Consider the following 226,597-nt stretch of genomic DNA (forward strand, 5'->3'; position numbering starts at 1 on the left):
TTTGTACATGCCCCAACTATGCCCATTCTTGGCCCAGGACACCTTGTTCATGATGAGTCACATACCTTAGATATTTTCTATTTGGATTATTATTAATGTGCTTTATATAGAGCATCCGTTGGGACTAGTTGATCTCAGATTCCTTTCAAATGTTGTTAGTAGGCAACTTTTTTCTCTGAATTCATTTTGATGGATAAATTTTAGTTGTGATTTTCTTGTACACACAAAGTACAAATTCAGATTTATTTAATAACAATGTTCTTTTCTTAAGAGAACTTTTATATTATTCCCTATTGTTTGCAGGGACAAGAAGAGTTTACTAGAAATGTGAATTACCATTTACAGTTAGCTTCCCTGTTTCCATTCTGTTATGTTGCAAGAATGATTTCAGTGAAATTTCTATGAAATGATTCAACGTCCAGAGGTGGGCCATCTGGAACACTTAATATGTTTGATATTATAATCCTCAGCATCTAGATATTAAACATGCTGACTGTCCTTATAAGAATTGTAAACCCAAACCAATATGAATTGCCTAACCCTCCTATACATTAATAGTTAATTTATACTCCATCTGTATGATTGATTATGGACATCCACCTTGGGAATGTATGTATTCTATGTATTATGGTTGCAGAGACATGGGTGATCAGTATATGGCAGAGGGTTTTATGTGGTTTATTTCATTCCTTTGACTGTAATTTTGCAGCCGAGATCTGATAGTCATATATTAGCAGCCTCCTCATTGTTTTCAGACCTCATTAAAATAATTAATCTAATTTTGGGACTTTTTTGTGTTTTTTCCCTATTCTTCACATTTTGTGATATTTCCCTGATGAAGAGTTCTGGAGAACAAAAAACTTTTGACATGGGCTATTACCGTATTATAGTACTTGTAGACTGCTTTTGTTATCAAGGGATCTGTCAGTAATGCATAGAACTTTTAATAAAACAATATAAAATACAACTGTAAACAACAAACAATAAACACAATTTAAAGTGCAACGTTTAACAATATGATAATTATAACCATATAATTTTGTCATTGTGTTACTTAGTAAAAGTAGAACCAAATATGTCCTTCAAAAAATGGCAAAAATATCCATATTGTACAAGACTTGGCTTCTCAATTAGTTAAAAGACAATTCTAATCTTTCTACAAGATATAGATTACAAATCCTCACCAGGATGTATTTCAGCCTTGATCAAACAAGCCAACTTCATATTCCTTCCTTTTATTTTGAGCAACCTTATCTTACGTCCCATCAAATAATATTATAAAACTTGATTACATTTTTTTTTTGAGCCTTCTTCTAAAATTCTTCAAAACTTTAACATGCTTCTTTTGTAAATCCAATATCGGAAAATTACTCTTAGTTTGTTATTGCTATATCACTTTGAATTAAGACATCAGCCAGTTTCTTGTGTATGTCCAGTTTAACATCTTTTTTCATGTCATCTTCATAGCCTGTTGTTTTTAATTCCACTTTCTAACCACTCTCAGTCTTGTCAGGTAAAATATATTTCTCTTCCATAACATCTTCTAAGCATTGTCTCTAGAGACAGAACACTTTTAAAATTAACTTATTAAGATTCCTAATAACTGAAAGGCAGTTAATAACTAATTTCCAAAAGTGATTAGAAAGAGAAATATGCAAACCCATTGTCCTTTTAAAGATGCTGACTATGGTTTGAGAGCTATTCTCTCATCTCCCAGAGCTTTAGTCTATTGCCTGTGGTTTCCGTGAAAGAAATAACTGTCTGAAGCAGTTGGTGGACAATCTTAAATCCTTTCTTTATACAGGCAGGAATTATTAAAGAGGAATTATTAAAGCTATTCAACAGTTCTTCATTTGTCATGGAACTGCCTTCAGTCTACCATTTATTCCCTGGAAGTCTGAAAATATTAATTAAGATACATAATTAAGAATTAAAAGGAAGATTCATAGATGCTAGGTATTAACTGAATATCTTAGATTAAATGTAGGTGATTCTATGTGTGCATGTTTATCTTTATATCTATGTATTTTTAGGCACTTCCTAGTACATTTTAAATGTGCTTGGCATCAATCCAGCATGGTTGCACTAATGTATAAATAAAGGACTAAATCCCCAGGAGTTTTGATACAGCTAATCCTAAATATCAGTTATAAAATCAATGTTCCTGAAATCATTATTTGCAAGAAGATACTTTTTCAACCTGGAAGCCACAAAAGCTATTACAAAAAATAAAGAAATGCACCCTATAAATAAAGACACAAAGATTAGCAGCATACAGTGGCGTTTACAACATTCTTGAGAGAGGAAAGGGAGAAACCTCCCACTTTTCTTTAGGCAACCCAAGTTTTTCTTAATGGATATGGGAGAGATTTTCTAGTGTAAGCTGACTGAGCTATTAAATCCTTAAGAAGGCTTGCTTAGTACCACTGTTATTTTTCAATGCCCAGTCAAAAATGTCTTCTCTTCCAGATAGCTTTAGGAGAAGAACAATGTAAGTGTATTGTGGCAAAAAGGGGGACTCCTTTTATCATTAAGAAATATTATTAAAAGGTATAAGCTTTTATGCTAGAGCACTCCTTTTGATTATACTGGGTTAATAATTTTGAAACGGGGATTCATTTCTGCTATTGATTGTTATATCTCTTGATTACTAGCTACTGAAGTCAAGGTGCTCTTGTATTCTTCAAATTGCAGAAAGGGAAAGTATTTTCCTTCTTTTGTCCTTGATCAGACAACCCTGAGAGATGGGAGGAAAAAAGTCAGTACTGTAACAGCAAATAAGGGACTTCTGCATCCACCTTGGATTGCTGTCATCACTGAATAGGGTAGAAGCAACAGTAGAGAGGGAGATCTCTTATACCCGTGATGGCAAACCTATGGCACATGTGGCAGAGGTGACATGCAGAGCACTCTCTGTGGGCATGCGTGTCATCGCCAGCTGACCTTTGTGTGTGCTGGAGCACTGGAGTATGGCCTAAAAATGGCCCCAAAATCAGCCAAAAATGGCCAAAAAAACCAGGCTGTTTTCCAGGCCGTTTTTCGAGCCATTTTCCAGGTTGTTTTCCAGGTCATTTTTGGCCCTGAAAATGGTCTGGAAAACAGCCTAAAATGGCCCCCAAAACGGCCCCCAAAACAGCCAAAAATTGCCCGAAAACAGGCCATTTTGGACTGTTATTTGGGCCAAAAACAGTCCAAAAATGGCTTGCAAATGTCTCAAAAAAACACCCCAAAAACAGGCAGGTGTGCAATGGCCAGCTGGTCTTTGGGTTTCCAGCATTCTGGCGCCTCCACAGGCACATGCATATATGCGCGTTCCAGTTTGGGGACTTGGTGCTGAAAAGTTTCACCATCACTGCTATCAACCATAGTTTACAAGCAACAGTGAACCTATCAATAATATTTATCCAATACAGCATTACTTAATAAATCACTATTTAGTGATTCTTGGTTTTTCTGAAGTACAGTTGTCAATAGCAGTTAGATTTATATACCGCTTCATAGGGCTTTCAGTCTTCTCTAGGCGGTTTTACAGAGTCAGCATATCGCCCCCACAATCTGGGTCCTCATTTTACCCACCTTGGAAGGTTGGAAGGCTGAGTCAACCCTGAGCCAGTGAGATTTGAACCGCTGAACTGCAGATAGCAGTCAGCTGAAGTAGTCTGAAGTACTGCACTCTAACCACTGCGCCACTTCGGCCCTATGTCAGGTAATGACATATTGTAAGTTAAGTAAGGAATCAGTGGTGGGTTTCTGCCGGTTTGCACCGGCTCAGGAGAACCATTTGGTGAAATTTACTGATCTGGTGAGAGGAGGTTCAACCGGTGGACCTGGAAGTAACTTCCAGAACATCTGCCCTGGCCCTGTTGCTCGCTCTCACCCCTGCCCGTCCAGAAGCCGCTCCATTGCTCACTTCCCCTGCCCATCTGCACTATCCTAGCCACACCCACTTCTCACTGATTAGCTGGCTGACCAATCGCCCTGCCCGCCTCTAAGAACCCTATCTAAACCCACTTACCTTTTTTCCTGCTTGGCTCTCTATTGCTGCCTGCCAACTCCGAGGAGATAAGTAAGCTGCAACTAAGCGCGGGGCAGTGGCAGCAGGCCATCTGGAGCAGCCTTCTGCAGCCCTGCAGTATAAGTGAATCCGGTGACCTTTTGCGGCCTTGCAAAGATCCTGGGCTCACTTATAGCGCAGGGCCGCAGAGCCACCAGAAAGTACGGGCGCGGGGATGGAGGCGGGAGCTTACGCAGTGTGGCCAGCATCTTTGACAAGTTCGGGAACCTTGCAAGGCCTTTGCAAGGTCCCCGGACTTGCCTAAGATGACTGGCCACCAGAAAGCACAAGCACAAGGGTGGGGACAGCGGCAGAAGCTTATGTGGAGTGGCCAGTCTCCTAGGACCTCCTAGGCACTGGCCGCACCGCGCAAATTACCGTCCGTCTCCCCATGCTCAGAAAAGCAACTCTGGGAAGATGCTTTGGTGGCGGCAGGTGTCCTAAAACCTGCCTGCTAGCAAAGGACTTACCCGGGCTTCCTTTTCTGAGTGTGGGGGAAATGGACGGTAGTTTGTAATTAAGTTGTAATGAAGGGTCCTGTGTGCTTCTGAGCTTGGTGCAGACGTTTCATTACCAAACTAGGTAACATCATCAGTGCTAGAAGGGAGTGGGGTTGGGGGGGGGAAGAGGAGAAAGATAGGACAAAAAGGAGAAAGAGAAGGAGAAAGTGGAGATGGAGGATAGTGGGATCCTTGCTGCTTTCTGAGCTTGGTGGTTTTCTAACAGACATTTCATTACCAAACATAACATCATCAGTGCTAGAACGGAATGGGGTTGTGGGGAAAGGAGGAGGAGGAGAAGTAGAAGGACAAAAAGGAAAAAGATAAGGAGGGAGAGGATTGTGGGCTCCTTTGGTGTTCTCTGAACTTGGCGGTTTTCTTGCAGACATTTCATGACCCAGCTAGGTATCTCACACCAATGACAATAAAACATCTGCAAGCAAACCATCGAGACCACAGGGCATTTATTTCTTCATTTATTAAATTTATATGCCTCCTGCCTTGTGGTAATCACGTCCTCATCAGGACCTTCCACAAGGACCGGCCTCAGAATTACATCTCCACAATCTCAAATTTTATTTATTGTGTATAGAATATTTTTAAAGGTTTTATTTTAATTTATTGTGTGTAGAATATATTTTTTAAAATTATTTTTAGGGAATTTTTATTTATTTATTGTTTATAGAATGTTTATTACAAGAAATGTTATTCCTTTTTGCAAATGTTTTATTTGTGATGCAATATGTTGCTTTTAAGTGTACAGGTTGGTGCATGGTTTATGTGTCTCAAGGTGGCTGCTTTTCTATGGGCAGGTCAGATTGGTGCAAGGCAGCTTTGCCAGATTTTGTGTGTTTCTGTGTGATACCTAGTTGTTTAGGTAATTGTGAGGTGGTTGCTGGTTCTGTGAGCTTCCTGGCACTGTCCTTTATAATTTCCCACAATGCCTTGATGGTTTTTATTCCAGTGGCTTTGTCTTTCCTGTTCTTAGGGTTAGGGGAAAAAACTGGTTTCATTTGCAGTCTTTTGGTGGGGGAATTGTTATTTTTTGGTGTTTTCCTGGCACTGTCATAGTTTGTGTGTGTGGGGTGTATAATGTCCCACAGTTATCTACACATTAATAATATTTCCTTATACATTTTAGTGGCCTTTCCTTACATAATTGGTGTTTTCTTTCATACTTTTAGATTTCTAATTGCTGTTTCTGTTAGTTAGCAATTGATAAAAAAAATCCCACATGAAAAAGTATTCGAAGCCTTCTTGATTTTAATTGTCAATTTATTCATTCCTGCACATTCTAATATTTATTCATTTTCATATCTTTGTTTTTTCCACTGTTGTGCAAACACAATTCCAGCAGCTATTAACATGTGTAAAATTAAATATGTATTGTATTCCCTTTGAAATATAAGTAGTAAGTAATAAGCTACTTATCTTTGTAAGTAGCTATTTTATTGTTTAGTGTACTTATTTTAATCTTATTTAAGTAGTAAGTGTACAAAATAATAAATTTCCTTTTTTTATATCTTCTTTTTGTACAGGGCGGGGCATAACCTTTTCCTAGGGGGTCACAGCAACACTTGTAATAACAACACAAATAATTCATACACCATTCGAAAGCCCATCAAAAACTGAGTTTATTGACACGATTTAATAGTCAGTATGACCACCATTAGCCCTTCGAACAGCATTCAAACGAGGTGGATAAGAACACAACAAATCTTCAAACAGTTCCGTTCGATTTTCCAGATTTTTCAACACAGTTTCCAAATTCATTCTCAAAGTTTCAACCGAATATCGATTTTGACCTTGCTCCTGAATCATCAGAGCTTCCACTTCATCCTTAATTATGGCCCCAATGTTCTCTGCCGGATTGAGATCTGGCGAATTTCCCGGCCAGACGTCATTGCCCCAAAATTCGACATTGTTTTCCTTTAACAATTGCTGAGTCGCATTTGCACGCATGCAAGGAGCTTTGTCATGAAGAAAGACAGCCTCACCAACCACCAAGACATTGTCTGGATCACTGAGAAATGGAATGACATTCTCCAATAAAATTTTCTCACGGAAATAACTGCCATCCCAGGATTCCCCTTTATCCTTCAAAACCCAATGCAGTTTTTTGGCTGTGAAAATGACGAAAATCCTGATGCAAGTCGGATTGCGAACGATTTGTCGATATCGTTCATGTTTGGCGATGTCGTCGACGTCTTTAGCCCAAATTCGATCGTTCTGGAAATTCGGTTTTCAAATGGCATAAACGAAGAATTTGTCAGATGGCGCCAAATGAAGAAAATCTTCCTCGGTCCATTCAGACAACCAATCGCACAACCAAAGCCAATCTTGAACGTGTGTTTGAGTTTTCAATGGTTTGCAAATGACGTGGAATGGCTTCAAACCTTCTCGTTCTCGATATCGGCCGATTGTCCTTTGATCAACTCGTTTTCCACGAATTTGAAGGATTTCTTGGGCCACTTTTCGGTTTCCTTTTCATTGTTTGCGACTGCCAGTTGCAATGATGGCTTTGCTTTCTTGGGACATTTGCAGAGGACGCCCTTCTCCAAATTTTGTGAAACATTCTTGGGCTGTTTTGTTCCAATTATCAGTAACCCAATCCGGATGACGTTTCAATTTGTTTGCAATCCATTTTCGATTGATAAACGTCGCTCCAGCATCGCGAGCCTCTCGAAAGGCAATGCATTTTATTCTGTCAATGATCCTTTGTTCTTCCGAATCGAATTTTCCAGCCATTCTTAAAGCAAATTTAACATTTAATAGCTCATTCAATTCAGTTTTTTATGGGCTTTAAAATGAGGTGTCGCGGAAGTTGTAAACTGCTGTCGATCTTGCTGTGACCCCCTAGGAAAAGGTTATGCCCCGCCCTGTAGATCAACCATTGGGGCAAAGAATTCAGTGACATCGTCTTGGCCACTCCCATCCGGTCACATGACTGCCAAGCCACTCCCACCCGGTCACATGGCCCACAAGCCACTCCCACCTGGTTAGATTGGCTGACAAGCCACTCCCACAAAGCAGGCCACACCCACAGATAGGTTCCAAAAAAGTTTGAAACCCACCACTGTAAGGTATGTACATCCAATTTGTTGCATAAAGAAGCAGAAACTTTCCTTGCATATTAAATTGTATAATGGCTTATATATAATTTTCCAAAGAAATACAATGTTAGACTTTTGCACAAAAAAACTACAAATAAAAATGTCGCTTCTCAATTTTGTGATACATAAGACTGACAGATTTTATTATCATGTATGATGTACATGGTACATCTATTTATGTACTTTTTTTGTAAGCTGTCTTGAATGGTCTTTCTAGGTATGAAACATCTAGTAAGAAAATAAATAGACAATAGATTGCTATGAAACATTGAATGCAAACATTTCTGGACTTGTAGTGACATGTTTGAATGAGCCTGCTTTGAGCACCCTTCCTTTATGGTTGAATAGGCTTTAGCTATTCAGTTATTCAATTATGTACTACATCAAGACAAAAGAATATGAAATAATTTATTGTGAAGAATATGTGGAAAAATGAGAGGCATACGTTAAATCTAGTGCAATCTCACAAGGGTCTTAAATTCCTGAGACTTGCAGGGTCCCAGGAATTTAATGAAAACATTTGCAGTCTGCCATGTAGCAGCATCACAGATTAAATAAAATACATAAATTGAAACATAAGTTTCAAGTGATGGCTACTTGTTCAGGTTCCCTGATTAGTCAAGCAATTTTCAAACATTCTTTGTATATGGAATTATATTCCTAGATCTTTTCTAGGGCAGAGAAGTCATCTAAAGTATGATACATACCATCATATTTCAAAAGGCACCTCTCATCTTAAACCAGAAATTTGCAGAAGCTAGTAAGACAGTTACTATAATAGGATTATAGTTAGAATCTATCGTGCTATGCAGTGGTGGGTTGCAGGTGGTACACCCCGGTATGGGCATACTGGTGCCTGTCAGAGCACTGGATACCGTTCCGGTACAGTGCTCCGGAGGGCCCACCCACCTGCCCATCGTCCTTACCTGTCTTTAAACTCTTCGGCGCTTACAGCACCTGTGCGATGTTCCGCCAAGCAGCTGGAACGTCACGAAGGCTTGCAGAAGCATCGCCTTTGCGGTTGCGCGTGTGAACACATGCGCTAAGCGCATTCATGTGGAGGATTCCGGGCCCGGTTGCAAGCGTACCGGTTGCAACAGGATCCAGAACCCACCACTGGTGCTATGACTTGGACTTCTGGCATCTTTTAGTAGTGACAATAAGATTTTCCAATAGAATCAGTTGTAGAAAATAAGAGGGAAATAACCAGTGTGGCATTTTTTGTGTGTGTAAAAGAATATGTGACATTGAGTCTGTTACTTTGCAGAGATTCTCAGCTATGTTTTTGTCGAAAGGCATCTTTTTCCTTAGGTTTTATTATATCTCCACCCATTGGCACTATTGTTTTTAATTTAATTTGGCTTCAGTTGATGGATTAAGGATAGAATGTAAAGTAGGTCCCTCTGGGCTGAAGTTTGCTTAGCCCAGATTTAATCTACTGCCTCTTGCCAGAGTTGTTTTAAAATTCTGTCTTGAAAGCAATGGAGCTGTTGCATCAAGGAAGTCACATGCTTCCAATAATCATCTGTAGTCAATGATCTGGTTGTAGCAGTTTAAAAGCATAAATTGTAAAAGCATAAATTATAAAGCTTATGTCACTTTCCCCAGATTCATCAGATTCAGGCTTGCATGTAGACTGCAGATCTAACTAATCTCAATTAATGTAACCTGATCAACACAGATTTAATCTTATTCCTTCATGTGCCTTTAACTGTTTGGAAGCACCACTTATCTGGACAAAACTTTCATTTGTTTGTCTTCATCAAGTGTAACTTCACACACAATGAGCAAAATATGAATACATTATCTACATTTACACAGGAATGCATTTTAGGTTTCCACTTAATACCAGGAGGACATATCTTTACAGTGTTCCTCCAATAGGTAAATGTGTAAAAGAACTTCCACATATTTCACACAAAAATGTATGCTCCTGACATAAATTAAATGGAAAAGGTACTAATTATCTTATTGTGTTTCCTTTGGGATTAACAGCAAAAGCCTTTCTTGTATATTTTGCTTGAGAGCTGAACTTTATTTTCCTGTTGTAAAGTATTTCAGAATTGTTACCAATATTTATGAAGCTCAAACAGATTATCATTAAGACTTAAACAAATAAATATGTGAAACAAAGGTTTAATAACACAGGAAATAAATTCTCAAGAGACCTCTCAAAAATATGATATGAAATGAACACAATACTTTCAGTTATTTCTCTAGATAAAATATCCAAGACTATGTTTATTGGCTTTTTAAAATGGTCACGGAAGCCTCCAGAGGGTGAAAAATGGGTGAAAATGAAGGCTGAAATCAGTTGGCCAGTACACACATGCGCGCTGGAGCTGACAGGGCAACGCCTCACATGCCCTCAGAAATGGCTCCGAGTGCCATAGGTTCACCATCACGGGTTTATAGCACTTATATACCACTTCATAGTGCTTATAGAACTCTCTAAGCAGTTTACAGAATCGATATATTGCCCCCAACAATGTGGATCTTCATTTTTACCAACCTTGGAAGGATGGAAGGCTAAGTCAACCTTGAACCAGTCAAGATCAAACTCTTGGCAGTGAGTCAGCTTGCAATACTGCATTTTAATCACTGCGCCACCACGGCTCCGTCTTATAACAATGATTGAGTTTGCATACTATATCTGGGATGCAGAAATCTGGATGAAGAAGCCGAGGTGGCGCAGTGGTTAGAGTGCAGTACTGCAGGCCACTTCAGCTGACTGCTATCTGCAGTTCGGCGGTTCAAATCTCACCGGCTCAAGGTTGACTCAGCCTTCCATCCTTCCGAGGTGGGTGAAATGAGGACCCAGACTGTGGAGGCAATATGCTGACTCTGTAAACCGCTTAGAGAGGGCTGAAAGCCCTATGAAGCGGTATATAAGTCTAACTGCTATTGCTATTGCTATGATACTAAAGGAAGCAGGTAGGTTTGTTGCTCTTTATTGCCATATAATGAATGTCTGGGTTTTTGCAAGCCGAATGTAGCACAAGCCGAAATTAGCACATCATGCTAAACCAACAGTGAATAAACTCTATTTTGATTTAGTACAATGTGTGAATCTATCTAAATGTCAGGCAAACTCACCAACTGCAAAATGCACATATAATTAGAAGCAAAATTTGGTTAGTCAGTATGAATTACAGAACGGAATCATTGAAATATACTAGAAATTTTATCAGAAAAGTTATCAGAAATGTGGACTTCAGGTATGCATTTTTACACCTGAGATGCATGATGCTAATTACGTCATGTACGTATGTTGCTACATATCGTTCTCTCACCTAATCCTCAAATAATAATTCTTTTTTCTTCCAGGCAACCAGGTCTAATTCTCAGAAATTGCCTGGACAAGGCCCTGCAGTTCTCTTGACAAAGTTTTTCAGAAGTTGTTTGCCATCCTAGGGCTGAAAAATTGACTATCACAAGTTTCCCCACCTGGCTTTCTGCTTAAAAGTGAATGTAAAACTCAGTAACCTGGTTTCTAGTCTGATATCTTAACCGCTGCACCAAATTGGTTCTCAAATAATGTTAATATAATATGTATATAAATATAGATACTGTAATACCAATAGTATACATATTGTGCAGATCAAAGTACCTGACAAAATGTCATAGAGAAAGAAATCAATGACTTTTCTTTATTGTGTAAAAGGGCAAGACAGAGTAATAGTTTTAATTACAGAAAGATAAGGGCTTTTTAAAATATTCAAATAGAATTTAACAACAGTACTTTAAAAGTGGGACTAATCATCTAAAGAAATAATGTGTCTCATTCCATTCATATGTTTTAGCAGAGAACAAGTATCCATCTGTCATGGATATTTTGCTATGGCTTCCTATACAGATCAGACCATTTCACCGAATTGCCTAAATGACCATTTTCAATCTCTATATCTAAAAAACCTACAAGAGGATTTTCATGAGAGAAACAACAGATAAACAAAAGGTTTATTTATAACATTAAGAAAAATAAGAAACATTGCCCTCTGCAGTCCAAATAAATTATTTACTTTCCATATGTATAAACACACACACACACACACACACACACACACAAACGTGTGTGTGTGTGTGAGAGAGAGAGAGAGAGAGAGAGAGAAAACTTGCAACTAAAAAATAACACCATCCTAGGTTCAAGATCTTGGACCTTGGTTTTGAACAGGTAGCAAGAGAAGGGAGAGATTGCTCTTTTCCAGTAATTCTTCAGTCCCATAGATCAGCTGATAGTTGATACACTGAAAGCCTGCTTTAAAAGAATCAGACCCCCTTGCCGCTAAAAGCAGACTGCATTGGAATATTACATCCAAGAATTAGGGAAGAGACGCTGGATCGCCATCAGTTGCATGTGGTCAACAGGAGTTTGACATATCTTACCTTAATTCAATACCAATATCATTGAGGAGGTGTAAATTTTTCATTTAGAAAACTTGAGACAGAAGAAAAAACTGCATTTTCATTAATCAGAATAAAACCTTGGCAGAAATCTATTGATAAGATATAGGCAATGGCATAAAGGCTTCTGCGGTTAATACAGTATATTTGTTCCACAGGTAATAGAATGGAGGACTGACATATTTCTGAATTTTTCTGTTGTACATTCTCATTGTAATCCTAGGTCTTATACGTTATATCTAGAAATATGTCTGACTGAAGGCAATTTTTTATTTTTGAAAATGTTTGATTTTTATTTTGAAAAGTTTTTCCCCTTGGGGAGATTGCTTTGATATTAACTTGTAAATACTAATATGCAACTAACTATTATATCAATGAATAATTTTCATTATCTCCCTTTTTACAAAAACATATCTTGGGTGTGCTCACTGCATTTTGTAGAGTGGCTTTCCTACTGAGATTAAAGGATGATAATGGTTCTGTGAGACTTAGTTTGGTATAGTGGTTAAGGCATCACACTAGAAACTGGGAGACTGTGTGAGTTCTAGTCCTGCCTTAGACACAAAATCAGATGATCTTAGGCTACTCATTTTCTCTAAGTCCTATGAAAGAGGCAATGCAAACCACTTTTGAAAAAAAACTTGATTGAATGCCTGCAAGCTGTAGGAATCTGAATAGGAAAAAACAGGCTGAAGTTAAACCCAAGTAAGACAAGGTGCTACTTGTACATTGGGGCTCTCTGTCAGTACCAATGTGATCCTTGGATGGACATTATTCAATAAAAAGCAGGTTTTTAAATGGGGGGGGGTGTTCCTTCTGAACTCATAACTCCAACAGCATTTGGAAGGCATGCTATAGAAAGTTCTATAGCAGTGGTGGCTAACCTTTTTCTCCTTGGGTGCTGAAAGTTCATGTGCACACGCAACAGCACGTGTGCACCTGCCCACATCCATAAGGCAATGTGCCCCACCCCCCTGAGCATGCGCACATGACCCACCCACCCGTGCATCCATGCAACCCTCCCACACTTCTCCCACACATGCCCCATTTTGGGACTAGCAGGCCTCCCTGATGCCTCCTGGGACCAAAAATGGGCCGCAAGGGGGGGAGCGCCACACTCCCATATACCTCATTTTGGGTCTAGCAGGCCTCCTTAAACCCTCCTGAAACAAAAAATGGGGTGCAGGCAGGTGCTGCACCCCCACTCCCTGCGAGCATGACCCCCTGCCCCTGCGCACACAATCCCCCATCCCCTGCGCATGAATCTTCCATATGCGTGACAGAGACTTGAAAATCAGCTGGCTGATGGGAGGCACACAAGAATGCACAGTGGTGCTGAGCTGGGCTCATGTGCCCGCAGAGAGCGCAAATTTAGTTGTATGCCAATTGTGAATTTCCCTGGAGTAAAAGGACCTGATAACAGCAAAGTACTTCACATAACGCCGCCTCTATAGACTACTCATAAACTACAACTGTCCCAGAAGACCTTTCCACTATGCACACTTGAATTCTATTATTCATTTATTTTAATATCTGGTCCACAATGCAGCATTCATTTATTGATTGGCACAGATCAATAAGAGCATGCAATATCCATTTTCTGGAACAGAACTGGCACTGACTTCCTGTGCTGCTGCTTTAGACTGGCACTTTAACTATTACTCCATAATGGCTCTTTTAGCATATTTTAGCTTAAATTTATCTTATGACTTGGCACCAAAACATTTCTAAGACTATTTCTCTAGTTTCAATTTGTAAATCATATCCTAGTGGCCTCCCATTTCTGCAGTGAGGTGGCTGGAGCGATACAGTATTAATTTTCTATTACAGCCTCTCTGCACTGGAATAGCCTCTCCCTAGAAATTTGATCAGCTTCCAAGATGCTTTCTGAAAACTATTAAACATTATTGTAGCCAATATTTTGGGGTATGTAGTCATGCAAAATATTTTACTATTTGTATGTTAAGTGCTGCTTGTCTTCGTTTTAACTTATGATTTATTGTTACTCTATTGATAACACCGTGAACGTATTTATTGTATTGTTTGTCAATGTTGTGAATCGCTGAAGACTCTTCAATCGCAGCAGGTATGAATCGAATAAATTACATCCTTGGTATTTTACACTGGTAAAATACACCAACCAAAACAAGTACTAAAAACAAGTTCCATAATTCTTCCCATTTGGACAGTTGGGAATAATCGCCCGTGAATGGGGAGGATGGGAAGAGCCCGTCTAGCTTCTGGGGTTGAAGTCGTCATTTCTTTCTCCGACATTTTCCACAACTGGGAGGGTCACCTGCCATAAAAGGTAATTCTCGTGTTTAACACCAAAGTATTCCTAAAGGGCTTCACACGGAGTTATTTCTAACCCTAATATAAACGGTAAATGAATGGTAGAGGGAAAATTTTCGTTTTAAAAGGACTCCTCGCACAAAACAGATTCCCAAGACGAGCAGAGGCCCCCACCCAAAGGAAGGGAGGCGGCGGAGCCGTAGAGAAAGGAAGAAGAAGCAAGGCACTGGACGCTCGAGCGCGAGGGCGGGGCTTGGGAAACTTCGTCATTTCCTCTGCGGAGAAGGCTAGCGAAGAGACGGTTTGGCGTTAGAAACCACGGTTGGCGTCCAGCGCTCCTAAACGGGAGAATGAGCGACAGCGGGGAGCAGAACTACGGCGAGCGGGTAATATACAGTGCTTGCGAGCGCGGTTTAAGCAGCCTGTTAAATTAAAAAGAAAACGCATTTCGGCTTTTTTTTCCTTTTAAAGAAAAAGCGTCTTGACTTCCCTTTTCTCTGGGAGTGACGTGGAGCTAGAGGGAAAGACCTTGAAATGGGAGATAAACGGCTGTTCCTCCGGCCTAGCGTCCTCCCCCGTCTTAGCCTGAATCTTCTCGATTTGGCGCGAGAAAATGGCCCATCGTTTCCTGTAGAGAGGGTGCGCTGTGACGTGGAGCTCTATGGTGAGCCCCTCTCCCGACGCCATCTTGGGCAGTTGACCCGCAGGAACGCGCCGCCGCGGGGACAAAATGGCCGCGGAAGATTGGCAACCTTTCCTCGCTGGAATGCTATAGAGCGGATTTCTTTGCAAATGCCAATCGCCATCCGCGGTGTTTGCATCCAGATGTTTCTGATAGTTAAATATTTCATTATTTCCGCTTTACTGAATGGTGTTTCAGCTTCGCTCCAAATTTTAGCTCTTGCAAAGATGCATCCTGAATTCTTGTATAACTTGACTTGTTAACGGAAAAGCATTATCATCAAAGCCTAGCATAGCTGTATCGCAGCATACAAAGCGTTTCCTTAAAAAATACATTGAAAAATAATGTTCAGTATGGGTTCTTTGAATGTAAACTGAACATATCCTATTAGTGTTTGTGGAATAGAAAGGCAGAATAAGTGAGACTTCACCGAAGTAATAGATAATTTAAAAAGCTGAAATTTTTATTTCAAACTACACTGACTTCTCAAACAGCATAATGTTGGATTATCTGCTAATATAGCTGACTCTGAAACAAAGCAGAAAAAAATAAGGTTGTGCACAAATGCTGCACATCAACTGCGATACAGTATTTAATGTGTTAGGCTGCTGCTTTGCAGGGCTTCATTCAACATTACAGCAGGAGGAGGAGGCCACAGTCATTTTGCAACTTTTATAATTGAAAGTTGCATAGCAAAAATGTAGATTTTGTGCAAAAGATGAAGATGAAATCTGGAATTAAGGAAAATACTAAATCAGCTAAGCTTTTGAGGTGCATGTTTAGGAATTCTCTAATCCAGCCTTGGCATATATTAATATTTTAATCAAATTGGATTGCTGATTCAGAAAGAGAAATTGAGTAAGAAAATTGTTCCTTTCACCTTTTCTTTTCAGTTTTCTGCACCAACTAAGCTCAAGGGGGGGGGTGTAAAAATCATGTTTATATAGCCACCATAATTAACTTTTAAAGCATACTTTATGACTTTGTAGTTGTGAATCCTAAATATTACTGTTGCATTCAATAGTATCAATTTAGCACATATTATGATAAATGCATAGCTATAAATGAGTACCTAATAGGTACTTTTAATGTGTAAAATTGGCTACAGTAAATTTTCCTAATAGGCATGGTTTTCTTTTAGCACTACAGTTTTAAATTTGCTTTGATGTCACCTCTGTAGACCAAGCTATAGAGTAAAAAAAAATGCTGTTTTTTAAAAAAAAAATTCATTTCCTGGGAAGTTAACATGTTGAAAGTAGACAAAGGCATCCTCAAACCAAATTTGAGTTAAGTGGACATATCTATATAGCTTTCTCAGCGATAGTGCAAAAATCTTTCCATCGTTTTGTCCTTGAGATTTTCCCCCCAGCATCACACTAGTACTGCTTATTGGTCTTCCAATTAGGCCTAACTAATCATCTAAGCCCATATATATTGTACAATAGAATGAGCTCGGTGATGTTACATTAATTAGTAGTGTGTATGGAAATACTCCATCACCCAGTTCGTGATTGTCCCAAAGGTGATTTTTAAAAGGCAAATGAATTATCTTGGTTTTTTTCCCCTTGAAAACGTTTCACTTCTCATTCAGAAATGAAGAAGTTTCTTGGATGAGAAGTGAAACATTTTAAAGAAACCAAGAAAGTCCAGTTGCCTTTTGGAAAGCACCTTTGGGATGATTAATTAGTAATTTGCAGTGAAATAAAGAGAAATTGCTGTCCTTAAGAGAGATATATTCAATTCTTCATTAAGTTAATTTCTAAGATTTGCAAGTAATTGAATTTTGGCTCACAGGTTATGTCTTTTTTTAGGCTGAATGGTTTAAATATATTTTATACTATCAGAGTAGCCTCCACAGATAATTCTGCACTAAATTCTGTGGAATTTTTTTAACTTGGTTGCATAGTTGTGTGAGGACTACCTTTTGAAAAAAATGTTTCTAATTGTTCAAATTTGCTTCACAGAAAAATCTGACTTAAAAAAAACCCATTCTATGTAGCTGGAAAAGATGACTGCATTTTCTTTGCCAATATATTCAAAATGGGTCTATCAATATTGTTGAGAGCAAGGGCATGGTAAACACTTACGTAAATGGAAGCAAGACAAAGAATGCATAGTGGGAGGGTTTTACCTCCTGAAGAAAATTGCTAAACATGCTGCTAGCTGTGAATGCAATTACTGCAAGATAGAGATTAGTATGGCCACAGCCTTAGATAAATGCTGGAGGAAAGAGTAATGTGGAAGTGAAGGCATAGAAAATGGATAGATGGGAATAAAATTTTGAAGGTGTTAACTCTCTGGTAGTTAAACTGAAAGGGATGTGCCAGATCTGTGAAGACAAGGATGAGGGGTTCACATGTTCTTTTTTTGAAATCAATTTAAAAGTTTGTAAACTCGGCACTGAAAATTTAATACAAGAAAACTTTTCCTCAAAATATTTTTGAATGTTTAGTTTAACACTCACTGAGACTGCGGACTAAAAGAAATGTTGAAGTGCTTATAATCTCTGAATTTCAAAACAAAGTCATACAGGCTACTCTGTTCAGGCGTTCTCCTAATGTAGGAAGCAATCACACTATAGTACATTATGAAATTTCTGGTCTCTTCCCAGATTTAATAAAGTAAGGAAAGTGCAAATTGTACTGTAATAGAAGTCAACATTTTTAGTTGTGGCTCCCACAATTTTAATTCTGAATAAACATGTCTCTTAAAAACTGTAGAAATGTGTCCTGCATTGTCCATAAATCAAAATTTGGACTTATATTTGCTGAAACTCCTTACTATTAAAAATTCATCTTGTTTTTAAGATTTTTTTTCTTGATGACATTGTTTTTACACTTGATTCTTGCTTGTTGTTGGGATTAACTTTTAAAGATTAGGTTGATTGATTGAAAAATGAAGGCATCTTGTGGACCATTCTATTCCCTAAATAGTTAAAAAGGGGAAGATGGAACATTTTGAGATTACTTTCAGGCAAAGAAAAAAAAGGAGGAAATGATGTACTCTGCAGCAATGTTTATACCATGGATTATTGGACTTCTTACTGTAGCCAACTCAGGGTATTTTTCCTTAAAAAAATGAGCACCAGTTGTGCTTAGGCTACTCTGCATGTGGATTTCCATAAAAGAGCTGGATGAATAAATGGCATATTTTTGAAAATAAATTATACAGAGTTTTATCTTTCATATTTTACTCAATGATATTGGTCTGACTTGGGAATCACTTTGGTGGAAGAAAATGAATCTACATGAAACATGAAAACCATTAAGATTCTAGAGGAACACGCTTTACTGGTTTCTAGAAAGCTTTTGCTGCCAAAACCAAAGAGGGAATGCGTTTTAAAAGCAGATTATTTTTATGTGGAATGCAATTGTTGGCTCCCATGTAGCATAAACAGGTAATCTTTTTGATCAGTGAACATTTTCAGACTTTCAAAAGCACATCATGAATGCTGTTGCAAAACTGCTATGTAAATCTTGCTTTTCCACAAAATATCTGCAATGTCATGTCTGGGAACAAGGGGCCAAAATAATAAAAGATACCTAAAAAGTGACTGGGGGGTCTTCACAAGAAACCTTGCTTTTAAAAATGCTACTTTGTCCTTAAAGCTGTTTTTATGTTATGCTTTTGAAGCATACTTTGGAATCTTAAACAAAAATGTTGGTTGATTTTCTAAGTTTTTAAAAGTGAAAGGTTCTGCTCGCAGTCATCCATATAACAGTGCTAGAAGACAAGCTTTCCACTTTTAAAAACTTGGAAAATCAACCAGCATTTTTTTTAAGATTCCAAATTATGCTTTAAAAACATAACATAGAAACAGCTTTTAAGGACAAAGTAGCATTTTTAAAAGCAAGGTATCCTGTTTACTTGATTTGTATATAATACCATTCTTCCATCCATATAGAAAATGCATGTAAACGTGACATTTTATTTGTACTTATGTAAGCACCCTGCTGCCCTGCAGATATTTTGTCTACAATTCTCATGATGTCCCAACATCAATCACCAAAGTTGGATGTTGTGGAAATTGTAGTTCAGAATATTTGGAAGGAATTGGGTTGTTTCCATGTATTGAACTATATTTCATGTGCTGAAACCTTATTTTTTTTAATACAATTACAACTTATTTTTATTGCTTTATTAAATGTTTACATCTTTAGAAATGGTATAAAATCAATCTACATAATAAAAAGTGAACAAAATGAAAGTAAAGCAGTTAATTACAATAACCTCAAACTGCAGTAGAATTCATGGCATTCCATCTTATTTGGGCAACATTTTACTAAAGTGCTTCCAGAATAACCAAACCTTAACAAACTTCTGGAAAATTGTGAGGGGGCCACCTTCATATCTAGTAATTGTTCTGTTCTAATAGAGGGAGCACTCAAAAGTGCTGATTTCTGTGCCACTTCCTACTGGATATCATGGTGTATGTAAACATTCAGCAGGTGTTTTCTGCTTGTATAGATGGGGTGAGAATAGACTATCTTGAAAATATCTAGGCCATAAGACTTAGGGCTTCATAGGAGATAAATAGCACATTAACTAACTTAATTGCCAATGCAAATCCCCTAATATTGAGGTAAAGCCACAGTAAAGTGTCTGAGCCATTGCCTCATAGGCAGTTGCATTCTGCATCATCTGAGGTTTCTTAGTAGTCTTCCAGAGCAACCCCATATATAACAAATAGTAATCCAGTCAATGAGTATCAATACACACAGTCCTCAATTTACAGCCGTTCATTTAGTGATCCTTCAAAGTTATAATGGCATTTGACCGTTTTTCACATTTATGACTGTTGCAGCATTCCCATGGTCTTGTGATGAAAATTCAGATGTTTGACAACTGGCTCAGATATATGGCAATTTCTGGGTCATGTGGTCACCTTTTGCGATCTTCTGACAAGTAAAGCCAATGGGGAAGCCTGATTCACTTAACAACTACATTACTAACTTAACTGTGGTGATTCACTTAACAACTGTAGCAAGAAAAGTTGTAAAATGGAGCAAAACTCACATAACAAATGTCTCGCTTAGCAACAGAAATTTTGGATTCAACTGTGGATGTAAGTCAAAGACTACCTGTACCACACAAATGTTTCTATTCAGGGCCTTCTGTTTGAGAATTGGTCACAACTGAGTGCACTACACAGAGCTGAAAATGGCCTGTTTGTCTACAGGATACAAATCATTCTGTCTTTTGTTGAAACTGACACCAGTTTAGTGTTTATATTACATTTCCCATGATATATTTGATAGATAATCTTCAGTGTCAATCTGAACCTAGTATCTAATTCATTTTCCCTAAAACATGCTTAATTATAACACTTTGAACTTTATAGAGGCCTGCAGCTAAATACAGGTAGTGCTCCAGTTATGACCGTAATGGAGCCTGCTCATTACAGTTGTACGTTTGGGACAAACATTAAATGAACTGCATCAAGTAACAACCAGCCATCCCAATGCAATCATTAAATGAACATGTGGATTGTTAAATGGAGCATGGGATGCCTCGGGGATAAAGTTAATCCTGGGAGGCTTAGTCCAGGCACAGACCCACCTGCCTCAGTCCTCAAGGCCTGGCCCCTGAGATAATCTTTGCTTTGCTTCCCATCCCTTGGGTACCACGTGCAGGATCCTCCCTGCTGGTCGTTCACCTTTTAACATAGACCTCCTCCTGGAAGCTCTGTTGCATTGGGAATGAGAACAAGCTGCCGCCTCTTGTCCCTAGACGGTATGGCTGTAGCCTGTAAGCAAAAGCCACTTTCAGAGTAGTCATGAATTGTGGGCTCTTCAAAATGGTGCTTGCTTCTAGAAGGGGAGGAAAAGGAGCTTGTTCTTCCCTGATGCCTCCTGCTGGCTCCCACACATGCATGCTTCATAGTTGACTGTCTTGCCAGTGAGAAACTGGAAGGAAAATGCTGGGCTTGCCTTTTTTTCTTGGTTCTGCCACTGCATTTCCTCCTACTGAGATGCTCTTGCTTTTCTGAAGCAAAACAAAGAACCGTTTCCCACTCTTTCATAGCTTTCTAGCCTGATCAGTTGCCTGTTAAGAGACAGCAAACCCAGCCCTCATGGCTTTTGCTAGACTCCGGGAAGGGATTCTAGCATGTGGAAAATGGCAGTTGCTTCCAGGAGGTATGGGCAACAGGCCCATGGGCTGCAGGGTTACATCAGGGCAGGATAGGGGGAAAGGGGTGCTTCAATGTCTTTATGGGGAGGTCATAAGGGTGAATGACTGAAGGGTCGCTGCATCGTCATAACTTTGAAAGGTTCATGTGTAGTTTGGTGGCATCTGTCATAACTTTGAACGGTCCTTAAGTGACCTTGCATCTCAAGGAGTACCTGTATAAACTATGTCCATGATTTCAGTTCGTGCAGCTTATATGACACTAGTAAAAAACATTACATACTCCATATTTGGAGAGACGTTCAGGCTACTAGTTGCTGGGATGTAATTGTGTGAAAAGTAAGTAGCATACTCTGTCTAAATAAACACTGGTTCATTCATTCTCTAACATGTATATTCACCAGATTTTCCATTTTAATTCCATGGAAATAAACTATTTTGCTCAGTAACTTTCCAGTTTAGTTGCGCTATTTTTGTGTGCCATTCCCATAACTACATTCTTAATCTGTCATGACTGCTGGATATAATAGACATTATATAGGACTATTTGCAGTCATTTGTTATTTTGATAAAATTCCAAAATTATGAAAAAATATGGCCCTATTATAAAAATGAAAATGTAACTTGCTGAAGTTGTAAATGTATTGTGCTAGAAAATCTTGCATCGTTTTTGGAAAATATATTAAATATCAAAAATGATTTAAACTATATATTGTACATTTTTAAAAGATAAACCCTTTGATATTTATAGGTCATTTCCAGAATTATTTTTTAAATGAAAAACTTACACAAATATTGTAAATAAGTAAATCCTGTTTTTAACAAAATATTCGCTCCCTCTTTAATGTGAATACTTTTGCCAGGTCACATTTTTCAAATAAGCATTATGTATCAAAAATTTGTGAGTTGGGAATTTTTTCTGTTTTTGTGGGGGGTGGGGTGTTGAGGAAAGAGATGTACCAAGAAATTCAGGTGAGACACTGTATCTATGAACTTGCCTTTAGCAGTAACAAGGTATAGTTTTAGCCATTATCAGTGATGAGTGATAAAACTGAAATGTTGCATGAGAGCGCACATAATGTCCTTATTTAATTCTCCTAAGGCTTCCTGTGATGTTACATTTGTATTTTGTATATGGTACAGTAACAGTTGTATTACAGTATTTTTGTATTGTCCGTGCAAATATTGTAGGAACTAGATGTTATTTGTAAAAAGGAGAATTAAAATGAAGTAGTTTTAAAATAATTGATATTAATTATTTAACATAAAAGCTACCAAATTTTAAAATATGAACTTACAAGCTTGGAAAATACATTGCTTAAAACAAATGTATTTTCAGTTGTCATGACTAATTAAAATTTTAGCATAAAATTATTATTGTGACATATCAGAAGTCTGGCAGCACTTTTCTGACTTAAGAAATTTTATAAAAAGGCTTTTATAAGCTTTTACGCGCCTCAGTCCACTTCATTAGCTGCATTTCACAAAAGCTCACACAAGCATATGCTTTGCAATGATTTTCTTTTAGTCAAAAAGGTGCTGCCAGGGGCTTCCTGTTTTTTTTGTTTTTTGTTTTTTTTAAGACCACTCTTACATATGATAGAATTCTCCATAATTGCTGAAGAAATTAAAGCATATGCTATTGAGAAATAAGGTTCTTCAGTTTATCCATATATTCTGTCTCTATTAAAAATAGCTCAGTTGAGTGGAATTATGTAAATCATGATTTTGAAAAACATTACTAATTTCTAAATGTTAAATATGAAAAAATCATCAATATGCTAAATCCTCAACTATTTGGACATCTAAAGTAGGCCTAATAAGGAAATTTATAGCTGGTCAATCTTTTTCAATTGAATTGAAATTTTTCTAAAATTTAAAAAAAATACAGTCATAAACCTGGCATCACAGAACAAAACTGCATACTAATTAAAAGCCGTGCAAACACAAAGCATTTTTTCTAGTTTCAGTTTTGACACTAGATATCTATCCTGGAGTTTTAAATATTCTTCATCCTGTTCTTTTTTTATTAAGGTTAATGTTGAAGAAGGAAAATGCGGAAGTCGCCATTTGACAAGTTTTATAAATGAGAATTATTTGAAGCTCAGGAATAAGTGAAGCTGAAATTTGAAAAAAAAGAAAGTGAATGCATGCTAATTATCAGACCAGAAGTCCCACTTATAGAATATTGAGCAATTTGTGTGAAGTGGGGAAGATGAAAGAAGTCAGAATTTGAAACGGAAGAATGAAGAAAAGAAATAAAAATGAAGTTAAGATAAGAAGTAATCTGGAATCTGAAAGCACTACGCTAAGTAATTACTAGTCTGTTTATGTGTCCCTGTATATTTTGATAAACATGCATGCATGCATTATTTGTTTAATAGACGAAAAACACAGGGTTTTTTTTTTTTTAAAGAAGTGCTTAACAGGCAAAAAAAAAAAAATCCTAAATCTAGGCAGTTCTAGTGGCAACTGCCCGGACACATAATGGAGACAAAGAACTTTATTTTTCACCAGAACTTCTTTAGACTAAAATACTAAAGACACTGAACTTAAACTAAATATGCATTTTCTATACACAGGAGTCCCGTTCTGCTTCCAGAAGTGGAAGTGCTCATGGTTCTGGCAAGTCTCCAAGGCATTCCCCTGCTAGATCTAGATCCAAGGAGGGTTCAAGGCGATCTAGGTCAAAATCGAGATCGAGATCTGAATCTCGGTAAGCTTATGTGATGCATATTTTTGTTAAATTTATCTCAAATAAATTTAGCTATCTAAATACAAGTAAATACTCTTGCACTGATCTTAGTGACTGTATTCATGTAGTTTTCTTGGCAGTGTTAACATGAGTGATTTGCAATTATTTCCTTATGAGATTTATGTTTGCAAGCTTTCTTCTTAATTCTAGTGATCTTGGAATTTAGTTCTAAAATTTTCAGATGGTCCTCCGGTCATTAATGCCCAATTGTCATTTATATCTTGTTTAATTACTATAGATGTTCCTAGTAAATTTAATTGCTGAATTGTACATAAGCATAATATGGCTTATCTTAATTGAAGCAATGGGTGACTAAAGTCTTGCTAGGCAAATAAATAATATAGCTGGATCCTAATATAACTGGACCCTAGAGTTCATTACAGGTAGTTCTCAAATTACGGCCATTCATTCAGCAACCATTTGAAGCTACGAAGATACTGAATGAAAGAACTTACAACTGGTCCTTGAAGTTCCGATTGTTGCCATGTCCCTATGGTCACATGAACAAAATTCAGGTATTGGTAACCAGCTCGTACTTACTGGTTACAGCAATCCGTGGTCATCTGATCACCATTTCTGACCTTCCCTGCTGGCTTCCCACAAGCAAAGTCTGGGGAATCTAGCAAGGAAGATCACATTGCTCAGGTAAGTCTCCCTCCTGCCCCCTGCACACAACTTCCTTGTACTTGTGTGCATGACACAACCCTGGTCCCAGCCTTTCTGGCACCAGGAACCAATTTTGGAAGAGTTGTCTTCCACAGACCGGGGGTGGGGGTGGGGGTCATGTACAACCTTGATCCCGTGCATGCACAGATGAAACTTTCCTTCCTTGCCCACCGCTTGCACCCAAGAGTTGGGGACGCCTGCCCTCAGATCCACACAGCTTACTAAACATGAAAGAATCATCAATAAACTTAACTATTAGGAGTGAAAAACCTCCAAGACCTCTCCATCCCAGTGGCACCCTGTGCGCCTTGCCTTACTTCCTCCATTTTCAGCTTAGCGACTTGCACATCTTGAGTTACAACAATCTTGATTACTTTGCTAAGTAGTGCAGTCATCACATAACTGCATTACTTAATGATGGCAGTCCTGCTTTAATTGCAATCAACCTGAGGATTAGCTGTACACAAAGGTTAAAGTTTAATATTCTAGGACCTCTAGATTTAAATATGTCTGGTAATATGTAAAAAACATAACAGTATATGTGTACATGTATTTATATATGTACATATATGAACGTTCCACCATCAGAGAAGTGGATTCCAGAATTGTCTATGAAGTTAACATACCAACAGTAGAACAGGGAGAGGAGAGGAGTAAAAAAATCTGTCTTCATATATTTTTGCTTTGAAATTCCCAATGCCTCTTGGATTCACTTACACCAGAAACATATTGTAATTCAAATACATTTCTGATATACCCTTTTCCTATTAAGCTCTTCAGGAAAGTGCCTGCTCCAGGTTTCCTTCCCATAAAAAGTATAATTGAAGGCAACATAGGACCTTTGTTGCAGTATTGAACCTAGATCAATCAACTGTCCCACATTGCAGCGGAACAAAACTTTTAAGCAATTTGAGTGTTCTGCTGTAACTAACTTTGAGTTAGAAACTCAAACATTAGATTTTTATTGTGAACGTGGAGCATTTGCATTGTTGATTTTGTAGTTGAAATGTTTTGTGCATTGGTTCATTTCTTCTGTATTAACCTTGAGGTACGACGTAAAATCTGTTTTAGATTAGCCAATGTGACATGAAATGCTTTTATTGTCACTATTAGCCTTTTGCTCCCATCCTTTTTTGGAAGCACCTCCCATAGGCCACAGGATTATGTAACTAGAAATGTTGTGAACTCAATTTATTGGCCTTTTAATTCCAAAAAATATTCTTCCTGAGTCAGTTGAAAATGTTGGTTCTACCAATTCCAGAAATGCTTACAGTCTCCATTCTTTGATAGGAGCATTGCATCCATATATAGATGTTGTACATTTTAGTTCTAATATAGTAGCAATTTTATAGGTCCATTATTGAGATGTGTGTTTATTGTTCACTATGACATTTTTAATTTGCATGCTTTATAGATCCAGATCAAGGAGAAGTTCTCGCAGACATTATACAAGATCACGTTCACGTTCTCGATCCCACAGACGATCAAGAAGCAGATCTTATAGCCGCGACTATCGTCGCCGACATAGTCACAGCCATTCTCCCATGTCTACTCGTCGGCGTCATGTTGGCAACAGAGTAAGGCTGGGATGGCAGCAGTTGACCAGAGATAATTCAGCTGTGTGTGTCTTTGGAGGTTCTAAAGTTTTCAAATTACCCAGAAATCTTGTAAAGTTATAATTGTATTGTAAATAATGCTAATATTGTTAAAGTTGTATTGATTATAAATGTATTTAGTAAATTTTATTTAAAATAGATATTGTATACTAATGATTTTTATTATGTCTTAATTTACATCTTTGAGTTTGCTTTAAAGTTTGCTAAGACATTTTTAACTTAATGAGTCATGTCATGATTTTTTTCATATAGATTATGTATATAGTTTACTATATTTTAAGATGGAAAGCAGCTGTTGATAGTTCTACATTGTAGTGATTTTAATTATTCACTGCAGAAAAAAACATAAATTCACTAATATCAAATTTCCTGTTCTAACGAAAATGTCTTGTATAAACAAAAGAATTTCAGTAGAAGTATAGTAAAAAAAAAAAAAACCATTGCACAAAATCCTCTAATTCAGAGATTCTTAAGTCTTTGGGCAATGGACCCCTTTGAGAACATGTTGTAACTTATAGAGCCCTTTTAAGAAAACTTATTTAAAAGGATAAAATAAGATATATGGCTATAGATTGTATTATAGGGAAAAACATTTATACAGATAGTCCTCATTTAGCAATCACAATTGGGATGGTCATTAAGCAAACAGTTCTAAGACTGTGCTTAACGTTCTTCAGCTTTCATTTGCCTTACAAGTTGTCCTAGATTCATGATCATTCAATTATCAATTATTCAAAGCTATGTTGAGGTTGAAAAAAAGTACTTGCTGACCAGTCCTTGCACTTACTGCTCTTGCAGAATCTCCACATTCCTGATCACAATTTAGACGCTTGGCACCTGACATGTATTTATGACAGTTGCAGCCTCCTGGCATCAAGTGATCAGCATTTAAGTACCTTTCCAAGGAGCTTCCAACAAGCAAAGTCTGTGGGAGAAGCATGCATTGTTTAATGACCATAGTGATTTATGTAACAATGGTGATGAAAAATTTGTATAATCAGGCACAACTCACTTAATGACATAACACTTAGCAATAAATTTCCCATGCTAATTGGAATAAGTCAAACCTACCTGTACACATCTGCAACAGTCATAAATGTAAGTATTGGTTGTACTTTTTTGTCAACGGCGTGCCTACAAAGATTGCTAAACAAGGACTACCTGTACTCAAATATAGTTAATCAAAATTTTTAAAAAAATATATGTAATATATGTGTGTCTTAATTCATTAAATCAGTAAGAAAATACGGTTCAATTCAGCTAGAGGTTATTGAAAATAAAATTGTATTTTTTCCATCCATGGACCCTCTAAAATCTAATCACAAGTGTCCTTGGACCTTTAGTTAAAAATCCCTTCTCTGATCTAAAGAGACATGTAGTATTGTTTCAGTCAATGCAAAGCTGTTTCTGTATTATGTATCCGAAAGTGTCCCTGTTGATTAACAAACACTTATCTAAATCCCTACTGGGTGAAGAGATCTCATGTATGAGCAAATGTATTATGAAAAAAAGGAAGCTTCTCATGTCCAAACAAAAAGAAACATGCTGTAGTAATACAAAAGTGAATCATGTTAAGCATGAGAGATCACAGCTCCCAATAATTATCAGTATTTCTTAGTGTATTCTAAACTTAGTTTTTATGTTAATGAGTACAACAGAACATTCTAGTGATTTGGAGAGTATTCTGCTCTCTGCTTGCTTTTTTTGCTCTAGGATTGGCAGTTTATTATTTAATATCAAATAGATATTTTTAAATTGTATCGGAAAGTACTTTTTTTCTTTTATAGAACACTCACTTCTTATGAGAATTTCTTTTTTTTTTTTTTTTTTTTTTTATGCAGGCAAATCCAGACCCAAATTGTTGTCTTGGAGTATTTGGATTAAGCCTATATACAACAGAAAGAGATCTGAGAGAAGTATTTTCCAAATACGGTCCAATTGCTGATGTTTCTATTGTATATGACCAACAGTCTCGACGTTCTAGAGGATTTGCTTTCGTTTATTTTGAAAGTGTTGATGATGCTAAGGAGGTAAGGAATTGTCTTTATATTGAATTATATTAATGTTTGCAAAATCATGCTAATTAAAATTGAATAAACATTTTCCCAGAAGAAAAGGAATATATTTCCTGAACATAGGATCATGTTAATAGCTACGTATACTTTCTGTTTCTCCCTCATTTTACCTTCATCAGTTGTAAAGTATATTAGGGTTTAAGACAGTGCAGTTGTCCACTGAATTTTATGACTGAAGTAATTTCAATGCAAATTTGGTATTTAAATTGGTATATCATATTAAGAATATAGTTTTCTTTATTATGACATTCTGGATTTCTGTAAAGAGCTACCTAATTCTCTATTCTCTCTGAAATAAGTTAATTTGAGAGATAATTGGTCAGGTAGTCCCAATAATTTAATAGTAATTGTTAGGTAAGCTGTCCGATGGGAGAGCGAGTTCATTCAGAGAAGTGTTGTGAGAGTTGTGTTGGAGAACACACAAACCAGCATACAGAGACATTGCAGTTTAAATAGGCTTTTACTTTTGTGGAAATAGAGGTATCGGAGTCCATCAAATAGTCCAAGTCATACACAGATAAGACAGTCAGTCATCAATGTCTTTCAGTTAATGGATAATCCAAATAACATAGTCCATAATCATACAGACAGTCCGGTATTCAAAATTTGCTAGCAGTTGCAAAACTTACAATAGACAATAGCTCACGGCACTTTCTAACGGCCAGCTTCCAAAAACACTCAGATCAGATCAGCCCAGCATCTAACAGTGCGAACAGTCATTTTGGCTCCCTCTTATGGCCGATTGAGGAAAACAGCAACTAATCACATGTTACAGTATGATTTAAAGAAACAGGTATAGCATTGTTACATGATGTATATATTGCCAACCCAACTGTTAGATTATATTCCTAACAGTAATTGTAGGGATTTGAACCCTATTTGATTATGTCCTGTTTTGTTCTGTTGTGACACAAATAATTTTGTATATTACAAAATGTTTCATTCTTACATCCAGCATAATCTTAGCCTTCTTTCATGATAGAAAAATTGCAAATTTTATGAAAATAAGACCCAGGCTACGATGAATAAATTCACAAGAAATTGTATAAGTTATGACACCTCCCTCCCCCCCCCCAAAGCAGATAGTATGGGTGGTTTTGCAACATTGTTAAAGCTACCCTGATAGGTTTTCCACTCCAGCTATTAATTTTATATCTAGTTGTGATTAAGTTAAATTTATTCTGCAATATATTTTACATCCTCATTTAGGCAAAAGAAAGAGCCAATGGAATGGAGCTTGATGGGAGAAGAATCAGAGTTGATTTCTCAATAACAAAAAGGCCCCACACACCTACTCCTGGAATTTATATGGGGAGACCTACTTAGTAAGTTTGTGTCTCTTAATTCATTGGGTCAAGGTTTCCAACAAGTAATTCCATATTTAATGTTATATATGGGTAGTTTTGAATATAGAGAACAGCATTCTGTACCAAATAATAACATTCAAATTTAGTATACAAGCTACAATTATGAAATCAGTTAAACCTTTTAAAATATGATTAAGCATAAGTTATTTTGCATTTTTGCAGAATTGTTTTAGAAAGTATTATGAGTCCTTGTGCTCTCTGAGCTATGTTGTTTATTTTCAAATGTTTCATAGCCAACTAGGTAACATCTTCACTGCTAGACAGGAGTGCGGCATTTGGACCACTTTTACATACAATAGCTTTCCCTGTTGGTGAGGGTATTATTTTCTCCTTGGTATTTCCTCGATTAGGCTATTGGTTGCTGCTTGATTGTTTGGTGCTAATCCCCGATTTATCTGCATGTTGATTGCTGACAAGGAGATATTCTGAGCTTTTTGTTTACTTTTTAGCTTTTTATTGACTTTTGAATACTATGTCTATTTATCTCCTTGTGTTATTGATGCCTCATTTTTCTGAGTGTCAAGCTTCCTCCTTTTACCGAGCACCGTGCTACTGAACCTATGGCATACGTGCCATAGGCGGTACACAGAGTCATATTTGCCGGCATGGCAGCCCTCTGCTCCAGCGCACATGTATGTCCCGCCCAGCTGATTTTCAGCCTTTCATGGTTTGTGTTTGTGTTCATGGATGTGCTCTGCTTGTCTATATAATGGCTGTTGCAGTCTTTACACTGTATTATAGATGACCCCAGGGTTTTTTTCTCTTTGGGCTAGTGGTTCTTTTAGTTTAATCAAGATGTTTTGGAAGCTTTCATTGGTTTATGTCTTACTGCGATTCTCTGTGGTTGTAATAGTCTTGATTGTTTTTGAGATGTTTTTGATGAATGGTAGTGTTGTCTTTTTGTATCTTGTATTGGTTGTATTGTAATGGGTTGAATAGTTAAGCACTCTGATAAATTTGCTTGGTTATCAATTTGTTGGAAACTGTTCTGTGTTGCTGCAGTGCATTTGTGCTTGTCTGAATAATGTTCTTAGATAGCGTCTCTTGAGGGAGGTTGGGTTGTTAATTATTTAGTGGAGCACTTGTTAGTTTGAGTGGTTTTTCAATAGACTTATATTTTTAATTTGCTGCCATTTCCACTGCTAATGACCAGTATGTTATTGTTTTCTTCCTCTCATGAATGTTACTCCTTTGAAGATGTTGATTGTTTCAAGTTTCCTCTATTTTTCATAAAGACAAATGTATCATGTATGGTTGTGTGTGGATGGGTGTGGATGGGTGTGCTGTAGCTTCTAGACACTGGATTACAGTCTCTGAGAATGGTGATCCCATGGGCATTGGTTTTCCATAAGTAGGAAATAATTATCATGAGTATTCAAAATATGAAGGTGATTATGTGTGCATACTGCAGATATAGACATGAACCTCTGTATTCTTTTCAGATAGAAATATTTTACATTTGAATCTCTTTACACCATGTTATGTGTTGTAGTGATACTAAGGCCTTACTTACAGGATGATGCTCCAAACATAACTGCCTCTGACAAGACTTTCAGCTTTAACAATATCACAAGACAGGCAGGCAGGAAAGAATTATTAAATTATTTAAAAAACCATGATATTATATTGCAAAACAGCTCTCATTCTCTTTTGCTATCCTAATTTCATAGTCTCTGTGAAAGGGGAGTCAAGTGGCCTAGCAGTTGAGATGCTGGGCATGGCCACCAGAAGGTTGATAGTGTGAGACCCAAAGTACCATGCAAACGCAAGTAGATAAATACAGTAGGTGCCAGTTTTGTGGAAAGGTAACAGAGTTCTGTGCAACATGGCATATAGTTATGCTGGCCACATGACCACAGAAGCCTCTACAGACAACACTGGCTTTCTGGGCTAGGAAACTGAGCTGAGCTCCATCTCCTACAGTCAGATATGACTGGACAGCGGAATCCTTTACTTTTTTAATTAAAAAAAAATATAGTCTCTACAACATGTCAAGCTGTAATATGTTCCTACAACTGACAAGCAGAATGCTGTTGTATGTTCTACTTATACCTGATTATCAATCATACAACTAACAAACCATAAACTGTTCTACCAAGATTAGTTTAGCAAATCAGAAATGAAAAATATATTTGTTTGTACAGTGTGATAAACAAGCTGGGGATGGATTTATCCATGGCAGATTAGGCAACATGCAGCAGCAGGCCAGTCAATCATAAGGCTTGACAGAGAACTGTATTTGAAGAGAAAATTATTAGACCATGCCTCAAATGAATGCATATTTTTCAGGAATACACACTAGTAATCATATTAGCACAGCCAAAGATACACTTCTAATACTTTCTTCAAGGCATGCCTATTATATGTTCCAAACTACATTGTGTTCTTTAAACCTGGATCAGCGCACAGCCCTAGATTTTTATTGAGTTATATCACAGCTTTCTGTGTTTTACAAATGTGAATGTGAGACCCACAGAACATTCTGTTTTGGCTGCAGTAACAGTCTTTGACTAACTACTATAATGAAGCCTCCCCATCATGATCATAAGTTGTGACTATTGTAAAATGGGACAGACATATGACCATCCTGATTTTACAATCTTTTTTGCACCATTGTAAAGTGACCGGCATAGTCATTAAGCAAGCCAATAGTTCACTATGGGCTCAGGTTTGCCAAAAACTGGAAGTATATGCCAGTTTTTTGGCAAAACTGTTGTAAAACAAGTGACATGACTGCAGGACCCTGCAAATGGACATCAAACTACTGACCGGCAGGACTTTGAATCTGGGTTGTAAGTAACCCCAAGGTATGTCCATTGTAACTTAGAAAAGTTGCTAAGCAACCATCTTAAGCCAAGGGCTACATGTATTTTATCTTTCCCAGCTGATATTCATTGACATGCATATTTTTAAAACTTAAGGTTGACGGTAGAGTTCTATGATTTTGCATATCAGTCTGCAAATCCAGTATTGAGTAGGGAGAATCAAGTCAGCTTGTTTCTTAAGCCACATTAATAGCATAGTACATATAGTAGATGTTTCATTATGTATTTAGCGCCTTGTGAACCCACAAAAAGCTTTAAAATCATTCTTATCTGGAGATACAACAATGACCTAGGGTTGAAAAGAAAGTTAACACATAAGATGTGACTGCAATTAATATAACTGCCTTCATAGTGCAAAACTTAATATAACTGTTAAACATATTTTTCTGATATTATAGAAGTATTTTATATGTCTTGATATTACATTTTTAACATATACTATATTATCTGAGCACTTTTTGATAGAAAAATGCTTTTTACTTTCCTCTATTATACATATATATAAGCCTTTTGTCTTTCTAATACTATATTATATATACTTCCCATTTAGTGGTAGTTCCCGACGGAGAGACTATTATGACAGAGGTTATGACAGAGGCTATGATGACCGTGACTATTATAGTAGATCATACAGGTGAGTCTGCCTGCCTGTTTATCTCAGTCCCTCCCTCCCCCCCCCCGCCCACCTCTATTGCCTCTGTCACCCTCTCCATCCCTTTTTTCTTAACAGTACTGATGTCTTCCCAAATCTATTTAATTAGTTGTTTGATAAGATTGCATATTCTTCAGAACTGCAATTTATTTATATGGCTGCCCAACTTATGAAACACAATTCAGAGTTACTCACAATAACAATAAAAAACAAAAGAACAATACAAGAAAAACCCTCTTCCAACACAACCATTTCCAGGCTTCAAATTCACACTATCCCAGCACATGGGAGAAGGGCCTTCTAGAGGGTGGGGGCCTGCCAGACTTTGGGGGAAGAATGTTGTAGAATGTAGAAAAGGCACAATTCCTAAGTACCAGTAAATGGCAATATTTAAGAGTAGGAACCTAAAGCTTGCTCGCTCTAATCAGGCTGACTCCACGAATGTAGGACTTTAAAGGTAGTAGCTATCGTCTTGAATTACACCTGAAAAAAACCCTGGGAATTTTGTGCACCCTGCACAGTGGCAGTCTATAATGGCAAACCTAGGAACATACAGTGCAGTATATGCCACCTCACTCTGGACCAATTGTAACTTTTGGGTTGCTTTCAAGGTCAATGAGTCAATAGTCCAACTGGGAAGTGACAAAGGCATGAGTGATTATAAGCAAGACCTAGTCCAGGAATGGATATGATTGGTATCCCAAGTGAATCTGTGCAAAAAGCCTCTTAACCATGGCTACAACCTGCTTTGTAGGTAGAAGCAGTAAATCCACAGGGATACCAAATTGCCAACTCTGTTCAGAAGTGTGCTACCCTATCAAGAGTCACAGATAACCCAGCAGCAGACCAGAGGGGGGCCAAGTATCTAAAGCCACTCCCAAGTTGATAGGATTGAATCAGAACTGTTTCCTCCCCATTCAGGTCTTCACAACTTTTAGACACTGGTCACACCACCTCAATCGGCTAACCAGAGCTGGAGATGTATAATCCCATGTTGTTGAATGACCCCACCCAGCAATTCCATGTAAATGTTAAAGAACAGTGGGAGACCAAGCCTTAAGGCACCCCATGCTTCAGGGGTTTAGGGTTAGGTTTCCCCCACTCAACACTTGACTGGAAACTAGACACAGAGGAAGGAGAACAACCACTACAGTATCTCCCAATCCCAAGATACTGTTGTCATGCTAAGAAATCTAGGTGGTTGCATAGCTGAATACAGATCATCTGCAAGTGTGACTAATACCATCTCTCAAGTGTGCCCTAGGCTGATTGAGACTAAAAAGAATTTTGATAAACCTTCATTCACAGCTCTTTGCAGCTGAATTCTAAAGAAGGGAAATTCTATTTTGGATCTTGTTTTGGGTAAGAGTGATTTCCAATTACACAAAATGTAGAAGTGCTTAAAACTGCTTATGTATCATTTGCACTGATACCTCACCAACAGTTGTTTGAATATAAAAGTATTGCTTATATTCTATCGTGTGAGGTGTGTGTATACCAAATTATTGATTATATTCATACAGATAGAATAAAGTCATCTTAAAACAGTAGTTATTGCCAAGGAAATACACATTTTTTCTATATGCTTTTATCATTTTTAATATTGTAAGCTTTCTAGTGGCTTGTATTTGAGATGGGCAGCCCTATAAATCTAAACAGAATTGATTTTCTGTTTGCAAGGGTTTTGATAAAAGCCAGCTCATGGATACTGTGCCTGAATTTTTCAGCTATATATTAATAAATATTCAAAAATAAGTTATGTCTAAATATTAGCAAATAATAGAATGTCCCAACATAATATTTTAAGAAAATGATTTAATATTTGGGGTTCTTTAGTTTAGAAAAAAAGCAATGGAGTGGATGTAGGTAGTTTTTGCCTTACAACCATAATTGGGATTAGAACCTTTGTAGCTAACTGAACCAGTCATTAGGGGGATTGGCCATTAAGTGCCATTTAGCAATGGGAGTTCTATTAATCCCAGTTGTGGTTGTTAGGGGAACTCACACCTCTCCTGTCCTTCTACAAGAGACCAGCAACTCCCTTGTCAGCAGTGAGAGGAAGGAGATGGCGAAGGTCAGCTGGGAAAAATAAATGTAGGTGGAGTGAAGTGCAGAGTGACCAAAGGGGCAGAGATTGGGGTTGGGGTGGGGGGGCTGACAGGCAGGGAGTGTTGAAGTGCATATTGCAGTCATAAATGTAGGCAAGCATCCAAATTTTCATCACACAGCCTCTGGATGAACAGTTAAGAAGGATTACCAGTAAAATAGGCTTGGTGTAGAAAAATTAAATAGTTTTTCTCCCCTTAAAATAATTAAGGCCAGGATTTTTAAAAGGAGACTTGACAGATTCATGAAAGATCAGGTTATGAGTTGTTTGTGATACTGTTGTTTACTGCCTCCTGAGTCATAGGTAATATGCCTTAAATATAGGTAATCTTTGATTTAGGACTACAATTGAGCCCAAAATTTATGTTGCTTAGCGAGACATTTGTTAAATGAGATTTGCCCTATTTTACAACCTTCCTTGCCACATTTGTTAGCTTCCCCTTGACTTTTCTTGTCAAAAGGTGATCACATGATCTCTGGATATGGCAAGTGTCATAAATATGAACCAGTTATCAAGCCTTTGAATTTTGATCACAAGGCCATGGGGATGCTGCAATAGTTGTAAGTGTGAAAAATGCTCATAAGTCACTATTTTCAGTGCCGTTGTTACTTGAACAGTCACTAAATGAACTGTTGTAAGATGAGGGCTACCTGTATTGCTTGCTGGAGTTAATAATTGATGTTATTGCTGTCCAGTTCAGGCATAATAATGTTTCCTAATATATTCACTTGGACACCAAATATTGGGTCAAATAAATTTACAGTCTGATTCAGCAGGATTTTTCTGTTATTCTTATAAAGTATTCCAAGCTCTAAATACCCCATTCAAATTAAAGCAATTGTCCTAATTTAAGAAAGGACCTTTTTGAAGGATGAAAATTTCTGGGATAGTTGGAACAGCATTGGAACATTTTATTAAAAATAGAATATCTATGTTGAGCTTGAAACAAAGGATTTAGGATTCATCACACTTTCTGTTCAGAGTATTTTGTTGCATCAGTGGCTGTTGCTATTATGCAGTTCATTTTATATTTTCCAATTCCAGGACTTTTTTCCCCTACATTATTCATTTATATCAGTTATTTGTATTTTGTGACTTTAACAAAACTTTTAAAAAATATTCTTATCCTTTCACAGAGGAGGTGGAGGTGGAGGAGGATGGCGGGGTGCCCAAGATAGGGATCAGATGTACAGGTATGTTGAAGGATTTTGATGTTTTTTAAAATATGCAAGCGATTGTGAAATGGGAAACTTTTGGGCAGTGGTAAAAAATCTATATGGAGGGGTATCCTTAAAGCCATGACTGTTTTATTCACCAGTACTGTTTTACCCAGAATATTTTCAAATAAATATTTTGATCTAGCTATATTAAGAAATGGACACAGATCATTGTTACATCTTATACTACCAGATTGAAGTAGTCATTTTAGTTAAAACACTTATGTGGTTCAAAATATTATTTTGCCACATTTAAAATTAAAATGCATTATATTGAGCAATCTTATCATTTCCAATTTCTAGTTGTAATTCATGTATATGCTACTCAACGTTAATTCAAATGCAGTAGCAATAACATTACTGTTTGGGCTAAAAACTAGCTTTAAAGTTAACTTATAACTTTCTTCCTCGCTTATCTGATTTGATGTCTACTATACAATATTACTAAGCAGATTGTAAAAATAGCAGCATTTAATAATAACTAGACAACCAGTGCCCCTTTGGGTCATTTTTCCAGAAGATATTTTCTTACCTAAACAGAAAAAGAATGACCAAGGATGGACAAAAAAGCAGTGGGAGCAGGAGCGACTTCCAACTTCCTGCCAGCTTTCCTATTAAGTTTCTTTGTGGAAATCTGGCAGGGAGCATTGGAAATCCATTCTTCTTCCTTAGGAGGAGGTAAGTGGCTGAGAAAATGGAAATCACACCACTAGAGCAGCCAGTAGCACTGGAGCAGCTACAACTTTTCCAAATTTCATTACTTCGGTCTCACACTTTGGATGCATTCTGTAGGTTACACCATTTGAGGTACCTGGGTTCAAAAATCGTTGCCCTATGATGTACCATTTCCCCCAGTTAAAGATCACAATGAGAGTTTTAGTAGTAAATAGATACATGAACTAGTAGATTTGAAACATCCATGATGATCCAGTGTTCTTGTGTACTGTCCTTGATATACGTAACTATAAAGGTTATTTGTAGCAGTGCAAGTTTGTGGGTATATCCATAGGCACGTCATCACTGTCACATTTTTTTGTGCAGGAGAAGATCACCATCTCCATATTATAGCCGAGGGGGTTATAGATCCCGTTCCCGGTCTCGATCCTACTCACCTCGTAAGTAACAAGTTGAGTTGAATATAATTTTGTCATTACAAGCCAGTAGAGTTAATGCGGGCCATAGCAGTATATAAATATAAACCTATAGTAAACTCCTTGAACTGAGAGCTGTGCAAAGCATTTGAAAGCTATGCTTTACAAAGAATAGTAATACAAGCAAAGAGCTAAAGCTCTGGTCTCAAAGAGACCAGCTACATCCCTCAGAAGCATATTCATACCAAAACAGATCATAGGCATGTGGGGACAGAATTTAGAGTTGCCTGCTTTAATCTTTTGATGAGTAGTGTTGCCGTAACAAGTTTGGAAAGCATTTCTAGAATACTGAGTCACAAAACTCATGTATCTCTGCTGATTTCATTATCTCCATTATCTTCAGTTATTAAAAACAATGTTTATCAGAACTTTGAATTAATTCAGTTGTATCCAAATGAAATCAAGCAGTAGTTTTATTAGTTGGAGGCCGTTTTTTTGCACAAGAAATCCTCAGAACGTAATTGGGGAAAAACTTAACATTTGCCCTTAATTGGACAGTGAGTTAATCTAATATTTTTAGAAAGTGTAATTGATTTCTGTTCCTGTTATTTAAAAAAATATATCAGTTGTGTTTTCTGTTTTTTTAAAAAAACAGATACATTACTGCTAAGTTTTTGTCTGTTTTCAAACAACCTCCTGCTCTCAGTTGTCTTCACCTTGACACAGAAATGTTCTTTTGGAAAGAAAATATTTTAACTATTAAATTAATCAGTGTATCTTTTACTATGAACCCCATTGTTATATATGTATGTGTACATGTACTAATTCTTGTTCCTCAAGGGTTCCTAGGTGGCATAGTGAAAGTTTTAGACTTATATTCTTGATTCAAATGATACCTCAATAAACAGAATATGTTGTTGGAATAACACCAACAAAGTCTTGTTTTCTTGGTTAAATTTAGATTCATATTAAAATTAATCATTTAAAAGTAATATTTTAAAGAGACCCTTTGGATCCAAATAGAAATTTATACTGTTACTGAATTGGATTAAGTTAAATGCATAAACCCATTTTGCTTTTGAATATGCAGGCATGATTCAAAGTCCGCTTTTCTTGCAATGTATCACACAAATATTCTCTAGATTACCAAAATATTTACAGAATAGTAGGAAATGCCACAGCAGTTTATTGATCCTCTCCTCTTTATTAGCATTCACATTTTGCAAACAGGAGAGGAAATCTGAATCTATGCATAAGGGGAAAATGCCTTCAGCACTTTTCCAATATTCTGTATTATTTCTCCAAATAGTATACTTTATAAACTAACAATGTCTTTTGACAGAATTACCAAGATGCAAAATTCTAACTGGCTTCTTTCTGCATTGCAGGTCGCTATTGAAGTGAAAAAAACGAAGACTTTTTAGCTGCAAACACTGCAGTGTGATTGCATACTTGTTATTTTTGTTCAGTTGAATGGTGCCTAGTGAATTAGGTGACTTTTACACCTTTTATGGAGAATATTTTGGTGAAGTTTTAAGGTGTTGTACCATTCTGCATATTTGTGTAGTTGGTGCTTTGTTCAGAATTGTGTTTTTGAGAAGAGTATGTCTTTCGCATGTGTTTAGTCTGAACTTTGCAGAAGGATTTCTGTTATCTAAATTCTTCGATTTTTTTCAGTTTTTAGGGTATTTTGAAGATCAAAACCTGTGTAAGATGCGTTGAACTGGTGGCATAATAAACATTTTTTACTTACTTTGAAGTTTGTATCTCTTCTTTAGTCAAAGTGTAATCAAGAGAGGGAAAGGTGATATATAAATTTGGATTGGTAACTAATTTTATGGCAAGAATCTGCGAATGTAGGTGAAAAGACTGGAAAATTGGTATGTGTTTTTGCAGGTTTATGGAACAGACTGCAAAGATAAACCTAAGATCTTAAAAATTGATGGCCAATAGTAATCCAGGAGCATATATCAAAACAATATATTTGATACTGGAAAGAAGCATGCCAAACATTTATATTTATATAGAAGGGAATATATGCAGCTCAGTGTTGAACTAGCTCAAGGAAGAACTACTGTATTTTTCAGAGTATAAGACACACCTTTTCCCTCAAAAAAGAGGGTGGAAATCTGCGTGCATGTTATACACTGAAAACAGCATTTTTGGCCTCCTGAAATCCTGCCCCGCGCAACTTGTTTTTTGCAAAAATGGATGCACCATGCCCAACAAAAAACGTTTTCACAAAAAAACCGGGGCATGCAGAGAGTTTGAGAGGCCTGCAGAGTGCTCCTGGGGGCCGGGGAGGGCAAAAATTATTTTTTATTCACCTCTTCAAAATCTTGGTGCATCTTATAGTCTGAAAAATACGGTATACCAAAAACTCCACAATTCAACCCAGAGCTTTATTTATTCAGGAGACCTGTCAGAATTGGAAGAATTCCAAATTGCTATTAAGAGGATCACATCACACCGTTCCAAACTGTCCTATCCAAAAAACTATCTTTTGGAAAGCAAAGCTATAATGTTTTTTTCCTTTTGAAATTCCAGCGCTGCTGGAGTGCCACCAGAGGGCAGTCACCACCATTTCAAAGCTAATATTTATAACTTGCACTTGTGCTTCAGGTGCTGTTCTCTGCCATTAATCCTGCCCCTAAAATGGCAACAGTGAGAACACTGAGAACACTATGTGCTCTGCTGGCTGGGGGATTCTGGGAGTTGAAGTCCACAGGACTTAAAAGTTGCCAAGGTTGAGAAACACTGGTCTAGAGGGAGGGGCCAGAAGGTTCTGTTCAGACCAGAAATTAAATTTTCCAAACCAACTTTAATTCCAAATTCCCGAGCACTAAATCTCATACCTCTGAATTATTTTTCTTCATCTTCCAATTCAAGGAAACTAAATTTATGACACAGCGATTTAGTGAGGAGAGGATGATCTCACTATATCCCAACCCGAGTACTTAGTACTCTCGGGTATCATTTTACATCTGCCCTCATCCTTTATCAAGCAAAACCAAATATCAAGCATCTTTTAGGCATAGTTACTACTTTTTCCTTAATAAATTTTTTTCATGGGTTTATTCCCGTTTCTGTAATTTCCAGAAATAGTCAAGGATATAAATCGATACATTTGGGGTGTATCACACCTTTTGTCAAATTGCTACCGTACAGCCTGCGAACAGCTTCTATAAATTTGACAGAAACATCTTTTAAGTACCAGGTGACCATGTACAAAGAAAATTTCTCAGGTGACTGTTAGAATCAGTATTTCAAATTCAGAAGTGTCATTTTCAACCAACTTCAAGTTGCAAGCTCAGTCTGACTTGTCAGTAACTCTGAGCTGAATCCAGGGCTATGAGGTTTTGATATAGCAACCAAAAACTTGCCCAGGCTATTGGAGTCACTTTTCAGTAAGGAGTATGCATGGATACCAAGGTCAGTCCAAAGAAAGTCATCACATTGCAATTCAGCATTTAAATGTCCAGGTAAAAGTGGCGGGCATTTCTTATGTCAGCTTCCAAATCATATTTCATATTTTTGAATTTTAACAAGGACCAAATTTCATCCACGTAATAAGGCTTCTCTGCTCTTGCTTCCAAAAGTATGTGTCAGTATGCCAACTTCCTCCTTGGCCTTTCTCAACACAGGTTCATCTATTTAAAACTACTGAGAGTGATTAGCTATAAAATTTACAACATGGGAAGTGCATTATGAGTTGGCACCTTGTCTTCTCAAGAAGCCAAAGTTAATGGACATGAGGGCAGTTTTTTAGTTTCTAGTCATGACAGCCAGAGTTTATTAAAACGTAAGAGCACTATAAGATAGAATAAAGAGAAACAGACTCCACGGGAAGATGTATTGAGGTAGGATATAGTAATAGAATCTTGCAGTGTGTCTGAATTTTTCCCTCCCTTGTTCCCTCCTAGTCCAGAGAATCAAGGAGGAACCAATCAGTGTAATTTTTCCATTTCCATGGGCTTAGCACATTTCTCAGTACCTGTTGTCCTAATAATTTCTGGATGCCTTCTCCAACGTCATTTCCTAAGGCTCCCTACATAATGATAACTGACTTCCCAGAGTGGGAGTACATATTCATTCATCTCAAGCAGAAACAAACTTGGCGAAGGCATGAATATTGTCATACAAAGCAAAGTCTTAGCTCATCCTTCTCTTAGCTCATCCTTCACACACTTCGACTCTGCCCTCTCCTATTTTTATAGGTGAGGACACAGGAGACTAGCAAACATTTGCTTTGATTCCTGAGCAGCGTGCATTAATCTAGATCAGAGGTCTTCAAACTTGCCCACTTTAAGACTTGTGGACTTCAATCCCCAATTCTCCAGCCAGCATAGCTGGCTGGAGAATTCTTGGGGTTGAAGTCCACAAGTCTTAAAATGACCAAGTTTGGGGACCCCTGATCTAGATCAGTGCAGGCTGGGGAATTTTGGAAATTGAAATCTAAACATCTTAAACTTGCCTAAGTTGAGAAACACTGATCTACTAGAGATAAGCAAAAAGGCACTCAGGTTGCCAGGCTTCCCAGCTTAGACTTGGCAGAAGCTACCAAGATACTTGACATGGCACAGCTAGAGAAAAATCTTTATTGCATAGCAGTTACATTAAAGCACTTGCTTGCCCTCTGTCAACACAAGAGTGCAATTTTTCTTTATACCTCTGCAGTTTAAATCTGGTACTTCTTTTTGTCTCTTTTCCTTTCCCATCGCTTAACAAACACTTGTTCTGTATTTCTCAGCTTGGTGCCAAGTGCCAGTTGTTTTAACTGGCATTCCTTCTCTGGGAAACTCTAAATCTTACTGTAATTCCATAAAGAGGAAAGTATGACACTGAGAGCAAAAGCATGCCAAATAAGAAGGGAGGTGAGAGATCTTGGGCTTCTGCTCTCTTCTGGTTACTTCCTCACCAAGATGAACCCATATTGGTCTGCTGTTGGTCTGCAAGTTTTGCTATTAAACACCAGATTGGTAGATAAGAAGATCTTTCTAAGATTTGATTGTGCACGAGAGGACTGCTCTACCATGTTTCACAAACATCTGAATTGGATAACTAGGAGAATGCTCAGTATAGCACCAAAAAAGAGCAAGTGGTCAAGGCAAGGGAATTTTTGGAACATATAGATCTCTTTCTCTTTCCAGGCTTATTGTCCCCTCAAGGATGAATCTAAAATATTGATATATAGTTTTGGTTATTCAGAAGAAAATGTGGATTCTTCTGGTATACCATCCAGTCAGCTACTCAACAGGTTCCCTATCTGAGTTGATGGAGATGGTCTCAGATGGAGGTGGTCCAGAACTCCTAGAGGATGAAGTCTAGATAATTTTAACTTCCATGCTAGGACTGCATTGATTGGGGCTGCCCAGGAATTGATAGCTGCCATGCCAACCACAGATTTCTGTCAACTTGTTTCTGGCCCAGCACATATGGCAGATCACACTCCGAATTTGATTTGATTTTCTATTGGGTAGAAGGATAGTGGTCCCAAAGCGTCAGATTTTATATCTATTCCTGTCATTGTTGAATCAATTTCTACTGAGATTTAGATTGGTAGCAACTATTTCTTTCCACAGAGGCGCAGAACCTATTAGAATAATTGCCCATGAAAGGTGATGAATTGGCAATTGATTCCAACAAGTTCTTCAGTGTTTTCTGGTTAGTAAGCTTTGTATTTCTGTCAAAGATTTGACTACTCTGAATTCAACATATATGCATCTTTTCATATATTGCAGATCTTATTCAGGCCCAATGTAGGTTAAAATTCATATAGAATTTGACGATGACGGAGGCAAAAAAAAAGTGTTTCTTTTCCATTATTGCATCCTCTCGGTTTCACCAGGTAGACCTTTAGGGATCTGTTCAGTTAGAAATCATATACTGTAGATCCTTTGGTTGTTCACTTTAACAACTTGACTAGAAATCTTAAAAGCAATCAAATTCATAATGACTTAGATCCTAAAATTTCAGCAAAGGAATCTATAAAAATGTAGTCAAATTTGTCAGGTCAAATTTCTTTGCATGTTTCATTGTTAAAGCACCGTTTTCGTGTGGGGAAAAAAAAACCTGTGCTTCGAGCACCAATACAAGTTTAACTGGTGCCAGTCCTATCCAAATATGATGCCGGAATGTGAGGTGACATTGGTGGTGGGGAAAAACCGAGATGCTGCTGTACAACAACATCAAGTCTTATGAGTATGGAGCTAGTCTGCTCCCTGTTGGGCACTCTGGATAGTGCAACCATTGATAGCCAAACAACCACTTTGTATTAACACTGTAGTCTCCTGGCTAAACAAATGTTGAATAAATAAGTATCAGTATATATGCTTCTCTAGCATTGTAATTTTTTCACTTTCCAGAATTGTGATTCTATTGTGAAAACCCTTTGCTTGGATATTATCACATTATTAATGTGAATTTATTTACTGTATTTATAATGCATTATATGTCTGAGATTGTTAGGTGCTTTATTCAATTTCAACAGATAGGAATCAAATACCATTTAAAAGGTACAAAAGAAAAAACTATTGAAAGGGAAAATTTTAAGTACTGTTTAAAAAGTGGGTTGTTTAAGCTATAAAACTGCCCCAATCACCTGTGTTTTGTGTAATAAAACTACTCTAATTATTACTCTCTAATGCCCTTGGGTCCTGTTTCCATTAAAAAATTAGGATCTTATCATCTCTCACTAAGAACATTGTGCCCGCTTTGCTATTTCTTTGTTGTTGTTAGTTGCGAAATCGTGTCCGACCCATCACAACCCCAAGGACAACACTGTCCATGGGACTTTCATAGCAGAGATACTGGAGTGAGTTGCCATTTCCTTCTCCAGTGGATCACATTTTCTCAGAGCCCTCTGTTATGACTAGTCTGTCTTGGGTGGCCCTGTACAGCACAGCTCATAGCTTCATTAAGCTACGCAAGCCCCTTCACCACAACAAGGCAGTAATCCATGAAAGATTGCTATTTCTACTTTCATTCATATTGCAGGACCTCGAGCAGAATCTCAAGTAGAAATTGGAGAAAACAAAAACTGGAAGGGATCTTGTGGGAAATGATAGATTAATGAGCACTTCAATGTATCTTGTTATAGTACTGTGTACTACCTCAGACAGAAAAACATTCACTGACATATAATTAAATTAGACAATTATATTTAGTCAGACACCACATTTTATGCTATTTTATCATCACTTTACATTATCTGATGCGTGAGTCCAAGCAATAAGACATGTATTAATAGCTCCTTTGTGATCTACATCAAAGCACACAATTTAATACTTCTAATCAGTAAATAGTTTCGCTGTACCATTACTGAATGGGATGCAATATGCAGTTATGCTTTTAAATAGTATTATAGTCTGTATTTGTAGATTCAATTGTTTTCTGTGAGCTGATTGAAACTAGGAATGTAGTTTTTCTCTTGATGACAATTAAATATAATTTCTCAAAATCTATTCATTAAATCCATTTGCTGAAGGCAAAAATAGGAAAAACTCAAAAAAGTCCACTACCACTAATAGTGCATGTAGGACAGGTGGAAACCGAATCTAATAGGATAGAGATGCAGCATTTGGAAAGGCATTCTTGAATGCTGAACGGCTGCTATTAGATTGTTTTCCATAGCTTGGCATTCAGGTTTTTTAGACAAACTGTTACTAACAATGGAATTTTCTCAGGCTAATACAGATGCTAATACAGATGTTTGAAAGGAGGGTAACAGTTTATTAACCTTGAGGAATATCAGTTCATTCCGAACAATTTTTGCACAATTGTGATTACCAGTATTTACATTCTTTTGAAGATACCGGTAAGTCTTATTTGCAGGCTTTTCTTCAAAAGAATGTAAATAATCACAATTGTGCAAAAATTGTTTGGAATGAACTGATATTCCTCAGGGTTAATAAATTGTTGGAACACATGAGGTTGAATGAACCTATGCAAGAAAATGTTTTCTTAATTGCATTGCACTCACAGATCTAATGCCAGCAGTCTTGAACAGAAGGAAAGAGGAAGCCCTCCCTCCATCTGGTGACCCCATTATAGTCCTCAATTTCCTACTGCCATTAGCATTGGGTAACCAACAACATACTGGGAAGAGAGATGGATAGCACATCTCTCTGAATCCCTGCAATTTTACTCAGCTGCAGGGAATATTTGAATGAGATGATAGCTCTCAAGACCACAAAAAGTTGGTCAGCCTTATTGCAAACAAACATGTATTACGATTCAAGAGCATTGATAAAAAAGATGAGACATTGAACTCAAAATGAACTGCTGAAGGCTTTTCCTTGCTTCTCCATAACCATGATGCAAAAAACTTATTGGCAACATTTTTCTTTATTCTTGATTATATTGTTTTCTTTTATTCCCCAGGAAAGTCTTGACTGTGTTACCAGTTTTAAATAAATGCTTTCTCCATTAAGCTGAGAACCTTCACTGATACCAGAAAGGTCTTATCCTCTGACCCCAGTAGTGTCTATGAAGGAATCAAAAAAGGCAAGACGATAGAAGAGGTGTCACAATTCATGTTCCATCCTCTAGTACCTGCCTATGATATTGACTTGTGGGCTTGCATCCCAATACTGTCTTGATATTTTTGCCTCACCTCCTGTCGATGTCATTATTTGCCACCCATTGAATCAGATATGAAATCAGAATACTAGTAATGTGGCATTTATTGGCTCTTTTAGGTTAAAGCAACCATGTCTCAGATTCTAATCCCTCAACAACCATTCTGCTCTTATCTCATTAAGAGATGGACGCTATGACACTATGCAGATGATCTCATAATTGCTCAGTAGTGTCAAACTGTCTGGCTGCTAGTACTGTAAGCATTTTAATTCTGTAACCCTTGTTGATTTAGCACAAGTTGAAGTAGTCAACCAATCAACCAAACGATCTTATTGTCTATAAAAAGAACACAAAAGAACAAAACTTGGCATGAATTTCCTATATAAAGAAGACAAAGAAAAAAAAGTATAAATTCTAAGTAAACTGACTGCTTGTGACTCATCTCCCTTCATGACTCAAAGCTATTTATTTTTTAGCTTTTTTCCAGCTTGGTTACAACAGAGTGTAGTGTAGGATGGGCACCGGAAAAGAGCTTAGAGATGATGCACAGGGTCCCTTTTGAAAGCAAATTCAAAGTGTTGTACAACATATTTTAAGAAAACCTGGAGATTTTCATGCTTGCTTTATCCACTAAGCTATGGAATTATCACAACAGTATTCCTGCTTATTTGCAAAAATAGATATCCTAGTGCTAACCAGATAATTTTCCACCAATCCACATCAGTGGGATCAATAGTCTTAAGAATTCAAAGATCTGGAGGGAAACATGCTGTTTTCCTCAAGGATATTTTTTTCCCTTTACAAATGGGTGGTTTCATACAGTGATCTACTGTATACACTTATCTGCAGGGAATCCTAGAATACATTTCTATTGATACAATATCTTTTAATGGAATCTTCTTCGTATTGATTTGCCATAACAATCTAACTAGAGGAATACATTATGCCTGGTCTTAGTTATGTCACCTTTCTATATATGTTGAATTGGGTATCATGGTTATCCAATTCACATGTGTTGATGGGTTCTTTCCATGTAGAGCTAATATGGGGAACAATAATAGCATGCAACAATACTGTTGCCATGGTCACTCTAGGAATGTCTGTAATGTTTATATGCTTTATTTTCTTTAAAATAGCATTGATGCATGAAGTATATAGGTCCTTTAAAATGAAGGCGCTCTTCCCCCACATACATATATTACACACACACAAACACACACACACAGAGAGAGGGGGGGGGAGGGAATTTGGATGGCAAATCAGAGTGTTGCTAATTTCTACAATAATGACTATAAATCAACAAAAGGACTTCTGGAAGGGAAGATGTTCTAATCAGCCATCCCCTCCATCTGCCAGTTTATTCTACTTCTACTCATATATAACTTTGGAAGCAGTTCTCTTGAAAAGTGGGAAATAAGTATAATAAATCAAATGTGTGACAAATATAAGCACAGAGATATTGTGTATAAGTAACTACAAACCATTTAGCTATTATTTCATCAGGAAGAAATAATAATCGCATAGCAGGATGTAACCATCATCAGACGGAATTGTCACAAAATTGTGAACAGATGGCTGCGTCCATCTGAAGAAGCGATCTGATGAAACCCAGAGGTAACCTCTGAAGAAAGAAGCATAGGATGAACTTATGTATCCAGTGGCTACAAGAGGGCACAGAGCCAGGACTCTGCAGCACATTTACAAGAAATTGGCAGAGGAGATAGCAGCAGAAAGCAAATGCATCATCAGTAGTATGCAGAGGCTCAGAAACAAGGTGGCATATATGGCTCCAGCTTTGGCAGCAGTCTTTTATTAAGTAGCCCATACATTCAATTAAGCATCTAAAAAGTAAAAATGGAAAGCACTCCCCAGTGTCCAGAAGCTGGAGAGAAAGAGAATTGGGCATCTGAAATGCAAGAAGATAGGTGTGTGTGGACATTGAGAAGTTACAGAAATCAGGGCTACAACAAGAACACAACAGGAGAAAGTGGGATGGCATGTGAAGCAAAAGCATTTTTCTGCAAAAGGTTAGTAGAAAGTGTAGGGGGTTTGGCTTTTTTATCATTCCTTCCCTTCTGCCAGTTTTTTAATTTAATTGAAACTGGAAAATTCAGAGACAGCAAAAGCTTGTTAGGTATCTCTATCGTAACTAAACTAAGTTCCAAGTACAAGGCAGGCGTAATATAAAAAATAAATAAGCAAAGTAATATGAATGACAATTTATTAAAAAAAATATTTATATTTACTAACCATAGGTGCATAATCCTTCCATTTCTTATTTGAGAATGAAACTACTAAAAACTTGAATACAATTCTGATTTATTATTCTGGATAAAGCAAGCTTCTTTAATATTTGGGGGACATTTTTACACATTTTTACACCAAAGAGGAATCCAGAAATACTGCCCACATATCCCCATTTCTTAAGAGTTTGTGCAGAAGGTTATATACATCATTATGCTCTGTTAACTGCGGTATTGTGTAAAACCTTTGTTCTTTTTTGTTTTACCTTCTAGAGTTACTTGAAAATCTTTGTGGAAATATAAAAAAGATTGTCTTTGTTACTGAAACAACAGCATTGCCATTCTTGGATGGTCCTATAAGATGTTGTAAATCCTTAGTGAAAATTTTGTCATTTTGCAGTCAATGGATGAAGTTTATTAAGATTTTTATCTTCAAGGTGCTCAGAAGAACAAAGGTTCTACACAATACCACAGTTAACAGAGCATAATGATGTATATAATCTTCTGCACAAACTCTTAAGAAATGGGGATATGTGGGCAGTATTTCTGGATTCCTCTTTGGTGAAGCATGTGTAAAAATTAGTTGAGATTGATGGCATCCAAATGTAGTATGTGAAATGAAAACAGAGGTGGGAAAATGGTCAATAACGTCCAGGTTGAGAAGCAGTGTTTAGCAACAGTATTGGCTAGTAAACATATTCTGCTAGAAAAAGTGGATCTCACCTAATTGTGAAAACCTGCAACAAAAAGACATTCTGAGAAGCCTGAAAAGTGGTTCCAAAGCTACACATGACCCTGGATTGCTCCTTTAATATCCCCATTTAGCTTTTTAATCGATAGATACCGTAATAATACAGATGACTGCTACAAGTGATGGTGGAAGAGGGAACTTTCCAAAAGGCTGAATTTTGTTCCTATCCAAGTCCTCCTTAAGAGAAGTTTTTTTTTTAAAAAAAAATCCACATACAATTCATAGCAAAGCTCAGCTTGTTGACAGACCCAGTTCTTCATTTCTGGAATGGCAGAATCACATCGCATCAAGGTCAACTGGGGGCAGGGTGGTGGTGGCACGAACCGCATCGCTTGAGCACAAGCTGGGGCTACGAAAATATGGACGAACCAGGCTCCGAGTCCTTATTCACCTACTCCAAATCTCTTCGCACGGCTGGGGTTTCATGACAATTGATTTCCAACCGGCAGACGGAGATCAAATCGGAGGTGGGGTGAGGGTGGGGGGGACGAAGACTCGGAGCGTCAAAGCGGAGCATCTCAGCGTTTCCACCGGCCCGAGCAGCAGGAAGTGCCCGGCCATTCCGTTGGCGACTTCGTTCGCAAGACAAGCTGTCCTCCTCGGCTCTTCTAATAGGCTGATCCTGGTTGAAGACAGACGAAATGCCCATCAAACTTTTGTAATATGTGTTTTTTTAATGTTGTACGCCGCCCTGAGTCCTTTGGGAGATGGGCGGCAAATAAATCCAATAAACAAACAAACAAACAAACCAGCCCCAAAGCATTAAAACTAGAGACTTGTTGGAAAAGTTACTTTCTGCTTCCGATCGTAAACCGCGGTTAAGAAACGATGGAGGGAGAACCACCCCCCCGCCCAGGTAAGCATTCGGGCGCCTTCGCCACACGCGTTCGCCACCCAGCAGAGTCAAAAGAAATCTCGAGGTTTGCGATGTTGAGCCGCACGCGCCCCCCAAAAGGTTTGCCCCCCCCCCCGGGGGGGAGGAAACGCCACCTTTCGCTCTCCTGTGCCCTCCGGTCGTCGGTGAAGCGCTACCTCGGAGCGCTCCGTCCATCCCCCAGCGGAGGTGCAGAGGCAGAGCCATCGCTTTCAGGCATCCGGTGGCGCGGACTCTGGCGTGGGAGAAGGGCTTCCCGACTCACGTGCGATTCTCCGAGAGTTAGTCCAGCTACAAAACAAGAAGGAAAGAAGAAAGAAAGGGGGCGGGAAGGAGGGGGAAACAGCGGCAAGAATTGCCGCGCGAGCTTCGGAAGAGCCATCCGGCGCAGGGCGGGCGCGAAGCAAACCCCAACCGAGCACGTGGCTACGTGTTTCTGGCTAAGAGGAAAGGAGAGAGAGTAGGTGGGGCTTGCTTGACCATCTCTCTCTCTCCCCCTGTGCTTATGTGGTGTGTGTGTCCGTGTCCCGGCCGAGTCTCCGCAGGATAACCGCTGCCCCCCCCCCCCCTGTCTGTCCCGGGCGAGACAGGCGGGACTGAGGACCCGGAGAGCTGGAGGAAGGAGGGCTTGTGCGGGGCTGGGCTGGGCTCCGCCCGTTGGCTTACTCGCTTCCTACCCGGCTGCGGAGCGCTGTTGTAAGCAGCTAGGAGGAGCGGCTAAGCTGGGTTGGGCCGGCCGACGGCGGGAGGTGCTGGGTCTGGAGCTTCACTAGGTGGGTGGGTGATAGGAAAGCAGGAGGGGGTGGCCGCGACGGCCTTGGCTTCCCTCCGACTCTTCCCCCTCCTGATAGGCGGACGATGAAGAAGCTATACATTGGCAACCTGAGCCCGGCCGTGACTGCCGAGGAGCTCCGGCAGCTCTTCGGGGACAGGAAGTTGCCACTCACCGGGCAGGTCCTGCTCAAGTCCGGCTACGCTTTCGTGGACTACCCGGACCAGAACTGGGCCATCCGCGCCATCGAAACTCTCTCCGGTAAGTCAGGAAACGCGGCGCTCGGGACTAAGGAGAGGGCGTGCGGAGATACCTCTTTGCCTTGATCTCCCCCCCGGCTGGCTCCCGGCCACTATTCCGCCTTCCGTCTGGATGAACCAGGCCCCTTGGAGCCGGCAGGGCAGCGAGTGTCTCGGGGAGAAGCCCTGCTTGGGCGAGATGTTGACGCAGGGTGTGGGTGGGGGGCTTTCCCTTATTTACTCCGCTCCCCCGCGAGGGACGGAGAAAGGGGGACCCGGTGCCCCCCTCCTGACCGAACCGAAGCGATCCTGGATGCTTCTCAGAGGGCGATGCTGCCGCCAGAGCCTCTGAGCCGGTGCCCGCGCCTAGGCGCCCTTTCCCGTTCGCCCTGAGCGCGCTGCGCTTCAGCAGGCGGCCCGGCGGGCGAGGGAGGGATTTTTCGCTGATTTTTTTCTCCGATTTTATTGAGCGGCTCCCGAGCGCGGGGTACCGCTCCCTTTAGTTTTCCCGGCATCCGCTAGATCTGGGGCACCTTTCTACGAGGTGCCCTGTCCCAACTCGCCGGGAGCCCGGAGCAAAGAGCCCCAAATCCGCCCGGGGGCCCGAAGTGACGCGCAGCCCTGAGGCCGGCCAGTCACACCGGGGACGAGCAGAGCGCGGCTTGAATTGGCGGAGAAGGGACGTTTGGGCCAGCCCCAGGAGGGAGACCGTTCATGGGGTTTGAGCGGGCCGGCCTGGAGCGAATCACTTGCAGTAGTTGGCCCTTCGCTCTCTTGCGCACCATGCCGCGTCGTTCCGGGGGCTAAATGTTAGCCGGAGCCCAGGTGGGACGAGCCCAGCTTGTTTAAACACCAGCCCTTTAATATGGACATTTGTCTGCTGACTCCTCGATCGTTTGCTTGCGGTCCTGAGAATAGTTTGGGCAGAAGAAATCTACCTGAATGGGCCGGGGGGGGGGCGGGGAAGGTCCGCTCGCCCACCAACGGAGCAGGCTCGGAGTCTTGGGCTGAACCGCGGTGCTGGGGCCAAGAGTCCGTGTGAAGGGTCCCAGTTGTAGATACTGGTGAGCAGAAGGGCACCCCCTCCCCCCCGTCAAATGTTTCCACGGGCATGGGATGAAGTAGTTTCTTTGGCCAAATAGTTCACTTGAGGAAACAAAGAGGGCTCCCCCCTCCCCCACAGCATGCCTGAAATGCTTTCAAAGCCCATTTCTGCTTAAGGGAGTTTTTTACTCCCAAAGGATGGGTATTTACTATTTTCCCCCATCAAATTTCTCTCATTTTTCATTCTCTACCATCAACACCGGGTAATCAAAAAATGAGGTGCCCACACTGAGTTGCAACAGAGTTTGGATGCTTTAGCAATCAGAACTCTCTTGCACTTGGAAATGGATTCTTTTATTTTTTTTACTTTTAAGGTAAAGCAGAGTTGCATGGCAAAGTCATGGAAGTGGATTATTCAGTCCCCAAAAAATTAAGGTAAAATCTTTATTCTTCCTGTTATTACAAATTATTAGTAAATTGGAGAAGAATAAGCAGCGGAAAGTTACATCTTGAAGTTTAAACTGCAGTGCTGAAAATACTTTAATAGTTACATTTTTGCTTCTGTTATTCACAAGTTGTTTTTGTTTCTTGGAAATCACAAGAGTTTCCTCCTGTATCATGTGGTTGTGACATACAGTTTTTAAATAAACCTGGTTATTATTTTTAAAGGATGCTGTAAAACAAATGTTATCTTATGTTAAAAAAAACGTTTTTAGGATTCTCAACTGATTTTCACAGGGATTAAATTGTATAGGTATTTTAGTACCCAGTCAACCAGATATAAAGACATGACCAGGGACATAGATATACATTAGCTCTTAGCTCAATAAAATAAATATAAAAACAACTTTGGCTGAAAATGATGGGAACTGTAATTCAGCATATCTGGGAGAACTTGTATTCAAAGCTACTTCATTGCTTCCAAGCCTCAACTATGTGGGGAAGCTTTATTTCTAAAAGCTTCTTTTATGTGACTTGTATAAACCATGTCTTATTTGTGGTACTTTTTCAAAAAGTAGTAATCAGTGGCAGAAATGTGAGTTACATGGGATGATACTAGTGTTTTCTAATTTGCTATTCTGGTTTTCCTATATTCTATGTTGGCATATTTTCCACTGTTCTAAGTGACGCATATTCCCCCAAAGTGTAGTATTTTTGATGAGAGGGCAGTGAAATGTTTTTGAACCCATCATTTTTAATGTATTTTATTGATATTGTCAAATAATTGTTTCATCCTTATAGCTGTCTACACAGTTTTGAAATGCTTTCACATTCAAAGTTCTGCTCCAGTTTATTTCCAAATTACTAAAACAGTGGAATGAGTGAATAATGTTATTGGTCTTTTTTAAACTTCTTTTAATTCTGTTTATAAATTATTTAAAATTGTAAGTTTTGTACTAGTCCTTTTATAGCAAATTGGAAAACTGACTATCTCTGTTGCTCTGGAAAAAGCTGCCTTTATATTGTTTTGTAATGAAATCAATAATTTTTTTGCACCTGGGAGTGTCAAATGATTTCTAGTTTTCTGAAAATCTTGATTTGCTGGTCTATAACTGAATAAAGATTTGATTTGATCTGATTTAAAGATCTTAAAAGAATTCTTCATTCAGTTAGAGAATACTATACATTTCAACATTATGTTTGAGCTTATGTTTAAGAAAAAGTTTCAGTGTTTAAAAATGAAATATTGAAATTTAAATTCCAAAAATATGTGGTACATGAATATATTTTTTTAAAGAAAATTGTCTTAAATCTAAATTTAGTATAAAAGTTGATTTCTAAAATGCTTGTGTAAATGTGAGAGAGTTTTTATTTGCTTCAAAGTGTTATTAAGTCACAAGCATAAAATGTGTAATGTGATTCAGAACTTATCTGTTTATCAGTGTGGCATTTCCAAAATACGTTCAGTCTATTAGAACTTTTGTTTGAAAACCCTTGCTCCTGTGTCTCATGATATGATCCTGGCCTTTGTAATTACTTTTCCAAAGGAAGTTCAAAAAGTTATTGTAGTTTTATGCACATTCACATAAAAGTAAGATTCATTGTACTTACTAGAACTGATACTGAGGCAAGCATGAATTGGGTTTTAGATTTAGTTGAAACATTTGTAATCATTTTTTAATGTAGAAGTAGCATGATTGATGCTATATGGTCAGATTCTAGCATGATGTTTTGTGTAGAATGCAATAAAATATAATTTCATATAGCTGAAAATATTTTGAATTATATGATAAAAATATTGCATCCAATTATACAAATATTTTTGTGATACTATGTGTTTTAAAATGGTAGAGTACCAAAATATGGGAATTGGAGACATACAGTTATTGCTACCTTAATTGTTGTAGTGGCAACTGTTTTATGCTGATTTTTTTTAGAGGGAAATTGTTGATGTTAATTGTATAAATTTGTCTTGTTTTATGTCCTTTATATGGTATTAAAATTCTCAAATTCACTGTTATCAGATGCCCCAAAATTGTAACCATTTTTAATTATATATTTTTGATTACTTCAGTCAGAATTATTGTTTTCCATCTAACCGTGTAGTTACAATGGTGTATCTTTGTCTAAACTTAAGAAAAAAATTTCCATTCTTCAAAATAGAATAGAATCTTTGATAATACTCAGTGGGAATATTATCATGCTTTGAGTTTAGTTAGAGGTTTAGAAGTCCTTGAAGTTTGCATTAACTTTTATGAGGTGCTCAAAATCCAAATCACTGTCCTTTGCTTAAGCTATTTTTAGATGATTTAAAAAAAACATTGATTGCAAGGCAACTATTTTGATGAGATGCAAATATTGTCAAATTTAAATAGGTTAGAAATATTATATACTTGAATACGTTATTTTCATACTGGAAGTTAATATACATTAATCATTTTAAACAAATAAAGATGAAATTTGTATTTAGAGTGCATTTTAACATTGTTGATATTTCACTTAGTATGGTACAAGAGTGTAAAATTTACAGTTTTGTGTATTAAGCTTGATTGTTTAAATTGACTAGAGAAATAAAAGTGATGTGTATTGCAGTGTTGTCTGGAAATAACTTGAAATACTACATTCTGTAATTAAAGTGTCTGTACAAAGCACCCAGTGAAAACCAGAATTCTACTTAATTTTAATGTCCAAAATACTTAACATTTGTGTTTCAATACATGTTTCATTAAAACATAAATCATCAGGTATCTTATAGGCAATCAAATGTAATGGACACAAGACAGTTTTGAACTTGAGTGCATTCAGGCAGATTATCTGTCAAAATGCTGCCATCATCAGAATTCTGGGTTTTGATCAGCATAGTTTATTTCACAATATAGTACCATAGCTAGTCTTTTAGATGCTGCTGGATCCTAACTTCACAGCTGTCCACTCCAATTGCATATTTTCCATTCAATACATTAGATGGGATCTATAAGTCAGCAAATATAAATATATGCATCGTATTAAATGAATTGTTAAGCGAAGTCTTATAAAGTATCATTTTTCTTGGTGGTGTAGATATGAATTTAAGTTTGAATGTTCACTTTCAATTTTTTAAATTACTTTGGCACTGCTTTTTTATAAGAATCACCTAAGCTTTGAAAACAGTGGCAAAACATGACAATACTGAAGATAGGGTCAACAGCCAGAGACTAAAACCATATTACTCACAAATTTTAAAAAATGACAAATTTTCTGCCTTGTAGTTTAAACAGTAATTTAGACAATATATATTCATATTTCTGCCTTCACTATATGTTACATTTGTGAAGAAGACAAGTAGTATACAGTATATCAATTCTCAATATGTTTTAAAATAAAATGAAGCAGAATATTTAATTAGGTGAAGAAATAATTTGTTCCATAACTATGAATTATAATAAGTATGTATAGAATAATTATTGGAATGGGACAATCTATATAACTATTGTGCTTCTAATTTTGATTTCACACTTTTAATGGAAATTTCAGTGATACATTCTGAATTCCTATGAGGTGCAGTTATAGGGGAGTTTTTGCAGAAACTAAAATGTATGTATTTTTAAAAAGACTTACAAAATTGAAAAATATCGCAACATATTAAAACAGCTTACTCAACATGTGGAACCTAATGAATTTACTTTAAAAATGATATTAAAAATAAGAGAATAGCTTCATAGTCTCTGTCCTAAAAAGCCATCAGGTGTAATTGATTGAAATATTTGAAAAAGTCATATTTGGTTTCTAGTTAATTTATATGAATAGGAAAATATCTTTGATGTAATATGTCTTATCTCTTAAAAGATTCCACCAAATCTTCTAATTTTACACAAAGAGAAAAGTAATGTCTCTGTGAAGCAAAACACATGAATTACTAAAATACTTTTTGTGGTGTGCTGTGAGTGGGAAACAGTTTTTTAACTGATGAAGGCAGGAGTTGGGTACTACTAACTGATCTTTTACATTATGAATGGTTTTGTATTCTTAAAACATTGAAGACGCTAGACTTTATTTTGCTAATATAAACTATTATGTCATTATTCACCTTTTCTTCTTGTCAGATAGGTTGTAATATTTTATAAAGCAGGTAGTTTCCATTTAATTTATTTTTCTGTTTAGAATAAATTGCCAAAACTGTTTTTAGTTCTTTTAAAGAATAACATCATGGTAGTTATGTGGTATTGCACAAAACTAAAGTTATTATTTAATAGGGAAATATACATGTGTTAGAACAACTTCTCTTTAATAATTATTGAATTAACTATCATTTCTAGCTGACATATGATTAAAAAAATATTAAATTGGTTCCTCAGTAATCACTTTAGTGATTCATCTGGATTTTGTTGCTTCTGTGAGTCACTTTCATAGTAGTTTCTGAATGAAAAATAACCAGCCAACTAAAAGAACCTGAGAGATCTAGAGAGATTAAGAAAGTTGTAATATAAATAGTTGCTGAATATTGGGTCAAAGTGTAAAGTAATATAAAGAATTACTAAAGGGGGAACATAAAGAGAAGTCAGAGTTTCAACTTATTCTCCAATACAAACTGTCACAAAATATTTAGTTTACATGGTAATTTTCAGGATTGTAAACTATGATGTCCCTGTATATATATTTATTTACAGTTTTCCTTTCACATCATACATATTTTGTGGACAGTGTATTGACTGGGTCAATGTCCTTTTAAAACAATGCTAACAATGATAATACAAATAAATCTATATAATCCTAATCTCCAACTTCAACAATACTATCCTCTATTTACAGTTCTTTCTCATTTTTTTCCATTAATTCATTTAAGCATATGTAACATTTCTTTTCACCATATATTTATTATCTCCTATTGTCACTTATATTTAATATTTTAAAAATTATTCATTATTCCACCATAATTTCAATATCCCAAATATCTAGAACTACTAATCAAACCAAATACTAACAAGAGTTAGTCAATCCCAGGATTATATTTCAAAATCCACACAATTTCTAATCCTTAAAAATTTTAAATTTGCAATATATTTTAACACACAGTTAATATTAATAATACAATTAAATTACCTAATCCTAAACCTTCTACCCTTAGTTTACTTGTGTTCTTGAGCTTTTTAATGCATGGTAAACAAAGAAGCAGTAATATATGCTGAGAAAAAAATTAGAACAAGTTAGTGTTCTTATGTGGGAATTGTGGGAAAGAGTGTTGTGTAACACCTGAGTTGAAAAATGCATGGAATGAAATGAATTTTTTTCATTCTTATTTCTAATAAAGACTTGCTGAATGTACTGATAATGACTACATTATTTATATACTGTTTTAAATGATTTGATATAAATAATTGTTATATTTTGAAGTGCCTGTTATATATATCTGAATTATTCCATTTCCTAAAGACACCAATGATATGCCTTTTAAAGTTATAAATCACTATGTAGACCCAAGGGATATTTTTCAGAAATATTGGGTTTGCTGTATGCAAATATTCATAACAACCTTAAAGGCATTAGACTCCCTATAATTAATTATCTCAGTAACGATGGGAAGAATTTTTGTGTGTGTCTGGATGGAGCTTCAACCAAGTGATAGAAGATGGAACAGAAGATATATATGCATAGCCTCTAGTGGGAAGAAAAAGAAGCTGCCAGGAATGTTTTCCTTTACTCCAAATGAAAAGTCAGTCTATTGGTTATAGGAAAAGGAAAACTAAAAGTAGAAAAAAAACACAGAATAACATTTGCCCACAATTGAAGGGAGAGAAAGGAACCACATATTCCGTTTCAGCATGATTAAACATATTTAGTCTAACATCTTGGATGTAATTGTAACTGATGATGTTCCTGAAATTAAGTGACATACTTATGAAATGTGCTTCTTCCAGTCAAAAGGAAGTATATAGAAGGAAGAAGTTTCTGCTTCTGAAAGGATACAAACTGTTTAGATTTTTCTAGAGTAAATTGACTGCATCCAGTAGATATAGAGAGGGAGATATTTTAGACCTTAATATAGACAGCCGTTTTTGTTTTATAAACATCTATTATCTGGTGTGTTTTTTTGTGGGGGTGAAATGTAGTCCTGCTTTTCAATGTCCTGCATTTCATTTTTTTATTTACCTGTTCCATTTTTGTAATGTACTGCTGATGGAGTTTCTTGCTTTATAAAAGAATGATAGTATAGGTAACAGATGACATAAAATTTGTATATGCCAATTACTCCTATAAGCATCTACATCAAAGGCAACTGTGGGATTTTGTTTTGCTTTTGACCAATTCAAAGCTGAGTTTTCCAAAAAGAAAAAAGATGCTATCTGAAGTCTAATATTAATCTAGGTTTTAGAATACTTTCTCAGCAGGTTTGTCCCCAGTCATCAGAAACACATTGGAATACTTTCTCTTTTTTTTACTTTTTCCATCTTCTTGTAATTGACACTGAAGTGATTTGTTAATATGAACTTGCATCAACTTTCCTATATTATATAAATATGGCTCACCCTGAAAAAGATCAAGGTCTTCCACTGATCTCTGTGACTCAGATTGAACTCCTGCCATCCAGTCACGATTTAGCCTGCCCTTTGCCTGAGCTCATGAAAGTGACCCTGTCTTTTATCTGAAATACCGTCTCTTGTGTTTCCCTTTGACATCATATCTTTTTCAATGGCAGTCACCCTTGTAATAGTGCTCTCTTTGAGGATTTAAATGGCATGACTCAGGTTTGTCCAGAATCATGAGACTGCTTTGCTCATTACATTTTACTGTAATCTACTTGGGGTACTTATTGTTCATTAATCTGTAAGAAATCATGCTAGCCTTTTCTTTGAAAAGTATGCAGACAATCCACAAAAGGCTATTCTTTCAAATGTAAATCAAATGCCGTATCATTTTTCAAATGCTAAAGCTGACTCTGAGTGCTGATAAATTTGTTTGTTATTCAAGTGTGAATTATTCATTCAGCATATTTCTAATCTTGGACAATCCAAGTCCAGTCCACAGTAAACCATTCCTAGGGATGAGTTAAAATGGAATACTCCATCAAAAAACAGTCACATTGAAAAATCTCACACTTAGTCTTCCAATAATCCTCTGGTAATGAATAAAAAAGGACTCAAAATATTTGCCTGTTCATTTTTTTATTTGCGCCCAGGATATTATCTCCTTCACATATAAGATAAAGGTAAGATAAATGTAGACAGTGCTGGTTAAGAATATAAGCGGTGTCTTGTTGGATAAGACTCTTGACCAATCTAGTATAGCAATCTGTTCTCACCGTGATTAACCAAACACACAAGGAATTTAATCTCTCAACAATGACTTTCATTGAAGTCACACTGCCATCAAGACTAATAATCATTGATCCACACAATTTCAATTAATTGCTTCAAGCCAGCCAACTTGATAGGTAGCACCGTGCCTTGTAGCAAATTCTAAAGCTTGACTATTCATTGTGTAAAAAAAAAACTTTTTGACTGTCCTTCAGTTTCATTACATGACACAGTTCGCAGTTCATAATTTAATCAGAAGTCCTTTTCTTCTGATCAGTCCCTAAAACAATCTCATCATACAATATCAGAAGATGCTTAAATCAATTACGTTTCAGTGTTGAAACTCACACTGAGAGCTTTTCAATTAAGTATAGGTAGATCTCATTTAGTGACCAAATTGGGATTCACAACTTGGTCATTAAGAAAAGTGTTTGCTAAGTGAAACCAGGACTGTGCTTTTGATCTTGCTTCAGCTTTCTTTTGCTTTACTGACCTACAAAGGTCATAAATGTGAGGATGGTCATAAAATCACATTACTGTCACAATTGTGAGTGGTTGCTGAATGAGACAATTACTAAAGAGATGTATCTGTAACTTCAGCTCTGGATTGCCATCACCTACTCAGCTACTCTGTTTCCCTGAAAATAAGACCTCCGGATAATAAGTCAGGCTTTTGACTGCATGCATTCAAATAATCCCTCCCCCCAAAATAAGCCCTCCATGAAAATATTGCAACACAGCAGCAGCCATGAGGTGACCATGCTCGCTGCCTCCTGCACCTCAAAAATAAGACCTCCAAAAATAAGGCCAAGCGCTGATTTCAGGGTCAAAAGAAAATGAGACCCTGTCTTATTTTTGGGGAAACTCAGTTGTTGATCCTTTGAGACAGAAATAGTAGAAGATGGCTTCCTGACATCTGTAAGGAAATTCAGTCGGATTATTAACTACACTCTTAGTAGTTAAAAAAAAATACAGTTAGGAGCCAGTCCTAACTATCTCCTAGATTATATGCAGAAATTGCTTTAGCATTCTTTCCTGCTAGTCTGGATTATTCTGCACCAGAATCACCAGAGATACTAACAATCTGTAATTCTGCCACCCAAATAATACTAAATCTTTTAGCTTCAACCATGGAAAAACTGGTCTCTGAAAGCTGGAGTTAACTATTTTCTGGTTAGCTCTACAGATGCACATAAATTCCTATGATTTGTAGTTTCATAAGTAGATAATTTTGCCGCCTTGCCTATTTGAAAATCTGTCCCAGCTTCATATTTTAAGATGAAGAATAGAGAGCACTTTTGTCATATCAAGCATGTAACATTACTAAAAAGACATTGCAGTTCAGCTTGATGCTGATTTTGTTCAGTTAAAAAAATAACTTTTAACTAATATGAAGAGCCATTTTATCCTGTAGCAATCAATAGCTGAGAAAAATCTATATTCTAACCAGCTCTGGGCAGCTCCTAACCAAAAGTTAAAACAACACATAAAATTACATTAAAACTATAAAATTAAACATATTCCTTCTCCCCCAAAAGACAAGATTATATAAACACTGAAAGTTCCTTGTCAATCCAGAACTATTCTTAATCCTACTTGATGTAGGATTTTGATACCCTCAGTGAACATAGAATATTGTATTCTGAACACCACTGAAATATCCTTTGCTGGCATGCCAGCAAAACTGAACAAAGAGGGAACAAGTTGAACCTTAAATGAATGAAATATTTTTCTCCATTTTTATTCTTTTAAAAGAATGAGATTGTAAATTGTTCCACTTGTAGGTAAAAATTTCCCACTATTTATTTAAAACATTTATATAGCCACCTATCTCCTAACCAGCTCTGGGCAGCTCCTAACCAAAAGTTAAAACAACACATAAAATTACATTAAAACTATAAAATTAAACATATCAACAGATTAAAACACTGAGAATAACAAAGACCTAGTGCCAAGTCAATACTTCCTAGCTCCATTAGATGGCAATATTTAGAGGAATAGACTAGCGCCATTCACTAGGAGCATGTCTACCTTATCTAACCTGATATTTTTTTAACTTTACTATTTTGATGAGCTGTTATTTTTAAATCATGGTTTCTGTCTTCCTCATTGTCATTTGTAATTTCTTCAATAAACTGTGGCTAAACTACGACTGACTACTGTCTGAGCATCCAGACTCTGGGATGTAAGGAAGATGTGCACTACTGAATTTCCTTAATGGTACCTTCCAAATATGCCCATTTTGAGTTATCTGAAGGTTTCCCTAGAGCCCCCAGCACAATACATGGTTGATGACAGCACCACCAAATGATATTCGAGGCTGTCGCTTTCTGAATCTCTCAAGAATATACCATGTTGGTGGAAAATATAGAGAGTTGGCTTCTCTGTACTTATGTAGAATAGCAGATTAGGGAAGTCATGAGCTTGCAGATCTTAAGAACATTCCAGCATGTTAATGTATTAATATCATTGGTCTCATTGAATGGAATGGTTTCTTTCACTAGTGCAAAATGCATTTTTAATGCCTGATTTGCTGAATTCATTTTACAATTCAGTTGAGGATTATGGATTCTGAATGCCAGCAAAAGTTTTGGAGCAGGCTGCAGCCATGCTTACCTGAAAAAAATATTTGTAGGGATTACTAAGCAGCTTTTATTATGTTTGTGAAGTGGTGGCATGGCAAAGACATGGATATCCTACACTGGAGTGTCCAATCGTGACTCACTGTAGAATTCTGGGATTTGAAGTCCACGGTTCTTAAAGTTGCCAAGGTTGGACACATGTGCAATTGACCCCCATAAGAGGAAGTAAGGATGTTCAGCTGGAAACAAGAAAAGGACTTAGGCTGTCACAAAAGAAAATAAACAGAAAAAAAAACATCAGCCATTTCTTTAGAAGAATACAGTTAAGGTAGAAATCTAGCATATATTCAGACCCTTAAACACTTGGAATGAAGACATCAAATATATTCTAGTAGATGTCAGTGAAAATTCTCGGTCATCGAGGTAGAATTGTTTGGAATTTGGAAGAAGTTTGGCACAACTAGGACCCTTCCAAGAACTGGTCACCCGGTCAAACTGAACAATTGGGGGAGAAGGGCAAAAGCTCTCTGAAAATAAGAGAGTTGACCAAGAACTTGATGATCACTCTAACTGAGCTCCAGAGGTCCTGTGTGGGGATGGGATAGGGTTCCAGAAGGACAACCACCATTGCACCCCTTCATCGATCTGGGCTTTATGGTAGACTGGTAAGACAGAAGCCTCTCCTTGGTGCAAAACACATGAAAGCCCACTTGGAGTTTGCAAAACAGCACCTGAAGGATTCTCAGACTGTGAGGAACAAGATTGTCTGGTCTGATGAACCCAAGATTGAACTGTTTGCCCTCAATTCTAACTGTTATGTTGGGGGGAAACCAAGCCCTGCTTATCACTGCCCAAGATCATCTCAATAGTGAAGCATGATGGTGGCAGCACCATGCTGTGGGGTTGTTTTTCAGCAGCAGGGACTGGGAGACTGGTCAGGGTTGAGGGAAAGCTGAATGGAGCAAAGTACAGGAATGTCTTCAAAGAAAACCTGTTCCACGGTGCTCAGCACTTCAGACTAGCCGAAGGTTCACTTTCCAATATGACAATCCTAAAGCACACAGTGAAGATAACACAGGAGTGGCTTAGAGACAACTCTGTGAATGTCCTAAAGTGGCCCAGCCAGTGCCCTGACTTGAATTCTATTGAACATCTCTGGAGGGACCTTAAAATGGCTGTCCACCAATGGTCACCATCCAACCTAATTGAGCTTGAGAGGATTTTCAAGGAAGAATGGCAGAAAATCCCCAAATCTAGGTGTGCAAAGCTTGTTGTGTCGTGCCCAAAAAGACTCAAGGCGGTAATTACTGCCAAAAGTGCTTCAACAAAGTACTGAGTGAACGGACTGAATGTGATATTTCAGTTTTTTCTTTTTAATAAATTTACAGACATTTCTAAGATTCCATTTTCACTCTTTATTAATGGGTACTGTGTATAGATTAATCAGAAAAAAAAACGAATTTCAACAACTGTAGAATCAGGCTGCTGCATAACAAAATTGACAAAAGTGAAGGAGGTATGAATACTTTCTAAATGCACTGTACATCATTAAGTAAAGGCTAATAAATAGCAACAAGATTTACACTTCAGAACAAAGGCTTCTAAATAATATGCACAGTGCTAATTTCTTCCATGAATTTTGTCTATAAATATCTGAGTTTCAGTCATTTTTCATAGCTCTGATAAATATATGTGTGTCCTCATACCAAGCCTTCCCACCATCCATGTTGGTATTATAAACATGAACTTAATGTCAGAGAACAACAGAGAAGAAGAGAACGCTTTCCCCTAAACATGTATAGTTATGGAAATTGCTTGAAGGGCTGTTGAGAATGCAGGGAGCATTTTTCCAATATTTGAACTTATTTTCAAGTATATAAGATCGCCAAGATCGGGGATTCTCAGTAAGGTTGTTTGCAGTATATTTTGGAACTTTTTCAGGAGAATCCTTGCTCCTGAAGCAGTGCATCCATTGATGTTCAGGACACTGAGATAATGTGAGGCTGTGAATCAATTGGTTTATTTCTTTCCTATTGGCAGCTATCTAGAAACTGAACTTCCGAGGTATGCCCCCCCCCTCCCATGAATCTTCCTGACAGCATGTAGAAAGAGACTTTGTGGAGGGGCATTTCAGTTAACTCCATTTGACATGTGAGTAGGGCTAGAGATAATATACAGGGAGCTCTGGGAGGCTGTCTAAAATGGTGTTCAAGCATTTAATTTAGAGAAGCTAAGCATGTTATACTAGCTATTGGACCAGCTTCTTTCCGCATACGTGGAGTTTTTTAATGCAGAAATGAATAGGAGGAATTTAAGGTTAATTTCTGAGACCTGGTGGCACACATTCACAAAACTAGGGTTTGGAAATGGAATCTGAGGTCTTCCAAATGTTGCTGTTCATCTACACTTTACAGCAGCCCCAGCCAGCATAGCAAGTGATGAAGAATGTTGTGAGCTGCCATTCAGAAATGTTGAGAGGGCAAGATCCCACTCCTTCCGCAGACACCTAATCCATTAAGTAGGGGGCTATATAATGAGAGGGGCAGATGGTACCATGACAACAGTAGGCATTTCTGTTCACATGGTTCATATGAGAGATGGCCAAGTTAATGGAAAACTCCAACAATCCTGACAGTATAAGCTGTTTTCTCAGATTTCAGATTCTAAAGTCCAGGAAATCTAAATTTTGCTCTAAAAAAAAAGGTTACATTGGGCACATAAAGGCTATATATTTCCAGGCTTAAGAATGGCAAGTTCGGGTTCTATTAGATCAGGCTATTTGTCTATTCGGCATAGAATTGTCTGCTAGATGAGACAATATTAGGCTAGATAGACAAAAGCCTGATCTAATAAAAGCAAAAAAAAAAAAAAAAAAAAGGATTACTAATGTTAAATGTACATAGGGAATGTATTGGGATCTGAGCCTCAAGCCAAATCATGTATTTGCCAACAAAATACTATACAGAAAACAAAACAACCTCAGTGAGGTTTGGAGAAATAAGAATGTACTTAGAGAAATAACAAATATACATGGTTACAAGTCCTCAGGCAATATATATATATATATATATATATATATATATATATATATATATATATATATATATATATATATATATATATATATATATATATATATATATATATATATATATATATATATATATATATCTTAAAAAAGAAAAAAAAACCACCTCTATTTAACACCTTAAGTATACATACGCTGTAGAGCACAGGAACTTCCACTGGTTAGCCTCTTTGGATCTCAACTATCTGCTATTTCCAGTTCGATTATTTCAACTGGTCACAAACTTAGATTTTAGCATTCTCCTCCTTTGAGGAAATTCTGGGTGGCAGAATTTGAAATTCTTTGAAATAAGAAAGGTGCTGAAAAGGCTGGTTCTTTGTTTTATAACAAGCTGACCTTATAGTTGAAGCCCAAAGCTAATCCCTTATAGTACCTTACTTAATGTTTCTCTCTAATTTCATGAAGAACCTATTCAACCAATACTGACTGGAAGTTCATATTATTAATAATGCATGCCAATTACCAAGCGTCTGAATTTTGATCACGTCACCAAGCGGATGCTGCAGTGGTTATAAGTATGAAAATGTTATTGTTTCCAATGCTGTTGTAACGTTAAACAGTCACTAAATGAATGGTTGTAAGTTGAGGACTACCTGTAGTGTTAACAAATGACTTGATGACAAAACCAATATCTAAGGTCTGATGCAGGCTATGGCCCTAAATTTTTATAAGTGGACAAAACAGATTCTTTGCAAGCATGTGCAGAGGCCTAACACTAAAGGCCCCCAAAGTAGAATTTTAAATTTCTGGATTATGAATCTCTATCCAGCATCTCTGAATAGATACCACTTCACTGAAAAGCTCGGCCATGGGTAATAACTTTATGGAAGCCATAAGCATATAAATACATACAAAATTAAGTAAGATTCCAGTTTAAGGTTATACTTGTTTATCAATTATGTAGAGGTACACATGTATTTCCTGCAGTCTTCTTTTGAAATTGTGGTGAAAGTTACTACAATTTTGATGGAACTTCACCAGGGCCTTCTGCCATTAACCCGGATAATAAAGATGTCATCAATGTTCTTCAAGTAGTGAAAAGAGCTTTTGGAATCAGAACTGAGAAAATATTGTTAGCTGAGTAATTATTGTTCCAAGCCACCACAAAGATGTTAGTGTATTATGGGGATGTGTGAATTCCTGTGGCAATGCCACTGATTTAGAGATGCACATGCAGTCCAGAGCTGAATTAATTCTGAATGGGTAAATGTGATATGGCAAAGTTTGCTGACTCTATATTCTATAATCAATTATTAGATTTCTTATTTCATCTACATAAAATACATTGGTATGAACTGCTCCTGTGCCATTGATGTTCAGGGTGAGTCTTACGGCATATTGACAATGAATATTATTTTTTCCAAAAAGTGTTTTTCCATGTATGTCTTGGAGTGTTAATGCCATTAGACTGAAGAATGGATTCTGTGTAATTAGATACTCACATTTCTTTCCAGAAGCCATTGTTATGTAGAGTTTTGTTTAGGGCGTGATTTTATCTCCCAATTTTCTATCTATTGTAAAAAAATGGGGGGGGGCAGGAGGGTCCAATGGAGTTGTATTGTTGAATATCTACACTGCCTTGATGTCTCAACTAAAGACTGGCATAGAAATGGTGACATAAACCCAATGACTGAATTAAGTGTTGAATAAAGTATAAAAATTATTGGTCACTGATTTTTAAAAGATCTAGTCTGGCCTTGAAGAAAAGAAAGTGTAGCGTTTTCTATATGTGCTGCTTCTAAATGTACAACCCAAGGGTGAAATCCAGCAGGTTCTGACAAGGTTCCGGAGAACCAGTAGCGTAAATTTTGAGCAGTTCAAAGAACCGGCAAATGCCACCTCTGGCTGGCCCCAGAGTGGGATGGGAATGGAGATTTTGCAGTATCCCTCCCTGCCACGCCCACCAAGCCACACCATGTCCATCAAGCTACGCCCACAGAACTGGTAGTAAAAAAAATTGAATTTCACCACTGATACAACCTTCTAATTGTGCCCTAACCTGATGACTTTCTAGTTGATTTAGCTCTTTGCCTCCACTGCATTTCAGTGCAAATTAGCTTACGTATTCTCTGATATCAGCTTGTTGCCCTATGTGGAGATAGCTTTTGAAAAGTTTTCCTTTTTAAATTTTAGGGCTCTATTGCATTTACAGGAAGAATTTGTAAATAGCAGCTGGATCCAGATTCTGGCATCCATGTCTTTAATAGCAATAGGACTTATATACCTCTTCACAGCACTTTACAGCCCTCTCTAATTGGTTTACAGAGTCAGCATATTGCCCCCAACAATTTGGGTCCTCATTCTACCAACCTTGGAATGATAGAAGGCCGAGTCAACTTCGAGTCAGTGTGATTCAAACTACCAAAACTGCAGGCAGGCAGCAGTCCATAGAAGTGGCCTACAGTACTGCATTCTAACCACTATGCCACTACGGCTGTAATCCCTTCTGCATTGTGTATATGGACTTTTTCAAGGCTCCTCGTTGTCTGGATTCTATTACTCGTTGGTTATCAATGCAGATATAACTATAAATATGTATTTTGCTGCATGGTACCAGCCCTGTGTTTATTGTACATGTAGAGGAATCCAAAGGTTAGTAGGGCAACACTTTTAACAGTGAACTGAGATCTGTGTAGTGAGTAATAGGGGAAAGTTCAGCTGCTGAGTATGAATATTTGAAGTGTGATATTTATCTGAATTCTTCATAGTGTCATGCCTGATAATATGCATACAATAGAAAGGAAAACAAAATATTCAAAATTAGAAAAGCAACTTGGTAAAAAAAATTATAGTCTTTCTTTTGTTCATGAACTGTAAAGAAATGTTTTGTAACTCTTATTAGCTTAAAATAACTAATCTTGCTTTATATAAAAGTTTATAATATGTTTAACATATAATAGGGGCTTGAAAGTGGTTTCTGAACATAATTGCTATAAAATTACATTTCTTTAGCTTGAAAGAAGTGTGCCTGACTCTGAAAATCCATTACTATAAAGATATTTATAGAATACTGTAATAGCTACTCCAAAACTAAACAATCTTTAACTTTGCTAGTTATTTATTTATTTTTATTTTCTTTAAAATGGAGCATTGTTTTTTAATGTTCTCAGGTATTACTTTTAAACGGTGTTGGCTTTATTAATTTTTTGAAGATCAACACCCACCACCATTACTCTGATATCAGCATAAAAAGGACAAGCAAATAATGCTAATTGGGGCCTTGAAATAAATTTTAGTAAGCAAAGAAGCAGCTTATAGAGGTGATATTTAGTGTAGATCTTATTTTATCAGATGAAGATAGTTTTCTATATTTTTTTTTACTTAGGTTAGGACCAAACCTTCCATTCTAAGGATTTCTTTGCACCTCATTTCAAATCAAATTTAGAATCATCCCAACAATTGATTTTAAATTTAAATGAAAACATTGGACGTTAGGACCAGAAATGTTCCACATGGTATATAGTTTGGTCCAAGACAAAGTTTGTATTATTTTGTCAGTCATCTATTTACTTAAGTAAACCAGCCCTAGAACTCTGGGGGAGGGGGGGCGCTTTCTGGCATTTTCCTAATAGGAGATAAGCAGCTGCCCCAAAGAAAGAGGAAAAATTAGCAGTGAAATTGGACAGAAAGGCTCAGTGATCAGATTCACCCATGGCACTAAGCTGTGGTTTACTTAACCATGTTTTACTGAATGACCAATAAAATGTCTTATTTCTGCTGTAATTATGTTTGGGTAAACTGGTAAGCAATACTCTCTTTAAAATAGATGTGACTATACATATGGAATGTTGGAATGTAGCTGTGATATTCCAAAGCAGATAGTGTGACATATTATGGAACAGTGCCCTCTGAGTGAGTATCAGAGAAAACCCCAGAGACTTTCTGTATGAAACTCTGTCATGTATTGACTATATAAATAGTCTGTCTTTGGATTTGTAAATAGAATAAATATTTTCATATTTGCTCATTTAGAATGTAAATGTGATGTGCTTTTTAACATTTTTGCCATATGCGAAAGAAAGAAAGATGTGACTGTTTTCAAGTTTTCTGAAAACAGATATAGCTATGTTTAAAGGTTACTTTGCTTACATTTTTGTACATTGTTTTTCGAATCATTTTGGGAGCCTACACAGCCCTGCCCATGATGCTTGCTTGTAAAATAATACTTTATGGACTCAGGTGCATTGGGGAAAATTGTGGTGGTTCCACCTTTCAAACACAGCATTCCTCTTAAGCCTCCATCATCTCAAATCAGTATTCTAGGGCGGCCAACCCTTTTATAAAATAAGATGCCATGTGCTGATAGGTGGCTGCTTCTGTATAATTGTTACCATGAAGTAACACAAATAGTCCAGGTGTTAAATTAAACTGCAGGTATATTGCACCAAGTGTTACAACCATCCTCAAATCTGAAAGATCAAAACCCAGGATTAGTTGCTGTCATGGTACGTTATTCACTTGGCACTCTGCTTTTCTGGCCTTAAAGCAGGATATACATGAAACATCCAGCTAGCTTATTTAATATGGTTTACTCCAAGAAATGTCTTAATGTGGCTGATCAGAGTTCAAATCAGGAAATGAGGATGTATCAGCAGATCAAGGGACAATTTGTAAATGATTCTATAAGCACTGCAATAATATAAATATTTAATAACAATGCTCTTATTGCTAATCAATATTATTTTAGACCACTTAGTTACTATTGCCATTTAATGTGCTGGATATTATGCATATTCAAAGTAATATATTTTAGCAATTTTCACTCTTCTCCATTAGTGTTGTCATGAAAATTTGAAAGTATTTCACTTTTTACTTGAAAATTACTGTTGAATTTGGTATGAGTGCCCACATTGATAAATACATTTAAACTTCTGTTTAAACAACTGTTTTTGATACAAAATACATGGAGGGAGAAGAAGAAAAGCTTATTCTCCTTATGAGACCTGTTACTATGCAGTTTGTTAAACAAAAAATCATGCCCATCTTCAAATAATTACGAGTTTGCATCTCCATGTTTTTAAAACTTGGCCACTTTAAGATGTGTAATGATTTGTAGTATTGTAACATGCTTCTAGCAGAATGGAGAAACGGCTTAAAGAGAGATAACCTGCAGTCTGGTTGAGCTTTGAATGAAATTTTTGTCTTCAGTTTTTATTCTGGCATGTGCCAGGATCTTCCCAAGTATTGTTGATAAAGGCTTGCTGGATTTAGTTCCAAGTTAGATTTCAATATATGTGTACTGCTTTTCAGGGGCAATTCTATTTAGCAAATTGAAGGGAATGGTGTGTGTGTGTGTGTGTGTGTGTGTGTGTGTGTGTGTGTGTGTGTGTGTATGTGTACGTGTACACACTATTGGAGTGCTCCCAGAAAAAAAGTCCTGAAAAAGCATGAATTATGCTGATGCATCAGAAACATCATATTTTAAAGCGCACAATGCAGCTTTTCAAATGCATTAACATCTACTGCAGCACACTGTTGCAGTTGATGTCAATATATAAACTGCACCTTGGTACTAATTTATATAATGGTAATTAGCAAGCAGTATTTGGGGATTTGTATATCTCCAGTGCACTTTTTTCCTCTTTTTTTGCTTGAATATCTATGCAGAAATTCATGACTTCCACAAATTTGGTTTGTAATGCTTTAGTGCATCTTTGAAACAACTAGAGTATGATATATACTTCTTAGTCTCTGGTTTTAGTTAAGTGACCATTATTTTTTCATTATAGAATTGAAATTTAGTTAATAGTTGTTTTAAACTAAAACTTCAATCTAAGATTTTCAGAAGCAAAGCATGAACTATAATCTCCTTGACATTTACCGATAGTCCTCAACTTACGACTGCAATGGAGCCCAAAATTTATGTTGCTAAGTGAGAAATGTGTTAAGTGAATTTTGCCCCATTTTATGACTTCTTTTGCCACTGTTGTTAAGTAAACCATATGGAGTCAATGGGGCGTGCATGGCCATTTTGTGTTCTGAGGACGTTCTGAGTTTGCCGCTCAAAAATGGCTGCTCGGAGCGGCGCTGAGCTCCGGGCTGGATGTACTTGCTGGATTGCTACGCTCTTTTTGGTTCACCTAGTTGCCTTCCAATCCCATCATTGTCGCCAGTGTTAGATCGGGTAATGGAAAGGCACACAAGGCTAAAGGCAACAACAGCTCTTTATTATAAGACAACAAGTAAGAGCAATTCAGCGAAGGTTGAGTCTGACAGCAGCCCTTTTATAGGGAGCTGTCAGACCCTTCGACCAATGAGATGAAACCTCTGTTCCCGCCGGAATAGAGGACCTTGGTGGAAACCACTATAACTGAAGCTAGTATCTAACAATAAGGGATTGTAGATAGCCACCAACTTAGCTGTGCTTTCATCACAACACATACTCATACTTAATATAATCACAGTTCTTTTAAATGTATTATCTTACTAGTGCTATTGGTTTTATATTTTACCTTTTTCCATGAGAGTTCAAGAGAATTTATAGAAGAGCTGACCTTAATTTTGTCTCCACAGCAAAATCATGTAAGGTACATTGGATTAGTCTGAGAGACAGAGTTATTGACCCAAAGTTGCATAGTCTTATGGAACTTGAACATACTGGTCTCTCTGATCCAAGTAAAACATCTTTATCTAATTACATTGCTTTGCAGCTATTCTTCTTCCCATTCCTCTGAGGAAGAACTCGCTTCAGGAACTTGAAAGTAAGCATCCCTGCAATTCGTTTTCTGTAGCAAAGAAATTGGGTCGCCATTAGTTCTTATATTAATCCCATAGTTATGGAGACTCTTAATGCAACTCTTAAGCTGCAATTATATTGTAACTGTTCTCCCATTTGTTCCAATTCTGGTTGTTACTTCAAGATTTATAACCTACTACGTCTCTTAAATGACTAGTGTTAAAGTCCTACTTCAAATAAAATGAGAAGGTATCTTTTTAAAAAAAAACAAAAAACCTATTATCTGTGCTAAAATGGATCAGATACTGAAACTGAGAAGCCAGCCTCAAGTCATTAATTAGTATTGAAAAGGTTCTGAGTCACCATGCGATCAAGTATAAGATCCATGGAATATCATGTATCAAAGCTTTGATTTTGAATATCTATGAATTTGCGCATTTCAAGAGAGCAGAGGCATGCAAAAGAATCTGGTCATACATCTTAATTTTATTTTCTATTTCTGAGTAATCTGTAAAAAAAAACAAGTGGGGAGTGATATGGATAAAGGAAAAAGCACTTTCTCTGGTGAAAAATGAGGTATGTGGTGGCTCAGTGGCTACGACGCTGAACTTGTCAATCAGAAAGGTTCGAATCCCTAGCGCTGCATAACAGAGTAAGCTCCCGTTATTTGTTCCAGCTTCTGCCAACCTAGCAGTTCAAAAGCACATAAAAATGCAATAGAAAAATAGGGACCACCTTTAGTGGGAAGGTAACAGCGTTCCGTGTGCCTTCAGTGTTTAGTCATGCCAGCCACATGACCACGGAGACGTCTTTGGACAGTGCTGGCTCTTTTGCTTTGAAACTGAGATGAGCACTGCCCCCTAGAGTCGGGAACGACTAGCACATATGTGCAAGGGGAACATTTACCTTTACCTTATGGTGAAAAATGCAAGCAAAATTAAAATTAGAGAGGGGGGAAAGAAGATGATAGATAGATAGATAGATAGATAGATAGATAGATAGATAGATAGATAGATAGATAGATAGATAGATGATAGATAGATAGATGATAGAAATATTAGATGCTTTACTGATACCGTATCTGTCAGATAACAGCATGGAAAATGTAGAAGCTAGCACATATCTTATTATTCAGTACCTAACAGATATTGATTTCAGCCTACTGACCCAGTGAAAGTAAAATTAGAATCACTGATTTGTGTAATTTGTTCATTGTTCATCCTATTCGTCCTTTTGCCCTTTGGTCTTGTTTGTTTGTGAATGCTTGCACTGTGTGTTGCCTGCTTCTGCAGATGATGTGTTAAGAGGTTGGTTCTTTTTCTCAACAACATTACCCTGCAAATGGACAACATGTCCTGCTATGTTGTCAAACTCCTCCTCCTTTTACTGCTAGCAAGCTGATTTAGGCACAACAGCCAGAGGTTTCTCTGCAGAGAGATACATCCCATTACCTGAAACCATCCCTTCAAATGTTATGACATGTTTTTTATCAACTTTGATAAAAACTTTATTTAACTTTGATTAACCCAATGTTCTGGCTTTGCATAATATATTAAACTATAAGATAGATAGATAGATAGATAGATAGATAGATAGATAGATAGATAGATAGATAGATAGATAGATAGATAGATAGATAGATGATAGAAAGAAAGAAAGAAAGAAAGAAAGAAAGAAAGAAAGAAAGAAAGAAAGAAAGAAAGAAAGAACACATGCACTGGGGCCCACTGGCATGTATAGAAATATAGAATGTAAAGTTCTATATTGGGGATCATCAGGACTTATCTCTGCCCACTCCAAACCATCTCTTCCCATCCGCCCGAGAGAGAGAGAGAGAGAGACTCAATTCCTGCATGAGTTTCAGTGGCTGTGGATACATTAACCACTATACAATACTGACTTTCTTCTATCACAGACATTAAAATTGGAGTTGCCATTTTTCATACCCCGTTTCCCCGAAAATAAGACCTCCCTGGATAATAAGCCCAATCAGGCTTTTGAGAGCATGTGCTGAAATAAGCCCTCTCCCGAAAATAAGCCCTCCACAAAAATATTGCAACACAGCAGCAGCCATGAGGTGACCACACTTGCCGCTTCCTGCACCTCAAAAATAAAAAAGACCTCCCCGAAGATAAGGCTAAGTGCTTATTTTGGGGTCAAAAGAAAATAATACCCTGTCTTATTTTCAGAGAAACACAGTAGCAATGAGAATGTCTTAATTTCTCAAAATAATATAACATAGGGACATTTTTAAAGAAGAAATTAGAGCTACACAAACCGCAAATTGGTCTTAGAGCTGAGTGGCAGAGATTGAGTCATACACCACACTCTTAGTGTGGTTGTTTGCTTTCAGTTTGTGGGACCCAGTTATTGTTACTTGTAAACTCTAGTTTATGGCTTCATTCAGTGTGTGAACTCAATTATTGTAGTTTATTCATTAAATGTTTAAGCAGACCATGTCTTAGCATGATATGTGAGCCCATTGAATCCTGCGATTGAGAGAAAGAAGGAAACAGACTAGATACCCAAACTCCAGGGCAATTAATGTGTAGAGGTCAAAATCAACACAAGATTCAGTAGCTTTGGAGATAGAATTGGCACAAAAGGTCGGTTGTTTGAGAAACAGCAGGAACTTCGGTGAGCTTTCCTGCTACTGAACTGAATTAAATTTAAGTTAACTGAGCATTACAATATCCCTGTAACTGGGAAACAGGTGGAGCTGTACAGAACAAAAAACAGATTGTACTTTTAACCATCTAGTCTAATCTGGAGTCGGAATACTTTTGAATTGGGCTGTACTGCTCCTTCGTGTTGTGGACCAGCTGTGGGGCTAGATCAGTGACTATAAGGATAGTAGGAATTTGTGTCACTAGAAGATGCACAATTGAGCACTAGATATTGACTCCTTTGTTATCAATTGATGTACTCCTGTACCTGGCAGTCTTTAATCTTCTCACTTATTGACATTTGAAAAAGATAAGAAAGTAAAATGCCCAAGTGCTGCATTAAAACATAATTGCTTTCTGCCCAGAAATCTGTAGTTTTCAGTTTCTTCTATATCAAGTAATCTGGATTAGTTTTTTCTAGTGAGAAAAAAGGATAACAGTGAAGAGGTATTACTCATTTATTTATTTATTGCTTTTTGTGTGAGATATTATTTGTGAAGACTCATGCATCTTAGATATAAATGCTAAATTACAGTTGCCACTATCTTCTATTGTAAATGACTCATTCTGAATCAAATAGCCAAAGACCTGATATTATGTTTATAGCTCAATGCTAGATATAAGTAGTGTGTAGCATCAATTTTAAATCTGTTTTGTATTATTTTCTTTGAAGAGTTCTCCTGAGGAACAGAAACTGAAACAAAAAGGATATTTATTCATGTTTGTCAATGCCTGTGTGCTTGCATATTCAAATTAACTGTTGAAGTCTGTTAACCACATTAGTTTCCGCAGGAAAACCCTTGACTTTTCTAGAGCTTGTATATTTGTTTCAGTAAGATTTGTAACACAACTCTTGCTTTTCGTCTATCTTTGGAATTTGAAGAAAAAATGTGTTTTTTTTAAAGATAGTATTTATTTTTTGGTTTCTTTAATCGAGGAAATGAAAATAGCTCATTCTCCTGAATTGACCTGCAGATATTCCAGGAAAACTACTGGTCAACAATTAAACCACAGTAGGACAATTACTTCCTTAGAAAAGGAGTATTAAATTGCTCTTTTTAAGAAGCACATCTGTTATTAAAGAACAGGGTATAATCAGTGAAGAAATTGTGTAAGTGATCAAGGCAGTATTCATATGCCATACGCTGGACTGCTAATTGTAATTTATCTAACTGATTGTTATGATGATGTATTTATTGTTCAGTGTGTTATGCAAACTAAAAAAATTGTTGATTGACTGAACCATGGTTGAAGTAAACAAGAGTGAACATATACAGACATTTGCAGGAGAGGACCTTACAATAGTAACCATCACCTGTTTGGACTACTTCTTTGAGGAAAACTGTCTAAAGGCACACATTTTGAAAGTCCAGTTGGAATTAAATGTAATGACTCATGTCCTAACTAACTGAAGTTAGTAGATCTGTGATGCAGGCCCTTAGTAACTGTCAGCTTATTTCCAGATTCAATTTAAAGAGTTGGTTTTAACCCATAAAGTTCTGCATAGAAGCATCATCAGTCATCCTCCTTAAACTCTTTTGATATAAATAACATGGGGGAAATGCTGGTGGTTGTCTGCCATCATGAAATCAAGGAGTCTCAGATTAGGAAGAGGTACTTTTTCCACTATGTTGTGGAATAGTCATTGAACATAAAAGCAGCTCAAAGAGGAGCTATTTTGGACGGTATTTTTTTAAAAAAGGATAGTTCTTTAAGAAGAACTCTGGTTTTAAAATGAGGGGTGTTTGTTCTGATTTATAGTTATTATTATATAACTATACAGTAGCTATTTTATTTTATTTTTGAACTGCTGTGAGTCCCATGACTGTGAAGGTCTTAAAGCCCAATAAATAAATAATTGTATAAATAAATCCAGCCATTCATTTTTATTTAAGGCATTTATATCTGGTTTTCCTGTTGCTAAAACATCAATAACAAATAGCATAATTGTTAAACATGATCTTCAGCATAATATCAAGCTAAGTAAAATATTCCCACAGAAATATCTGAGATTACCTTCGTCTTCAAGTATAAAGTTTTGCATTAACATGAAATAACACTTTATTTTTAATTGAGCTGGTTTTTTAAAATAAAAAGATGGGGCAAAATTTTTAGATGAAAAAAATGAGAAAAGTCTTGTTCAGAGTTGTATAGCAGAGTATGATCCAGTAATGTAGTTTCTTATGCAAGATGTAGCCTGGCCTCTTCTCCATCTAGGCCATTTTATGTGCTCCTGATAAAATAAAAATATTTGCATTATTTGCTCCCCAAGAAGTTCCATTATATGTAAACTTCTACACAAAATTATAAAAATAAATCATACTAACAATGTTTTTTAAGAGCTGGGTATGCATAAGATTGGGTGAAACTAAAATACAATATTCCCTTCAATTTATTTTCCTTTATTGGCTTACTATACAGTTCTTTGCAAATTGGACAGCAAGCTACTACTGGAAGCTTCACATTCATGAACTAGTGAAAATGTTTGTAACACTTAGATATTATCAGTTATTATCAGATATAACGGATGGAATAGAAAGATTGGCTGTAGATATGGGGCTAATAAGAACATGGGATTTAGTTTATTCTGACTTGTTTAATTCAAATTTATTCCTAAGTAGTACTTTAGAATTATGTTTTGTAATCAGTGATAATTACAGTTCGCTAACTCTGAAACTTGCGTTTATTCACAGATAAAGTAACATGATCTACAGTGATTTTCCCTTACTGTACACTTTTTGGCCATTGTTCTTAAATATTAGCAATAAACCAAGAGGTTTTGCCACTTGGAACTCTGGGGAAAGATTGAATCTAATGATCGATGTCAAGACAAATGTTATAGTAAAAGCCTCATTTGTAGTACATCTGGATCCTGAATGAAAGGGCTGTATGCCCCCTTGTGGCCAGCCAGAAAATAGTTTTAGATTCCATATACAGTACCTACAGCAAACATTAGTAAGAGTTTTGCCAAACAAGACTTTTGTTATGCAATCAGTTTGCTTCATTCATGGAATCTTCATTCTCCCCCCCTCCATGCCAGTCCCTGAAGTTTACCCAATTCTTTGTTTTGTTTTAATTCTACAAATAGCTGGATAGATTTTTTTGATTGGTGCTGCTTCCTTCTTCACACTATGGAATATCTGCCTGATTTTAAAAAAAAATGCATCTGAGATTCAAAAGCAGTGTGGGACCTTTGATAATTTGCTAGGCATAGTGGTAGAGTTTAAACAATCTCCCATCCCTACTTTCAATTGCATACAGTTTCTCCAAATCTGTTGCCTTTTCTGCAAGAAGCCAGGTTGCAGTTTTGATTTGCAAAAGGATAGATTCTCCCTTTTCCACAAATTTTTTATCCCTGTCTCAGTGCTGTGATCACATTTCAGATTGGTTTAGATTATAAGAAGAAACCCAATTAATTGTCTCATGAGTAATGTTTTAGTCTACACAGAAATACCATTTTATTAGCATCTTTTAGCTTTCGTGTAGTTTCGGCGGGACTGGCTACAACAGGGTTTAGTCACAGCCTGATTGGTCCAGAGACCGAGGGATTTTTCTTAAGTATCCTCCTTTCTCTTTCGGCTCCCAGTTTCCCTCAGTCTTTGGCCCAAGCACTAGCTGTGGCTCCAGTGAGGTACAATTAAACTTGTGGTATTAATTTGATTAATTGGATATCCTAAATTTGATTAAAACAGACTGCAGCCTGAAGAGACTGTTTCCAGTCTCATGGAGAAAAGGGGGGGCTTTTCCTCCTACCCAGCAGCCAGTCAGAGAACGGTCTGCTCCCTCAGAGCACAGCGGTGGCAGTTTCTCTAATTGCAGTCTCGGCGGCTCAAACGTGGCCTCTAACGAATTAAAACTTAAAGCTCTGCCGCTATTCAATCTGCTTTTCAGCGCCGCCGCTGGAGCTTCGCCGTGGCTTCAAAGAGCTGCCATGGCCTGATTCTTTATTGGAGGGTGCACCTGTTTGAATTCGCTGAACGTCGCGACGCAGCCCATGAAAGCAGGAGGACTGTGAGTCCGGGCACAGGAGTCTCAAGGATTCGGCTCGTTGCGAGGCTAAGCCCTCAGAGCCCAATTTTCAGCATGCAGCAATCGCCCGATTCACCACCCATGAGACACGGCGGCCATTTTTGTGTGACCTCGTGGGTAGTGGCCTCTTGCTGCAATACCAGCAGTATTAAAAGGCTTGCAGGCGATCGGGGCACAGAGAATTCGCAGCCACACTCAAGGCCGGTGAGAGAGTGCCCCACCCAGTGTCTGCAGTGCGGCCAGTGATTGAGGCCGGCAGGCAACCACAGTCCATCCAGCAAGCACGTGAGTGAGGCATGGCCTCCACAGTCCAAGAACCCGTGCAGGCCCAAGGAGAGCTAGTGGAGAAGGGCCAGGGCAGACTTAGGCCCAGGGGAGCGGCCTCCAGCCAACAAGCGCCCTTCCAGAGCATCCGCTAGAGATGAATCCAGGAGGCAAAATCCCTGGAAAAACAGGTGGCTAGTGCAAAAAGGCTGGCCCAGGCAGCTAGGCCTGAATCCCCCAGCAGATCTAGATCCCTGATTGGGCCTGCTCTCACACCTCTGGATCGCCTCCTAGGGGCTTCAGTCCTTCTTCCCCCTCAATTTCCCCTGCAAGGCCTCGCAGGAGGGTGGCCTCTCCTTCACCCCCCCATCTCACCTAGAGCTTATAGGGAAAAGGTGGAGGACCCAGGAGAAGGGGGATTTTAGGACTACCTCCCGACAGCCCAACTTGCCCCCCGGGGGCCCCCATCATGGGGCCCTTCTGAGGAAGATTTGGAGGATTTGGACCAGCTGCCTGATAGCATCAGGAGACTCATCTCTGAAGCTATATCTAGGGGTATTTCCTCAGGCTTATCCCAGAGGGATCATTCCTCCCAAGGGGTGCCCAGGAGTGCCCAGGCCACCCACGGTCTCCAGGTGCAGGTTTCCTTCCTCCTCCAGGGGACAGGATAATCCTATCTCTTTGTTGTCCTGAAGAGCTCTGGGGGATGGAGAGTGATCTTAGACTTTAAGCACCTGAATTCGTACCTGGTCTACCAGTGCTTCAAGATGTCCTCTCTCAAGTCCATATTACTGGGGATCAGACGGGGAGACTTCATGGCATCAATAGACTTAACAGAAGCATACCTACATATTCCGATTTGGCCAGCCCACCGCAAATTCCTCCGTTTTTCCCACGGGGGTCGTCATTTTCAGTACAGGGTCCTTCTGTCCTGGCCTGCAATCGTGCTTACCTGTGCTCCCTGTCGGTGAGACTCCATTGCTACCTCGACGAACTGCTCGTCCTGGCCCATTCCTGGACACAAGCAAATTTGGATCTGGAAATCACCATCTGGGCACTACAGTCCCTGGGGTTTTCCATCAACTTTCCCAAGAGCCATCTCTCTCCATCGACAAAAATCCTGCACTTGGGCACAGTGATAGACTCGAGATCAGGGCTAGTTCGTCTTTCACCAGACCACCTGACAAGCCTACAAACCTTGGTACGACACATCCGCGTAAGTCGGTCAGCTTCCATCCTGACCTTGGCCTGCTTCCTGGGAAGATGGTGTGCATTATCCACAAATAATAAGCCCAATCGGGCTTTTGAGCACATATGGTAAAATAAGCCCTCCCCTGAAAATAAGCCCTTCCTGAAAATATTGCAATGCAGCAGCAGCATCCACACTCGCTACCTCCTGCACCTCAAAAATAATAAGACCTCCCCGAAAATAAGGCCCAGTGCTTATTTCAGGGGTCAAAAGAAAATAAGGCCCTGTCTTATTTTGGGGCAAACACGGTATTACATAAGAAAGTTAGTGGGAAAACGCCTACTCTCTCAAAAGTATACAATTATGGCCCACAAATAAATCTAAAGGGTAAGAGACAAATATTCAACCCAGCACATATTTATACCATGGAATTCACTAATGTAAGATGTAGTACTGCCCGTCGTGAATTGGATTAAAGCCCAGATTAGACAATTCATGAAGGATAAGTCTACTAATGGCTTCTAATTAGGATAGATATTTATGCTACTTCAAATATTGGGGACAGTTGTTTTCTGAACATCAGTTTCTGGGTTAGGGACAAAATGATTATTTTTGTCTTGCTCTTGTGGGCTTCCCATTGCTTTCTAATTGAGCCCTGGAGCTGCATGCTGGACACATGGACATATGATCTGATCCTTTACTGTTTTTTACAGCCTTTAAATCTCTTAGGTAAAAAAAAAAATTACCATTGCAGAAATCCATGTCAGAATTCAAACTCAGTGTTTAAGAAATCACTGTGGATTGTGGAGTTTGGTAATTAAAAAACCATTAAGAAAAAAAAAATCTAAACTTCTACAAGTCTTTGCTAGATAAAAATCTTATAATTGTTTAAAATGCTCATTTTACCAATTCATTTTCCATTTGGATTATTTCTTAGAAAATGAAAATAGAACCTTTATAGTCTATAGTAGTGCTTTGATCTTATTCTTTATATAAAGAAATGAGAAAGATAATTTATATGAGGAAGGAGAATTGTTTGATTTCCCTTGAATATATTGCTACTTCAATTGACTTGGGGTGAAATACAATTATGATATTATTGGATTCTAGAAATTAATTTTCCAGTAGAATCATAAGGGCAGTAAATAATAATTAACCAGAGTATCACATGTGCTGCTGTACTAACTGGAGAGAAAATACACTTAAGTATATGGGATTCAAGCTCCCTCTATTATGCTATATTTGGCCATGATTTGCACGGAGAAATCTCTTTTATTCTTCTATTTGCCAGCATGAGTGAGGCAGTGCTTTCTCAGAATGCTCCCCCTCAAATACTCATTCTATTTTGCCTCTATCTTGGCTTGTGCAAGGGAGTCCTTTGCTGAAACACATAACAAGAAACACTAATAGAAGCTTTCACAAAGAAGCTTCTTATGAAAATGGAAGTATCGGAAGTATCTAATAAAGAGAGGAGAGTCTTGAATGACAAAGTCTTTGAAGCTTAAACTACTGTACACAAATCATGCATTGCTACTTGTGTGTCTGGTGGTAACCCAAGGCCAACTATGTGTTGTTTTATTATATGTAAATTAGTGTATGTGACATTTCCTATTTGAAAACATATATAGAAGTGACCGTGAAGGTTATATTACAACTTAAAAAGCTAAAATGTATATCAGAGAATGAATTGTTACCTAAATTGTCAGTGTGTATAAAAATCATGGAATAACAATAATGGCATATTATGCTTCAGTGGATGATGAAAATAAAAGATTCCCGGATGAGTTTTGGCAAAATCGCACAACATTCTGAATAAATGTGTTCTGGGAAAAAAACATAGATGGGTGAATGAATAGATGGATGGGAATGAAACAAAGAAGTACTTAAATAGTGAGTCAGCCATTCAGAGACCTAAGAATGAATCAGCAGTGTGACTGACATCTGCTTAGGAAAAGATACTATTTGTTTCACTAAGTGGTTTAAGTATGTTTATTCCTGTATACACATGGCAAAAACTTAAAGGCATGCTTGATTTGATTGTTTATGGTGAATAATTAAGAGGATGAGTGAAGAATGCAAAGGTGATAGGAGCCTTGGTTAGGCAAGTAATTTCTTTGATAGAGTCAAGAATGGATCTTGACATAAGAGGGAAAATGAAACAAATACCAGAAGTGAAAATATTGTGTATGTTTTGGGGTATGACCAATGTTAATTATGTTAACAATGAAAAATATTGTGTATGAACAATGTTAAAAAATAAATTAATCCACTGAAAAAATGGAAAGCTATGATAAGGCAATACTGTATTATTTGGACTATAAAATGCACCGGAGTATAAGACGCACTAAGATTTTGAAGAGGTAAATTTTAAAAAAATGTTTTTGCCCTCCCCGGCCCCCAGGAGCACTCTACAGGCTTACCAAACCCTCTGCACGGCCTGTTTTTTGTGAAAAATGGGACATGCAGAGAGTTTGGGAGGCCTGCAAAGTGCTCCTGGAGGCTGGGGATGGCAAAAACACGACACGGGGGTTTGTGAGACAAAGAGGGTTTGAGAGGCCTGTAGACTGCTGCTGGGGGCTGGGGAGAGCAGAAACAGACCAATTTTTGTGAAAAACGGGGCCGTTTTCACTCGTTTTTGCTTTCCCCAGCTCTCAAAAGCACTCTACAGGCCTCCCAAACCCTCTGTGAAAAACAGGCCCGTTTTGCACTTGTTTTTTCACTCCCCAGCCCCCAGGATTACTTTGCAGGCCTCCCAAGTCCTCTGCGCTCCATTTTTGCAAAAAACCAGATCCATGGTTTGGGGTTTAAGAAGGACAAAAATGGCTGTATTCAGTGTATAAGGCGCACCCAGATTTTCACCCTCTTTTTTGGGGGAAAAGGTGCATCTTATACTCCAAAAAAATCGGTAATTCTCAAAGTTTGACCTCCCAAGGCAGGGATATAAGGTGGTCCACTGTAATTTTCCTTTGTTCACCACCCTTATCACTAGTTAACTGGCTTGCAGAAGTGGATCAGTGACTGAAATATGGTTCATTGAAGCCAACACATGAAAATAAAGTTAAGAATATAAGTATAAAAATTCAGAAAATTAACAGTAGTGAATAACTCTACTGCAAGTAACATCCCATATGTGCTAAATAGAACTGAACCCCAAAATATGATCATTCTAAAATGAGATTTCATTGGATCTCAATTATGGTCTGACTGTTGGAAAAATGCCTTATTTTTCTCCTACACAAAGGAAAAATAAGGGGTGAATGCAATAAGCTTAAGCATGTCTGAGGTGTTTGGCAAAATCCAATTGAAAAAGTACATGAGATGACAATGTCCGCACGTTTTGAAGCACAGTTATGTAAAGTATGTGGTGTCCAAATTTTTGCTTTGTGGAGTTGTTTGCTTGCAGACATTTCATTATCCAACTAGATAACATCTTTAATGTTAGAAGGGTGTGGGTTTTTTTCTCTATTTATATATGTATTGCCCTGTCAGTTTTTTGTTTTCAGAAGTTCATTGAGAAATGTATGAAAGTGAGGGGGGAAAAGGTTTATTGCATCTTTATTCATTTAAAGATAGTGGCGTATAATAAATAGGCTTGAATTACAGAATGTTTTGAATGTTTTATTTTTTAATGTATAAAGAATGTTTACGATGATACCTAATTATGAATAGGTATATTAGTCATTGGTGTCAATGTAAGTGCATTTTTGTATGCAGATGACACTGTGCTATTGGCCGACAATCCCAATTGCTTGAAGTTAATATTAAATGGGTTGTATGTGGCAAAGGGACGCAGTGGCTCAATGGCTAAGATGCTGAGCTTGTCGATCAGAAAGGTCAGCAGTTTGGCAGTTCGAATCTCTAGTGCAGCGTAACAGAGTGAGCTTGTCCCGGCGTCTGCCAACTTAGCAGTTCGAAAGCATGTAAAAATGCAAGTAGAAAAATAGGGACCACGTTTGGTGGGAAGGTAACAGTGTGCCTTCTGTGTTTAGTCATGCCGGCCACATGACCACAGAGATGTCTTCGGACAATACTGGCTTTTCGGCTTTGAAACGGAGATGAGCACCATCCCCTTGAGTCAGGAACAACTAGCACATATGTACGAGGGAAACCTTTACCTTTACTATAAGCCAATGAGGAACATAGATCTGTTTCAAAGAACAAAGTAGTATAGGTTGACAAGGAAAATTGAATGTTGAATTGAATGAAATTACACATATATGGTAAAAAATTAGAGTAAGAAAATGAATGTATATATGTACCTTGGTAGAACGTTTCCCAAAAGAGAAAAAATGAGACATATTAAGACATTGAAATATTGGTAGTAAGATAATGTACATCTTTTTTGTGAGCAATAATTTTGAAATAAGCAGAAATAGCTATGTATAAGCATGCTTCTGCTCACTGAGTCATGTGGGAATGAGAGTTAGTATAATGCAAACATAAAACTAAATAATGCAGTGGGAATTGGCTACTTAAGTAAATAAATGTATGATTAAACAAGGAAAGGCAGAGTCAGAAAAACAAGGGGGTTGAAGGAATGTGGACTTAATACAAAAGTGGGTGACCAGTGTGAAAGAAATACATTGAAGGTAGCTTGGTCAAATAAAAAGAAGGACCAAACACAAAATAAATATATGAACGAAGAATGAATGGATCAAGAGAAAAGGGGAAAACAAGCAAAATGTGTTTGAATTAAGTTGATGACATTCTCAGGAAAAACAAAAGAAAATTGTATGAAGCTGCATGTGTAGTCAGAGCAGGCAATGGATGCTGTGAAAAGATACAAAGTTGATAGATGTAAGTATTTGTTTTTTTAAAAATTAGGTTTATATTTCCTTAAAAACAAGTATCTTGTTACCTACCTTTCATTTCTGTTACCAATTACTTCTGTCTTTTTTTCTAGCTTTGCATAATATAGTTTGCCCCAAAAGTATAAAATATGACATATACGAATGAATACGTATGCATACACACACACAACCATTTTTCTTGTCAACTCTTTTGTATTAATCTGACCAAATGTAACTCCAACAAAAGAAGCACACCAAGCAGCGAGATGGGCAGTATATACAATACAATAGCAGAATTGGAAGGGACCTTGGAGGTCTTCTAGTCCAACTCCCTGCCTAGGCAGGAAACCCTATACCGTTCCAGACAAATGGCTAGCCAACATCTTCTGAAAGACTTCCAGTGTTGGGGTATCCAAATTTGAAAAGATTATAAATTTGATAGATAGATTAACTGCCTCCATTCATGTATCTATCCAATCAGACATTACTATGCATTTGCTTTTGGGGATGTACTAAGAAATGTAGTTTCTGAATCTGAATTCATGCTGTATTGTCATATAAAAGAATTCATAGGCAAATATAATTTTTTTACCCTTTTGCAGGGAGTTTGTCATACATTAAATCCTCCTAAGGTTCAATGTTTCTGCATTTAAACAATATAGGTTTTTGCTGCATGTTCAATAATTCTTGAAAGTATTGATTCAGAGAGTTAGCTTACATTAATACAGAGCCAGAGCCTCCTTCCACTATTGCTCCAGAGCAAAAGATAGCATTGCACAGAAAACCAGAAGAGGACAAGCATCGCTCTGGACAATATGCCATTGTTCTCCTCTATCTGCTATATATCCTTCACCACTGAGGGGAGCAGTTCACAATTATGAATGTGCAATGCCACAATTTCCATTTGCACAATATTATCAATGCATTTATACTCTATATTTCTGGGATTTTTATCCAATACTCAAGACAGATTACAATAAACATGAAATAGAAAGCAAATTAATTCAATTAAAATTATTCAAAATATATTTATAGAATACAAAGAAAAAAACCCAACATATTTCTTTTTCAAATTTAATAACTAGAGAATGCCAGGGAATAGCAATCATGTGGGCTGAAATGGAAGAATCAGATAACTACACTTTCTTGGGGGAAAGATGAAGTAGATGAATGCTGTTTAGAAATTTGCTGATAACTGAAATTTGTTTTAGCTTTATTGTCAGTTCATTTTATGGTTCTTCTAAATCAGTGTTTCTCAACCTTGGTGACTTGAAGTCCACAGAAGGTTGAGAAACACTGTTCTAAATGCAATCCAAAATTAACGGTTCAGGTTCTAAATCCTCTGTAATCTGAAGTTCCTCACATTGAAATCTATTATATTCTAGAGTATTCCTCTCTCTCTCTCTCTCTCTCTCTCTCTCTCTCTCTCTCTCTCTCTCTCTCTCTCTCTCTCTCTCTCTCTCTCTCTCACACACACACACACACACACACACACACACACACACACGTAAATAGAGGTTATAATCTACCCTAATCTGGGGTTTTTTTGTGTTAAAATAACATTCAGCTGTTAAGGAAAATGATTTTTATTTCTGGTTTTTTTCATCCAATTGGGACAGGATCATTAATCTAGTATGCATTTATCTGGAAACAGTTTTTAGTGAACTGTATGGGACTTTATTTTGTATAGAGATGTATGAAACTTGAAATTTTAATACAGTTCAGCATTGTACAATGCCATATGCATGTTGAAGATGTTAATACTGTACTGTCATACACAAATTCTTCCTACATTTTAGACTGCACACCTGAACAAACCTCATTTTTAAAAAAATGTCAATAAAATGCTTTGATGTTGATATCTTGGATTATGTATTTTTATGTTGATTTACTATATGTTACTTGCTAAGAATGGATTGCTTATAATTCCAAAATGTATTGAATGTGGCATATATTTCTTAATCAGGAAGAGGGAGAAAGGTATAGAATTATATTCTGAACTGCTTCTGTTTTTTGTCTGTTGTGATTAAAAACAATTAAAGGTTAGAGGCACTTTGCAGGAACAAAGTGCATGAGGTATTTCTGTGTTATCTTAGTTTGGCTCATTGTATTCAATTAGAGTTGCTAGAATTTGATGTAACACTAGGTAAATCATGTTCTGTTGTAGTATACTAATTTGATCTTGCTTTGTGGACTCTTTCTTCACAGAAGCAGGAAGATTCAAATCCGGAATATTCCTCCACATTTACAGTGGGAGGTAAGGGATAAGATTAATTATTTTCTGCTGTCTATTTTCCCCAAATTATGTTTGTATTATTTTTACTATATCTCCATAACATTACCCAGGATATTATAGTAGGCATATAGAAGATGAAGTACTTATTGTGATTTGACTCAATGTTAGTAGTATATGCAAAACAAAATTGAAACCTTTAAGCTAAAATGGTCCATTGTGGTCAACACAGAAGTATTCTGATTTCAGGAACCTCTGGTTAGAGCAGAACAAACAGCTTTGGGACGTTTCTGTAAGGTCAAAGTAGCCCATTTAAAATTTTAAAGACTGTATATGCCTCTATTTTATATCCAATAGTTAAGCATTAAATGATACAGTTCTAATATGCATATCAGAATAGGTGTTATGAGCATACCTCGTCAAATTATCTCTACAACTTTCGCTGCTCTATTCCTTTTTATATGAGTGAGTTAATTCAATCAGTCAGGTTAAAACTGCATGAAACCGCGTCCTGCGATTTAGTACGTTTGAACCTGTGTTCCTATTGTTCTGTTTTAGTTATGTTTCATATAGTAGGCTAAGAAAGTCTGACTTACAATTGGCATTTATATGTGATGAATGCTACTTCCAAATGTACATCAGCCACAATGAGATCTTAAATACATCAGTTACCATTGGGGCATTAAGTAGAGGAGTTATAGTTCAATATTGGAGCACATACCATGTAGATAAAAGATCCCGAATTTTTTTTGTGTCATCTCTAGGCTTTTTTAAAATTTGAGGGAACTGCAAAACCAAACTAGGTGGAACAATTATTTAACCAGAGAGAAGGCCGCTTATTGCAGGAATCCTGTCACTAAATTTCAGACTTTTAAAAAGCTGTCCATGAAGCACAGAGCAGTTTATAGATTAACCAAGTTGATTGTCTTGATCTGCTTTCTTAAGTTGGCTAGGATAATGAGGGCAGTGGGTCATGTTTGGCCACCCATAGCTTGAGAATGAAATCTTAATGTATCTGGAAAGCATCAGTTTTTGGAAAATGGTTCTGTAGAGAGATTGTGAGTATAATTTGTGTCTTATTATTTCCTTAGTATAGTATATTGGAAAGACTTAATTAAACCAAAGGATGAGCCAGTATGATTCCTTTCCATGGTTTTGGAGTCCTAAAATTATAAAAAGATACCTTCAGAACATAGGTTGATAGAGGAACATTTTGTGATGGAACTTTTTGTATGAATTGTCTTAGTTGCAAGACTAGATTATTTTTCCACTCTGGGTACAGGAGTTGGCTGCAGGGATGACTACACATGAGTGTTTGTTTTTCTTAGTCATCATTATCACAAATATGATGATGTTACTCATTAGAAGGACTGTTGTGCTGGTTTTATATAGAGGCCATTGTGCTAGTGAAATGACTCGCTGGCAATAAAAATCAGGTGATTGAATTTCTGCTTTCAGGTACTGGCTGAAGGACAGCTTAAATGTTTAATTTTGGAAAGGGGGTTGCCTGGCAATCTGTGTTGGGCAGTTGGGAAAGAACGAAGCATCTTTATTGAGCCACATCGTCTCTAATATTTGTTAGTATCGATTCCTGCTTAATATCCCCATGCCATGAATAAGTTTGGTTTTATGCATCAGGAATCCCAGTTATAAAATATGTTCTCACTCATATCAGACTTTGTCTGTGGGATTGGAAGTAATTTCAGCACTTAAAGTAGAAAGTTTTGTGCTTCTTTGCTAAGTCATTGGAATAGCCCGGTTACCTGAAAATGTGGACTGCTTTGCTGGTTGCATTGTTTGCTGTAAATTTCTGTACCCTTCTTCCAAAGCATTCATTGTTCAGTGTGGTTGTAGAAAACCACACTGGGTGTTAATTGAGCAATAGCTTGACACAGCCTGGCAGATTTTCTGTCACTACTTTTTGTATTATAGAAAAGCTTCTCTCAACTTGATGCCCTTCTGATAAATTGGAATGTGATTCCCACAAAAACTCAGTTTACAGTAATTGAACTCTAATGCATCTGGAGAGCCAGTTTGGGGAAAAAATAATTCAGACAATTCATATATTCAGACATATAGACATATATCTATATGTCTCGAGCTAAGGGAAGGCGTAGCTTTGATTCTTATATTCGGTGGAAGACTAGAAATTTGATCTTTCTCCAGTGCACTGCTCAGAGAGCCCAAATGCTGGGTTAACACAGCCTATCTGCCCTTGGACTGAGTGATGATTTTCTTGACCACGCCTCCCTTTGCCTGCACATGCTCAATTCGAAAACTCAGTCCGCCCGAGTTAGGGCTGTTTTGGGAGAGCTCCAGTCTAAGAGCAGAAAGGCTGGAAAAAGTTTCCCAATTTGGACCACGTTTAAATTCTCAGATAGAGGAAATCACGCTTCTACATCAGGTCTGTCTATTTGCCTCCAGTGAGGCTTCCGTCGCTTTAAGAGAAGGGCTGCCGGTTTTTCCCTGCTGTTGCTATTTGCAAGCACTGCAGGGGGTTGAAAAGGCTTGCACAGCGGGGGCTGGCTAGCAAGGGAGCAGTTAGTGGGATAAACCAAGTTCCCTGTTGGAACAGGGGCGTCCCAGGGGGAGGAAAAATCCAGCAAGGCTCTGAGAAGGCTCTAAAGCAGGTGAGCCGGATTGCTAGGATTCCCTCGCCTGCTCCATTTTGCCCGGCAACAGCAGCGACGGCTGGAGTCTTCGCACACCTTCAGGGCTGGAAAGAGCGGGAAGCGGCTGCGTGCGCACCCCCCGCCATTTTGGATCGCTCCGACTCACCGGGCAGAGCGGCAGAGCTCAGAGCGTGCTAGGAACAAGGCAGCAAGAAGAGCCCAGCCAGCCAACGGAGCTTCAGCAAGCCCTCAACGACTGCAGAACGCCGCGGGGAGGCTGGGGGCTAGTCTGGGAAGCCAGCTAGCCTCTCCCTCCGGAAAATAAGCTAAGTCTCGGGGAACCGAGGGCGGTGGGAGGAAGGAAATCCGACCCCAAGGCGGCCCTTCCCTCCTGGAGATTCTGCCAGCGCTTTTGGACTGCAAAGACCAGCGCGTGCCCATCCCAGCTCCAGCTATCTCCCAGGCCTCGTGGGGACCTGAAATGGCTGAGGAATGCAGGGAGGCCTTAGGGGATCAGGTGGGGCCCTCCAGCAAGCGCTGCAAGCTGGATCCCTCTGTAAATAAAGGCAAAGGGCACAAAGGCTCACTTGAAAGGTCTTCTCCAAGAGCCACAGTGGATCCCAGGGAGGTTTCAAGGCCCCTTCAGCCAGAACCTAGCCCAGACCGTCGCAGCAGGGAGTCAGCTTCCCCTGATCGTGAGGCCCAATCCCCCGGGGACAGTGAATTCTTGTCTGGGGATAACTATGCATCCAGGGATCCATCTCCTGAAGCATCTTGGGGGTACCCCGACTCCCCTAGCTCCTCCATCGGAGAGGAACGAGATTCTGTCCAGAATTCCCCCCTTGGGAAGGGTGGATCCAGCTCAGGCAGGCCTAGCCAGCGCAGGCCCAGTAAGCAAAAGAAAAAAAGGGGGAAAAGTTCTGCTCTCTCGGATGAAATGAGGGAGGTAATTGCCTTAGCCATCTCCCAAGGGATAGCTGAAGGCATTAAGCGCAAGGGCTCTAGCAAGGGCAAGGCCCCAAAGGAGAAACGCAAACCTAGGGCCTCCACCTCTAAGGAGCCTGTATCCTCCTCCCCATCTTCAAGCCCCTCTCACTCTGGGTTATCAAGTTCTGAGCAGGAAGAAGGGGAGATTTTCGCCCTTTCTGAAGACGAAAACCCCACCCCTGACAAGCCAAAATTCTCTGGCCTGTTTCAACCGTCATTATTCAAGTCTATCTTGCACAAAGCCATGACGGCCACAGAGTTAGGCCCCACTTCCAGACCTGAGGCCTCTCAGGCTTCCACTTCCAAGGATCTTAAGCATGGGTTGTTCAAAGAGACAGTAGAAACCCCCGAGGTTATTCCTGTGCCAGACCTATTTATGGACGCGGTACAGCGCCAGTGGCTACAGCCAGGCACCCTGACCAACCCCAGTGGGGGGGATAGAACTCTATATGCAGTAGAAGATAAAATGGAGGAAATCCTCAAATTCCCAGAAGTAGATGCCCCAGTCGTGTCTCTAACTTCCAATTCCAACCTGCCAGCTGAGCTCCTAGAGGGACTTAAGGCAGAAGATAAGAGGTCAGAAAAGGCATGTCAGAAAACACACATGGCGTCTGCCTGGGCCATCAAGGCATCCACCTCTGCCTCCTTTTTTATTAGGGCCACCCTATTCTGGCTGCGCCAACTCAGGTCCAGACCCCCGCCAAGGAAATCTAGGTGGCGCCATGAGCTAACCAAGATTATTACCGCTGTCGAGTATTCGGCGGATGCCACCTTGACAGCAGCAAAATTCTCTTCCAGAGCTCTAGCTTCCAATATCACCTCCCGCCGCCTCCTATGGCTCAGGCACTGGCAGGCCGAAATGAAGGCTAAATGGAAGCTGGCATCGGCCCCATTTAAAGGGGGCTTTCTGTTTGGAGAGGCCCTGGACAAGTTTGTCACCGAAACCAACGACAAACGCAAGATCCTTCCGGCAACCTTTAAAAGGGGTGACCGGAAAGGGGCGGGGTCCTTTCGTAAGAGACCCTACAGGAGCCAGGAAACAGGGCAATCTTCTCACCCTTCCTCCTATCAGAGGCCCTTTCAGGCAGGGGGGGATAGGCACCAAGACAGATCCTTCGGGGCTCGTGCCAACCAATCCCAGTCTTCCTTTCGGAGACCATTCCGAGGAGGAGGAAACAACAGTGGTGGATCCCGGCCCTTTCGTAAGGGAAAGTGACGGTCACAGGGATCCCCCCATCGGGGGTCGGCTACGGCTGTATGCCGACAGGTGGGAGGAGATAACATCGGACAAGTGGGTCCTCAACACCATTCGCAAGGGCCTTCTCCTGGACTTCCTATCCTTTCCCCAAAGAAAGTTTATCCGCTGTCCTACCCCCAGGAACCCAGAAAAGAGGGAACGCATGAGGGCAGAAATCTGCCATCTCCTAGAGATAGAGGCGATAGAGCCAGTCCCCAGGGATCAGCAGGGGAGGGGCTTCTATTCGATCCTCTTCCTAGTGCCCAAAAGTTCAGGGGGGTGGAGGGCCATCTTGGACCTCAAGAGCCTAAATCAGCATCTGGCTTACAAGAGGTTCAAGATGCAGTCACTCCACTCCATCCTGGGCTGTGTGAGGGAGGGGGACCTATTGACATCAATAGATCTCAAAGAGACCTACCTGCATGTCCCCATCCATGTGGCCCACAGGCGGTTCCTGAGGTTCTACGCGGAAGGGAAGCATTTCCAGTACAGGGCTCTTCCCTTCGGGCTATCATCTGCGCCCAGAACATTCACCAAAATTCTGGCAGTGCTAGCGGCTCATCTCCGCAACCATCCGGTTCGTCTGGAATGTTATTTAGACGACATAATCATTCACTCTCTCACCACCAAGCAGGCACACCGCGATGTTTCTCTAACTGTGCAGACCCTGCAGTACCATGGCTTCTCTGTCAACATGGAGAAGAGCCAGTTCCGACCATCCACCTGTATACAGCACCTGGGTGCGGTCATCAACTCCACCTCCTGCCAGGTATTTCTTTCGCCAGACCGGCTGTCGAACCTGAGACGCAGAGTGAAGCACTGCAGCCTTCCCAGGTCGGTACCCATCATTCAGCTGTCCCAGCTCCTGGGGATAATGATCTCGTGCCTGGGGGTGGTTCCCTGGGCTCGCCTTCACGCCAGGGAGCTGCAGTGGTTTCTGCTGCCAGTGCAGAGGGCCAGGAACAGCAACTCACTCAGGCGGGTTCGGCTCCCACGAAAGGTGATCCGGTCTCTGGCATGGTGGAGGTCCAAGGCAGTCAGGAAGGGCTGCCTGTTCAAGGAGCCGGAGAGACTAGTTGTCACCACGGATGCCAGCCTCCTGGGGTGGGGCGCCCACTGTCAGGGCCACCTAGCCCAAGGCCGATGGACTCAGAGGGAGGCCGCCCACAGCATCAATTGGCTGGAACTGAGGGCAGCTCGCCTAGCGCTGAGAAAGTTCGCATCTCTAGTAAGAGGGGCTCATGTACTGTTGATGACAGACAATGTGGCGACAAAAGCGCACATAAACCGGCAAGGGGGCACTCGATCAAAGGCCCTCATGCTCGAGGCAGAAGCGCTGGGCAGGTGGGCGGAACGTCATCTGGCTTCTCTCAGTGCAGATCACATCTCCGGCGTAAGCAACCGGGAAGCAGACTGGCTGAGCCGCCAACGCATCGACCACTCGGAGTGGCGCCTGCACCCGGACCTGTTCCAGCAGATCGTGAGGAGGTTCGGCAAGCCACAGGTAGACCTGTTTGCCACACACAACAACACACAGCTCCCACGCTTCTTCAGTCGCTACCACTCGCCCCAGGCGGAGGGAACAAATGCTCTGAGGTCAGCGTGGCCTCAGGGACTTCTGTATGCCTTCCCTCCACTTCCGCTCATCCCTCAAGTGGTGAACAAGCTCCTGACCGAAAAGGCAGACCTCATTCTGGTGGCTCCCTCCTGGCCCAGAAGGCCCTGGTACGCAGACCTGGTCAGCCTCTCAGTTCAAAGACCTTGGAGAATCCCCCGGGACAAGATTGCCCTCAGCCAGGGGGCCATCACCCATCCGGAGCCCCAGTGGCTGCAGCTAGCCGTTTGGCACTTGAAGGGGAGCTCCTGAGGAAGCAAAAATTCTCTGACCAGGTCATTCGAACAATCCAAGCGTCCAGGAAGCCCTCTACGACTAGAATCTACGATGCCACCTGGGCCGCCTTCTCACGGTGGTGCAAGACTAGGAACATAGAGGCCTCCTCAGCCTCGATCCCCCAGACCCTAGACTTTTTGCAAGAGGGTCTGGATAAGGGCCTTGCGGTCAGCACCCTCAGACGCCAGGTTGCAGCGTTGTCTACCATCCTGGCAAAGGGCTCCTCTCGCTCGCTGAGTCAGCTCCCCCAGATCAAGAGCTTTCTCAAGGGAGCAGCGAACATCAGCCCTCCAACTGTTCACCGGTATCCGTCATGGGATCTTCCATTTGTGCTTAAGGCCCTGACCAAAGCCCCATTTGAGCCTTTGAAAAAGACCAGTCTGCGCTACCTCACCATCAAAACCGCTTTCCTGGTGGCCATTACATCCGCTCGCAGGGTAGCCGAGCTTGCTGCGCTCTCTGTCAGGGAGGATTTGTGCGTAGTTCACCCGGACAGAGTAATATTGAGACTTGATCCGTCATTTGCTCCGAAAATTAACTCCCTGTTTCACAGGACTCAAGAACTTATTTTGCCCAACTTCTGTCCCCATCCTTCTCACCCTAAGGAGCGTGAGTGGCACAAGCTGGACGTGAGACGGGCCGTGCGCACGTATGTAAAGAGAACAAAGGACTACCGCCGGTCAGAGGCTTTCTTTGTCTCCTTCCTCCCTGCGTCCCTGGGCCGCAAGGTCTCCGCTCACACTGTGGGACGTTGGCTACGTGCTTGCATCAAACTGGCATATGAGCACCAGGGCAAGACGGCTCCGAGAAGAATCACCGCTCACTCCACCAGGAGCGCTGCAACGTCTGCAGCCTGGGCAACCCAGGCCTCTATCCTAGACATTTGTAGAGCGGCCACCTGGGCTTCCCCCACGGCCTTTATTAGAAACTATAAGATTGACACCTTTGCCTCAGCCGAAGCCTCCTTTGGCAGAAGAGTATTACAAAGAGTGGCTGAAATGCCAGAGGCTTCGGCGCTTCCCCACCCTGGGACTCAATAGCTTGGGCATGTCCCAGCATTTGGGCTCTCTGAGCAGTGCACTGGAGAAAGACCGTTGGCTTACCTGAACGGTCGTTCTCGGGGCACTGCGAAGAGAGCCCAAACCCACCCGGGTGTTTGTATTTGAACGATGTGGCTGTATTGACTGTAATTGATTACAGGACGGTTCCTTCGTTTTCGAATTGAGCATGTGCAGGCAAAGGGAGGCGTGGTCAAGAAAATCATCACTCAGTCCAAGGGCAGATAGGCTGTGTTAACCCAGCATTTGGGCTCTCTTCGCAGTGCCCCGAGAACGACCGTTCAGGTAAGCCAACGGTCTTTCAGCTCAAAGGCTGCACTAGAATTAGTGTGGGAGAGAAAGACTGATATACTAAACTGAGGTGTGTGCAAAGCCCATTTTTGAAGAAGATTCATAGGTTTTATGGAGTGAAATAGGTGTCTTTAATAAACTTCAATTCCTCCCCCTCCCCAGCCAAGAAAAGTCAAATCATTGGTTCTGCTCATTATAGTGCAATCACATATTGACACACACCCCAAGTCCTTTTTGTACCTATATGCCTTCTGTACCTGATCTATCAGCTGTACTTCATTCTCTTCAATATCAATATAGGTTGGGTATTGATCTAGCTATTTATAAAACCCTTAGAGCAGGGCTGTTAAACTCTTGGCCCGTGGGCCAGATGTGTCACACTGGTTAGGGAAGGGGGGGGAGTCCTGATACGTCATGTGATGCTGCCATGATGACATGAGTTTGACTCCCCTGTCTTAGAACCATTATTTTATGAACGTCTTTTTTTTTTACTATATGAAACCAATGTGAAAACAAATAGGAACAGAAAAGATGTCCAGAAAATTATAGCCCAAAAATTATTTCAAAACATTCCTTTTATTCCTTATCCTTCATTAAAAATAGGATAATTCAAAAGTTGATTTCAATCATCTTAGTCAAACAAGTATCACTTTCCATTCTGACTGCTAATAAAGTGAAGTTGGAGTGAGTTGAAGAGAGAGCTGATTTGTGCTTTATTAACTTAATTTGAATGACAAGTTTTCAGGATTTTGTTACCTATATTTTATGTCTGATTTCTATTTCAGGTGCTAGATGGTCTTTTAGCGCAACATGGGACAGTAGAGAATGTAGAACAAGGTAAAGACATTAGCTACTGCCTTTTGTTTTTATCTAATTTAAAATGCTTTATTAACATTAAACATTCTTTAGAGATCAATGTCTGTATTGAATATCTGCTATATAATACTTGAAGATAATCAGTTTAATATTGCCTTGTGATGTTTAAGGAGATTTTTAGTGAAGTATAAATGCTTAAACATTAACAAACAGCTTTTTTTAAGTTCTAGGACTATTTATTCACCTCAGCATAACCATTGAAGGAAGGAGATCTAGGGCTACTTCCTGAATGGTTCATATCTCTTTAACCAGATCAAATGCTTACTTGCTGTGACTGCAATAAGGCAAATTTATTTCTTAATCATAGTTTAGTTCATTTTGTTATCAAAGTTCAATATATAAACTTCAAAAATGACTTAATTCAAGTAATCAAATCTTCTAGGATTCCAGCTGTGATATATCATGGAAGGAGAAGATCTGAATATCATAATGTATTAAGACATAGGTGCTATTGTGTGGACGTTTAAAATATTTGATTAGCAGGGGATTCGCAGTACTTGTCTCCAGGTTTCCTACATGTATCTTAAAAGAACCAGGATATTTGGTATTATTCTGAAATATGTTGCTTTGTCTTTCCAAGAGTCAGAAACCTTGTTAGCCTATAGTAAAACTATGGACTAAGCAATTTTTATGTCACCTTAAAGAATTCTAGCATTTCTTTTATTAAAAACATTTTAAAAACACTCCAATGGGAATTTTCTTATAGATATTTTGATGACTGATAGGTGCATGGTGAAGTAGCCAAGTTATTTCCACATTTCTGACATTTCTCTGTGGTTCTAAACCAATTAATAATTTCAGATGAGAATATATGCATTATTTAGAAGTGAGAAGGGAATTCCCAGCCGGTTAATTCTCTTTAGATGATACAACATGGGTTACAGTAACTATAACAAAAAGAACAGATGATTTGCTTGTTCATTGCCATTGGATCTAATTGTTCTGCATTTGTGTATGTATGTATTTATTCACAGTTATTTGTTTCTGTTGAGAACAGATATCATCATCCTGTTCTGAGACTCAATTTTTTTCTTTGAAATATAAAAGTTTTCTTGAGGTTTTAAGTTGGTGTGAGTGGAGATTTTCAGCATGATTGTTACTTGCCACGATTTCTTTAACATTTAGAATGTTGCCAAATTAAATGTCTTATTATAGATTACTTCTTTCTTGCTATTCAGGAAATGCTAGGTCAATGAACACAGTATCTTGTTACAGAAATGACCGCTAACACTTCGTATTTTGAGCCTGCATATTTCATCAGTTTATGTACTGTAGCAAGAAACTCAAAGCTGTTTCTAATTAAAAGTATCTCTTTAAATCAGAAGATGACTGTAATGAAGGTACTAGTTCATAGAATTATTTAGATCATGTCAATAATGGAAACTAGCTGGCTCTCAGACTGTTTGCAGATTGGTTCACTTCATCTTAGATACAGATTGTGGCATTCTATTTTATGAAAATGTGGAATGGTTAGATACCAAGCCTCACAACAATTTGAATTCTACTTCCCATATCATATGAACTAAATAAATGATAGAATGATAATGTGTTCCAATTTTGTAAATTTCACATGATTTAGTAAAAAAATTCATCCAGTTTCAGAATTTTTCAGTTTTTTAAAAAGATCCAAATATAAAAAAATATTTTTGTACAGTTTTCCTATATAAAATATTATTCTGTGCAATTTTCTCTAATATACTTTAAAGCAATCTTAACCTGGAATCATACCTCTAAAATGGCAGAAATATACAATCGGAAGGATAGATATCTTCTAAGTAGCCTATTGTGAGCTGTATCGGTAGTGTTTACTGGTGTGTAGTGGTTTAAGCACTGGACTAGAAATCAGAAAACCTTGAGTTGTAGTCCCATCTTTGGCATGAAGCCAACTGTGTGACCTTTGGCCAGTCACACACATTTTCAGCCCCAGGAAGGAGGCAATGGCAAATCACTTTGGAAGTCTTGCCAAGAAAGCTTGGGCCTTGTCCAAGCAGCTGCCAAGAATCAGATTTGATTCAAAGTCAGCAAAAAAAATATCTGCCTAATAATTTGAGATGTGCAGACTTCACTAGTTTGCTTTAAAAAGTTGGCCACACTAATATTTGCCCTATTCCTGTTTTTTTGGATTGAAAATCTGCACAATCTGTATTTTCTTGTTCAGCTGCTATTAACTTTGTCTTTGTACAAGGTTCTACAAAAATGTTTGTCCTGATGTTATTTAATAAAATGCACCTTTCTGAAATTTTCTCAGTTGGTTACCACACAAGTATATTTCTTTTGTTTTGGTTTCTTAGTTAACACAGAATCAGAGACAGCAGTTGTCAACGTTACATATGCAACAAAAGAAGAAGCAAAAGTGTAAGTGGCTATGACAGTTTCAGTTGCATTTTCCATTTCTCCCGGTCTTTGCTGTTTTAGTTTATTCTCTTGGCAGGTTCTCTTAAATTTTATTTCTGAATTTACAAGTTTAAAAAGTGACACAGAATACCCCTGTTGCTGTTATGCCATAAATTTCAATCTGCTGCTGTCTCAATTTTCTGCTGAGTCAGAGCTGATACTAATCAGCTAATGATCTTTGATTTTGAGAGCATTGCAGAATAAATATTATAAGATTGGAGTGCCATGTATGAAATGCTAAATACTTCTTAAAGCACTACTTGAAAAAAGGAAATCTGTGCCAAGGAAAGGATTGGCAAATATATTCCCATGTGTATCCATAGCAGAATAATGAGCAACCTTGGATTGTGTTCTACTTATGAAATCATAGAACCAGAAATTTGGGTCACCATGTCTAAGTCTCTGCACAGTGCAGGAATCCCAAATGAAGTACACTTGACAGATTTTTGTCTAGCCTCCAGTTCAACATACCCAGTAAAATGGAGTCTGCAACCTTTCTAAGCAATTGATTCTACTGTTAAACTGCTCTTTTATAGGATTTTTTCCCCTTAAAACTCAGTTGGAATCTGCTTTCTTGAAGCTTAAATCATTTTTTCTGCATTTAGAATAATAGAGATCATGTCTTTATCTTTTTCCTGAGTGACATCCTTCCAACTATCTAAAGAATGTCATCATATCTCCTCACTCTTCTTTCTCAAAGCTAAACTTTCCCAGTCTTCAATCTCTGTTTATAGGACTTTGATGACTAACCCTTGATCATCTTCATTGTCATCTTCATTGTTCTTGGAGTCTTTCCAATTTGTCTGAAATGTTCAATCATAGTTCTGATTTATCTAATAAAAATTCAGCTTCTCTCATTCAACTGAAATGGGCTTCATTTCATAGGCCACAGATTGTTTTCTAAGTAACTCTACTCAGAATTATGGTCAAATTCTGTTGAAACTACTGGAGCAAGCCATTTATTTAACATACCATTGTATCTGCCATGAGATCCCGGTGGTTTAGAATTATAAATCAACAATTAAAAGATCTATGATGAGATTATGAATAATTTATTAAATGATGTTGAAGTAATATCATAAAACAATATAATAACATGATAAAACAACTATAATAAATAATATTTGATATTAACCATTAGATCAGGGGTGTCAAACTCAAGGCTGGATCGGGCCGCAGGATGCTTAGATCTGGCCCACGGGGCCACCCTGGAAACAGCAAAGGCCCTCAATGAAATCAAGTTTGACACCCCTGCATTGGATGCTCCCTGGAAGAACTGCAGGGAAATAGTAGATACAGCAAGCCCTGGTGTTAAAGCCTTGCAGACCCATACGGTTGGGTCTCCCACTGAAAAGTAAACTTGAATTGTACCCAGTAACTTAGGAGCAACTAGTGTGAAATGCAAATGTAACAGGTTACTAGTAACCAGTATCTGCCATTAAACAAGCCACCATATTTTGTATCAACTATATCTTCAAGGTGGTCTTCAAAGGTAGCCCCAGGTAGATCATATTGCAGAAGTCCAGCTATGCAATACTGAAGACATTAGCTGCTATTTCAGAGTACTCAGGGCTGCTACTACCTAGTATACTAGCCAAGTCTGCCCATCCAGCAGTGTCTATGAAGCTAGAAGAATCTCTAAGTCATAGACCTGCTCCCTTAGAGCTTTTGTCTCAAGAGACAACACTGGAGTTGACAAGAATCTCAATGAACAATCAGTAATGCTATCTTGATTGGATTTAATTTCAAACCATTCCATCCAGAATCTACAATGTCCAGATATTAAAATAAAACTGCCATGCTATCCACTTTTATGCTTTTGCTACTGTTATACTGCCAGTAACACAACCACTTATTAGACCAAAACACTATAAGATAGTGCTTCCAGTACCCAGATCTTGCATGCAGTGCAGAAAGATATGGTGATTGATGATATTAGAGGCAGTTGAGAGATCTAATAAGACTTCTGCAGACCTCTTCAAATAAGCAGTGACTGATGTCAGCTTCCGCCTTTCATGCTGCCACCTGTATTCTGAAGGAACTAGGAACAGCATAGAATTTATGTGCAAACTGCATAAGGTATAGATTCATCAAAGACCAAAAAGAATCCCAGCTGGTATGCAAAATGTCTCCTCAGACACCACTCTAGACCCCGTGCGCAAATAGTCAAGAATCTGAAGAAACGTTTGGAGTGTGAAATGGTCATAGTAGCCAGGCAAGTATTCTGTATGCCTTGGGAATAGTCCCAAATGTATCTTATACCCAGACTCAGTCATTCAACTTTTTCATCTTTTTTGGTTCACTTTACCAATTTCTCTTAGTAAACCAAACCCATTCTCTGCATTCCCAAGGGAAAATAGCTACCTCACAATCTCATCAATTAACTGGATGGCCAAACAATCTAGTGATGTATTTGACCCTTTCACAATCATTGTTCCACATGTCCTCTTTTCATTCTAGTACTCTAAAAATCACAACATTAGGAAAGGCCAAACCATAGCAACTTATTACAGTGCCCACCACTCAAGGGCCTCATATCTGGCCTACATTTTACCTTAGATTAGGCATCCCTCATACTTTTAGGAAGCCAAACAAATCTAGAATCCAACTTGCACCCCTTAAGCTCCTTCTTCACAATTGATAGAACCAACTTTGGGATGCTGATGTTACTGGAGGCTCCAGTCAGGTGTGAATTAAGGCCTCATATTCTGGACATTCATGTTAGATTAGCCCCTACTTGGTTGCTAGACTGACGTTTGTCTGCCTTTTGGTTCAAACTTTAACCTTAGCTCCAGCCAAATGGAGCAATGGCAGCTATTGAATTGCATCCTGTCACTGCAGCCTCCATTGCCATTCTAGATCTAAGGATAGCTTACGTGTCAGTTCCTGGACTTCATTTCATTTTGCTACCACACCAGAGAGCTGACTCAGCTGGCAGGCAGCCTTTTTAACAACCAGCAGAGAAGATGACCTTCCAGGTTAGCAAATCCTTCAGAGAAAGAAATCTTTCTCCGTTTCTTCACAGCTTCCAGAATACTTGCAACAAAACAGTGCCATTCATTTCCACTATCATTTCGGCCATTGCTTGTTTATATCCTATCTCTAAATCCCTTGCTATTTCTTCAAAGTATTATTGCCCTTCCATCTAACCTACAACACATCCTAAAATAATACACCCCTTAGAATTAAAAACCAGTAATATTTAATCATAACTATCATGTAGCTGGATGTAAGCAAAAAAATTATTTCTGCTGATTCCTAATAATTCTTGGAATATATTTGATTTCATACATTATAAACAGCCATTCTACACAGTACCTGCTCTGTAACACAATATTGTTGAATCATTTGCAAATGTCATTCAAGGCATTAATAAAATATATTTGGTTAATCTGTGCTTTAAAAAAATAAACAGGTTTAAGGTAACTATGGAAAACCACTCAGTGCAATTGAGGGGAATTATTTAATACATCTAATTTCTGCAATAATTTAACAAAACAGGATCCACATTCAAAGACAGCGGGTATCTAGAATTGCTTACCTTTTGTCCTGCCCTGTCTTCTAATCAAGATGTATTATTTGTTTTTTAGAAGTATTAATAACTTGTATCAGCAATGCATACTAAAATATCAACTATTTTTATTAGAATTTTATTTTCTATGTTGTTTTGGAAATGCACTATATATATCTGCCTCTTTTCCTCTATATAGAGGTCTTTCACCAAATCACCCACCTTGATGTGTGACTGCCTTTCAGCATGTAATATTTTGAAAGAGCTAAACTGCAGTTTGTACTTTTGATTTCATAAAATTTTTTGATTAATGTATCTTTAAAAATAGATGTCTTTGTTTTGTCAGTGAAGTGAAAGTCTCTGAACCAAATGACTGAAGATAGTCTGAAACATTAGCAGATTTTTCGATTTTGACACAGGGCTGCACAACTGCCATTCAGAATAAAGACTGAAACCCGCTTCCTTCATGAGCATATAGAAAGATGTTGGGGTGGGACTTAAAGCAACAAAACTTGGTTCTTCCCTTAGTGCCCTCCTGCTCACTTTCATTCTCTGTGCAAGATGAACAGAGAGAAGGAGAGAGACCTTACTGCTTATTTTATTTCTTTATTCAAGTTGTAGGCCATCCAATCCTGTATCTAGACAGCCTATAATAAAAACACTAATAAAATATAAATAAGAAATCCCAACTATCTGGGGGTGGGGAGGGAAACCATTCTAACCATAACTGAAAGAATAAATACAGAAGTTCCACCATGCTTCAAGTTCTGGGGGAAAGAATCATGTTTTCAAAGTTCTTTTAAACAGTCAGGTAAATTCCAGAATGAATAGTATTCCAGGGGGGCAGATGCTGAAATTGAAAAGATATTTGCTATTGGTCATACATTATGAAGTAGGGAGTCTATATTTCCTATGTTGTTCTGCATGAATTGTTTCAGCAAAATGTGGAATGACCAAAACATAGATGCCACTTGGTGACAGAATAGAACAGAATAACAGAGTTGGAAGGGACTTTGGAGGTCTTCTAGTCCAACTCCTGCTTAAGCAGGAAACCCTACACCACTTCAGACAAATGGCTAGCCAACATCTTCTTAAAAACTTCCAGTGTTGGATCATTCACAACTTCTGGAGGCAAGTTGTTCCACTGATTAATTGTTGTAACTGTAATAAAAACTAGAATACCTGCAAAGGCGATTATTGCTTGATCTCAATACCTTTTATCTTCCTCTGTAAGGTAAGTGCTCATTTTGGGAGGTAAGAGACATGGATTGGGGAAGTGGAATCTCATTCAAGTCCCTGTGATCCAGATCAGGCTTGTAGGCATGAAGTTTTACATACCTACTTCAAAGAAATGTTCATGCCCAATCTACTTGTGATGGTTTTTTTTAATATGTTACAATTCTGTACTTTGAAAGCACATGGCTACCAAATTATGTCTAAGTCAGGATTACAATTATAAACATCAAAATGCCATTTCAATAGAAAATATTGGTTCCTGATAGATACCTACTTTTGAGATCATGTGCTCATATATAATATTTAGATATTCTGAGATAATTTGAATTTTTCTTCTGATTTTGAATGTTCAGTATTTCAAAATTCCTCTTGTGTTTTATTATGGTATTTGTGATTTCCAAGAGGTGAAATCAACCATTAGGATCGAGATATGCATTCATACATTAGGAATGTCATATGCATCTATTTTAGTAAGCATATTGAAATAAAGAACCTCAATGTTAGTTCTCTAATTAAGTCTGATAATATCCTCAGTGATCTGTTGTATTGGTGGTAGTACAAATGCCAACTAGGGAACCAGGAATGTTATTGGCATAATTTTCTTTCAAAAAATGTTCTCCAAATTATAATTCCCATGATTATTTGGGGTATATGGATAGGTGGTGATTATGGACCTTCCTATGCAAATGCCACATGTTGAGACAGGTTGTTACAGAGACTGGTGTGTGGAAGTAAACATTTCTTATAGTAATTATTTTCCCCACTCCTTTCTTTGTATTTCTAGAGCAATTGAGAAACTTAGTGGTCACCAGTTTGAGAACTATTCCTTCAAGATTTCCTACATCCCAGATGATGAGGTCAACTCCCCTCAGCCCCCCCAGAGATCCCGCCGTGGGGGCCACTCTTCCAGGGAGCAGGGCCCCTCCTCTGGGGGCTCCTCGCAGTCCAAACAGCATGATTTCCCACTACGGATCCTGGTTCCCACGCAATTTGTTGGTGCAATCATAGGAAAGGAGGGCTTGACCATAAAGAACCTTACTAAGCAAACCCAGTCCAAGTAAGTATCACAGATGGTTTAATTTTCTTCTCTAAGGGTTCTGTTTGTAGCCTTCATGTCCCCAGCTTGTGATCTTTGGACCAAATGCTGAACTGTGAGCTCGTCATGTTAACTTGTGTAAAAGCCTTTTAACTCACTATTGATGTGTTTTGTACAAATTCTTAGGAATGTTTTAATAGTTATTGTAGTCCTGTTAATGGTTCTCCTGTCAGCTTCACTCATCTTGTTTTTCAAAATTATGAACAGGTTCTACTCATCTGTTGTGAGACACTACTGTAACCCAGCATGTTTTCCCCATTCCACATATTTTTTTCTGCTTCTTTTCAACCACCTCTGGATGATTTCTACTATTCAAAGAAAAATATTTTAAGCCAACTGATGAGATTAAAAATATGTTTGTCATAAATAGTATAAATCATTGTGGAATTACTATTTGATCCTTCATCTCATTGTTAGCTTTCTAATTAAGTCTAATAATATCTTCAGTGATCTGTTGGAGGCAGTACAAATAGGCATGAGCTTGGAAGTTACTTTCTTACCTGTATTTAAATATAAATTGTGTACATTTATCTCCATAATCATTAGGAACATCTTGCATTACGATGCTTGGTATGCTACTGAAGGCAAATTGTATGTCAGCCTGCATGAAATAAGAATGCCATTTATTTACTTAATATTTGTAGGCCACCCTTAAAAGAAAATCTTCCCTCACCTATTGAGTAGAGCAAGGAGGAATTGCAATCACTATATTCTGTAATACTTGGTATCTGAAACGGCAATGGTTATGTATATAGTACTGTTCAAATTATTAATTGAAATTTTATATCATTTTACTAGGTAATTATTTTCCTAAAAATACTGTGAATGATACTGTAACTAAAGAATATATATGACTTTTTATTCATTTTCTGTTGTTTCTATTCTATTTCACAAAAAGAATTGGGGCCTAGACTGCAGGATTGTGCCCATTCTCCCCTTTTGACATTTATTCCACTTTTGAAATAAATACAACATTTTTGATATGATGTTTGCCAACTGCCATTGTAACATGATGGTAGTGTTTTTAGAACCAAACTATATGATGATATCTAGAAATGCTTGGACTTACAGATATTGGTCCATATATCTTCCTGCAAGTGCTGCATCTATTGTAATTGTAACTATAAATGCTTGCTGTTTATTCCCTCTGTACATAGTCTCAACATAGCTACTTTGTCAGCCATATTCCATCAAAGATGACCTGTTTAGAAGGCTGTGTGTTGTTGGAGATAGTTGCAAATTCAAAAAAGATTTATCTCTCCCCCTTTAGTATGTCTTGCTTATTCTCTGTCTATTTGTAATCTCCATTTTTTCTTTTTCCTCTATCAATATTGTTCCCTTCTCTATGAAACTACTGATACTACTACTAAATGAAGGCCAACTCATGAAAAACCGAATGGCATTTTTAATTGTTCAGTCTGGCAGTCTCTTTCATGTCATATTGTTCTCATGCAGAGTCAGATAGTTGGGCCCGTTTCCTTAAGATCTTCATTGGCAGAAATGCATGGCAGTGCAAAGAACTGATGGAGAAAGTTTGTTCTCTGAGCTTGTGGTTGTTTTCCGAACATTTCGTTACCAGACTAGGTAACATCTTCAGTGGAGTTTCCATCCCCTAAAGTCTGCTGAAGATGTTACCTACCCTGGTAATGAAACATTCAGAAACCAACCCACAAGTTTGGAGAACGAACCTTCACCCTCATCCTACACCCGAGCTACAGATTCACCACTATTGCAAGTGAAAAGAACTGTCTAAATTACATGATGAGTTATTGGTCATAGACAATCAGCCATGGGAGACAATCATTTTTACATGCATTGGCCTCTTTTTTCCCCTGAAAGGTCACCCACAATCCAAAATGAATATTAATGCTTTGCTTTTCAGTATATGTAAATTGTACTGAATTGTACAATTGTTAATATCAAAAAGCATGTGTTCTTAAAGTCAGTAAATGCCTGTGAAAGCCACCCACACATTTGACAAAGGACAAAAGACCTTTGGTGTGCTAATCTTGAATTAAAATACAGACGAGGTGTCTATCATTTCCCGGATTTCTATTAAAGAGATACTTTTTTTATAAATGATGTCACTAGAAAGGGGGAAATCTTGTTTTAGCTCCTGTAGAGATGGTTAGATTTGAGTATCTCATTCAGACACAGGTAGCTGTGCATTCTTTATTTCCCCTTTATTTAAGCTTGGCTCCATTTAAACAAATTATTTTCTGAACTTGAGAAAAGAGCAAGCTTTTATGGGTAATGGATGCAAACCAACAAATGCTCTTCAAATATAATAATAAAGTATGATTTGTCATGAATCAGGAAATCAAAGAGTCAGAGTGGAGGAAGGAGCACACAAATTCACACCATTACCAAAGCAATTGTTTTGGAACAACATGTGACTCAAATCTATTTGATTCCAAAGTCTTAATACTTCCCTTGCATTAGCCTTGAAAGCAAATTAATAGTTTTCTGTATCCTTGTAATACTATTTTTTTTATTTGCCTGTTTTATCAACGTGTCTAGTTGGGCACCATCCTCTGATCCCTAGCAGATTTCTTTGTATGTATTCTATTGCTGCAGGGTAGACATCCATCGGAAAGAAAATGCTGGTGCTGCCGAGAAACCAATAACCATTCATGCCACCCCTGAAGGGTGTTCAGAAGCATGTCGCATGATACTTGATATTATGCAGAAGGAGGCTGAAGAAACAAAATCGTAAGTAGTTCTTGTGTTGTCACAGAAGTTGGGATCCTTTAAAAAAAAATATGCAAGAGGAAGATGATCTCTAGAACTCTAAATAACAAACAACATTTATATGACACCAGTTATCAAAGCTACAGACAAAAAACTTTAAGGAGTATAGACTTTCTTTTCTGTTCTTGTGTTGTAGTGTTACTTGGCCTTTGCAAATATTTTACTTGGCTACAGTTGAAGTCAAAGCTCTGAAGAAAAACAGAAAAAAACGCACCCTAAACTTAACCAGAAAGGGGATACAATTTTTGTAAAGGATGCTCAAAAAGATTTTGGTTAACATATTTTTGACAGTTCATAAATTGATTTTTCTTTGCTATTTGGACAAGATGATCTGGCCTGATGTCCTTGATGCACTATCTGTCAAGGAAATTCATTTGGTATAAAGCACAGGTGTCAAACTCACCACATCACATTGCCGTCATGTGATGTATCACAGTGTTTTTTCTCTTCGCAGAGCTGGGATGGGTGTGGTCTGCCCATGACGTATCTAGTCCCTGGGCCTCCAGTTTGACACCCCTGCTATAAAGCATGAGGTTTAAATCACCAGCATTTTAAATTAAATTATTTTGAAACCATGAATAACAAAGCTAGAAACCATTGGTAGGTGGAGACATGATACTGCAAAGTCACTATCTGTCATAGTATAATACTGTTGGGAAGGATTGCATCTGTATGAGGTAATGAATACACATGTGCTTGAATGCAGTTATAGATGTATGCAGACAGATTGGTTGAACAGTAAAGGCTTTCACCCATGGGTTAGGCAAAAAGGCTCATTTGTGTATATGTTATACATACACACAGGGTTCATGAAATGGAAAAGATCTTGGAGCAGATAACTTTTAGTTAGAAATTGTGGTTAGTGTATCATTGTAAAGCAATTAAGTAAAACTGCCTTTACAATATGTTGCCTCTTTCTTCCCTACCCTTATTTTTTTGGCCATTTCTGATTTTGGCTTCATTATAGTTTTGAGGATACAGTGACTCAGTGGCTAAGACACTGAGCTTGTCGATCAGAAAGGTCGGCAGTTCGGCTGTTCGAATCCCTAGCGCCGTGTAACAGAGTGAGCTCCTGTTACTTGTCCTAGCTTCTGCCAACCTAGCAATTCGAAAGCATGTTACTTTGTTCAGTACAGAGAAATGCTAACGTTAAGTTGAATAGTAAACCCCATTAGCTTACTCTTATTTTTAAACTGCACCATTGATTGAACCTGTCTGTATTCACCTTATATTTCACTGACTCAAATTACTGGAATACACAGAAGAGTTCCACATCAGGAAATTTTTTGTGGGTTGGAGTAATACCAAGTATATCTGTAATTCCCTAGAAAAACACATCTCCATTAATTTTTAAAGTCTACCTTAGACAACCTCCTGCTTCCCAACAACATGACTTCCTTCTTGTAGTAAAATTGTTTATTGATACTATTCTGCTGTTAACTAATTGCAGAATATATAGGTTAGTTTTTAGAAAATTGATTTTTCATGCCCACAAGCAAAGTCTTGACAGTAGGCTCCCCTTCCTTGGTTACAGCATTGAGTGATGGTGATGATGGAGTATCCAGCACTGTTTTCCCCCCAAAAAAATCTGGTTGGAAAATTTTGAAGTGCATCTCCATATACTTCTGTGACCTTTTGTATGTTTTTCATACTCCTTAGGGCTGAAGAGATTCCTTTGAAAATCTTAGCACACAACAGCTTGGTTGGAAGATTGATTGGTAAAGAAGGAAGAAACTTGAAGAAAATTGAGCAAGATACGGGGACCAAAATCACTATTTCTCCGTGAGTACCAGTGAATGTTGCTGCCATCAGGCAAGACCAGCCTTCCCCAACCTAACACTCTGCAGGTACGTTGGACTTTTAACACCCATTCTCCCCATGCAGAACATCAAATGACTGTGTTAGCTGGGGATGATGGGAGCTGTAGTCCAGCACTTTTAGGAGACACCTGGTTGGGGAAAGCTGGACACAACTCTCCGCTGCATGGTGCACTCTAGATCCACAGCTTGCTCACCCTCCTTCTAAGCAGAACTCACACGTACTGTCTTAGCCTAGTTTAAAGAGAGACATCTACATTCCATTGAACCCAGAAACATTGTAGTTTTATAGTGCTAACGTTTAATTAAGTTGTAAATTTGCATGGCATATTCAATTCTGTTTGCCACCCAGAGTCCTTTTAGTATGTGGGTAGCTGTACAAAATTTAAATAATTCATAAACTACATCAGCTTTTAAATAAAATAAAATACATAATATGTCAGTAAAACACCACATGTGTATGTGGCTTGGAAGAATGAGTGAAACAGGAAAATATCCTTACATGAAGAAACATAACAGCACTATAATTCTATAATACTAATTTATTTATAAGGCTGAGGGCCTGCTTTCCAGCCGCCACTGTCTTCCTGCCTTTGTCTCTTCACTGTCTCTATCCATCCATCTATCCATCCATTCCACCAACCTGTCTACTTACCTCTCTGTAATGAAATAGATAGTGCTAATTAAAATGATTGAAAATAATAAAACCAGAGTGATAATCTTTACAATGGGAAGTATTTTACAGCAGATGCATGCTAAATTATTCCCTTTCTCCAACACAAGTTGTGCTACTGTTTCTAGTTTGGGAACAGTACAAAGTTCATCTAAAAAACCCAGTGATTTATTAATGCAATAAGTAGCCTAGGAACATGAGCTTGTCTTTTTGCACATGGCATTTCTCAAAATCTTCAGTTCACAAGCAACGCTACCATCCAGTGTGATTCAAAGTGTTGCAGTGAGAAATTAAAGGCCTCAAATCTCCTAGTATAAATTTAAGAACTTCATAAAATTATTGGTGGCTTGTTGATTCCAACGTCAACTCTTCCATTCACTGTTGCCTTCTGCCTAAATAGGGTGTTTTTCTAATTTGTTGGATTTTACCCACCCAGCAATATAATTTAATTGCTTGGATTTTATTTAAAAAGATTCATTCTGGCAAACTTGCACTATTAACCACGTTTTAGAGCTAGCTATAAATCCTTTTTTTTTTGTATTGAAAGGATATTCATTTGTTATTTTGTGATTGTTCAGTTTGCAGGATTTAACCATTTATAACCCTGAAAGAACCATCACTGTGAAGGGTACCATTGAGGCCTGTACCAATGCTGAAGTAGAGATAATGAACAAACTGCGGGAAGCCTATGAGAATGACGTGGTAGCAATCAATGTAAGTTCCCCTCCTGCTGTATATGTGTGGGAATTCTGGGAGTTGAAGTCCACACATCTTCAGGTAGTCCAAGGTTGAGAAACACTGGTCAAAACCAAATAATTACTAATCATATAAGAAGCCTAATAAAGACTGAGGTGAACCTGAGATGCTCCAGAACTTGCTAAATAAAATCTTCTTTCTTTCCCTGTCAGATTACATTGTTTATCCCATTTTTCTTTGTGTTTCTTTCTAGCAACAAGCCAATCTCATCCCTGGACTTAATCTCAATGCATTGGGCATCTTCTCAACAGGTTTATCCATGCTTCCCTCAGGAGCTGCAGCCCGTAGACCTGCTATTACTGCTCCCTACAACCCTTTTGCTGTAAGTAGACACACATGTCCATTTGTAGGCATAGCCAACAACATGGTTCCCAAGTTGCCAGTAGGTATACAGACCTCTGTCTTGAAGATTGCCAAGTTCCCTTCCCCATATTGGCTTTTATACATACGTATCAGGGGTGGGTTCCGGCTGCCACTACTGCTGGTTTGCTCAGGGATGCGCCCTGCACGCATGCTTGCTTGATGCTCGCTGTGCGGGCATGTGCAGTAGAACAAAAATTGTTCTGCGCAGAAGGCAAAAACAAAATGGTGGTACCTATGGCGGCAGCGAGATAACCAGTTTGGGGGTGTGGCAGTCCTGGGTTACTGCCGCTTCCAGCGACCCAGGCCGCCAAGTTACTACTGGTTCACCCGAACCAGTAGGAACCAGTAGGAACCCACCTCTGATATGTACATATGTACGTATGTACATTTAAGAATCCAAAGTTTTATAAAGCAGGTTCAGTATCATCTTTGTTTCCAAGAAGAGTTCTAGGCTCCAAAAGGGCCTTGTAGGCAATCTTAGAAAATAAACATAATCAAAGAACTGAAGGCCTATCATGATTATTTTCTAAAATTGCCTACAAGGTTGCACTTCAGTGCTTTATTTGGAAGAATGCCTACCTGCCAAGTCCTTTTCTATAAGAGTCTCAAGTGCTTAGGCTCTTTGCTGATATGCTGGCCGTCAGTTCTTTTTAGGAAATAAGGGTTATATAGTATTAGGCTTCCTTTCTTCTTTGGCTGTGTATAAGACCATGTTTTAATCTGTAAGGGAAATATCAGGTTTGTAATCTCCAATTGTAAATGAAGAGAAACAGCAAGTTCAGTTGCAGCAAAATGGAAGCAAGATTTTCACAGATGACAGTATGGTAGTAGACACACATTTCTCAGATTATTTTTCATCTTGTGAAGGACACTTTCAAACAAGATAAAACAACATATTTATTTAGCACCTCTCTTTGAAAGCCAACTAACATTTGCCTTTTGTGGCTAAGTGTCTTTTTTAGTGGCATTTGTTTGTAGAAGAAGGGTTCTAAGATACCTTTTTGTTTTACGTGAACTTAATTTGAAAACAAAACATATAAAATCTTCCTTTATAGATCTGTGACTACATTTGGGAAAAGGTACATTCTTATTTTGTTACCAGTATATCATTCCATGCGAATGAGTATGATTTTCATTGTACATTTCTGGTTCTCATATGTTAAAGTCACTGTTCCTTTCTGAGTCTTACACTGGCCTTCAGAATATATGGAAGGAATGATCCAGTTGCTTGGTGGTAGGACTCTATATACATGGAATTCCAAGGCATCTCCTGTGAATAAGGAATCCTAGACAGATCTTGGAGAGCTACTGCTGCCCTGATCAAGTTGTGCCAGTGGTTTGATTCAGCATAAGACTGATTCATATGTTATTTAATTTTAAGATTGTACAATGGTTCACAACTATGACAATAATAACCATAATTACATGGAGAACTCAAAACAGTGAAGCAATAAACTGGTACAAATGTACAATTATAAAAATAAATGAATATGAGACAATAGAAGCCCTTTAATAGATCGTAATAGCATATAAAATCAAAACTACATTATCTTTTGATTGGAAATAAAATAGAAAGGAGATCAGGTTCAGGTTTCTGGAGATGTTATTGAGGAAGCTCAGCTTGTTATAGAGGCCAATTTTGTAAGACACATGAAGGCTTTTGTGCAAGAACCTAGAGGAATAGTTTCTCAGGTATTTGGGGTTCAGTCCAGTATATCTCCAAAAAACCTTTCGCATACATTTCCTGGTACTTACACCCTTAGCTTCTGGCCTGCCCCCACTGATGTTAACTTTTTTTCCTGCCGTAGAGCCAAGCAGCATACCTTTCGGGCCTTAATGGAGCCTCGCTGACTGGCACATATCCCCATCTGCACTCCGTAAGTGCGTTACCCTCTTCTGTCTGGATGCCACCCTTTCATGCACCTTGTTTTGTATCATGCCCACCTTTTGCTTTGCAGGCTTTTAAGCTGCCGTCAAATGATTCTGCACTGTGGCAGTTTTCTAAACATTGATTCACCCAGTCCTGTTTAGAGAAAGTAACTTAGCTGCCTGATAAAGCTACAAATCAGTTCTTCTCTGTCCTTACATGTAGTATTCACTTTACACATTTTGCTTATAGTTCTGGAGGTACCTACACCAACTGCAACATTTTGTCTCTCAGTGGGCGACTCGCCAGTCAAGATGAAGTATAGAAGTACAGAGGTCTCATAATAGTTGTTGACTATAGTTTTCTTGAGGACAATTGATAGCAAAGTGCTATTTATCATGTCTCAGAATTAGTTTTGCTACTTTGATAATGTTTTACGCATGAACATACAATACTTGTACTATTAGTACAACCCAAAGTTATCTAGTTGAATTGGTAGTGGTTCTCCAAGGTTGCGGAAAAGTTTTATGAGACCCATTTTATTAATAAGAAATTGCAGGGATTGAACCTGGGTTTTTCTGTATGTTATATTATGCACACTCCTGCTTGACACCACAAAGGTTGTAAATAAAGGCATGGTTGCAAAGTCATTTTTTCATTACTATTGTAACTTTGAATGGTTGCTCCCTGAGGCAGTAGCTAAATGAGGTTTATCTGTACTGAAAATTACTGATCTTCCTTCTTGTTGATCTTGTTCTTCTATCTCCTGTCCTATAGAGGCTAATATAGTGTTCTTAATATGGTACAAGATGATGATGGTCAGTAATATACAATGTGAATTGGATACCATTTAATAAAATACTTCCCTGTTATATTTTATTATATAATATTTATTATATTATAATATAAATATATATTTTATTATATATTTTATTAATAAGTAGGATCGTAAAAAAGAGTTTAATGCATATTTATACATGAAATTATTGTTCTAATTTGTGTATATCTATGTAGAAAATATTTATTTTCTAGGTGTAGAACCTTTTATAGTAGCCATCAAAGAGTCATTAGGGTATCTTGAGAGTCTGCTTCTTACAATGTATTATGTGCTGTGGGATTACCAATTGAATGAGATATAAAGGAATACAGGAACCATGTTATAATCTTTTATCTTCCCCACAATTTCGTAATTTTCTTCAGGATGAAGTAAGGCTGAAGCGCAACTAAACATTTGCTTTTTTCCAGTAGTATTTGACATTAACAAGCTGGCTTTTCTTCCTCTTTTTCTCTGTTCCTGCATGCAAATCATTTCAACTGTACAAGATAACCCAACTTGGGAGCCAAAAATCATTCTCAACTCCTTGTCTTCTCCCAAGGTACATGATGTCTTATTTTGTTATCCACAGTTGCCAGAGCAAGAAGTGGTGAATTTGTTCATCCCAACACAGGCAGTAGGTGCCATTATTGGAAAAAAGGGCCAACACATTAAGCAACTAGCAAGATTTGCAGGTGCTTCAATCAAGGTAAAATGTGTGATTGTACCAGTGACGTGCAGTCAGGGGAGGCAGGGGAGGCAGAGCCTCACCACTGTCATCATGAAAAGAAAAAAAATGTAAAAGGAAAAAGGCTGAGGTAGTTTTCTGTCAGAGTCACAGTGGATGACTCTGCTTAGTGCTTAACTGTTTAAAAAAGCCTCTTAAAAAGTGCCCTCTACAGAAGGAAGCAGGAGAACCACATGCCTCAGTTAGTCTGACTTTATGATCACTCGAGCAGAGTTAAGCAAGGGTTAAAAGCCAAAACATTCCTTATGTAGATGAGGCAGGTGGTTCTCTCGCATCCTCCTGTAGAGGGCGTTTTTTTTAGAGGCTTTTTTAAACAGTTAAGCAGAGTCATCCATTGGGGACTCTAGCAGCAGCTAATCCAGCCTGACTTTAGCAGCTCTTGCCTTTTTATTTTTACATTTTCATCATGGCAGAGCAGAGTTGAAATCCTCTGTGACACAGCTGGAAAAGGTATGTGGGTCGGAGGGAGGGGGAGGAATTCAAAATTAATGTAATTTGTAAGTTAATTGTATTATTGTAAGTAATTGTTTGTGTGTGTGTGTTTTACCTTCCTCTGCTGGTGCGCGGGCTGGCACTTATTTTTTATGTCAGACATAGCGGCCGGCATGGCTTTTGGACATAGCGGCAGGGCGGCTTTTGCCTCTAGCGCCGGGGCGGCAGGGCAGCTTTGGTTCCATCCAGCATTGATTCTTTGAAGCTTTCCATAGGTCCTCTCTGCTTCCATTGCTCTAAGGAAGTTTTTCCTCTATGGTGGACACAGCGCCGGGGCTTTTGGACATTCAAAAGCCCCGGTGCTGTGTCTGCCATTAGAGGCAGGACGTATCCCACCTCTATGGCGGACATAGCGCGGAGCGGCCAAAAGCCTCTTTCTTGACAGCAGCAAAAAGCCACTTTCAAGAAAGAGGCTTTTGGAGCCCCTGCGATGTGTCTGCCATTAGAGGCAGGATGCATCCTGCCTCTAATGTCGGACATAGTGCCGGAGCAGCCAAAAGCCTCTTTCTTGACAGAAGCCAAAAGTGCCGGGGACACAGCGCCAAGGCTTCGGCGGGGGTTTCAGAAAGCCCTGCCGCAGCTTCCCAAAAGCCCTGTCGAAGCCCTGCCGCGGCTTCCCAAAAGCCCCACTGAAGCCCCGCCACGGCTTCCCAAAAGCCCCGCCACTGTGTCCAACAGCGCTGGGGCTTTGGTGTGGCTTTCCGAAAGCCCCAGCGCGGCTTTCCGAAAGCCCCAGTGCAGATTTCTGACAGCCCCCCCCCCAAAGCCCCAGCGCGGCTTTCCAAAAGCCCTGCTGAAGCTGCAGCGCGGCTTTCCGAAAGCCCCACAGAAGCCCCAGCGCTGTCGGACACAGCGGTGGGGCTTCTGCGGGGCTTTCCGAAAGCCCCGCCAAAGCCCCGGCACTCTGTCCGACATAGGGCGGCTTTTGCCCGCTTGCCTCACCAGCCATAAACCTCACCGCACGTCACTGGATTGTACCATCACCCTCTCTTTATCTATTGCTATGTTTTGTTTTGTTTTTCCATCACATAAACCGAAGTCTTATACTGAACTTTGATCAGAAAATGAGGGTGTTGGACTAGGATTGGGTTCAAATCCACTGTCAGCCAAGAAGGATAATCATTTTCTCTCAGCCTAATTTACACTACAGGGTTGTTTTTGTGAGGATAAAATGAAGGAAGATCCTGTGTAAGCTGTCTTCAGCTCTGAAGATAAGCAGGATATAAACTAAAAAAGTAAAGAAAAATAATTGACCAAGAGTAAGGAATTTATTGACCTTCAAATAATGAAGAACTAGCAACTCCAGCATGCATGACCAAGTAGTAAAGGGACACAGGGAGTTCCAAAAATCCAGTTCAAACAGATTCATAAAAAGCTGGGCAATCTTTGGGAAACAAGGACTACATGAGATTCTAGGGCTACATTATGTACCCGCAAGAACATTTCTGTAAGAATTTAATATACATGTGCTCAGTTACATGAAAGTATATTACATTGAAAACCTAACCAATCCAGGATTCACTGTCATGATACTCTACTCTCAAAAACTTTCCTGCAAACATTTGTTTGTCGCTGTAACCAACAAGATAAGAAACATTTCTTTTAGCAATGCAACTTTCTTTAAGTGAAGCAGTAAGTCTACTGAGACCGTTAAAAAAACTATTTTTCCACTGTATGTAAGTGTGTGTATTTCTACAAACCCTATGCCTCCTTAAGAGTTAAGTGACGTTAATTACATGGCTGCCAACCTGAAAGAACTGGTGAGGCTTAATCACCAGTTCAACCTTCTCCTAGGTCTACTGTCTAAGAAAACTAAGTCATTTTCTGCACCTCTCTGCCTCTTTGTGTCTTTGGGCATTCTTCTAACAGATTGGTTGCCATTTTCTTTCTTTCAAGACTGCTAAGAAAGCAGGGGAGACTTACTTCACATATAACTCACTTATTTTTCCTCCTTTGCACGCCTTCTAATGTCAGTAGACTACTTAGGATAGTGAGCTATTGTAGTGAAAGACATACCGTATTTTTCGGAGTATAAGATGCACCGGAATATAAGATGCACCAAGGTTTTGAAGATGCAAATTAAAAAAGCAGGTAGGTAGATAGAGGGAGAGGGAGAGAGAGAGAGACAGACAGAGAAGGTAGGTAGAGGGAGAGAGAAATACAGTAGGTAGGTAGGGAGAAAGAGTAGGTAGGTAGGTAGATGTTTCCAGGTGTATTTATCCATGTGCTGGAGAAGGAAATCGCTAACAACCTGCAGCATCTGTTTTTGCTGGCACAGCACTTGATCAATGTAATTCTCATCAACCACTCTTACTAAAAGAGCTTTCCGAAAGGGAAAAAAAAAGTTTTTGCATTCTGCAAACCTCCCCAAAACAGCCCATTTTTCCCAAAAATGGGCCCATTTTTTTTCAAATAAAAGGCATGAATAGCCTTGGAGGGGGGGGCTTGCAGAGTGCTCCTGAGAGGGTGGGGGGCAAAAACGAACAAAAAACAGCCTGTTTTCCAGGAAAATGGGCCCGTTTTTCACCCAAAAAATTGTATCCATAGCCCTATGGAGGCTTATAGAGTGCTGCTGGAGACTGGGGGGGGGGGGGGGGCAAAAAACGGCCCATTTTTTACTTATTTCTGCCGTCTCCATTCCTCAGAAGCACTCTGGAAGCCTCCACAAGGGTATGCACGGCCATTTTTGTGAAGGGGGGTGGGCTTCGGGAGGCAAAAAAATGCTGTATTCCATGAATAAGAGACACCCAGATTTTCAGCCTCTTTTTTGAGGAAAAAGAGCCGAGGTGGCGCAGTGGTTAAATGCAGCACTGCAGGCTACTGCTAGATCAGCAGTTCAGCGGTTCAAATCTCACCGGCTCAGGGTTGACTCAGCCTTCCATCCTTCCGAGGTGGGTAAAATGAGGACCCAGATTGTTGGGGGCAATATGCTGACTCTCTGTAAACCGCTTAGAGAGGGCTGAAAGCCCTATGAAGCGGTATATAAGTCTACTGCTATAAAAAGGTGCGTCTTATACTCTGAAAAATATGGTAATTTTCTCACCCAATAATTATCTTAACACAACAGCACCTTCCAAAATCCTTTTATTGGTCTCCCATATATAGTAAACGTATTATTCTGAGAAGGCTTTCCCCCACAAAATTAATAGTGCTCCTAGGGAGAATAGCTGACTGAACAAATGTTAGCTAATATTGAATGTAATCCACAGGTTAGTTATCCTTTTATACCTTATTGACACCAAACCATAAAACCATTCTTTTCATTCATTTTATGAATTGCAGTTGCTTCCATTATTACACTAATGTAAATTACTGACCACTGCAAACAACAATGTACCAGTGAAAAAGAAGAAATATTTGTGGGGAAAGAGAATTCCTTTCTAGATAAATAACTGCAGATCTTAGCTGTGGACATCTCTTTAGAAGGCAATTGTTTTCTCCCAGCCTTCAAATACTGTAGACCAGTGGTCTGGGAGTTGAAGTCCACAAGTCTTAAAGTTGCCAAGTTTGGGAACCACTGCTGTAGACTGATGTAGAAAAGACGACTGGATGAGTATACAGAAAAGCAGTGTATTTGAGAAATGATTCATTATGAGACACTGACTCAAGTAACTTCTGGGACTGTCTGATGAGTCGGCCTGACTCGTCCTACATTACGTGAACAAAGCAGGTTTGGGTAAAGTTTCACCAATCAGAGTAATGTGAATGAATCCCATGAATTAGACTTATGATACACCAAAACTGCTGCTGAATCTATTTGAATACATTTTATGTAGAACAATTGCTAATTTAATACTTTAATACTTAATACTTAATTTTTTTTTCATATGGTTTTCACTCTGAAGCTCATTCCTGTGGTAAAAATTGAGAAATGAGACATTTTCCTCAAGAAAAAAATTGGAGACTTTGCTGAACTTCATCAGGATGTTTTGATGTGTTTTGCTTTTTACAAAATGGTCTCTGTCGTATTTCTTTGTTCTCTCACACTCATCTTCAACTAGTATTCAGATGTAATTATTACATATTATAATAATTATTCTATACTATATTATTACAAGATTATGATTCCCATTATTTCCCATGATAATGGCTAAGAACTTCATTGCTGTGCAAAATATAGTAACTGTTGGGAAAAGATATCTTAGGTTAATTGCAGCAATGTTTTACCACCAGTGAAAGAAGAGTTTCTTTTCTCCCTCATTTTGAGCAAGAGGCTCCATCTTTGAAGGAAAGATTCCAGAAATTGTTATTGGTCACTCTAAGAAACAGAATAGAATCTCTATTGTTAAAAATGAAGAACAGTTTTTCAGTTGCACCCCTTTGTAGTTGAAATTGCTACTCAAAATCAAACACAATAAAAATTGCTTTAAAAACTAGATACAATAAAGAAGCCAGAGATGAATACAAGAACCAATCTAGATTTTCAGTAAGAGTCATATGTTTTCAGTGTAATGGAATCCACAGCTGTGTCCTTTGAACTACAGAGCTGCTCATTAGTTTTTGTATTACATCGAGAAGCATTGATCAAAAACTGAGGGAAAAATAAATTTGTTACATACCTTGTTGTGTTCCTTGTAACTTGCAGATTGCACCAGCTGAGAGTCCAGATGCCAGTGAGAGGATGGTTATAATTACAGGGGCCCCAGAAGCACAATTCAAGGTCAGTATGAATAAGCTTTTATCATGAAAAGCAAAACATTTGCCTGCTTCTTTATTCCAGCTACTGAAATGATGTGGGTAGCAGCTGTTCAAGGGGACAGATATGCTGGCAGATCAAGCAACCTAACGTTTTTACTGCTGCTTACCCCATTGTTACAGGGATATGGACTCAAGCAATCCTCACAGCCATAGCTTGGAACATCATCACAATAGTATCCAGTCACTTTTTTCAGTGCCATTGTAACTTTGAACTGTCACTAAAGGAATTGTTGTAAATCGAAGATTACCTGTAGTTTTATATATATAGTATTTCATATGTACCCACTTAAAAGTAAATCTCCACGTGTTTAGTGAGACTATTCCAGGTACATGTGCATCGGGTAATAACCTCAATCTCATAATGCTAGAAAGAGTTCTTTTTTGCTGCTGTTAGAACAGATTTGTGGCCAACGCCTTTTTGAAACTTTATAAGGGCATGTAATTTCACTACCATTTAAGTCCCAAATTAGGACAAATCATGCTTTAAATACTAGATTTACAAATTATCTGATGGGATTATAACTTTTCTAACTGATAAAGAGAGAATAGCTGGTCTGTGTCATTTAAAAAAATATGACTGGCTTTTCTAAATAAAATTGGTTTTTAGGAACAACCGCCATCCTTGTTCCTTTGCTAAATTTGGTATTGCACACAGGCTGGGCGAATGCTCAACACAGCACCCAATACTGATGTCATATTGGATAGGTTAGTAATTTCAAGCTCTTTATCAACCACCACTCAAAAATTCTTTTCTCGTGAAACACCAAAATAGATTCTTTGTATCATGAATTTATATATTATAAATTAAATTTCATCTTTTTTCTCAAAGCTTTCTTTCGCTGGTTGATGAATAATAAAGAGACTCCATTGACCTAATTTCTACCTTAGGCCCAAGGACGGATATTTGGAAAACTGAAAGAAGAAAACTTTTTCAATCCAAAAGAGGAAGTGAAGCTTGAAGCTCACATCAAGGTGCCTTCTTCTGCAGCAGGTCGAGTGATAGGAAAAGGTGGCAAAACGGTAAGTGGGATAAATCTTACATTGAAGGATGAAAGTGAATGATTAGTGAATAAAATACCGTACATAGTATAACTCTGAAATAAGAAAGTAGTTTAAAGCAAAAATTGATGTTTGTTTGATATCAAAAGCAAATGAGAGCATCTTCGCTTTGTTAATTTGATGATAAACCACATTAGAACTTTTTTCCTGTATACTTGCTGTTACAGGTGAATGAACTACAGAATTTAACTAGTGCAGAAGTAATTGTACCACGTGACCAAACTCCTGATGAAAATGAGGAAGTTGTTGTCAAAATAATTGGTCACTTCTTTGCCAGTCAGGTATAGTAGTACTGTAAAATAATTTGTTCAGTAAGTAGCTAATCAATCTTGAAACTGCTATTTGAATGATATGGAAATGCATGTTCCTTCCCGGTTTATGTATAGGCAATCAGAATGGTGGAAGCAGTCATGCCCATCTTCATCAATATCTTCTACCCCACTCCTGAAAATGCTACAGAGAGACACTTTTGTTAATGGCAATTGGCTATTTTCTTTGAGGACAAAGAACCAAAAGAGAGAAAAAACCAAATCTCGTTTGCAGCAACACCATTTGCTATATCTCTCCATGCATTCCTGTGAGCCAACTTTGCTTACAGCATGGGTCACACAATTCGTCATACCTTGCTTTTTGTTCTGTATTTGTTTCCCCGAAGTATATACATATTCTCATTTTTTTAAAATAAATCCCATAATACTTTGCAAATACTTAATGGATGCTTTAGGTTGGTGTTTAGGGAAAACAAATTCTCCAGGAAATAATTGTGATTTTCTGCTAAAGTAATGTTTAAATTCTAAACTAAAGAGCAGGGAAAATCAGGCAACATTCCTAAATGTCACAATATCAGTGTTTTGCTAACACAAGGCATAGTGGGTTTCTCCATACTGAAGAGGATTAATATACACATCCTAATCAATAGAGACAGCTTTCCAATTTTCTCCTTTTTTGAAACCAACAAGTACTCTGTCTTTCTCCCTATTATAGACTGCTCAGCGCAAGATCAGGGAAATTGTCCAGCAAGTGAAACAGCAGGAACAGAAACATCCACAAGGCACCCCGGCCTCGCAGCGCAGCAAATGAGGCTGCAGGGTGCTGGCCAGCAACAACTGATGAATGTAGCCCTTCCAACACATGATAGAATCACCGGACCAGGGAGCAAACCAAAGACTATCTGACGGCATCCAAGTCTGCCCAAGAGGCTGGGGCCCTACAGAGGACATCCAGTACCCAGGGAGTGGGAAGGGATGGGCTTCAGCCAGCAGGAACTGCCTCTCTCACCCCATAGTCTCATGGAGTCTCTCTAACAGTACAACGCTATCCCTTTAGTTGGACTAACATAGGCAGAAATTTTGCAAAAATTGTCTGTACATGTATGTACATACTAGGAAAGCATTTTTTTTACACAGTGCATGAGCTGCTGCACCAGATAGCATTAATATATTTTAGAATTAATCTAGCTAACTAACTCCAGTCTTTAATTTTTTAACAATTAAATTTTTTTTTTAGAAAAAGCCAGCTTTTCTAGACTAAAATTAAAAGGCTAGTCCGTTATGGGTTTCTAACAGAAAGTAGGATGGGGATGTAGGATTGGCAGAACAAAATTGAACGAGACTCAAAGGTGAACAATACTTTGAAGGACGTCAGGATGATTAATGGTAGCAGCACATCATCATAGATTGCCTGTTAAGTGCCAACAGAAGGGATACCGTCTTGTTAGCAGAGGAATCTCTATGCATTTCTTTCTCCAGCTCATGTGATCTTCTCTTTGCTTCACAGATCTCAAACTGGTTTTTGCATACAGTCTCTCATTTTGTACCAGGGTGCAATCCTCCAAGTACATGCACATGTGTACGTGTATATATATATATATGTATACACACATACACAGTGTATGTGTGTATGTGTTGTATATACACATAGACACACACAAAATGCCAAGCTTTATATCAGTTTCCTGAAAGGGTGGGGGAGGGGAAAACTTTGACCCTGCTTACAGGAAAACAGAGCACACTTGGTACTTTTGCATGCAGAATGCTGCCACCTATACTTTGGGAAATGGATTTTTAAAATGGGATTAACAAGAGGGTGTTGGCCCAGGGCATGAAAATTGCAACTTTTTTCAAAAAAAAAAGAAACAAACTACCTCAGGTGTTTTCATACCTCAGCACCTTGCTCTTGTGTGTCCCTTTTTGAGATTTTGTATGCCTTGTAAAACTGAGAGTTGGAGCATTTTTTTATTTTTTTAATAAAACTGAGTTGGAAATAAATTTAGACAAAAGACAGCTGCCAGGTGGAAGAAAACATCATTCTGTATGATGATTATTCTGTATTATTCTTCTGCTAGATGTGAGTCAATAACCTTCAAACATAGTAATAATAAAAAAAATAGACGTGCAAGAGACACTGGAGCAGAACTCCTGAGTTTGACAGGTTAAACACACTATTAAGAGTTTTTCTGTGCTAACAGATGGATGTTATGCTGGTTCTGTGAACATGCCATTGTACCATTAGATTGAAACACCAGTTTTCTCTACTTTAAAAGAGTGTTCTGTGGAAAAGCAAACAAAAAAACCAAAATACATCCAGCTAACAAGACCTGACCTCTGTAGTTTTATTTAACTACAAAGTTGGAAAACAGATGGGGTGCAAACCTTCTTCTCTCTAATCTCTATCTTCCCTTGCTTTTAATTAGAGGGCCTTTTGTGGTCTTGTGAGGCCAGTGGGTGGAACAGAAACAAAGATGTGTTTTGTACAAGTACCTGGTGCAGATTCATTTAAATTGCAGTGGCAACATCAAATCGGATGTTTCAGCCATGAAGCCAGCATATCAGTGCAACAATCCAGTTAAAAGCATCCCTCCCAATTTATGATGTCCAGCCATTGTTTGAAGGCATACACTGAAAGGGAGGGGCTTTTTAACTAAGATACCACTACTACGGACTTCAAAAACACGTTTCATCTGCATTTTCAGGAGACATTTAACAAAGCCTTTTACAAGCAAAATGAAAGACATAGGACTAAACCAAGATGATCTGAAAACTTAAAACATTTTGTGTGAGTGTGTATCTGGCTTATTTACTGTGATAGGAAAAAATATTTTCTAAGATAAAAGTTTTCAGAGAGCTAATGCCTTACACCAGAGGTTCTTAATAATTGATCAGGACACTTGGAGATCGTAGCCAATTTAGGTCATAGTTGCTTTTAAAATCTGATCAGGCTTGCGAAAACAAAGTCGGAGCATTATCAAAAATTACCTCAGCCTTTGTGAAGCTACAAGTGGGCAGCTGCAGTACAAAGTTGGAGAACTCCTTGATATATAGAATAAAATATAATCATTGAAAGCAAGAAATGAAGTTTTTCTGCCCAACTGTCACAGTGAAATTACAGTGAAATCATCTATTTTATTCATGGATGATTACATTTGTTCATTATTTTAGTGGGTTATGGGTTAGGAAGTGTTTGAGAGTTTGGAAAGTTTGAGAGCCTGTTTTAATGAATTAACTGGACATTTTGAAAGATACTTGTTTTCCTTTGTAGAACTTAATTTGATCCTATTGGGAGCGTCTTTCAAACAAAGCAGATCCAAAGGTTAACATTTCTCCATTGATTCATCCCCAAATCACATTATTCTGGGTTCAAGAAAGACCTTCACACATTAACAGAGGGCATATTCTCTCAATAGAGTCTCCAACTCATTGCCTGTCTGCCTCCTGCTACTGAGGCAACCTGAAGGCTACCTATGCATTCTGTCCTATAAGGGCCACCTGAGAGGAGACGACAACTTGCTGGGCTCCAATTGTATTGCTGCAGGACTGTCCATCCTATCTGACCACAGGGCTCCTTAACCCTTTATGCTTTCATTGAAAAGACTCTTAGAAACCTCAGGTCTTAGAAATAATGGTCTCATGAAGGCCTTCAATACTCCAAATTCTATTCTGGCCCTTTCCTCCATTTAATTCTCCTGAATTTAATTCAGTTTTCTTGCTTGAAACTGCCCAGTTTAGAGCAGAAAGGAGATTCAAGCTAGTACTCAAAGCTAGAAACACCCATTTACACAACAATTTGCAGAATTCTGACTTCTGATGTGCAAAGACTTTAGGCTGCATGGGTCTTAACTTCTGCTTCCTCACTCCCAACAAAACTAGCCACCTCACCTAAGCTACATCTTTGCTGGGTAGTCAGTGACTCCTCAGAGAACAAGCAGCCAAAGGATGATCATGGATTTGGACGAGCAACAATAGAGCAATTCCTGCCTCAAGGTGACACACCTTCCCTCTGCCACAAATGCTCACAGGTTACAAATGGAAATACTTTTACTGTCCAGAAGGGACACTGAATCAACAAGAAACAGGCAGCGGAGAATGAAAAATGACTCTTCCCTGCTCTTCTGCAGCTGTAGGGGCTAACTGCTCTCTACATTAGGGCAGGTATTTTGACCTTGATCCCGAGACATGGTAAAAGGGTTACAGTGGTGACAATGATATCAGTATACTTTCTTCCCATTGAATAGTCTGAATAAGCCCTTTCACAGTAAATGGCAGGATCTGCTGTTAAATTTCTCCTTGTTTGGGAGCACAGCTTTTAAACCAGGGGTCTCCAACCTTGGCAACTTTAAGATTTGTGGACCTCAACTCCCAGAATTGTGGGAGTTGAGATCCACAAGTCTTAAAGTTGCCAAAGTTGGAGACCCCTGGTTTAAACTATGCTTACTAGAAATGCAATCAAATTATTCTCAAACACCTAGACTGAATATGTAAAACTGATAGTTAAGCTATATTGGAAGAGCTGGCACAATTCAGCACTAATCAGCCAGTGCTAATCACTCCAGTAGAATATTTCTAGAGAGGATAGTTTTTTTTAAAATATATTGTTGAATATATCTTTACCAAGGTCCCACAAACCATCACAGTTCCATTTCTGATGTATTCTACAGTAAAAGACTTAATTCTGCCCAGGACACAGGTTCACTTTATAATAAAATTACTTCCTGTAAACATCTGCATTGTCATCTCTGTTTAACAGAAGTCAGGACTTCATTATTAACCTCATTTGCTGATTGTCCACTATAGTGTATAATAAGGAAGTGAGGTGAAATACCATGCATACCAACATACAACAGTTCATTTAGTGACCATTTGAAGTTACAATGGTACTGAAACAAGTGACTTATGACAATTTTTCACTTATGATCATTGCAGCATCCCCATGGTCATGTGATTTACATTTGGATGCTTGACAATGGATTCATATTTATGACGGCTGCAGTGTCCTGGGGTCATGAGACACATCTTTTGTGAACTTCTGATAAGCCAAACCAATGGGGAAACCAGATTCACTTAACAATCGTGTTACTAGTTTAACAACTGCAGTGATTCACTTAACAAATATGGCAAGAAAAGTCATAAAATGGTCAAAACAAATTTTTCACTTAGCAACACAAATTCTGGGCTCAATTGTGGTCGTAGATTGAGGACTACCTGTACTTTCCAAAGCAATGGAAAGCAGCAATAAGTATGGTTTGTTACTTTACAAAAAAGTTGTTGTGATTAGGCTTTGAAAACAATATATAACAGGCCTGCAATTATTTGTTATGATTCATAATTCCATGATAAGCTGTTAAAAGAAAGCTTCCTTTATGTGACATGAGAACGTGGGTTTTTCTGTGCCTCGGCTCTAAAGTGAGTAGCCTAACATTGTGCACAATCTTAACATTTAGCCTAAAAACCTTGACAGTAATGAAGGAATTAAGATTGTCATTGTGAAAAAGAAAAACATTAATCTTGCTATTCCTCACCCATATTACATTGCAGCATATAATAATAGTTGAAAAACTTATTTCAGTTCTAAACAGAAAAGGCAATGAAAGTTGTATCATTTTTACTAGATGTTTATTTTCATTTTAGTTAACCTAACTTGAAATTCCAACACATATCCAATACAAGAATGCAAATAAATAGTCTCATACAACATTTTAATTTTTAAATAAAGAACAATTCCCACCTAGGGTTTTTACAATGGATTTGTTACAAATCAAACAGAATTTTCCATTTTTCAGCATCACTAAGATCCAGTTATATGAAAATATAAACTCAGGAACATACTATGAGTAAGCACACTCCTTTCACTGCCTGTAAAATACAGTTGTAGATTCCAGACTAAATGCCCCAACAGAAATATACAATAAAACTTCAAAAATAAAGCTCAAAAAGCATGCTTTTTGCTTATAATCAAAGGGCAAGTCCAAATTGTATTTTGATTTGAGTAGATTAGTTAAAATTAATGGGACAAATCACCTACAATTACAATTGCATTACTTATAAGCCATATAAGTTTGAATCCAATCAGCATTGAAACCATAGACAATCTGGCATTCTTTGGAAAATCGCAATATATTTCTTTTTCATGCCACATAGGTCATATACATCCCCAAACTACTTAAAATACTCTGCCAAATTCCTGCCTGCTGCCATATTTTTTTCTCCTTGGAAGGAAAACTTCAAGAAAGAAAGCTTCAAGGAAAAGCTTCTATTATTCTTCTGGATAACTCGCATCTCTAGAAATGGAGCATAGCCAATAGAGTATTTTGAACCTTTGCCTTTAAATGGGTGCAAGTCAATTGTATAACTGGATGGTCTTTTATGCACATGAACCATAACAGCGGTCTGGCATCATAGCAACCGCTGATGAAGAATCTCCCATGCCATTTTTTTCCGATAATAAGGCATGTGAAACTGCAAAAAAGAAACTCTGTTAACATAATTGAATACTTCCATGTAGCAAGCGTGCTGTCCATTTCATTTTTACTTTCCTTAATAACAAATGCGTACATGCATATAAAAGCCAAAATAAAATAAACATTAAAAATGAGAATCACTAGCCCAGGATCTAGAGTACAAAAGACAGAAAATAGCTGTTTGACATAAAACCAGTAAAGCTCCAAGTCTATAATTTGTTGTGTCTAAATTGCTAAGTGTATAAGAAATTATTTGTCTGTTAAAATATGGGCACTAAGCAAGGCTCCTTTGGAGAGTGCATTCACAGAAGGCATAACCCAGCTTAGAAATCCCTCCCTGATGTCCATTCGCTCTAGTTCAGCGATGGCTAACCTTTTCGGCACCGAGTGCCCAAACCAGGATGTGTGCCGGAGCATCAGAAACCCAAAGAGAAGCTGGTTGGTGCACATGCATGTACTGGTCACCTGGTTTTTAGGTTTCCATGCGTGCCATAGGTTTGCCATCAGGGCTCTAGATAGACATTAGGAAGAGTCATTTCGATATTGGCCTCAAGTCAATATGTAAACGTCAAAGCCATATTTGCATAGCCTGGAAAAGACTGGAAGCCAGGGCAACTATTAAGATACTGGCATCTCATGATTGTATCAATCAATACCAGTTCAAAAAAAGTCCCTCTATTCTAGCCTCTGAAGATCCCAAACTCTTTTCAGGAGGTACCCTTACATACAACATATTACAATCATCCAACCAGAAAATGGGTTTGTTCCCTCTATCCAGATATGGGCTGCAACAGGTATATTAACCAAAACTGATAACTGGAGTTTCAAATCACTGAGGCAACTTGCGCCTTCAGTGATAACATAGAATCCAGGAATAATCCAAGCTGCACATTTGAATTTGGGAGGAAATCTAACTTCTCCCACTGCCAGAACAGATTAACCGCCACTCAACTAGGCAAAGTTAAATTAAGCTTTAGTTTTTAGCCCTCATCTAACCTGTTAACTTGCTCAATAAAGGCCACCTACTGCCCAGATTAAATAAAACAGATATCAATTACATACCAATAACATGACCAGCAGCATAGGGTTTAGTAGGTATTTGCCAATATGAACACATTACATTTGTGCTCTTGGACTTTCACTGGCTTCCAAATAATTCTTGTATGCCATTCAAAGTGCTCATTTTACCTTTAGAGCTTTACAAAGTTTGGTACTGAATTCTCTCAAGGGCATTCTCCACTCAATTTCAACTTGCTGACTACAAAGCTCCCAAGCAAATCTATTAGTGGTCCCTCTTCTCTCAGGGACTAGGAGGACACTGTTTTTATGTGGTGCTGCTGAATGCTATGGAATAGCCTGCTATCTGAAATCTGATCAGTTTCCACTTTGTTAGGCTTCCGGGAATTATTAAAAACAGCACTTTTTAAGACTTACAGATGTGGCCTACTATTTTTACTGCTTTTTAATTGCCCGTTTTATAATTTTATTCATGTTTTAATTACTCATTATGTAAAATCATTTACACTATACATATTTTATTAAGATTGTAAGTCAGTAAAAGTTCCATGATGGCAACAGATTTTTTTTTTAAAAAAATTAATCACTGATTCAGGATATTATGTTTACTGGTATCAAAAATGAGCCAATTAGGTGGTATTTGCCATCTCCTTCTTACATAAGGGAAGCCAAAATAGTTTCTGTCTAACGTCTAATCCTAAAATCAATCCAGACAATCAGTTTCATCTAAAACGTCTTTAAAGTAATTAACAATTCCAAGCTTGAGCATCTTATTCAATGGGCTAATAATAATCAGCCTACTGTTTCCACCACAGCACTAATAACAAATAAATACCTATCTCAAGAGATAGAGCAGCATGAAAATTGTTTTCTAAAGTATTTCAACTCACCTGGGTAAATGCAATGGGTTTATCCCTAGAGACAAAGTCTGCAAATTTGCAAGTAAACATTCCACAATCACTGCCATTTAACTGCTGCGGAATTTCCTAAGATTGAGAAAAGGGAATATACAGGAAAGCCTATTAACTTTTTCTTGTTTTATTTAAATTACAGATCATTGAAACCGAGGTTATAATACATCAATTCTATAGCAACTAAACAGGCATCTAAATTGATAGCTCATTTTCAGAAAATTTAAATAACAATCAGTACTTTAAGGAACAGGAAATTCCTAAAGATGCACAGTCTAAAATATGCTTATTTATTCATTCAAATTTATAGGTCACCTACATCATGAAAAAGTAACTTTGGGAGTTATACAATAAACTTTAAAAAATTAATATATAAAAACAATTATTATTAAAAAGATGAAAAAATCAAGTCTAAAAGAATAACAGATGTTAATAACCATGGAATCACTTCAATATCTCATTGGTCTTCTGGAATGGTCTCCAGGTGATGGCATAACCAGATTTTGAGGGACTTCTAGAAAATCAACAGGGATAGAGCTAGCTCATTTCAGGGGAAGGGGAATTTCCATAAAACAAGTGGCACTCGCCAAATGGAGCTCCCATACAGGGCCCATAAGCAGGCCTCTTCTGCTGAATCTGGGGGATATTCAGGGAGAGATAAGATAACCCAACCCATGCTAAATAGGGCTTTAAAAGTCAAAACCAGCACCTTTAATTGGACCCAGAAAGGAATTGGTAACTAATGCAGCACATGGAGCAGAGGTGTAACCTGTACTGCTCTAGAAATGCACATAACCGCCCCACATTGCTACATATTGCACCAAGATAGCCCCATGAAGACGGCATTACAGTAATCCAATTGGGAGGTGGACTAGCACATGAGTGATCGTGAGTAGAGCCTCCAATCTTGGAACTGGTGTAAATAGCACACAATATGAAGTTGTACAAAGGCTTTCTGTCAGGTCCGAAAAACCACATCCACACCTGAAAGTTCAGATTAATTTTTTTTTTTTTGCTACAAGCCTATCTACAAGAATCTTTTCAACAGTCAGCATCTGGTTAGAGTTAGATAAGGATCAATGGTATTTGAGGGGCATTAGTTCACTTGTGGTTATGTAACAACCAGTGGTGGATTCCAGATTCTGTTCCAACCGTACCGCCCCGGCATCACCCACATGGATGTGCGCAGCGCGCGCGCATCATACGTGCCTGCAACGCTTCCGCAAGCCTCTGCGACGCTCCAGCTGCTCGGCAGAGCGTCGTGCAGGTGCCATATGCACCATGCGCATGCGCGGAAACGCCAAAGGCTTAAAGCACAGGTAAGGAGCTCGGGCAGGTGGGTGGGCCCTCCGGAGCACCGTACCAGAATGGTACCCAGTGCTCTGGGCAGGCTCCAGTACGCCTGTACTGGGGCATACCGCCTGCAACCCACCACTGGTAACAACTCTAAGTTGATCCTCTTTTAATTCCTCCCCCTGGCTCTGCCAGTCCGTCTCCTACATATTTTGTTCCCATGACTGACACCTGTTCTTCAAGCATGATTCCCGAATCCAGGAAGACTATGAGATTATACATGGGATCTCTTTTGGACAATGCAATCCCATCCAGCAGCAAAAATAGAATAAACCTGGAACTGACAAGTCCCCAAATCCCAAGCCACTTAAGTCTTTCCAGAGTTTAGCTGAAGTCTGTTTTCCCCAATCCAGATTCTCATAGCCTCCAGGCAACGAGATAAAATGTGCACAGCAACACTTAATTTGTCAGAGGCTGAGATGAATAATTGGGAATCCTCAGGGTACTGATGACACCTCACCCTATGGTGACAGATGAGCTCACCCAGCCACTTCCTATAGATGTTGATGGACAGAGCATCAAACCCTGAAACACCTGACACAGTGTGAGCCGAAGGTGGGATCTCTCCCCTCCTCCGGCATCATCAATGACTGGAATAAAACTTGATGTTTTAGAAACTTTCACCTAATACAAGATATTTTATTTTTAATAAACAAACAAGCATAGGTTTAGGCTAGAGATTCAGGAACAACACACATATCCCTTTAAATAGGACTTCACTGCATCTATATTTTACACTTACATCACGTCTAGATATAATAATCCTAGTTAAGTATCTGTGATTTAGTAAATCAGACCAGAACACCTTCTCTTACCCAACACATCTTCCCATACCTCTGAAGTGCTTTAATTATGTGTTGTTTTTTAAACCACAGACCCATTTTATGTGCAATAAGGAAGCTGTGGTTTGAAGAAGCCACAACTGAAGTACTGAAATCAGTAAAGAAGGGAAATTGGGTGTGAGTGCAGACTAAAACATTAATTCCTAAATTAATACCACTCTCATGGCCTTCCGCAAAGCTATTAAAACCTGGCTTTTCCGGCAGGCCTGGGGCTGTTGACCTCTTGACTGAGGTCCAGCCCCCCTCTGATTGGTTGTATGTTGTGCTTCTTTTTAACTTTGTTGTGTCCTATTGTTTTTAAATTCTTTTTTAATATTTTCATTTCTGTAAGCCACCCTGAGTCCTTCGGGATCGGGTGGCCTAGAAATTCAATAAATGAAATGAAATGAAATACTTGAATCTTGCGGAAACAACCATTTTAGAAGTTTAGAACTTAGAGATGCACAGTAAAAATGGGGAGAAAAAGCAGTTGCACATACATGAGGCTTCATACTGTGAAGTGTCCAAGACGAAACATTAATGTCCTGGTTTTTCTTTGCTTTACTTTCCTCTTGCAGATATTGTCTGTTCAATAAAATCATAACAAACAGTGATTACATTTTCCCCAAGAATTAAGATCATCACTCAGAGGTAATAAGTGTATTTTTCATACATAAATAGTGAAAAAAATATTCACCTAAATTTTAAAGCAGTCAACAGAAGTAATGGTTCATTTTACCAATCTAATAGAAAAAGTAAAAAGGGATATTTTTTGTACTACTAGATATTTACTTACAACAATCTCCTGCAGATCCTGATGCCATTTTGTCCCATTGAATCAAAATATTTGATAGTTTTTCTCCTCAAATCTATAACCTATAACAAAGTGAAGATTTTAGTAGAATCTGGCAGGCTACCATCACATTATATCCTCACCACCCAAAGAATTCCAGAAAAGCCAAAATATATTTACCACCAATGCCCAGTGTAGTCTGATATGAATAGGCACCAAGATTATGTCATGCTGGAATAAGTCAACTTCTTTGGTCCATCTTTTTACTGCATTATAACCCATAGAACTTAGCTTGGAATAGAAGAAAGTACTGAAAGCATAAAGTGCTGGAAATCTTTGCATTTTATTTCTCTCAACCAAAAGATTCATATAGAAATTAATGACCTATAATCAAAGAGAAGAGACAAGATAAGAGGAGGAAATAGACATACATAAATACACATCTACTATTTCAAATGTACTAATAAAATGCAATTAATTCTCAGGGATATTTTTATAGATATTCCCACAAAGCCCTTAGTGGAATATTTGTATTCTTGAAAAATAGCCCTGCTTTTTTATTAGTACACTTGAAATAGTGTACAGACAGTCCTCATTTAATGACTGCCTTGTATAGCGATCATTTGCAATTATACAGTGAGAAAAAGTAACCTTGTGACCAATCCTCACTTTTATAACCTTACAGGCCTGTAAAGAAAAATTGGAGTAAAATCAGAAGCAAAGCTGCAGTTCCACTTAACAACTACTTCACTTAATGACCAAGTTACTGAGTTCGACTGTAGTCGCTATATTAGAACTTCCTGTAAGACATACAAAGGGCTCAGGAAGTTACAATTCAATAGGCAAAAAAGGGACCTAATCCAGTCCAGAGGCCAATTCCAGTTTCCACCTGCCCTGAATAAGATGTGATGAAACAAGCTTTAAAAGCCATCACATTTTCCTTCTGGAGGAAACGATGCACACTGGACAAACTGTCATGAAGCAGATGAAGTGGCACTGCGCTGCCTTTTCATCTGTCTCTTCTGAGGGAAATTAAAAGCAGAAAGGGACTGAGGTGACTTCACTCAACATTTTGCAAGCCAGAAATACTGGTCTGATGGGCAATTTAGGCCTCTAGATCAGAAGCTTTCCAACACTGTGATAGGGCACTATAGTTGTTTCTACAACAAAGGACTAATAAAACATTAGCTACTAATGAGTAAAATTATTTTACCACATCGTTGAGCCACTGTTGGTTTCTTAACGTTTGAATGTCTCTTCGCGTAATATTCAGCTTGAAGGCGCTAGTCAAAATTTCATCCTCTTGACCATAGCTCAGAGCATTTGCTACCTCTTTTTCCATACCCTGGAAGAACATTTTATACTATGAAGGTCATAAACAGTTAATATTAAAACTAAACTTAGTCATTTTGAAGAAGTGAAGTGAGGGTAGAAACAACATATTCAGGTTGTTTTATCTTGTAAAGAAAAAAGTGAACACAAATATCTTATTTTTAACACACTTTAAATATTGAAAATAATAGTTTCGGTATTATCTAATTTGAATGACTATTTCTTGAAACAAGTTACATTCCTATATTGGGGGCAATAAAGACAGATTCCAGACATTTCTGGAAGTAATTTCAGGTAAACTTAGTCCTTTAATGCCTACCTTTGTAAACTCAGGGAAGCACTCTGTAGCCTTTTCCAAACTCAGATATGTTTCTCTTATTTCAACCAGAGAACGTCTTCTGCATGATGATTCTTTCTGGACCAGGCTTAATCTAAGCGATACTTCGTCTGATAGATCATTTCCCATCAAAGGCTGCATAGGCCTCTGTAAAGAAAATGGAAAAAAGAAATTGCCAAAACAAAGTCTGTAACTGAATTGTTCATGGAAAGGAATCCTTCAGAAGACAAAAGAATCCCATCAAAAGCTTCTTTATAAAACAACAAATTAGGAAATCCCCTTCCAATCAGATGGGCAGGAAAAAAGGATATAACATTATGCCAGGTATTTAAATCTTAATTTATTAAGATTGACAAATGGTTCAAGAATACAGTATTCACAAAAGTTACCCAAATGTGGCTAAGAGATTTTAAACAATAATCACACCCTCCCTCCCTGAGATTATCCCAACCCATCTTTGAGATAATGAGTGTACTACCGGGGGGGGGGGGGGGGGGGGGGGGGGGGGGGCTTTACAAAACATTGTGATCTTGCAGGGCTAGGAAAATGTGTGACATCTCTATCACAGACCCTGCCCTCTGGAACAGCATATCCCTCAGAGATATGGACAGTGTGCTCTTTCCTGAGGTGTGGGAAAGGTTTTAAGGTTTGTGGAAGCACTGTTATAGTTTGCTGTTGTTATGGTTGTTAAGCCAGAGTTGTCCTTCTTATGTTTTAAACTGCTTTTTTGGACTTTGTAAGTGGCCCATAATCTGTTCAAGTAGGTGGCCGTAACAATTTAAAGACATTTAAAAAATTGGAACTCTACCATTATAGGGTATAATAATAGAATCTTAAAAGCTTAACAGAGGTTTCTCTCTCTCTCTCTCTCTCTCTCTCTCTCTCTCTCTCTCTCTCTCTCTCTCTCTCTCCCTCCCTCCCTCCCTCCCTCTCTCTCTCTCTCTCTCTCTTCTCTTATTCCATCCCCTCTATTTGGGCTAAGCTAATATTTAGATAACGGTAATTGAATCCCGTCTTCAAGGCCATCTCCACACAATTCTACACAACAAATTGTTTTCTTTATACTTTATACTTAAACTAGGATCCCGGGGGGGGATCCTCTTTAGGATTTTCTTCAAATTAGTAATTTTAATTTGGAAAACTTATCTCATCCTATTATACAGACGACCACTGGCAGACGACCACTGAGGAGAATAGCTCCTTTTACTTAAATTCTCAGTAGTATCATTGTGATTTGAGACCTTTGTAATTTGCCTTTCTCAAAGTTAATGTTTGCATTTTAATATTGAAATAGGAAAGATTCTTCATATTTTTAAATAAGTTTGATTTTTTAAATCTCTGGTGACATTATTCTAGAAGGGAGAAAAGTGCTTGTTTTTTGTATATTTAACACAGCATGGAGTGTGATAGCCTTCTCCTTCTGACACATCAGGGATAAGGGACTAGAATACTAGATGAGGCTACTTTAGAAGATAATGGCAATAGGATTTATTAAGTCACTATCCTAAAGCAGAAGAAAGGCCAGGCTGAGAAACCCAGAGGCATTCTAGCAGGGGATATTTGAGACTGCAAATTATTATTGTTAGGAAAAGGATTGAAAAGGAAAAGATTCTGAGGTGCAAGAAAAATAATACTTGGTTGAAAATTTTCAGAAGACCAGCCTGAATGGCATTTGAAAATTAATGATGGCATTAATAAAATTTAAAAGAAAAAGAAAAAAGAAAAAAAAGTGTCATGATAAAGAGGGCATCTCACCTCTTTTTTCTGTTCGAATACCTTTTCATGTTCTGTTGTTCTTTTTGTTATTATTGATCTGACAGAAACATGGAGACAAAAGAGGTTACTGGGAGTATTACAAAAGTAGAAAGAAACACTTTTATTATCGGTAAGAATTTTATAAGCATTTTACAAGCATCTGCTAAGGTAATGTAGACCTTAAGAATAACCCTGTAAATGTCAATTATAGTGGAATACAAAGAATGAAGCAGAACTATTTTGTACATTGTTCAGTGGCTCATCCTTTAACACAAAAATTTTATTGCTGATGTATTAGAAAATCACAACCATATAAAAAAGGATCTAGGATTAAAAGTTTGGCTCAATATTTAAAATCTGTAAATGTTAAGTAGTACAGTGATCAGAGAAAGTGTGTTAACATGTTAGAATTAGAGTTGATTCTGCAACTCTAGGCTCTATAAATTGGATGAGACCTTCATCTATTCTAGACCAGGAGTGTCAAACTCAATTTCATTGAGGGCCACATCAGGGTTGTGTTTGATCTGCGGGGCCTGGGTATGTGGTCAGTGTGGTTGTGGCCAGCTCAAAATCACTTGTGTCAGAGGTCCCTGTGATGGCCTGAGCACTCTGCAAGTGAAAACGGGCTCCCAAGTTTCATTTTCAGCTGCAACGGCATCTTGCAACCCTCTGCCAGTCAAAACAGAGCTCAGGAGGTCCACCTGAAGCCCTTGCAAGCTCAGTTTTAGGCTGTGGTGGCCTCCTACAATCCTCGGCCAACAAAAATGGAGCTCAGGAGGTCCGTCCACAGCCCTCCATTTTTTCTGGCAGAAACACTGTAGGCCGGTCCTTTGCTGTTCCCAGGGCAGTCCCACAGGCCAGATCTATGTATCCTGTGGGCCAGATCTGGCCCCCAGGCCTTATGTTTGACACCCCTGATCTAGACTATCTATATTTTTAACCAGAAGAGATTCTGATTAAAAACCAAAACACAATACCATGTCATGATCTACTGAATACATTATGCCAATACTCATTTTCTTTGAGTCTGCTCTTCATGACACAGGTTTATGGAAGTGAATGATGTCTTGATCCAGAGAGACTCTCAGAACTTGAAAAATAGTTGTCAATGCTCATCAGAATAGGAGGCTTACAAAATTGCCATCAATGGTCAAACAGAAAAATGGAAAAATGGAAAAAACGCACACTATGATTAATTCCCAATAATAGTTGTCCAACAAAATTCACCACAAGAGCAAAGTGTATAATATTCCAAAAGTCTACAAAGAATGCAAGGTAACAGCAAAAGATCTACAGGCCATTCCTCTGTAGCCTGATGCCAGCAGTCATAAATTTATCATACACAAAACACTGAACAAAAGTAATTCCAAATGTGCTTTTTCAAGCGGCAACTGTCTGGTGACTGTCTGGTTTTTCTTTGAAGAACAAAAATAAAATTTACAGGAGGATATCAAGGACGAAGTTACTATATCAGAAAGCACATCCCTGCCCATCTTAAGTTGAGAAGGAGTTTTGCATCAAAAAATCAATTCTGTAATGTGGTTAGATCAGTTGAAAGTAGAAGTTTTATGCATTAAAGAGAAACATGGCGTTAGGAGAGAATCAAATCTTGCATTAACTTAACTCCAGCTCTCGAGCACAGCAGTGGAAATGGTATGGTTTGCAGCTGCTTTGCAGCTTCAGGATGCAGAGTCCTTGCTCTCATTGAGGGGACAATAGGTTCATTGAGGGAACAATATAATTTACTAGCCAATTCTACTGGAGGATGTCAGGGTATCTGCCTGTGAGTTGAATGTTAAATAAATTGGGCTCAAGCCACGCAACAATGATCCTAAACAGAGCAAGAATATTTATAATAGAAGGGCTAAAATAGAAAAAATATGTATTTTGAAATGAATGAAAAAAGCCCTGGACTTAATCCAACAGAACCTCATGGCATAATCAGAAGCAAACAGTTCATGCAAGAGAGCCCAAAGATATCAATAGGTTAAAGCAATTCTGTAAGAAAGATTGAGCCAAAATAAATATTTGCATGTACAGGTCTGATTATCAAGGACTGAAAATGTTAGATGGAACCAATGCTATCAAAGAAAGTGCCACCAGTTATTTAATTTAAAACTTTATATACTTTTTTTCTAATGAAGATAATGGGTTCACCAAAGTTGTAACACAGAACATTGTTTTCGTGCTTTTGTTTAACCAGAATCTCTTTATCTATTAACAGAATTCAGGTAAAGTTCAGATCTCAATGTTAAGTCACAGTACTAAGGATATCTCTCGAGCTTAAAAATATCAAATTACTGTGTCTTTCACTGGAAAACCTCCAGAACAGCATTATCAAATGAAATGTTTAAAAAATATACTACATCCACTATATTTTCAAAATATAGAAAAATATTAAGGAATTTTTCATTTTAATTTGTCTCTTCAAATTGTATGTTTTGTAAGTCTGTACTAAAGCTAATATGTAACACCCATTATGACACTTGATGCTAAAGGGCATTACTCCTGAAAAAAGTAGAAAGAAAAGTGAAACCTGATGCAAATATTTCCTAGCTTCTAATCTTCTCTTAAAACCACAAATTATAAACAAATGAACTTTCACTTACCTGCTCATTTCATTTTTAGAGCCCAAGTGACCAAAGTTTTTTATTCCTTAAAGAAAGGATATAATAAAGGTAACTCAGTTGCCCTCCCTACACATTGATGATATTTTAAAGGAGCATTGATTGACTCACACATTTTACAATGTATTTTTTCACTTCTTTAATTAGCCTAGAAAAGAAAGCTTTTTAAAGAAGAATTCAGTTATTGATGCAAACCAAAAATTCATTCCCTATAAATAGGAAGCAATTTTAATTTGTTTGATCTGCTGATAATGAAAACACCCTGCTGAAAAAAAGAATAGGCAGGAGGTACAAATGATTTCAGATACTATTGTTGAAAACCTGGGATGCTTGAAGATCAGGCCTTGCTGAAAAGGGCTGTTTAGTCAGAAACAAGACTTTTCTTTCAAGCCCGTTTTCCTTTTGCCTCACTACCATCTACTATTAGCTTTTTTTTAGTGAAGCCACCGCCTACCTTTCCCTTGTTTCTATTAAGATTTTTTTCTTTTTTCTGCTGCTTCTGCTGCTTCGACTAAAATGAGTGTGAGATCAATTTGTGCATATAATGATTGTTACCTATAGATGAGAGATCAATTACGTTTGTTGTGACATCTTATAGGCCTTTTTTATTCTTTTTGGATAATGGTTTCTGATATATACACATATACAAAAGTGCATAAACGTATATGACAGCTGTGCATTAATATTAAAAATTGCTCAGAATTAAATTTTATATTTTTCAAATATTACTACAAATCAAAAAGCACTTTTTCAGACTAACACATTTTAAAAGGCATATTCCTTTGTGAACTACACAACTTTAGATGCAACAAAATTTACTGAAGCTTATGGCTGTCAATAAAATTCATTTGAAAAGGTCCCACCAGATTCCTTTTAATTTTCAGCCAACATAGACTAGCACGGCTCTCTTTCTACAAAATATTACCAAGAAATTGAAATCATATCTTTTAGAGGGGGGGGGGGGATATTTACCAAAACAGGAACTTACTTAAATAATCAAGATTAACTAGACAACAAAATCTTTTTTACCAATAAAACTTTTCAAATATTTAATTCAAATATTTTATTTGAAGAATAAAGTAACATTTGAGAGCCAGTGGGCACATTTTAGATTTTGACAACACATTCGAATGACAAATATGGTCCCACTTTGTTATTTCATTTGATTTATAACCTGCTTTATGTCTAAGAGAAAAAGAGTAGTATATATAATGCACCCTCCTTTTTGTTTCTTAGAACAACCATCCAGTAAGATAGGTGAGATTGAGAGGGAATAACTGCTCAAAGTCACCCAGTGAGCTTCTCTTTCCAGGGAAGATTAGAAACTGTGTCTCCCTGCTCCTATTTCAATCACATCCTCATATTAGGTTTCATGAAAAAGCAAACTAATGAGCATTTTTTCCACTACTCTCTCTAGCTCACATATAGCTAAGTACCCTTAGATGTGTGTGTGAGGTGCAGTAAAGTTTGGGTACATTAGAGGTATGGCATGGGTCAGGGAGGGTACACCAGGGGTGTGTCAGTGGCTGGCCTGAGCAGAGCAGGGAAGATTACAAATTGTGATCTTATGAACACCAGACACTGCAAATGGTCATTAAGTCCAAACCTGTGGCCAAGTGCCCACATCACGATCATATGACTGTAGGGTGCTAGCACGGCTGGAATGCCAAGGACTGTTCATAATCACCATTCATCAGCACCACCGTAATTGAATGAATGATTTTAGGTTGAGAACTACCTGTGTTGTCATTAACAGTTCCTTTTTTTAATTAAAGGAATAAAAAAAAATCAGATGAAGCATAAACCTGCTGAGAGTCAAAAGTGATGTCTACAGGCAGAAATATAAGAATCATCTTGCTTACTTCAAATAAAAATTAATATACTTCCGAGGTGGCGCAGTGGTTAGGGTGCAGTACTGCAGGCCACTTCAGCTGACTGTTATCTGCAGTTCAGCGGTTCTAATCTCACCGGCTCAAGGTTGACTCAGCCTTCCATCCTTCCGAGGTGGGTGAAATGAGGACCCAGACTGTGGGGGCGATATGCTGACTCTGTAAACCGCTTAGAGAGGGCTGAAAGCCCTATGAAGCGGTATATAAGTCTAACTGCTATTGCTATTGCTATTGCTTATTCCTTTGCAAAGAAAGAGTAATAAACTTCAAAGCTAGTTCCTTACAGTACTAGCAGGACAGATTCAAAGTGACAAGGATACCATAAAGGAGACAATGTCAGACCACCTGTATTTTTACTAGGAAAACTGCATGGTTGTGTCTATGAAGTTATTGGGAATTGAGCTTGACATGAAGGAAATATTCCTTTTTTTAGAAAGTTTAGATGACGTCTGATACTATTATAATGCTGTAGGGGTTAGGCAATGTTTTGATTTGATTTGGAAAAAGGTATTGGAATACATCAAAGTACCCCCCTCTCAGCAACTATTCAATCCTGAAAAAAAATCAGCTCTTTTAATGAGTTGCAGAAAGATGCTGGATCCACACACACGTTTTCCAAAACACCTCTTCCAAACTGAACCTGCCTTGTCATTAAGTTAAGAGGAATAGTCAAGATGACCGAAGTTTAAATGTAGAAATGGAAAATTTAAAGATGGAATATACCAGTGTGGGGTAGTATTTGAGCAACTGATTATGGGTTTAAATCCTCACTAAATGGCTGGGCAAGAGATTGTCTTTCAACCCCACCTTCTTCATTTGGTAACAATTGTGTGAAAAAATTAAAGTATGAATTGCAATGTCAGTTCTTGAAGAAAAAAATAGCATTTAAAAAATCTAACAAATAAGTTAATTTAGATGAGCTGTTGAGATCATGCGGACTAGGTAATTAATGTTATCTCGATTAAATAGTTTATTTTAATCCATTGGACAGATAACTTTAAGATAATAACTCATTTTAATCTACTCAAATATAGCAAACAAAGTAAATGCTTATTGTAAGGCTTCTGAGAGAAGTTTAAGAGGGAAATACGGTAAAAGGGTTAAAGATACAAAAACTGGAGATCATTTTTATAAACTAAGAAAAGCAAGTGACAGATCCTGAATTATAACATATCAAATGTTTACCAGTATGAAATGTCATGACAAGGTTGTAAGTAAAAAAAATATTGACAACTAAAGTACAAAGGTGAATATGCATTTAGCTTGTAATTATATTTCAGCCAGAGTACACATTATCAGGTATTTTTATTATACTTTAATCTCTTTTTTCACTTATAATAACTATACATCTTTAGAAAGATTCCAATTCTTCCTTTAATATCCCACTTAGATTGTAACTTATTTTGCTGTCATATAATTTTTTCACTATTATTACTTACCATTTCTTGGCATTTCTGATGGAGGGATGAGATCAAACTTTAGGGATCCAGTGGCATAATCTTGGACACTTTATTCAATGCATTTAAAAGAACAAACAAGTAGTGTTTTGTTAAGGAAAAAACTTTTGACAGTAAAGCATGGCATTGAATTTAATCCACATATTGCATATTGTATATCAATGTATTTAATACTGTAATTTAATAATTAATAGTTATACAGTAAATATTCCATAGATTTGAAAGATTAAAAGCCTTTATATAGATAACAAATATTTCACATTTTAACAGGTTAATATCACATGTAAAAATTGCAAACAAGTCTGAATTTATAACAGCTTTAAATTTAGCTTAGAAACACACATCTGCACTTCAGATGTCACTTCTAGAAACAGGTTAAATGTGATCCTGACTTGTTTTTCCACATGTATGAAGGGAGAAGTGAAATGGTAAAACAGGACCCCTAGTGGACATTCTAATTCATTAAGTCTTGATTTAAGCTTAGAGTGCATCATATACTTTAGGATGGGATTTCCAATTCACAATATCCAGCCAAAATTCCAATTGCTTTTCCAGTTTATTTCATAACCTCACTTTAAATATTATTTTTCTGCAAAAACTTACTCATGGTATTTTGTTACTGCACCAGACGAGTGAATTTTAAGACTCTTTTCTTTTTCTTGCTTAAGTAGTTCTCTGTATTTCTCTTGCTCCAGTCTTTGAACTCCCTAGGATAAAACAAGTATTACGATTATGTTTAAGAGCATAATAAACATAATATTTAAAATTCATGTTTTAAGTGTGCACTTTGGTACTATGCTTTAGATTTCATTCTATAAAACAGGAGAAATCATTTTATCTATTTCCTACCCACTAATGTCAATGCAGGAATCAGGCAACTGGATTGCTAGAATAGCCTCAAGCAGATGTTTTTGAATGTAGGTCTCCCTGTGCAAGACATGACTGTGGATGGGAGGGCAAACCAGCATGGGTTTCTGACATTTAGTTAGATGAATGAAAGCTCCTCCTTCCTGAGATTCCTTCAGCAAAGTTCTGTACTTGGTATCAGTCCCACCTTCGAGGCAGAGGAGTTGCCATGTATCTGAAAACCTTTGGCATTGTGGTAAACACTATTCTGCAGGTTTAGCAGATGTGATGTTAGGATTGTGAGGCAGGGCCAAAGAGGCAGACTGAGGTTGCTGCAATTCTACTGCTTGTCCAACTACATGACAGTATCTCTTCCCAAGCTGTTTGAACTTATTGTAGGGAGTGCTTATGGATTTTGTCAGACTATTGATACTGGCAATTTTAATCTCCTCCTGGATTTGAAGAAAGCTCAAAAACTTTTGACAGTCGCAACAACTATGTCATCACTGGCCAGCCTACTTTTCTAGCTACCTATTAGATCTGGCCTTTTTCCTGCAGCAGATGAGATAGGATTGGACTTTCTAGTGATCTTTATTTTCTCTCCTAACTAGAACCATCAGACTTAGCAAGGAGGAAAGACTTGCTCCGATGGTTCACTTCAGAAGCCTTATGGATCTGCAGTGGTTTCAGACACTATTTGGGGTTTCCCGAGAAATCTGGAGGACATATATGTTGAATCCTGCTTTAATCTATTGGAACACAGAGGCAACCAGGCCATCAGACAGGACTATCTCTAAGCAGCTTCTCTCCAGCCATTGATTCTGTGCAGGTCCTTGGTTTTCCAAATTTCTAGGAAATTAAGCAGGCAAAGAGATATCTGGACTGATAAAGGCATTGGGGCTGAATTACTCTTTTATTGAATTTAGAGAATATCACTCAATTGCCCTAATTAGAATGTCCTGGGCCCTTTAAAGGAAAGGATGGGTGTACCTGCATTAGTGTGTTTGTGCACATATGTATACAAAAAAGCACACATGTAAAAGATGAAATTGGACTATTTCCTTAAATAAGCATCCTAGTATTATTATTATTGCCAACATAAATATTCACTATTAGGCATGAACAGAATGTCAGCAGCTTCTCTCAAAGATCCAAACAACTGAATCACTTGGAACATACACCGCGCCATTAGTTACAAAAATGAATGACCCAAAATCACACTTACAAAAGTGAGAGGCTAAAGGCAACAAAAACAAAGTACTTTGTCATGGTAAGAAATATTCAGGGGTGAAATCCAGCAGGTTCTGAAAACCAGTAGCAGAAATTTTGAGTACTTCGGAGAAACGGCAAATGCCGCCTCTGGCTGGCACCAGAATGAGGTGGGAATGGAGATTTTGCGGTATCCTTCCCCTGCCACGCCCACCAAGCCACTCCCACAGAGCCGATAGTAAAAAAAAATGAATTTCACCACTGAAAATATTAGTTTGCTTGAACATGAGGTAGAAGTGTCTTGACTTCAATCAAAATTCTACATAGGATAAGTATTACATATATTCTTCCAATTCTTAGGCTGAACATAGAAACTATAAATCTTAATATAGCTCAATCAGTTTAAAATACATTCTGCCTGAAAGAAACTGCTTTCACATCACTGAATCAAGCACCATATTCAAATATTTTGTAGTGCTATAAAAGATGATTTTAAAGTACAAGTTTATATATCTGCAGACTTGCCTCTTCAACAGTATAATGAGGTTTCCTTAGATACCTTCCAGTCTCTAAAGCAGAAGCTTCTAATGAATGTCTGCGAGTAATATGTCCCCATGGCCGCAAATCCTCTTGAAGCACATTATGATTTTTCTTATGATTGTTTTTGAAACTAAAGTCATCTCTGGTAGAAGAAATAATATAAAAACTGCTGAAATTTGCATTTCTATTTGGATAACAACATGTCATTTTGAAAAGACATATATTTGAGGATTGCTGAAGAAGAATCATTCTTATTTATATTATTTCAGTCACAATAATTCAAGCTACTGTTATTTTGCACATTAAAATATGCCGGAGAAAGTATAATTAATTATAGCCCATTTTTCACAAATTTCCCCTGATTATTCATTCCACCCCCACCCACCCCCAAAGTTCACATAATGCTTCATGGCCAAATGTATAGAGTTGATGTTGAACTCTATACAATTTAGAAACAATTTTTCTACAGTATTTTATCTACATCCATAAATGAAAAGTCCTTGTAAGGCAGGTTTATATCTCATGTACAATGCCCAACAAAGAATATTTTGTAAGAAATATGCATTAATTCTTCTTGCATTCAAAATTGAGGCTGAGGATAAAGCCAGATTGGTGACTTAGTGGTTAAGGCACCAGGCTAGAAAGCAGGAGACTGTGAGTCCAAGCCAAGCCTTAGCCATCAAAGCAAGCGGGAGGTCTTTGGGCTGATTACTCTCTCAACTCAAACCACCCCATAGAATTGTTGCTGTGTGTGTGGGGTGTGTGTAATCTTTTAATAATAATAATAATAAAGATATGATGAATATGGTGGTGAATATATCCAATACATCTGTGTGCGTGTATGTGTGTGTATAAGCAAAACACTGAACAAATGGCTATCTTTTAAAACCTCCAGTAATGGAGCACCCACAATTTATAAAGGTGTCGTTTCAATGAACAACTATTTTTAAGGAAATTTGTCCTAAATTCTAGGTTGATTCTCTCTTTATTAAGCTTCCATTTTTTTTCTCTCTTTTTTTGTAAGCCGCCCGGAGTCCTTTGGGATTGGGCGGCATATAAATTTTGATAATAAATAAATTACTCCTTGTCTTGCCCTCAGATGCTTTGGAGAATTGGTTTACCCCTTCTCTCTGTGACAGCCCCTTAAATATTGCAAGAATACTAACATGTCACCCCTAGTCCTTCTCTTCATCAGATTAGATATTCCCAGCCCTCCGAGGTCACTTCCAACTCGTGTTATTTGGTATTGTGTAATATGGCACATTTTTGTATAATGCTAAGTTCATCACTAATTATTTATGTTAGACAGAGAAAAAACTCCAAAGGGGAGTACTATAATGGCCATGTGTTCTTAGAATTTCATTCTCTGTTGGCCACCAGAGCAAATTAAAGGTTTTACCTCATATAAGTCACAGGAATACGAGAGTTAGATGCTACATCTGGATGAATACAGGTACCATAACTTGCTTTTTTGTCTATGGAAAAGATAGTAAGATTCATCGCAACTAATTCCATAGACAACACTCATCCTTTTTATCTTATATGGTTCTACTCCAAAGAATTATTCAAGTCTGTCATATCAAAGACATAGCAAAACTCATTGTCATAGGCAGATATATTGGCTAGGAATGGTTGTATGATGTGGTCCACTGAGTCTGCCAACAATTGACTTATAAGGAAACTGCAGCATTCTAGAACACTTTTCATCAACTGATCTAAACACAAACAATACAAAAGTTATATAATACAGCATGGAAGAACAAGAAAAGCTCAATATATACAAAGCATATATGGGAAGGAAATGGTAAAAGAAATGCCCATAACTACTTAAGAACATTCAGTGTAGACCCAATACCTATAAGCAATGGCCTATCATGTGTAAGAGTAAATTACATCTTAGTGCAAGTAAAATCAATAGCACAAACTAATTTAAAGGAATTATAACAGGAGCTTCTTCTTAATCAAAATCAACATCAATATTTTTTCAATTTATAATATGCCATATGAGAGTTAAGTACTTCACCAAACACAAAAATAATTGCAACTATTGTAAAGGTAAATGAATAACCGGATCTGAAATAAAGCCACAGTATCTATTGACTTACCAAAGTTACACATCTGCATCCCACAGTTAGGTTGCATCTGCTTGTCAGCCAAGGCATCAGAAGCATTTGAAAGAAACTTGAAAATATTTGCATTAGTGTTACTCCAGTTATGTCAAATAAACAAAGGCCCTCAGCCACAAAATCTAGGTGGTCTTAGAACTATATAGGTGCCATCAATAGGACCATCAGGGACTTTTCCCTTTAAGATCCACTAATTCATTCCCTAGAAGAATAACATACTTGCTTTACCTAAAAATGTAGACCAGTACTCTCTGAGCTGCCACCAAAAAGCTGTAAAAGAGCCTGGCATTACATATGGAAGAATGTTGCTTTCCTGTTCATCTCTTAACAATGAAAGCTTTTCCCCACTCACTAGCACTCATTTCTCCTGCATTCATTCAGCAGCTCTAGAGCTAGTCTTAAGGACCAGCAAGAAGAGTACTTGTTTGCTTTGCCTTTTTTCTGAAGAAGCAAAAGGAAACCAAAGAAGATATCCTTGTTTAGAGTTTGCTTTGCTGCTTGTGAAATAAGGCAGAGGTAGTTAAGATAGTAATGCTAAGACTGAGGACACAAGGCTGACATCAATTCCCAAATACAGAAGTTCACTGTGACTTTGGGGCCTCTATTTCTCAGCCCAACTATTTTTACTGGGACGAACTGGAGAAAATATATGTGTTAGCTTGAATAGCTTCCAACTTCTGGAAATGATATATTCCATTCTCTCTATTTAAACATGTTACTATTCCAGAAGACAAAAGATTACAAACCCAAGGATTTAATTTGCAAACAAAATACTTGCATTTTATTATTATCTCCTCAAAATGCACACAAACCTCTTTTGTAGTTTCAGCATATTGATCTCCAACTTGAAGATATTTAGCTGTTAATTGGGATGGTAGCTTAATCAGACTGGCAATTCCTTGAGTTAGTATACCAAAAATATCTGGAAAAAGTTTAAAGTATTAAGATTACAGTCAGAAATGCTGATTTTCGAAGCAAAACAATATCATATTTATAAATGAAAGGACTCTTGAGTTCACTTGATTCAACTCTGCCAAATGTAAAAATAATATCTGGAATAAAATTCAGGCAACATGAATTTTGTTCCAAATGTTATCCTTACATTTGCCAAAATTCATGTGATAGGTTCTAGCAATGTCTGCAGCAAACTTTGAGACTCAAAAAAAAGACATAGGGTGATGTCATTGACTTGTCTTATTGTACTGAAGGATGTATCTGCTATGACAGCATTTAGCATTTTCTTATTTATAAACATTGTATTGCCTTAAGAGATACAGTTATAAGAACACTTTCCCTTCCTGTTCTTTTATTCTAACATTCTACAATCTATTGAAAGAACTAAGGTTTAGGGGAAAGTTTTTATTTCCTATTAGTAGAGATCATTCAAGGTGTATCTGGGTTCAAATATATATACTCTCCGATTCAGATACATCTTGTGGGATCCAGAAGAAGGGTTAGGGTTAGGGTGGCTCCCTCTCTCTGGAACATCATTCTCTCAGAGATTAGAATGGCCCCCATTACTCTTCTGGAAGGCACTGAAGACCTGTTTCTGCCAGTGGGCTTGGGGAACCCAGAGTGGGATGGAGCCCATTTTGTTATATTGTACTATATTAATTTATTTGATTCTTTTTGTTATTTTTTATTGTTTTAAATGTGGTTTTATATTTTGTAAGCTGCCTTGAGTTGCCATGGGCGAATAGGCGGCAATATAAATTCAATAAATAAATAAATATTCATTTTATTTATTCATGGTATATATATATATCACCAGATTCCCAAAACACTGAAGTGATTATTATCTTTTTTATTAGATCCACCTCACCTGCAGTTGTACAAAAGAAAACATAACTGTGGGAATCTTCAAAAATTCATTATAAAATTAAATCATGAGCACTGGATGCTGCTGCTTATTGTTAAAAATCCTTCAGTAAGGATTTGGACAAGCAGATACTTGCCTGTTTTAGAACAGACTTGTCTTTGCTTTTTCCTCATTTTTCTTGAAATACTTCTGCTTGTACCAATTTTACACTTCCAATCTGGTGTTCTTCAGAGGGTACCTTTTTATTATATTGCTTTACAGTAATTCAATACTTTATTCCCCTTCTTTCATTTCCATTTTCATATACCGGATAAGACCACCTCTCTATATGGACATTATTTTTTAATAAAGTTGCTTTTTGTTCTAATTAAATTATGCATCAATTTCCTATAATAGTATAGCAAAGTTCTGTTTTTTTTTTAATAATAATTCTTGTAAATGTGTTTTTATTTTCCATTTTCATTTCATACAGCCACATATATACTGTGCATAACCGGGGCCATATAACATTAAACAATAAACACAGCCATTCCTCGTCAACAATACCCCCCAAAATAGAAACCCAATGTACCTCTTCGACCCTCCATACACCCTTTCTTTCGCCCCCCTCCAACTTTCCATCTTCCCTCCAACATTCCCCTCTACCCTACTTCCCCTCCCCCTCTACCACTCCTCACTCCCAGTACACTCCCTCCCTTCCTTCTCACCCTCCCTCCCATCCTCTCTCCCACTCTCTCTACCCCTCTTTCTTCTATCCCTCTACTCCTCCCTTCGGTGTATTTCTACTATCTATTAATATATTCAGCTTGTCCTATTTTTACAGTGAAATTAAAGAGCAACAGTACTTTAAAATCTAACACATACTATATATCCCCCCTCCCCCAACACCCCACCTCCCTTCCCCCCCCCCCGACTTCCCAGAGCCCGTACACGGTATAGGTTTTTAACAAAGTTTTTTACATGCAGCAAAGTAGCCTTTTATTGCTTATGACTTCAGAGATTAATAAATTAGTTGTTTCGAGTTCAAAACTGGTTACGTATTTCCAAAAGCATTGAAACAGCATTGTTTTGAACTTGAAACATTTTTAAGAAGATTTCTTAGTTCTAAAACTAAGCAATAAGTTTAATAGTTGAACATTATTCCTCGAATGTATCTGTGTTGTTTTTTAACTTGTCTTTTTTATTCTTAATTTCTTTTATTATTTTTCTTTCCCTTGCTGTAAGCCGCCCGGAGTCCTCCAGGATTGGGCGGCCTATAAATAAAATTAAACTCAAACTCAACTCAAACTTTTAATTCAAAACATTTTTCATAATTGTTAATTATTACAATTTGCTCTTGAAATATATGTCAAACCTCTCTGAACAAGGAAGAATAAAATCCTTTCAAATACTTAGGAAGTTATATTTTAGTCATGACAAACCACCACATAAAGTAGACATTACCAAGTTTTTGTCTTTTTGCTTGCTCCTGATCAGGCTCTTCTACATAGGATTGGGAACTAAAGAGAAAAAAAATGTGCTTAATGAACAGTAGTGCTGACTAAAGAACTATAAATTAAAGGCTCATATTATTGTTTAAAATTCTCTACATCAATCACTGGGGCGTTATATGATCTGTGATATTCATAAAAATAATTCATTAATACTCTGCAGCAAAAAGAATTAAATACATGTTTAAATCACATTAAAAATGACTTTTTCCAAAATATTTGCTGAGACTGACAATAATAAAAAGATCCTGGGAGTTGAAATGCTCTAATTCAGGGGTGTCAAACTCATGTCGTCACGGTGGCGTCACGTGGCGTATTGGGACTTTTTTCTCCTTCACTAAACCAAGTGTGGGTGTGGCCAGCATGTGATGCATCCAGCCTATGGGCCGGGAGTTTGACAGCCCTGTTCTAATCTGTCTCTCATTTATTAATTCGCATTTCCCTGTAAGTTAACTCTGGGTGGTTTGCATATGAAACAAAAAGAACGGTATAATATACTTCTCTGTGTGGCTCCCTTCCTTTGGACTATTATCCCTGCAGAGATTAGGCTGGGCCTCACTTTGACACTCTTTTGCAATGCCCTGAAAACTTGGTTTTGCCAATAGGCCTGGGGAACCCAGAATGAGAGGTAGCCCATCAAGCCCATTTGACTGATTGTCACCAAGGGGATTGGGAGTTACTGTTGTTATTCTTTTAATATTGGGTTTTTTTATTATTTGTAAGCCACCCAGCATCACTGAGTCATATAAATCCTCTAAATAAACAAACATGAATATTATAATATTAAAACTTGCAGATTAAAATTTTAAAAGCTATATAAAATCCAAAATTAAGAGATGGTGAAGAGGTCCTCTTACCCCTGTTAACTACCTCCAGTGGTGAGCCCCCCCCCCCAAGCCATGTTTTAATACCCTTCCAGGAGGCCAAAATGATGGGAGCAATTCTCCGGTGATGGAATGTGCTACAGGGATGAAGCCATGCTGCATCCACATGAACATAATGTCTTTCCCCCCTGCCCCCCTACCTCATCCCAATTTAAATCTTACCTCGGTTCAGTACCTCTATGCATTTGACGAAGTGAGTTGCAGCTTATAAACATGCACACCTTTTAATAAAATATTGTTAGCTGGAGAAGGTGCTACCAGACCCTCTGTTTGGGGACCTCATCATCCAGCCACAATTTTCCTAATTCTGTGAATCCATCCCAGAAGAAGGAATCAGGATTTAAGAGCCACTTTGGTCAAGTGGTGAAAGCATCAGGCTAGAAACCAGGAGGCTGGCAGGTGTAGTAGCCCCGCCTCAGGCATCCAAGCCAGCTGGGTGACTTTGGAGTGGGGGGAGGAACATTAGGTATTTTCGCCACCTTGAATTATTTATACAATTAACAAAGGCGGGATAAAAATTAATAATTGCAAAACAAAGATATGAGGGACAAAGCGAATGCCAGTCGAGAGAAAGGGAAGACGACCCAGGAAGTCACGGCTGAAGGAGCTGACGTGACGCCCACTTTAACCCCAGCTCGGGCTATCATGCAGGCGTTCAGATCCTTCCCCGCATCCGTTGAGTCTCTCTCGACTCACGCCGAATTTTCGGGGCAGCATCACGGAAGTATTTTGCCTTTCTTTCCTCCTCTTTCCGGGAAGCTTCCCGATTGCGCAGACTAGCTTGCAGCAGCCCCGAGAGGAACGTCGCGCTCTCACCTGCGATACCGTCTCTTTCGCGGTCGAGGTAAAGAAGGCTCCACATCCCGGTGACAAGAGGAAGGCGACGATACCCAAGACCGCAGAGTCTCACAGATCCACTTGTACATAGGCCCCAGCCTCCACGGCCAGGCCGGAAATGCGTCACAGGCGGCGCGTATTCAATAATGGAAGCCCTTCCCTCATCCCCGAGATGAAGCGAGGCCCTTTTTGAAGCATTCCCCTCGGCCCCGCGCAATTGTGGGTAGCTCGACCCACGTCTGGCCTCGTTCTGACAGTTCGGACGGAGCTTCGTTTCGGTTTACTTCGCCGACGTCAGGCAGGCAGTCGGGCCCCCTCAACGTGACTTTCTCCTAGACCCAAACCAAACGCATTCTGGTTTAATATAACCCGTCCTGGCTTCCAAACTCTGATTTTATGATTTGTGAGTCTACGTGCGTTAAGCTATTATTTGAAGTGTCACGATTAAACCATGGTTTTAACGTAACCCATGTCTTTAAGTTTCTGTTCTTTTGGGCGACTTTAATGCTTCGGAGAGGAATCGTAGCTTAAGCAGATCCGATCCTGCTCACTTTCGTCCACTCGTTCATTTATTAATAAAGGGGCGGCCTGCAACCCATAAAACAGCACAGAATCGGCAGCAATACAATTAAAACCTTTTCCCGAGATTAGCTCAGGTACAGCTCTATGTCTCTGGGGAAAGAAAGACCTATCAACGGCAGTTACGGGCAGCGCACACGACTTTAATCTCCTATAAAGCAGCGGTTCTCAACGTCGCAATTTTTAATTCTGGGAGTTGAAGTGTTAAGATGTAGATCTTTAAAAAATTGTCGAGGTTGGGAAACAGACAGAATGACGGGTCAAACTCCTGCATGTCCTCTTGGCACAGGAAGTTTCGCCATTTATTTTAATCTATGGAAGGAAGGAGAACTTGTGTCACTCGCCAGAGTGTGAGTATGCGGTTCATCGGCCTTTGCCTTTAGTTCCTGCGCCTCTTCTGTTCCTCTTGGTCTCCCTTATGAGCGGCGGCGATGCGGTCGTTGGTGGGGTTCTTGCTGGTCCTGGCAGCGGCCACCTCGGGCCTTTATTTGCTAACTGCCTGGTTGCCTGGAGGGCCGCGCGAGGGAAGCAGGTGAGTTGGCTGCCTCCTCTTTATTTCGGAGTCGCTGCCCCGAAGTACACGGAGGAAGACGAGCGAGTTTTCCTTTAGCGGCGGCCAGCACTTGAGTTATCTCCGTTCACGACGGATCTCGAGGTCCAAAGGGCGACAGTCGGGATTTTTGCTGAAAGTGACTAATGACGCTGTGAGCCGATTGGAAAATACAACGCAATCATCGACACTTCGCAGACGCGGCAATGGTCAATTGACCATTGCCTGACGAGGACTCCGAAGTTGTTACGAAACCAGTCGCAATAGCGCGCTTGTCTACAGTGATTTGAGGATCCTGCTTTGAGCGACACTTGTTTGTCGAAAGATGTATGAGATGTCATATCAGGATGAATCTTGCTGCCTCTCGTGGTCCATAACATTCTGTGGGTGGAGAGCAGTTGCATAATAAGAATTAGGTTTAGAAACACGCCATCAAGTGTTTCTAAGGATCCTCGATAATTGTTTCAGACATCTATTGTTGCTTACTCTACCTACTAGGAGCAGCAAGTTTCCCCTATAGAAGCACTGAATAAAAACAGCATCTCTACTTACTGCTACAGAGAAGGCATCCTTCTGGGGTCCTGATAGGTACCATTGTTTAATTAAAGAATTCCAGTACAAATTATCAGGGGTTAAGCTACCTTCTAGAGCAGTGTTTTTCAACCTTTTTTGTGCAAAGGCACACTTTTTTCATGAAAAAAATCACGAGGCACACCACCATTAGAAAATGTTAAAAAAATTTAACTCTGTGCCTATATTGACTATATATAAAGTGTTTTTCTCACGGCACACCTTACACTATGTCACGGCACAGTAGTGTGCTGCGGCACAGTGGTTGAAAAACACTGTTCTAGAGAAAAGACTAGATTGATTGTGAGTTTGTTTTCATTTTCTCTTAAAATTCTAGGGGTCATTGAATTAAATTGATAGCACACATAGTTTACAATAGACAATTTTTTCAGACAATATATAATAAATTCATTATCACAAAATGTGATGTCTATTAACTTGGATGTTTTTAAAGATTTCTAGATAAGACTCCCGGATAAATGTTCTAACAAAAGCTGTTGATAACAAAGATTCAATGTTATATCTTGATTGGGTGCAGCATGCCAATAGTGTGAGAGAACCATCTCCTTTTTTCAAGAATACCAGAGATATCTAATTGGTCACTGTAAGAAAGAAAAGCTGGACCAAGATGAATCTTGGCCTGAATCAATAGAGCTGTTCTTATGAATATTGGAGCTTGTTGAAATGAAACAATATATGACACAACTAATTAGACAGCCACAGTTAAAGGAAGAACATATTGTTTAAAAGCTGAGTGTGGCTTTTAGTGTATGGATATCACAAATGTATACAGCTTTTATTTTTTACATTTAATTTATGGTAAGGGTTTTGGAGACAAAGTTTTAGTTTTTTAGTGAAGGATGCAAGAAGGGGAGAGGAAGATAGTTATGAAGGAAAATTGGAAATTTTGGTCTCTGCTACCAGCATTAGTAGGATAATTTAACTGGGATTTTGGTCCATTTTAAAATATTTATTGCTTGATTTTCTATTAGTTTGAGCAACTGTATTTCAGTGATTGTATATTTCCAACAGAGAGCCATTTTAGTGTAATGGTTAAGACATCAGTCTAGAAATCAGGAGAGTTAGTTCTAGCATAAAGCCAGTTGGGTGACCTTGGGCTGGTCACATTTGTCAGTCCTAAGAAGGATACTTGAGGAATGTTAATAGTTGCTTCTTTCCATCACAAAATCCATTTTCCTATATTTTATACTACTCCTTTTCTAGGCCTGTAGATACTGTTATTGTTAAACATACATGTCTTGTCTGAACTAAAAATAATACAAAATGTTAATATTTTGTTTTTTAAAAGAAAAATTAAGATGACTTTTGATTTGGTGTTTCCTTCTAACCTCATTTTGAAAAACATGTTAAGTAGCAAAAAAGCCAAATACCAATATTTGTAAGATTGAACTGATTTATTTTGTTGTGAGAGCTCCATGTTGCAATAAACCTGTTAATCTTCAAGGTTAATCTCATAATTATCCTATGTTCCTTTTAATCCAATCATTTTGCAACTAAACTAATTATGCTCTTTATCAGGTCATTAAAATTCCCTTCAGATCTAAAGGAACTACAAGAACTTGCAGCATTTCTACATTACTACAATAAAGAGCACCATGCATACGTGATTCTGCTTTTCTGCAGTGCTTACCTGTACAAACAAACTTTTGCCATACCCGGCTCTAGCTTTCTGGTATGTATACATGATATAAAAGTCATAGATTAGTTTTACAGCATGTTGCAAAAATAATTATTTCTATACTTGTATGGTTAGATATACAATTCATTCTTCCATAACATATATATTCTTCCTGCTATTTTTATGGAACCCTTTCATGAACAAATCTAGAAATGTATTATTTTGTCCATTCATAGGAAGACCCCCCTCCAGGATATAATATGTGGATGTCTCAGAGAGTATTGCCTTGGGAGGCCTGAGATTTGATTGTCACTTTTAGGAGGTGCTGTTTTTATTGCCTTGTGAACTGCCCAGTGTTGTGATTACAATATGGATAGCCATATAAATATTATAAATAAATGTTCCATCTTGCTGAAAAGATGAGTATATATTTTATATTATATAAATGTATCTTTTAAGCAATCAGAACATATACTAAACCCAAGGAATCACTTGTCAGAAGGTTGTAAGGTTAAAAAGTATACACTAGTCTTAATATTTCCAACCCAGCCTAAGCATGTATAATAGACAGTATAACAGCTTTCTTTCTAACATCTGTTACCACTGAGCAGAATTTCAGATGAATCATAAAAATAATTCATCCTCATTCCTCCTCCTCACCATGATTTCAAATTATGTTTTATTGGCCTCTATCTTCAGGTAAAATTGGTTCATTATTGTTATAATTCTGAATTATTTCTAATATTCCATTTACTATTTCAACCTGACATAATATGATTTTTTGAGTTAGCTGGGAGGCAGGGATGGACAACCAGATCATTTTATTGAGGAATACTGGAAAAAATCTTGTTGGACAAATGTATAATAAATAGCACATTCAGGCTCACAATACAGTATACTGTATTATATTAAGAGCAGCAAACACCTGTGTTTTATACCTAGTTTATGGATTTTGCAGAGACATCACTGACCACTGCTATTAACACTATGAAGTAAATGGACCAGGCAAGGCTGCTCTTATATTCTTATTGTTCATAAAGCTCTTAATGCTTTCCCCAGTTTTTAATGGACTGGATCACTATCTAGTTTTGCTCTAACAGAACATCCTTGCTGGGGCTCTCTTTGGACCATGGATAGGACTTCTGTTATGTTCTACTTTGACTTCTGTGGGTGCTACTTGTTGCTATGGACTATCCAATATTTTTGGGAAAAACTTCATTACCTACTATTTTCCTGATAAAGTCACCATGCTTCAGAGGAAGGTAACAAAGAGCTAATCACAATTACATTTTATTTAGTAATATATAAGAATTGTATATAATAGAATTCAATTTTATATGGCTGCACACCTAACATGTCTCAGGTTCAATTTCTGGCACTGCAAGGAAAAAAACCTATTTGAAAAGCTGAAGACCTGCTCCGAGTCAGTGTATATAAAATTCAAAGCTAGATGGCCCAGTGGTCTGGCTTGGCAGAAGGCATCTTGCCATGCTTCTGTGACCATATTCTAGCTGACAAGATTTACTGTTAGAGATTTTACATGCATTAACTAAAGTTCTAAAAATATTCCTTCATGAGTATTCCTTCATGAGTGTGTTACATAATTTTGTAAGATTTTAACAACCCAAGTTAGAAAGTTATTAGTAATCCAAATTAGAAGATTAAAAAATGATTCAGAGAGCATAGAGCCACAAACATGATCTCCACAGATATTTCTTCAAACTTTTTTCTATTGTGCAATTATCTACATAAGCCAGAAAAAGATCCATTTTAAAAAAAACGTGCAGTACAATTGCTACATAACTTACAGTAGATGCTTTTTGCTAGTATGGGCCAATACCTAATCAATAGAACACAAACAAGGACCCCATGGTAACTATGCCTTCCGCAAGCAAACTATTTCAATGTTTATGCCAGTGGAGAATGTCTGCTGTCTTAGAGCCTAACTAGTACCCCACATTTGGAAGGACCTTTTCCAGTCATAGATGGGTCCAAGATACAGAAAAAAAAACCCTGCCTTTAAAAGCCAGAATGTAGTTTTCAGGCATTCCTTCTTCCTTAACTGTGTTTCCTCAGGCTCCTCAGATTTCAAAGGAGAAGGGAAAATTAGCAGAAATATAGTATTCTTCCCTCATCCCCATTCTCTTGTGGATGTGATCCTGAAAAGAACAGTTGACTAATTGAATATTATATAGAACTGTGACGGCGAACCTATGGCACGTGTGCCATAGGTGGCATGTGGAGCCATTTTTCAGGGCACGCGAGGCTTGCACATGTGCACTGGCCAGCTGACTTTGCCCTTCTTTTGAGGCCATTTTTCGCCCTCCGGAGATTCAGGAGCTTCCCTGAAGCCTCCGGAACACAAAAAACTGTCCCTACGAGAAAACCGGAAGTCAGTTCCAGATTGCTTGTAGGGCCGATTTTAGCCCTCCGGAGCATTCAGGACACTCCGGAGGGCAAAAAACGACACGAGCAAACCAGAAATGACTTCCGGTTTGCTCATAGGGTCGTTCTTTGCCCTCCAGGATGTCCAGGAAAGCCTCCTGGAGGCTCCGGGGGGCTAAAACCAGCCCTACGAGCAAACCGGAAGCAAACTTCTGGTTTGCCCGCAGGGCCGGTTTTTCACGCTCTGGAGGGAAACTCCTGAAGCCTCCAGAGGGCCTCCAGTGTGGGCGGGGGAGACTGTTTTTGTCCTTCCCAGGCTCCTATAAAGCCTCTGGAGCCTGGAGAAGGTGAAAAAGGCATGCCAAAAATGGGGGGGGGGGAGCGCTGGTTGTGTACACATGCATGCTGTGGTTTTGTGCATAGCATTATAGGTGTGGCACACCCACGCACAACCCCCCTGCGCTCCTCCCACTTTTGGCACGTGAGCCAAAAAAGGTTCGCCATCATTGATATAGAACATATATTACAGTACTATACAACCTTTGGGAGAAAAAAACAGGTGTGGAAGAAAGCAGTTTGATCCTTCCTGATTTTTATCATTTTTGGCGGGGCTTCCTTTGACAGGTAGAAGAAAATAGACATTCCTTGTTCTTCTTCTTGTTATTTTTGAGACTGCTCCCCATGACTCCAAACTGGTTTCTGAATCTTGCATCTCCAGTCTTGAACATCAATGTGATTCAGTTTTTCTTCTCTGTTCTCATAGGTAAGAACAAAGGAAGCATATTTACCTCCATATTGTTTAATGTATTATCTGGTCTTTTTTCACTTTTGCATTATAATAGATGCTTGCATTTCATTCTTTCTATTATTCAAATTCAGTGAGATAGATGGATGGATGGATGGATGGATGGATGGATGGATAGATGATAGATAGATAGATAGATAGATAGATAGATAGATAGATAGATAGATAGATAGATAGATGATAGATAGATAGATTTGGCTACACATAGCTTGAAGGATTCTTAGGGTTGTTTTAACAATGAGTATGGTCACACTGTAGCTTAAGCGGATAATTGTATAAAATATTTATTCTACCACACAGCTTTCCTAATAATAGGCTGTTGCCTTGGGCTCACTTCACCTTCATAGGATTTGTAAATTGATGAAGTCATGGAAATAATCCTTCGATGGTGAGTTCCTATAACAAGTGAACTTTTTAAAGTGGCATACAACCTATGCCTTCCTCCAAAATCCCTTGCTTAGGTGCTACCTCAGCAAGGTTGCTTTTCTTTTAGTTGCTATCAAGCTCCAAGCAGGAATCAAACCACTATGTGCTGCTTACTGGTAGTCCTGACAGTTGACTGGTAGGCCTTTTAGGTTGCCTGTAATAGCTGTACAATCCCAAATGTCAGTCACCATACTTCCTCTTCTGTTTGCTGTCATCTTATCCTTCTTTCTCCTACACAACCACAAAGTAAGATGAGGCTGTGTATGGATAACAGCATGTTCCTAAAAGCACCAGGAAGAGGAAGGTTGCTCAATTAGCCAAACACCTGGAATAATGGCATGGATTCCTGTAAGTAAGTTGTGTGAGTGGAGGAGCTAGATGAATTAATGAGCCTATTTTCTCACAGGTTTCTAACACTATAAACCTTTACTGTCCTTTGACATAAAGCATGAACTGAGCTGATTCTTGAAGAAATGGGAGTGAAAAGCATTTCTGCCTGGTTGTGGCTGCTTTTCACAAGTGCAGATAGCAACCCCAGATTCATTCCCTTGCATGCTAGCCCAATAAACACATAAAGCAAATACATAAATAATTTACAAATCACATAGTAAAAACATAATTTTTCTATGGTTTCCTTATATTTTGCCAGAAAGTTCTAACAGAAAAACAATGAATTTTGTTATTGTTGAATATATTACTTCTTATTGTGAACATTGAAAAATATCTCCAATTTAATGCCATAATTTCAACAATTCTCCTTAAAGTGATTAATAAAGAAAAACTTTATCAGTACCATTTTTATAATGTGATTTAAGATGTTAATCCAGGTTGAAGAAAAAAAATAACAATTATGCAGGTAAGCAGAAGATTCCAACTTATTCATGTGTAGAGAAATTGACTTATTTACATGAAACTTGCAAATATTTTATTTTATCCAAAGACATTTGTAAATTTATGGTTTTTCACTTCCTTTGATGTACAGATTTATTCCCCTCCATTTGTATATTCAAGCCTTTTTATGTTTGCAGGCTAGATCTTATCACAGACCTAGTGAAATGTATACATTTTTCTAATCTTAGAATTCTCCTCTTTCACTTACAGGATTGACTCCCTATAATTTTATCTGTGTCCAGACAGGCTCTGTACTTTCACAGATATCTTCCCTGGATAACATTTTATCCTGGAGTAACTTATTCAAGATGTTGGCTATAGCCATGATGGCATTAATCCCTGGGACTCTTATTAAGAAATTCAGTCAGAAACATTTCAAATTAGACAAAAGTGAACAGAAAAGTCATTTGCTGAATGGAAAGAAATGCAACTGAATAGACCACCCCTAAACAGATATCAGATGACGTGGAATTCTATTTAAGGGAGAATTGGAAAATAGGTATTTTGAATCTGTTGTCTGTTATCACTGAACTTTGGACTTATCGCTGTTTGGGACATCTTTTTTTCCTACTGTATAAAGATGAGTCTTTAAAAATACTGTTTTTTAAAAAAAGAGATGAGACTGTATGTCCCATTTTATAAAATTACTTGTGATCTAGTTTATCCAGAAGTCAGAATTTGGGGGGGGGGGGGGGCAAGTGGACCTGCATCTATTGATTTGAGGAAATCTAAATCCTAGCATCACTGAGGAAATAAGCCTGAAATTGCTTGTCAGATGAACAGCATTTGTTTTGCACATGAAGCAGTTACAATGTAGTATTTGGGCCAAATATTGATTTGTTTAAATAATGGCAATGATTAATTGTATTTCCTTCCAATGTGAGGAATGCAGTGAGGTTTTGTATTATTTCCTTTTGCCTGTTGGAATATGAGAAAGAAAAAGGATATAGAGGGAGCTACAGCCATGTAGGAATGGCTTGCTTCTTATCTTTCTCATTATTAAAAATTTTAATAAGTAACTTATTTTATGATTTCCTATATAACATGAAATATTTGTGGGGCCTAGAAGATTTCAGGTTAAGCCTGAAGAAATTTTCTAACAGTATGCTCTGTGGAAAATTGCATTTTTCACTTTTCAGAATAAAATTTTTATCTTTACATAATTGCTATATTAAGCAGAAAAGAATATACTTTGAATATAATTGAAATTGTTATATTACTTATTTGTTCAATCTAGTGTTTCATAGTTGGGAAAATCCAATTTTAATATGTCCCTTGTTCTTAATCCAAGTGTTAGTTAACCCCATATTGCCATTAATTTCCTATTTGAAAATGGCCTTGGCCTTGCTTGTCTCGCATCAAGCTGCAGCTTCAGAATTCAGGAAAGAACCTTGTTTCATCCTTTTTGTACTACAACAAAGAAATGGATAGAAGACAAGATGTTAAGGAACGTGATAAGACTTTGTTTGCCTGATGTTCGCAGTAATGCAAGTTTGCCATTTTAGAAATCAAAGCAATCAGAAGGCTCAGTATCAGTTACTAGTTTTTCTGTGAATATTCCCCTAGTTTATTTGAGGTGGTCTTTGCTATTCTTTAAATCAGAAGTGGGGAACAATGCCCCCACTTGTGGAGTTCAACTCCCACAACATTTTGACTCGTGGACTTCCATGGCTGGCTCAGGAACTCTGGGAGTTGAAGTCCACAAGTCATAAAGGGGATATCATTTCCTATCCCTGCTCTAAACAAATGTCAACATTGTATTAAACATATCAGTCTTCTTAGCAAACCTCTTAGGATGGTTTCTGTTAGATCTTTGTGGTGTGCCAAGAAAACAATAATAAAAGATGATCTGAAAAATACACTGTGGCAAATTATAACTGATTGTCTGGTTTGCATCAGTATGCGCAGTAACTATTCTTTTTTCCAATACTTCTTGCCAGGTAAAACTTCATGAAAATTGTAATCTGTTTATTTTCACAGACATGACATATTTATCTGATAAATGGTACTGAAAATAGTTGATAATTTGATTAAATGACTTCATGTAGTGCCATATGAGTCAGTTTATAACTCTAACAAGACCTTAATCAGCTCCCATGTTTCAATTGCACACATTAAATAATGAAAGAAAAACATTGCTTGGACTTTGTTTCAAAGTGCTAATCTAATTCTTCAGCAAGAAACAGTGGGCTGGCATGCAGAAGGCTTAATTTAGTTCCATATATATTATGTTGCAATTCTTATACTTTTTTATACTTTCATTTTTTTATACTTTCAACATGTCCTCAGGAGATGGCAGTAATAGGCTGATGTTATAAGTACTCCTTAATAGAGGATATAGAGAGGAATGAAAAGTATATTTACATTCATGTTGTCCTTTAGTATCAACAGGCATACTAAACTGAATTGAAAGCTGAAAATGTCAAGCCTTGCATTTATATAGCACTTACAATGCAGAATAATTTGTATATTACATTTCCTTTACCTAAAGAGGTTATCAAACCATCTCTTTACAGTTTGGAAACTATAACTGTACTGTACAGGGGAAAATGGTGATTTTGAATGCACATAGGTATACCTTTGAGTCATACATTTATATTCAAAATTGAAGTTGCAAACACGTAATGAGGTACACTGGCTTTTTATTCCATGCATCTATTTGATAGTCATTTGTTCCCAATTGTTATACACTGTTCAATACAAAAAGAAATCAAGTTTGCCTCAAAGTAGGGAGAAAAGACAGCACAGAAGATAAAATTATAATTCTATATGACATATAAACATAATAATTTCCACTAACCATTAGCCAACATATCGATTGTACCATAACTGGACCCAGCAAGTAAGAATAGAGTGTAAAAATCATGAAAATATGCCAAAGAAGGCTTTTCAATCAAAAGCTTATCTCTGGTTTGCATTGCTTATTCTTATGCTGTGCCACTGTCAACCCCTTCATCAGGTAGTTACAATATTGTAATGCCCTTGCACAGAACAGTCATAACACAGCAGGAAAACTCACACTAATTCACAGATGGCAATACTGTGTCATAAACTGAATGAAATGAATTGATTTATGGCTTTTGGTTTGAAAATTTAATCTAAGAACTAAATCTAAATTCTGCTATTCCTTTGTAGTCTGTAAGATTCTATCAAAGAATTAATACAACAATAACAGTACTATTTCCCTTTCCTATTACAAAACTGCATTTTTTGTGCTAGCTGGTTCTATGAATGAAAATTCAGTATAATATGTGAAAAATTATGGTGGCTCCCTTCCAGTAAACAGAACTCTTGCTTCCTTGGAAAAAGGAGTTAATATTCTCTGTGTCTTAGTATCTATCCCCATAGCTCTGATCATCTCTCTTAATATTTAGTGCTAGGAACTAATGCTCCAGAAGCCAAAATAGTACTATTTATTGGGGCAATAGAATACAGCAAGCTTTTTTAAATGCCCAAATTCACCTGAGAATGTTTCCACATTTAAAAGAAATTTTTAACCTTCACATTTAAGAGAAAGCTTTAAAAAAGATAACCAGCATATACTAAAAAATCAACTATGTATGTTGGACCAATATTTAAAATGGATTTTGTCAACATCCAAAGTTTAAAATTAATTATTCTATCGTTCTTGAAACAAAACATGCACAGGTCTGTTGTAATAACACAACAATCAACATCTCCTGTTTAGAGTCAGGCTACATCATGGTGGAGTATAACTATTGCCTATGTACCTAACTTTATAACAGAAGGAGAACTTTTTGTATTGGCTGTTTTCCCCCAGTGATCATAACTTCTAGCCCAGCTGTCAGTGTAACTATTATTAGCAATAACACTGCTTAATTTGGATCTCTTTGCAATTGTGAGATTATATTTGTTAAGACATTTTTAATTTGTGCTTTAGGGAATGCTATGAAGTTATAAGTGATAAATAGGACAACTGAACTGGGAAAAGTAGGATGATCACACATGGTTAAAATTTCAGTTTCAAAAGTTCTTCTGCTTGTTCACAGCTGAACAAACTATTTTAGGTATAATTTAGTAAAAATGTATCTAGTAGAATCCTTTTATTGTATTTAATAACTAAAACCATGGATTTCCAGCCATTTGGAATGTTTGTAAATTGATCAATAACAAATATTAAGACTCATCCAAAATATCTGCTAGATAGTATATTCCTGGGGCCCCCAAATTCATTCTGCTTTTTAAACCAGTGTCTCCTAATAAATAGAGCTCTTTGGATATGGGTAAGTTAAAATACTATGTCTTCAGTCTAATGAGATACAGAGGCTACATATTAGCAGGAGAGTGTAAGATTTAGAAAACCCTACTCATCCTAATTATTTCTTAAATCATAAAATAGTCTCTTGAAGAATTACATTGTGCAGCATGTCACTGGAGATGAGGATAAGTGCAAATACCAAAAAAGAAACAACCAGTATCTACATCAAAGATAATTAAATTGGACACATTCTCCACTAAAGTAGAGACTACTTCTGGGAAGAAACTATTGGCCATATACATACTTTGCATGCATAAGATTCCAGGCTCAATATCTGCAATTAAATCATCACAAGAAAATCCTTCATTCAGGATCCCAGATAATTTTTGCCTGTCAAATTGATAAGTCCTACACTTCTGTATTCTTTTTCCAGGGTAGCAAGTCTTTAGTGTGGAACTTCTCATAGAAGAAATCGTGGGCTAACATTAGCACTGAGATAACAATCCTAAGTACTTCATATCAGGGGGAAAACAGCATGTAGCATTTGTCAATCCTGACACTCTTATTTTGCCATTTCTTTAAAAAGGAGCATTCTTTTCCAAACACATAGCTATCTGTGGGCTGTTAAAACTCCAACCTGGAGCCATAGGGAGGGCGTGTCTTTATTGCTAACATTACTTACAAAGCAGATACTTGTTTGGAGATTATCCTCATAATGCAGACACATAATGTGCTGATAAAAGAAAGATTTTTATGAAAGATTGAACCTAAAAAGGGGAAAGGCGTGATAGTTGTTCCTGTCAGTTTAAAAAAATGCCTAGCTCAAGCACCAAATAATATTTCTGAATTAGGGATTTGCCATGGATCTGGCAGATGCAGCAATCTTCCTAGACAATTGTGGTCGGGCCCATATAGTTGGAATGACATTGATGGGGAGTGTAGTATCACCAGTATATAGGTCTCCCTAAAAAAGTAGTTCCTCCTTGGGAAAATAGAGAATGCACAAGAAGCAATTTTGTTCTGAACACGCAAAACTCAGTTCACTCAGATATAAAACTTGAGGAATCTCTTATTTTAGCAGGAGGTGCCACTTCAAGTATAAATTCTTTTATATTTCAATCTGACAATAACTCACAGTGTTATGGACTGCAACAGGGAACCTAATGCATGCTGAAGCATCATTTGTTTCTTAAATACTTTACACTCATGGCACATGCAATTTTTATCAGAGTATGCCATGTTTGTTTTCCATTGGCTGCTGCAATTGAGTAAAATCAGTGTGGCCTGTGTAAGATTATTAAATTGCATTATACATAGAGCACTTTGGTTACTATTCCTCCTGGAGTATAGGCCACAGCATAGCTGAAGTAGGACTGACATGCTGCAGTACAACAAGCCCTATCATTAATCTACAGAAATTATAATAAATAATGAAATAATTTATGATTCGTGTAGTCCAGCTACAGAATTTTTAAAGTATGGAATAATTTAACTCATACAATACTGTTCTTCAATATTAATAAAGAATTTTCTACATTTTGTCACAAGGCTATTAATCTGTTTAAAAAAATCATATCAAATCAAATGTAAACAAACAGCAGCAAAATGTCAACCCATGCTTGCCTTTCATTCTGCAGATGGGGTGAAGGATGCATTTGATACTCATTAACTTAAATCCTGCTACGCTGACCAAAAGGCTTGCTTTATGTCATTCTTTAGCCAACATGGTGAAGGAAGGAAGCATTGAAAGATAATGATTAACACTTTGATTCGAAAGCCAGACTTCAGTGTTACTTGTTTTGCTCTTCTTGAACATTCTAGTTATAGGAAATAGGATGAATGGTAAACCATATTTGTAAAAAAAGACAAAGGGATACCAATCCAGATCCACAATACAATACGACTTAATGTTCCTTCAAGCCATTTCAAAGAGCATTTTCATCAATTGCCATTTTTTTAAAAAAAGGTTATGTAACTTTCTATCAAGCTTAATAAGTGACTCTCCTATCAAAACCATATTAGTGAAAACAGTAGGAAGACAAATTATGTGGCATAGGCTGGACTATCCCCCAGCGGTAGGGGGAACAGTTCTAATTTCTTCCTTCAGGAAAGTCCTCAGGATAGGTATATATATATCTTCCATGGCTTGTGTTCAGCATTAATTTGACACATGTATTTTTAATTGAAGGAACCAAGTAAAAGGCATAATATAAAGAGAATAAGTCAACAGAGCAAAACAGTATGTGCATCTATCCATCAATCTTTCAATACTTTTATCTGCTGTCCTCACACTAGTATGATGACGATATGGAGAGAAGCTGTAATTGCAATTGTAAGATTTTTGCAATCAACTAACAATAAAATAAATTTTAAAATGAAACCATTAATTTCCATTTTCTTTTGCTGAGGAACAGCATCTCAGATACTCTTTCCCTGGAATGTGAATACTTTATGTTGAAAAAGTTACACTGGTTATACAAATGACTTTTTGTTCATAGGTTATCTCATGCAGTTTTAGTGAAATCAATGCTGCGTTTTTAACCTGTCAGCCCTTCAGAGTCATATGGCCAAGTAATGACAAATTCTATTCTGTCTATACATGCTCTCTTAAAATTCAAAATGATTCTTTTTCAGTTTTCTTTCTATTTTTGTAACCAATTATTTTGCCTATGGACAGTGATCATCTTGATCAGTAAAAAGTGTTAAAATGCCAAAAATATGGTACAACAGTTCAATTATTCAGTAAAATACATCCCTGCCATTCATGATTGAAATGCTCATTGAGAAACCAATTCATCAGAACATTTCTCCAAAGATTCAAGTTATTGCAGATCATATAGTTGATGGGGTGGAGAAGCAACTTCTCAAAGACGGAATGAAAAAGTTTTTTTTTTTCTGAGTGGAATCAGAATGCCAGTTGATCAGATTAACGAGGCTAAAGTAGATTTATCATTACAAGGTTGCAGAGTTACAAACTTTACTGGTTCTCACAGTTGCATCAGAACAATCTTCTTCTGAAGATTCACCACCCGAGTCTCCAAACTGCCCAGGATTCTGCATTACAAAGTAATAGAAGCAATTCAAATTATTTATTGGCATTTCAGATATACAATATTTTTATTTGGCAGATAAAGTAGTTCCTTTCCATGAAAGCTAAAAATATACACAAGCCACTGATGAAAATCAATATTTATTTTCCCCTTCCCCCATTATCCACCTGCTTTCTATTCAACAATGCTAAAAAAAACCCAATCCTCTGATCATCTGGAAAAGCTTTCTGAATGCTGCAAATGACTGCAGGGAATGTGGAAAGTTATTTCTATGAACTTTCTAAGGTTAGTTTATTTTAAGATCTAAGCCAAGATATTATAAATCATTTAAGAAGCAGGTAGGTGATCAAACAAAATTATTTAATTAAACACAGAAAAACGGGGGTATTCCAGTTGTTGCTGAATTCTATGCCCCATAAGCCATAGCTACAGGGGTGGGCTCCTGGCGGTTTGCAGGGGTTCAGGAGAACTTCTAGCTAAGATTCTGTGCAGTTCAGAGAACCTCCAAATCCCATTCCTGGCTGGCTCTGCCCACCCCACCCTGCCCCTCCCAGAAGTTCAGGAAGGCCGGAAATGGGCCCAGGGAGGGCAAAAATGCTCCCCCTGCCATGGTGCAAGAGGCCAACTAGGCACTCCCAAAGTGGCCACGTCCAACCAGCAACCGGGTAGAGAACCCCTTGATAATATTTTTGAAGCTCACCCCTACATAGGAAGTATGCTCAAGGGTGACAGGTGATATACCGTATTTTTCAGAGTATAAGACGCACCTTTTTGCCTCAAAAAAGAGGCTGAAAATCTGGGTGCGTCTTATACGTTGAATACAGCATTTTTTGCTTCCTGAAGCCCCGTCCCTTCACCAAAATGACCATGCATAGCTTGTAGGAGGCTTTCAGAGAACTGGGGGCTGGGGAGGGCAGAAATGAGCAGAAAAAGGGCCGGCTTTTGCTCAATTTTTGCTCCCCTCCCAGCCCCCAGGACCACTTTATAAGCCTCCATAAGGCCATGCATGCAATTTTCTTGAAAAAAACAGGCCTGTTTTCACGAAAAATGGGCCATTTTTTGCTCATTTTTGCCCTACCCACCCCAGGAGCACTCTGCAAGCCGCCCCCCCCCCCCAGGCTATTCATGCCTTTTAAAAAAGGGGCCCATTTTCACCAAAAAAACCTGGCCGTTTTTGGGAGGTTTGCAAAATGCAAAATCTTTTTTTTCCTTTCGGAAAGCTCTTTAGAGTGATTGATGAGAATTAGATTGATCAAGTGCTGTGCCAGCAGAAACAAAATCTTAGGTGCTCAGATTGTCAGTGATTTCCTTCTCCAGCACATGAATAAATAAACCTGGAAACATTTACCTACCTACACACTCTCTCTCTCTCGCTCGCTACCTACCAACTGTATTTCTTTCTTTCTCTCTATCCCTCTATCTACCTACCTACTCTCTCTCTTCCTACCTACTGTATTTCTCTCTCTCTCTCCCTACCTACCTACCTACTGTATTTCTCTCTCTTTCTCTCTCCCTCTACCTACCTACTTTAAAAAAAAAGTCTCTTCAAACCTTGGTTAGTCTTATACTCCAGTGCATCTTATACTCTGAAAAATACGGTAAATTTCATTTCAAGAACATATATAGGATCACACCTAGGTCACCAATGCATTAATGGGTTGACAGACCTGGTTACAGAACAACTAAATAATGTGTAATATTGCTAAGCAGAGGAGAGATAGAGTTTCTAACCTCATAACCATGATCCTCTGGACACAATTTGCCAAGTGACATCTGTGTTTTCACCCTGCGTACAGCACTCTCTTTATCTGAAAGTCCATCAGACTGAGTAGATATCTCAATGGAGATTTCTGGAGTTTGTGACAGCATGTCATCGAACTTCTCAGCCAAACAATCTTCCCGTCTATTAGCCAGCTCATCCAGACTGTTGGAATGGTCACTGGTATTGCCCTCTTCCCCATCAGAGACAGAGAGGTTCTCGGAACTGAAGGTTGAATAGGACTGGCAACTACTGATGCAACGATGTGGCCTGCAAATCCATTAACATTTTAGTCCGTTTTGATTCAAATGCTGCACACAACTTTTTTTATGCACTGTATATACAAATCAAATAACAAGAAAAAGGCCAAATTTGACACTCTTAAAATATGTATTGTATATAATTTCACAACTATTAAGCATAAAAATGTAGTTAATGTTCCTCTTTGGGAAGAATGCACATTCCCAATATGTATCCATCAAATAAACAAAAACAATTCTATCATGTAACATGTTGTATTTTCTTACAAATTAATAACCTTTGCTTTTTTGGTCTAGTTTTCCCAAATAGTATCCACTACCTAAGAATCAATGTATTCACTATTTTGATAGAGAAAACTTTTTATTTTCATGTCTTTCCATTCGCTACTAATCATATTCCAGTGCTTATCAGAGAGATAAGTGTAGCCCTGTGATATGCAATAGTGATGTGCAACAATTTGTTGCTAAAAAAAGTAAGTGGTGTTGTATCTGCCTCTTACTTGCCACATATCTTAAATCCAATACAATACACATATTTGACCATATTGTTTTATCCTATATACTTATATGTTTCTAGAAAACAGATGGAGAAGTAACTCTTTGGATGAAAAACTTAGCTAACAATGTCAGACTCAAAAGTTTCTTTACGCAGAAATGAAATTAAATCATATGACAATTCCTTAAATGAATTGATATTAATAATTAGTAAAATAGTCAGACTGGGTTTTCTACCTCTGTCTCCGTGGAAATTCCACTTCACTGTCTACTTCGCCTTCTTCTTCTGAAGAATCATCACCACTCTGGTAGGGCAACAAAAAGGAATAGTTATTTGCCAAATAATTACAAATATGCAGATTCCAATTAAAAAGTACCTCATAAATGTACAATTTTCAGGAAGACAAATCTTTAAATTTCATTCTATTCAACATAAACTATAAAACCTTGAAACGTATAATTAAGCAAACAGCATGATTGAGAAAACAGAACACAGTAAACAAGGTAATTCTTTGAAGAATTCTGAAGGCCTCACCTTCGGAATGGATCGAGTTTTACCCAGCAGTCCTGGAGTGCTTGCAAGATGAGAGGAGCCAAGAGGAGACACTGACCTGTGGCTGCTGAATTCACCTTCTTTATTCTTTGCAGGAAACTCCGAATTTGCATACACTGAGTCATACAATGGTCCTTCAGGCTGTTCTAGCCCTGGATCAAGTGATTGTTGTTGATTTGTCTCATTTGTTCCCAGTCTGCACTGTGGACAGAGATTGTATGTATCTGTTTGACAGCATTCCCAATAATCAGCTTTATTCTCTCCATCTTTCTTTACCTCCAGATTTCTCCTTGAATCGGCTTCCATAGCAGCAGAGATAAGATCAGGGCTAGAGCCAGACATCCTCCGTTGGGCATGATTACTAAGAGGGCTGCGTAGGGCAGCAGCAGGACCAAAGTACCGTAAGTTGTTAGCACAACTGGCTATATCTTGTCCATGTATATTAAGTCGAAGGTGATGATGGGGAGGGTGGTGATGATGGTGAGTTGGCTGGCCCAAGTCATCCTGTGCTGGCTGATTTTTCAAGACGCCGGTAAACTCATTGTAACTGCCTTTGCTATTTCCTCGCCGATGGCGTGGTTTGCTACGGTAACGTCCTTTGCTACTAACTGTTGTCATTTTGGGACTGCCTGAGAGAGGAGAGCCACTAGGGGCCACTTCAGTGTTGGATATGCCATCAGATTTCAGCAAGTCAGGTCTGGAAAAGAATGCAAAAATCATTCAAATTATGGGTGGTCTTGCTTTTCGACCATTCATTCAAAGTCATTCGGAGTTATAATGGCCCTGAACAAGGAGAAGTATCATGAATGAGGGCGAATATATGTGTCCCAGGATAATGTTGCAGGATCCAATCTGGGTTGGTCACTGGGTCACCACTAAGCATTATCATGCTTAACAATTCACAGTGATTTGCTTAATGAATGCAATCAGAATTGATGCCATAAGTCAGATAGAGTCATGTGATTTTTTTTCACTTTATAATTGCATCACTTGGTAACAGAGTTACATAAATTACACAGAGTTACACTGGTAATTCTTGTTAGCAACTGATGCAATTCTAAAGTGAAAAAAAATGCTAATTGCAGTTGTCAAGTGAAGACTACCAGTAATATATTCAGTTTTCTTCCTAATGATCTATGCGGGGAAGTGTTGAAATTTGCATCATATTGCAAAAACCACTAGTTACAACTTGCTTCAGAGAGGATGGAGTCTGCATCATGACATTGCCCCATGGGTGTCATCATTTCAATGCAATTTTGATTGGCTAAAGAGGCCTGTGGCTTTATTATTATTGCCAGTGAGTCTATTTAAATGTTTAGAATAAAGAAAACTAAGTTGCACATATTCAATTAAAAATAAAATTATGGATATCATGTAGGAAAGTGGACAACATGAGTACTAGGAATGGAGGTATAGCACTATTTGGGATGCAACCAAAGATATATTTTTGTTTTTTGGAATAATGTCCACCCAACACTGAGTTGGTTGGCTCCAACCATGCAGCCTTTAGAAAAGCAATTAAGACCTAGCTCTTTTCCCAAGCAGTTGGTTTAGGATAAGCAGAAATCCAAACTGATGAGATACAGTGTATTTTAGCTCTGATTGCCATTTAATTATTTTAGTTTGCTTTAGTGGTGCATGTTATTTTTCTTTTCTTTTTTCTTTTGTATTTTTATTTAATGGTTTTATATACCATCCAGAGTCATGTGGCTTGTGCTGAGCATCCATGTAAATGTTTTAATTAAATAAATAAAGTTTGTTTATTTTCTCAATTTATAACATATCTTATTATCCAAGCTTCAAGACACCTTAATCATTTGGTTCCACCACAAAACCGCGGACGACAAAATCGCGCTTGACGAAAGTGTGTACGTGACGTCATCACAGCGCGACGAAAACATCGCGCTGTGATCGATAAATGTAAAAATAAAGCGAAAACCTTACCCTAACCCCCCCAAACCTAACCCTAAACCTAACCCTAACTCTAACCCTTAACCTAACCCTAAATCTAACCCTAACCCTTAATCTAACCCTAAATCTAACCGTTAACCTAACGCTAAACCTAATGCTAACCCTTAACCTAACGCTAAACGTAACCCTAACGCTCTAAACCTAACCCTAACCCTTAACCTAAACCTAACCCTAACCCTAAACCTAACCCTTACCTTTATGTGAATCAGCTTGCTTTAATTTTATTTTTATTTCAATTTTTAATTTTTTTCGTCGCGCTGTGATGACGTCAAATGCGCGCTTTCGTCGAGCGTGCTTTTGTGGACCGCGGTTTTGATGGGTCACGAATCATTTTATCCAGTTATTTGAACATATCCATTTGTGACTATTAAGTTCTTTTTAAAGCAATTAGGTAGCAAACTACATTTATATCTATATATTACTATCTAATTTATTGCACTTACACCAGCACTTCAGTGATCAGAATTGGTATTCAAAAGAATTCAGGAAATCATTTATGAAAAGTGACCCTTTCCCTTGAATATACTATAGTTATTTGCCTCACCGTTTTGTCTGCCCCCCAGATTTGTGGGAGAGTCCTCTTCTCTTCATTAATTTTTCCATTGCATTAGCATGGATTATTGGTCTGACAGGATGACGCTTATAAGTCCCAGGATACTTTTTTTCCACAGCGTGTTCCCGTCTATATGTAACATTTTAAAAAATAGTCTTAATTGTCTCTTAATCAAAAGTTACTCAAAGATTTATAAACTGCTGTAAGCAAAGTATGTTAAAATATACATTTGGCAGTTGGAAAAACATAATTATTCTATAAGGCATCAAGCAAAATAGTCAGAAATTCCACATATCCAATAATCCAACAGAACTATCATTTTCTGCAAACAAATACCCGCTTCTTATTCACAACTTTGATTAGGACAATAAAGTGCTTAACAAGAAGAATAACGATTCCTTCAGTTTTGGAGTCAGTAACAAACAGAATGCTTATAAAAACAAAACATAGGTGGATATACGTACTTGAGGAGCTCTTTTTCACGAACTTCCAACTGTAACATGATGGCACTGAGTTCCATGTACAGATTATTGGCTCTTTCAAGTTTTCTTTCATAATGTTCACGAATGTCCAAGGCATGCCTAAGAAAAAGGAGCTGACAGTCTCAGCTGTGCAATCCCATAATCAACAGCATATACATAGGCAGCATTATTCTCAAGCATGTTAAGTGTAACTTTTAAAACAGGCAAAAGTTATGAAAACATTTGAATAAACATGGTTTATTTAAAAATAGATAATAGCACTTGGTCTCTTTGTCAAAACACAAGAATTCAGATCCCTCTAGTAAAAAAAATTAGCCTGTGATTCAAAACCGATAAAAACTCAGTATTGACAAAGACAGATTAAACTAACCTTCCCTAATCTGGCAGTCATTGGGACTACAGCGCCCAGAAATTAAGGAAGTATAATCTCAACACATCTGGTAGAGACTGAATTGAAAAGGGTAGATTAGACACTTTAGGGAGGTATATTTATTAACAGACAGTTGTCATGATAATTAAATGCATCTCCCAGGTTCCGAAGTTATGTATTTGAATGGCTGGCACATCTGGGAAAAGTATACTAAAGTAAATGGATTCTTAATCTAATCTCCTTTAACCTCTTAAATAAATACAGACCTGAGTTCTTCTCTTCTACGACGAATAAGTTCTTCATCTAACCGGTGTATACAAGTTCCTTCACTTTTAATCTTTTCAAAGTGCTTCTTTACTTCTTCTCTCCATTCAGCCTATTCAAAACAATTTTACATCCAGGTGGTTATACCTCATAATGCAGAGCTTTGGTAATTACAACAAGAAAGATTATATTGCATTAACATCTGAGAAAGAAAGCTGAGCTATATTCAACTTGTTTCTCAGCCTTAAATTAGTTATACAAAATAATACAGGTGGGGGGAAATGAAATAAATAAAATATGATCAAGGTACAAAAAGTATGTATATTACAAAGCAAACAGGCAAGGGGTTTTTAATGCCTCTCTGAAAACATTACAAGAAGTGATATCCCAATGAAGCTAATTGAAAGAAGAAAAGCACTACTTTGTCCACAATTGACTTGTGGAATTTACAGATTAATATCATTAGCATTAGACATATTAGGGTTACTAACATGGACCTAGAAAATAGATCTATTATGCACTGTTAGTTTTGAATAATCAATTATACATTTAAGATAGAAGTAGCAAAACTCCAAATACCACCAATTGCAAGACATCAGTAATAGGAGAGAGGTATGTATGTGTGTGTATATATATATGAGCACCTCAGAAGCACCATGTTGTCTACAATGAGAGACAAAACACTGAATTAAAATGGGCTTTGGCCTGATCCAGCAGTCCTTTCTAAAGTTCTTATGACAAGCTGTCAAACTGAATTTGTTGCTATCAATAGTTATTAAATTACCTGAGACTTAAAATAGGTCTCCTGAGGGGTAGCCAAAACATCAGCAGATGCTATGTCAAGGTGCATAAGTGTCTGTCGAAAAGAAGGCCGATTCCGCGGCTTGCTTTGCCTGCAAAATTAAGAAAACAAAAGGGATACCATTCAGTAAACTAACCTTAGCTTAAATTGTTGTTTTTTTTCCTTTGAAGGTTAACTTACAAAAGAATATTAATTTCTATACTTATTCGAATAGGCCAAAAAGGATGAATTCTAACTACCATATTTTTCGGAGTAAAAGATGCACCTTAGTTTTTGGGGACAAAAATAAGGAAAAAAAAATTCTGCCTTTGCCTACCAGCATTCATGTTTTTCAGCTAGCTAGCTTCCTGACTTGGAATATGTTAACAAGGTCAGCCGATGAATAGGCATAGCAACTAAATCAGCCAATGAGGGCTATTTGGACTCTGAAACAGTATTTGCCATGTGAGCAACAAGGAGACAGGAAGGAGACAGGCTTAGCTGAGAACTGAAAATGAAACTGCTTGTGTTTTGCATGTATTTACTGCTACCTTGGAAAACCTGCTTTTGGTATTGTATTGTATATTATTATTATTTTGAATCCTGCTTACTTGTGTGTGCTTTCTGAATGTGATTGCTGCTGCAAACTCTGACCAGCCAGGTCAGCTGCAGAACTTATTGCAGCCTGATTCAGCACAGCTGATTGGTAGGTGGATCGGACTGCCAGAATACACCCAATCAGCTGTAAGGATTGCCACAGACCATCCCTGCATTCATGCCTCATGTTTTTGGCCTGTGGGGATGGGTGGCCTGTGTGGGTGGGTGGGGCTACATTCAGTGTATAAGACGCACCCAAATTTTCACCCTTTTTGAGGGGGGGGGAAAGAAGTGTCCTATATTTCAAAAAATATGGTAAATAATATACCGTACTAAAATAACCAAACAATTCATTTGCTGCTTTTTTCACTGCATATAGTCTTTTTTATGAATGGACTTTTTAAATAGTCTTTTTATCATTCTTTTTTCTGTTTAACACTCTATAGCAGTGGGTCTCAACCTTCCTAATGCTGCGACCCTTTAATACAGTTTCTCATGTTGTGGTGACCCACAACCATAACATTATTTTATGTTTTCCGTATTTTTTCGAAAATATGTGTTTTCTGAAGGTCTTAGGTGACCCCTGTGAAAGGGTCGTTCGACCCCCCAAAGGGGTCCCAACCCACCAGGTTGCAAATCACTGCTCTATAGTCTGTATCTCCTTTATTCTTTTAGCATTTTTATGTTTTCTATGCCACACTAATATCTCAATATTCATAGTATTCCTTCTTCATTACTAATTTTTACTTCAAGCTACAAAAAAGGCATACTTTACACCTGGACATCACTGAATGGACAGCAACAGAATACAGCATGATACATCTTGGAAAAGTCAGTTGAAGTAATGATATTTCCAACAGTAATGTGTGGTTTTGGAAACAAGACACACAGGAGAGAGGAAGAAAATAAATTTTACTGAGCAATGGCTTTATAGATGGGAAATTATCACAGACTGCCAGAATAAACCAGTCTTGGATAAAATGAAAACTGACCACAGTAGTTCCTTCAAACAATGATCTTCAAACAGAAACTCACATTAGGCATGCAATGAACAAACGATGGACTGGGGGGGGGGAACCAATTGTACTTCGCAAAAGTGAAGAAAATGGAAGGGATAGACAATGGATAAGGTGAATAGAAAAGATCAAGGAGATCACCAAATGTTTTTAAAAGAGCTATGAATTGTGATTACAGATAACTTAAGGTAGCAACCAATTGTCCATATAAGTATTGGGTCTGATTCAATGATACTTATCTAATTGTTGACTACAGATCCAAAAGAAATCACAGAAATTAATTTTAAAAATCCATAATTTGAAATAAATTACATTTACTATCACATTACACATGGCAATTTATAATGCACTCATATTAATACTCATTCTTTAAACTTCTCATATTTATCAAGCCAACAAATGATTTAAAGTCTTATTATTGTAATTTATGAAAATGGATAAGATCATATTGCTAGCAATCTATTTTACTTCCAATTTCTATCTATATTAAGGTACAATACAAGGAAGTAAACAACAGTTAAATACGATTTTACCATGTTTGCTTCATAAGAATCTTGAATCCATCTGGACAAGTGGAAGGTACAGGAAGATGCAAACTATTACTACCTACACCCCAGATGATGGCTGAAGAGTCTACATCTTTGTATGGAATTTCTCCAGTGAGGAGCTCCCACAAAACCACTCCAAATGACCTGATAAAAATAGGGGGAAACAATATTAAAATCAGGAAAATTGTTGAAATTTTATTTATGGTCAATAACCAACAAAGTAGACCCAAAGGTTCTTTTTCAAAAGGCAACCAGACTTTCTTTGTTTTGCCTTTTGCCTTTTTCAAAAGTACCTTGGGACAACCATGACCTGGATTACAGAGAAACTCCATAAATAACCAGCAAACAACACTGGAACAACATATAAAAACAGATTCAAATACAATAAAAAGAAATAAAGGCTTAAGGACCCTGCTAATTAAAATTTACAGGTATAAAAATAAATAGTTGAGACAAATGTTAGATGTCTTAGGCAGAATTATTTTGCAGAAAGCATAGTGCAGAAAAATATTTATCAAAATGAAAACTTAATAAATAAAATTAAATCTGCCAGCAACAACAAAACATGGAAACACAAAGTAATATATTTTTAATAGAAATACTGAAATAGGTGAGTAGTTAGAATAGTATTACTTGCCATATATCTACTTTTTCAGAAACAGGTTCATTACGAATCACTTCTGGGGCCATCCAAGCGACTGTTCCAGCAAAGGACATTTTTGTACTCTTATCGCTGAGTTCTTTAGAAGTACCAAAATCAGAAATTTTCATCGTATCATTGTGGGTAACTAATACACTGAAAAGAATAAAATACACAGGAAATCAGAGATTCATAGTAATTCCACCCTTATTTCAATTTCAGTTTCCTTTATGTCCTCATTGTATAAACTCTGTCAACTCACTTGGGTGACTTGAGATCTCTGTGGATAATTTTATGGAGATGTAAATAATTCATTCCGCTAGCAATTCCAGTGGACCAGTCTACAAGCAAACGAGGTGTTACCTTTCTACCTGCTCGCAACACTTCATACAATTGTCCATGTGCACAGTATTCCATTATTATACAGTAGCAGGGTGCCTGTGTGCAAACGCCCCTAGGACAAAGAAGAACAATAGATGTTTTTAAAAAATCAAAATCAAAGCAATGGGGAATTAAGAAAGAAATTAGTAAAGAGAAGTTTCCGATTCACATTTCTACAGAATAATGAAGAGTACTTCCTAAGAAACCACTATTGCTTATTTATGTGCCATTTGGTCAAATTAGACCTGGTATATGAAGAAAATTAAAAAGTAAACAGCACATGATTTCCCCAGAGAACAGATTACATACATCCTTGAAGTATATGAAATTGTACCGACAGCAATGACATTTTGATGAGGTGAAGACAGAAAGAAAAAAAATAAGTTCATTATAATGAAAGATTCAAAGATTTCCCCAAAACACAGACATTTATTATTGTTCCTGGCTAGAAGTGTTCAAAATATTTCAAAAATTGAAATTGATTATATCAAGATCAGAACTGTTTGAGAAACATCGGAACATTTCTGATGATGTTTGAATGTCAAAGTTTCAAGGTTGGGACATTTTCATTTCAAAAAGCTTTCTGCATTTCTATTCATGATTAATAGCCTTTTAGTGACTATTATTTATACAACTATAATATTTCTCTAAGAGATTTCATTATTTTTGCTCTTTTCACCAATAATAGATTATTGTTTGTAATTGAAAGAACTCATGCATATGCTATTACAAACTACTTTCTTACTGCATCAAAAAATCCACTTACAACAAAAGTAGTAATTCTATTGTATTACCAGATAATACTTTTTCCATTAAGAACTAAAATTCAAGAGATAAAGGAAACTTCAGTATTGTACTCTGATTGTCTTTAATCAAGCTATGAAGACTTGCAGCATCAGTTTGAAAAGGTAACTCTAGAATCAGAATAATGCATGTACAACCCACTTGAAAGCAATGATGTTTGGATGTTTCAGTTTCCTCAGGTGTTTGATATCAGTTTCACTCTGCTCTCTCACTTTCTTGATGGCCACTTCCTCTGTACGAAATTTGCCTAAGAAAACAGCTCCTTGTGCTCCACTGCCCAACCACTGCAGTTCAGATATCTCTTCAAAAGGAACCTCCCATGTATCTGATAATAAACAAGCAGTTATTATAATTGCAACTAACTGCCTAATGACAAACAACAAAATAATAGCTCATTTGGTATATTGGCAGTTTGCAGGCTTTTTAAGAACATGCAAAATATATGCATCTTCAAAAGATTTTACTTCCTATATAACAATAAATGTATAGTTGAATTCTAAAATGTGAATATTTGCTTGTTCTAATTCCATATATTAAATCGGGGGTGTTTTTATGCCACTCAGAATTGTCTTAATTGAATTGGTGTTTAACCCTGCAAGGAATAATATATATATTATTACACACACACACACACACATGCCTCCATCAGCAGCAAGGTTTATTAGATAGAAATCAAGAGAGTCTCTTCTTTCCCCAAACCACAAAGCTTGAATTAGAAGACTATCCTAACTAGTAAAAGAGAAGTCAATTGTGACTGAAATCCAGTTAAATCTTCAATATGTATTTTTTTATTTTCATTGGGGGGGGGGGTGTTAGTTAGAACAATGGGGTACTATTTATAGTTTGGTTTTTGTGACAGATATGTCACCTATGTCAAGAGGGAATTTCTTAGTCACTGTGGTCAACTGCAATAGATTTTTTTCCCTGAGTATTTATGAGGCAAGCAATGTCCAACACAGCATATACTGAATCTCCATGACTTGTTCTCCATAATGGACTTTAATTTGGAGAAGGACACAGAAGACCCAACTGCTTTAATGAAGATGGGCAGTAAATTACAGGGAAAACCTGGTTTCTAATTTACCTTTGATTCTGAAGAAGAGGGGATTATAAAGGCCTTAAGCAGCTGGCCCAGGAAATAGTTTCCATTCATTTCAAAGCTATGATTACTATTCCAACCTTTGTATTAAGCTTTTTAAAATAAATACAGAATAATTTCTGAGTAAAGTTACTTTATGTTCCATTAATCTATTTATTTTATCTTAACTACATTAAATGATGCTTTGACTTAGAGAAGCTTGTATGATATGATGTATTCTTACATTATTACTTATCTCAGCGATAACAAAAATGTCAAAGCTAGGGGAGACTATTATTTGAATGGAGTGATTCCTGACAATTATTAGTACTCAGACCAAAAAAGACAAACCAATACTGAATAACTAGATTAACACAAAATATATCATAGATAAGAATATCTGTCATTCTTGGAAACATCTAAAAATAAAATGTGTATGATAAAATTACATATAAACATAAAATGACACATGCTTCTTTTCATAATTCTGACTTTAAGGTGTCTGCAAATTAACAAAGCTCTAGAGAACACAATCCCTTTGCCGTGAAGCTTTTGGAAGGGGCCGGGATGGAGGAATAATAATAATTTATTTATATAGTTTACCTTGTTGTTGTAGTTTGTAGTCAGTAGAATAGGCTTTTCCTATAATATTCCATACTGGCTTTAAGCAGCCGAAAAGTCCCTCAAGAAAGCCACCATTTCCACTTCCTGTTCTGTTAAATTGTATTTTGATGTCTTCAGTTGCATGATTGTTCTGTCCACTTATATTGTTATCGTTGCCCTGATGAACAGTAGTTTCTAAATCATCTTGTTCAGTAAACTGGAGCACACTATTTTCAAATTGGTCCCTGGAATCTTCACTTACACTGGTTAATACTGTTGTGGGCACTGGGCTATTTATATTGTCTGATGCATTGTTGTGAGGTAGCTCGCCTTCTCTTCCCTCTTCTATGTCTTCAGATGAAGGATGGACACCAGAGGATATACATTCCCCATGCATCTCATTGAAGCTTTTATCTTCATTGGGACTCTTATTGATAATCGCTGTAGAGGAAGACCAGCTCAGGAGCTCCTGAGAACTGGTCATTGTATTGTGGGTATGCATGTGTATGGAGCAAATAGTCAGATATATTGTTTTACGAGAAATGAATGTTCATCCATAGTGCTGAAAGTGGCCACAGCACCTGTAACAAAACCAAGGAACAGATTACAAGAATCATACAATCAGGGAGCACATCTGGGGAGGACACTGCAAGCTGAACTTCCTCCAAGGAGCAAGGATGGGACTGCAACCTTTTATGAATCTGGCTAACTTCCTTCAATGTGGCCATCTTATAAAACGGGGACCCAGAAACAAGGCAGGACAGTGTAAGCAACATGTGTAAGAAATAACTTTATGATACAGTGAGGTCCTAAAGACTATGCTTAGAACATGCATTTTTTGGCTTGCCCACAAGTTTAAGAATTAGCATTAAGGGTTTTCTCAATAAGCAATGATTTTATTATTTACTAACTTGCTTGGCTTTTTATCACACTCCAGCCCATTCATTTATCAGCAGGTTAGAACATGAACTAAATTATGCTAACTTAGTTTTGTTATGATTACTGCCAATATTTTAAAAGAGATATCTGGTTAATGTACCATTTATGTATTATAGGGCATATTTCTGCCCTTCCATCTTTTAGAAGAAGGTTAAAGACTTCAGCTGACCTTGTGACTTTTGCCATCTTGTATTCTTATGTTTATTCTTTGCCTATTTTGTTTTTGTGATTGTTAAGATGATTCTTGGTTTATGATTTTGACTTCTAAATGTATCATGGATTTTAATTAATTGTCAATATCATAGAAACTATTAAGAGTTCTTGGATTGTGGAAGTAATACTTTAATAAATACCGTAAATAATAATTGATTACTGTACCTTAGTTTGATTTACAGGGTTTAAGCTTCAAAACTAAATCAAGTTTCAAAAGTATCCTCTTTATTATAGCTGAAGAAGCTAGTTTTAGCCTAAAATTAACATATAACATCAAAATGTTTTTCATCAAAACCATAAATTTAAATTAATTTTATGACAACTTGGGATGGCATTTCACATCAGTTCCTCACAGCAGAGTATGCTGAGTAGGTGCATATTAACCAATTGGGATGGAAGAAAGAAACAGTAATATCAGGTGCTTAGGAGAACATACCTCAGCTTGAAGAAAAGCTAATTTCTCAAAACACTACAAACAATCAGTTTTTATATTATTGTCTTCTGTTCTAGATACAGTATTGAAAAGACAGTCTTACTAATATTTTCAGAGCAAAAAATGCAGGAAAATACTTAAGGACAAAGGGCAGCTAGAATTATTCCCTTTAAAGTAGCTATCTGACATTGCTTCTTCCATTTCTATATAGTATCTATACATTTTTATACACTACTGTGGAGCATATTCTTCATGGGTTGCCAATTGATGCCCCCTTCTTTTCAGGGATTATTCACAATGAATTATTACTGACCTCAGTAGCTCCTACTATAAAAAATTCCCAGAAGGGGCACCACATACTGACCATCAATAAACAGAAACAGATTGGAATTATATATGAGATACAATGCTAGAGCCTTTGAAAACAACGGGAACTGACAACATATTGAGATTTAGAATTCGTTTTTTTTTAAAAAGCTAATGGTATAATGCAAAATATCTGCTGTTAAAAAGAGCTGTTTGCATATGAATGAACAAATCTAGCCATTAACCAAAATAGTTAAAAATCAGTTTGTTTATAGAAATGAAACATCTTAAGAAATAAATGTGTAACCGAGAAATAAAACGAGTAGCATGCTTTTTCCTTCCATCCAAAACATACTGCTAAAACTGTTAATAATGTTAGATTTTAAACTGTATTAAAAGGATTCTGAAGCCATTTCACCAGACAATCAGACAATCAGATTACATTTTCACAAAGGAAAGGAGGGAGAGGGGAGGGGGGGTAGCCTGCTGTTCTGAAATGGATTGCAGTTATTTCTCTTGATATTTTCGTGATACCCTGCATGTCAGCTAATTGATAAAATTCATTCTGTTCTGTTTTAGAAATGGATAAAGATCTCTGCATAATGTGCCAAATTGCAAATTCAATATGTCTATAATAGCTCCACAGAGAAGTAAAATACAGACTGCTGCCCAATACAAAAATATTCTCAGCTTTAATATGTCTTCCAACATTTTTTCTATTGAACCGACAGACAAATCTATCCCATCTTTTGAAATGAACGATTAAGACATAATATAGGTTCTTCTGCAAACACAGATCTTGAAGCAAGACAAGATTTTTACCAATATACTTACAGTGACAGGAACATTATACAACTATGCTCCATGTCCTCATTTTATGGAGAGTTGGCAAAAGACAAACCTGCTCAATAAAAGACAGAAAGGAAATTCCACCCACACAATCCTGCAACCCCACTGCAAGCACAGAAGCTACTAACGTCACAGATTCATGAATGGATGCCTACGAGGCTGTTTTAGGTCTCCGAACAAACCCTGCGGTGGTGTGTGCTCTGGAAGGGGAGGGAAACAGAGGAGCAGCCAATCAAAGGCAGTCAACTATAGCTTGCCTTTCTTCAGAGGAACCTCATCACAGAATGGACAGTCACCACCAATCAAACCCAGGCAACAGAGTCTCAAAGGGTTATCAAATAAACCCTGCCAGCTGGAAGGGGTGCAGAGCAAATAGAAACAGATGACAACATAAACAATTCTAAGGTACAAAGGCAACATATGGAAAGCATAGAATTGTTGTTACGGAGCTGTAAAACAGAAAAGCTCTATATCTCTACTATATAGTGAGAATAAAAAATAAACTTTCTTAAATAGGCTTTGTTCACCACCTAATGTATATTTTGTTCATCATTAATCTCTGTGTGTGTGTGTGTGTGTATCAATCAGAGGTGGGTTCCTGCCAGTTCTAACCTCTTCTGTAGAAGAGGTTTCACAAATCTACTGTGCCGTTTAGAACCGGTTCCAGCTCTCTCCCCCCGCCTGTCCGGACCATGATTGCCCCACCCGCCGCTCACTGATTGGCTGGCTTACCAATTGCCCCGCCCGCCTCTAAGAGTCCTATCTAAACCTTAAAGTCTTAAAGCTGTCAAGTTTGAACATCCCTGGGTTTTTTTTTCTAAAGGGTTAGGGGTGCAAGGGTCTTGTAACTTGACAGCTTTAAGACTTGAGTGCTTCAAAGCCAGAGTTTCTGAGCCAACATTTTGGTTGCTAAGCAAGAGCGTTCTTAAGTGAGTTTCACCACATTTTACAAGTGGGCACACCCAGTGACATGACTGCCAAGCCACTCCCACTCGGCCACATGGCCAGCAAGCCACTCCCACAAAGCAGGCCACACCTACAGAAGAGGTTCTAAAAAATTTTGCAACCCACAACTGGCATCAATATATCATTATATTTATTTATCAGGAACACTCTTCATTTTGTTTTAAAATTGCATATATCACCCATGAAACATAGTTAATAATTTTAAAATATGTATAGATTAGATGTTTATATAAAAGCATATTTTTGTTCTTGCACGGCAGAGCCTTCCAATTTAATGTCTAGTTCAGATAAAGATAGAAGAAAACTATTGTTTTCTTCAATGCCAGTTCCTCCGAAACCACAAATAGTGTTTGAAAACTTCATTACAGTTTTTGCATCTGATGTGTATGTCTGTGCCTCTGTGTATTACATAATTACATAATTTTCACATTCCTCTATGACAATAGTTTTGTACAAAATTAGTATTCAGAGTTTAAATAGTAACATGCATACTGCAATAGTATATACATTTATACAACCAATCCTTAATTTAATATTGGGTGCTCCTACACAGCAGGAAAAAATATGGAAAAAGTGGTGGGAAAGAAGAGGAAGGTTACAAACATAATATTTCATTCATGAGGGCGAATTGCCCTATTAAATTTTTATTTGAGGTATTCACTGCTTTTCAGAAATATACCAGTACCACTACTTCTTATTTCAGATCTACTTGAGTGCCTCCATTTTCACTAAGTTAGATTTTAGAAGAACATTAAATGAATGAATGGAAGCAGACCACAAGTATTTAACAACTTTTGATACCAAGCATGGAAAATTTTAATATACAAAAATGCTATTTAGACTAATAATCTTACAATCTTCTCCAGGTTTATAAAGGAATTTTTTGCTTATAACTTGGGTAAAGTGATGTACTTGACTATATCCTGATTATTTTTTTCCAGAAAGCCTATTTTTTAAATGACACTGTAGGAAGTTATCGCCCAGCCCTCTCCCAGAAAAATGAAATATCCTAGGCAATATTGAAAAGGCAGAATATTACATTTCCCTGGATGTGAAAAGGAAGAAACATGTTTTAAAAACAGAGTAGCTTCCTGCCCATCCCCCTTTTGTCAATGGGCCATTAAGATGCCCAAACCAGGCCCTTTACATAATAAAGTGTTCTCCCCTTCAGCTCCAGGGTGATGGGATTAAGGCATGATTAGCCTTTCCCCACTCACCACATGGCATCTGAGAACTCAACCAAACCTGGATTCAAAACATAACCTAGAGAGTTGCCCCTGTGGCCCCATGGGAGTCTGACAACCAATCAGAATACATTTGTTACACAGGAACAGGAAACAGAGAGGTGGGGCGGAACAGATTATAAAAAGCCCAGCTAGCCCCTTCCTTGGCCCTTCTCTTCTTCCTCACCCAACATTGAAGCACGTGATCACCTTTTCTGTTCAGGACTCAAGCCATGTGGTCCTGTCCACCATTAAACCATCTTTCCAAGCAGCTTCCATGTCTCCAGTGTCTTTTTCACCACTTGGAGCCGAACCCAGAAGGACATTTCTTTCAACAACACTCATACCAAAAATGTCTTAGATTGATTCCCCAAACAAGAACTTAACCATAGTTTCAACTGGGAAACTATGACCATCCTAGCCACATTCAAAAACACTGGACAATTCCTGGAAGCCTGGCACTCTGACAAATTGGCTATCAATTGACACATAGGAATTAAAAGCATCTACATACTGTGCAAAAGAGACAATCAAGAAACCAAAAAGGGAACCAAAAGACCAAAACACCTCTCCACCAATAATCAACACCCATTTGAGCATAGATGAACACAAAGATTAACAATAAGACCGACAATGAAGAAATAAACAATATCCCAATCAAGAAACTACTAAACAAGCTAACAGTAAACAGCCCAACTAAAGAACCTCCAACACCACCCTCACCAACACTGACAGGGCACATCACAAGAATATAAATTGAAAGCAAACTCCACTCAACTACTAGAACAATATTTGAGGTGCCATGTCCTTTACCAGCAGGCCAATTGGTCTGAATTGTCTTTTTTAGAATTTGTCTACAACAGCTTTGATACATTCCTCCATGGAATTTATACTACCAGACATCTTGCCTTCCAGAATTCCATTTCCTTTCCTCATCCCTGGCAGGTTCCTTTAAAGGAACAATTAGATTTGGTCAAAGTTGCATATAAGCATGCCATGCAAGACAACCTCTGTGGGAGATTTGGTGTGGCTTTCCATTACGTTTTGCCTGTTCCTGGTGAATGAATAAGAAAAGGGAAAATGGAATGTATTCTGGATTCTAAACATAGAGCAAAATTTATGTGTGTGTCATTCACTGGAAAGGCTATCCCAAATCAGAGAAATAGAGCGAGAAGGCAATAGATGTCCATATTCCACATACGGTATTCTAGTTCCTTAGGAAATTCTTGCACAATACTTGCCTCTGTTAATTGCAGTTACTATCAACAATGAGCTCTAGAATGAAGACACTTTAAAAAAGAACTTAGGCTCTCTGGTGTTAGGGGAGGAATTGGAGGAACTTTCCAGCTCCATCTGAGTCTATTCTGCCAGATTTATACATTGACTTTGTTAAGATGCCAGGCCCATTTGCAAGTGAGAGAAACAGGAGGATGTCTGTAGCCATTGAGAGTAATTTTAACAGCGGAGGTGATATAAAAGTGTTTATAGTTGTCCTTGAGGAAGGAAGGGATGAGCCACTAAGGAAAGAAACTGAGATTTCAACAAGAGCTATTATGCAGTCCAGAGGTCAAAGTATATCTGAGAACGTCACTCAAAATAACCCCACCTTGATTTTGTTTACCATATTATGGCATAGAAAGTGGCCAGCCTTGTAAGATTTTGTTACCTTACAACTATCAAGGATCTTTCCTAATATTCTTGCAGTGTTTGTTTCTTGACCTGGCCTATTTCAAAGGGCTGACACTAAGCTATACATAAATTGTGAAAAATAGAGCAAATAAATTGATTTGTATCATTTGGCAGAAGTTTCCTAAAGTTAGGAATGTGGATTAAGAAATTTTACGATCCTCACAGAAAGATAGTAAGTATAACACAAACAATCAGGGTCAAGAATAAATGAGTGCAGAATGAAAGCAGACTGAATACAAAAATAAATGATTAGAACAAAATAAGTATATTATGGCAATGTGCTCTTTCAGAGAGAATAAATGAGGACCAAATTTCCAAAAAAATATATGAAGGAAGAGTGAAATAATTAAGATAAAAGGATAGATTGGAAAAGCTGAGGCTTGATGAAATAAATGAGATCCCCAAGAAGACAGAGGTGAGTAGTTTAAAGGAAAAAAGACAATACATTACTGTGTCTATGTTGTTAGAAAGCATGGCTTTCAGGGATAGAAGCACATGTAAATATGCAGAAACCAAATTTAATAGAATTTCATTTTCTTTTATCTCCTGCCTTTAATTTTTTTTTGCTTATTATTTCTTACTTTTTCTCTGCATTGTGTTTAGAAACCTGAGAGGGAACAGCAAGACAAGTATGTGTACAAAAACAATTTATTAGAAATACAACTTTTATGAATAGTACTGTATATAAAGCAGCAGTTAAACATGTAAGAAAAATATGAAATATTTATCAGCATAGAAATTTGGACACACATTGGTAAGTCAATGTTATCTGAACTGGTTAAAAAAACAACTGTTACCCTAGAGCTATTGATAGTAAAAGTGTCTATAACACCATTTTCTTTACTCAGAAGAATGAGAAAATCCACTTGTTCATTTCTCAGGGAAAAGCATTATGTTTATTCATCACTGTACTTGGTTCATTTTCTAGAAAAAATCAGATACCAATAAAAAGATAGTCAAGTGAGATGGAGACTATTTTTAAAAAATCATTATTTGTTGTCAGGCTATTTCTGTTCCACTGATTACCTTTAATTAATACACTTTGTCCCATCAGGACTCACTTGTCTGATTTTTCTACACAATTTATCTGATTTCAAAAGCCTTGGGGATTTTCTGTCCAATTCAAATTTATTATTTTAAATGCTGGTTGGTAAGCCTTATTTAAGGGTACAAAGGTTGAGTTCAACACACAGGAAATCAAAGAACACTAGGGAAGCCAAGAAATTGTGCTCTATATGTTATTTCTTTATGTATGAATCTCTTGGCAATTCATCATATTTTCTTACTATCAATCTTCTCCCCTTCTCTTTGTTTTCTAAAAACAAGTATTATAATAGATTACCAACTGCAGCCAAACAATTTTACAACCAGCACTATACAACAACCTTAGTCTTTCAAGCTACTTTGGTCAATGGAAGGTCTTCAAGATTGATTTGTAAGATTTAGAATGACAGAATATCAATCTAATCCCATGTGTGATTGGTTTTTTTTAAATGCCCCTATGACAAAAATAAAAAACACAAAGGGAAATCAAAATAAAATGAAAAGGGGAAATTCAGTATATTGGTTATTTTGGACAATGGGGTTATTAAGAGTTTCTATGCAATATCTAGAAATACTTTTAATACTTTTAATAATTGTATTAAAAGAAAACTGGTTTTCAAAGCTAAGTTCACTCCAATTGGCACAGCTCAGTTTACTTGTTAACTTATTGTAGCATGGTTCCTATGCTTACCTATCATCCAATCTTGTTTCAAACACCCTTCTAAATCTTGCCAATACTTTTATATCATACTTATTTTATTTTATCCTCGATTACAACTAGATCTTTCACTATATAAATATATTTTATTATATTAACATTACTTAAGAAAAACAGTTATTGTTCATCACAATGAATCATTATGCCCCATTTTTATTAATTTTTTATTTAAAATTTTCCATATTGATGCTTTTTTGACGTAAATAAAAAAGCCAAATATACAGTATTTCAAAGCAATTTTTAATATGAATAAATCAAAGAGAATTCCTATTCTAATTTGATCTGAGATGACTGGAGAGGGATGCCATAAGTTTTCAATAATTTTATAATTAGTTATTGTTTTGTGATACTGATTCAATCATACTCTCTACTTAGATGATCGTTTTGCAGTTCTCTGCCTAAAGCCTTTCCGGACTGAAAAACTGCCAAATAAATAAAATGAACTTACACATACTATATTAATAAGTCAACTTAAGTTATTTTCTTAATATAAGGAAGCCTTGATTAGCAAGACATTTAATCACATAAAATAAATTCCAATGAGATTCTTTTAATAACTTATACAAGTAGTTCTCAATTAACAAGTTCATTTAGTGACCATTGGAATTTACAACCCCACTGAAAAAAGAGACATGACTATTTTTCACATTTATGCCCATTGCAGTATCCCCATGGTCAAGTGACCAAAATTCAGACACTTGGCAACCGACTCATATTTATGACTTTTGTAGTGTCCTGGGATCATATAACCATCTTTTGCAACCTTCAGACAAGCAAAGACAGTGGGGAAGCCAGATTCACTTAACAATTGTGTTACTAACTTAACAATTGCAATTCACTTAACAATTGTAACAAAAAAAGGTCATAAAATGGGGCAAAACTCATTTAAAATGTCTCACTTAGCAACAGAAATTTTGGGTTTAATTGTAGTCCTAAATCGAGGACTACCTATACATTTACTCTTCAAAACATGTTTTATGTCTCTAGAATATTACACAGAGTAAAAAAGTAATCACTTACCATTCTCAAATCGTGAATTCCAATACAAAGGCAACAATTCATGGCTCATTTTACTGTATTCCTGTTGACTGCATCTGACTGCCACTCCCTCCCAAAATGTGGATTTGGGCAAACTAGAAGGCAATTTCAATAAGTTAAATGTACGTAGTTAGCCAAATATATTACCATATAAGATTGTCAGATTGTGAGTTTGTTTAATTTATTTATAACTTATATTTATTATTGTTCTGACACATTTCTGTGGCACATTGTTATATTACACATCTCTAGATCTGTATCTCCCAGGTCATTCTACTGGGACTTGGTTTTCTTGTTGGAGAGTGACAATGTGATCTGAGAGATCACAATAATGATCAGATCACACCCTGGTCACTTTGAGATTCTCTTGTGCTCCCCTCATCCACATGGAGACTGCACTCATTCAATTGGACACCTGATAACTAATGGATCCAACTGGATTTCAAAGGAAGTTGGGAGAAACATCTTCCAATTTGCTACATGGTCCTGCAGAGGCCCTGGCAGCTGCCTGGAATAAGAGGTCACCTAGGCAGCCTCTTCTGGCCCATCATTCCCATTACACCACGTGGTTTGCAGAGTTGACATAGTTGAAAAGCGATACCACTGAGAGAAAACGAAGAACGAACTCGACCAAACATAAGTTAAGGCTGCTATTAAGGTTTACCTTGTGGCAGTAAGAGCAGCCTGGCATCAATACTTTGCTCTTATTGCACCTACAGAAGGCCATCCATTGATAGGGTCACCCTCTCCTTAGAAAGGGGGGTCTACAGATCCATCTACAGGGCCGTGCAGAGGAATTATCCAGGCATCTGGAGGATAAAATCACTTGAATTTGTTCCAATTGGATATTGTGTGGTGTAAGTTCTGTAGAGATGCCCAGAGAGCAGAACTATCTAGTTATCTGGGAACTGTTTAATTTGGTTGGACATAAAGAAGTGGACAGGATTCAGTGGAATGCAAATGCTACCACCCTTCGATACATGCTCCTCCTGGCAGGGGAAGGCTGCTCAGGAGGTATCATGTGGGTGGTCCAAACAATGGGGAATTTATTCTTGTTGGAGAAGGTGTTCCCAGCTTGTTTTTTTCCTATTCAAGAAGCCATCGCTACAGCCTACCATTCTGAACAGTTTTAGTCCAATTTCCCACCTCTCCTTTTTGGGAAAGGTAGTTGAGAAGATGGTGGCATTGCAACTCCAGTGGATTCTGAAGGAAATGGATTCTCTGGATCCATTTTCAGTCAGGTTTCAGGTCCGGAAATGAGACCAAAATGGCATTGGGTGATCTCTGATGGGAGTGGGATGGTGGTGGTGCATACATCTTGCTCTTCTTGATCTCTCAGTGGCTTTCGATACCATTGACCTTAGTATCCTTTGGGGGGCAGTTAGAAAATTAGGGGGGAACAGCTTTGTGCTGTTCACCTCCTCTCTCTGAGGCCAGTCCCAATTAGTATTAAAAGGAAATGAGAGTCCAACTTACAGCTCCTACTTTGAGGAGTATCAAGGTCTTGGTGTTCTCTCCATTCCTTTTTAATATCTACCTGAAACATTTAGGTGATTTCATCTGTCACTAAGGGATGAGGCATCAACAGTTCTCTTTATATACATCTGTCCCAGGTGAAATGTGTGAGTTGGCATTCTTTTGCAGTGCCTGGAGGCTGCAGAGACCAGGATGAGGAACAGCAGACTTCAGCTGACCCCGGTAAGACAAAGTGGCTGTGGGTGGACCCCTCTATATTCAGGAATGTATCATCTTGGTCTTCGATGGTGTTGCATACTCCAGACACACCCAGTACATAACTTAGGGGACATCTTGGACTCCCAGCTCTTGCTCAAAAGCCATGACGCCTAGCAGCCATGGCTAGGAAGGCCTTTGCTCAACTCATGTTATGTGCCAGTTCATCCTCTCCTGAATAGGAAGGCTCTCTCCTTGGTCACTCATGCCCTGGTCATCTCCTATTTGGATTACTGAAACATGCTATCCTTGAAAAGAATCTGGAACTTCAGCTGGTACAAAATGTGGGGCTGTATTTAGCACTCAAGGAAGAGCACCTGTAACACCTCTGCTCTGCAAACTGCATTGGGTTCCAGTTTACTTCCAGGTCCAATTCAAGTTGTTGGTTATGATCTATAAAGCCCTACAGGGCATGGGGCTAAACTACTTACAGAACTGGCTTCATCCCATTACCGTATTTTTTTGGAGTATAAGACACACCTTTTTCCCTCAAAAAAGAGGGTGAAAATCTGGGTGCGTCTTATACACTGAATACACCACTTTTGACCTACCAAAACCCTTTTAATTTACCTCTTCAAAATCATGGTACGTCTTATAGTCCGAAAAATATGGTACATTGGTCCATCCCACCTGGTCAGCTAGGGAAGGTATGTTGCAGATCCTGTCAGTTAAAGAACTCTGACTGGTGGGGTCTAGGAAGAGTGCCTTCTTTGCTGTTGGCGCCACTCTATGGAATATACTTTCACTGGAGGTGAGGTGGGCCCCCAACTCTCCCCAAAAAGGGTTAAAACATGGCTGTGACCTTTCATGGTGTACAGCACAGTCATGGGGTTAGTTGGTGCCATGAGGGCCCTTCTTTTGCCTTTGTCAAATGATTTTAACAGGGTCTAATTATTCTTGCCTCAACATTTTTAAAAAAATAAAATAAAATTTATAATTCTAAAATTTTAACTGTAAGATTTTAGTGTTTTTTATACTGTTTTTATATTTTGATGCTTTATTGTACACCACCCATAGTCCCTCTTGGAAGGAAATGGGCAGTTCAGAAATGTGAAAAATAATTAAATACATAAAAATAAATATCAAGTTGTATTAAAACATCCAAAATATATTCACTAGTAACGATTAGTAAGAGCGTTAGTTTGATGCAATGGTTGAGGTCAGGCTAGAAACTAGAAATTGTGAATTCTAGTCCTACCTGGGTCAGTCACTTCCTCTCAGCCATAGAAAGGAGGCAATGGCAAACCACTCCCAAAAAACCTCAACAAGAAAATTGCCAATCAAAAATTAACTCAACTACACCATTTAAAAAAAAACCCATTGTATCGGAGAGATGATGTCAAACATATAATAGATTAACAATTTTTCATTGCAATTAATTTGAAATAAAGTTAGTGAATGTTTGTCTCTGGAAGCAGAATTGTTTTCAGTATCAGAACTACAGCAGACAACAGTGTTTTCCTGGCTGATACTGAAGCTCAGGCAGTTCTCCGCTGCTACAAAAGCTGCTTCATGCAGCACCATGGTTCCTTGAGTTCTTCATATAAAGCAACCATGTTGCTATGCCATTGCCTCGGGCTGCCTGAAACTCCTCCCAGCTTTTTGCAGAATTTGTGCTATGAAAGAGAAGCCTCATTTGGCAAATGTTGTAGAAATGTAATGCACACTCACACAGCATTAGTCAAAGCATTTCTAGGTTGGGCACTTTAAGAAAATGGTGCAGGATTGCTCTAAGTATGCGTTGAAGGTGCCTAACTGCTGGCTTCCAAAGATATTCCAGACTGGATAGCTTCACCAACTCCTGCAAGTAATCTTAAATTCATTGAGCTTAAAATTACTTCAACCAGTACTAGTGGAGATGGAAAATTTGACAAAGCAAATTGGGTGACCAAGCCAAAACAAATCCATTCATTTACATAGGTATACTATTTACTGTATGATGTCTTACTACTTAAACTGTGCATTATGTGATTCTGGATTTCTTTAATAAATATGTATTTTATCTGTATTTGTGTGTGCACATATAACATTTGGAAAATATTGCAGAGAAAATTATGGATAATATAATCTATCAAAGCAGAGATTCCCAAGGAGTAAAAAGACGGGAAGGATAGAAAAAAAGACTACTCTGAGTTTGTGCCTTTTTTCTGAAGTCCCTGATAATGTTTTAAGACAATAATGATGGAAATTGTGTACTGTGCACATCATTTGCAACATGATAGGCCAGATGTAATTTGTGCTATTTACATATTTTTGTCACAAGATACACAATGTCATAATGGCTTTTACTGGAGCCTCACCTGCTTGGGTAACTTTTTCTTTTTTTTCTGCTATATGCAGCAGCTAGGAATGTACATCTATATTTTATTAAAAGGCCCTGGTTTGGTAAATCCATCTTAAAAATCTGCTTGTACAAAGTGGCAGCATAGATACATATACTATATTATTTGTGGGTCAATGGGTGTGCTTGTGGGATTCTTACATAGGATATATTTTTCCTGACTGTATTTTTCTGACCACTATTAAGTTTGAGTTTGAGTTTGAGTTTATTCAATTTGTAGGCTGCCCTATTCCCCGAAGGGACTCAGGGCGGCTGAACAAAAGCCAAGGGAGGGGAAATTACAAAAAGTAAGACAAAAACAATCAGACAATACAAACAACTTAAAAGCACAACAGACACAGCAAATTCGAGTAGGGGGGGGAACTCAACCCCAGGCTTGCTGGGACAGCCAGGTCTTCACGGCCATCCGGAAGGCCTGAAGGGTGGAAAGGGTCTGAATCTCCATGGGGAGCTCGTTCCAAAGGGCCAGAGCAGCGACAGAGAAGGCCCTCCTCCGAGTAGTCACCAGCCGACATTGGCCGGCAGATGGAATACGGAGGCGGCCTAATCTGTGGGATCGAATGGGTCTGTGGGAGGTAATTGGCAGAAGGCAGTCTCTCAAGTACCCAGGTCCAATACCATGTAGGGCTTTATAAGTAATAACTAGCACCCTGAAGCGTATCCGGAGACCAATAGGTAGCCAGTGCAGCTCGCGGAGGATAGGTATAACATGGGTGTACCGGGGTGCACCCACAATCGCTCGCGCGGCTGCATTCTGGACTAGCTGGAGTCTCCGAACACTCTTCAAGGGCTGCCCCATGTAGAGCGCATTGCAGTAGTCCAGTCTTGAGGTCACGAGGGCATGAGTGACTGTTGTAAGATCCTCCCGGTTCAGGTAGGGACGCAATTGGTGCACCAGGCAGACCTGGGCAAACGCCCCCCTGGTCACAGCCGACAACTGATGATCTAAAGTCAGCTGTGGGTTCAGGAGGACTCCCAAATTGCGCACCCTGTCTGAGGGGCATATAATTTCACCCCCCAGCCTGAGAGATGGAATACTAAGCCAATTTGTGGGAGGAAAAAACACACTACTGCTAGGGAGTAGTGCTATTATTTTGTTTTCTACAATAACTAATTTTGTTACACTTTATGGAGACAATATTTAAGTTTGGAAGTCATGATTCAGTAAAGAAAGTCAAGTCATGAACTACTGGCAAGAGAAGAAGGAATTGGGAAAAGAAGCAAGAAACTGTAATTTAGCTGAACGTTTTCTTTGTGCAGCACACTTCTGCAAATTAGGAAAAGGCTTAAACTAAGAATAAATCAAGATTTCAGGTTCAGCTATAAACAATATAACCATTGTGTATATTGAAAAAAAATCATTTTCTTACTTGGGATAAATTGAGAACTTTAAACAAAACAGAATTTCTAGCTTAGTGTTGTGTGTTAATTATTTTGGATCTTCTGAACAGTGTTATAACAGAAAATATAGCAAATAAATAATATATTCTTCCCTTTTGCCAAGGCATAAGGAATATATTTCCTAGCATTTAAAATTGTATAAATTAATCCAAGACAATGGTTTCCTTTAGAAGTATGATAGATGAATACAGGATCAGAACTAATTAAGAAAGGCATTCTCATTTTATGTTACTTCTGTTTTTGAAGACATACTGGAAAAAGTGTTACAAAGTGTTTCAGAGATGAGGTACAATCTGTAGGCACTATTTGAAAGTTTATAGTACCACTTATTTGGGTAGTCATTATATTTGCATCACTTCAAAAATACAATATCTGTGGAATATACCAAATGCTTGATAAAACTTTTTGTGCCTTCCTATGATATTAAAAATGCTAGCTTCCCATTTACAAGAGTATTCCATTTCAAACATAACCCATGTTCATTATTTAATTTAGGTATTTACCCACAATAGGGAAAAAAACAGGCAGTGAGAAAATGCACAATACTATAAGTAATCAGTTATTTTTTGCCCCAGGTTTCATGTCAAACACAGACAAAATCTTGGATATCTTTAACCTAGGTCTTGTTAGAACTGTGAGAATACAGCTAATGTGGGCCAATTTATATACAAAGATGAATTGATGAATGTATTCTATTTTATTTTTCTTTATGTACACTGAAAGAGTATGCACCAAATTCTTTGTGTGTCCAATCACACTTGGCCAATAAAGAATTCTCTTCTATTCTGTTCTAAATCATGTTCTATTACAACAAAACTATTAATCAACAAAGTTTCTTACCCATACATGCCCATGTTTTATCTTATTTTCACCTTGAAGGAATGTGTATTTATAATGCTATTACTGCTAGGGAGTAGTGCTATTATTCCTTCACATCCCAACGTTTTGTAGAACAAGGACGTTAAGTGCAGTTATCACTAGCATTTATTTTATTCAGCTGATAAAACAACCTTCTGCATACTTACCTCGGAATTAGCCCTACTGAACTTTTTCTAGATTGGATCTATTTTATTTATTTTATTTATTAGAATTTGTCAAACAAAAACGAGAACAAGAATAAAAGGGGAAAAAATACAATGACAGCACAATAGGCACCTTAGTGCACTCCTGCATGCCCCTTCTACTGACCACTTAAGGTCAGTAGATTGACGGTCCACAGAAGTCAATTTGTGACTGAAACTGTGAAAATGTGTTCCTGAGACAACTGGATCAGGTAGAGCATTCCAGACTTAGTGGAATCTATCACTACACAATTTGAACGACTCCCTCCCCCCAAAAGGTTAAGATAGTTAGGCTTCCCTTATGCTACAGAATAACATACTGTGTGGGATGTGTACGGTTTTATAACATTTTTATTCTCAAGTATCATCACCCCTCTACTTCCCGTCCCATCAGTAGAAGACGGGCATGACCGCTTTCCAAAAAAGATTCCTAACGGTGCAAACAAATACAAATGTTACAAACATGCTTTAGTTTCTGTCCCATCAATAGCTGGATACAGGTGATGCGCGCCTAATGGTGCGAATCTGCAGACCCGGTGCTGCAATGACTACGGCGGTCCTGCCCCTACCACGTAGCCAGGTATCCATGTCAAAGGTGAAAACACTCCTTTGGCCAACAAGACACAGCAAAGCCAAACAAAAAACAGCGCAGGTAGCCCTGAATATCCCGAAGTGCCACCCGATGCCCTCGCGAACGGAAGCCGCCGGGCCTCAGCCATAACCAGAGAGACGCGCGTTCCCGAGGAGCCCATTTCGCGGCGCCCGTTACTTACCGCCTGAACGCCGCCTTAAATTGGCCACCGTCGGCCATTGGTCCTCCTCCCACCTGCCGGGCCGTCAACATTGCGTCACTTCCGGCATCACCTGACAGAAAAGAATACAGCTACTGCGCTGCCTCCTATAAATTCGCTTTTGATCAATGTACTTCCGGCTATCCCCTGTAGCCCCGTAGCTAAGGTTACGAGTGTGTTGTGATCCTTTGCGAGGGTGGAATTGGGGAGCGAGGCTTAAAGTGTTTGCATTGAATCACTGTTGTTAATACGGTGCCAAGCCCGACAGTCTATTCACTGTAACCCTGGTGACACATTCGCATAAATGAACCCGAGACCTCCTCCTAGTCTCACGAACCAGTGAAAGATCTGTAGAGATTTTTAGTCATCCTGGTTATTGTTGTCCCAAAGGTGCTTTTTTTCCCCCAGGAGGCAGCTGGACTTTCTTGTTTTTTCTTTTGAAGGCGTTTCGTTTCCCATCCAAGAAGCTTACTCAGCTTTGACAGGATAGTGGGGAATGGAAGGATTTATATTCCTTGCAGACAGCTGGTAATTTAATAAAAAATCCTGTCAGAGCTGAAGAAGCTTCTTGGATGGGAAGTGAAACGTCTTCAAAAGAAACATAAAGAAAGTCTAGTTGCCTCCTGAAAAAAACACCTTTGGGACTGCAAAAGATGCTTTCTTGTCCTCCAAGTCAAAAGGTTGCTGCCATCATAGTACTGTACCCTGTTGCCTGAGTTGGTATTTTCTGTTGATGAATTTGAAAACAAAAATCTTTAAATGTAGAAAAGGGAAGTGTTGAGTCAGAGGTGTTTTGATTCCGGGTTTTCATATTATTGAGAAAAATATTAAGCATTTACCTATATGTGGCTTCCCCTTTCCACCCATACCCATAAGTTTTAGTGTCGCTTAGGAGCCAAATGGCTTATTTTGGTGCATTTAGGGCCTCTACATGATAAGAAAGGTGAAGTGGAATAGGCCTCAGTAACAGTTGCTGACATTCCCTTCTGTGACTTGTTCAATTTGATCAGCTGTTTAATTCCAGTCAACCGGGTGATTAAAAAAAGTCTGCACTTTTTGCAAATAAACCCACTGAACTCAATAGGATGTTCACCTACACAACAATACCTACGGTATATAGCTGTTATATTTGTTATTAGGTAACCAAAAAGGTAAAGGAGTCTCTGCGGATTTTACTGCACTAGTCATTTCCGACTATAGGGGGCGGTGCTCATCTCCGTTTATATTAGGGAAAAGGATCTTCGGGATTTAATCCAGGGATCCTTTACAAGTACTGAATTTTTGCACTTTATCTTCACAGTGTTATAAGTTCTGCACCTATATTTAATAAACTGTGTCTGAAAAAATTAGTTGGCCGTTCTGAACTGCAATTAATAATTGGAATGATTGTTCTCCGATGCAAATAATACATTTCAGTCCGAACAGCCATAAGTGCAAAGGCTATATCCCATGTGTAGCTTTTTCTTCCTCTTAAATGGTTTATCTGTCCGTTTTAGGAGATGGCCTAAAATGACTTCAAAATACTTTTAAAAAAAGATGAAAATAAACATATTAAAGAAGACATTAATGTTACCATTTTATTTCCAGTGTCCATTTATTTAGGTATATACAAGCACTAAATCACACCTCTAAGCTCTTCACTATTATCCAAAATCACAAAAAAAATTCCTAGAAAATCTTCTTAATTTTTTTTTTAAAAAGTCATACGAAGGCATTTACAAAATACCCACATGATATAGCACCCCATTTTTCCCCCACTCCACTTCTTATTTATATGTATTCCATTGACTTCAATGGAATAGACAAGCGATCTTGTAATTCTTCAGCCCCCATTACTGTTCTTTCCATAGATCTCTTTGCTAGAAAGTGGCTCAGGTGTAAAACCAAGCTGACCGCCTTAATTTAAATTAAAATAATTTTCGCGTTAAGTCGATTCCAGGGAAATTGGACCCTTCTTAAGCACGCACTGGTCTTCGGTCAGGATTTCCTGCTCCAATTGGAACCTCCCTCTTAATGCGCGCGCCGCTCTAAGACAGCCACGCCCACCGCCAGCTGCATTTGCGGGAGTCTTGCTTTCCCTGCCTCGCCCCCTTATTGCTCGAGTAAGCTGGCAGCGTTCGTACTTCTTGCTGTTGGGCAACGATCTGACGAAGATTATGGCTGAATACGTGCGGGGAGCTCCTGAAGTGGCAGTGATTCGAATGTGTAATCCTCCGCTCAATACAATCAGGTAACAATGGGGAAAGACTGGAAAAGTTACCAGTTTAGTCCCATGTCTGTTTAGTCGGAAGCGATTAATCCTGTCCATGAAGAGGTCTCGAGAAAGTGAAAGCTTGCACACACTTTTGGGTTAATTTTATAGGTCTTAATAAAGTATCACCCAGCTGTGATTTGGGATGGATTTTCAAGTGTTTTCCTCAATGAACCAATAGTGCTATGTGTCATTGAGTTTGCTAGCAAAGGAATATTGTCCAGATGTCTAGTACTATTTCATTTTGGATTCAGTTAGCTTTTTTCCGTGAAAAATGCACAATGCTTGTCTATTATTTTTGTGTTTTGTTTCTTCCTGTCAAACCTGGTTCCTGGTGTTTACATTGACACAGCGGTGTAATTTACTTGGCCACAGTGCAGAAATGTTTGCTTCTTCTAACCTATGGTCCAGATATTTTATTTTGTTTTGCACTAACATCCAAATACTAATCTTTCAAGCTGTGCTGCACACTGGATTTGAGGACAAAAAGTGTATTGAGGTGCAAACATACCACCTGTCAGTAAATTCTTAAACAAAGTCTGTGTTTTTCCCTGAAGAATCTACAAGTCAAACAAACAAAGGCCAAAATAAGACCATGGGAGAAAGCATCAAAGCTTCACACCCTATACAGCCATCACATGGGCTTCCATTTCTATAATAATAAAACTGATGTTTAACTAAGTTTGAGTCAGCAATATGGAAATACATTGTTGCACAGTGAGTTTGAACTTTAAATAGAACATCAACAACATTGAAAACAGTATATGTTATGGCCCACCTTCTTAAGACTATTCAAACCAATATGAGAATACAGCCAATGTAAGCCAATTTAGATGCCAAGAAAAAGATACTTTATTTCAAGTAAATTCATTATTAATCAGCTAAACATCAAAAACTAAACTCTAACTAGACTAGAACAACAATTATTCCATGGATTTTACCTGTGAATATGTTTTAAAAAGTGCTGGTCTCCAACTGTTCCTACCTAGAAGTTATAATTCTTTTTAAACCCTATACCTATTCAACTGCCTTTTATTTTATCTCATTTTTTTCTGAAAATTGTTTCTTAAAATGCTATTAGGATTGGGGATTAACACTGTTATTAGTTCATGCTCAGTCACTTCCCACGTTTTATGGATTTACATGGTTAGGCAGTTACTTTGGTGCTACCACATCTAAGATTACAGATAAAAGCACCCTCAGAAGTAAGAATTAGCCCTACTGAACTTAGCCATCATCAGAAATGCAGACTAAAGAGTTCAAACTACAGAGAAGCTTTTAAAGTAAACTATTAGTTCATCCATACATTTTTACATAATAACATCTTGTGGGACATATATGATTATATTATACTGTATATTTTTATTTTAAGAAAATTCTGTACTTTGCTTGGTTTTAAATCTGAAATGCGATCCAATAGATATGCAAACATGAATTTCTGTTTTGCCTAGTTCCAATGAATTTATCTACTGTTGATATTCTACTTTTTAAGTAGCAAAAATAATAAACTCAAGTCATTGGTATAGACTAAATATACATTTTAAAAAGAAGAATATTGCCTGCATTGCCCTTTTAATTTTTTCTTGATAAAGTAATATGTGGAAAATAATTATATTTTAAAATGAGGTAATGTATAAACATTCTGCTTTCAGAATAAACAGTAATTTTGGCACAAAATGATTATGCAGGGGGGAAATCTATCACAGAACAAATTCTGGTTAATATTTAACCCTTGGTGTTTTTAGACTTTGGATTCTATTCAGCTGATTCAGAGCAGTAATCCCATTATGAAATGCTCAATTTTTAATCAATTAACTTTATTTAATTTAATTAATTACTTTTAGATAATTATCTATTAGTCTGGAGTCAGATGACATACCAGGCATATTAAAGCTTGTCAAAGTTTCATAATCAATAGCTGATATACCAATCATCTTTACAGTAATTGGCATTTTGCTTTTGTTTTGCTTTTTTAAAGATTACAAAATAATTAAATGAAGTTTGTATCAAACCTACTGTAGACAGGATGAAAATTGAATTTCAGTTTTAGTATCTGAAAAAAGGCGTGAGTTAGCCAATAATAATATAAAGTATAGTTTAGAAATCCTATGTACTACAGCTTAACTGATGATGTGGATTGCATACTTGCAGTGACCCACAAACAGGTCTAGTAATATAGGTAAAACTTGAAAAATTAGAATATCATGCAAAAGTTCATTTATTTCACTAATGCAACTTAAAAGGTAAAACTAATATATGAGATAGACTCATTACATGCAAAGCAAGATAGTTCAAGCCGTGATTTGTCATACTTGTGATGATTAGGCTTACAGCTCATGAAAACCCCAAATCCACAATCTCAGAAAATTAGAATATTGTGAAAAGGTGCAATATTCTAGGCTCAAAGTGTCCCACTCTAATCAGCTAATTAAGCCATAACACCTGCAAAGGGATCCTGAGCCTTTAAATGGTCTTTCAGTTTGGTTCAGTAGGAATCACAATCATGGGAAAGACTGCTGACCTGACAGTTGTGCAGAAAACCATCATTGACACCCTCCATAAGGAGGGAAAGCCTGAAAAGGTAATTGCAAAAGAAGTTGGATGTTCTCAAAGTGCTGTATCAAAGCACATTAATAGAAAGTTATGTGGAAGGGAAAAGTGTGGAAGAAAAAGGTGCACAAGCAGGAGGGATGACCGTAGCCTGGAGAGGATTGTCAGGAAAAGGCCATTCAAAAGTGTTGGGGATTTTCACAAGGAGTGGATTGAGGCTGGAGTCAGTGCATCAAGAGCCACCACACAAAGACAGATCCTGGACATGGGCTTCAAATGTCGTATTCCTTTTGTCAAACCGCTCCTGAACAACAAATAACGTCAGAAGTGTCTTACCTGGGCTAAAGAAAAACAGACTTGGTCTGTTGCTCAGTGGTCCAGAGTCCTCTTTTCTGATGAGAGCAACTTTTGCATCTCATTCGGAAACCAAGGTCCCAGAGTATGGAGGAAGAATGGAGAGGCACACACTGCAAGATGCTTAAAGTCCAGTATGAAGTTTCTACAGTCTGTGTTAATTTGGGGAGCCATGTCATCTGCTGGTGTTGGTCCACTGTGCTTCATTAGGTCCAGGGTCAACGCAGCCATCTACCAGGAGATTTTGGAGCACTTCATGCTTCATTCCGCAGATGAGCTTTATGGGGATGCTGAGTTCATTTTCCAGCAGGACTTGACACCTGCCCACACTGCCAAAAGCACCAAAACCTGGTTCAATGACCGTGGGATTACTATGCTTCATTGGCTAGCAAACTCGTCTGACCTGAACCCCATAGAGAATCTATGGGGCATTGCCAAGAGAAAGATGAGAGACATGAGACCGAACAGTGCAGAAGAGTTGAAGGCCGCTATGAAGCATCCTGGTCTTCCATAACCCCTCAGCAGTGCCACAGGCTGTTAGCTTCCATGCCACTCCGCATTGAGGCAATAATTGCTGCAAAAGGGGCCCAAACCAAGTAGTGAGTACATATGCATGCTTATACTTTTCAGAGGTCTGATATTGTTCTATGTACAATCCTTGTTTTATTGATTGCATGTAATCAATAAATTTTTCAAGTTTCACCTGTATATTGTTTCTTCTATGTTCATGTTCCTTCATCCTGACCTTACCCTACGTAGAAATCTGTCTTAAATTATCCGTAAGTGTACCTGTATTAAAATAGGTTTTTCTCCCTTATTTCAATACCATCCAAGTGCAATTTTAAGTTTTGTTAGATTTTGTTATGGAAATCAGGTAACTGCACTGAATTAAAATACAGGCAATAAAGACACAGGAATCACAAATGCAGACAGTTAATACTCTGCTGCAGTTTTCTGCCAACTCAAATGGCACAAACGAGGCAGTGAAAAAGGCATTGAGACATGTGATGAACAATACAGGTACAGTATCTTTCATGCATCAAATACCTGGATTATGAGGCTACGTTCAGTTTCCATTAATCCTGGGAATGAGAGAAAAATTCATTCAATTCTTTCACTTAATATATGATAAATTCTTGCTAGTGTTATAACTACCTCTAGTGGCAATTGTAATCTTTTCAATCCCCATGTATTAACACTGTCAGGTTTATGAATTATTTTAAAAATACATTTGTTAGCAAAAGGCAAAGTCTAAGCCACCCAGAAGAAAGACCTTATCAGAATGCAGGGATAGGTCTGAAACAAGGACAGGGAAAGATGAATAAAAATTGTTATAATTTTTGATGTTGCAATATATCAGAACGCAGCCGCACGAGCGATTGTGGGTGCACCCAGGTACACCCACGTCACACCTATCCTCCGTGAGCTGCACTGGCTACCCATTAGTCTCCGAATCCGCTTCAAGGTGCTGGTTGCTACCTATAAAGCCCTACATGGCATCGGACCTGGGTACCTGAGAGACCGCCTCCTGCCGATTACCTCCCATAGACCGATCAGATCTCACAGGTTAGGTCTCCTCCGGATTCCATCCGCCAGCCAATGTCGGCTGGCGACCCTCCCGGGGGAGAGCCTTCTCTGTTGCAGCTCTAGCCCTCTGGAATGATCTCCCTGTCGAGATCCGGACCCTTACGACCCTCCCGGCTTTCCGCAAAGCCACCAAGTCCTGGCTGCTCCAGCAGGCCGGGGGGGGCTGTGAAACATCCAACCCCGTGGAAATTGTGAATGTTGCGGTTTTGTTTTTAAAGTGTTGTCTTTGTCTAGTCTTCCCCCTTCCCTTATCTATTGTGAGCCGCCCAGAGTCCTTCGGGAGTGGGCGGCATACAAGACAAATAAATACAAGACAATACAATACAATACAATACAATACAATATATATCAAAGAATACATTGCAGTAGTTCTTGACCTTGATAAGTGAAGTAAATAGAAAATGACATAGATATTACTAAAATTCTAATAATAGATATTACTATAATTCTAACAATTGAAACTAAATATATTATTACCATATTATTATGATCAGCGTAAGAGGCCATTGTATAGATACTGTACATGAAATGGGAGCTTATGAACCCAACATTTAAACTATACATTAGATTTACATTTCAAAAATTTGGATGACCACTAAATGGCAGCAAGAAATTATTGTTTGCTTTATTCCTTTGCTGCAGTCTAGTTGTCCAGATTTGTTTTAACCTAGACATACTAAGTCATTTTAAAGAGATGCCGAACTATGGTATTACTTATGAATGAATCTGTTTTATAAACATTGGTTAATCTTTCAAGCAGATTATTGTTGCTGAAGTAAATCATCAAGATTTTGTCTTGTATCTCAGCCTATTTGAACTATTACTTGACGAATTATTTTATATTGATACTCAGGCAGGTGTATCTTTTTTCTTACACTATAAATGACTGATTTATTTTAGTGATGTGATGTTACGGGCTTTAAGCGAAGAAGTAAATCGTGCAAATATTGACCCCACTGTGAAAGCTGTTGTGATTTGTGGAGCAAATGGGAAATTCAGTGCAGGTAAGGACTTTTGATTCAATTCAGTTTTTTTATTATAATTGCTGAGCAATATTCAAAGGCATACACATTAGAGACAATACAAACAATGATGCAGAATTCAAATAAAATTAGGTAACAATGGAATCTTAATTCTATTTGACATCCACCAGGCCTGACAAGTTGCGAAACAAAATTTTACAACTTGTCATGTCTGCAAATAAATAGGTTAGGGTAAATCATCCAAACAACTATGGATTCTGCAAATTACACAATGCTACAAAGTATTACAGAAGTTTTCACAAGAAATAACTTTCTCTCCCACCCACCCACCTGCCTCGGCCCACCGCATGTCAAGCCTGCAGCGCTCCCCGGCTGCTTCGGCCCAGGCCCCACCAATTTCATTAAGCGTGGAGCAGGCCAAAGGTGAGGCAGAGCAGGTTTTAAGGGAAGGCGAGCATGCAAAGGGAGCTGCAGGGAGATCTAGTGATGCAACGGCAGAGGCCTTCCTGCATGGCGACAGAGCTTTATTCTCCTCCAAAACCACGTCTTCCCTACCTCCGCCCCGTCTCCCCCAAAACCTCTGGCCCAGATTTTTCTGCTGCGGCCCTTCTTGCTGCCGGTGCTCAGGCTGCTCCCTGGCCCCAGAGAGAAGAGCACCCTGACAATCGTAATTACAGCAGGGAAGCTGAGGAGGCAGGTGGGAAATACATGGGGGGGGGAAGGAATCCGTCGTACCCACAAGGGAGATTTGCGTGACAGTAAATGGAATGGTTTCATTGGAAGTAGGGAAGAAATGGGCCATTTCAATATTTAAGGTTTAAATCTAGAAATCAGGGGTTCTAGTTTTGGATACCACAAGTTCCCCCTGTGGCTTGTGCAGACAAAGAGAGGATCAGAGTCTTGAGCTCGTCCTCTGCCTGTAACCAGGTTTTTAAAAACGGGGATCCTCCGGGTCCCATATCCTGGAGTTCTGCCTACAGTTTGGGAAATAGCTGATTGCCACTTCCTTTGAAAAGACATTTTTTTTCTGGTATCACTTCATCAAGCCCATCCATCACATTAAGAATTTACTGAACAGTGAAGTAGTTACTAAATTTTACTGAGTTTACTAAGTTACTAAGGTTCTTGATAAATGACTATCAAACTTCGAATATCTGGTATCACTGGATCATGTTCAACAATTTTGTTGAATTAACATCAACTAAAAAGGTTTTTAAATTGGATTTTGAATAAATGTGCAATTAATTGTTACAGTTTTGAATTTTACTGTTACTATCTTCCGTTGTGCAAACTGCCCAGTCACATGACCCCCAGCCATGCCCACAAAGCCACGCCCACAGAACAAGTAGTAAAAAAAATGAATCCCACCACTGCGGGGGGGGGGGCACTGAGGATCAGTTTGTAGCACCAAGTCGGCAGTGGGCTGAAAAAGTTTGGGAACCACTGGCCTAACCAATAAGGTCATGGTTTATAGACTAGGTCATCTTCCAATGGATCAGAATATCATCATTCTGCAGCACTTAGTTGAATTTTTAATTCATATATTTACACATTTCTATTTTCTTCTCTGCTTTACAATTACATTGGACAATAGTATCCTTTTGGTTATAGATATATGATATTAAATATTTCAGACTGTTTCCCTTCAGAAAAAAGAGTTGGGAGGAGTGTTCATTCTACCCATAATTGTTTCATTCAACTGCCCGACATCAGAATCTACATTTGCTCTCTTATTTATTTATGTATGTATGTATGTATGTATGTATGTATGTATGTATGTATGTATGTATGTAGAATTTATACCTCTCTTCTCTTTTATTTTTAAAAAAATATAATTAAACATTAGTTTTCAACCTTATATATAGTTATCTTGGATTTTCCTTGTTCAGTAGCTACATTCATAAATTTATTGGGTAAAAATATTGATTAATTGGACAAGATCCCCAAAGCAAGAATTACATAGATTTCAGTAAGGTATTCTAATGTCAGTCTTTGGAAATTATCAGAAGAATTTCTTAGCCACATTTATCATGAGTAATTTAAGGCAACATCTCTTTCCTTACTCAAAATACTTCTCAGATTTCTTCTTACCATGGCTGAATTGCTGTCTACAAAAAGCTCACCCTTTATTTCCTCTTTTTAAGTCAACTTTCACTTCCACTCTCAGCCTTTGTACCTTCTTTCTCAAAGTCCTGCTTTTTCGCACTGCAGAAAATGACATATATTGAACAGTGCTGAAATTATTTTTTATATTTGATTTGATTTGAGTTTAATTTTTGACATATATGACAAAATCTATTTCCTTCCGCTTGAGGGCTATTTCTGCCTGATATTTTCTCATAAGCTTCTCTTAGATTTGAGAGATACCTAGATAGGACGTAGAAAGAGGAATGGACAAAACATACAACAGAAAAAAAAATCCTGCAATGAGACTTACACCATTAGCATTCTGCCCCGAGGTGGCGCAGTGGTTAAATGCAGCACTGCAGGCTACTGCTAGATCAGCAGTTCAGCGGTTCAAATCTCACCGGCTCAGGGTTGACTCAGCCTTCCATCCTTCCGAGGTGGGTAAAATGAGGACCCAGATTGTTGGGGGCAATATGCTGACTCTCTGTAAACCGCTTAGAGAGGGCTGAAAGCCCTATGAAGCGGTATATAAGTCTACTGCTATTGCTATTGCTATTGCCCCATTTGTAGATTTCTCTATGATTCAACTAGAAGATTATGAGAAATCTGTAATACCATCATGGTAACTCTTTTTTTAATTATTTTTTTCCTTCTACAACACCTTACAGTCATTATATCAACATTATTATGTCATCATACCTGTACATGTAAATATTATTTTGCTTCTATGTTTATAAACCTTTATACACATTTCTCTCTGTGTGTGTGTGTGTGTTTGTGTATTGTTTTTGGCTTAATTAATTTTATTCTTGTTTTGCAACCATTTGTACCATTTGTTCCAAATTTTATAATATTCATGATAACTACATCATGGTACATCATGATAACTCTTAAGTTATAATGGTTTTATCTATCCTCAAACGTTTCCAGGAAGTAATTTTATACACATAGATTGTAGATCTAAATGTTTATGGAGATTCTTGGTCATCCAGGTCATAGTTCTACAAGGTTTCAAGGGGCAACCGGACTTTCTTATTTTTCTTTGAGAAATATTCAAAGAAATATTCAAATTAAAAAAAAGAAAGTCCAGTTGCTGCTTCAAAAAGCACCTTTGGGACATTATAGTATCTAGTTAGCATTCCTTAGCCAGCAGGAGACTTCCATCAGGTTAATCTGAAGGGAGGTAATAGAATAGAATAACAAGAGTTGGAAGGGACCTTGGAGATCTAGTCCAAATCCCTGCTTGGCCAGGAAACCATTTCAGACAAATGGTTGTCCAATCTCTTCTTAAAAACTTCCAGTGTTGGAGCATCCACAACCTCTGGAGGTTGTTTCATTGATTAATTGTTCTAACAGTCAGGAAATTTCTTCTTAGTTCTAGTTTGCTTCTCTCCTTGATTAGTTTCTATCCCTTGCTTTTTGTTCTACCCTCAGGTGCCTTGGCTCCTCTTCTTTGTGGCAACCCCTGAGATATTGGAACACTGCTATCATGTCACCCCTAGTCCTTCTTTTCATTAATTTTAAGCAAATTTCTCTCAACGAACCCCAATCGTTTATTGAGAACTTTACTCTCTCCTCAAATCCTCATAGCAGATTTATGGGAAACATGAAATACCTATGGGAAATATTTATGGGAAACATGAAATGAACATTTTTTCCTGCTTGCATTTCATTGGTTTTTATAAGCAGAGAATCTAATACTAACTGGAAATTTATATTAAATCACAATTACTTCCTATTTGAAGTATATAAATATTTGGTACATTTTGTTTCTATGTTAATTAGCACAAGGCTTTAATGGGGTGGTTACCTGAAGCAATCATGGATTCTCAGAATTTTGTTCAATTTTTTTAGGTGCTGATATCAGAGGATTTTCTGTTGGCATTGAAAAAAATACACTGAGTTTGGAGTCTGTAGCTGCTTTAATAGAGAAGAGTGAAAAACCATTTGTGGCTGCTATTGAAGACATAGCTTTCGGAGGAGGCCTGGAGTTGGCACTGGGCTGTCATTATAGGATTGCAAACATGAAGGTAAGATGTCTTTAAAGCAGTGTTTTTCAACCTTTTTTGTGCAAAGGCACACTTTTTTTCATGAAAAAAATCACGAGGCACACCACCATTAGAAAATGTTTAAAAAAATTAACTCTCTGCCTATATTGACTATATATAAAGTAATTTTCCCACGGCACACCTTACACTATGTCACGGCACACTAGTGTGCCGCGGCACAGTGGTTGAAAAACACTGCTTTAAAGTACCATTTTCAACCTATATATCACCTAAAGCCCTCTGATGTCTATCTCTCCCAACCAAGTACCTATGAATTATAAAATGTTCTGTTAAAAATTGAAATATATCAATCCTAGAAAGCAACATGAAGAAACTTGAGGCAGGGGAATGATGACATCTGTATCATATTTCCTGTTGAAATTACTTTATTGTAGTATTTGCACAATTGTGCCATTGTGTGCAATGATTTACTGTGGATGCTATTTCAATAAGATTAATAATTCCAATTGAGTCAAAAAGGTCTTATAAATGAATAATATGTAATCAAGGTAATGGAAAGTTATTATATAATAATACAGGCCCTAATTTAGCAACTGCTTCATTTAACTACCATTTGCAGTTACAACAGTGCTGAAAAAGCACTTTACTTATTGTTATATATGATAATACCAATAGCAGGATGAATTTTGTATGCTCAGCGCTGGAAACGCTTATGATACTAGCAATAGAGGAGTGGTTAATAAAGTTGACAGAACTGGAATCACTAAAGTAATTCAACTACAGTTCTAAATCTTTTGTGGAAATTTTGAAGGCAATAGAGAAAAAATCAAATTTTAACATATGGATTTGATGATTATTAAAATTTTAAAAGGGGAAAATATTTTTTCATTCTTTGTATATATTTGTGTTTCCCCTTCATTTTATTTATACTTTTTCACACTTCTATCTCTATTCTCTTTTTATTCTTTATTGTTTATTTTTATTGTTAGTTTAAGTTATTTTTTTATGTTTATGCTTTGTAAAATTTAATAAAATTATTTTACAGAGGAAACCCATTTAGATAAGTAAGATTGTGCTACTTATCCAGGAATCAATGGTTTGTGTGATGATATATCAACCATAAATATAATTTTAAGTTTAGAAAAGGAATAGAGAATCCAGGTTTTTGAAATACAACTGTTCCCTAGATTACTTGATCTTTTCCAACATTACTCATATATATCCCCATGTAGGGCTATATAGAGCAGGGTTTTTTAAAAATTATAGGGGAGGATGCTATGTGTTCTATATATTGTAACTATTTACAAATATTTCATCCTCACTCCAGGCTCAATTTGGTTTGCCGGAAGTCAAAATAGGTTTACTTCCTGGAGGCGGTGGGACTCAACGGCTTCCACGATTGATTGGGGTACCAACTGCACTTGATATGATCACCACAGGTAAAAAAAATTTATCTGTGAATAGACATGTGTCATGTGCAAATAATATATGGCATATTTACATATCTTGGCATTTTTATGGAATACAAATATGCTTTCCAGAAATATAAGATAGCATGACTACAGTAAAAACATGCTTTACACTTTCTGGGTTTGTTAGATTCATCATCTGAAATGTTAGCTAACAATTCCTAGGTAGCAGCTAGAAAAGATCGGTAGCAGCACTTTAGATGGACTTTTCACTAAGATGTGTATCTGAAAATGATTGTGTTGATAGAGGAAATTCAGCTTACTTTTAAGAATATTAATTTTACATACCATCCTACAGAGAAGGCTGAAAAATATAAAGTATTTTTGTGAGTTCTGTTATTCCAAATTGGGTTTGGTTTATTTTGAAGGAGATTCTGCTTCTCATGCAAATACAAGATTTCTGAAGGTTTCTAGATTTAGCACAGTTCTCTTACATCATCGTTGTATTTGCTGTGGTCTCATTGCCAGACTTATTATGTAGTCACCATTCACAAAAGTGAGGTGAAGCAGTGAATTTCTTGGATATTATTTTAAAAACTTCAGTACTGCTTTGGGCTTATATTGATTATAATAATAATTTATTTTTAAAAATTAAATATTTATTTAATAGTTTATATTAAAAAGTTTTTATTACCCATGACAGCTTATCAAGACCACCAGTTTTGTGACCTGAAGTTCAGTGTGATGTTAAATAACTATGAACAATTAAAAAGCCATAGGTGATCCCCTGAGTGACATTGAAAGTGAGAAGCTAGGCCAGAGCCAATTATTTTATTGGGTTCTGTTTGATTTTCCTGTCACCTGATCCCTGTTGATTTATTAGTTATCGATTCTAATGTTTCAGCACAGAAGTCCAATAATGAACTGACAAGTATCCTTATTCTCTAGCTGGCTGCTGTGCTATAGAAGGTACCTATAGAATATATGGGCCACTTGTGCCTTACAGTTTAGTATACAGTACTGCCTTGCTGACTCCTTTCTGCTAATGATGTTAATGGATTTCTCTTTTTCTATTATTTTAGCATGTTACTGTAACAGCATGGAATCAAAAATTTATCGATTTTGCCTAGTCCTGGGGTTTCCAAAATTGCCAAATTTAAGAATTGTGGACTTAAAATCCCAGAATTTCTCGTGGCTGACTGAAGAATTCTGGGAGTTGAAGTACACATGTCTTAAAGTTGGCAAGTTTGGAGACCCCTGATCTATGCTCAAAATAGTCTACCAGTAACATACCTTGAAACTCCCAAGGAACAGATGGAATTTAAGTGAATCCTAAATTAAAAAGTAATATTTCTTTTTTCTTAGGTAAATATGTGCCAGCTACTGAAGCACTGAAACTGGGGCTCTTAGATGAGATTGTTGAAGAAAATCCATTTGAAGCAGCTATAAAGTTAGCACGAAGAATATTGGGTAAGAACATTCAGTTGTACTGGGCAAAATGTAATACAACAAATTCCCAAAAGAAAATACCAACCAGTGGAAAGAATTATTTAGCTGATGTTGGTTGGCGCAAGGTTTTTAAATTAAAAATTGCAGTGTACTGGCATAGAATTTGGGGGTCAAGCAGGGAGAAAGTTAAAGAAATAACCATATATATTGTAATTGAAAAACAGATTTATTGTCTGTCTGTCTGTACCTACCTACTTACCTATCTGGTTATCTAGTTATCTGGTTATCTAGGGAGCCGAGGTGGCGCAGTGGTTAAATGCAGCACTGCAGGCTACTTCAGTTCTGCAGTTCGGCTGTTCAAATCTCACTGGCTCAGGGTTGACTCAGCCTTCCATCCTTCCGAGGTGGGTGAAATGAGGACCCAGACTATGAGGGCGATATGCTGACTCTGTAAATCACTTAGGGCTGAAAGCCTTATGAAGCGGTATATAAGTCTAACTGCTATTGCTATTGCTATCTGGCTATCTATCATTTGTTGACAATGTCGTACTGCTTTTTGATATATTTTTTTAAATAATTCATTATATCTGTCATGACACCCACTTTGTGAATAGGCAATCATTTAAAAGAGCGTTCACAAATACGAGTTTTACAAAGTAGGAAATGACCATTTTAAATGATGGTTTTCTACCTTCACAATTTGCACATCTGTTTCCAGAAATTTCTGTTTGCATTATTCCTTCTTGACAGTTAGACAATTAATGTACAGTGATATAATAGCATAAAGAGTAGTGAAACAACATGGGAATAAAACATTATGTTCTTTATGCAATTCAGTCATGGAAATTTCTCCCAATTCAATTGCTCAATACGATGTAACATACACTGAGCAACATCAGGAATTCAGGTCATTCAGGTCTGTCCTTATTCTTAAGAAATAGTAAAATTACAGTTGGTTCACATGCAAGTGGCTATGAATTGTAAAACCTTAGTTGTATTTATAGTTATATATACAGGTGGTCCTCAACTTACAACCATTCATTTAGTGACAATGTAAAGTTACAAAAAAAAGTATCACTGTTTTTCACCCTTATATCTGCTGCAGGAACCCCATAATCATGTGATACAAATTTGATCCTTTGGCAACTGTTTCATAGTTATGATGGTTGAAGTGTCTCAAAGTCATGTTATCACCTTTTGTGACCTTCTGACAAGCAAAGTCAAAGGGGAATCCAGATAAGTAACAATTGTGTTACTTAATTAACAACTGCAGTGATATTCTTAATAAATGTGGCAAGAAAGGTCGTAAAATGATGCAAAACTCCCTTAACAGCTATCTCACTTGGGTAACAGAAATTTTGGGCTCAGTTGTGGTTGCAAGCCAAGGACTATGTGTATTATAAATGTGGAGAAAGTAAGGAAAATAATCTTGACATAAGTTTGCAGGATCTTTGCCTAAGCATAAGGGGCTGTAGCATTTTTAAAGTCTGGAATGAGCATATTTAGAAGCAGTCAGCCAGATACCTCCTTAATTCATTGAACTTTGAGAAAAGGAAAGAGACACAGCTGAATCAGACTTGCAAGATTCTGTTATTATAGCTATTTGTTTATTAAAGTAGCTTTAATGTTCTTGTGGAATTGATTCCCCTGTTTTGTAGACATATTGAATGACTAAATTGTATCACTGTTTTAAATGAAATAATTATTCTGTAAAGCAGAAGCAATCTAATGGACTCTTTCTTTGTAGAAGTTGAGATGCCAAAACTTTTGAATAACAAAGCACTGGTTTGGTCAACATGTTTCTTGACAAGTATCAAGAAAGTAAGCTAGATCTAAAAACTGTATTTTCCCACATCCGCATAAAATTGTCATATTTTTCACTGTTTCTCTGAAGAAGACAGTGATTAATGACATATACTTTGTATAGTCAAGCTTCCAAATTTAACCAGTTAGCTTGTAAACAAACTGAAGTGATGATACCATCTATATTTACTGGGTTTTAGTCAGTTGGCATTTATTCTCAAAAATATACATTGGGTTGCCTTGAGGATTCACTCAGATATATGAAAACACAGATTTTTCAAAAAAAATTCAGATTTTTCAAATGCAACTTCTATTTCAGGAAATAGAAGTTAAATCTATTGTGAACAAACAAAAACTGTTTGACTTGAGTGGATGTTTTGCATCAATTGCTTTTCTCAGCACACTCTGCAGTTTGTCCACACGATGGCGCCAAACTTTGATAAATAATGTTGCTTTTTGCAATCATTCTCAGTGTTCATGGAAGCAATGATGGCAGCTTAAGTTCCAGGAAGGCAACTACTGTGCCATTGTTAGATAAAATCTGGACAATGGCTGGCTTCATGTTAATACTATAGCTCTTCTAGACTTCTTGATAGAAGAGGGAGACATACAAAGAATGATCCTGTCAGTTTATGAATTCTATTCGTAAACAAAGCTAGGAATGCTTCAAGTCTTACCTCTATTAGCAATATTTCCATAAATCTTCATACCATTTTCATTCTATAAAAGCTATTTGCAGATAATTAGCAATCATTTCCAAACCTGCCAGCCATGAAACAGTGAGTAAAAGAAACAGAGTACACTTCCTCACCAGAAGCAAGTCCACTCATCCCTACTCAGGGGTGGGTTCCTGCCAGTTCTAGCCTCTTCTATAGAAGAGGTTCCACAAATCTACAGTGCCGTTTAGACCCGGTTCCAGCTCCCTCTCCCTGCCCATCCGGACATCATCAATATGAAGACCGAGAGGAGGAATTCTGGGAGTTGAAGTCCACAAGTCTTAAAGCTGTCAAGTTTGAACAGCCCTGGGTTTTTTTTTTAAAGGGTTAGGGGTGCAAGGGTTTGTAATTTGACAACTTTAAGACTTGCATGCTTCAAATGCCAGAGTTCCTGAGCCAACATTTTGGTTGCTAAGCAAGAGCGTTGTTAAGTGAGTTTCACCACATTTTACCGTGTTTCCCTGAAATTACGACAAGTCCTAATAATAAGGCCATGCCACATTTTTCTGGTATGCAAAAATATAAGCCCTCCCCTGCAAATAAACCCCCTGGACAACCCTCCACCTCCGGCCAAGCAGAGCGCCGCTCACCAACCTAGCGGTATCCCAAAGGTGCCAAGCCGCAGGAACCGGGGGGGGGGAGGCAAAGGTGATTGCATTGCTTAGCGCCTTCAGGATACCACTAGGTTGGTGAGCAGCTCTGTGCCCAGCTGAAGAGGGGGGTTGCCGGGTGGCTGGTCTGTTGCGAGCAGGCTCCCAAAGAGCTGGACACAGCCTCATGGGCGAAAGGCTATGTTGCGCTGTCGTAGCAGCGCAGCACAGCAGCCATAAAGCGACCACACCCATGAGCAGTAACCCGGCAAACCCCCTTTCTAGCCGGGCACAGCACCATTCACTGACCTAGGGGTATAGCCAAGCTGCATGATCGCCTGTTCGCCGCCACTTCCCGCAGCTTGTCGCCTTCGAAACGGCAGTAAATGGCGCTCTGTATGGTTGGAGGGGGGGTTGCATGAGTGGCTGTTCCGCTCTCACTCATGAGCCTGCTAGCTTCACGATGCATGGCCCAGCTCTCTCCGCAGAGCCAGGCCACCGCCGCCGCCTCATGGCTTTTTTAGCGGCTTCCAAACCAAGTCTTCCGGCAGTGGCTGCTCTGGGCGTACGCTCTATGATTGTACGCTCTGATGGCAGCTGGCCCACCACTGGCATTTACTTCCAGTTCTTGGCAAACAATGGGCTTATTTAATTACCGTTCCATGGCATTCTCTTAGCAACCATATATTCACTTAGCAAAAGAAAGGTAAAATCAGGTCAGTTGTGTAGTGACCCATTTAACAACCAGCAAGACTTACAACTGAAATTTCAGACTCATTGATGGTTGTAAATTAAGAACTACTTGCACTGTCTAATGGCATGTGCATTTATTTGGAAATGCAAATAATTCCTGCTAAGCACACTGGCAATTTAGATCAGCATTAATGCAAAGAGTTCAATTTGTATAGTAATCTAGTCCTCCGTCTGGCCTCCCTAAACCACTTTTCCTTATCTTCAACCCCGGATTAGAGCTATGAAATGTTGTTCTTCAAAGAATCCTGAGAGTTGCTGAGCATTTTTAATTATAAAAATGACTTAATGGCATTTATTCATAGAAAGAGTACTTCAGAATACATAGCAATTTCAATTTAAAAGAATCGTAACTTTCATGTTTGCTGAGAACTTTAAAACATTATATAAACAGCGTGAACAAAATTACTTCATATGTTTTAATTAACTTGAAATTTAAACCTTAGCTAATGAATATTAAAATAATTTAATAAGTATTACTGTGCTTATGTTCTATAGAACAAGAATCCCTGAAAAATATGCGTGTCTGAAAAGATGTTAAATATTTTTCCTAGAGTTTTCTATTTTTGAGGCTTATTTCAAACAAGATGTTCAGAAAAAAAGTTTCTTATATGATTTGAGAATCATAGAACTTTGAGATTTAAATTACAATCCATGCCTTATCTGCAGAAGCAATTTAGATGGCATTTTGTAGTCTGTGGCAATCAAGAGGTTAAGCCACATCTCCCTATTTCCTCACTCCTAAAGCACTATCAGTAAAGACAGAAAGAGTAATGCCAGCAAAATGTGCCTTTCTAGAACTCTGTTTTAGATGTGGGTACATTTCTGTATAAAGACCATGTGTCAGCTTGTCGTGACCCTGTGATATCAGATGTGTTTAACGGTTGAACTGATTTATTTTTGGTCCATCTGCAGGGCATTTGAAACTGTTTTTTCCCCATTAGCAGGAATGCTTGTGTGGCCCTGATCTCTGCAATTTCTCTCTTTTAAAAGAAGAGGCAGCTTGAAGCATTTTCCCTTGCTCCTCCTGAGAGCTTATTTTATTTTATTTTTGTACGCAAGACAAAAGTGTACAAGATGAAATGAGGATAGGGATAGTGTATAGGCCAGTAATTTATTACTTTTTCATGTGGAGTAGGGACAGTGGTGGGTTTCAATTTTTTTTAGAACCTCTTCTGTAGGTGTGGCCTGCTTTGTGGGAGTGGTTGCCGGCCATGTGACTGGGTGGGAGTGGCTTGCCGGCCATGTGACTGGGTGGGAATAGCTTGCCGGCCATGTGACCGGGTGGGAGTGGCTTGCCAGCCATCTGACTGGGTGGGTGTGGCCAACTTGTACTGTGTTTCCCCCAAAATAAGACAGGGTCTTATTTTCTTTTTACACACAAAATATGGCTTGGGCCTTATTATGAAGGGAGGGTTTATTGTTTTGGGGTTGAAGATATATATAATTTGTGGTCAAGTGACTGCAGGATGCTTCAAACAGCCACAAATGTGGGCCTTTGCCAAGCACCCAAAACGCAATCACATGACCACAGCAGGGGTTGCCATCAAAACCTTGAATTTGGGTGGTAAGTGCCTTTTTAAAAATTTCTGTTGTAACTTCAAATCATTGCTAAGCGACCAGTTGTAAGTCAAGGACTATCTGTATACTACAATCCTTTCCAATCTACCATATTTTTCGGAGTATAAGACGCACCGGAGTATAAGACGCACCGGAGTATAAGACGCACCAAGGTTTTGAAGAGGCAATTTTTTTAAAAAAAGTAGGTAGGTAGATAGAGTGATAGAGAGGGAGAGAAAGAAAGAGAAATACAGTTGGTAGGTAGAAAGAGTAGGTAGGTAGGTAGATAAAGGGAGAGAGCGAAAGAGAGAGAGAGAGAGAGAGAAATACAGCAGATAGGTAGGGAGGGAGAGAGAGACTAGGTAGGTAGGTAGATAGATAGAGGGAGAGGAAGAGAGAAATACAGTAGGTAGGTAGGGAGAGAGAGTGTCTAGGTAGGTAGAGGCATAGAGAGAGAGAGAAATAGAAAGAGAGAGACAAATACAGTAGATAGGTAGGGAGAGAGAGTATGTAGGTAGATAGATGTTTCCAAGTGTATTTATCCATGTGCTGGAGAAGGAAATTGCTGACAAACCTTAAGACTTTGTTTCTGCTGGCACTTGATCAATGTAATTCTCATCAGTTAAAGACCTTTCCAAAAAGAAAAAAAAAGTTTTTGCACTCTGCAAACCTCCGAAAAATGGTCCGTTTTTTGTGAAAATGGGCCCATTTTTTTCAAATAAAACGCATGAATAGCCTGGAGGGGGGGCTTGCAGAGTGCTCCTGGGGGGGGCAAAAAAAGGCAAAAAATGGCCCATTTTTTGCAAAAACGGCCTTTTTTGTCAAAAAAAAATGCATGCATAGCCTTAGAGAGGCTTATAGGGTGCGGCTGGGGGCTGGAGGGGCAAAAAATGGCCCATTTTTGCTCATTTCTGCCCTCCCCGGCCCCCAAGAGCTCTCTGAAAGCCTCCATAAGGGTATGCACAGCCATTTTGGTGAAGTGGGTAGGGTTTCGGGAGGCAAACAATGCTGTATTCAATGTATAAGACGCACCCAGATTTTCAGCCTCTTTTTTGAGGAAAAAAGGTTCATCTTATAGTCCGAAAAATACGGTACTTAAAGTAAACTTCACTGAATACCATTATCACAACGTTGCACATTAATACTTCATATTACAATAGGTGCTACTATATACAGCAGTATTAAATATATTTAAGAATGGGCAACAGAACATTTACATTGTTATTGGTTTTCTTGTACAAAGAAAAAGAAACTGATAAACTGAGAAGCTAGCTTGTTTTAACAAGATGATTTGTTTGCCCTCTCTAGGTCAGCCAGTGGGACCTCGCCGACTCTCTCTGAAACAGACTCCCAAACTCCCTAACATGGAAGCTTTCCTACATGAAGCCCTGTTGAAGGTGAAGAGGCAGGCTCCAGGATGCCTCTCACCCGAAATGTGCTTTCGAGCTGTGGAAGCTTCCGTGTACTTGCCCTTCGCAGAAGGAATTCACAAAGAAAAGGAGCTTTTTCTTCTCCTTTTAACTTCAGACCAGGCTAAAGCATTGCAGTACGCTTTCTTTGCCGAAAGAATTTCAAAAAAATGGATGTTGCCCAATGGGGCATCCTGGAAGACTGTATCCCCTCAACCAATCCGGAAAGCAGCTGTGATAGGTAAGTTTATGAACATCTTTGAATTATTCAAAGTTCAACTATTGTAGTTTTTTGTTGTTGTTGGGGAAAGAAAACATTTTCTAAAGGAAATGTGAAGAAGACTAAGCAAACACCGCACAGTTACTTTAAGGTACCTAGCTTGCACCTAGCATTGCTTAATTTCAATACCAGGTTTCCCCTAAAATAAGGCCTCCCCGGATAATAAGCCCAATTGTGCTTTTGAGCACATGCCCTAAAATTAAACCCTCCTCTGAAAATAAGCCCTTCCCAAAAATATTGCAACACAGCAGCAGCAATGAGGTGACCATGCTCGCGCCTTCTGCACCTCGAAAATAATAAGACCGCCCCCAAAATAAGGCCAAGCACTTATTTCAGGGGTCAAAGAAAAATAACATCCTGTCTTATTTTCGGGGAAATACGGTAGAAAAAATGCAGAGCTAGGTTGTTAATTCATCTGACAGTCAGTTTCCTTTCCGGGAAATATATCTCAGAAGCTATAGTCTCAAACATAACACAGGTTAGAGGAAAAAACATGATTCTCTTTGCTTTAGTACATAATTATAATTAACTAAGATGGATCAATTGCTTCAGTTTTCTGAGATCACATACTAAACAATACATTAAACAAATAGACTTAGTGCACACAATATCCTGGACTACATGTGATTGGTTACTGTAATGTCCGTTGTATCATGCAAATCCAGAATAGGGTTGTAAACAGGTAATTTTTTCTTTTAAATCTCCCATTGAAAAGGGAGAAAAGGCAGCCAATGACATGCTAAATCCCTTCTGCATTTTATTGCTTTTAAATAAAAGATAGCTGTGGTTGAAGAATGAACTTTTTGGGTGAAATGCAGCAATGAAAGAATTTGTAATTTCTATTATGCAGTTTTGTCACTGCAATAATAGAGATTGTTCTCCTCTCCCTCTTGCCACCCTGGGTAGATTCTCTCTAGGGGGAGTTAGCAGAGAGAGACTCTCAAAAATTGTTTTCTTCCTTTAATTCACATATTTAATCATTAATTTCAGAATGTTGTGTTGACACTTGCCTTTTAAGAAGTTTTAATTTTCATTGTAATGATCCACTGCTTCCATTTCTCCTTGCCTATCCCCAGGAAGATAATGCACTCATTAATTTTTTATAAAGGCATTAAAATTAAAAAAAACCTCTCTTTGATGTACTGTACAGTTTCTTCAAAAGCTCTTTGTTGCTCTGCATATTGATTGGTTTATACTCAGTGGGAAACTCTTCCCTAAGTAGCCCAGTCCTTGGTAGTGCCCTCTTTGATTTTAAGAGAGTGACAATCATGTTATACTTTCACTGTTCTTCCCACTCCTTCCACCCCACAGTCTGACTGATATATACAAGATGGGGTTTGCTGCAGCCTGTGCACACTGAACTCTCTGAAGCTCACCTGAGCGGGAGGCAGCCTTGAGGGACCAGTCTTCATCTGTCTTTTTCCCTCTGCAATTTTGCAGTCTTAATTATCCTTCTCTGCATGAGTGATATCCCTTTAGCTAAAAAAGTGGCAAATTAAATCTGCTTGCAACCTTGAACCCTTTTAAGTTGTTATGACTTATTGGAGAACTGACATTTGTGTGAAGTATCATGGAGTCTATAACTCAGTACATGTAGATAGAATATCATTATTTTGCTCCATATAAGCACACATAATGTGTATGAGCCTAATTCCCCTTACCATGCAGAAGGAAGAGTCTTCTTTATGAATTTCACGGAAAGTCACAAGTGATGAATATGCAGAAATTGCTATCTTAAAGAAGCATAGATACAGGTTCAAACTTTTCCAGGTTACTATGTGGAATGAAGCAAAGCTAGTAGATGTCAGGCCCCATTGGAGCCTGGTTTGGAGGAAGAGGAGAAGAAGTTGGAACTGGGCCGTCCAATGAGGATGGCACATCTCTCTTGGTTTGGAGGGGCCAGGGGTTGAGGATGAGGGGGTCTCAGGCTCCTCAGGCATTGAGGGAGGTGGTTGACCGAATGGAGAGCTATCTGCCCTCACAGAAACAGGGGAGGATTGGCTGCTGACAGGCAGTGATGCTGATAGGCAGCAGATCCCCTCTGATGAGGAACAGCTGCCTCCCACACCCAATCCAATGGCACGGAGAGCAGAGAGTAGGCAAGCTCAGAGAAGAGCTGTGAGGATACTCTGGAAGAGGTCACCCTACCCCTCCTCACAAGGAACACCTGGAGTGGATTGCCTTAAGGCAGTGTTTCTCAACCTTGGCAACTTTAAGTCCTGTGGACTTCAACTCCCAGAATCCCAGCAGAGCTGGCTGGGGAATTCTGGGAGTTGAAGTCCATAGGACTTAAAGTCGCTAAGGTCGAGAAACACTGCCTTAAGGAGACGCTGCAGGAAGTTAGTCTTTGTCAGGAACAATTGTTTGTTTTGGTTTACATTCCCCTGGTTTAAATTTGTGCCTTTTGCCTTGCCTTGCCTTGCCTCACCTTGCTCAAGGATTGCCTTTTGCCTTGACTTTGCCTTGAAAACTGTCTTTTGTCTTGTACCTTGACTTTGCCTTGAGGACTATAGTTTGCCTCAGGGACTCACTTAGTTAGGTGGATTGGACTTGGGACCCTGGACCTTGCCCTGCGAGTTTGCTCCTACTCTGTGGACTTTCTTTGTTATATATGGGCTGTTTGTGGGGTGACTGAGAGTGGCTGCCTACAGGGTAGTTTGGGCTGGAACCTGACTGAACAATTACAGTTTGAGTACATTTTAGGCCTCCTGAAATGTCCACAATAAGCTTTCTGTAATTACTCAAGAGCGTGGATCACTTTGTGTTGATAGAAGCCTGATATATTGCTTCAGGCTAATAGAATCAGGAAAGCTTCTGGGACATTGGTAAAATACATTTTGCTAGATTGATTGCTGCATGAGCATTTCTGGTGCTTGGCTACGCAACAAATTGATGTTTTGTTGTCATAAGTAAGCATGCAGTAACCTAATACTAGCTCATAAAACTCTGTATGTTGTGTATACCAGATACAAATTTCATTTGCTAGTGCTTAACGTATTAACCGTGTACTAATATTAATATTCATTCATGCTTACAGTTTTTTTAAGAACTGGGATTGGGCTCTTTGATTTGACCTTCTGCATAAATACTTTTCTCAGCATGCAAGTAGGCAAGTGTTTCAAGGGGGGAAAAAATCTTTTCTGTCCCTACTAAAGATGAAATTAGATTTAATGTGGAAGATCCATAAAAGGGGGTATCGGTGTGTGCATGTTTTCAAATGTGACAGTTACCATGGAAATCAATGATTCAGGCTGGGATTAAGCTCTGGGGAAACAGGACTCAACCTTTTCTCCATTTATATTTTCCCAATTGCAATTCCTCCTCCAGCTATTTAGGGGCCTCTTAAGTTTTTGGAGGAAAGCCATTCTTCTAAAAGGCCACGTGGGTTTTGAAAAAAATGATTTAAGAAAAAAAATTCTAACCAGCAATAAATGAATAGGCTCAAAACTCACAATAAGCCATATTGCATTCAAATCATGGTTTGTTGAATGACCCATAAGGGCTGGGTTCATACACTAGGTTAAGCAAAACCTAAACAGGTACGATCTGTTTGTAACTAAATTACATCAGTGGATGGAAATGACTGTTAACCATATTCATGTTATATGGTTCGTTTAGCATGTTCTGCAAACTCAGCTTTCTGGATCATAATTTGTGGTATATGCTTTGATGATACTTTTCTTAGCCTCAGGCCGCTCCAGATACCCAGAATTCAGTTCACCGAATTCTCTGCAATGGTGATGCTGGCTGGGAATTTTGATGTAGTCATCTCATCTAGAATTTGTGCAATACCATTTTTAGGTACTTGTGTGAAATAAATCATTTAAACCACAAAGCCTTTGCTAGAAGATGAAGTTCCCTACATGGAACTCCAATGTAGTTAACAAAACCTGCTGTTTTTGGTGCCTGCCAGACTTCTTGTCCCCTTGATTTTTTACATTTAAAAAAAAACACCTTTAATATAATGAGAGGCTACACACTGTTTCATAATAAGAATTTCTAAGAACCCTAAATCAACGTTCTTAGAAAATAAAAATAATGAGAGACTGAAGTGCAATGCATTATTTAGAACAGCGTTCTCTAATCTTTACAACTTGGCGACCTGGTAAGATGGAGAGGAGAAGTGGCCTGTGCAAGTGGCAGGTTGGCCTGCTCACACATTTGCACCAACCTGGCGCTCCCACAAGTTGAGCTGCGCATACGCATGCACCAGCCAGCCATTCACACAGCCTACTTCCAAACAAGCCATAGCACAGTAGTGTACCATGGCCCCGGGAGTTGGGGATGCCTGATTTAGAAGTTTACTACTTATGCTGAAAAAGGACAAAGATAAACAGGATTAATAAAAGTGTATATTTTTACTCATGGTTTGTAATTGATCATATTCCAATAACTTTATTTTTGAGAAGGTGCAAATCACCCCAAATTGCCATTTTGCTGGTATGCTCAAATATAGTCAAAATTCTAATTATATTGCCAATCTAAAAACTTTGGAGATCTTAGAACAATCTGGCTTTTCTTACATATATAGTATCAATATTTTCTCTGCTTGAATATCGGAGTTAACTGAGTGAAAAAAATTGCCTATGGTATTATGTCAGTTTAATAAACATTGGCCAGAACGTTCTAATAATTGCTTCTTCTTTCTTTCTCTCTTTCATCGAAAAGGTTTGGGGACAATGGGCCAAGGCATTGTGGTATCTCTGGTGAAGGCTAAAATTCCAGTTGTGGCTCTGGAGAAGGATAAGAAGCATCTTGAAATAGCAAGGAAAGCTATCAAAGCTTCTTTGGAGCGTGAAACTTTAAGAATGCAACAGAAGGGCAAAACACTGGACATCCATAAATCTAAATTACTTCACTTCACTCTGGATTTTGGTGCACTAAAAGATGTAGATCTAGTTATTGAGGCTGTGTTTGAGGATATGGTTCTGAAAAAACAAACGTTCTGTAAATTATCCGAAATCTGCAAGCCAGAAGCCTTTTTGGGCACTAATACTTCTTGCCTGGATATAGATGAGATAGCTTCTATTACTAACCGTCCCCAGCAAGTCATTGGTACTCATTTTTTTTCACCTGCACATGTAATGAAGTTAATAGAGATCATTCGTGGACACCACACATCTCCTACTGCTATTGCTACAATTATGAACCTAGCCAAAATTATGGACAAATGTGGTGTTGTAGTAGAAAATTGTTTCGGCTTTGTTGGGAACCGGCTATTCAGTTCTTATACTGAACAAACATATTTCCTTTTAGAAGAGGGAAGTACTCCAGAGGAGATGGACAAAATTCTAGAGGAATTTGGTTTCAAACTGGGTCCTTTCAAAGTAGCTGATCTGGCTGGGCTTGATGTGGGCTGGAAATCTAGAATAGGGCAGGGCCTGACAGGAGTCAACTTACCCCTTGGAACACCTCCCCGCGAACGAGATGGTAAGCGTTATAGTCCTCTTCCTGATATCCTATGTGAGAAGAGGAGATATGGTCAGAAAACTGGAAAGGGCTGGTACCTATATGATAAACCTGGGGGAAAGATAGCAAAGTCTGATCCCTGGCTTCACAATTTCCTTCAAAATTACAGAAATGCCCACAACATGACAACTCGCACCATTACCCAAGAGGAGATCTTGGAGCGTTGTCTGTATTCACTTGTCAATGAGGGTTTCCAAATATTATCTGAAGGAATTGCATCTTGCCCAGAAGCCATTGATACCATCTATCTCAATGGTTATGGGTGGCCCAGACATAAGGGTGGTCCAATGTTCTATGCTTCTGAGGTCGGGCTGCCCAAGATTCTAACAAAACTGCAAAAGTATGCTGAGGCTAATCCTGACATACCTAAACTACAACCCAGTCCCTTTCTGCAGAAACTCGTCACTCTTGGTAGCCCTCCGTTGAAGAACTGGCCATCACTTGTGAGTCCCCAGCAAAGCAAGTTATAATTAATGATTCCTGAAAATCATCATCTTTCCATGTAAGTGGGAGGGTTTTCTTTTCCTACCTTATTCTAAAAAAGCTTTGGGATACATGTAAATGTTCTCATGGGTCATTTTTAAGCTCTCCTTATTGTTAGACTTGGGGTGCTACCATCCTTGTGAAGACCATGCATCTCAGGGAAAACCAATGGGAACAATGCCTTTTTAATATTCCTTAGCATTTAATGGAAACCTGGATGATTGCGTAGATGATTGGGAGAAAGGATACTTGCACCAATGCCCTTCAGTGAATGGCAGAATATAACCTATGATAAGCTCAATGAAATCCTTTTCTTCTTTGAAATAAATTTACAAAGCAAATTATCTTTCGTCAGATGGAATGAGAGCTGATAGGAAAATAAAACATAGAATATTTTTTCTACGCACAAGTTATCTTTCAACATAAGCAGCCTGTTTCCTATTCAGATTTTTTAACTGATTGATTTCAAGCTATAGTCTGAAATAAGGGGTGCTATAGAATAATATCACTTTTCTGATTTCAAAAATGAGCCCACACCCTCCCTCTCCAAATGATAAATTGTTGCTCACAAAGTGCCTTTTATCATACTACTTGCTTGAAAGTACATGCTAGTATTAAGCTGCCTTGTCTCTGAATATATTTCACCAAGCCATCTTACAAGAAGAGGGGGAGAAACTTTGATCTGAAAGATACATACTATTCTGGAAGTAAATACATTCCTGGACTGAGTATATTCTTTGCTTTTGCTCCACCTCAGTCTCCCAGGCGACTGCTTTTACCAATTGCACTTCTGAATTCTGGTTAAAAAATAAATAAACAAATCACTGTTAAATCTTTGTATGCTTCCTTTATTAAATTAGATTGCAAAGCAAGTTTCTCAAATTTGTTACCATCCAGAATGCTATAGCAGGTAAGGTTTTGGACTGAAAAGGTCTGTGTATGTGTCTATCCTCAGCTCTGTTCCAGTGAACCAGTTTCTATATGTCAGTCCAGCCTTATGGGCTAATCAGAAGAATTGGAGGAGACATTTCTTATATGTGCTGCTATCATTCCCGAAGAAGATTGAATATTCTGACACATCTGGAAGATACCAGGTTGGGGAAAGCTATCCTAAAATTCTAAGTAAGATTTGTGAAATTGTATCACGCTTATCAACTTGTTACCTCTTTTTTGGTCATGGAAATAGATATGTGTCTTCCTCACGTTAATAATGTTAATTTTCTAACTCCCTGATTTCTGAATATCTGAAGAGAGTTAGCTTGGAGAAGGCTGCTACAACTATACTATTGGTTCTAGAATATGCAGAACAAGGGAAGATATTAAAAAGGTGATAAAAAGAATGATTCTGTGTGACATAGAAGAAAACAAGAATATTTATTGTTAATTAATAATGGCAAGGCCTTGAAATTTAGAAAGTTTTTTTCCCCAAACTTGCTATTTTTAGAATTCAGGAAATTAAGATCAAGTGCTGATATCCATAACCACCTTCTTAAATGAAACATTTTATTAGCCCTCTTGTGCTGTAATGTCCCTTCCCCCCACCTCCCAAATATTGTACAGAGAAATTGGCCATCAAGCTAATCCTCACATCCCCTTTATCACAGCATGAAGGTGCATGGGTGTTTTTAAGAGATGTGTAGTCATGATGTCTTCATGTCTTGCCAAGCCTGTATTATGAGAGCCTGCAGTCGTCTACTGAAATTCCCCCCCCCCTGATGTTTTTGCCTTATGAACAATGCTTCAGTGATGAGGCTGGCAATTGCATCAGAGACAGGAATATCCCAGTTCCTGTTGACTGCACATGCCCTTCCCCATTTGGTCACTGCCTTCATTTGGTCTTGGGCTGCAAGAAAGACCGTACAGAGTTGACTTGTTGGCTTGAATTCCCCCCCCCTTTTTATAGGACATCAATTTCCAAGATCAATAGTTGCAAGAGATTAATCTATAATCTGGTTAATGGATAGTGTGGGGAACAAGCAGGAAGGAACAGTTAAGACTGCCCTGTCTTGATTGACAGGTTATTTTTGTTTTGAACAAAAGATTATCTATCTCCTAGGATACAGTCTTACAGCAAAAAAGAGAAAGAATTGGATCACATCCTGAAGCACAGGAGACATAAAACATGAAACTGGAGAGACCACCTGGAATACCCCAAAATTCCCAACTATAGGTTATAATGAAAAGTTGAATTAATTTGTTTTGCCTACTCCAAAAAGAAATGCAGGCTGAGTGGGATAAGGATGCTAAATTGTGTAGGGGTGGCAACACTGCTGGCCTTGTTGTTGAAGCGAAAATTTACACTGACATACTTTTCTGCTGACACAAAGATATGAAGAATATAACAGGGTGATCAGGCTGGGCCCACTGGCACATGAGAAATCTAATTTGTTGAGGCAGCATTGTAGGTTTTCACAAATCCATCAAGTAGGGGTATCCAAAATGTCTGTCTGCCTTACGCAGAGTTTATTTGGCTTTTATACAGTTTTAACAAGCAAAGCAAAGCAGGGGTAGCAACAGCATCTTACT

The 226,597-nt window shown here is 38.0% G+C and overlaps 6 protein-coding genes and 1 long non-coding RNA gene across 18 annotated transcripts; 5 read left to right on the plus strand and 2 right to left on the minus strand.

Annotated features, from left to right (window-relative positions):
• The first annotated feature begins 14,612 nt into the window (after nt 1-14,612).
• TRA2B (transformer 2 beta homolog) lies at nt 14,613-39,298 on the plus strand. 4 transcript variants are annotated; one of them, XM_014060920.2, is made up of 9 exons: nt 14,613-14,749; nt 23,757-23,890; nt 26,010-26,214; nt 28,053-28,241; nt 29,496-29,611; nt 33,029-33,112; nt 36,374-36,430; nt 37,496-37,569; nt 38,934-39,298. In XM_014060920.2, exons 1-9 carry the CDS (start codon nt 14,714-14,716, stop codon nt 38,942-38,944), a joined length of 906 nt encoding a protein of 301 aa, XP_013916395.1. In that variant the 5' UTR covers nt 14,613-14,713; the 3' UTR covers nt 38,945-39,298. The 4 variants fall into 4 exon arrangements, with proteins under 4 accessions (XP_013916395.1, XP_013916397.1, XP_087581713.1 ...); XM_014060922.2 differs by having other exon boundaries at nt 26,010-26,172; XM_087725587.1 differs by lacking the exon at nt 37,496-37,569.
• Nucleotides 39,299-50,655: 11,357 nt separating this feature from the next.
• Nucleotides 50,656-123,104, plus strand: IGF2BP2 (insulin like growth factor 2 mRNA binding protein 2). 2 transcript variants are annotated; one of them, XM_014060925.2, is made up of 16 exons: nt 50,656-51,026; nt 52,423-52,483; nt 87,253-87,301; nt 96,139-96,190; nt 98,521-98,584; nt 104,155-104,427; nt 107,044-107,178; nt 108,877-108,999; nt 110,286-110,421; nt 110,657-110,785; nt 112,635-112,703; nt 114,100-114,216; nt 119,333-119,407; nt 120,334-120,465; nt 120,672-120,785; nt 121,489-123,104. In XM_014060925.2, the coding sequence occupies exons 1-16, from the start codon at nt 50,852-50,854 to the stop codon at nt 121,582-121,584; spliced, it is 1,800 nt and encodes a 599-aa protein (XP_013916400.1). In that variant the 5' UTR covers nt 50,656-50,851; the 3' UTR covers nt 121,585-123,104. The 2 variants fall into 2 exon arrangements, with proteins under 2 accessions (XP_013916400.1, XP_013916401.1); XM_014060926.2 differs by lacking the exon at nt 112,635-112,703 and having other exon boundaries at nt 50,661-51,026.
• A 3,266-nt stretch (nt 123,105-126,370) lies between these two features.
• On the minus strand, nt 126,371-151,626 carry SENP2 (SUMO specific peptidase 2). 3 transcript variants are annotated; one of them, XM_014060912.2, is made up of 17 exons: nt 151,260-151,626; nt 149,513-149,568; nt 147,063-147,172; nt 146,230-146,305; nt 145,524-145,599; nt 144,110-144,266; nt 142,133-142,236; nt 141,512-141,579; nt 138,166-138,211; nt 135,557-135,614; nt 133,784-133,948; nt 133,346-133,477; nt 132,313-132,516; nt 132,136-132,215; nt 131,840-131,924; nt 129,145-129,240; nt 126,371-127,235 (listed from the first exon to the last, which is right to left on the minus strand). In XM_014060912.2, exons 1-17 carry the CDS (start codon nt 151,367-151,369, stop codon nt 127,173-127,175), a joined length of 1,686 nt encoding a protein of 561 aa, XP_013916387.2. In that variant the 5' UTR covers nt 151,370-151,626; the 3' UTR covers nt 126,371-127,172. The 3 variants fall into 3 exon arrangements, with proteins under 3 accessions (XP_013916387.2, XP_013916389.2, XP_013916388.2); XM_014060914.2 differs by lacking the exon at nt 151,260-151,626 and adding an exon at nt 150,606-151,087; XM_014060913.2 differs by lacking the exon at nt 126,371-127,235 and adding an exon at nt 127,242-127,748.
• A 317-nt stretch (nt 151,627-151,943) lies between these two features.
• On the plus strand, nt 151,944-168,662 carry TMEM41A (transmembrane protein 41A). 5 transcript variants are annotated; one of them, XR_015698035.1, is made up of 7 exons: nt 151,944-152,209; nt 154,519-154,672; nt 155,719-155,880; nt 157,628-157,766; nt 159,336-159,624; nt 166,473-166,679; nt 168,191-168,662. XR_015698035.1 is itself a non-coding variant. In XM_014060915.2 (5 exons), the coding sequence occupies exons 1-5, from the start codon at nt 152,291-152,293 to the stop codon at nt 159,557-159,559; spliced, it is 780 nt and encodes a 259-aa protein (XP_013916390.2). In that variant the 5' UTR covers nt 152,236-152,290; the 3' UTR covers nt 159,560-161,173. The 5 variants fall into 5 exon arrangements, 1 of the variants encoding a protein (XP_013916390.2); XR_015698032.1 differs by lacking the exon at nt 151,944-152,209 and adding an exon at nt 152,236-152,391; XR_015698033.1 differs by lacking the exons at nt 151,944-152,209; nt 166,473-166,679 and adding an exon at nt 152,236-152,391.
• Nucleotides 161,751-196,346, minus strand: MAP3K13 (mitogen-activated protein kinase kinase kinase 13). Of its 2 annotated transcripts, XM_087725589.1 has the most exons (15): nt 196,275-196,346; nt 188,950-189,062; nt 179,550-180,130; nt 178,010-178,193; nt 176,946-177,137; nt 176,681-176,839; nt 176,029-176,187; nt 173,886-173,994; nt 173,104-173,213; nt 172,450-172,566; nt 171,977-172,114; nt 169,444-170,158; nt 169,146-169,213; nt 168,126-168,423; nt 161,751-166,398 (listed from the first exon to the last, which is right to left on the minus strand). In XM_087725589.1, the coding sequence occupies exons 3-15, from the start codon at nt 180,049-180,051 to the stop codon at nt 166,297-166,299; spliced, it is 2,853 nt and encodes a 950-aa protein (XP_087581715.1). In that variant the 5' UTR covers nt 180,052-180,130; nt 188,950-189,062; nt 196,275-196,346; the 3' UTR covers nt 161,751-166,296. The 2 variants fall into 2 exon arrangements, with proteins under 2 accessions (XP_087581715.1, XP_087581716.1); XM_087725590.1 differs by lacking the exon at nt 161,751-166,398 and having other exon boundaries at nt 168,198-168,423; nt 169,520-170,158.
• LOC148043620 (uncharacterized) lies at nt 180,124-182,805 on the plus strand. The gene is made up of 2 exons (XR_015698036.1): nt 180,124-180,314; nt 182,020-182,805. It is a non-coding gene; the product is annotated as an uncharacterized LOC148043620 (long non-coding RNA).
• A 2,017-nt stretch (nt 196,347-198,363) lies between the features above and the next one.
• Nucleotides 198,364-224,903, plus strand: EHHADH (enoyl-CoA hydratase and 3-hydroxyacyl CoA dehydrogenase). Its single transcript, XM_087725592.1, has 7 exons — nt 198,364-198,522; nt 203,935-204,038; nt 207,999-208,174; nt 209,481-209,592; nt 210,928-211,032; nt 217,739-218,080; nt 222,788-224,903. The coding sequence occupies exons 1-7, from the start codon at nt 198,449-198,451 to the stop codon at nt 224,056-224,058; spliced, it is 2,184 nt and encodes a 727-aa protein (XP_087581718.1). The 5' UTR covers nt 198,364-198,448; the 3' UTR covers nt 224,059-224,903.
• Nucleotides 224,904-226,597: the final 1,694 nt, after the last annotated feature.

This window comes from Thamnophis sirtalis, unplaced genomic scaffold (assembly GCF_051295495.1).
Source record: "Thamnophis sirtalis isolate CommonGarterSnake01/CBP01778 unplaced genomic scaffold, rThaSir2_p1.2 scaffold_11, whole genome shotgun sequence".
Taxonomy (NCBI): domain Eukaryota; kingdom Metazoa; phylum Chordata; class Lepidosauria; order Squamata; family Natricidae; genus Thamnophis; species Thamnophis sirtalis.

Excerpts from the sequence above, each read along its gene's own strand:
- TRA2B (XM_014060920.2), top strand. The coding sequence starts at position 14,714 with ATGAGCGACAGCGGGGAGCAGAACTACGGCGAGCGG. Across the intron at positions 14,750-23,756 it reads AGCAGAACTACGGCGAGCGG|GAGTCCCGTTCTGCTTCCAG; the intron begins GTAATATACAGT and ends TTCTATACACAG. Across the intron at positions 36,431-37,495 it reads GATAGGGATCAGATGTACAG|GAGAAGATCACCATCTCCAT; the intron begins GTATGTTGAAGG and ends TTTTTTGTGCAG.
- IGF2BP2 (XM_014060925.2), top strand. The coding sequence starts at position 50,852 with ATGAAGAAGCTATACATTGGCAACCTGAGCCCGGCCGTGACTGCCGAG. Across the intron at positions 87,302-96,138 it reads CTCCACATTTACAGTGGGAG|GTGCTAGATGGTCTTTTAGC; the intron begins GTAAGGGATAAG and ends TTTCTATTTCAG. Across the intron at positions 112,704-114,099 it reads CATATCCCCATCTGCACTCC|TTGCCAGAGCAAGAAGTGGT; the intron begins GTAAGTGCGTTA and ends TGTTATCCACAG.
- SENP2 (XM_014060912.2), bottom strand. The coding sequence starts at position 151,369 with ATGTACAAGTGGATCTGTGAGACTCTGCGGTCTTGGGTATCGTCGCCT. Across the intron at positions 132,517-133,345 it reads AACAGTGGCTCAACGATGTG|GTCATTAATTTCTATATGAA; the intron begins GTAAAATAATTT and ends CTTTGATTATAG. Across the intron at positions 129,241-131,839 it reads TTCACAGTATGAAGCCTCAT|GAAATTCCGCAGCAGTTAAA; the intron begins GTATGTGCAACT and ends TCTCAATCTTAG.
- TMEM41A (XM_014060915.2), top strand. The coding sequence starts at position 152,291 with ATGCGGTCGTTGGTGGGGTTCTTGCTGGTCCTGGCAGCGGCCACCTCG. Across the intron at positions 154,673-155,718 it reads TACCCGGCTCTAGCTTTCTG|AACATCCTTGCTGGGGCTCT; the intron begins GTATGTATACAT and ends TTGCTCTAACAG. Across the intron at positions 157,767-159,335 it reads TTTCTTCTCTGTTCTCATAG|GATTGACTCCCTATAATTTT; the intron begins GTAAGAACAAAG and ends TTTCACTTACAG.
- MAP3K13 (XM_087725589.1), bottom strand. The coding sequence starts at position 180,051 with ATGCATACCCACAATACAATGACCAGTTCTCAGGAGCTCCTGAGCTGG. Across the intron at positions 178,194-179,549 it reads CTACAAACTACAACAACAAG|ATACATGGGAGGTTCCTTTT; the intron begins GTAAACTATATA and ends GTTTATTATCAG. Across the intron at positions 170,159-171,976 it reads TCTGGGGGGCAGACAAAACG|ACCTGACTTGCTGAAATCTG; the intron begins GTGAGGCAAATA and ends ATTCTTTTCCAG.
- EHHADH (XM_087725592.1), top strand. The coding sequence starts at position 198,449 with ATGGCTGAATACGTGCGGGGAGCTCCTGAAGTGGCAGTGATTCGAATG. Across the intron at positions 209,593-210,927 it reads ACTTGATATGATCACCACAG|GTAAATATGTGCCAGCTACT; the intron begins GTAAAAAAAATT and ends CTTTTTTCTTAG. Across the intron at positions 218,081-222,787 it reads CCGGAAAGCAGCTGTGATAG|GTTTGGGGACAATGGGCCAA; the intron begins GTAAGTTTATGA and ends TTCATCGAAAAG.